Source organism: Phyllostomus discolor, chromosome 1, assembly GCF_004126475.2.
Source record: "Phyllostomus discolor isolate MPI-MPIP mPhyDis1 chromosome 1, mPhyDis1.pri.v3, whole genome shotgun sequence".
Taxonomy (NCBI): domain Eukaryota; kingdom Metazoa; phylum Chordata; class Mammalia; order Chiroptera; family Phyllostomidae; genus Phyllostomus; species Phyllostomus discolor.
This window is the reverse complement of record NC_040903.2, coordinates 182,854,416-183,142,773: the sequence shown is the minus strand read 5'-3', so window position 1 is coordinate 183,142,773 and position 288,358 is coordinate 182,854,416. Positions and strand designations below refer to the sequence as shown.

The following is a 288,358-nucleotide window of genomic DNA, read 5'->3' as shown; positions in this document are numbered from 1 at the left end:
TCTGATTGAAGTGAAAAAATATATATCCATATTAAATAGCCACAAACCATGTGCCAAGGCCATGCTAATCTGCTGTAGCAAAGATGCCACGTGGGGCACCCCATTAAAAACTGGGCTCTGTCTGGCCTTTGTTGGGAGCTGACTGGTTAATTAATGGGGATATGATTGGGACTGCCCCCAACCCCTGCATCCTTTAGGATATTAAGAATAATGTTAATTGTTGTCATCCCCTTTGGTTGTGAAGGTATTTATTACCATCTTGGTCAGTGGGGGAAATGGGAAGTTTCTCTTTGACCTTCATCCTAACGATAGCTCTTACCCCACAGCTGAGCAGCTAACATGGGTGTTCTGCCAACTACCACTCATTTCTCTTCAAATTATACATTCCAGGAAAGAGACCACCTGGTGGACCTGTGCCCCTGGTGGACACACTGAGAGTTGCACCTGACCAGGACCTCCTTTATTACCTGGCCTCTGTGCCCCATCCTCTAACAGTAAGCCTTGATGACACCTCCACTCCGCAGGTATCAAGATCAGCACACACCCTTGTCCCAGTGTCTGAAATGTTTGGGTACTCTCCTTTTGCCCAGCATGTAAGCACCCAAGTCCTGGAGGCAGCATATTTCAAGGAGCTCTCTGGCAATACATAGTGTGTCTACTCCATCACACCTCCTGAGTCTTTTGGTTCTGCCCACTGCCATCTTCCATGGTAGTTCTGGCATGTCCACTTCATTTAGTGTGAGCCATCAATTTCTCCAAGCTCCGAAAGCCATCCTAGCAGCCTGTTAGACTCTTTCCCCTGGGTCCTTGTCAGGCTGTTACGTTCTCTATCACTGCTAAATCATCCCATATACACAACCTCTCCTTTGTCCAACTTTGTTTTCTGCCCTGGGTGACCCAGCACTCTCAGAATCCAGCCCTATCAGCAGTGTCCTGGCCCTTGCCAGTCCATGTTAGGTAGGTCCTGCAGCTCCTTTCAAGTATAATGATTTTCTCTTCCAGCACTTTCTCAGGCAAGCTAGGCTGGGATTCAACCCTCATCATTTGTCCTTTGGCCAGGAAGGGAGCTGTGGGTGGATTTGGAAAGAAGGATTGTATTGTCTTGCAAAGCAGAGACCTCTGCACCATTTTTAGGCAAGGGAGGAGCATTAGCCTGTAACAGGGAGGACTGACCACATATATGGGTCCAGAAGGTTCAGAAGAATCTGGGAGATCATGTCTTCCTAGCGCATCACCTAGGTATACCCATCCCATGTTTCAAGGTCCCACTCCTGGCCGTGGCACAGCAGCCTGCCAGAGCTGAAAACCCAACCTTCTCTGGAGCTCCGCTGCTTTCAAAAAGCTGTTCCTCAGTTTTTCTGCTCTCCGACTGCAGGTGATCTCTCCGTATGGTGGCCCTCTGGCTTTTGCACATAGCCTTTACCTTGCAATATATCACTCTTAGGGCCAACTGTTGCAGTCCTGGTTCTCAGGGAAGCAAAGTCTGAGACAGATTTGTCCACAGAAAGCTTATTAGGAAGAGGAAGTGCTCTCAGGAGCAACCCTTGAGGGGCAGTAAAGGAAGCAGGACTGGGCAGAAGGAAAATGGTGATGCGGTCACAGCAAAGGCTCAGCTGATCCTATGGAGAGCTCTGGATCCGGATGACCCTGCAGGGCAGTCCCAAATGAGGTGGAGGGGCCAGGCCTTTATACCCTGCATCAGACAGTTGCCCAATGAGAGCTGCCCGTGGGAAGCAAGTGTGACCTTGAGCTAGGTAGCTGGCTGTGTTCAGCGCAGAGCAAGGCCCAGAAAAGCTCTTAGCTGAGAGCTGTCAGCTGCTGGCATGGAGTGGGGTGAGGGGGGATGAGTGCCTGAGTTCTCCAGGAGATCTGGACATAGAATCCTGACATCTACAATGCCAGCCTACCTACTGACATATACAGAGTTTTAAAACCTTAACTGTGCAACAAGAAGTTACTTTCCGATCTTCAGGTAAAACTTAATGGCAAAATATGCCTCTGTAAGCCTCAATTTACACAGCATTTAGGTTTACCAGAGGTCCCAAAGTTTCAAAAGAAACCAATATTTTTTTTTCTTTTGGCTGTAGACAACCAAAGGGGTCCATTAGGCATGTGGCACAGACAGCACTGCTGATGGTCCTGCACATGGTCCTGGAATTTCAGGACTGTTTCTTGTCTACCCTCCCTTTCTCTGCTGCTTAGAGCTAAACACCACATCAACTCTCTAAGCAACTCAGATGTTATCCACCTCATAGCAAGCATCTGTGGCCATGCAGAGCCACGCCCTGGGGTCCCGAGTGGCGGAGAGCCATCTACTATTTTCACTGGGCCTGCAGACAGCACACCAACTGCCCGAGGTGCAAAGGAGCAGTGAAACAAGCATGGCCCGTTTCTTAGCAAGGAAAAGCAGTGGAATTGTGTGCATTGAAGACAAATTGGCCATAAACTCTGCAAGCCACAGAGGTTATTTCAGTTACTAAATGATTAAAGTCTCTAATCTCTGGAGCGGTGATAAAGAACACCGGAGAAGGGGGCTGGGTTTTTAATGCTGGGGAGGGTGCAGAACGTCTCTCCTGAGACCATGCCAGAGGAAGCCCACCCCATAAAGGAGCCACAGATAAGTAAGACATCATTAATAAATCAATGACAGGAAAATGAAAACGGAAGCGAGGAATCAGCCAGCGGATCAGGTTGTAGATGAAAAACAGCACATCTGTTGCTACCGCCGGTACATTAACAAATAAGTCTGCTAGATGAGGCAGTCTTTCATACTTATACTTGGAATAATGAAGCTTCAGGAGCGATTAAGCATAAATCAATGTTTAAATGTATCTTGCACCTTCCCAAACACCAGGAGGCATATTTTTCCTTGCTTTGAATTCTTTTTGGCAGGCAACAGGAGGTACAGGGATAAAAAACGCTGCCTCATTTTGGCACTGCAGTGAGGTAGAGACACACAGCTAATTTAGCGTTTAGCTTCACGCTTTGATTCTTCCCAGCTGAAGACATTGAGTTTTGCTTAATCGATATGTTAAATCCAAGCCTGTGCTTTTCAGCTCCAGCAATATCCACCAGTCTCCTCATCCAGGACAGCTCATCCTAGCTCTCTTTCCATGTCATGCAGACATTGATCAACATTTCATCTTGTTGTTGTTGTTGTTTTTTAAATTGAAGACTTCAGTGAAACTAACAATTGAGGTGGTAAAGACCTTTTCTCTTTTGAAGCACAATTTCTCCTTTATATACAATGAAAAAAATTGCTTCTCCCCTAATGGCGAAGTGGCCAGGTTTTAGGACATTAGTGATGGACATGAGCAATTTTATCTGGCGAATTGTACACCCATGTCCAAGCGGGATAGATGTGTTCTCCTCGTGATAATCTCTAGTTTTGAGACATTGGGGCAATCCGATGAAGCAGAAGGAGATGGCGCGGGGTGAGGAATGGGAGAAGGGCCCAAGAGGACATAGGGCAACACCATTAGGAAAGGAAATTAAGTTTATGTCCAAAATTTCTCTAAAAAGCAGGAAATCCTGCAAGTTGGCTAATAAACGAATTCTCACTCAGTAAGATAAATGGGGAAGGCATAGGAAGAAGAAAGGAAAAAGAAGTGAGAGTTAAGAAATAAGATGACTAGAAAAAATGGGAGGAAACCCCAGAAACATTCTGAAAGTGATTACATTATTGGCTGAACGACTTTGTGACTGAACTGTACACTGTTGATGGGTGATTTGTATGGTATGTTAACTATATTTCAGTAAAGTCGTTACTTGAATAAAAAGAAAGGAAAACTCCCTTATAGGATGAAGGGCAGGGGGAATGCGGATGGAAAGTGTATCTGCAGCCACACTGCCTTATTCCCAGCTCTGTTACCAGAAGGAAGACGGCAGGATGGATATTTGTGCACAGTTATCAGACTCTGCACGCACCCCCACCCCCATCCGCACCCACACTGTGCTGTGCTCCCTGACAGGCCTCCGTGCAGCGCAGAGCAGAAATCCCCCAGGACATTTTCTCTCAGGATCAGGGGTCTATCGGACCTGTTAGCTGATGTGGCCACTTCCCAGAAGACCTTGCTCCACTCTACTGCCTCTCATCCACCACTGAGTTTACCTACTTTTCCAAGATAAACTTCTCTTTATTCCAAATGGAAGGGATGTGGCCGAATCTAAGACATCTCCTTTAGCCTACACCCAGGGACCCGGCCTACGCAAGGTAGAGCTTGTCTGGTGCTTTGGGGTTAATACTTCTTTGATACAAAAATTACTCCAAGTTTCTGAGGGCTTCAGCTACATGTCCTATGGATTACCATCTGGTATCGACCTCTCCATTCCTCATCATCTCTCACCCCACATCTCCAGTGACCTTCCACCTGAAGGTGAGTTCTTTAGTATCCCATGGAGGCTACAAGAGTCTCCACCTTAATCAACACATCGAGGGCCTTCACCATCACATTATGCCGAGGGTATGAGGGTTCTCATGTCAGGAGGGCCCAAAGTCCCTCCTTTCCAATGGTAGATTCTTCTGTAATCCTTGTTACTCTGGGAAAAGGAAATTTAGTAGGTGTCAGATGAGTGCTTGTTAATCTATTCCTTCATCCTCACCACAGAACTGGGGAAAATTATTTTAAAAAGAAGTGAAAGCATGCTGAAAGTCTACAGTAAAGGATAGTTTAGAGGTATTACCAGGGTGCCTCAGCTTTCCCATTTTGAAAATGAAGATGTTATTTTTGACGTGTCTGAGCATCTTCAGATAAATGTACCACATGGGGAAAATTGACTCAGCGTCCGAGGGTCTGAACGTAGCCAGAGGTGACAAGAAAGCCTCTCCTCAGCAGCCCTCTCTGCGGCACAGGGGGTGGGGCTGGGGTGGCGGGGGGTTGTTCTTCAGCAAGCTCCGGGGAAGAGAAGGGAAACTGAGAGACTCAACGGCCATCTTGTTCCCTCTTTACTTTCTTTCTCTTCTTACTTGAGCAAAGTTGAAATTATTGTGTGCTTGCTGAGTAGGTTTTCCCGAAGTATTAGCTAAAGTGGTCCATAATTGGGATACATTTGTCCATGTTAACACTCGCAATTTCAGGAAGCAGCTGAGTTTAGACTAAAGTAAGTATGATATATAAATGTCTGTAGGGATATTTTACCCAGAACATAATTAGACTCCTAGAATGTGGAAAACCCAGGACAATTCAATAAACTCACATTATGGGTAAGTCCATTCCTATTCCATATTCCAGCAGATCATGCCTGGGCAAGCTTTACTTTTCTCTACTTCTTGAATTCTTTTTTACTAAGGACTTCTGTACTCCTTAGAAGTGTTAGCACATTACAATGGCATTTATGAAGCATCAAGGGGTATGCACTTGTCTTGTATTTAATTTCATTCCTGAGGCTAATTCTCAGGGGTGTGTGTGTGTGTACATGTATGTGTGTGTTTAATGTTGGTTCTTTTTCCAGCACACTCTAGTGTTTTGGAAACAACACAGTCAAGGGCAGCATCACAGGGGTACAACTTGTGCAGTCGGCCAGGGCCCTGAGCTTAGAAGGACCCCACACTTAGAAGGACCTCGCACTTAGAAAAGCCCCACACTTGGTTTAATGTTTTGCTGTCATTATCTCAAAATTCTTACTTTTTGAACAAGGGGCCCCATTTTGATTTTGCACTTGGACTTCCCAATGATGCAGTGGAACCAAACACAATACCTGCGGTTTCCAGTCTCAGCTTTGGTTCTTACTAGCTTTGTGCCCTTAGACAAGTTTCTCAACATCTCTCAATTTTATTTTCCTCAATTGTTGAATGTAAAACAAACAACATCTGTCCTACAGACCTGTTATAAGAATTGCATGAGATAGAAAATCCATCAGTGCCTGGGACATAGTTCTAATAAGTAACATTCCTTAATTGCTTGCTCAGAGCCAGAAAGTTGGCCAAGCGGTTTACAAAGATTAGCTCATTTATTCCTCACAACCATGGCTGATGATCAGTCAGCACACTCTGGTCTGCACTTACAAGTTCTTTTTTTGTAGCCAGTGTCTCTTCCCATTGGTCCAGCAACTATTCTGGTTGGTTGGTGTCCTTGATCACAGTGGTTATCACCACTGTTCTGAATTCTCTGTGGTCAGTAGTGCTTTAAAAATGAGGGAACTGAGGCAGAGGCATTGAGTAACTCACCCAAGTCCACACAGCTTATAAGTAGACACTTAACTATAAACGTCATAACCACTAGTAAAGAGCAGACTCTAGTAGAAGTGAGGTCTTTTACCTTGAAGTTTGATCTTTCCTTCTGCCCCCATATTTCTCTACCCCCAAAGGAGTTAATAATCAAGTGAGGGTGATAAGGCCCATATGAACTTGGCCACTGCACAAGGCTCTGTGCTCCTAGCTGCCCAAACTCACCTGCAAACACATGTACTCTAAGCTGTTTGCAGTTGCCTTTCCGGGTCTGCAAGCCTTTAAGTTTTTCTTCTCTAGTTTCCAGTCCTCATTGCTTCCTACCTAATTCCTCATTTTCCTCTAAGACTCAACTGAAGTCCTTCATTCCTCCCCAGAGACTTTTAGAGTCTTGTGCATAGCCCTATCACAGTGTTACCAAACAGCAATTGGGGTCCCATGGCCGTTGCCACCCTCTAGGCAAAACTCCAGAGGCAAAGGTTTGTTGATAAAGGAAAGGAGTCTTTATTCAAAAGCTGCACAGTTTTGGAATAACAGCTTTCCACATGCATTAGTCACTTAGGCCTATCCATCAAAACCAAACTCTTTAACCCTTTAGTCACAGTTTTAATCACTAAACCCCCCAATTAAGGCTAAACTCTCTTAACACCTGAGTTCTCCTAGCATTCCCCCTGTTAGTTTTTAGTTATCTTATTTCTATAGGGTTAGTTTACAAATTAAAACAATTTAAGATATAAGAGCCATGCGATTTTGGAAGAATAACAGGCTTCTGCCTCAGAGATCATCCACTCTAGAACACCCAAAGGAGAACAACCCTGCCACCCTGTGCCAGGCCAGCCCGCCCCTAGGCCATGCCTGGAGTTTCTTCCTATCCAAAATACTGTCCATTGGGAAATGCAGGCAGCTGCAGCACGATCACCCAGGCACCCTCAAGGAAGAAGAGAGTAAGCGAGCAAGCCTAAGAGCCCAAGCCAGCACCAGAGCCTCTGAGCCAGAGAGCTAGCCCTCTTTTATTTCAAATCTTCTAACCCATAATTCCACATGCTCTGGAGGCACTAGCTTCTCAGCCAATCACATCTTAGATTGCTTACTATTGTGTCTTCTTATGGCTCCTCCCAACCCCTCCCCAGTAATCTGATCAGACCTCTCTCTGTCAATAGCACTTCCACCTCTATTCTAATTGCTGCTTTTCGTATCTGCCTTCCTTCAATCCTGAAAGATCGTTTTTCTTTCCTTTTTTTTTACTTTAGATAATTTTTAATTTAGATAATTTTTAATTTTAAATTACAGATGACATAAAACTTTGTATTAGTTTCAGGTGTACAACACAATGATTAAACATCATGTAACTTACTAAATGATCATCCCAATAAATCTTGTACCCATCTGATACCATACAGTTATTACAATGTTATTGACTATATTCCCTATGCTGTACTTTACAATCCTGTGACCATTCTGTAGCTACCAATTTGTACTTCAATTTGCACCTGTCAAAATGTTCTCTATATCTATATCTATGAGTGTATTTTTGTTCCAGTTGCTTGTTTATTTTGTTTTTTAAATTCAATGGTTGATATATATGTATTTATTGCCATTTTATTTATTCATATTTTTATGTTTTTTCTCTTTATTAAAGAAGACTCTAATATTTCATATAATACTGGTGTGGTGGTGATGAACTTCTTTAGGTTCTTCTTGTCCCTTTATTCTAAATGACAGCTTTGCTGGGTAGAGTAATCTAGGTTGTAGGTCCTTGCTTTTCATTACTTTAAATATTTCTTACCACTCTCTTCTGGCCTGCAAAGTTTCTACTGAGAAATCAGCTGACAGTCTTATGGGAGCTCCCTGATAGGTAACTCACTGTTTTTCTCTTGCAGATTTAAGCTTCGTTCTTTGTCTTTAACCTTTGGCATTTTAATTATTATGTGTTTTTATGCAAGCCTCTTTGGGTTCGTCTTGTTTGGGACTCTCTGCCTATCCTGGACTTGTATGTCTATTTCCTTCACCAGGTGAGAGAAGTTTTCTGTCATTATTCTTTTACACATGTTTACAATTCCTTGCTCTCTCTCTTCTCCTTTGGTACCCCAATGATGCAAATGTTGGTATGCTTGAAGTTGTCCCAGAGACTTCTTATACTATCCTCATATTTTTGTGTTCTTTTTTTCTTTTTTGCTCCTCTGGGTGTTTTCTTCTTTCTTATCTTCCAAATCTCTGATTTGATCCTCTGCTTCATCTATTCCACTGTTGATTCCCTGTAATATATTCTTCATTTCAGTACTCTTCATTTCTAACTGGTCCTTTTTTATGTTTTCTAGTTCCATTTGTTTATTATCTTTTTGTTGAAGTTCTCACTAAGTTCATCTGCTAGTCCCCTAAGTTCACTGAGCATCCTTATAACCAGTGGATTGCTTGTTTCCATTTTTTTTTTAGTTTTTTTTTTTCTGGAATTTTGCTGTATTACTTCATTTGGGCCATGTTTCTCTGCCTCCTCATTTTTGGTAGCCTCCCTGTGTTTGTTTTTGTGCATTAGGTAGAGCTGCTATGTCTCCTGGGTTTGGCAGCATGGCCTTATATAGTAGGTGTCCTATAGGGTCCAGTGGCACAGTCTCCACATTCACTCAAGCTGGAAACTCCAGGTGTGACCTCTGTGTGAGCTATGTATACCCTCCTTTTGTAATTGAGCCTTGATTGATGTTGGCATGCCAATGGCTGGATTTATTCCCAGAGAAATCTGCTGCAAGGACTGGCCACAACCATTATGGAGGACCAGCTGTGCAAGAGCCCACCCCACAGAGCAGGACTTACTTCAGTGGGGCTCTGGTGCCCTCTGAGTTTGCCCTTTGAGCATGTCACTTGTGGAAGTGGTTGTGTGGTACTTATACATGATCTGAAGCTGTCCATTGTATGTGTTGGTTTGGGGTCTCCTGGGAGGTGCAGGCCAAGGTCAGCCACCACCTGTGTTCTGCCTGGTGCCACCTAACCTGAGCTACAAAGCAATCTGCACATGATTGCTACTCGTGCTGGGCTCGGAAGGGTCCAGGAGGGACCGGCTACTGCTAGTGCTAGAACCAGGGTCACTTAGTGAGAGGTACAGGGCATGCCAAGGCCAGATGCTGCTGGTTTGAGAAATTTTAGAAAAGTCTGAAGCATGAGCCAATATGTGTCATTTGTATGGAAAAACCACTGGACGTGGCTCGGATGAGCCTAAAGGTTGGGAGGGGCAGGGTCTCAGGGGATCTCCAGAGCGGGCAATTGGTATTAATCAGGTTGATGGAGACTCAGATATGGTGACTGCTTGCCAGCTCTGTGGGGGTAGGGCTCAGAAAAGAAATAATGGCCTCTGCCAGTACTTTTGTCTGGAAGAAAGCTGCCCCTCCTGCTCTTGCCCTAATGCCTGACAATTCAGTTCCTCTCAGTATGTCTCTGTTGCCTTTTAAGCTGCTGCCCCAGTGCTGGATCTCAGAGTGTGTGAGACTGAGTAAGTTCGTGGGTAGGCCTTTTAAGAGGAATGTCTGGGACTCCAGAAGCCCTCTATCTTACTCAGCATCAGTTCCTGCTGGTTTTTATAGCCAGAAGTTATGGGGACTTCTCTTGCTAACACTGGACCCTGGGCTGGGGGTTCTGGTGTGAGGCTGGGACTACTGCTTCTTGGGGGGGGGGGTCTTCAGCTGAGTTATCCTTTCCAATTTTTATCTACCATGCATGGGTATGGGACCAGCATGTTTGGAGTCTTCGCCCATCCTACCAGTCTCCATGTGACTTCTTCTTTATATCCTGATTAATAGGACTTCTGTTTAGCTACATTTCAGACAGTTCTGAATGATGATTGTTCTGTGGTTTAGTTGTACTTCTGATGTGGTTGTGGGAGGATGTGAGTACTACATTTACTATGCTGCCATCTTGACCAGAAGCTGAGGCCTGAAAGATCTTAGATGATGGAAGATGACATAATGCTCATGTAGGTGTACCACTGAGGAAAATATGCCTGAGACATAGCTGCTGTTCAAGAAGTGGCTGATGCAAAAAATGGTGCTATTTTCCAAGGAACACCCAGTACCTTATTTGTTCAAAGGAGGGAGAAATGAACTCAATTGAAGGACAGAGCCTTGATAGAGGAGGGGATCTGCATGCTAGCTCTTAAAGGATGGGGAAGATTGAAATAAATTGCATTGGGGATAGAGCCAGGAAGTCAGTTCAGACAGAAGGAACAGCTTGAGCAATTGTGAGAATATGGGAAGGATTAAGACAAAGCTTGCTTAGAGAACAGCAGGTAGACCATTTGGCCTGGAACTTGGGATTTTTATTGAGCAATGAATTCGAAACTCAAATGCTTCTTGGAACTAGGTTTGTAGCACAGTAAATAAATAGAACATGGCCCCATGTAGCACAAAAGAGAGAGGAAGGGACTGTGGCAAACTGAAAAACACCTGCCCCACTTAAAGGGAAGTAGCTGCTGGTCCATGCCAAATTGTCATATGTGGGCCTTTTAATTTCCAAGATAACACAGGAATACAAACTGTGTGTGTGTATATATGTGAGATAATTTTTTTAACTTTTAAAAATATTTTATTAATAATGCTATTACAATTCTTCCAATTTCCCCCATTTACTCCCTTTTACCTGGTACTGCCATTCCATCAGGCAATCCCCACACCTTTGTTCATGTCTATTGGTCATGTGTGTAAGTTCTTTGGCTACTCCATTTCCTATACTGTACTTCACATCCCTATGGCTATTCCATAACTACCTATTTGTACTTCTTGATTACATCACCTCTTCACCCATCCCCTACACACCCTGCCCACCTGACAACCATCAAAATGCTCTCTGTGTTCATGATTCTGTCTCTGTTCTTCTTGTTTGCTTAGTTTGTTTTTTAGATTCAATTGTTGATCAATATGTATTTATTGCCATTTTGTTGTTCATAGTTTTGATCTTCTTCTTTTTCTTAAATAAGTCCCTTTAACATTTCATATAATAATGGTTTTGTGATGATGAGCTCCTTTAGTTTTTTCTCGTCTGGGAAGCTCTTTATTTGCCCTTTGACTCTAAACAATATCTTTGCTGAGTAGAGCAATCTTGGCTAAGCCCCTGCTTTTCATGACTTTGAATATTTCTTGCCAATCTTTACTAGACTGCAAAGTTTCTTTTGAGAAATCAGCTGACAGTCTTAGGGGAACTCCTTTGTAGGTAATTACTGCTTTTCTCTGGCTACTTTTAGGATTCTCTCTTTATCTTTAACTTTTGGCATTTTAATTATTATGTCTTGAGTGGACCTCTTTGCATCTATCTTGTTTGGGACTCTCTGTGCTTCCTGAACTTCTATGTCTGTTTCCTTCACCAAATTAGGGAAGTTGTCTCTCATTACTTTTCAAATAGATTTCTCATTGCTTGCTCTTTCTTTTCTTCTCTTCTTCTGGCATCCCTATGATGTGAATGTTGGAATGCTTGAAGTTTCCCATAGGCTGTTCACACTATCCTCTGGTTTTTTAAATGTCTTTTTCTTCTTATTGTTCTGATTGGTTGTTTTTTTGTTTCCTTATGTTCCAAATCATTGATTTGATCCTTGGCTTTATTCACTCTACTGTCATTTCCCTGTAAATTGTTCTTTATTTCAATTAGCATATTCTTTGTTTCTGACTGGGTCTTTTTATTCTGCTGAGGTCCTCACTAAGTTCCTTGAGCATCCTTAAAACCAGTGTTTTGAGCTCTGTATATGATAGATTGTTTATTTCCATTTTGTTTAGTTATTTTCCTGGAGTTTTGATCTGTTCTTTCATCTGGGCCATGTTTCTTTGTCTCCTCATTTTGGCAGCCTCCCTGTGTTTGTTTCTATGTATTAGGTAGAGCTTCTATGACTCTCTATCTTGGTAGTAAGTGTTCTACAGGGTTCAGTGGCACAGTCTTCCTATCACCCAAGATGGATACTCAAGGTGCATACTTTGTGTGGGCTGAGTATACCCTCCTCTTGTAGCTGAGTCTTGGTTGCTGTTGGTGGGTCAATGGGAGGGATTTACCCATGCTAGCCAGTTGCAAGGATTGGCAGTGGCCACTGATCTCCAACCTCCAACCTCTGCCTTCCATGGAGGATCAGCTGTGCAGGAGGAGGGTGGTGGTGCTCTGATGTGGTCTGTAGCTGTCCATTGGGTGTGCAGGCCCTGGGGTTTCCCAGGTGATGCAGACAAAAGTCAGCACCCACTTGTGTTGTCCCCAGGGCCACCCTGCCTGAGTTATAGAGCAATCTGAGATGGCTGCTAATTGTGCTGAGTTTGGAGATAACTAGGTGAAGCCAAGCTGTGAATCTATGCTGGCTGCTGCTAGTGCTGTGCCTGGTGCCTCTTAGCAAGAGGTATAGGGGCTAGGGGCTCACTGAGGCCAGCTGTTGCTTCTTTGAAAGGGTTTAGGAGGTCATAAAGTTCGTCCAAGAACAGGCATATATATGGGAAAGCTATTGTTAACAGCTATAAATTGGGTGGGAGGGAGCCACAGCAGTGCTCCAGGGTGCAGCAAACAGTGTTAGCCAGATCAGTGGAGTCTCAGGTATGGCACTTGCCTGCAGGTTCTGTAGCTTTGCCTACCTTTCTGTCTGGAAGAAAGCTGTCCTCCAGCTCTCACCTTGATGCTAGACACTTCAGTTCCTCCCTGTATGTCACTGGTGCCTTTCAAGCTGCTACCCTGGTGCTGGAGCTCAGAGGGAGGAACAGAGTTTGTGTGTGGGTTCTTTAAGAAAAACTGCTTGGGTTTCTAGAAGTTTCTTCCACTACTGACTCAATCCCTGCTTGTTTTTTTAGCCAGATGTTATGGGGATTTATGTTCCTGGCCCTGGTACCCCAGGCTGAGGGGCCTATCATGGGGCTGGGACTCCTCACTCCTTTGATATCTCTCCCAAATTTTTACCCACCACATGTTGATATGGGGCCAGTCTGTTCCCTGTCTCTGACCCTCCTACCAGTCTGGATGGTGGTTTCTTTAATTCTGTAGTTGTCAGACTTCCTCTCAATTTGATTTCTGCCAGTTCTGAGTGATGCTTATTTTATAATTTTTGTAATTCTGATGTATTTTTAACTTTTTATTTATAATTTTACACTCACTGAAAAACTGAAAATATAGTACAGAGAGTTCATGTATAATTTTTACCTAGCTTTCCCTAAGATTAGTCATTTATATTCCTATAGTATAATGACAAAAACTACAAAATTAACATTGCTATAAGATAACTAAATTACAGTGTTTATTCACATTTCCCCAGTGTTGGTTTTTTTCCCCCTAATGTCCTTTTCTGTTCTGGGATCAAGTCCAGGATCCCACATTGCTTTTAGTGGTCGTTTCTTTTGTCTCCTCTAATCTGTTACAGTTCTTTAGTCTTCTTGTCTTTTATGATCTTGACAGTTTGAGTGATAACTGGTCAGTTATTACATAGAGTATCTCTCAATTTGTGTTTGATGTTTTTTCATGGGTAAGTTCAGATTATGCATTTTTGGCCAAAATACCAGGCAATGATGTTGTGCCCTTCCCAGTGTGTTATATTATAATGTTGGTATGTCTTATTTACTGATGATATCCACTTGATCACTTGGTTTAAGGTGGTATCTGTTGTGTTTTTCAGTATAAAGCTACCATGTATATTTCAGTAGGTGATAAATATGTAGGGGAGATACTCTGAGAATCCCCAGGCATCCTGTTTCTTCTGAAACTTTTTGAGGGATGATCTTGAGGGATAATGATGCATGGATGCATCAGTTAATCTTGCCTACAGCAATTATTACTGTGCTGTTGCCTCATGATGATTTTGTATTTCCCTCATTCATTTTATTTTTATTAGTTAGAATTCTTCTGTAAGGAAAAGCTGTCCCTTTCTCTCCATTTACTTATTTATTTAATTATTATGTTAGCATGGACTAATAGACATTTTATTTTGTGGGTTATAATCCAATACAATCATTTTTGTTTTGTTGTTCTAATTGTCCAGATTTGGCCATGGAGAGTTTTTCGGGTTGGCACTATGTCCTTTTGAGTTGCCCCATCTTTTCTGAGCACTTCCTTATTTCCTGGTGCTACACGATGTTCCAGGTTCATCAGCCACTTGCCTAAGGAGCTTTGGTTCTTCCCCTTGGAGAATAAGTATCTTGACTATAACATGTAGAAAATGTATTCAAACATCTAAAAAATATTGTGGATGCATATTTGGTCCAGAGTCTTTCACTTCCAGACATCAGATGATGAGCTAGAGATCAGTTAGCTCAAAGCAGGAGAGATGGGTTGGAGTCAGGGTGAGAAAAGTCTTGAAAGTCCAATGAAGAGTTTGGAATTCATGCAACTGGCAATGGGACATGGGGCACTGTGGATGAGTTTTGAGTAGAAGTGTACATGATATGCTTAAAGTCATGTTTTGGGGAGAGAAGCAGGAAGACAAGAAGTTGATTCAATAACACATTTAGAAGTAAAGTAATAAAAGTCTAAATTAGGGATTACTCTCTGCTCTCCTCTCATGCTGGAGGGCCTTTCTCCTGTTCCCCTGAGGACCACATCCTCCTTACATCTCAAAGCCTCCTATTCAGGAAATCTTTCCTGACCCTCTCTCAGAATTTACCCTTCTTCCTCCATGTATCCCCAGCCCAGGTTGGTTGGTATATCCCTTCTACAGGTATTTCATTCTGCCCTGTGTGCTGGTGCCTTCTTTCAATGCTTGTTTTGCCAACTTGATTACTAACTTCTTGTAGACAGGGATGTCCTCAGTCATCATTACCTCTTCCCGGTGTCTAACCTAGTTCATCTCACATAGGATAGATGCTCAGCTCAGAACTGAGTTGCTTAGAGGACCCATTTATATCACTCTGGCATGCTGGATAAATGAAAACAAAATGCAACTATATGCAGATTTCTTTGAAGTCATATGATTTTCAGTTAAAATTGCATTTTCTGACAACTTACTCCAGCTTATTGTGTGAGGCAACACAAGTGTTTCTGAGCACAAGAGTAAGAACATTAAATACACACACACACACACACACACACACACACACACACACACAGAAAATCTGAGCCCACAGGGTAAGTCTGTTCTTAAGATAAATACTAGTCAGATCTATATTTAACATTGAGAGAATTTCATAATAAAATGATTGTCCTTATGGAGGAGACAGGAGCTGTCTTGAAAAGTACATTTAGAAAGTGCCTCTCAGGACACACTAAGCCTTTTGAAAGCACAGTACATGCCCCTTCCCTTTCTAAATGACAGCATTCCTAAAGGTCTCAATAGAAATGGATCCTTTTTAGAGTTGTACTCTTACAGAAATCACTTTCCCCTCAAAGTATGACTTAAAGCTATGCTTCAAACATAGCAAGTATTTTTAAAATCAAATTCCACCTCCGAAATTTAAAAAAAGAGAATGATAGTCAATAAGGCAATTACTGTCCAGAAAATAGGATTCTGTGATATTTGTCAAGGAGACACCATGAAGGCTACCACCTCTGCCAGCTTCCTTTCCTGGGCTCCTGCTGGATTTGGCAGCTTCCCTTCTGGAAGCAGCTATTTCTGTGACAGTTGGCACCTCAAGTCAGGAGGGAAAGGGGGGAAGGAAAAAAAGGGAGGAAGGAAGCAAGGACCCAGAGACAGCAGCCGTTGCCTGTTTCCTTTCCCACCAGCCAGTGCCCAGCGACCAGCACAGAATCAGGCAGACAGAGTCAGGACTATAAAGGAAGGGTGGAAATGCAGAGCAAGGAAAATGCCAAAAGAAAAGACTACAGAAGTAAGGCCTATGAAGAAAGTGGATCTCTGCAATGTGGGGAATAGGAGACAGAGGAGATGACTCAAGTGTGCTTAATGACAGATCTCACCTGAGAGATTGGGGTGGGGTAACATCATGTCAAACTAACCAAAGTTCTCTCATCCTGACCTTGTTGCAGTGACTTCCTCTCTTCCCTGCTTCCTGTGTCAGCTGCATTCATTTGGATCAGATGCATCTGTATTATGGAAGTGGTGTGCCATTCATTGGCCTCAGAGAAGGAAAAGAATGGGAAAGAACAAGAAAATCCACTTTCTGCTTTTGAACTTTTCAATACATGTTCTAAACATATAGAACAGACAATAGCTTTGAGGATGTCTTTTTCATTACCTAGAGCCAAGGTCCTGGCACCCATAATTGATTTTTTAAAAGGTTTTATCTACTTATTTTCAGAGAGAGGGGGAGGGAGAAAGAGACGGAGGGAAACATCAATGTGCAGAAGAAACATCAATTGGTTGCTTCTCATGCACCTCCAACTAGGGACCTAGTCCGCAACCCAGGCCTGTGCCCTGACTGGGAATTGAACTGGCAACCTTTTGGTTTGCAGGCCAGTGCTCAGTCTACTGACCCACACAAGCCAGGGCACCAGCAATTGATTTTTAAGACAGCCCAGGCAGCATGGTGCAGAGCAATGCAGAAGAAAAGATAGAAACAAAAGAGAAATTTCACTGTCCTTAGACTCTTTTACACGCACAGGAGGATGTCTGCCTTGCTCCTGGGAGTATCAAAGGGGTGGCTAAGGGGACAGGAGGGTCTCTGAATCCAAACGGACTTTCAGTTGGATTGAAGTAAGTGTACATAGTGTGTGGGCAGGATAACCTGATGCCAGAAAGGAACGAGACACTGGACTATGACCAGAGACCATGTGGTACAGTGTTTGAAGACCAGATGGTACAAGCTACAGCTCAGTGAACCCCAAGTCATACTGAAGGCCAACCACTCCTTCCCACTGCTTAAAAGCCTCAGTATGCCCCCAACAGAATGTCCCAGGAGAGTGGGGGCAGGGTACCTAGATACACCAAGTTTGTAAAGTTACAGAAAAATAGTGTGTTATGTTTTAACGCACATGGTAACTCCAATTTTTTATTAATCCTCACCTGAAGATATTTTCATTATTTTTTTAGATAGGAAGAAAGAAGGAGAGAGAGAGCAAGCAAGAAAGAAGGAGAGAAAGAAACATTAATGTGAGAGAAACATCAATCAATTGCCTCCTGTACACACCCCAACTGAGGATCAAACTAGCACAATATATATGTGCCCTGACCGGGAAATTGAATCCATACCTTTCTGGTGTACAGGATGATGCTCCAGTCAACTGAGCCACCTGGCCAGGGCAATAACTTGGATTTTTAACATCTTACCTGCTACATAATTATGAGGGTATATTAATACTCATATGTCAAACTTACACTGAATGATGTTAAATGTATGTCAAAGTTCAGACTTGTAAGAGCATAAAAGCAGTAGAGCTATACTGAAGGGCAGTAGAACCTTTCTTTTTTACCTTTTTTTTTTTTTTGCATTTGCCAGCTGTGCTGAGAGGTGTAAGTTCTCTATCCCTCACCCTAGGTAACCTTATTTAAAGTAATTTGTTAGGTCATAACTCATTAGATAAGGACATTTTCATTAACATCATGTGGATATGAGAAGTCTGCATCACCTAAGGTCAAGACCCAAATGAAAAGCACATAGAGGTGATGCAGTTATACTGACCAGAGCAGATGGCTCTTTTCTGGAAGGAAACGGTACATAAAACACACAAAGAAATACTTGAGAGAGAACTTCTGCATGACAATCATGATGATAAAATCAACATAAAGTGACTAATCATAGCCTTGGTGCAATGTTGAAAAGCATTAGGGAAGGAAAAGCATTAGGAGGTATCTGGTGCCCCAGTAAGGTGTATCCGGCCTGTACTTGGAGGAAGGAGGGCATGGGGGCATGGCACAGGTGTGCATATTGCTCTATTACCCAGAACCAAGGTGCTCCCCGGCACCTACAATTGATTTTTAAAAATATGGTACTCAGCCCTGGCTGGGTCGCTCAGTTGGTTGGAGCAGCACTGCATACACCAGGTTGCAGGTTCCATCACTGGTCAGGGCACATACCTAGACTGTAGGTTTGGTCCCTGGTCTTGGCGTGTACCAGAGGTAACTGGTCAATGTCTCTCTCTCTCTCTCTCTCTCTCTCTCCTCTCTCTCTCTCTCTCTCACCTTCCTCTCAATCTAAAATCAATAAATACATTTTCAGGTGAGGATTAAAAAAGTATAGTATTCAAAGATAGTCCAGACAGCATGGTGTAGGACCAATACAGAAGGAAAGATGGAAAAAAAAGAGAACTTTCACAGTCCTTGGACTCTCTTGCATACACACAGGAGGACATTTGCCTTATTCCGGGTAGTATCAAGGGGGAGATTAAGGGAACAGGAGGGAGAACACTTGATCCAAAGAGGCGTTCAGCTGGGATGAAGTAAGAGTGTGTATATGGTATGTGGGCAGGATAACCTGATGCCAGAGAGGAACTGAAGACACTGGGCTATGACCGGAGGCCATGTGGTACAGTGTTTGAGGACCAGATGGTACAAGCTACAGCTCAGTGAACCCAAGTCATACTGAATCTCAGTTCACAAACCCAGTTGTGGACAAAGTAAATTAAATTTTTTAATAAATGAAGTTAGAACTTGTATTGAAACCACTTTCTTCCAAGCAGTAGAAACTTTAGTTATTTTGGGGTGGCTGTCTTTTCTCTGTGATTGCCTTTCAATTTTGAGGCTTATGAAATGGCCATGAATGAAGGTTAGGGGTGTGTGGAGCATCTCACTTGAGTGGGCATCACTCTTCGCCAGCACAGCTGCTTTGATGGGATGTGGACTCTTGTTCATCACGACTAAGCCATCCCTTGTATAAGCTGTATCACAGTGTCTTTGGGTCTGGCTGTGGGTGAGCCAACTCTCAGGACCCTCTTCGGCACGCAGGATAACCCTCATGCTTCCATTCCATTCTGGGACTAGAGAAAACTTAATAGGGCCATCCACAATCAGTTGTCACTTCTGTGGCTCTCTTGGGTAAAAGAGAATCATTCCCTGCCCCCTGCACTCTCCTTCACCCCTTCCATTCACAGGTCTACTGTGAGGGTTTTTCAAACTCATCAGCCAGGACAGAGTAGACAGCCATACTTACTTGGGGGTCTTCCCTCCTTCCTAGAGTCTATCTGGGAAAGTAAAACCAGGTGTCCTCTGTGGTGTTGTTCCCAAATGTATTTAGAGTTTCAGCTGTGGAAACTTCTCCTTGTTTCACCCCAGGAAGAGAACACGGTACAGACCTTTCCCATTGAAGACTCTTCACCATCTCAGTGCTCCTCTCTTCTCCCTGCTTCCTCTGTTTTCCTGAGTGGTGGAAGGGGGTGGGTTGGTCACTTTCAGCTGGAGGAGGGGGAACAGTGTAGACTGGGGAAGCATCTCTGTATTACTCTCACTTCTCCCATGTTGGTTATACACTCTCCAGTTCTTTCTGTTCTCTTGAGGCCAAAACATTAAAAACCAAAACAGCTAATAATTGAGTCCTTTGGGGTTATTTCCTTTCTGTGGAGTCATCCCTTCCCTGAGGCAGTAGTGCTAAGTCATTGGGAAGAGATTTACAAGGTTAAAGGAGACAGGAAAAACTAGTTATATATTCCAGCCACATATATACTACTCTTCCCCAGCCCAGACCTGGCTGAGATTAGCCCCAACCCATTAAGCACCCTGGGAAGAAATCAAACACCGCGGTGTAAGGATTTAGCAGGTGGGGTCAGCTCCAGTGATCTTACCTTAGATGCTTTTGCTCATTCTTGGACTTACTCATTCTTCTGGCAGGAACCCAGTTAGTGTATTTTAGAGACTGTGACTGTATCAGTTAGAGGTCATATTAAAGTAAGTTTTAGTCCTTCCCTTGTCTCCTCCCACTTTGCCTCTTCTTTCCCTCTTTTTTTTCCCATGCCTTCACTTTTCTTAGTCCATTCTGCTCTTTCCCCAGTGGCAAGTGCAAAGGACAGGGATCCAGGACCCCTGCACAAGACACTTGTTTGCCTCATTAGTAAAATGATTGCACGTCCTGCGTGAATCTTATATCCACTTAGCACCTCCTTTCACTTTCAGTAGTGCTCAGCTTTCAAGGAGGAATTGTATAACCAGTCTTGTCATCAGAGACCAACTCACTCTCAAAATTATTTGCCCTCAGCTAAGAACAACTGTTTAAATACAATGAGGATTTAAACAAATAAAATATACTATTTAGGGTATGCCAAATACTTCAGGCTTCACAATAGAGCTAATAATCCACAGTGAGATGGTCAAGGAGATTCCTGGGCTAAGTCCCAGTGCAGTCCACAGGGTTAAGTCAGAACTGAGAAAACTTGGTTATGGCACTGAGGTGAGAGGGTGAAGTGTTGACAGACTTGACCTCGGAGTCCTGCTCTTGGGCATGTGGATCTAGTTGGGAGTGATGGGGGTTGGAGTTGGGGTGGGGGTAGGAAAGGAAGAGAATGTTGGAATGTCTTCCAGCCTGGAGGCTTGACAAATGTCAGGTCAGCCAGGGATGAAGCTGGAGCAGAAACAAAGAGGTGAAGAGAGATGCTGGCCAAGGAGCTGTGTCTTCTCAGCTGATGGTGTAGAAAGATTTAAATCAAACTGTCCTGCTCTTAAAGGACCCCCTCGTGTGCTGGGTATACTTCAAGAAGTAAAGTTCGAAGACATTTGTCTCCCCTGAAAGCAAGAATGCTTGATGTTGCTTAAATAATTCCTGGATCGAGAACCACTTTCTAATCATCTTAAGTTATTATTTAGTTAAAGAAGGAGAATGACAACACAAACAGGCGCTCACTTCCGCAGCACATGCACTAAACTTGGACCCAAACCAGAAACCCGTATAAAAACTGTATCTTTCATCCAACTTTGTGAACAATGATTACAATCAATAGCCTTTCATCAAAAGCCATAGATTTGCACCGAAATTACAGCCAAAAAAATGTGAAATCCTTATTTATGTAGCAGCTGTACCTATTTGGTCACGTTTAGCTTAAAACAACTGGGAGATGTCAACCTGGCAGGGTTCTGGGCACTGGAGACTTTGAGCTTGGAACACAAAATGTAGAAAATCCACAAAGTGAATAGTCAAGAATTTGCTATATATTATTATCTTTCAGTGTTAAGGATATACATAGAATACACAAAAGAAATTACTAATATTAAAGCCATTAAGGAACGCTTCATAGTTAGATTAAAAGCACTCTCAATTAGTATACGGGGAGTTGGTTTTGTCTTGTGACACCATTTCCTCTTGCCCCAGGAAAGCATCTTTTGAAGAATAGAATAAAGAGCACTCAGTACACACAGCCCACACCCAGCAGTCACTGTGGAAGTGACTGGTGTGGCTCTCTTGGGGATGAATCAATTTGGATTACCCAAACTGAGTCACAGTCAGATGGCCAAGTGCAGCGCGCATGTCATCCAAACCACCAATGCTTCTACAACCTGGTCAAAATACTCTTCTTTATTATGAGAATTTTTTTAAAAAACGATGATTCCAGTTACAAAAAAGAAAAGAAAAAGAAAATGATGGTGGTTGTTAAACTTTGAGCATAAAAGTCTGGATGAGCCTAAGAATCACGGGGTCACTTGTCAAAAATGCACATTCTTGGGCCCTGCTCGCAGAAATCCCGATTGCTAAGAATCTGGATCTGATACAGATGCTATCCTGGCTGTGGGGACTGGATGCCAAACGCTAACTCCTATGGGTTGGGGCGAGAGAGAAGAGGCTGTTGAAAACTCAGGCCTCATCAGCTAGCACTGCCAGGGCTCCGCCCCACCAGCCAGCCCTACGTTGGTCAGGGCTGAGGCAACGCTGTCTTAAAGAACTAGACTATATTTTGCTTGTTTCTTTTTTTGTTGTTTAGGATCCTGTTAAAGGTGAGATCATATGGTATTTGTCTTCCACTGCCTGGCTTGTTTAAATATAGTCTAAGACACTGAAATAGAGGACAGGATGACAGTGACCAGAGGGGAGAGAAGAGGGAATTTTGGGGGACAATGGGAAGGGTTTACAGGAACAAATTTAAAGGACGCATGGACAAAAACTAGAGGGAGGGTGGTAATGGGAGGGAAGTGGGGAGGGATGGGTAGACAGACTGGAATGGGAGTAAAAGGAAGAAAGGTGTACTTGAACAATGATTAAAATTTTAAAAATTCAAAAAAGAATTAAGTGGTTTTGTAGCCGAGTAGGCAGCAGCAGTGTTCTTGTCCACCCAGAGCTCTGCCAGAGAAGGAAAAGAAAAGCTTAGATCACAAATGTAGGGTCTGTGTTTCCAGACATTCACCCCAGAAAATGAGAAACGACCTTCCCCTGACAAACACCAACAAACTCAGCGGAATCTGAGCCCTTCATTAAAGTTAGTCTTGCCTCCTATTCCTTCTGCTGTGAGCCTAATTCCTTATCTAGTTCCTTTGAACCACAGGCTTTTGTAATTCAGGGCTAAGTGGAGGATTTCTTTGGGCACGCAGAAAAGTACTATTTTGGGATCCTGTTTATTTTATAATTTTGCACACAAAGAGTAGGCAGCCAGAAACACAAATGATCTGTGTTTTTTTTTTTCCTATTCTATTCTTTCCAATATAATTCTCATTAAAGCTAAGCAATATTATTTTTTAAATCACTAAGTAGTGGACACAACTAACAGGCAATGTGAAGTGGCATAAACGCCATCACCAACGCATATACAGGCCACATGGCACCTGCAACTGTCCTACATGTCTTTTAAAAATACTCTTCCCCCCTGCGGTCCCCCTCCACACACATGTTCTCATGTTCTCTCCCTCTCAGCTTTGGTGTGGAGTCCACATTTTGATTTGGTTAGGATATTAAGGATCTTGCCAAAGATGATCAGATCTATTCCCATGAGATGCCACTAATAAAGGAACTTGGGTAATAAAAAGTCTCAACAACAAGCAGAAGAGAAGCAGGCTGCAGATGAGTGCAGATGGTCTCAGCGGGCTCAGTGAAAGGAGGTTTACGCTGCGGACCTTGGGATCCATAAATTGGAGAAGCAAACATCAATTTGTCTACAGTACCACAGTGCCTCTGAATTACAAACAAATAAAATTGAGTTGTCTTGGGATCAGAGTTATTTGGCTTTAAACTTGGCTAGCAGTACTACTAACTATTGATCTGTTCATTATGATGGTTAAGAACAAGGCTTTGATGGAATCTACTAGAGCCTTGACCAGAAATTCAATGTCTTGCCCTGGCTGGCTTAGCTCAGTGGATTGAGCGTGGGCTGCGAACCAGGCATCGCAGGTTCAATTCCCAGTCAGGGCACATGCCTAGGTTGTAGGCCATGGCCCCCAGCAACCGCACATTGATGTTTTTCTTTCTCTCTCTCTTTCTTTCTCCCTTCCCTCTCTAAAAATAAATAAATAAAATCTTTAAAAAAATGAAATTCAATGTCTTTATTAAACAACTGTAGCCATGCATTATCCATGTGCTCATTGACAAGACTTCATTTGCGGCATTTCTCTGGCAGGCTTGAATTCACTGACTATCCATAATATTGAAAACCTCCTATTAAACCCAGGCCATTTAAGTTTCTAATTATCTGACCATTACAGATTACCTTAATACTGATGACTCTCTAAACGTGCTAATAAAAAGAAAGTGTGAATCATTTTCATATGTTTCCTTTTCTGGGAAATGAATCAAAGACTCATGTCCCAATGCTTGTGTTCAAAGTTTGTTTCAAAACCAGAGTAATTGGAAACATTTCTCTACACGGAAAATGCAAAAGTTCTTATGCCAGAGTGGCAACATGAGTAAGTCCCGTGGGGCAGGACCATACTGGTGTGAAACTGGGAAAGTCAGGGCCAAGGGAAGGGAAATGCTGTGTGTGCTCCTTTATGGCAGGTCCTCAGTGAGCGTTTGTTCTCGCTCAACCCTTCCTCCACTTTCGTAAGTCTTGTTTTTCTTTTACCCGCCATACCCACCAGACTTCCTGCCTCCTTTCTGAGAGACAGTCTTCCCCAAGGTCTAGTTTTCTGCAAACAAACGGTCCTAAAAGATTGACTTGCATCATTACCATATTTTGGATAGAAGCCCATCTCATTGGGCTAAAGGCATTATGCAAGTTGAAGTTGAAGGAGTATTTGTATGAAAATGAGCAATAGGCATCCTTGGATATCTTTTTTTTAATGTACCACTCTTTTTTTTTTTAAATTTATTTATTTATTTTTAGAGAAGGAAGGGAGATAGAGAGAGAGAGAGAGAAACATCAATGTGTGGTTGCTGGGGGCCATGGCCTGCAACCCAGGCATGTACCCTGACTGGCAATCGAACCTGCAACACTTTCGTTTGCAGCCCGCGCTCAATCCACTGAGCTACGCCAGCCAGGGCTGCATCCTTGGATATCTTTAGACTCATTCCCAGTCTGACCTTAACTGTTCCCCTGATGTCACACACTGCTCAGCCCAGCATGCAAATGACCCTCCTCCACGGACCACTGCTCTTTGAAAAAAATATTTCCATATAATTTAGGAAAAGACAATGCAAATTATTAATAAACAGATGAATAATTAACATGTGATCTCATCAGGAATTAAAGAACAGCAAATTCGAACAAAAGTAAGATTTTTTTTGCATGTGTGAATTGATTCAGAAAAGGTTTTCAATAATTATAATGCTGGTGTTCCAGTTAGAATGCTTTTAGGCTTCAGTAGTGAAACAATCAAATCAAGCTTCTTAAATAACATGTATAAATATATCATTTCAAGTGAAAAGGAAACTGGAAAAGTTGATGTTCATGCTGCCTGTCACTGTCAGAACCAATAAGACAAGGATTGAATCTCTATGGGCACTTTATTCGGATAACGACAATCTGAAAAGATGGTGGGTTATGCACCCTAAAAACCATCCTAATATCTCATGTCAAGGTGATCTTTTTATAAGGAGAAGAAAAGGACAGATAAGAGGTTTGGGAAAAAAGTTAATTAGATAACAGTTGCAATCCGGCAGTGATTTTCCTACTATTTCTTTATCTGTGATCAACAATTCTCCATCTGCCTCATGAAGGTTCCTTCCCTAGAACACCCAAAGAAGAACAACGCTGCCACCCTGTGCCAGGCCAGCCTGACCCTGGGCTGTGCCCAGAGCTTCTTCCTATCCAAAATACTGTCGGTTGGGAAATGCAGGCAGCTGCAGCACGATCATCCAGGCATCCTCAAGGAAGAGAGTCTAAGAGCCAGGGAGGGCCAAGCCAGCCCAAGAACCCAAGAGCACTTCTTTTATTTCAGATCTTCTTGTCCATAATTCCATGTGCTCTGGAGGCATTCGGCTTCTCAGTCAGTCCTGTCCTAGGCTGTTTACCATTGACAGCAAACTCCTCTTACAGTCCCTCCCTACTTTTCCCCAGTGATCTGATCAGATTTCTCTGTATCAATAGTAATTCCACTTCTAGGAATAAAGCCCCTGAAAAGTATACCTAAATGCAGAAAAGGTTTTATGTTCAAAGATGTAACATCTTTTGTAATTAAACAACAACAAAAACTTAAGCATCCCAAAATAAAGAAACATGTACATAATTACAGCACATCTTTTTGATGGACTACTGTCTAGCATTTTAAAATGATGTTTACAAAGAGTTTGGAGAATATGGGAAGATGCTCATACTATAGTGTTAAATGAGAAAGTAGGACATCAAATTGTTTGTATGCTATAACTCTGTCCATGTAAAATATTAATAGCAATCCTCTCCTCAGCACCAACTGCGAGCCAGGATCCTATATGCTCTTGCAACAACCCCAAAATGCCCATTTTGCAATCTAGGCAACAAAGGCTCATAGACATTCAGTAGGTTTCCCAGAATCACTCAGCTAGCAAAAGGCAAAACAGGGACTCAAAGTCAAGGTCTTTCTGGCTGTTTGAACCATGGCCTCACAATTTAGGAGCAATTCTCTTTTTTTCCCCTTTTTTCTGTCCTTCCTTCTCCACTGTAGACAGGTAAGTTATTCACGACTTTAGCTGCATGAATGAGCCATACCTAAACAGTATGAATAGACACAAGTATTTTGTGATGTGGAATTGAATAAGGACAGTGGGAAATTGTGGGGGACAGACGAACAGGAAAGCAAGAGAAGGAGAAAAGGGAGGTCACTGGAGGGACTATCCGGAGAAGCAGGAAGTGACCGTGCACCAAACCAACCAGAATTCTTTGACTTCCTTTTTAGCTGAAACTGTTCTCCAAGCACCTCATTCAGTGCACAGGCCATGCTGTCATGGATGGTCCTCACCAGCTCACTAAGAGCCTTCCAGGACCCAGATGATTCTCTAGATGTTGGAGCCTGGTCTACTTCATATGTTAATCAGAAATCCCTCTTACCACAGCCGACCATGTTAGGAGGGATGGTGTACGTGTGATCACAGGGATAAAGGTAGAAACTGAAAATCTGCGAAAGATGGGGTTGGGGAGCCAGTGCATTAGAGATCACATATTATTTCCCTTAGAACAATACTTACAGCCCCAAGCTGGGGGTAGACTTGCAACTGATAAATGCAAATTATTGATTTAAGGAGAAAAAAAGGAAAGACAATCCTCTGAACATCTAATGTTTCTCTTGTTTCTCACAACTGTCTTTGCTAAGCTACATGTACATGGAACTCTGTTAGACACATTGGCCAAAGACAAAATCCGTCACTGCAGAACTGATCTAAGAACAGACAAGCTTTGTTTTAGTCTTTATCTGATGACCCAGAGGACCCTCCATCGGGCCTCAGTGCTGCCTTTTTGCTACCGTCTCCGTGTTGGAGTTGGAAAGCCCTGCTGCAGGGGGTGAGGGCTGTGGAACAGCACGCATCCCCAGGTTCTGAGGTTCCCTCGTTTGCTTGTGAAATGCAAGGATAAAACCACCGTGAGAGAATAATGAGCATCACATTTGACTTCAGAAAGCCTATTGCAATAACAAATCAGAAATGTCTTCAATACAAATGACTGGAGATAAGAGTCATGCAAAGATCAGTTCTTTTGGAGGGAACAATATATACTTTGTGGGATTTTTCTATGCTGAGGTTTTTAAAAGCTTATTTTCACTTTCATTTATTAATATTCTCAGGTATATTTACTATGTCTGATATTTCATATCCAGCAATGCATTAAAAACAGGAAGAGAAGAAATCCATGTGTGGTGAAATCGTCCCCTTGGCCACCTCTATATGCCATGTCCGTGCAGATCTCCTGGTGGCCGTTTCACCTCCAAAGCCCTCCCAGTCATCAACCCAGACACCACGGAAGCAGCACAAGAGTCCTGGGGCTCCCTCCAAAGGGAAATTTTCTGGAGCTTGGGAAAGAGATTATTTCTGGGCTCTGAACTCTAGAGATGTTCCTTATTCCTGCCCTTGAGAAGAACCGTGTCAGGGCCAGTGACATGCTGAGGCAAGTGGTGGTGACCAGGGAGAGGACAGAGCCAAAGAATAAGGACAAACCACCTCTGAGAAACGTGCCAGGGGAGAGAAGGGGAAGCCAGCTCTGCCTTCAGATTCAAGGCACATGTTTCAGGCCAGGAACAGGAAAAAAGCCTAAAAGGTCAAGAGGTGCTGGGCAATCATAGCAATGGAGCAGGACTGGGTTCTTCAAAGCTCTCTCTCTCTCTCTCTTTTTATCATATGCCAACCACAAAGAGCATGAGTCCCACTGATTTAAAAGCCCCAATGTTCTCGGAGGAAGCCTTTGAAACTGCACACAAAGGACCAAGCGCTGGGTGCTCACACAGTGTTTCAGAGAAGACAGAAATGGCTACTCTCATCCAGAAGTTGTCCTAATTAGTCCTTGTACTTTTAGTCTCCCTGAAGTTGTTTCTGAAATAAAAATGCGTAGATAAATGGGCTTAGGTAACAGAAGACAGCAGCGAGCAGCACATTTAGGGCCTGAGCTGAATAAGTATTCTGTCAACTCTTGCCTATGTGAATTGTCACCATCGGTAATATTTTTGACATTTCTGCCTCAACAGGCATGCTACCATAAATGACTGCCATTCCCGATGACTCATTGGCTGTGAGGTGAATGGAATTATCAAGGGTAGAATCTGAGAACCAGGGCTATTCCTCAAAGGGCAGAAGCCAGAGGGGCTCCCCCCTCAATTTCTATCCCTGCCGGGTCTGTTGGAATGAGCAATGACGCTGCCCTGACAACACCCAGGGCTGAGAGACAAACACAGAGAAAGGAAGAAAGGCTGGGAGGCAGGGAGGTGAGGCTTTATTACCTTAGGGGTGGTCCCTGACTTCCCATCTCCCACAGTCTGCTCAAAAGCCGCTTATCATCCTCTTCCAATTTCCCTCTCTCCACTCTCGCCCCAAGGAGAGTTTTTCTTTGCCAAACCTGTTTTTCTGGCATTTCTAATGTTGGATCAGCAACATTAGAAAAGTGGGGAAAAGCCCAGAGAGGGAGAAGGAGGATCATAAGGACTTCTTTTAAAAATTTTTTTATTTATTTAGTTTTAGAGAGGGGAGGGGAGGGAGAAAGAGAGGGATAGAAACATCGATGTGTGGTTGCCTCTCAAGCACCTCCTACTAGAAGGTGACTCCTTCTACTAGACTCCAGCCAGGGCAGGACTTCTTTTTTTTTTTTTTTTTTTTTTTTTTTTTTTTTAACACACATTTTTTTTTAAAGATTTTATTTATTTATTTTTTTTAGGGAGGGAAGGGAGGGGGAGAGATAGAGAGAGACAGAGAGAGAGAAACATCAATGTGCGGTTGCTGGGGGTTATGGCCTGCAACCCAGGAATGTACCCTGGCTGGGAATCGAACCTGGGACACTTTGGTTCCCAGCCCGCGCTCAATCCACTGAGCTACACCAGCCAGGGCTAGGGCAGGACTTCTTAAAAGGATAGTAACTACACACAACGAAGACCTGGAAAATTGGGGAAGAGGAGAAACAGTGAAGTTTCATGGACTGAGGTAAAGGAGGTGTTTCTGATTTTGTTTTGCCAGTGAAGTCTACGGTAACCAAAACGTTTCTGAGAGTCTGGCATTCTACATCAGGAAAATGAGGAAAGCGGGGCCTGAGGTGGTCGCTTAGGTGCTCTTTGATTTCATTTAAGACATTCAAGTAAACAATAAAATTCCTTCGGGGGTACAGCTTCTTTAAATGTGTGCTGGCTCTGAGACTGGACCACATGGGTCATAGGTTCGATAAGGCTGTGAATCTGTAACAGTGAGACCCTGTCATGCTCCAGCTATGGACAAACTGATCTTAGCCATGTCACTTGAATCCTTGAACCTTGGATTCTTATTTGTACAATGGTGGGGATAGACAGAATTGGTGCTTCTAAATTATCTGGGAAGAAAAAAAGAATCCTACATTTCATCCAGTTTGGAGACCTTGGCTGGTGTGGCTCAGTGGATTGAGTGCTGGCCTGAGAACCAAAGGGTCACTGGTTCGATTCCCAGTCAGGGCACATGCCTGGGCTGCAGGCAGGTCCCCAGAAGGGGGCGTGTGAGAGGCAACCACACACTGGTGTTTCTCTCCTCTTTTTCCCTCCCTTCTCCCCTCTCTTGAAATAAATAAATAAAATCTTTTTTAAAAAGTACAGTTTGGAAACAATGGGTGAAATGTATTTAGACCAGCTTGCAAGTTCAACAGCTTCTGAGAGTCTTTGAAATTTAGCCAATGCGACTTTGAAATTGACAAGAATCTTCCCCCAATTTGTTTGTTCTTGCGGCTGAATTGTGCTCCTCTCCAAATTCACACATTGAATCCTAATACCCAGAACCTCGGATGTGACAGTGTTTAGAGACAGGGTCTTTAAAGGGCTGACGATAAAGTCAGGTCATGAGGGTGGGCCCTGGTCCCATCAGTCAGCGTCTTTAAAAGAAGAGGCGGTTGGGACGCCAGCGCACACAGAGGGGAGCCCCACGTGAGGTCGGTGGGAGCAGCCACACCTGCCAGTGAGAGACAGCAGCCTCCAAAGAAACCAACCCTGCTGATATCTCAGGCTTAACCTTCCAATTTCTAGAACTGTGAGAGAATACATTTGTATTGTTTAAGCCACCCAGGTGGTGGTACTTTGTTATGGGAGCCCTAGAGACCCGATGCAGTTGTGGAATCTTTTCCCTGCCACACCCCTCTTCTGGGGGTTTCTTAGGTTACACTTTGGCTAAATGCTGAGCTAGATGTTCTTTAACTTTTTTTTCAGCTCTAAAACGCTGTGATTTCAATCATGTCAGTTGATGTAAGACATCACAGAATTGATCATTAAAGAAATATACAGGGTCTGGTAAAAATAATGCCCCTTTTTATTAAAAAATCGTAAGTACATAATTCTGTGACATAACACTATCACTCTTCAGCACACCGTATGATATTTCAGGTGAAATGTTCAAATTAAAATGATAAATTACTACACCCATATTATTACCCTACCAACCACACTCAAGCAGGCCTTACTTCTGCCGGACCCTGTATGTGCTGGAAGTCGTTGAAGTTAGAGATTGGTGCTGCCTGAGTTGCTAGGTTTCACAGCGGACGTGGCAGAAACGAGGGCCTGGAAGGCAAAGCCGGCAGGGGGCCTACTGAGGACTCCCCAGGAGTCAGGGGTTCTCCCTGAGATGTTGAGTTCCCTTGCCTCTGATTTTGTTTTTTGTTTGTTTGCTCTTTAATTTAAGTCCAATTAGTGACCGGGAACCGTTTTTAATAAGTATTGTCTTTCTTGGGGTCCACATTGTCAAGTAAAGGAGAACTTATTTCAAAGGTTCAGGAAGTCTACCACCAGGATCTTTAATTACAAAATAACACAAAGCTCCCCAGCCATGTGGCTCAGGTGGTTGGAGCTCGCCCCATACACCAAACGTTGTGGGTTCAATTCCCCAGTCAGGGAACATACCTAAGTTATGGGTTTGATCCCCAGTCAGGGCACCTATAGGAGGCAACTAATTGATATTTCTCTCTCACATAGATGTTTCTCTCCCCCTCTTCCTCTCTTTCTAAAATAAAACATATTCAGGTGAGAATCCAGAAAATAAAAATAATAACACAAAATGAACAATGAAGAAGACATCGTTTAAGATGCTGCAAAAGCAGCACAGGGGTGAAGGTTCTCAAAAAAATAAAAAAAGGAGTGGATTCTCATTCCTCTCTCTGTGGGCCCTTCCTTCATGCCTAGAAAATCTACGCCGGGAGTGTGGAGGCCCAGGAACACCGGGATTCCTGGAGCCTGGTGCCAGCCTTCTCAGGAGGATTCATGTCAATGGGCTGTAGTGACATGCACTTCCTGCAGGACAGCACCCCTTCAGACGGGCAGATCTAAACAACTCCAGTCGTGCAAGAAAACAAGAACAAATCAGGGCAGAAGCGGACACACGCTGCTTTGTGCACTTCCTACTGGAGAGTCTTTCCCTTTTCAGGGGTCAGCTAGAGGCCAGTCCACAAGAAGAGATAAGCCGGGTCCCTGACGGTGGCTACAAAGTAGTTTTTACTTACTCAAGTCCTTGTTATCACAAGAAATTTTTTCTAAAATGCATGTCATATATAGTTTCTCAGTCGTAAAATCTGGCAAGATAATCAGACACAATTACTCTCTTCACTTGCTCTGTGGAAAGATCTCATTTCTGGCACGCTGAGGGCCTTGCTGAGCTTACAGCACATCAGATACCATGCCACCCTCATTTGCTGCTTTGCAAACACATGCTCTTAAAAAAGGACAGCAATCTCATAACAACGTTAAAACAGCAACTGGGGAGCAAAGCCCCATGGCCAGCGCTCACCCAACCAGAATGCCTCACTATTTTTATCCCCCTAGCAGAACGTATTGAAGGAATACAGAATTACTTTTGTGATTAAATGTGGCCAAAAACTCACAAGTGTTAATGTCTGGAAATCTGTTACAAATTGGATGGTAAGCGCCAGCAAACTGCTATTTTTTTTAAGTCTAAAAATAATTCTTGACACTCTTGTGTGTAAGTAATGCAGCAGGAAGAAAATTTAATTTAATTGGTTGAAGGGGTTTGGTTTTCAACATCAACTCCTCGATTCCTGAACAGAACAGTGGACATGGTCCTGTGAAACTCCCAAATGGAGAGGGTCAGAGGCTGAGGGGAAGGACAGGGGGCCTGGCAACTCTTTGAATTTATAAATTGTAGCCATACTGGCCAAGGGCTGGGATCTGGAACCCAAAACTCTTCTTGTTCTTGTTTTCACTCTCATTCTCGCTCTCCTTCTCCTTTAGAGAATTTATGTGAGTGTGATGGGGGTGGGGTCAGACATGGGGAAACACGGTGGAGGATTCATTGACCGGGCAGTACTCTCTGAACCAGGGGTGACTGTGTTGGCCATCTAGTCAGTATGGCCCCATTTTCTCCAGTTGTGCCCCTTTGGAAATCAGGTCCTTTTTGTTCTGTCGCAGTAGGGAATGGAGTTTTCAATCAGGGCCCATGGGAAGTGGCCAGCGCCAAACCATCTGGGGCACAGTCACCCTGAGGCCAGAGTGGGACTTCACAATCCTTCAACCATCCAGACGCCGGCCCTTCAGCAGCACCTTCCGGAACACTCACTCCTGTGTTCAGCCCCACATTTCCTCCTCACTCCCTGTGCACACCAAGGAGCCCAGCCGTACTTTGACAGTCTCCTTCTGGTGTGGGAGGTGTTCTTTGCCCTCCCTCTTTCAGCCACATCCAGTGGGCCTGGTCCTTAATCTTGGGAGGGTCTCTCATCACGCCCCAGTTCTGAGCCTGCATCAGTCTCCTGGGATGCACCTGGAACTCTACCTATACTCTGGCGGCCTTCTCCCCTGAGACCTGGACCCTGTCCCCTCACTCCATCTTCCAACAGCAATCCTGCTTCTGTCTGCATAGACTCTGTTGGACTGAAGGACAGGGACCTCCCAGCCGTCTGACGCCAGGCCTGGTCGAGCGTGCCGCTGGGAGGAGAGCAGTGTGTTTCCAGGACAGCACAGTGGTGGAAGCACGGGCTTGCAGCTCTCCTGCCTTTGTTGTAGGAAATGCATTTGAGGGTTTCCGATTAGTTGACAAGGGCAAGCTTTTCTTTATAGATTTCCAGCTAAAAATAGGTAAGGAACAGAAGAATTTAAAAATTATCATTTTGGAACACCAGATTTCACAACGAGTCTATGCTAGACAATGGTCAATGACTGTTCAAAGTGTTAAGTAAAGTTTTGATGAGGAATTTTTATAACAACTGGATCAAGTCTGATTAGACTGTTGGGTCTTAAAGGCATTAATGGAAAGACAGGCAGACACGAGGATCCTTTGGATGTGATTCGATGGGAAGTCATAGCCCTACCATCAAGGTATCCTTAAAAATTTTGAATCTGAATTTAATCAAGTCTTTATATGTAAATACTAGTTTACAGATTTGGGGGGAATGGAGAAATACATTAAATGTCGTCATGTGGACTCCTCAGCCAAATCCAGATTGAAATTCTACCACAAAGTGAATGGCCTAGTTTCTTTCTTTCTTTGTTATTTTAAAGATTTTATTTATTTATTTTTAGAGAGAGGAAGGGAGGGAGACAGAGAGGGAGAGAAACATCAATGTGTGGTTGTCCCTTGCATGCCACTAACTGGGGACCCGGCCCACAACCCAGGCATGTGGCAACCCAGGCAGTTCCCCCCCGACTGGGAATTGAACCGTTGACCCTTTGGTTTGCAGGCCATCACTCAATCCACTGAGCCACACCAGCCAGGGTATGACCTAGTTTCTTAAAAAAGAGGGTTAACAGTTACAGATTGTAAAAGACGTAAGACCGTATGAACAGAGTGAAGGATCTGGGTGGATGTGCTCCGTACACGGCGAGGTCGCTGAGCGTCAGGCCCCGTGACTCCAACTGCCGGCTCACATCTCAGTCCCAGACCCACCGGTGGGAAACTCGTCATGAAAACAAACTTTGAAGAACTGCATGCTGTATTTTCTAACACTTGTGTCTAGAATATTGGAAGAACTGTAGGCTTACAAGGAAAACACAGCTTCCTAATGAGCAAGGGGAAGCTATGACAAACAGATGATGTGATGTTCCTAGCCCGAATCACTAAGCAATGGCAAAACTGAAAACTAACCAGATCATAATATTTAAACTTTCACATGCCTTCTAAAAACCTTCTAATCACAGGAAAATTTGGACGACCACATCTACACACCAATATGTACTCACTTAAAACAGTATGGAAATGTTATGTGCTTATGCATGTACATACATATGTTGATAACATTTACTAGCATATGTTCATATATGCACATACCTGTAGCCATGAATAGAAAATAAACCTTTTAATGTTTTTCCCTTTCAAGTAAAATTGTACATAGTGAAACATTGGCTGTGGCGTACTCGTGGGAAATGAGTTCATCAGCATGGTTTTCTCTCTTCAATCACCAATTTCAGCTTTGTCTTTGTGGATGGCAACCTTTCTAAATTGTGCTTCACTCTTCCTTGAATCCTTTTTTTCCTTTTGTTAAAATATATTTTATTGATTAAGCTATTACAGTTGTCCCATTTTTCTCTACCCTTTATTCCCCTCTGCCCTGCACCCCCTCCCACCAGCATGGCCCCCCTCCCCTTAGTTCATGCCCATTGGTCGTACATGTAAGTTCTTTGGCTTCTCCATTTCCCATACTATTCTTAACCTCCCCCTGTCTATTTTGTACCTACTGTTTTACAGAAATAACTGCTATAAAATGTAGAAATAAGAATTAAAAGAACACAATGGGCTGAGGTCATTCCATATATTGGAAAACAGCCAGCACCTCAAATTCCTCAAATAAACTTCAAGGGCATACATTACATCCTAGTACAATCTTGTTCACAACAATCACCCCAAGGTATCACGAAAGTGCTTGGAATTCTCTCTTTAAGAGTCTTCCTTGAATTTCTACTGCTGTGTTTTTAACTTGAATCTATAGTAGCTACTGACCTACCATCCTTTCTAATTGCTGCTTCCAATCTGTTTTATAATCAGAAAACCAAGCTCATTCATTTGTGGGCAAAATGAAGGCGAAGAGGTTCTGCTGAGCACCTAAGAGGTTTTTCTGTAGGTGAAGTGCATGACCTTGAGTGCCTGGACTTTGTGAACATCACTTTGCTGCTAAGAGGCCTTTGTGTTTCCTATCAAGTTCTGAGCTGTGTTTCACATAGCTGAAAGAGGTTGCCAAAAAAAAATGATTGTTCAGAAACACAAGATAAAAATGTATCCTTGGAGTGTACTTGAATTGGAGGCTTCCATTAACTCCTTTTAAAGAAACTATGACTTATTCCCATGGAAAAGTAAATATTGCTTTTCTTAAATTTACAATGAAACTTCATTATGCTGAGACCCTAAACTCAGATTAAAAACTATCCTTTTAAAGTGAAAACAGATTTAATATCTTCATATCTTCCTTAGATCTTACTTGTATGAGTTCCTTGTACATACCAGACCTCTGACAAATGCAAGTTTACAATGAGTATACATGTTTAAGTCTCCTTTGCATACAAATGCCTGGCAGTAATATGAGCATTTGATATTCTTAATGTTTTTCTGATTAAAGAGAAGTTTCTTGGCCCAACTGGAGTGATGCTTAGATATAGTTAGGGCAGGCCTGTGAAACTGATTTTTATGAATTACCTGGTTGAAGCCTGACCCTAGCCCTCTCACCCATATGATCTCCCTCTCTCACTCTGTCCCTCCTCCACTGTATGAATTAATGCAGGTGGCCAATATGATGCACACATAATGTCCCCAATCCCAACCATGTTCAGTTAGATCTTGGTGACCTCAGTTCATCCAGACTATATAAATAGGTTAAGTGCTTAGAAATAACAGCCAGAACTCTTCAGGTCCTCTCCATAATATCCACTCATGCTTTCTGCTGCATCAGACTTTAGTGCTCATCCCAGTTACAACGGGCTTACCTTGCTCCTTGCTGTCTGAAGTGGAACATCTGTGATTTTAGCGTGTGTGCAGAGCAATGGATGTATGGCCTCAAAGCACCAGCTAGATAATCCCTAGGCTTTTCGAAGCTCAGTAGCTCAAACACATGCAGAATCCTGAGTGCATTACTGCAGGAACAAAGCATTTCCATCTAAAATGAGATGTCCATTAGCACATCCTTACAGCATTCTCTCCACAAAGCTGGGGAATTCACATGAGGAATGCTGAGCTGATTGGATGAGACCCACATCCCTTTTAATTGTGGTGAATAACCTAGCTCCTATTAGTATTTGAATCGAACAAATGTATAATAACCACCACTCATAAGTTCTATCTTTTCAAATGACAAATATTTTTATCGCAACAAACTGGTCTTAATCTGAGGATGTAGAAACTCTCAAAATATATCTTCTGCATCATTGCTCACTTCTGGGATATTTTGCTTTTACTCACATTTTAATAAAGCATCAGTGGGTGATGGGAATATGAAAACTGCAAAAGATTTTTGTTTTCAGGATCAAGAATATTCCCACTATTTTAATTTCAAAACAAATGTGCAGGCTCCCATTTACCTGTCTGGATATATTACACCAAGATAACAATTTATTTTTTGAGATCTACAGAAAACTCAGAGCTGGCATAGTCATTTGAAGGATTCCAGTCACCTCATACAGAGCACCTGGTCAAGGAGATCAAGGCAAAGTTTAACCTCAGTGGAACCCATGGTCCTGACCCACTCATCCTGAAAGCACCTGTTTTATCGCTGGGGGGCCAGTCTTTGGTCTACCCTTAAATATTAAGGACTGAGTAGTCTACATTAATATGAGCCAATTTCAGATGGAGAATAATAATCAGTAACATGCAGTTGGTGGATGCCTAGGCCTTGGAGCCTGACTGACACACCTAGGTTCAAATACAGCTCCCCCCTTAATAGCTGGGTGACCCTTGATACGGTGCTTAACGTCTCGAGCCTCACTTGCCTCATCTTATGAAATGGAAATGATAATAGTGTACATGAGTCTAGTATAGAAAAAATTATAGGTATTTCAAGCAGAAATGGATCTAACACAGGGAAAGAGTGCTTTAGAATTGGAAGGTAGACTGGAGTAGTAGAAGTCAGGTGAGCTGCCAGGGAGGCACGGACTTCAATGGCACGCCACCACTGCCGACATCCGGAGGCTGCGAAGACACAGTGCTGCTGCCACCGTTGCTTCTCACCCCCACAGAGCCGGTGACCTGATGTTGAAATACGCGATTCCTGTGGCAAATACTCACGCCCATCTGACCTTACTTACGAGCACCAATGGTAGTAAGCAAATAGTCACCACTTCACTTCCACCTTCCAAGTCTTGGGCCATTGCCTCTTACAAGTGGAACTTTCTGGCATCTAGAACCCTAGCTTCATGGGAATCTGGAAAATGTAGTCTTTGTATTTCCCACACCAGCAACATAGGAAGATACACAGAAACAGATGTGAATGATGTTAAACGGTGATAGCCCATATCCAGCACATGACTCCCACCTCCTCGAGTTGGTGCAATGATTACAGGAGACAATCTGGGTAAAGCACTTACCACAGTGCCTGGGACCGAGAAAACGCTCAGCAGTCACATGGTTGTTTATATTTACCTGGTTGTTGGGTTATAGAAGTTGAGGCAACTCCGAGCATGAAATGCCCCTTACTGCACAGTTCTTCCCTCTCTTCTCGGACAACTTTTCCAACGTCAGTTCCTTCATGTCCAGGGCCCTGTTGCAAGGACATCTCATTGTCCTCTGGCCCCGACCTGCTCCGGGCTTTTCTCAGTTCCCAGCTGTACTCTGTCTGTATTCCTCAGCGCACCTCACCTGGCAAATGTATTCTTTTGTTCTTTACCAATAGAACCCAAATTCTTAGCAACCAACCAACCAAACAAAAAGGGATCCCATTTCTTAAAGGCAGGGAAGACATAACTTTCAAATGACCTCAGGGTGTGGGAAGTATTTACTTTCTATCTGTCTAATGCAGCAAAGAAAGGGGAGAAAACTAAAGCAATTACCCATCGAAGCACACTGAAGAGGACTGCAGGGTCGCATCTTGCCAAGTAGTTCAAGTCAAATCTCAATGCACAACTATCTCTAGGGTTTCTAAATCAGAACTTTAACCGTGTTCCCCGCCCAAGATTGTAAAGCCCGGAGAGATCATCAAGAGTTCGGGTAATATCTCCCAGTTCCAGAGGCTAAACTGAACATGTGTGATTTCCCTTTCTCCCTTTCAAGGTTTGATTGAAATGGTGGTAAAACTTAACAGGAAAAAGAAAAACTATGGCGGTACTGAAACAGGAAGGGTACTCTAAGCAGATCAGAGGTTTTTAATGAATGTCTTGAAGAGAAAGTAAACGGGGATCACGTGGTTGGAGAAATGGAAGTAACAGACGAGAAATCTGGCATGTGAAGAGAAGAAGGCTCCGTGGGGAGGAGCTCATTCTCCAGGCGGAGAAGGGAGCCGCTGTCTTGGCAGAGCCAGGTTCCCAATCCAACGGACAAAGCGAAGGGGCCGTGCCCCCTCCTCCCCACCTGGCTGAAACAGGGACCTGCAGGAGTCCTCGTGAGCAGAGTGGGGGCTCTGCCTGGAAAGGGATGGTGGCAGGAGGGATGCTGAGGGCACTCCAGATCTCCACAGCACCCCGAAGGACTTCCCACACTTTCAACACCAGTGGAAAGTCTGCTTTCTTTTGGCACGTGTGGCGGCGCTCTTCACCCTCGTTCTTTCAGTGGAGGCCGTTTGACAAGAACGCTCCACTTGCACGGAACCAAAGTCAGCCCGACTGCTCAGGCAAGGAGCCGGAGGACAGACAGCGAGAGGGCCCGCGCACTCGCACGGCCCTTCAGGGGTCATCAGACGTGTCAGGAAAAGCAATAGTATGGATTAAGAAGAAATGTTAAGAACAAAAAAAAAGAGAGAAGGAAGGAGGGGAGGAGAGAAAGAAGAAGAAAAACACATGTTCCGGAGAAAACAGACGTGCTATCAGATTCAGAAAACAGTTTGAAAATTCAGATTAGCATGTCAGAGTGCCGGGAGGATTTTGTGTCCATGAAGCAAGAACATGCTGCCACGGAAAGGGGATCAATGACAGAACAGGGGACATTCTTAGAGATAAACATCATTACTGAAATAAAAATAATTTATTTAAAAAATGGGAAGGATATCACCTGGTACACAGCAAATACACAAATGTATAAAATGAGCAAACACAATAAACATAGCAGATACTCTAAAAACTTCAGCATTCCACTAAATAAGATCTTAAGGAAGATGTAGCAGAAAATTAAGAGGGATAATTATTTTTAAAAAATAATACAAGAAAGTTCCCCAGAAGTGAAGGTTTTTAAAAATTTTATACCATCAGAAACAGCCAGCATCAACAATGGACAGAGACAAGAGAGAAGATGGAATGAAAGGTTCTCAGGTCCCATATTACAATTTATTTTATGATGCTATTGTTTCTATGATAACCAGCTAAATACTTATTTTATACTTTTACTGTTACCCATATAAATATAAATTAAACAGCTTAGATGAACCCAGTGAAGTGACTTGTATTCCTGGATCCTGAAAGGCACCCACCAGCTCTTGCCTTCAACCTTGGGCGGCCTGACTTGTCAATGACCTCCAGTCTTCCTGGGTCTCCCAAAGGTGGCCTTGGGCTCTCGGCTTTGCTGTCTTGCTTCGCACAAGCACTGCAGGGGTGTCTGGGAAGAAGCGCCCTGCATCCCTCTTGGTTATGAACCTGTGTCCCACCCCAGGATTCAGACCCATTAGTCCCTCTGTTGAAGTGTACATTTCCAGCCAGCAGGCTTGCTTGATTAACCCTCACTTACTTCCAACTTCAGAAAGACAGAATTAAGCCCCACAGATGTTGAATGACTACCCAAAAGGCAGAGCAAATTTCCAAACAATAAGAATAAAGCCAACTCTGCAGTGCTGACTCCCAGGCCATGTTCTTCTTAGCAACTCTCACTTTTCAAGGCCAGTGAGGAGCCTTGGCACTCAGGGGAGTCTGGGTACTAGACTTTTAGCACCTGAACCTCACACTTCCTACAACCTGTAGTTGAGACCACACATTCATTCAAGCCTCGGCTTTGAATGACCTGTTTGAAATGGAAACATAAAGGGTTACGCTGGGAGAGACTGAGATCCAGGGTTGCAGTACTGACGGCCATTGATGTCATGCCAGGCATCACTAGCTCAGCATGGCACACTGGCCACAGACCTGGACTTGTGCACACGGGCCTGAGTTTGAGTTCTTGCCTGCTGTTTTTGAGCTTCGAGATTCTGGGCTTCCCTGAGCCTCATTTTCCCCATCTGCAAAACGGAGACTACTAACAGCACAGATTTCATGAATTTGTTATGAGAATTAAGTAGAATAATGTTTAGTTATGCATACAACGTGGCTGGCATATATTCGTTGAATTTTAGGTTTTAATATCCACAATGTTATTTTTGTTGTTGTTACAATCGACATACTGATTAATCGGATTTATTAAATTGCCCAGGAGACAGAGTGAATGCATAAGCTCCTTAGAGAAAGGGAGAGTGAAATCCGAACATTGATCCCTTCAATGGAGAAAGCACCTCGACGCAGATGGTTTGGAAAGAGCACTGTGTCACTTGGATCCCGCCCAACTTTCTGCAATCACAGCGACTTTGCACGGGTCATAAAAAGGACATCCCAAATGAGAGCGAGAAGGACCAACTCCAGCACAAACCAGGGGTGATGCTTGTTGTGCAGAGAGGCCCTCACAGGGGCTGGCCATCCCGGGGGCAGAGCCCAGTCAGCAGCAGCTCCGCAAGCAGCTATTTTTAGCGAGTGTTTTGAGCATCTGACTCAAACTGGGTAAAAAGAGTTTATTTTTGCACTTGGAAAGCTTTCAAAACACCAAAAGGATTTGGTCAAGCGGGAAATATACCCACTCCAGCCAAATCTATTTTTCAGTGGTCAAAACAAACAAAATTTTTAAAAAACAGCAAAAAACTAATCGCAAATCTGCTCAAGGCCACATATGGACCCATTCAGGGGAAGTTGTCATCTGTTTGTCAGTAGCAGACAGCAGCCAACAGCAACCAACAGCAGCTGTCACCCCTGCAAAAGGACATCTTTCCAAAATATTTGACTGCATTTATCTGTCTTTCGGCTATTTTTACCCTTGTGTCACGCAAACGCCCTCCAGTCTTCCCCGACATCTTACTTTTTATCTACATCTTGCTTAGCGACCAAGGTACAAGTCTTTACATTTTACAGATGGAGAAGCTGAGACCCTGAAGTTTAAGTAACATGAACATAGTAGGGCCAGACAGAGCTAGAGGCCACATCATGGTTGGCTTAAAACTACTCCAAGCCCCAAGGGAGGGACAATGCCCCTTCCATGAGGGAAATGGGAAAGAATTCCAAGGCTAGGCATGCCAACGTGGAGCAGGGCACAGTGGTGAGTGCGGGGCCCCAGAGAGAAGCAGAGCCTAATCGACGCTTTCTTCCCCAGCGAAGAACTGGATATAGAACACTCATGGCATCATCTGTTTGCAAGTATGAATTTTGTTTTCTCGGCTAAGAATAAAGTAGGCAAACCTATGTTTATTGTTGCAGTTGACTCTCCATCATTTCTTTTATATATTCACAATCCGGGTAATGTTTCAGACAGGTTTCTGCCAGGCTGTGGAGTTCTTTCTTTAACAAGAGTTACTCCAATTATTTTGCTGAAGGGCCCGAATCCATTCATTCATTTATTGACCTTATGACTGAGTCCCTGCTATGGGTGCAGAGCTGGGAATCTGGTGACACAAAGATGAATGAGTGTCTTTTCCTGCCATCAGGGAGTTCAAAGTCTGCCAGGCAAAACTGACATGGAAGTAAGCAGGTGGACTTACAAGGCAATATTCAGGACCTGTGGACGTGCTCCTCTCTGACGGGCAAGGAAAGGCTTTCCTCTCACTCGGGCACATGTCGTGGTTTCCCTTTGACCTCTCACTGCTGCCCTGTCCACTTTGTCCAGTTCCCCGCTGGTGCTGACATTTCCTCTCGCATCTCCCTCACTGCATTTCAGGTCAGACCTCCGACACCCCTGGAAGATAATATGCCGGGCCACGGACAACAGATTTGTCCATAGAGTACAGATTTTTCCAGATGTCTTCGTCATAAGTTCTTTCATAGAGTAAATCATTGCTAATTCCTTAAAGGAAAGAAAGAGTAAAGTCTCCTCTCTTTTTTCTGGAGCACATTCCAAAGATTATGATCTATGAAGAATAGTAAATTGAGAAAGAATTCCCAGGCTAGCCTGTTACTAATTTTATTTGTCTGATTTATAGAGTTGATAGGTGAGGCAATGTCCTTCTCATCTCAGGTTTGAGGATGTGCCTGACAGCTCCATCCATCAAGCAAGTTGTCAGAGCCTAGTGCTTCATACCTCCAGGAGATGAGAAAGAAGAGAGTTAACCTTAGTGCCCATGGAAAATCATCTCACCCACCCAGCAGAGAAATGCACACAGCAATAAAGGCCAAGGCATTAGAATTTAAAGACAAATTCTAAACATATCTCTATAATTTTACTTCCTGTATGATCCTGGGATCAACCCCCAGTGAAAACACACTGGTAAATAATCAGCCAGCAATGCTAATCTCACCGAAGTGTGGGTCTGTCTTTGTTAGCAAGTGTGAAATGAACACATACCCATAAATACGGGGCAGAGCAAGGAGAGGTGATATAATTCCAAGGCCACCACTATACTGGTCCGCCGAAGAGCTGGACAGCAGCCAGATGTCTTTAACAAGTGGAGGCACAATACAAGGACAGTGGCCATTTGCACAATCACATTAATTTGGTTGGTGATCATTTTAAGGTAGTTTAAAGAATTTTAAGCACATGCAAAAAATCAAAAGGACATGTTTTAGCTTCTAGGTTTAATATATCTTATTTCTTTTCTGTCATCACCTTCAACACCTTTGAACAGTTTTAGGTCCCTCTGAGTTCTAGGTAACAAAGTTCCTCGAGGACAGAAAGAGGTTCCATAAGGGTCTGAGAGAGACTCACAGAATGACCTCTTCTGGAGTCTAGCTCAGGGAGACCGCCTCCATGAACAGTCTTCTCTGTTCAGTCTCCAATCGTCTCAGAGATCCTGACTATGCTTGGGGCTCAGAGAAGAACTTCTAGGAAGGGACCAATGCAAGAGTAATGCAGCAAGATAAGCAATAACAAGTGTTGGAGAGATTATGGGGAAAAACAAAGTCTCATTCACTGCTGGTAGGACTGTAAACAGGTACATCCACTATGAAAAACAGTACAGTGGTTCCCCCCCAAATTAGGAATACAGTTACCATATGACCCAGCAATCCCTCTTCTGGGTATCTACCTGAAAAACTTGAAAACATTTATTCACAAAGGTCCCCTATATTCATTGCAACAATATTCACAGTGGCTAAGACATGGAAACAACCGAAATGTCCCTTGATGGTTGATTGGATAAAGAAGATGTGGTACATACATTCAATGGAAAACCACTCAGCCATAAGAAAAGATAAAATACTGCCTTTTGTGACACAGATAGAGCTTGAAAATATTATACTAAGTGAAATAAGTCGGTCAGAAAAAGCTAAGAATCACATGGTTGTACTCCTATGTGGTGTTGGATTGCTTTAGGTTGAAGAATACACATTAAATTGGTGGGGCAGAGCACCTGAATTGTGCAGGATCAGAAGGAAGAGACTAACAAAAAATTGGTGGGGGAAATGGGGAGGACAAAGGAGAGAGGGAGACAACCAGGGTAGAGAGTTTGATGTTTTGCTTGTTAGTGTATGATGTAATCTCTTCTCCATACCCCCTGAAACAGCCTATAAAATCAACATTACCAACTAATGCCTTCATAGTTCTGTTGGGGGGCAGGAATGGAATTGAGAGGCTTGGTCTTTGAGGAAGCGCCGGTGAGTTATCAAGGACCACCTAAAGGGCTGCATCTGAACCGGACAACATAGCACCATTAGCGAAGGGTGAGTGAGGGACAGCACTCCACTTGGGCCCATTATTGCTATGGCCTGGGTAGCTTTAAGGTGGCAGGGCTACTCTCCAGGTGAGTTATGGAGAGACACCACAAAAATATCTGAGATGTCTCTCAGCCACCTCTGCTACCTGAGTGGGTAACCCAAGAACAAAAAGTGCCCTTGGGCTGGAGGCAAAAATTCCATGGCTTTTCATGGAAGCATTTCTTATAGGAACCTGTTTTCAGGCCACCCAGTGTCTGGTGTGATGATGCCGTGAGGCCATGAGTATGACTCAGGCTCACCTAGTTGCTTACTTAGTGGCTAAGTGTGAGCCTGGACCATAAACATCAGAATCACCAGGAAACTTGATAGAAATCCTAATTCTCAGGCCCCACCCAGATCTACCAAACCACACACTTGGGAGGAAGACCCAGTGATTTGGTTAAACAAGTTGTCTAGGTAATCTCAATACACTTGACTTTGAGAATAACTGGCTTATGTAATGATTCTCAATGTTTGGTGGCACCTGAACCTCCAATAGAGCTTTTCATATACAGAGTCACAGAATCCCTGGCACAGACAGCATGGGTTTTGGCTTCATGAGCCTGGGGTGAACTTGGCACCTTATGTTTAATAAGTTGTGCCAGTGATAGAGTGCCCATCCAAGTTTGAGGACTGACAGAGTAACAGGTTAAGAAGGAAGTCAGTCCCATAGCCTGAGTCAATATTGCTGGCAAATTAAATAAATATTGAAATAATTGAGGCCCTCCAGGATAGGTGAAGGAGCTTAATGATCCTAATTAATACATAGTGTCTCGAAGCCCATGGGGAGGAGGCTTTGGAGATCACACGCAGGGAAGAATTCTTTATCCATAAGCCCACAGCTCTACCCAACAGGATTCAAGAAGCTATGGAATGAACAGGGCCCAAGAGTGGTTCCAAGCTTTATTCGTGTCTCACAGGGCAGCAGCTGTGGTCTGAGTGTCCAATCTAGATAAGACAGGGCACTGTGCTTCTCCAGCAGGGTCTACCATTCAGTGCTCAGAGAGAGGTCCTCAGAATCACCCTGGAGACTGTTACAAACACAGATTCTGATTCTCCACCCTCCACCCCCAGCCTATTGAATCAGTTGTGGGATCAGGAATCAAGAATCTAAATACTTTTTTTTAAATCTTCACCTGAGAACATTTTTTTTCATGGCTTTTAGAGAACAAAAGGAGGGAGAGGGGGGAGGTAAACAGAGAGAGAAACATCAGTTGGTTGCCTTCTCATATGTGCCTCCAACTGGAAATGGAACTTGCAACTTGGGTGGGTGCCCTGACCAGGAATTGAACCTCATGACATTTTGGTCTATGGAATGATGCTCCAACCAACCACATAATCTAAATTCTTAATGAGTACATTCAATGTCTTATGTATATTTAAGTTTGAAAACCACTGGTCACTGAGTTTATGCAAAGACTAGCTAGCATCTTTTACATTTTCATAAAAGGCACATAGAAGTGAAGTACCAGGACCAGAAGCTTTGGCAACTGAATGGAGATGCAAACAAAATCCTTGTTTTGCATTCCCACCTTGGGAAGGGCAAAGGGTCATTGGCTGTGGGTGAATTCACTTTCAAATTGCTGGTTTCCATGTGTAGTCAAAGCACTTAAGTTAGCAGATATGTACTATATAGCATTCTAAATACATTAAACTTACAATATCTCTGTGGTAAGAGTGCTTGTCTGGTATTTAAAATATTCCCAAGAGTTCTGGGAATATAAGAAATTGCCTAGCCAGCAATATGTCATAAACTTCCTGGCGGAAATTGCTCTGATATAGCTATAAGTATGAGATTTCCCATAATATTTAATTTCCTCATTTCTTGTTCTTTTTGTTAATCCCATTTCCTTCTGGTGCCCAGTTGAAAAATTCATTAAGTATTTCAAAAGAAGTAAGCAAATGCACATTTTAGAGACAGCAAAGAAGGGGTACAGTTAGGGAGCTGGAAAGTCTGTGTTCCCTCTTTGGGAGGGTGTGGCATGCAGGAGGAAAAACAAAGTGGGGCGAGGAGTCCAGAGGGAGAGCCAGGCCAAGGAAGGTGCGCCCAGTTCCCTGGGGCTCCCAGCAGTGACTAATGGGAGAAACTGACCAAGCTTCCCATTGCTATCCCCACAGGATCCTTCCTAAAAATTCTGCTGGCTGATCCACACTTTAAACTTCTCTCACAAGCTACATTATTCTTATAGTAGGTGTTGGAATGCACATGTCTGTCAGTACCCTAAGTTTTAGTATAGTCAGACACCTTCCTTATTTTTTCTGCTAAATATTTACATGTCTACTTCTTATTTTTTTAATTATATTTTATTGATTATGCTATTACAGTTGCCCTGATTTTTCCCCATTTGCCCCCATCCACCCAGTGTCCCCCACTCCCTCAGGCAATCCCCAAACCAGTGTTCATGTCCATGGGTCATGCGTGTAAGTTCTTTGGCTACTTCATTTTCTACACTGTACTTTACATCTCAATGGCTATTCTGTACCTACTTGTACTTCTTCTTTTTTTTTAAGACTACAAAGTAAATTTTATTTTATTTTATTTATTTATTTTTAGAGAGGGAAGGGAGGGAGAAAGAGAGAGAGAGAGAAACATCAATGTGCGGTTGCTGGGGGTCATGGCCTGCAACCCAGGCATGTGCCCTGACTGGGCCTACTTGTACTTCTTAATCCCCTCACCTCTTCACCCATTCTCTGGTAACTAACTTCTTTTCTCTTGCTGCTTTTAAGAGTCTCTCTTTATCTTTAACCTTTGGTCTTTTAATTATGGTGTGTCTTGGAATGGGCCTCTTTGCATGCATCATAATTGGCATTCTCTGTGCTTCCTGGACTTACATGTCTATTTCTTTCACCAAATTAGGGAAGTTTTCTTTCACTATTTTTTCTGATGGACTTCCAATTTCTTGCTCTTTCTCTTCTTCTTCTGGGGCCCTGATGATGTGAATGTTGGACCTCTTGAAGTTGTCCCAGAGGCTGTTCATACTACCCTCATTTTTTTGGAGTCTTTTTCTTCATGTTCTGTATGGCTTTTTATTTCTTTACGTTCCAAATCATTGATTTGATTCTTGGCTTCATCTACTCTACTGTTGTTTCCCTGTTAATTGTTTTTTATTTCAATTAGTGTATCCTTCATTTTTGATTGGGTCTTTTTTATGCTGCTGAGGTCCTCACTAAGTTTCTTGAGCATCCTTACAATCAGTGTTTTGAGCTCTGCAACTGATAGATTGCTTATCTCCATTTAATTTAGCTCCTTTTCTGGAGTTTTGATCTGTTCTTTCATTTGGCCCATGTTTCATTGTCTCCTCATTTTGGCAGCCTCCCTGTGTTTGTTTCTATGCATTAAGTAGAGCTGCTTTGACTCTGTGTCTTGGTAGTATAGCCAAATGTAGTAGGTGTCCTGTTTGGGTCCAGTGGCATAGCCTCCTCTATCATCTAAGCTGGGCATTTGAGGTAAGCCCTTTGTGTGGGCTGAATACACCCTCCACTTGTAGTTGAGATTTGGTTGCTGTTGGCAGATCAATGGGAGGGATTTACCCAGACCAGCCAGCTGCAAGTACTGGCTGTGACCACTGACCACCAACCTGCCCTGCATGGAGGATCAGCTGTGCAGGAGCAGGACGATCAGCTGTGCTCCAATGTGGTCTGTAGCTGTCCACTGGTTGTGCTGGCCCTGGGGTTTCCCTGGGTGTTGTAGGCCTAGATCAGCCCCCACCCTTGTTTTGCCCAGGGCACCCTGCCTGAACTGTAAAGCAATCTGAGATGGCTGCTACTTGTGCTGGGCTTGAAGATTCCCTGGCAAAGCGGAGCTGTGAATTTAACCTGGCTTCCATAGGACACAATTAAGCCAGCTGTTGCTTGTTTGATAGGATTTAAGAGCCAAGACCTGTGATTTATATGAAAAAAAAAAAAAAGCATCTTTGGTAGACCAGTAAGTTCGGTGGGGCAGAACCTCTGGGGATCTCCAAGGCATGTCAAACAGTGTTAGCCAAGTGAATGGAGTCTCAGATATGGTACCAGTTTACTGGCTCTGTGGGGGGAGGGTTTAGAAAAGGGACAATGGCCTTTGCTCACCTTGATTCCAGACACTTCAGTTTCTTCCTGTATACTGCTGGTGACTTTCAAGCAGCTACCCCAGTGCTGGTGCTCAGAGGAAGTGATTCTGAGTAGGTGAATTCATGTGTGGGTTCTTAAAGAGGATCTGCTTAGGGATCCAGAAGTTTCTTCCACTGACTCAATCCCTGCTGGTTTTTGCCACCAGAATTTGTGAGGACTTATCTTCCTGGCACTGGAATCCTGGACTGGGTGGACTGTTGTGGGACTGGGACTCCTCACTCCCAAGATATCCCTCCTGATTTTTTATCTATGTGGGTGTTAGACCAGCTCATTCCATGTCTGTGCCCCTCCTACCGGTCTGGATAGATAGGGTTTCTTTAATTCCATTGTTGTTAGACTTCCATTCAGCTCAATTTATGACGTCCCTGAGTGATGGTTGGTCTATATTTTAGTTGTAGTTTTGATGTAGTTGTGTGAAGAGGCGAGCCATGTCTGCCGCCATCTTAACCGGAAGCCCTACTATTTCTACATGCCTACTTCTATAGTATAAACTTGTAATATCTTCTTTAAAATCTAATCTCCCAAGTGCATCTTCATTAGAAGTCAGCTGGCCTTCTGACTCTGCATTTCAGACTGTGATTATTAAACCTAAATCCATTCAACACATAAAATCTCTTATGTGTCCCCCCAATTAAACCTCAAGTCTTATAAAAGAGAATGAAGTGATTATGGGAAAGTGTTGAGAATAATAATGCTGGGATTTATGCTGTACCTTTGCCCAAGGAGCTAAAAGTATCTCCTAACCTTTGTCTGCTAGGGTGGGTTTTAATTCCTATTTTGTTAATTATTTGCATATGTCCACATGTCTCCACCTATAAAAGGGGAGTAAGAATAACTGCCTAACCTAAGACCTAGAGATAATAGGTGTAAATGTTTTATACAATGTCAGGGAATAGTCATTGTTGCCATCGTAGAAACCAAGGTATGGCTGTTCCTTAATCTTTAGGCTTCTGGATTTTGTGATGTATTCAGAGGAACCATTCAAGCCTAAGTGTATTGGTCAGCATCATGCCCAGTAGAACAATGGTTCTCACAGTTAACTGTGTCTAAGAACCACCTGGGGATCCTATTGTTAAAATGCAGGTGCTTGGGACCTGCCTGCAGAGATTTTAATTCAATAATTTGGACTGAGCTCAAGAAATTAATTCACCCAGCAATTACGTGTGCTGGACACTGTTAAGACACTAGGTGAATGCAAGTACAAAAACAGACAAAAATCCACTCATGGTCTATCTGCATTTGTAACAAGCCTGAAGGTGATGCTGAGACTGATACCCACACTCCCCCAAAGGCCATGCCTGGAACACTAGAGCAGTAGCACGTGGCAACTAGCAACAAGTCTAGTCTCTGCCACACCAACTGTCATAATTATGGCAACTTCAACACATTTCCAAACTTGGAGTCTTTCTCTTCTCCTTCACTGGGGCCTATTCTTTGGCCATAATATTCTAGAATCTTTTTACTCCAGAACAATGAGTTCATTCTGGACCTCTCAACGAGTTTGTTTGCTCCAAGTTTGCTGCTTTCCACATCATTTGTACTGATTTCTCAAAAGATCATCTTAATATCAAAGTATTTAAGGAGTATGAGGAAACATCACATGGTCCAGGGACTGTGGCAACAGAATGAGCCAGAATATGTATGGATTTGATCTCCAAGGATCGGAAAACAATTTGTCTAGTTCTAACCTAAGGCTTTACCTTGAATGGTAATTAGTCTTGGACTGCACTTACTCCAAGTCATATTCATTTTTATTTCTTTGTTATAACAATTTTGAAATGGGGGAAAATGACCCACACATCCTGTGGAATGAAGACTCTGTTCTGGAATGCAGTTGATTAATTTCTCTAAGTCCTTTGATGCATCACACTAAGGAGGTACTGAAATGGGAGCTGACTCGGACCAACTGAGCACACGAACTGCAGATGCACAATGGCACCATGCTTTTTCGAAAGAACACCTTTTATGTGCAGTATCTAAAAGGATGTCTTAATAAGCAGAGCAGAGTTATAAAAAATTCATGTCACTCCAGTAAACCTGAAGTGCCCAAAGCTGACAACAAATGACTCAGTGAGTACAGCAGAGGCAGAGCAGAGCAACAAGGGCAAGTAAGACTTTTAAGTTAGTGGAGAAAATGAAGAACTAAAAAATACCTAATAGATTTCATTGAAAAATGTGTCTAGGGAGATTGCTTAAGTAACATTTCATTTAGTCCATATTTTATTTGTTATTTATGTGCTGTTTCCTTCCTCAAAGGATTGGAGGCTTCCCATTTATTCTCAGCACCTAGTGCGAGATAACATTTTAAAGGGAAAGATCATCTCTCCATCTTCTTTTCCTCCCTACTCTCAAGATCTCCAACCACTTAGGAATTTCAAACAGGATGAGAAAAGCACATTACTTATCCTATAATATGTTTCCCAACATCCAGTAAAATCTCTGTCATTTTAATAGGCATTTTTATCAATCTCAGAGGCAGTCCCAGCTCCAAAAAACTGAGTCTATGTGTGTGTATTATGTTTACAATTGATGGCACAGGTAAACATCTCATTTTATTTTCATTTTTTAATAGTAACTGCAAGACTTAAAGAAGTGTGTGATTTTGGAAACAAGTTTCCTTTGCCAAGTCTTTCAGAGCCTTGTCCTTACGCATCCAGATTTTACACGCATGTGCATCTCATGTGCAATCTTGTCACGGAACATTGCATTGTAAATAATTTTCCACATTGTCACACATTTTAATTTATGAGTTACCAATTTTCAATGGCCACATACTAGTCCACAGAGTTGATGTAACACAGGAGCAGGAAGGGAGATACTTGAGCAGGTGGCCAGGGCATGAAGTGAGGGGCCCCACTGTCATTTATGGTGTGCCTCAATATTCCAGAGAAAGAGGTCAGGCACCAAAGAGCTTATCACTGGGAAGGTTTATCTACCAGACACGCATAAGATGAGAGCAGACTTAGTCTCAATTTTGTTTTGAAACCCCTGCTTATTCATTTCCTGTATCCTTTTTTAAGGGACAAGATGTTCTGCAGAAAAATCAGAGAGAACAACTGAAATGAAACGACTCACCCCTGCTTTTGAAGGTGGGAGGTGAGGGTTGGGTGCCTGCTTACACCCCAACACACACACGCACCCCACTTCGGGAGAGTCACAGTATAGAGGGAATCCAGGACATGAGGTAGAAGAGCATAGTGGTGACGGGCAAGTACTCTGGGACAGGAACTTGCCCCCTGTGTTCCTGCACTGTAGTTGTTCTCATTTGTAGAAATGGGGATATTATAATAGCACTCAGTCCAATCTCTACTTTGTGGGGATTACAAAAAGTAACATACATAAATATAAGTAACAGGACTTGGCACATGGTAAGCACCATATAAGAGTTTATTATTATCATTATTTTCACACTCACAGATCAGAGCAGAGGTCAAATGCCAGGAAACTAGGCCCTGGTCAGGTACTCAGTTGTAGCATTGTCTTGATAGGCCGAGTTTGTGGGTTTGATCCCCAGTCAGGGCACATACAAGAATCAACCAATGGATGCATAAGTAGGAAGAAGAACAAACTGATGTTTCTCTGTCTTTCTGTCTCTCTGTCTCTCTCTCCCCACCCCCTCTCTAAAATCAATAAATAAAAAATTTTGTAAAAAATGCCAGGAAACTAAGCCCTGGCTGGCATAGCTCAGTGGATTGAGCGCGGGCTGTGAACCGAAGTGTCGCAGGTTCGATTCCCAGCAAGGACACATGCCTGGGTTGCAGGCCATAAGCCCCAGCAACCACACATTGATGTTTCTCTCTCTCTCTTTCTCCCTCCCCTCCCTCTCTAAATAAATGAATAAAATCTTAAAAAAAAATGCCAGGAAACTGACTGGCGTTTTTAGCCACACCACCAATAGTAGTAGAGGGTAACATTTCCAGTGCAACCCTGGCCCCTTTTACCTATGTCCACTTGTTTTTATAAGAATTATAATCCAGGGGCAATACCTGAGACTCTGTGCATGCATTTTAAGCTCAGAACAACTGAAGGTTTAAGCCTCGGTTTCAACTTCATGCACCTGACCTGTGTGAACAAGGCTGGCGTTTGGCCAGTACAAGACTCTGTCGTCACCATTATTACTTGCCCTTTATTCACCACCTCCCACACACCAGGACTCCATGAGGCACTTCATGTAATTACATATGGTGTATTACAACAATAATAATAATGCCTATTATGGAGTAAGTATTATTATTCTTATTCCCATTTCAAAGTCATTGGAACTTGGGGCTAGAAACATAGTAACTTGCCTAAAGTCAAGTGGACTCAGAACATTGGAACTGAAACCCAGTTCTGTGTAACTTCCAAGTCTATTCTTTTTCCACCGCCCACTCCTGTACGTTGTGACATTTGTACAAAGATGACTTGAGCCTTGGCGGCTTACATTGCTGATTAAGTAAGCGGGCTAATGCCCACAGATGCTTTGCTGAACTGTTCAGCACTTCCCACGCATCCTGGGCTCTATGCCAGCCCTACAAACACCCCGCTACCTCCCCACACCCACACCTTCATTTTAGACTCTGCATCCATGCTCCTGACCCTGGCCTGCAAGGCGTCCTCCATCTTGCTAATGAAGGGTTGCGTGTAATTGACAGAGAAACCATCAGACAGGGCCCTCTGGCTCTGATCCTACCTGTCTACGCCCCCTCCTCCCCCTCCTCGCGGTTCTCATGTCTGCTGACCTTCTGTCTCACTTCATCTCCTCAGCCCACTCTGTTTTTTTCTTTTTAAGATTTTGTTTATTTTTAGAGAGAGGAGAAGGAAGGGAGAAAGAGAAGGAGAGAAACATTGATGTGAGAGAGAAACATTGATCAGTTACCTCTTGTACATGCTCCGACTGGGAACCAAACCCACAACCCAGGCATGTGCCCTGACCGGGGATTGAACCGGCAACATTTTGCTTTGCAGTGATGACACCCACCCCATTGAGCCCCACTGGTAGGGCCTCAGCCCACTCTTTACTTTTTTTCTTCTTGCTGGAGAGCAGGCTTTGGGATTTGTGAAGGCACAAAATGAAGACCCCTCCTTGCTGGCCTCTGTAACCCCCAGCTAGCACTGGGCACAAGAACCCCTGCCACACTGGTGGGAGGGGGAGCGTGCACACCGACCTGGCCCGGGAAGTCGGGGACATGTCAGGTGAGGGGTGTGCAGGTGGCTCATGCTGAGCTGCGTTCTAGAACTTCAGGCAGAAGAGGCTCTCGCTCAAGGCCCACACTTATGGCACAGGTTTAGTGGGAACTGCTATGTGGGGACTGACTTGTTCCCCTCCCCCGCCATTCATATGTTGAAATCCCAACTCCCAATACCTCAGAAGTGATATTATTTGGCAACAGGTCCTTGAAGATATAATTAGTTAAGATGAGGTCTTATTGGAGGGGCCCCTAATTGAATAACTGGTATCCATATAAAAAGGAGAATTTTTTAAAAGTACATTTTATTGATTATGTTACTACAGTTGTCCCATTTTTCTCCCCTTTATTCCCCTCCACCTGCACTGCCCTTTCCCCTACCAGTATTCCCCCATTCCTTAGTTCAAGTCCATGGGTTGCATATATAAGTTCTTTGGCTTCTCCATGTCCTATACTATAATTAACCTCCCCCTGTCTATTTTGTGCCTACCATTTATGCTTCTTATTCCTTGTACCTTCCCCTCATTCTCCCTACTCCTTCCTGCGGATCACCCTGCATCTGATCTCCAGTTCTGTGACTCTGTTCCTGTTCTAGTTGTTTGCTTACTTTTTGTTTTTGTTTTAAGTTCAGTTGTTGATAGTTGTTCCTTGTCATTTTACTGTTCATAGTTTTAATCATCTCCTTTTCCTTAGATAAGTCTCTTTAACATTTCATATAATAAGGGCTTGGTGATGATGAACTCCTTTAACTTGACCTTATCTGAGAAGCACTGTATCTGCCCTTCCATTCTAAATGAAAGCTTTGCTGGATAGAACAATCTGGGATGTAGGTCCTTGCCTTTCATGACTTGGAATGCTTCTTTCCAGCTCCTTCTTGCCTGTAAGGTCTCTTTTGAGAAATCAGCTGAAAGTCTTATGAGAACTCCTTGTAGGTAACAATCTCAAAAGGAGAAATTTTGACACAGATGTGCTCACAGAGAGAACGTCACGTGAAGACACAGGCAGAGGTCAGAGAGGTGCCACTGAAGATTGGCACAGAGCCTGCCACCAACCACCAGCAGCTGGGAGACAGAGGTGGACCAGATTGCTCCCCACAGCTCCGAAAGGAGCCAAACCCGCCCCCACCTTGATTCAAACCTCTTGCCCCACAAACAATTAGAAAACAAATTTTGATTGTGTAAGCTCCTCAGTTTGTCCCCAGTCCCCTAGGAAACTGGTAAGCTGGAGAGATGCCCAAAAGGATGATTTGAAAGCTTATCAGGGTGGCTAAGGTGGGGCACAAAGTCAGGGGCTACGGCCCTGGTTCGCACACAGCCCCAGCCCCTCCTGCAGGCTCTTTGGAGGCTGCTCTAGACCAGGACCAGCTCACCCTCGCCACTCGATGCCACGGGCAGTCTCTGGTGCCCGCCTGGGGACACAGAAGAAGTTGGATTTTAAGCCTAGTGTTACCTCCCCGATAGGGACGCATTGTGACTTTCATGGGCCTTGCACATCTAGTTTTTTTGTGGGCTCCTTCCTCCATTTAAAAATTACATTAAGTTTATCTGATAACTTCATTAGTGTAAAAATAAGTATAACCTCTGCTGGGTCCATCATTATGTACAGGGGTGGGCAAAAGTAGGTTTACCGTTGTCCATATGGAAAAATAATATAATGATTAATAAATAATAATACAAGAACAAACTGTTTTTGCATACTCATAACTGTGAACCTAGGTTTGCCACACCCCTGTATTCATTACTATTACATTCATTTTTATTTTCTAATTGTAAGAGAAATTAAAATGAAAACGTTTCTGCGGGCCCCCGGAAGGGTCGTGGGTTCCAGGCACTGCGCCTGCTCTTCCTGTCGGTTACGTCATCCCTGCCGCACAGATGCAACAAGAGGACCACTGGGGGGTCAAAGGTCCTGCCTTCCTTGCGTGACTTTGCCACCAAGAAAGCGAGCCTTGGAAAGATCTGTTAACAAGTGTGTTGTATCTCAACCACTCCTCCGTCATTTAAAAGCTATGCAATCACAGCACAGGTTGCATTTCTTATGTCAAAAAGTCCAAAGTTTGCCTTACACTTTCCCTTTACCTCAGGATGAACCAAAAAATAAATACTCCCAGGTACAGACAGAGAGCTACAACGTATTAGCTGCCACCACCTGCGAGAATGGAACCATAAATCCACGCCCCTCTCGGCGAGACAGCCGTGGTACGCTGTCAGGACTGTATATAAAACATGCCCCTGTGCACTGTATTATCGGCCCTCCTGATTTACTGTATACACAGTCTCCAAGTTAAACACCAACAGAAACACCCGAAAATGTATTCTCATGCAGTCCCTGTCTGAAAACCGCATTGCCCGAGTAATGCCTGCTCATTCATCACTGACTTCCCAACACCCGAGTGTCATTCTCAGAAATACATCCCTACAGCAGCGCCCCGGGAAACCCGTGAACACAGAGAAGGGGAAGCAGAGTCTCCAGATTTAAGGCCCAGGCATTTAAAAAGTGACCATGTTTCAAAAACGAGACCCAGCAATTCAAACAGTTGGTACCCGGCTCCCCTTTAGTAGGGCTTATAGCACCTTCCCTAATGTGATATTTGAATCTGTCTTCTTTTCATGCATGCCTCCTGGCAATACGAGCAGTGATAACAAATTGAATTAAAAACCCATGCTAAATGATTCTCCCCAGAAACCATTAGGAAGTGTCTGTGTTTGTACAGCATTCCAACGACTTCCTGGGGAAGATGCAGGGGCACAGATTTTGGTTAGGGACAACACGCCGGAACACAAGATTCGGGGGCAGAAAGCAACCCCCACTCACGGGCTTCTGTCAGTACTAGGATGGGAGCGGCCCTGTGCAAGTGTACTGGTTTTACAGATTGAGCTGGGTTTGAATATAAGGTTTGCAGCAACTATACAGATGACATCTTGGGGAGGCTGATTCCTCATGCACAGCAAGGTGGGCAGTGTCAAATGGGAATTGTCTCCGCCACCTCCCTTCTAACAGGCCCCTGCTCTTGTTTAGGTAACTACCCACCCAGCACCGGCTTCATGGACATGTAAACCTATGCAGTCTAGAACCTTCAAAAAATAATGTATAGAGGTTGCCATGGTTATAAACTCATCAAGTTATAATTCTGTACTTTCCTGGGCAAGAACCTAGAAAGGAGAAGACAAGCAATTTGGGGAGAAAGCAGCACCAGAAGTCAAGTTCATCTGTGACTTAAGTCCTCTGTGATTTTGTATGCTAGCCACTCACCACGTGAAGGCAAATCAGAGTAAGAAGACATGAAAGATTTCATTTCAAAGCTCCCTGAAATTGCCAGTCCCACTCTACAGAGTGGGGATTCTGATTCAGAGTGGAGAATCAGAGTGCTGATTCTCAGCAGAATAGGAAATGGAAGAGCATGCAGGGAGATGATGCTGTCGGACAACGATGAGCTCTAAGGAGAGAGTGGAGCCACTGCTTCTGAATGGCGGGAAGCGGGTGCTTCCCCAGGGCAAGGATTCTGTCTAGTCCTTAGATTAGAACTCTCTCTCAGTTCAGCGGCACAGGACAGTTACCAACCTGGAACAATGCGGAGGCCAGAACTCGACTCACAACCTGCGGGCACTGGTCCCTCTCCCAGCACCTCTCTGCGGTCGGGGTTGGAGTTCATCCCACACTGAGGACTCACGCCTCCCTGGGCTGCTGATCACATCATGGAGATCACACAGCTGACCGTCCACTCTCACTTCGCTGTTTGGGTTAAGTCGGCACACTGCTGAAAACTTCTCCCCCTTTTGGTGTAATTCTTCGCTTCCTCCCTCCCATTGTTTAAACTTCATTGAATCGGGGTTCTCTGGGACAGTCTTCCCCACCTGCACACCAGTCCCAATTTCTCTGTTTAAAATACTTGTATGAAAATGGATGGCTCCTAAAATCTATTTACTTGGGAGGTAACTTGCCTAATATGGTCAAGAAGTGTGAACAACAGCTCATCTACAGGATGTTATCAACTGCAAAGATCCAAACTACTTAGCTTTTAAAATCCAAATCTTCCCAACAGCAGAATCAGTTGCGTGGCTATCATCGATAGTGATGCTCCTGTGTTCTGCTGTTTGCAGTGGGGACGACTTCTCCCTGGCCTGGGGACACGGGAGGATGGGGCCCCTTTGCAAAGTCAGCAACGTTAGAATTGTGACAAGAGTGGGGCCAGAGAAAGGTTTTCTTCTTAGAATGTGTCTGCAATGCAGTTGCAATTATTTACTTAGAGTAAATAATTTCTTAATTACCAAGACAGTTGCAGTTTTTATTGGAGTTAACGCTGGAGATGATTTCATTTAGCAGGAGTTGATTCACAGGAGGAATTTATTCAACTTCATAACTTTGCACTAAGGCGTTATTTATGAAACAACTAATGGGGGCTGGGAAGAGGCCTCAAGACACCCATAACTGGTCACCCTGGAGCCAGGGTTAGGGATCGTCTACTTGGCAACACCAACCAGCAGCTCCGTGCTGCTGAGCCACAGTGGTAATGAAAGCTGTGCTGTTGTGTGAATGGTGAGTGTCAGAGGCTACCGCAGGGCATGAGAAGGTGCAGCAGGCGTCTTGACTTGTAATGGATCACTTTCCATCTGCGTTCCACAGCATTACCGCCAGTCCCCTGGCCACATTCATCAGAGGGGAAAACTTAGCTGAAATTGGCGTGATGGTCACACAACATCACGTTACTGCCAATGAATTATGCACTTAGATATGACTAGAATGGCAAACTTCATGTCATATATATTTTAACTCAATGAAAATGTGTTTATGAAGATTATTTTTTAAAAAGACTGATATATTGGATATATAGGAGTGATATATAAAAATTGATGCGTGTGTGTGTGTATATATATATACACACACATATGGTTATATATATATATATATATATATATATAGGCCATTTTTATGTCTTCTTGGGGAAAAAATGTCTATTCATTTCCTTTGTCCCACCCCCATTTTTAAAAGATTTTATTTATTTTTAGAGAAAGGGGAAGGGAGGGAGAAAGAGAGGGAAAGAGACATCAGTGTATGGTTGCCTTTCATGCACCTGCTACTGGGGACCTGGCCTGCAACCCAGGCATGTGCCCTGAGTGGGAATCAAACCAGTGACCCTTTGGTTTGCAGGCCAGCACTCAATCTACTGACCCACACCAGCCAGGGCTTTTTTTAAAAAAGATTTTATTTGCTCCCTTTTTAACTGGATTGTTTGTTCTTTGGCTATTGAATTGTATGAGTTCTTTATATATTTTGAATATTAACCCCTGACCAGATATGTGATTTGCAAATATTTTCTCCCATTTCACAGGTTGTTTTTTCATCTTGTTGACAGTTTCAAGCAACAACCCTAAATAAATTTGTAGCCATAAAATTTCCTGTTGTCACAGAAGCCATTCAAGCCTGCCAATTTTTAGTTTAGCAGGGGCTCAAATGATTAAGAAAGAATTTGCTTTTCTGTCACAAAACACAAATTCTCTGGAAGCTTGGAAGGAATGATTTCACATGCTCTGGTTTTTTGTTATGGCTACTTCAAGGGTTGCAATACAAACTCCTAAAGAAAAGAGCATATTTTCCCCCTAAAAATCTTAAAATAACAAGAGTGTGAGCAGCAGGGATGATCATTCAGCGGACGCTACGTTCATTCCTCAAGTGAGAGGCCTGAGCCTCAGAGGGAGGGAGGGAGGGAGGAGGCCCCAGGCTCCAAAGGCCAGACCACAGAGCCCAACACCAAGAAATCACCTCCTTCCCACTCCAGAGCATTTCAGGATGGTTTCTCTTCTGTCACCAGATTTTTAGTTCTCTTTTAAGTGTGTCCACCTCCACACACAAGAGAGTGGTGAGGGAAGTGTGGAGGCTACACTTGCCAGACCCATGCAGCGGGGGCTCGGGTGGCTTGTGGGCCCAGTGCTGCTCCTGGACCCTGTCCTTCGCCTCCCCTTTGACCCCAGCGGTTTTGCCCCCACCAGTCAGAAACAGACCCCACCCCGAAGATGACTTACATCCTGACTCTAACACAAAGGATCCTTTTAAAAAGCATTACAGTGAGCCCTGGCAGACATAGCACAGTGGATTGAGCACAGGCTGCGAACCAAAGTGTTGCAGGTTCAATTCCCAGTCAGGGCACATGCCTGGGTTGCAGGTCAGGTCCCCAGCTGGGGGTGTGCGAGAGACAACCACACTTTAATATTTCTCTACCTCTCTTCCTCCCTCCCTATTTCTCTCTAAAAATAAATTAATGAAATATTTTTTAAAAAAAGCATCCCAGCCTATGAAGAGGATTTTAACTGGTTTCCCAGAGGCTGTAACAGAATCACCGAGCATGGTTTTGTTTTCTTTCTCCTAAACTATGGGCGTTCGCTGCCCTCTCCTCCAAACAGGGCAGTCCCTGCTGTGGATAAGCACCCACTCTTTGGTGAGAGGACTGGGGCTCATGGCAGAACTCCCATGCGATGCCCAGTTCCCAGTGCTGGGTCTGCACCTGTGTCCCTCCCATCAAGTCCAAGGGCTCCCAGCTCACGTGGAAACCAGGAGGAGGGGTTGGTCCCCACTCTGCCCCCTCAGGGCCAGGTCATCTCACCAACCCCCACCCCCGCAGTCAGTGCCAGCATTTGGGGTGTTGGGAAGGCCAGGGCGACAACAGGGCAGGGGCAGGTTGAGAATGCAAAGAGGCAAATGTAATTTGTTAGCATTATGAGTAATAACCTTACCCACCGTGAACGCTAATGTGGGCACAGCACAGGGTCTGGAGATGAAAGGAGGCTGAATGTTAAACAGTGATAAGTAAATGATGCCCTGCTTTATGAGAAAAAGGCTCCTACTTCTTGCTATGCTGAAGAGAAAACAGTGGAAATTAAGGACACGAGTGAGTTGCAGGTAAGCTGCTCTCTGAGAAGTCTGAGCACTTGTGTAGCAGTAAACTCACCACAACTTTGTGTCACAGTGGTGACCGTTTTCTTTCCAAAAGGGACTGTGAGCACCAGGACATTCTATTGGGTGGGCCAGAAAGTCTGTTACATTTCTTTCCATAAAGTAAAGGATACATTTTTCATTTTCACCAATACTTTACTGATTTGGATATTTTGAATGTGTCAGCCATCTCCTACTATTGGCTTCCAGTGGGTAGAGGCCAAGGGTGCTGCTAAACATCTTCCAGTGCGTAAGACAGCCCCACAGCAGAGAATTACTTGGCCAAAATGTCAACAGTACCAAGAAACTTTGCAAACCATTTTTGAGCACCTTCTCATACATGGCACAAATCTTTTTTTGTGCATTTCAGTTATGTTTTTACCTTTCTTGAAATGACAAAGCATAACATGCTGAACATGTTGTATATTTTCTTCCATCTTCAGTATTAAAATGGCTGAACAAAAATTTCACCAATTTTGATGTTTTTTTTTAAAAATGCACGCTGATATGACAGCTGTCACAATGCAATCTAACAAAATTGTTTTGAATGAAGTTAAAGACACATGGGCACTCCTAGAGTCATTGTATGGAATAAATTAAATGAACTTTTTGGCCAGCTCAGTATTTCCTCATGTTGTTTCCCTCTGACATGTTATTGCACCGGAGAAACCATGTGGGTTATCACAGAGAAAGAGGACAGAGACGATACCAACACGGAGCAGGCTGTGATGACGGACAGCAGCAGCAGCGCGCAGGTGCACTCGCAGGGACGTCTGACCCAGCCAGTTGGGCTCCCCCAAGGACGTGGTGCTGTCTTTCGTCAAGATGTCACACACTGCTTTCAAAGACAACTTGATGAGTTTTCAGATATTAAAATATCTGAAAAACAAATAACTACATCAATGCCTACACAGACATGTTGGGGTTGTTTGATATTCTTGTAGTATTTTAAGTCCTTTACACAAATCAGATTAAGCAACGTGAACACATAACTCCTGAGCTAAAGGCCACTGTCATACCCGGAAAGAGACCAGCATTAGCAAACAAATTAATTCCTGGGTAAACCAGAGAGCAAGCAGTGAAGGCTTTGATCAAAGGCTTATTATTGTCAAACCGTCCCCCAGTTAAATGAAAGATGGGTCTCCTGGAACGAACCCCCGGAAACATTGCACCCCCTCCCTCACGGCCACGTGTTCCACGGAAGGAAACGTGCTGTCGAAGCTGCTGACCTGCCAAGGGAGGAAAAGCACATCGTGCGAGCATGGAAAGAACTGACACCCCGTTTTGAAAGAGTTTGTCATTTTCCCCTTTCACGACTTTGGGTAAATGACTTCAGCACCTTTGAGCAGGGTGCTGCCTTTCCTGCACTGTAAAAACAGCTATTATGTCTACCGACCATGCAGAAGTGCTATGAGGCTTAATTTATTAGTTAATATTTGCATTGCATTCTGCAGCTCTCAGACAGAAGGTGTTACAGAAATGCAAAGCAGCGATGTATTATCTAAACATCTGCCTCTTCAAATAGCTCTCCAGAAAGTGCACATGGCTTCAGCACAAATGATTCCTGCAGAAACGGATGATGTTGTCCAGGCCTTTCTTGGCCATAGATCATCTCCCCTGCCCTTCAGTTCACAGACTCTCCGTGCGGCTGTGGTTTGCATCTCGTCCCTGGAACGGTCACTGTGGACACTGCTCGCTTGTGCATGAGCACGGGTCACACTGCCCTTCCCCTCACTATGTCTGCTCTCTGCATTCTTCACCCCCTAGAGCTTTTGCGATTTGGCTTTTCTTATGACAAATCATTTTCCACCTGGCCATGGTACCTCTCACCCAAGGGCTTGGTGTTTTCAAACTTGGTAGTAAAAACAAAGAAATTACTTAAAAGGTTCTCGAAAGTAAAAGAAGAAAATGTGAAAAAAAATATATAGAATGGTCCAAGTTTGAACATGTTCTGATGACATTAATTAACTGATGACTTGTTAAAGATTATACTGAAGGCTGTTTCTGCTACTCTTCATGCTGTCCATACTTTTATTCAAACTCTGGCAAGTACCCCAGGAGCACACGGGTATTTATTCCTACAGAAACCCCACAGTTCCAATAAGTATCTACTTGGATTTAAGTAACTTCTTTTCCAAATACAAATAGACAAAGAAAAGGAATAATAAATTATGTTAACATACTGTTTTTCAAAGGTTTCCTCTTCCCAAATTTTGACTTTCCCTTCAGTTTTGAGAGTATCTATTTTTCATTGCTTATTATTCTTCAATGCCATTGCTTGTGGTTATGGGAGTACCTTAAAATGTGCCCAGGATTTTTTAATTAGGTAATAAGATGCATATTTCTGGCATGCCATATGTGACCTTTTGTGTCTGGCTTCTTTTCACTTAGGTTTCCAGGTTCACTTAATGTTGTGATATGTATCGGCCTTTCACTAATTTTCACAGGCAAGTAATATTCCATTGTATAGATGTATTACCTTTTGTTTATCCATTCATCATTTGATGGGTTTTTGGGTTGTTTCTACTTTTCAGTTACTATGAATAATACTGTTATGAACATTCATATATAAGTTTTTTTTGTGTACACATTATTTTTAATACTTTGGGTATATCCCTAGGCGTAAAAATGCTGTCACATGGTAACTGTACATTGTACCTTTTGAGGAACTGCACAATTGCTTGTCTCAAAGCAGCCACACCATTTTGTAATCCCACCAACAGTGCACGAGCTTCCAATTTTTCAACAAGTTGTCAACACATTTTTTATTTTAGGTGTCACAGTGGCTATAAAGTGCTAACTCCTGGTGTGTAGTTCCCTGATGGCTAATGATGTTGAGAATCTCTTTATGTGCTTATTGGTCATCTGTGTATTTTCTTTGGAAAAATATCAAATATTTTGATACTCAAATATTTTGATCATTTCTTAAACTGGGGTGTTTTTATTGATGAGCTAGGAGTTCTTCACATATTCTGGATATAACTCCCTTATCAGAAACATGATTCACAAGTATCTTCTCCCATTTTGTGGGTTGTCTTTTTACTTCAGCTGTGTCGTCTGATACACAAAACATTTTAATTTTAATAAAGTTCAATTTATCAATCTTTTTCTTTTGTTGCTTGTATTTCTTGGTATTATACTTAAGAAATCATTGGCTAACCCAAGGCCACAAAGATTTACTGTTTTCTTCTAAGAATTCTATAGTTTTAGCTCTTTGATACATTGTGAATTAATTTTTGTATACCATGAAAGGTAAGGGTCCAACTTCATCTTTTGCATGTGGATATCTAGTTCCAACTGTGTTTGTTGAACACAACTATTCCCCCATGAATACTGTACCTTGCCGAAGGGGATGTGTGTTACAGCTGTAACTATGTTTATTCATAATAACACAGCTCACAACTGATGGCATGTTTGATTTGGTAAAAGTACAGAACACTTAACTCCTGAAAGAAAAGCCCATATAAATGTGCATTTGCTCTTTTTGTGAAGTGAAAAATCTACTTGTCTCAACAATACTAAGATTCCTTAAATATCAATGTGATGGAAAATTTTACCATAAATATATGTATTTTCTTATGAAAGACATCAGTTTAAGACTTGAAGGTTTACACATAATCCTTGTTGTTCAATGTGAATGAAGACTGTCACGAAAGTAGCAATACGAGTTTAATGATCAGATAGAAAAATCCATGAGTTCTACAAGCCAGGTGAAGGTCATTGGGAAGTTAATTTGACAGTAATGTAATGTCACAAGAAATAGTAATATAAGCACCGATGACATTTTTTCAATAAGAAAACTAAGGAGATTTTCAGGATCCAGACTTTCATACGTATGCATTGTGTGGAATATAAAACAAGAACAAGTGTAATTGTTTGGGATCGGCTGGGGAGCTGGAGAAACACAAACACTCACGTCCACTTCCGCGTTAACTTCCTGCTGGACGTCCCGGGGAACTCACGAGCGCCGCAGAGTCTGAAGACAACCACTCACAAACACACTGAGATCCGTTTAATAGGGTTTGAAGATTTTTTTCCTGCAAAATGGCTTGTATTTCCACAGGTACAATAGTGAAGAAATAATTTTTCAATTTGACATGAAATATAAAAGAACAGTTTTACAAATATAGCCATAAAATTTTACCGCTCATAACACTATACATGGTAAATATGACCACCCCTTCCCTTCTAGCCTATTCAACACACAGGAGGAATCTGTCACCTCAGCTTTAAAAGAAAAAAACAACTTCCCTTTCACTGAGTTTATTTTGTTTAGAAATAGTTAAACAGAACTGGAGAAATATTTGCTTTTCCCTACCTTCCTCTAGGGATTGTTCATGAGGGCTAAAGTTTACTTGAGAGGATATACATTTCATAAAAAAGAAACACTGACACTTCTTGTTTTACTACTTCAATAATTCTTACATTCTTTTCAGAAGATCCTCAAGTGTTCTCATTAGCCTCTGACCGGGTCATACAGAAAGGATCACGCTCCACTTCCAGCACCGAAGGGGGAACTTCACACCTTCCGCCCAAGCAGGCTGAATGATGGGCACGTAAGACTGACAGGCAAGGGATGGAGCTGGGCCTGGCCTAAACTCAAGGTTCTGTGGTTAGTCTGTCAGAAACTCCACTGTCACCAGGCAGGACTGCATGAAGATAACTAGGGTTTAGCCAGCTCTCACAATGGTGTGATCATGGCCTTCATGCAAATCCGGAGAACTGAATGGCTCTAAAAAAAGAAGTTAATCAAAATCATAGAAGGGCAGGTAATAATTCTATAACCTATGTTACCCTTAAATTAAGAAGGGGCAAATGTTTTCCTTAAACTCTTAAAAGTGCCCAAACAACAATACTGAGCTCCCACATAACAGGGGTTTGAGTTTTTCTATGTAAGCAAAATGAAGCATTGAAACTTTATGAAAAAGAGTCCTCCTCAACTTTCCTGATCAGTATATGCAATAACTTAAAACAGTTTCCCTACTGATGCCGGAAATAAATTCTACTACAATCATGTTTATGCAGGTTCCTGGCACATTTCTGCATCCAGATTCATTAGTCTCCTTAATGGAGCCCGTCATTTTTCCAATGGCTTTCTCCTTTCCTAAACCCTAACCCTGAAATTCTATAACCAGTTACATCACGTGGCTTCCCTGAGGCACAAAGGTACCAGACTCTATAATTAACTATCGAGGAATGATAAATATGCTCTCTATTTATATTAAAAGATTTTAATTCTTTTGGGCCACAGTGGTGGGGGAAAAAACCACCCAAAAAGCTTAATACTTACTCTGCAGTGTGAACTGTAGCCCTTTTTGCAAAAAGCATAACCAAATAAGGGAAATGTTAAGAGTTGCAGCATGCATGACCTGGCAGCACCAAGTATTAATAAAAAAATTCCAGACTAGAAAAATATTGAGTTGTATCCCATTCATTCTGAATCTTTTTTTTTTTTTTTTGTAATAAACAACTGAAAAAAAAATCTATGGGAATACATCTCTGGGACCATACTTCTAGAAACCTATTCACAAAAGGCATTTCGGTCAGGCCGAGCTCAGGATAACTGGTCAGTAATTTCCTATGAACGTACATGGGGGAGGGAGACTCACCCTTTCATGTGACGCGAGACATAAGAAAAGTGATCTTTGAGAAGTTACCTTTTCTGAACTCCATTACTCTACTTTGGAGAGCTGGAGTTCTCTATTCTTACAAACTAACTTGCTCCCAACTCAAAAAGAAATCTTAATAGCCAAAATCATAAGGGGATCTGACTAGATGTGGCCGAGACGAGCATGGTTTCCTTGTTGCAGGCTTGCCCTCCCCCCCTTCTGAGGCAGGGTGGGAGGGGACCTCACGTGGAGGTCAGAGGGCAAGATGCAGCACTGACTGAGGGCAGCTCACTGTTCCCCCTTCCAGGACTTTAGAATTTAGTATCCAAATTTCAACTTTTTAGCTATCTGACTTTGCTAAAAGTCAGAAGCTTTTCAGGTTGGAAGATAATTTTATTTTGGGACATATGTTGTATGCAGAACTGCTAGACATATACAATTCTTGAAACGGAAAATTATATCAGACCATATTTCTGGAAAAAAATTTTTTTGACAGGTAAAATCCAGCCTTTCTGTGTGCAAGGCCATTTACGCTTTTAGGGTGTCCAGAGTCCTCAAACCACCTTCTGCAGCAAGATAAGGGCCTGTGTGCCTCCTCTACCAGTTTGTGGAGCCCAAAGAATCCAGACTGAAAGGACACACTCTGTCAGTGAAAGCTAAACACTGGAGACTCTGTCTGGCTAAATCAAAAGGCATGTGATGTATCGCTTAGGCCATCCCATTGCGTCCCCTCTGTCTGCAGGGAGAGGATGCTTCACAGAGCAGAGCGAGCTATCAGCCAGAGGGCTGCTGGTGGGTGTTCACATCACTCCAAACCTACCAACACAAAACAGCTCCTTCTAAACAATAATTTCCATTAAAAAGAAAAACTATTTTGTAACTGAGAGGCTTAACTTTTTATATATTAAGTCAAATTAAGCAGCAGCAGTCAAGCGTAATATATCTTACCACTTTAAGGAAAAGGACATTCGAAAATGGGTTAGAACCATTGAAAATTGGTAAAATATTTGCCAGTAGGCAAAACAGGGAAAAACCAATTCAAGTATGGATATAGTATATTAGAACCATATAAATTAGACAGCTTTACAAAAGTTAAGAGAAGTGTAGCACAAACGTGCAATGCTCAATTAAGGGGATGTCAGTTTAAATAAATCCTTGTTCCAGGTGGCAGGGATCCGTCTCATCTCTGCCAGCTTTGTCCTGAAGGATCTCCCCATTCTGGGAGCAGTGACAGACCGGCACCACACAGAATGAGCATCCAGGAATTATTATTCCAAGTGAAATGAAAATAGCAGAGAGGGATGGAGGCGCTCATCTGAAATTCTGATTTAATTAATCCTCTGTAAACACTCATTTGCGCTTTTTAAATCAGGAATTTCCAATGATCTCTGCAGATGCACCACTTGGTGCTGCGTGTGTCTAATGATCACATTTAAATGTGGTTTGATTTGCAAACATTCTCAAGACTTCCAGCCCACAGGCCGTGAGGGGAGGTGGCAGATGGCGGGGCGGGAGTGGATAAACACGCCTGTGTCATTGTGATGTGTCGCTCTCGGGCTCGCAGAATGTTGGCTTTCTTAAGGAAAAAAAAATTATGAAACCCCAACAAGTGGTTTTAAAAAGTAAAATCTCATTTTTAATCGCTCTTAAATCTTAAACAATTTGGTAAGCAAATCACCTTGCTGTCAGAGTACCTAGACTGTGTTTCCCGCTGCAATGATCACCGGCGGTGAAAGAATTTCTAAGAGATGCTACATTTTAATCACCCAAACAGTTCTGGCCATGCATGATGTGAGTGTCAGGGACAAAATGTATTAAACAGAAATAATAAAAAGCAGACTAAAAAGTTAGGAAAAATTCTTTGTTTGAAGTGCCAAGGTATTTGGTGAATTTGTATGTAAAATAATTAAATTCCACCAAAGTTAATAAAAAACAAAAACAAAAAACAGGACAACATATGAATATTCTCTCCCCCAAACAAAAGAAAAACAAATCAGAAAAGAAGCCCCCCATTTCAAAACCACAGCCTGTGCCTAAGGTCCCCTGCCCACCACAGCATTTCACAGAGCCGCCCCTCTGGCGTCTGGTCAGGTTCTAGTTTGCACCGGGGGGCTCCCGGACGCCACCTGTCCTTCAGGCCATACCTGCACCCTGCAGCAAGGGAGGTGGTGTACTGTGAGCCAGCAACTTTTGAATACAATTCTTCATTTGTAAAATATGATTGAAAGTGTTACCCGAAGCTACAAAGGAAAAAAAAAAGTTTATAAACCCAAGATTAAAATAAAAGCATGGTGTTTTAAATTCAATTATTACAAAGATGATGTGGTTTAATCAAGCAGACCTCAATGACGATGCTGCTGTTCTGGGCATGCAACACACCACTGATATCTGTTAATTCCCAGCACGTTTCATCACTGTGTTCCCTCTTTCCTCCCAGCCTCGACCCCCCCACCCCTTAATAAACAGCATTATAAAAAGGTAAAATCGAGAGTTAGTGGCAAAAATCTTCACAGTAACTTGTTAATAAAGTCGTAGATGGCTGTCAAGGGCATCAGTCAACTGGACCCTGGAAAATTAATTTGATGCAGTTCTGCTCCCCAACCAGCTGCGTGGCACAGAAAGGGCAGGCGGCATGAAACGCGTGAGTTCCGTGAGGCAGCGGGATCTGAGACCAGTATTTTGCAGACTTCTCCGAGCACACGTGTCCACACGGGGTGAAAGCGTGTGTGGGCGGTCCCGCGTCTACATAAAACCCGGCCTCGCAGCCAAGCCACAGAGGCACGTAGGGGCCCACAGTCCTGCACATGGGGCACTCCCTCTCATTGGCCTCCGTGTCGCTCCGGTGGCCCCAGTTGTGGTACCCGTGCACGTGGCCGCAGCTGAGGTAGGCCCAGGGCTGCTTCTCCTCCACCACCTCCTTCCTGTTGATGCTGGGGAAGGCCAGCGTGTTGAGCCCCACGGGGCACTGCGGCCGCGCTGCGTTGATCTCCTGCCGCAGGGCTTCTATGTGTTTCTGCGTCGGGGCGTGGAAGAGGCCGTCTGCCGTCCTCCAGAGAAGGGTGGCCCCGCACAGGTCGATGAGGGAGCCATCCTGCAAGACGTTGGTCTCAGTTTCCACCTGGAACAAGTTTGGTGGACAGGCCAAATTTAGCAGCAAAATTTGGCAAATGGCTCTGACATTCTTTCCTCTCAAAATGTACAGGTCCCCTCTGAAGTAAGCTCAGGGGGGCAGTTTATCGCACCAAAGCCAGATCTGGGGGGGCAACTGCGTCCCCGAGCCTCAGCTTCCTCAACTGAGCACTGGATACAACACACACACACACACACACACACTGCAGAAGCAAAGCCCTAAGCACAATCTACCTGGCTGAGTGTTCAGTTAACAGAGCGGTGATTTCAATGAGCACCAATCTCAGATTTTTACTCCCCTCCTCCAGGCAGCAACACAATTGCTCTCTGCTCTCCTGGAGGGGGAGATGCCCTACCAGTGCACCCAGCAAACACCGAGCTCACTTCCCACAGTCAACCTGGAATACCCCACGGGGCCCTGCGGTCATGACTGCAGTGGTCCCCACGGTTCCTGCTGATGCCCTGGCTCCCGACAATGGCATTTCTCCTGCATTTGTAGCTCCTGGGGCAGAACTGCTCGGTGGGAGCCTCCACGTTTGAGAGGACGGCTGGGCTGAGCACCAGGTGCTCACAGGCTGAGGAAGAACCGAGGGGAAGCACAGGTAGTATGGCAGGAATCTGAGTGCTGCCTCCACGTGCAGCACGTGTGCTAAGCCCTATGGTGTGAGACCAATACCCCCTCCTGCTGCCCACCATCCTGAAGAGCCTGTTCCTTAGCAGTGGGAGCCAGACGGGCGGCTGAAGGTCAACAGGTGTGACAAGTGCTGTCTGTGTGCGGCCCCTTCACCACGGGGGCTGCAAGCATGGGCTCCGGAGCCCACTGCCTGGGTCTGAATTCCTGCTCTGTCACTTCCTGCTCTGAGGCCTGGGGCCCTTAGAGTCCTGGCCTATCAATTTCCTCTTCTGTAAAATGTAAAGAGATTAGGGATTGTAAGTGTTAAGAAGTTGATACAAATAAAATGCTTGGAACAGTGTCTGGGATGCAAGAAGTGCTGTGTAAATGTTTGCATCTGTGACTTTGATGATGACACAGTCAGGTATGATTTTTAAAGGGTTTTCCTTGAACAGACATTTGAAAAAGGTACCGTCCTGAGTCAGCAGGTAGTGTAGGAGACACTGCAGGAGGAGGCATGGAAAGGCCGAACACCACATGCACTGAGGGAACAAGGAGCTCAAGAAGGTTCCACAGGTGGTTGAACGTGGCTGGATGGGGTTCAGGGCGTGGGGGCAGGGCAAGAGGCCCAGGCTGGAGAGGTTGCTTGGCCTCAGGAGTCAACAAAGGGAGTCAGCAGGGAGTTTTATGAAGCTATAAAAGATATGCCTTTCCAAAGGTCCCTTCCGGAGGTGTGGAGGGCGGACTGACTGGATATAGACTGGAGGTGGGAAACAGGGAATTCTCTCTCCGGGCCAAGAGGGTGAGCATGGCACAGCAGAGAGAGTATCAGTGGCAACAGACAAGGGGCACAGGTACCAAATGTGGAGGAATCAGACTCATGGCCCTTTGCTCCTAATTTAGGAAGATAGACTTTTACGCATCTGGCTTCACTCAGTGTCTGCCTAGAATGGGTTTTTCCATGGACAGGGAATCGAGCAGAAATGGCAGATTTGGGGGAAAGGATAGTAAGGTCAGTTTGGGGTGTGTAGGGCCTGTGGGCTGTGCAGTGTCTGTACTGCCAAGCACACAGGCATGTGTGGCACGTGTGGGACTGCAGCCTCTGAGACAGATGTGGCGCAGAGAAGGATTCATCGGCATCGAGCTGACGTCCTGCAGTGGATGGCATTGCCCATCAGGGTCCCTGGGGGGGACAGGGAGGATGGGGACAGAGCCAGGCCTCCCCCCCCACTAAGGCTGGGGTGCAGAAAAAGAGCCGTGTAAGGGGAAGAGAGGTGTGGGCAGGGCAGAAATTGTCATTCTCTGGCTCAAAGGGCTGTGCTGGCTCTCCAATGCTGTCAGGATGGATGAAGCCCAAACTTCGGACCATTCATGATATGGCCACTCGGCTTCCACAGCTGGAGCTAACCGTGGGACAGGGCTGCCCCATGCTGCGTGCACGGGGTTCGAGCCTGTACACGCGTGAAGCTGGACTGCCTACAGGCAGGCGCACGAGTGCCCTCTGAACAGAATTCTCCATCACACCCACCCACGTCCACCCTGCAGCTTGGAGAACTCCCACTGGTCGTTCGGGTCTCCCTGGGATGGCACTGATTCAAGAACGTGGAGCCACCACGTGGAAGAACCAGGACTGGAAACTGTGGCCTGACTTCAAAACCATTAATATATCGTGGCTGCCCAGAGAGCAGCCTGTTTTCCTTCTTATTTGTTATTTCTTATGTGCTTCCACTGTCTCTCAACACAATGTGTAGCTTTTCTCCAGAATACAGTGTGTGGGGGGCAGGACGATGAAGAGACCACTGTGCAGAGGCAACGGTTCGGATTTTCTTTGTCAAATTCTACAAAAACAAAACACAACAAAGCAAAACAAAACAAAACAGAGCAAGGAGAAGGCACCAGGAACAGACAGGGCTGTGGGAGTGAGAGGCAGTTCAAACCTAATGACCGCAGCATACCAGATGGCTGAGCTTAGAGGGGGGAATTCAAATCCCTATCTGCCACTTATGAGCCAGTGACAGCCTTTTAAAGCCTGGTTTCCTCACCTGTAAATGGTGACAGTGACAGCACTGACCGCATTGGGTTGCTTTGAGTAACAGAGAGAATTAACACAAAGCACTTGGTACAGCCTACGTGTAGTGACACTAGGGTTATTTTTATAATTTCACCTAAAATTAGGTAAGTAAATCAACATAACTGAATTTACCTAATTTTACACAAAGCCAATATAGCTTAATAAAATAACCTCGAATATAATTTGATAAAATACTCAAGAGTCTGCTAGAGCAATATGGTAAATGTTACCATGTTATCGCTGACCGAGGCAGGGCACAAATGAGGAGGGCACAATTCATAGTTCATTCGCCTATTTATTAACTGGGGGTTAAGCTCCTGAAAAAAATACTGCCCCCACATTTAAGTATGTTGATCAAGTACAAAGTGCCAAGGGTGCATCGTTTGCTGTGATAATGAGAAGCCAAGGTAACCTGTTAAAAACATAAGAGGATGCGGACTCACACTAAACGCCGAGTGTGACATTAATATAAAACACCCTGCCAGCAGGCATTGGCTATCATCGTGAAAAATATTCGGGACTCCTAGCTGGTCACTTTCATCTCCAGAGTCGCACATTAAAGTACAAGTGATACCTGTAGATAGACGTAATTTACAGCAACTCCTACCAGCAACACACACAGGACCAAAGAGTCATACATCGGAATGAGAAGTGCAAAGAATCAGTGCAGGGTTTCATCCTGGACAGAGACAAGCTCCCCCAAGTGCACAAGAGGGGACTACAGGGAGGAGGGGTCCCTTCATCCCCACTCTGTCACACATAAGCAAGCCCAAGGTCAGACTGACAGAAACCTGGAAATCTTTACTGCTGGCCAGGCCAATTGTATGCTATCATCAAATGGTACAGCATGGCTTTCTGTAGGTCTAAGGGTCACTTACAGGAAAAACTTTAAATTAATTAGTCTATATTTAAAACAATCCATTCGAGCTATTTCTGGAGTTGTTTCCGTAGCACTGTGAACTTCCCTGGCACACTGCAGAAGTGTGAGCCAGGCCCCCCGACATTTACCAGAGCGGCAAGGCACGCACGCTGGGACGCGTCCCCCTGGACAGACAAGCCCTTCTGGGCTGCTGCGTGTGCTTTACACCTGCCCAGGAGGCAAATACTCTGGCGGCAACCGTCTCAGGTGAGAGCCAGGTGTGACTCCCCACAGGATGGTACGGAGTGGCGGCCCGGAGTCTAGACTCAATTGAGGTATCCCAGTTTCAATCCAGTCTGGTGTCACCTTCTAACTTTGTGACACTGGGCAATATGTACCCTCTCCAGACCATGCTTTCCTCATCCACATAATGGGGACAATGAGAGTCCCCTGACAAGGCTGCTGCGCAGGTTAAATTCTGAGCTGGCATCTCTGAAATGCCAACGCGGGACCTGCACCCGGCAGCCTTTCCCTGACTTCCCGCTGTTCCCAGCGGAACGACGAACAGCCGGTGTGGCCAGCCCAGGTCAGTGCCGTGTACTAGCATCTGGTGATCGGAGACAGAGTTATCCGGGAAGATGCTTTCACCTTCTCTTCCCTGTGTAAAATCTCTTTAAAAATGTTTAGGCCAAGTTTATGGAATTTGCTTGGCCTTTCTTAGAAAGCACTTCTCATATTTACTCGGCCATGATGCTGCAAGGCTGGGCTTTATCGTCAAACAAAGAAGCTGTACCCTAGCTGAATAATGGTATGAAATAGAAACTTAAACAATTCCCTAAAAACAAACAGCCAGCAGAGAACAGCAAGCCAGGACAGTAAAATAATCCCCTATCTTCTTTCTCCACCTTAAAAATATCTGGTTACCATCTTTCTCTCTGAAAAATGCTACACCAATCCTCTATTTCCCTATATTTTTTCTATGGGAGTTCTGAAGAAAACATTTGTTCCCTGTTGTTCTAGCTTCTACCTAACAGTTAATTAAAAATACTGGAGTAGAAACCTGACTGAGAACGCTTGCGCACTGTGCCCCAGAACTACGGCAAGACCAGAAACCCAAAGCTGCTCACTGAAGGTACTGTAATTATACTCCATGGAAGGAAAGGGTAAAAAACCAACTGTGTTAGGGTGTTTGGGGTAAGTAGTAATCGTTCTAGGAAAATATTAGCATGCCAAGTCAATGTACTATGTGAATTAATTGAAGTAAAAAGCCGTAACTACAATTTTGGTGAACTATTTAGGGAATTATATATTAATTTCCTACTATAAACTTTTAAAAAGGTAATAATTATCTTTTAGTTCTGGAAAGTCTAGTAAATTATTCTGTAAGTCACAATTTTCACTAGTCAAACTGTTTAGGCTTTTTCCAAATTAGTCAAGTTTTACACTAAAAATAAGTTTATTCTTCTTAAAGTAAATGTAAGTGGACTTTTGTGGTGAGTGATATAATAAAAGATTATGCTTTTAAAGATGTAAGGACAACAGGTAATTTCCTTCTGCTCCGAGGAAAGCTTAATCGTTAATGGAACGAGGCTGTTTCCCTTCCACTTGCAGGCGCTTGCTGGACGCTCCTTCTGCCCGGCCGGTGGTGCCCGGCCCCCGTGCCCCCGAGAAGGGTCTGCATTCCAGGGGAGCGGAGGGCAGTCCTCGATTCAGGCTGTTGTCGCTGCACTGGCCAGAGCGAAGTCTACTCACCAGCTTTCCCCTCTGCTGGGCCGACCTGGTTTCTCGCAAGGTGTACACGTCTCCACAGACAGAGATCTCGCGCCAGACCCCGGGCTGGGACTCCTCTGTGAAGCCCCCTCTGGGATGCATCACCAGGACCCCATTTGTAGTGAGCCCGTCCATGTGGCCGTCAGGGTTTTTCCATTTTGCTGCCTTTTCCTGGAGAGCAGAAAAAAACCATGTTAAGATGTTAAGCAATGAAGGGACTCTAGAATCTCTTTAAAATACTGGCTAGGAGCAGAGGGGAGGAAAGTGGTGAATTTTCATTTTCTATTTAAAACTAATAACCAGAATAATAAAATATGCAATTAGTCCAACAGTATGAAAGAAATGGTAAAATGGATAAATCATTTATCTCCAGAGACACATTACATTTATTTTGGGAGCTTAAAAAAATAACCTGATGCCTGCGCCTCCCCCTCAGAGATGCTTTCTCACGGGCCCCACCCCCAGTGGGGCAGAATCTGGTGTGTACTCTTCAGTTTACCTGTGCAGTCCTCTCATCTTACTATCTGAAGATGCTTTACATGAACTCATTACCAGGGAAATGTGTGGAAGAAGGGAAAACATTTCCATGAAACATACAAAATTTTAGCAAGTGTGAAGCCAACAATCTGTGGCCACTGCATTTGCATATGAATTGGTACGGATATCCTCACAGGTGGAAGGCCAGAGCAGCTTGATATAATGCAGGGCAGACACTTGGATGATGGCACCACAGCGATTTCTCTCTTTTCTCTTAGGGACAGAGCCAGGTATCATTCCCATGACTTGGGTAGGTCCTGATTACAACAAGCCAGTTATGATGGCCCCAGCCCCGTGCCAATGACTGGCTTAGGGGTGGGCGTGTGGCTGAGTTCAGGCCAATGGCACCGAGTGAGTCTTCTGGGAGGCTTCCTGGAAAGGCCTCTCTGCTCGCAAGGGATCCACAGTGCCTCTGCCACCTCTTCTGCAAGAAGCTTCCATGCTGCGGGGCATTCAGGGGTGCAGGAGCCACTTCTCACCCAGAGGTCGAGACCTCCCCCAAGGAAGCTAATGTGCCTGAGAGGCAGGGGACCAGACAGAACCTGATTTCCTGGAGGTCACAGAACCACTGAATAACCAACCCTCAAGCTGGCCTTCCCTTTCTTGGCACTTCTTGTAATGTGGGGACTACACCTTTTCATTATGGTTCCAGGGGTGTCCAACCTTTTGCCATCCCTATGCCACACAGGAAGAAGGAGAGTTGTCTTGGACCACGCATTAAATGTACTGAGATATGTAATCACAAAAAGATCTCATAATGTTTAAGTAAGTTTACGACCTTGTGTTGGGCTGCATTCAGAGCCACCCTAGGCTGCGTGCGGCCTGAAGACGGCAGGTGGAACGCCCCTGGAAGGCCATTTTGTGTGTATTTTTTCCCTACAAAAATATCTTGATTCAAAAAGAAACTATATGAAAACTGGATATTCACTAGAACTTCTGGGTTTAATTTACATGGAAGCCCTACAACAGCAGAGATTTTTAATGTTTTCTTCTCTGTGATATCACATTTATAACCCAATATGAACATAGCAAACACTCAGTTTTTAAATGAATGAATAATTAACATTTTCCTTTAAACCCTAATTATCTAGATTTGACCATTTATTTTTCCCTATGAAATAAATCCCCTTAAGTCCACCATAAATACATTATGCATGATGTTGAGATATACTTTAAAAAGTAATTACTATACATACTATAGTTATTATGGCAAGTAAAACAAGTAATGATAATTATTTTCAGATTTTTAGTAACAGCTTTTCAAACTGGCCATCTGAAAACTAAAATCTCAAAATCTAACTAGAGGCATCATGTAAAGTGAATGTCTGGATCACGATTAAATGGTGTATGTGATAATAAGAAGTGTTTTTCTCGAGACAATGGACACAGTCAGAGTACTTACCCCAAGAAATATGTTTTTGGAAGAGTCGAACCCGGCCGCGAAGATCCGCGCTGTGTAAGGCTCACTCCTGTCGCAGACTATCCTGCAGGCGAACCGGGAGATGGTGCTTTGTGTAATCTGGGCCTCATCGCTGTTCTGACCGCCGGAAACCGTGTCTGTGACAACGAAGTCGATAGGGCTTTCGGTTGATCTGCCCACCTAAGTAAATCGAAATACTTGTAACTCCCTTGAAAAACGTCATCACGCCACCAACTTCGCTCAAGGGGAATGAGTGTTCAAGATCCCTTTAACATTCATTATCTCTGCCTCGAAGGTCAGAACTGAATGAAAACTTCAGTTCCCCTTTTCTTTTTTAAACTAAGGGAGATGATATGGTATAACCAACCATCCAATCTCAAATATTAGAAGAAAAGCTCAACTTTCTATTCTGGAAGAAGAGATCTTACTCCAAACAGAAGGTACCTCTTGCATCAGGCAGGAGCATTACTTTCATGGTGAATCATTCTGTGTGTGTGTGTGTGTGTGTGCGCGTGTGCACGAGCGTGCACGCGTGTTTGTAGGTGGAAAAAAGCAAGATTTTAAAGGAAGCCAACAAACAAAGGAACTCTTGCCCCCACCCCTGTCCACTCCAGGACCTGGCTTTGCCCTCTGTGCCAACCCTGCCCCCCCCCACCCCCAGGGACTCACAGCACACAGCCAGAGTGGCCATAACCCAGACGCAGAGATCAAACACCTGTTGCCGCTCCTCCGTGCAGCCAGGACGGAGAGAGAGGGCTACACAGGTCAGCCCAAAGTCTGGGCTCGGTCCAGTGAAAAATAAAAGCTGCTCTTAACAGTTCAACTTTGGAGTTTTAAAAACTCCCTTGGGAAAGTCTAAGAAGTTGCCAATAATATTATATTGACTTACTTTCCTTGATAAGTTAAAATGCTGCCAGAGAGAAATGTATTTCCTTGGCCAGATCTTACAGTTCTAACAAAGCTTTTCATAAGCAATAAATCCAAATAAGATGAGGACTGCTCTGTCTTCTGAACTGGGAGAAGTTAAGAATTTGTTTACAAATAAGGAAAACTCAAGACAAAATAGTAAAATGTTTATGTAATCAGGCTCTATGAATCTCTAACTAGAAAATGATGGTAAGTGTTATATATGCCAAAGAGACTTGACTTAAAATCAGTTATGTGTATGTAAATGCGTCCTTTCTCCCTACACAGACTGATGTTCTAACAGCAGTGACTTTGATTCTGAGCGGCCAATGGGAGGAACACCAGTGTGTACATGTAACATCCCCAAAAGTCAATTTTCCAGGTATCTTTATCCTGATCTCAAAATTCTATCTAAAATATAAGCAACATTAATATACTTTTAATCCAAATGCATGAAAGGGAAAACTATTAATATATCATGCATAATTTAGCTCTGCTTGCTTCCTGGAACAACATTAAATTTATTTTGTAAATCTCACATATACATTCTCACGCACAGACTATTTCAAACCAACCAACAACAGACAACTATTTTCTCTTATTTTTTTTTTTACCAACCTTAATTTCTTGTCCTAATGAAATGTGCCTAGAATAAACTAAACCACTGGGTTCACTGAAACTCATCAACTGAAGTAGATACATACTGCCTGAATGCATGCATGTCAGGTTTAGAAAACCATAACTTGTTAAAAAATGCAACATAAAATGTAAATTAGAGATATTACAAAATCAAATCACCATACAATTCATCTTTCTATGGTTGCAGAATCTTCTCTCTGCCACATTCATTTAAAAGCTGGGTATGCAACTCAGAAGCTCCAATTCAGACCGCTCTAATTATTTTTTAAAGTCTTTTTTAAAAAGCTATTCTCTTAGCTACTTTCAAGTATGTAATCAGCATTACTAACTATAATCACCAGGCCGTACATTAAATCCCCAGAACTTACTCATCTTACATCTGGAAGTTTGTGCTGTTCGACCAAAACTCCCTCACTCCCCAGACTGTACCCCTCCAGCCCCGGCTAACCACCATTCTAGTCTCTGTTTCCATGACTTCAATTTTTAATAGATTCCACATATAAGTGATAAGTCTTTCTCTGACTTATTTTATTTAAAAAGCTTTTATGCAATTGAAGAAGTAACAAATACTTATTTAACATATTTCACAAAAATAGACAAGTATAAAGGAGAAAATAAAGACTACTCCAAACTCAGAAACAAACCCATCCTGAGCCTCTATTCCAACGAAGCTTAGGAGTAAAATGTGACATTCTAACTGCCTGGTCACCTCACAAAACCCAGAGTTCTCACAACACAGTCTCTGACCCAAGCTCCGACACCTCCATGGAAGAGGGAATGCCTTCTGAAGCTCTCTTATAAGCTCAAAGCTAAAACCGCACTCTTGTAGAATGCCACACAACTGCTCCTTGTCTACAGAGATTATCCTCTTCAAGAAAGGCCAGCCTGATTTCATCCCAGTGTATCAAATTCATGTCTTGATCAATTAACTGAAATTGATGTAAAACATGACATTTTGTTCCAACTGGAACACATACTGCTAGGATCAATTATTTCAAGTCATGACACTTATCTGACTGGTCATACGGGATTTGTCAATGCACTTCCACTTGAACCTGCAGAGTGCTAGTACAATTTCATACTGCAGGTCACAAACTTCATGGTGCTTTTGCCAGGAAAAAACTGAGCCACTTTCCTACTGAAAACTCACCACCCACTGTGGAAAACTCAGATCCTGTCCTTTCTTTTGTTTACTGGACCAACTCTACATTATTTTAAGGACAGTCATGTGGATAGGCCAAGACATTTCTGAATTTCATCTGATATTCATATATATCATGCTGACATGCATACCACAGCCACAGTGAGAATTTTGATCCCTACTATGGGTAGTTATGAACACAGCATCATTCAGGACTTCCCATTTTAGTATATGTGAGAAAAGTTTAGGTCTGCCTGGCTGTCAGCTGAAGTCAGCACAGGTCTAAGAGTGTACGGGAGCACCTGAAAGGGCCTCCCTCACATTGCCCAGCCCAATCCTTCCCATGTCCCTGCACCTGTAACATTGTCTGGCTTTCCTTATGACAAGGATGACGCATTGCTGCTGCTATTCAGGACCAATCTCCCCACTGATGCCTGAGATCTCAATATTCTCCACTCCTTGAGGATTTTGCTGACATTGGTTCCTGTGCTGCCCCTTCCCCTGAATCAACCATCTCTCTCTTGAGACTGGATCATGCCATCAGCTGTCACACATTCTGGAGCTTCTCAGACTGGGCCTCTGTGGAGTCAAGAACTAGTTTTGTTTTGTTTAAATTTCAGCCTACCAGTGATACCTTTTAAAAAATGCAATGAAAATGAGTATTAGGAAAATGGTCGCCTGTTTCAATGTGTCGGTAATACCGTAGTGCTATAACAATTTACAATTTCCTACTCATCTCACTCTGTATTGTTAACAGACATTTCAACGCTCGGCGGAGCACTGTTTAAGTAGTACTGTTCTAGACCAGTCTCTCATCTTTAAAAAACTCTTCCCTTTGCCTGCAAGCCACCCTCAAGCTACTGCATCATCTCTCTGACTCACTTAACAGTGATACTTCTTGAAAAACCTGTCACTGGTTACTACCTCCACTTCCTTCCTCTTCCCCTCATCGTCTCTCCCCAATGCACTCCAGCTGCGCTCTCTCCCCACGCTGTGCTGAAGCCACTCTTGCGGAGGTCTCCAGGCCTTATAGTCAGCCAGCATATCCTGGTCCATTTGAACCCGGTATTCAAATAATGAAACCCTTCCAGGCTAGTTGGTAAATAGTTCCTGTCTCTTCTCTTTCTGGTCTCTCCCTAGGTAATCTCATTAAATCAAATTTATAAGCCACAAAGCCCTGCCCTCTCCCTGAAACTTCAGACTAGCACACCCAATCTCCATCTGAGGCCCCTCTGCCTCAGAGGCACCCTGACATGCTCCAAATAGAACCCGGACCCCCTCTGAACCCTAGATTCCTAATGTCAGGGGCTGCCATCCAATTTGCTCAAGCTACCATCCAATTTGCTCAAGCTAAAGATCAATACCCAAGAATTATTACTGATTCTTTCATCCACACCCACGTTTAGCCTTGTGGCCACCCTGTCAACTCTACCTTGAAAACACATCTTTCCCCACCTTAGTTCAGTTACCACCAGCTCTTACTGGGACCGCATGCCTTAGCCTCCAAACTGGTCTTCTAGTTTCCCACTGGCCTCCAACCTTCTTCTCTACAGACAGTAGTTGGAGACATCTTTTAGAAACATAAATCGGGTTATACCTCTCTTTTTGCTTAAAATCCTCCAACAGCTTCTTCCAAACTCCTAGAACAAAACCCAAGTTCTTTCCTTGACCTAAAGGGCCTACCTCTCCCGGCCTGTCTGCCTTTTTAAGGTCATCTCATTTCACTTCACCGTGGGAGGGAAGCCTTAGCTGTCTGTGGACAGGAGCTAGGAGCAGGCACTCCAGAAATGAAACTGATGAATGGAAGGTCATGAGAGTGAGCTTGACAGCTGTGAGAGATACACACACACGTTTTAAGGGATTACTATTGAAAAAATGTTGGTATTTTTAAACATTTTTCTCAACTATATAGATGCTAGTGTTACCATCTAAAACTACTATAAGCCAACTAAACTGAACACCAACCAAACAAAACCTAAAAACGTAAGTCGCTGCAGCACCCAGGTCGGCATCTATGAAACTAAGAAATCCGAGAGGGACCGGCCACTTCCCTTCCCCTCGAGGCCAGAGTGTACTGGGCATTACCCGACAGGGACTCCCTAAGCTATTTCACCGTTTCCTTTGATTGCATTCAAACCTATCTTCTTCTTTAGCTTTTACTTCACTTACTCTTTTCTTTTTCCTCTCTTTATCCCTGTTCAACAAGTACAAAGTTTCAGTTACACAAGATAGGTACTGGTAAGCTCCAGAGATCTGCTGGACAACATCAGGTCCACAGTTAAAAATACTGTATTGTGTACTCAAAAATTTTTCAAGTGGGTAGACATAGTAAATGTTCTTACTATAATAAAAAATAGTAACAGAAGCTGAAAAAATTTCAGCTAAGTCTTTAATTCTTTCTGCATTTGCAGAGATGAGAAGGAAGAAAGTAAAGAATTAAGAAGAATGTGGTTGCACAATAATGAAAAATATACACTTTATGTCACAACATGTCACTTAAGGAATAGTGATGCAGTGGCACGAGCTATCACAGTGACTTGGTTTCAAGTGGTAAAACATGCACCACCAACAAATGTAAACCTTTTCAAAAAAGTATTTTAAAGCATACAGAGGTGGGTAAAAGGTTTACAGTTGTGAGTACATGAAATAGTTTATCCTTGTATTATCACTTATTTATTATTATTTTACAGGTGTAAACCTACTCTTGCTTACCTGTTTTTTAATGTATACATTTAACACATTGAATTAAAAAATGCGTTTACTATATTTTAAAGCTTTTCTTAATTCACTTTTTTAGTATTGAGAATCTTCTCTCTGTAAAACAGTTAAAAAAATCTTACAAAGGGAAGCTACATAGTTTTGTAAAGCATTAAAAAAAAGAATTATTATGAAGTCCCATAGAAATACCAACAGGGAAGTATACAAATACTTATTTAGGAAGAGGTTTTATTCTGTAGAATGAGAAGAAAAACTATTTGAAATATTATAAAATGAAATAGGATGAAAAATAAAACCACTTAATATTCTGTCTAAATATGACACATCTTGCTTTTGTGTTCAAACTGGCACCTACATAACTATGTCTATACTCATGACCATGATGACGGCTCTACCTGTCTATAAGGAGTTTAGTTTTTAAATAGCTAACATATTCACGAAGCTCAAAAAATCAAAAAGTATGGAATACTTCCTATATAACACCCCCTGCCTAGTCCTCTTCCCCACAAAGGAAAATGCTTTACTTAATGCATATAAGCATTAAACATTTAATTATACTAATTTAATATTTAATGATTAATATACTATTTAAATTTAATATTTAATAACATTAATTATTTACTTTATTAACATTCAACATTAAGTAATCTTAATTGAATAGGATACTATCAATGGCTCAACATATTGAATTGTATTAATAAATTCATTAAATATGTTTGGAACTCTGTCTGTGTCTGCACACAAAGCTTTTCCTCATTGTTTTATAACCTTGGAGGCCCCAACTGTATTGCTGTCCCCAAATTCATGAAACTGGTCCCCTACTGAAGCACTTCTGGTTGTTTGTAAACTGTTACTATTCAACTACGTTTCAAGCAATGGCTTGATAAAAGTATCATCTTGCATGTATGTAGGGGTATCTCTGAGGCATTCGCTCTGACGTATCTCTTCTCTAGGAAGAGAAGAACTTTAGGAGGAGAAGAGCTGAGTTGAAGAGTGAATTTTGTACTTTTCATAGGCGTTTCCATTCGCCGCCCCACAGAGGCTGCGCTGCTCTACAGCCTGTAGGGGAGTGTCTCCCACATCGCGGACAAAAACTGTTGGATTCCTGCCAGTTTGGTAAGGAAAGAAAATGGTATCTGTGTGATTTGAATTCACATTTCTGTTTTCATAAGCAAGGCTGAGCATATTTTCTTCTTTGTAAAAGCTATTTACATCCCTTTTTGATGTTAGCTTCTATGGTACTTTTTTATTTGTTTCAACATTTAATTAATAATTTAACTCTCCATACAGAAATGCAAAGCCTCATGGTTTCCAATTTGCGTTTGGTTGTTTATTTTATTAGCCTTAATTTAAATTTCCTGTTGTTTTAAAGTACCAAATCTTGGATATAGCAATTCTCTTTTTAAATTAATGATGACTTTTTTCCATTATTACTTCCTCCCTCCTGCTTTCTTTTGATGTATTTCTGGAGTTTCTATTATTTACTGCTAAAACTATTCCTGAACCTGTCCTCTGCTTTTTCATTTTTTAAATAGGACTTCAAAATTTTTTTGAGATAAATGTTTAGTTCCTTAACCCTCCCTCCCCCTCTCTTTCCCTCCCCCCTTCCAAATAACAGCATTTAAGTTTTTACATGTCTTCTGAGTATGCTGTCAGTCACATCTCATGGTTTTGGCTATATAATGTTCCCAGTTATTTTTAAAAAGGCCTATAATTGTATTTTGATGTCATCTTTGATTCAAGTGTTATTTAGGAAGTATTTTAAACATGCTGGCTTTTAAAAGTAGCTGGCTATAAAGATATTCATTCTTGTTATTCAAGTCTATTTTTATTGCATTGCGATCTGAGAATGTAATCTTTATGATTTTATTTGCAGTTTTAGAATTAAGTTCTCTTAGTCTTTCAGAAACCAAGTAGAAATAAATTTTGTATTATCCTTGCCTCTTTCCTCTTGGGCATCCCCAGAAGCTAGTGTGCTAGAAGTTCTGATTACATATCAAAACACAGAACTGAAGGAATAATGTCCCGAAATTTCCATTAAAAAAAGAAACACGTTACCTGAAACATATCCGTATCTTTATCATGCGTGTACTCGACCACCACAGTCTGGTTCCTTGACAGAGTGTATGATATACTGTGTTGACCTTTGCAGCTGATGGCCTAATAATGAAATAAAAATAAATAAAAATTCATTAATTTTTTGTTTCAACAACTTAACCACAGTTCTGTTTGTAGTTAAGAGACATTATTCTACCAGCAAAGCCCAAAACAAGCCAGCATTTTCCTAACACTCAGAGCCACCCTGTGCTGCGCCCTGAGCTACAGAGCAGCCCGTGGCCGAGAGGCTGCTTTTACCAGGTGTCCTGTCTTAATCTAAACAACATTTTACTCATTTCAATTCAAAGCTAATGTACCAGTTTGCAAGACTTGATTTAATCATATTCCCGGGGGCGGGAGTGGGGAAAGCACTTCCTCAACGTTATCTTAACTGATAGAATTTTTAGACTAACATGATTTATTTAAAATTTTAGGACTTATTTCACACTACAACAGGTAAGTCAGTAACATTTTGTTATGGTATTTTCCCTGTGTAATAGAGATTATAATCATAGTAAAAGAATCACTGAAAAAACTACAAATGTTCTGTATGAATTTCTATATAATGTACTTTTCTAGCTATAATCATACTTATGGGGGACACCTCAAAAAATGGTACTTATAAAAGATTGTGCATTTAATTGCAATACACCCATCAAGATGTTTTTCCACTGCTCAAAATGTTTTTGAACTGGTGCATTTTGATGCTTTTTAGTACTTCTGCTGTTGTTTAACTTCTTCCACATCAACAAAATGTTTCCCTTTAAGGCCTTTTTCCATCTGGGAAACAAAAAAAAGTTGCTAGGGGTGAGAGGGGGTAAAGCATGGGGGTCATGCCATTTTTTGTCAAAAACTGCTGAACATTTAGTGTGGCATGGGCAGGTATGCTCGTAAATCACCCATCATGAGATGGGAAAACATGTTGAGTCTTCAAAAATATTCACTGAAGCCTAATGCAGCCTCTCACAACAATGCCCGCTGGCACACTGATACAGATGGGTTCCTAGAACACCCACCTAGAGAGGGAAGCCCGTATTACAAGGGGCCTACCCTTCAGAAGATAATTCTGGGGTTTTTTGGGTCCCTCATCATATAGTCTGTTCTATATCTTATTTAAATATTCTACAAGCAGTTGCTTAAACCCAGATATTTACTGAACTGATAAATAAGGTAGCTAAGTTAGTTTTAACTTTTTAATTTTTAGACTAAAATTAAGTCTTTTTCAAAAAAAAATCTAGAAACCAACAATACAATATTACTTTTATTTTCTCCATAATGAAATCTTTGAACACACATCTTAAGTTGTGGTCACATACTTTTAAATTTCCAAGTTAACAATGAAGTTTACTTAAATTTACTCCAAATTATTTCAATTACATTTAATCCGTTCTACTTTCACATATCTTCATTCCTACTCTTTCACATTAAGTATAATAAAACGTTAATAAGTCTACCTATTAAGCACTTACTGAAGATTACACTGTACAAAGAGCAAGAACGCACTTGGAAGCGGACGGACACACACAGCATGTCAATGAAAACGTCTGAATCCACACAACTGCTCAGAGTCATGAACAGTGCGACAGCCCAGATCGGGTGTGAAGTGAGCGCGGCCCGTCTCGTGGTTATTCAGCCACACGTCCCGAGAAACTGAACGGTGGAACTGATGTTTTGTTGTGCATGCTTCATTAGGGCACCACAAGTATTAGAAATGCTATTTTATATATTTAATGTGGTCAGGAATCTAAAAAAATACTTCTTATACTACTCAACTTTAGCAACAAACATAATCTTTGATTTTTATTGGCATGAGTGAGATTAAATTCAATGGCAGTAATAAAATGACATTTTTGAAAGCCAAATTAATATACAACTATTTCCAATTTAAGATGAGATGTTTATCTTTACAGTTAAGTGAAAAAAACCCATGACCTTAAAAAGATAAACTTATTATCTTTTTATTAACTTAAAGTTATTATAAACTGTATATGCTCCACAGCATGCTGGTAGTTTTAACATTTAAACAGGTCTTCCAAATGTGCTGGGCACCAATGTCTGAAGGCATGCTCTGCTCACCCCATGACCTCGCACAGCCCTGGGCACGCTCCCGCCACACTGCGCCGCTCCGGCAGGCACCAGAAATAGCCCTTTTATAGGCCCTACGTCGTTACTGGACCCAATTCTTCTAAGGTGTTTTATTCTAAAATTATTCTTCTGACTCAAACTATTATAAGCCTATGAAACATTAAAAAGTCTATTTATAGAGAAAGGGGCGCCGTACCTGGGAACTGCCCACGGCAAAGAGAAGCACAAAGACCCAGGCGGACCCCTGCCTAGCAGGCCCCAAACAAGGAAGAAAGTGCAGGGACTCTGGGGCTTAGAACACCTGACCCAGGACACTATGAACATTAAGCCCATTAAGGAATATTTGCAATTTCAAACTTCTGTAAGTTTTTTTTTTTTTAAATGTGGCTAAACCTGAATCACCAGGGTTAGGAAGGGTGGATGCTTTGGGATTAGAAACAACCCTTTTTCTGAGAAAGGAAGTCCCAGCCAAGGGCTACATTCCAGAAGCCTCTAGATGTGGGAAGACTGGGAAGTGGGGAAAGCGATTCTGCAGGGAGAAACAAGTCCCAGGAGGGGCAAGAGGCCCGGGGCCAACAGGCAGTGCACGCCCTGTATGCAGCAGGGAGTTACTGCTGAGCCGGGAGAGGAGGGCTACCCATGTGCTTGTGCCCAACACCCCGCCCCCCTTTACCCCTGGGGCCCAAACAGGCTGCACCCACAGGGAGGAGAAACTTGGTGAGGAGAGGGCCTCAGAAGCCTGGTATTTAAGCCAGGATTGAGAACTGGAGCAAAAGGTGGCAGTCAAAACCGAACACGCAAGGCCACCAGGGGAACCAAATTCCCGCAGCATGCATTAGGGTTCACGTCATCTTCTTGCATGTTGAGGTCGAGCGTGGGGCCAGACCTGCACGGCTCAGGGGGGCTAAGAGGAGAGGTGAAGCCTGAGCTCAGTTTTTGCTTTCTTGTGGAAGTATGTAGGGCCTTAAGCTTTTTTACTTTGGTTCCAAGTTATCAATTTCTGAACAATATTTTTTAACATTTAAAACAGGACTTTCAGAAATACAGCTTGTAGTCAATTAGAGATTCACTGACTTGAGTCAATCATTCAGGTGTTATGGAAATAAAAATGGCCCCAAGGCACCAAGTTGCTTTGAAATCTATTTCTGAAATATCAGAGAATGGGTAAGGCCTTCTCTTGGCACTCACTATAATTTATTTCAAACACAATTACTGTAACATAATGTGATTTTACTATACTAACTCAAATTTGGAAATGAAACACTTTACAGCTATAAGGAAAATCAGCCCAACCAGCTTGCCTGGTAGACAACAGCGATTTTCCATATTCGCTTTTCTACTGTGATGAGAAGGCAGGGCGGGAGGCAGCCCTGGCCTTGTCCATTCTCCCACCCCCAGCCCAGGGGCACGTGGGCACTCGGCGAGTGTCAGATGAATGCATCAACTGCTGCAGATGCAAGATGAGGTTCAGAGCTTCTTTCCTCGGGTCTTCCCCTCCTCCTCCCACTTTTCGCCAGCAAAGGTACCATTAGTGACACTCTCAGCCCTAATTTATTTCATGTGAATTTTATCCGGTTAAAAATATCACAATTGGACAATTACAGATTAGACAATTACAATTACAGATCCACAGAATAAAAAAGGATTCTAACTTTATCCAGCCTAGGAATTGAAGCACTACTCCACAATCACAGACGCCCAAACGAGGCCCCTTCTGAGCCAAGACACTTTGGTTCCCTAGGTAAAGACCTAGGTTTTCTGGGTTTTACCATGCTTGCACCGTGGTCTCGGGTCAGCTCAGCCCAGCCACTCTCTGCCACTGGGCAGAACAGCAAGAACCAGCTGTCCTGGCCCAACTTTAAATGTCAGAGAGCTCTCTGAGCCTCCACACTCTGAAACAAACATGGTGCATGACGTCTACAGAATTGCCCTCCTCCCATCAACCCGCATGTACACACACACTCGCAAAGCCACTTACAAAGGCGCATAATGTGGACTAACACCGGAGAGGCAATCCTGCAAGATGCATTCTGGGAGGGATATACGTCTCCAGGGCAGCCAGAGAGCTTTCCTTCATATTTTAAAAGTACAAGGGAAATAACCAAATCTTTTATTTGTTAAGGAGCAGCAGTGTTGGTTTTCAATCACGAAGTAAAAGGGGGGGAAAAAAACACCGAGAAACTGGTTTCTAGACAATTCCAATTTATCATAGTTATGATTTAGCCCATTTAATTCCAGCTCTATAAGCCTGCCAAGTGAGCCTTTAGCCACTATGAAGGGAGAGAAAACGGAATCCATCACTGCGGCAGACGTATCGGTTACCTGCCTAATGCCTTTCTGCCTGTTAGCAGAGCTGGCTTCCCATGAAAAAGCCTGAACACGCCATGGCCAGCTCTCCCACTCTCCTCTGAAGCCAGCACGTGGAAATGTGAGCCAGTCCTGACCAGGGTGGAGCTCTTGGGGGTGGGGGACACTAAGAGAAAATTCTTTCCTCTTTCTGTCAATAAAATATTAATGTGGTACCTGCAGCGGAGGTGCTTATCTTGCAACATGAGAGGAAAGTCAAAGACTCTCAGAGAAGTGGGCTGGGCCCTGATATCTCTGAGTTGAACCACGTCTGAAACTACCTGCCCCAGACTTCCATGAGAAAAATGAGGAGTTTAGGTTGCCTTGGGTGGGGTATCGTGTTACCTGCAGCTGAAAGTATCATTACATTGTCTGGCCCAAACGTTTCCCCTCCTCCTGGGTTTCCTGCTGCAGTGGACAGAACCACTGCATTCCCGGCCACTCCGACTGAGAAGCGCCTCACCGTCTCGCAGCCCTGTCCTGCCACTGCTGTCCGTGCTCAGGCAGCACTGTCACCACCACACCTGACCTCAGGCAGAGTCTCGGCCAGGCTCTCTAGTTTTAGCTCACGAAGGCAAAAATCAAATACAAAGTGAAGAAATCACATGCAACACTTCACTTTTTCTCCTCAAATGCAAAGTAGTTGTGGGGCAACCAGTAATTTATTCCCCAAAGGAACTTTACAATCAGCTCCTTGATAGCCCCCAACTTGCTGCTTTGGAGATTAGGTGTAATGCAATTCATCTTCCCTTGAAGCTGGGCTGCCCGTAGTAACTTGCTGGCCAACAGAATGCGGCGTTAAGTGACGCGTGAGACTTCAAGGCTGGGTCAGAGGAAGCCTTTCCGCCCGCCACCCTTGAACATGTGCTCTTGGAGACCCGGACCATCACAGAAGAAACCCAGGCTAGGAGGGGAGTCCCTGGAGACACAAATGTCATGTGAGTGAGGGAGCCACTTGGAAATGAGCCTTCAGTTCCAGCTGCCCCAGCATTTGCCATGTGTATGTACCCTTCCCAAATTCCTGACCCTCACAAAATCGTGAACCGAGTCAAATGGTTTTTGCTAAGCCAGTAAGTTCTCCAGTAGTCAGCTACACAACAAAACAACTGAACGAATCAATTTCAAGGCCTGTCGGTGCCAGGGCATTTTTTCTGATTTGTTAACATTTATGATAAGTCCCATGAGACGTGATGGCACTCTGTGTGCTCACCTTCCCCACGCCCGAGGGCACGGGGCAGGCATGGGTAGTGGAGCGCTTCTACACAGAGTAGGCAGTTTCATGTGCTCCGGAGTGCATGCATGTTAAGACGCTGTCTGTGGTTTGGGCAAGTATGTATTCTTACTGCGATAATCTTCAGCTGTTGCATGACTGAGATGTGAAGAAAATTATATATTAGTATTTATAGTATACAATTAATATTTATAAGTTAATACAGAAAAGGAATCTGGACAGGATTCAAAACATTTGAGGCAAAAGCCACCAAACATGTCGCATGGACAATTTTTAGTCTTTACACACTTGGAGCAGGAACAGAAAGGGTACTAGGGGGACAGGAGAAGAAAACTAGTTAGTTTAGAAGGTATGACGCCGAACTTTGGCAAACCACACACACTGTATAACAACAGGGTGTTTCTTACTAAACTAGACTGGGCCTCATTTAAGGGAATGCAACATGTGTGCGTGAATCTGAGTTTCAAATGAAATTCTTTTTCTTCAAATCCACATCTGATTTTTCTATTACCATGACTTAGAAGCAAAGGACTGAAGGGTCTAACAGCCCCTCCCGTCTGGCCGCCCTGGAGGCTGACGGCTGCACAACTGTGGTCCCTGCCCTGAGGCTGCACTGCGTCTGGCCACACCAGGCGAATGTATTACTGGAAATGCGGCAGCGGCCTGCATACCTTCTCTCCTCCGTAAGTGGATGTAATCGGGGTTGTTTTTGCCTCTCAAAAGAGGCACCTCGTGTGGCTTTTGCATCACAGGAACCTTTTCCAGATGAATCTCGAGTTTTCACAGAGCTGCTCTGAAGAGCTTTGCATCACATGCCTGAATACGGTGGTATTCTGTGATGCTCCTCACTGCACCCCATCCTTCGGTTTCAAACACCTCAGCAAGAAGTCAGAGATGCCCTAACAGCCCACCTGCCGGGGACAGACTCAGGAAATCTCAGGGAGCCAGTGACCTCTTTGTCTTTGGGGTTCTACCAAGAAACATAATATAAGCTTGTGTTCCCAACAGCCTTCAAAATGATGTCCACAACTCGCACTCTGAAATAAGGCACGGTAGCGTACGTACAGGTTTCCGAGCCGATTATACTGCATGTTTGAGGCAGGTTTATTTTCAGCCACTTGAACTGTTGGTTCTAATATATGAGTTAATATTTTGGGCCATTATACAATTTAAATAAATAACTGCAAAACCACTGCCGCAGAAAGGACCTGATAAAACGGAAAAATCACTGCGCTGGCCTCGCACAGACCCTCCGGTCACTGAACACAGGCGCTCTGTGGAGGGGCGCACTGCCGCAGAAACAACGGTCGGCTGGCGTGGGGAAACATAATGACAGAATCTGTTTGGGAGCAGGACTGAATGAGGCCAACAAATCGAACCTTCTTCATTCAAAAACAACTTCTAGTGTTGATGTTTATGGCAGAAATGTGCACATTTATGAGCAAATCAATAAGTTTGCTGTGAACTGTGCAACAGCTTGGAAATCACCGCTGAACGACTTTACTAAGCAGCTCTGTGTCCTCGGTGGTGCTGGGCAGTGAGAGTGGGGAAGGGACTGGAGGGTGTCAGCATATCTGGCGACAGGACAGCTGCCCGTGAGGTCAGTGGCAGTGCATCGCTTCACCACACTCTCCACCGACAGCACAACACGTGGATGAAGACGGGGCAAAGGGAAACATTCGTGCCAGACGGTTGTCTCAATACGACCACCTGGTCTGTCCTGCTGAGCGCCTAGTTCCCACGTTCTTCAGGGACAGAGAGTAAGACCATGTGTGTGCACACTGCAGAGGTCAACTTGGCTGCTGGATTCTGGTGCTGAGAAAACAAAACACTGGACCCCAGGCTTGAACCCTAGTCAAGTCACTCACCAACTGTAAACAAATCACATGACCTCTCCTGCATTTTTAGCTGTTACCTTTACATTTCACCGACAGAGAGAGTCGGCACCCGCAGCACCGGTTTCACTGTGTTCACGGTAGTGGGAACAAGGTTCCAAGTGGCATCGTCTCCCTGAAAACACAAACCTGCGTGGAGGGTGCTGCTGTGAGACCCAAGGGGCTCGGCACCAGTTCCTCCCAGTCTGTAATGTGCGCGTCAGAGATTGTTCCTGTTCTGTTCAGCTTTAAATACATGTTAGATATTGACCATATTCATTAGAGATACTCCTGGTAGGCAAACATGTTTTTCCAGAACTAATGACTTTTATGTCAGGCTGACAAGTATAATTGAGCAATAAATCCTCAATCAGTCTGGTTCAAACTGCTACAGGAAAGATGAGGACTGTGCCATCCCTGTCAATTTATGTATAAAATATGTATGAGTGCTATTTCTAAACAGCGGAAGTGGCTAAAGGAATTCATAATTTATTTTTGCATGAATATACTCTTTAAAATATTGTATCTTTTCAATAGGCCATATTTCAAACGAGTGCCCAAATCATAGCTATGATTAGAAAGTCACAAAATGCTACCTTGGATTGCATCAAAATCAACAGTGTTTTGTTCAATAAATAAATCAAAATGATAAGTCTATTTGTTAGAGGCAATAGCTCTGACTTTGGCATTGGGCCACCCCCACACCTGTCTGGGATCAGCTCACTGAGCTATTTGATAAACCCTGGCAGAGAACCTACTGCATGCACAGTGCTGGACAGGGGCCAGGACAGAGGTGGTCAGTTCAGCACCCACGGATGGCAGAGAAGGTCTGGGGAGACTGTTTCTAGTCTGGAGTCATTCCTCAGTCCCCTGCAGATGGACTCGGTCAGTGGTGCCGGTGCAGAAGAGAGGACCTGACTTGGGTATACTGCAGAACACATGACACAGCGGGTGCTGCCGCTGCAGAGCTGGGCAAGAACACATTCTCGTGCTGTGTGGCGATCTGTCCCAGACACTCTCCCGCTTACACGGGACTGAAAGCCCCCTGAGGGCAGGGACTCCTGTCTCTTTAAACTAGGCTTCAATGCAGGCACAGTATTGCATGGTTAACAGTACGGTCCACCTACGGCGGGCTGTGGGACTCTGGGTAAGCTACCTGAGCACTCTGTACCTCGGGTGCGTCATCTTACCAGCACTGGTCCGTGTCCAGGAAAGTCACTGCTGTCTAAGGGCCAAGATGCTTTTCAGCTATTTCTATATCTGCCCGTCTATCACAAAGTTCTGAACAAGTGAAAGATTCAGATTCAAGTTCCTGCAGATTATTTCATTGCTCTTCAGCAAACCTAATGTGCACTCCCCTCTTTCAGTTACCCTGTCTCATCTCTTTCAGAAGTAGGGGTGAAGTGTACTTTCCCACACAGGGACACGTGTCTATACACACAAACATGTCACATTACTGATCACACTATGTGCACCAGTCACCAAAAATGACAGCCTATCTCTAACCGTGACTTTGAAAGTGCACACTTTAGTGCAAACCCTGGAGACCTCTCCCCACAAAGACACCCTCGCTTTGAGTGGCAGCTCCCACAGAGCGGGGAGGGCAAGGAAGGGGCACAGTCCTGGAAGCTCACGGCGGTGCTCTGGAACTGCACCCATCTCACTGCACACAGCAGGCATCGGACCGCAGGCCACCTGAGGGTCTAACCTTGCGACAAGGGCCAGCCTGTGGTCATCTGGAAGAGGGTGGCGACCGCACTTGTCTGGTAAGAGGCAGAGAAAGTGACCTCCAAAAATTTCATTCTTTAACAGTCATGCATTTTCTTTTGAGCATTTTTTGGTTCTCCACATGAGCAAGAAGGGGCATGGGAAGAAGTGGAGATGATGAGATATATTTATAAAACGACAGTTACTTCAGTAAAAATTAAAACAATGGTGAGTGTACACCTTCAGACTAAGAGAGGGAGAGAAACCTAACTGCAGTCGCACATTAAGAACAGGAGTTGGTCAACTTTATGGGGAGATACTTACTTAGTCAATGGACAATGCTTTAAAGATGCATGTGAATCTCTCTGCTGCTACATCTAACATCTAATCTGAACAAATATTTACATACATACATGCTACTTGCCACAGGAAATACAGCTAATTAAATCAACAAACCCTAATAAATAAGAATCATAAATAAAAATAGAGCATTTTGCAAAATGACTAAGTGGAAAAAGTAAAACTTATTGTTCAAGAATTCATTTAGGTAGTTCTTTTTAAATAATGTATTTACCGGATAAACAAGGTATACCTGTTTTTCTAAAGAGCACTGGGTGACAATGTACAGGTGTCCACCATAAACCGTGTGCCATGGTGGCTCAGCAGTAACACAAGCCCTAATCTGTGGCCACGAGTGGGAGAACTTCCAGATGCTCTAAACTGAATCTGACATAAATCGATTTTACACTAAGACACACAAAGACCCACCATATAATTATTTAACATGCAGGTCGGTTTATCAGCTGTCAGAGGGATCCCCTGAGTGCTGCAGAACAGAAAGACTGAGATTTACCCCTGCTCACAATAAAACAGAACACAAAACCCTACTGGTTAGTATCGTGATAGAAGCACAGGTCCTCATTTAAAAAGAGGGGATATTTTCCATTTTTTCCTTCATTTTACTTGAAATTTATTTTTAAAGATTGGCCTTAATCTAAAGTTTGTCCATCTGCTGAAGAATCTTGTTTTCTTTATGAGCTAAAACCAGTTCAATAAGGCCACATCATAATTATATAGAAACATGAAAATATTTACTTTCTAAAGACAACATTTATCTTGGCAGTTGGTATTTTCAAGATGTTGAGCCTGCTGGAATTATGCGAGTTCTAATTCTAATACAAAAAAGTTTAAATAAGACAATAGCTATCTTTCCTTGGAAGTATAGGAAACATACATGTAACTAACTTGTACGGCCTCCCACCACACATACCCTTCATACATGTTTTAGGCAGAAACCTGGGTACATATTTGGATGTTACTCATCAAACCTCAAGTCAACTGAAGTTCTTAAAGGGTCCTTTTATCTGGGTGCCTTCGGATGATATTGTTAATCTATTTCTTAATCTTAAAGTACTCAACTACCTTGAAGGGTTACTGGAAAAACTGAGATGATGTTTGTAAAGGATCCAGGGTACTGTGCCCAACACACAGTAAATACTATTACGTTTGGCTATTTTTTATTACTATACCCTCCATAATCTCAATTGGATAAGTTAATACTTAATTCTGTAAGGTCCTCCAAGTTTTTGATTGATGTCTAAGGCAAAGAATATTTTTAATTAGGTACCATGTGCACAAAGTACCAAATGTGACGGGGAGACAGTATGCTCCTTCCAACTCGAGACCTGAATCAGACAGCACCGCTATTACTAGTGTCAGTGTGGATCCTCTCAGGGAAAGTCGATGTCCACACCAGCATAGAATACAGTAAGAAATGACAGCGCACTGGACACAACACGCTGTTCCTGCTTCTTTCACTTAACAGTGCACTTGTGGAATGGTCTACATTGCTGGCTATTGGTGCTGTCTCATTCTCTTCAACGATGCACAGACATAGCCTTATTTATCCAGTAAGTCTTTTATTTAATTAAAAAGTTATTGTTTTTTGTTTTACAAGCAATGCTGCGCACAGCATCCATGTATTCATTTTGCATATGGTCGGATATATCTACGGGACACATGCCTAGAAATAAAAGTGCTGGATCAAATGGTACGTGCAGTTTTAATACTCAAAGTTATTGTCAAACTACTTTTCATAGGAGTTGTACCAATGTAAGCCCTCAGCAGATGTACGCAAGGGTGAGGTCCCCCCATGCCCACAGGGAGTTATGAAATGTCGTGGTCTATAGTGGCTGGTCTGTGAAAATGACATCATTGTGCCTTTTCCAAAAACAAAGACAGCTGTTTTTTCTTCCCTCACTCAAGAATATGTTTACTGATTTGAGAGAGAAAGAGGCAGACAGACAGACAGACAGACAGACATCAACGTGAGACAGAAACATCGACTGATTGCCTCCAATACCCGCCCGGACCAGGGATCAAACCCACAACCTCGACATGTGCCCTGACTGGGGGTCGACCGGCAACCTTTCGGTGTGCAGGCCACTGCTCCAAGCACCCGGCTGGGGCCATCGCTGTGCTTTTCATTAGCAAGTAGCAATTCTACTATAATGACTGAAGCCGCACATGTTTTAAAATGCTTAAAAGTCATCTCTTCTTCTTTAATATCAACTTTTTCTATATTTTGTCCACGACTCTTTTGAGTTATTGATCTTTTCTTACTGATTAGTGGGTACTCCTACACATTAAATTATCCCCATTGTCTGTTGTAAATCCACCCAACTCATTTGGATTTTCATTTTAATTAAGATGAGTTTTTTGCCGTGTGGATTTTTTTATAAGTGTATACAATGAAATGTCAGTATTTTTAAGGGTTTCCAGATTTTACCTCACAATTAGCAAGCCTTTTCTCACTCCCAGATAAAGCTAAGAATTTTCCATTCCTCTTTAAGGTATATTTTTTTTTTATTTTACTTTTTATGTGTAAAATATTACTTGAACACTTGTATGAACAGTTGTTAAGTGCTTGTAAAGAAGAAATAGTTTTCTATTTTCAGCATATAAAGGTCGTATTACATGCATATAATGCAAAATTTGTTTTTTTTCCTTGTATTTCCTGTACATTTTGTGTAAGGAAAGTGATGCTCTTACAGGATATGTAACAATCATAACTCGAACTTTCACTGGGTTGCATCCCTTTTTATTCTACAGAAGCCTTTTTTTACTTGCTTAATAGTTTTTTACCCTGAATTAAATCTTTAAGATTACAACTTCTGCTTTTTTTGTTTGCTTGCATTTCATTGGCAGGCTCTATAATTTTATGCTCAATATAAATAACATTTCTAGATGTGTCTTATATATACTCCATAATTATATTTTTTATGTGATCCAATTTTTCAACATGTCAGTTTAGAACATTTACATATATTGATAGGTATAAGATATGTGCTATACTTCCAGGTTATATTACTATTATTGTTTCTGATTAAAAATAGCTTTACTGAGTCATAATTAAGAGATAAGCTGCATCTATTTATAATGAACAATTTTCTAAGTTTCACATGTTCATATATTTGTGAACCCATCATCATGATAAAAACTGTGCACATATGTATAACCCCCAGGAGTTTCCTCACCACGCCCCTTTGAGTTCATCCCTCCCTTCCAACCACCTCCTCATGCCCAGGCAGCCAATGACTTTTTTCTGTCACCATAGGCTAGATTGCATTTTCTAGCATTTTCCAGAAACTAAATCTTACCATATGTACTATTTGGGGGGGAGTGTGTGTTGGCTTCTTTCACTTAACATCATTATTCTGAGATTTATCCATGCTGTTGCACGTGTCAACAGTTCATTACTTTTACTGCTAAGCAGTATTTCCTTGTAAGGGTAAGCCACAATCTGTTTGTCCATTCATTTGTTGGTGGACATCAGGTTAGTTCTTGTTTTTGGCAAATGCAAATAAGGTTGTTATAAATATTTATGTGCAAGTGTTTTTATGAACATATGCTTTCCATTCTCTTGAGTAAACACCTAGGAGTAAAGGAGCTAGACATATGGCACGTTGATGTTTAACTTTTTAAGAAACTGACAAATTATTTTCCAAACTGGTCGCACCTCTTGGCATTCCCATAACCACTGAGAGTGAGTTCCACTTGCCTCACATCCTGTCAGCCCCTGGTATTGTCATCTTTTAATCTTAGCCATCCTTATGAGTACGGAGTGCCATCTCACTGTGGTTTTAACGTGTGTTTCCTTAGTGACTAATGACACTAAGAAGATTTTCATGTGCTAATGTGACACCTGTATATCTTCTTTGGTAGAGGGTCTGCTCGAATCTTTTGGCCATATTTAAAGATTAGACTATTTTATTACCATTGAGTTTTGGGAATTCTTTATACATTCTGAAAATAAATTCTTTTTTTATCTGAGAGATGATCTGCAAATCTCCCAGATTCTACATCTCCCAGTCTACATCTTATCTTTCCATTCTTTTAATAATCTTTTTCAAAGAGCAAATGCTTTTAATTTTTATGTCTAATTTATCAATTTGTTCCTTATGAATCATGCTTTTGGTTTTCTATCTAAGAAATCTTTGTTTAATCCAAAATCACAAAAATATTTCTGTTTCCTTTTAGAAATTTTATATTTAGGTCTATGATCCATTTTGAGCTAATTTTTGTAGATAGTAAAAGGTATGAATCAAGGTTGATATTTCTGCACATGGATATCCAAGTGGTCCAGTCAGTACCTTAAAAAGCTATCCATTTTCAATAGAATTTTCTTTGCACATTTGATGAAAATCAGTTTGTTCATATGAATTTGGGTCTGTTTTTGGACTCTATTATGTATCTTTTCATCAATATCACAGTCTTCATTATTGTAGCTTCAAAAAAGTCTTGAAGTCAGTATAAGCATTCCAATTCTGTTCTTCTTTTTCAATACTGTTTTGGGGTTTTTATTAGCTTTTGTATTTCCAAGAGAATGCCAGTTTTTAAAAAGCCTGCTGGAATTATCATTGGGAATGTGTTGAATTTACAAATCAATTTGATAAGAACTGACACAAATACTGAGTTTTCTGATCCATGCAAATGGCATAGCTCTTCATATATTTAGAGATATGTTCTATCTCTCAGTGATGTTTTATAGTTTTCAATGCACAAGTCTTGCACACCTTTTGTTAGAGTCAGCCCTAAGTACGGTCAATGCTTATCTGCCATAGTTACATTTTGTAAAGTTATTACAAACACTGAATTAGGGAATACCTAGGACAGTGATTTTTCACACAGTTGAGCCACGAGAATATTTGAAACATGCAATACCTGACTGTTTAGTCAGGGGAACTGACTTCTTTTCCCTTAGACTGTCAAATAAAAAAATGACAATTAAGACAACAAAAGCTTTCCAGTGTGAATGAATCAAAATTATATGCTGTTTTTGTCAGAGCTGTAAGAAAATGTCATTTTTGGTATCCCTGAAGATTTAAGTAATTAGTTTATGCGGCCGGGAGAGGAAAAAGGCTGAAAATTCCTGACCAAGGGGAAATATGGGGTTAGGTTCCTATAAGCCTCTGGATACAATGTTTTTGTCAACTGATAAAAATGTAACCTTTTTCATGCATGTTTCTGTTTTAAAGACACCTTGTTTATATACATTTCTGACAAGTAATTGTTTATGGTAGGAGAGTGGCAACAAAAAGGCAGACTGTTGTCTTGTGCAACCCTAGCCCGCAACTCGGATTCTTCACTGCGCTGCTCACGCCCACCGTGACTGGGAAAGCGCCACCAGTAGTGAGTGACTGGAGGGCCACAAGCAAGCTTTAGCAAGTGGGTGTATCTGCAAACACGGACTCTGAAAATAATAAGGATCTTTACATGTGTGATGCTACTTACTGTAAGTGGTTATTTTTTTTTAAATTCCATTCCTGAGCTTCTGTAGTACCTTTAAAAAAATCTTTTACATTATGGTCTGTGCTTTCTTTGCCTTATGTTCTGTATTTTATATTATTACTCAGAAGAGTTACATTTCTATTTTTGTGGTTACTTTTATATATACAACTACATAAACATTGCTGCACTCACTAATAAGAGCAATGATAAATGAGAATGTTTGCATTTCCTCTCTATCATCCTCCCCCACACACTTTTAATTGATTTTATAGTGTTTCTTGCTGTTGCTTTTTTTAACCATTAAATATTCTTGTATCTTTCTGTTTTAAATGATTTTGTCTCCCAGCTATAAAATCCGAGGACATTAGCATGCATACATGACTTCTCATCTTTCCTCCTCTTCCTATCTCACCTTTTATTTTATTATTTATTATCTCTACATTGTCAGATTTTTATAACATTTACATTCTTTTCTGTGGCAGTCACTCTCTCCTGTTTTAGTTCTACAGAGCACACCGAATTTAATGATGAGATGCTCGTCCCTATGCCAGAGGGTCCCCATCTACCTCCTATTTGGCTGAAATCTGTCTTCAGTAAGGGCTCATAAAAATTCTATATCCTGAGTTCTTACATGTTCACCAATATTTGTCTGTTGGCTGTATGTTTAAAAGAAATTTGGGCTAACTAAAGAAAGCTTGGGATACTATATTATTAAATCCTTGGGCAAAAGAATCAAAGCATCTAGCATTGTGCGGTAGCCTTCTGAACAATCCTCAGGTGAAATGTCACTAATGAAAATGAATAAAAGTTATTATACAAAAAATGCTCTTTCCTCTGCATATTCTATCTTAAAACTTTCACATTCTGAATTATCTGATGAGAACCCAAAAGAAATAGGGACATCGTATAACACAGCAACCCAGTGGTGACAACAGCAGTGTTGGGACGTGATATGACCACGGAAAGAACGTTTGATGTAGAGCAAGACACGTAGTTTGAGGGTCAGTCCCAACAACAACTACCCAAGTCCTGAGGCATATTATAAAACCTTACACATCTGGTAAAAGAGGAATGCAGTGGAAACAATTTTAAATGCCATCTTCCATTGTAAGAATATATTTTTGCCCTGACCAGCATGGCTCATTTGGTTGAGTACCATGCTGCAAAGCACAAAAGTCGCTGGTTCGATGCCCAGTCAGGGCACATGCCTGGGTTGCAAGCCAGGTTCCCGGCTGGGGTTGTGTAAGAGGCAACTGATCGATGTTTCTCTCACACATGGATGTTTCTCTCCCTCTCTTTCTCAGTCCCTTCCCCTCTCTCTAAAATAAACAAATAAAATTTAAAAAATACATTTTATGTATGGTGAAGAATTACTGTTATCACCCCCTACTCAACCTCAGATCTTAATAAAATCAATTTACATTCCTTGAGACATCAAGAGCTGGAAGACAAGAATAAGGGGTAAGGGACATCTCAGGGAAAACAGTCTGATGGGCAAAATCTGTAGGTAATCCATTTACACATAATCAAAAAATAACTGGGAAAGTAAAATGGCTTGATATTGAGTACAGTGGGATGCAGATCGGATTTGGTGTTGAAGTCAGTAAGATTATAACCATCGATTAGAGGGCCCAGCCATGCAGTAACTAACACAATGTTTGCTCCTTGGGGACGCTGGGGAACGAAACTCCTGGAGCTGCAGCTGGAAACAACCAGGGTCAGTGCTGTGCTACTGTACTCACTGTCTGGCTAAGGGAGGGGAACTGAAGGGACGGACTTGCTTTAGGGCTCTGCCTCTCAGTTGCTGCTTAAAATAAACCAGCCCTGCCCCTGATTTCTGGGAAGAGACAAAATATAAATAAATTTTACCAAAAAAAAAAAAAAAAAGGTATTGCTAGCTAGTGGATGAAGCCTGTGCTGAATGGTAAACCCTAATGATACCACCTACCAAAGCAACTTTTTGAGAATAAAACTTGGCGACCAGAGTAAACAAGCCTTATTTATGGTACTTGAAAAGCCAACATTCTTTGGGATATACTTAATGTGTTAAGTTTAACTAGATAAGCAATCTACATGTATAAAACCCTCTGCTTGGATACAACTCTAAACACAAGAAACCCGAAACAGATTTATAAAGTAAGATAAGCATCTGCACCTTAATAACTAAATTAGTAATTATCTCTGTATATAGAGTGTGTTTGCAAGGCAGAGCATTTTCATGTGTATTATTTTACTTAATCATTTGGTGCACACGACCACCAAATGTAGATATAATTATCCCCATTTTGTAAAATAAGGAAACTGACTTGGAGAGGACAAATGATTTCCTTAGTGAATGGGCAAGTGTACACTGCACTGCATACTCTATCATTATACTGCTTTTAGAAAAGAATTTCTAAGTTTTGGGGAGGGGGTTTATATAACTTTCATAATCTAATTTATGAGATTGTAGCTTTGGGAATCAGTTTGAAAGCAATGTAGTTCAGTCATCTATCAAAATAACCGTAAGTGAAGAACCACAACAGAAGTGAGAGAAGAGCACATGCAAGTAGGCTTTGTAAGGATGTGTTACAAAAACAAGCAATATGCACACCTGTCAGCTGGGGCGGAGAGATTAAGCAGGAGACATCAGGGAGACCACTAAATTTAAGTCATTTGCGCAATCACAGCTCACACTTTAAAAGCATTAACACAAGTTGAAAGTGGGGCATGTTATTCAGAAGTTCCTGAAATCTCCTTGACAGCATACCATCCTTGCCAAACACCATCCAGTCCAAAAAGTTGCCAAACTTGAACAACTGAAAAACTTCGCTGTGGGTGCAAACCTACTTCCCTGCAGCCAGAACATTCGGGGGGGTGGGAGGTGGGGTGGGAGTCCAAGCCCCATGCAAGTATCTGGAGACAGCTGGTGTGCACCTTCCCTGCAGTATCTCCTTCTCTTTAGTCACACGTCTCGCATTCTTGATTTTCTTCAAAACACATGGCCCCCAGTCTCTTTACTGGTTATCCTACTCTGAACACACACCTGCCCGTCGACATTCATCCTGAAGTCCCCACTATAGTGCATCCCCTTGGCACAAGGCCAGGCGAGCTGCTGAAGGACTCACCCGCTGTGCGCTCCACGAGGGCTGTCATCAAACCCTCAGGTGTTTATAAAAACCTGTTTTGCGTACTTTAAAAATCAGCTTTAGTTAAGTACAAATTATATTTACTGAAATTCATCAATTTTAAGCACACAATTTGATGAGTTTTCACAAATGAGTATCGTTATGTAACCGTATCTTCGATCAAGACATAGAAAGGTCCCCCACTCTGGACTCCCGGCAGCCAATCACTGCCCCCCGCCCCCCGCCCCCCGCCCCTGCCCTTCCTTTCTTCTTTCTCAGCAACCACTGATTTGCTTTCCTTCATTATAGTTATGTCTTCTCTAAAATTTTCACTTTTATTTTCAGCAATTTGATTATGAGTCTTATTCTGGTATTCCTTATGTTTCTTTTCTTTGGGCCGTTGACCATGTCAGATCTTGGATTTATCACTTTCATCAGATTTGAAACTGATTATGGCCATTCTTTTCTTTTCTCTCCCACCCCTCCCCACCCACTTTTCTGCGACTCCGATTACACACACCTGAGACCACTTGATGCGCTCCCACAGTTTACAGTGGATCTCTCCATTTCTCTCCGTCACTTTCCTCCCTCCGCCTTACACTGGATTCTTTCTATTGCTCTTTTTTAAGTTCACTGATCTTTTCTTCTTCAGTTTCCACTCTGCTGTTACCTCAACCAGTGCACTTTCCACCTCTGGACATCTTACTTAGGTCTTTTTTATACTTTCACTTCCCTCAACACCTTTATGTTGTCCTCTCCACTCTTGATAAGAAACAGAATTGTAGCGGTTGTTTTAACCTTCTTGTCTATTAATTCCGTCTGTAATACTGGGTTTGTTTCTATTACTTGATCCCCACCACCCCCGCCCCCCCCCCCCACCGTGCCCAACAGATCATATTTTACTGCTTTCTGCATTGTTAGTCACTGAGTGTTATGTTTCTGGATGCTGGATGTTGTTGCAGGTGGACTTGTTCTGGCAGGCAGTTACGTTGCTTCAGATCAGTTTTCTCTCTCAAGGCTTGCTTTCAAGAATTGTTAGGGCAAGTCCAGAGCAGACTTTAATCTAGGGATAATTCAGCCTCATTACTTAGGTGGTACTCTTCTGCAGACTCTACCCTGTTTCCCTTGTATTATGAGGTCTTTCCGCCCTGTGGGTGGGAACATGAACTATCCCCAGCCCTTTGTGAGCTACAGAAATGACTGGACTTACTGCTTTCCAGTGGTTCTTTGCCCACCCTGTGGAGCTCCGTCCCACACGTGAGCAAACTGCTACTTAGCCGAGGGCTCCAGGGGTATCCTCTGCCGCCGTCCAGAACTCTTCCACCCTGTGAAGGCTCCTTGCCTCTGGGGCGCTCCCTCACAAACCCCAGCTGCCTCAACTGTAATCTCTGGCTCTTCAACCCAGCGAGATCGCAGGGCCGCTTGGTTCCTCATCCCTGTGACAGTCCCTGGAAACTGCCTTGAGGCAACAGGACGTGGGAGGCAGCTTGCCTCCTCTCCTTTCCTTCTCTGAGCGATCACAGCCCCGAGCTGCCTGCTGTCCAGTGCTGCAAACAGTTATTTAATATATTTTGGCCAGTGCTGCAGTTGTTTACAGCAGGGGGAGCGGGGCAGGGAACTTCTGTAGCAGTTAATTCTCCATGGGTAGAAACACAATTCTGTTTTGCATACATTCAGGAAATCCTGAGGAGAGTTTGGGGGATAGAAACTAGTACACTTGAAGTGATGACAACCTTAAACTTAAACAATTCATCTTCTTGAATTATAGCACTCCTAGTAACATTAAATTTTAGTATTACTATAGTGGTAATCTAGTTCTAATACTATTTTATTTTCTTTTGAGCACTTAGTAATTGATACTTATTTTACTGGTTTACTGTCTTTCTCCCAGCTCACATCAGAAAGTTAGTTCTGAGTGGGTAAGAACTTTTTCTGCGAAGTTCACTACTTTTACCTCCAGGACCTAGAACAGTTCTTAGCACACGCACACAGTACACACTGCTTCATATGACAGTTGTGCACATCTACAGTAGAAAACATACTTATTTCCTATAAAACTAATTTCGGTTAAATCACACCCTATTTGTCCTTGACTGCCTGCTACTATTATTAAAATAGGGCCCTACATATACAGGTTATTATCAAGGGAAACATAAACACTTAAGCTCATACTTTGAAAGGGAAAATAACACCACCTACTTTAATGTTTTTCAGAGTAAATAGCATGTAATAATGCAGAGCATCCTATGGAACTATTCAGGCATCTGGTACCTTTAACAGCATACGCCAGTACAAGTCTGAAGGTAAAGGCTAGGGACAGAAGCCAGAACGTACATTCTCAAAACCTGTCAAATGAAGGAGGGGAGACCTGTCTGATATTTATCCGCCTGAAATAAAATCTGTTATTTAAGGTATAGCAAGCCTAACTAGTGAGTTCACTTATTTTATATATTAGTTAATTCCCATAAAGTTCTAAAGTTTTTCACTTCTAACTCTGTACAATTTATGTTAAATAAAAAAAAAAAGCCAAACTTTACAACCCAGCCTCAACATAAAATCTTTGCTAAAACATTCAGGGGACAACTGAAGTTCATTTTTATTTTCAATAAGATTTCAATAAATGTTTTCGAGGTATCTGCTTGAGCCAGAATCACACCTGGCTTCTGACATTTCTAATTAATTTTTATTTTGAACTGAATGATAGTTTCTCTCTTAGCTAACCCAAACTGACTCCATCATGACCACCAATACTCATCTTGTAATATGTCACAGGTCAGATGTACTTTGACATTAAAGTGTTATGCATGGATGTCCTGAGACTTGTTTCAGAGCTTGCTGACTTGGCCGGTGACGGGACGGCGTGCCAGCACTTCACACACAGCTGTCCCAACGAAGACTGCCGTGTTGACGGACTCAGTGTAAGAGCATCCTTGCTTTAGTCGCTCTTACTTTTAAACAGAGTTATCTTGCCACTAACTAAAAACATAACTTTAAAGGCCTAAATATACCCTTCCTCAAAGCTTGGCTGCTGCCACAGCTCCCTATTCCCTTGTCCACACAGTGCTGGCCCCTTGCTGCCGAGCCGGCACCATGCCGGGCATGGGGCGCTCACCGGTGCTGCCAGACAAGTGAGTGATTGAGCCAGAACAGCCTGTCCTCTCGGGCATTCCAAGATGCCTGAGATAGTATTACCCCGTGGTATTCTCAACTTAAATTAATTAAAAATTCTCAAAGTTCTACCTCATAATTTATTTATGCCTCACTACGAAAAAACCAAGGGAATTACGGTACATAGAGTCTGGAGTCTCAAGCTGTCATGTCAGTCTGGACGGGAATACAAGATGAATATAAATTGAACAACTAAAACATCACAAATGCGGCTACTCCTGAGGGAGCAACCCCCCAAGCTTTAACAACTCAGCTGGATATGCTGTGCTAGTTTTAAACAGTTGAGAAATTTAAAATTTCACACGGATGGGCCCTTCATTTATGCTTAGAGGCCTCTTTCTAAGAGTTGTAGGGGTCAGAACTTGGGTTTTGGACTTGGTTTTGCCTACCCCACCTAGCGGTGGCGGGGTACGTTGGGGCTAAGGCAGAGGTGGGGTCGGACAGGCTCCACTGTGTGCCAGCTCTGAGGACACAGGCACGTCACTTACCCCGCCTGCATCCCAACTTTTGGGGACGACAATGCCACCTCACAGGACGGCTGCAAGGGTTAAACAGAATACCCAGTAGAAACTCTGCTACTTGACCTGAAGTCACTTAACCTTCTACATGACTATGCTCGCAGCTGTAAAACATCAATGACTGTCCACTTACCTAACGCGGTTTTTGCAGGGGAACAGCAAACTAAGAAAATAAACTTGATGTTTTTAAGTTCAAAGTGCTGCATAAATATTATACCGCTATCTTCCTAGGCAGGTAACTCCACCTGTGAATGGAAAGAGGTGCACTAATGTTGGCAAGTGCAAGCGTCAACTTCTGCTCACAAAGGCCGCCCGCGTCAGTGAAGCTTCGCAGGGCAGTGGGTGCTGGCTGCTGGGCGTTCACAATTGAGCCCTTTTCCGGGGAAGGTCCTGTGGGTCGCCTACTTCAGAACCAACTGAAAGATAATGCCCACAAACAAGGAAAAAAGGCTGAGCCCCTGCCACAAAGTGGGCAACTGTGTGGTCCCATGGTGATCAGGCAGAAGCTAGACTCTGGCTAGAAGCAGCTGCTTCTCTGGCTCTCTCCTGCTCCCCTCACTTCCTTGCTGCTTTCTTCAGTTCCTCGATAAACCACGTACACAGGCTTTGCCTCTAAAGAACCTAATCTAAGAAACCACCAATATCTTCTACTATTGACTTAGCTGGCTATAGTCAGACAGCCATCAGCAAATGGACAGCCTTCCAGGATGGCCCAGGCTTTCGCCAGGCCCCACCGTCCACCAGGACAGTGAGGCACCGTGCTGGTGGCTACTGGAAGTAAGTCAGAAGCCAAAGTCCGGGCAGAGTACATGGCATTACAGGTGGGATAGGACAGATTGCTTAGAGCAGTCTCACAAAGGAAGACAGGATTTTCCAAAACCTATGGATGAAAGGGGTTTCTGCCCCTTAGTGAATACTAGAGAATACCCACCACACTCTGCGTGAAACACAGGAGTCAAACAAATCTCCCAGAAATGCTTTCCCTGCTTCAAAAGCATTTAAACCACCTCGACATCACAGACCCACAGGGCCCAGACAGCTGTGGACTGCGGTGGGCACTCAGTGACCTTTGGCTGAGTGAGTCAATGCACGCATTCTCCAGGGACGGGCAGCAGGGCCGCACTCCCACCACTGTGTCCAGTCTCTGCCCTCTCCAGTTCCCATAAAAGTGAACACACAGGCCGCCCGCGCTGCCCCCACTGCTGTTGAAGTCTTTGCCTCCTCAAGAGAATGTAAGCCCCTTACTTCCTTACAAGACGTGTTTAGAGCCCCTGCTATGCCCAGTCCTGAGATTATAAAGATGAAGTCAGACACAGTTCCTGTCCCGAGGTCACTCACACAGGGCCTTATACCTAACAGAACACTCCGCAAGGGTCTGTTGAATTAAACTGACAGTGGCTTGGAAGAGTTGGATATGAATTCTGGGAAGAAGTGGCTTTTGAGGAGGATGCTCAGGTAGCAGGATTTATGCAGAACAAGAGAAAAGGGTACCTTGGGGGAGGGGAAGGCATTCATAGTGATAAGACTTGCAAATAAGAAGAGCCAAGCACTGTGATAAGGGCTGACAGACAAATAAATTAACAGAAGTAAATGATGCTGCACAAAACCTGCCTGGGGACTTAACCTTACTCTTCCTTCCTCCCACCCTGACAGGTGCCTGGGACAGAATAAATGCTCAACACTGTTTGAATTTTAGAAGGCATGAATTCCTTAAGATTAGAATCCTCAAATGTGCATTTCTGGGAAATAAAAGATACCCATGTCAATCTTTTACACCCAATAAGCATGTGTGAGGATCACACAATCCCTCCCCCACAGCCACGCCACAGAGCGACTACTGCGGGGTGGACTGAGCAAAGCACTCACGCTTCCATGGGGCAGGCCCCGCAGAGCGTGTGAGCTGGGAGTGAGGCAATGACCGGAGGGAAGACCGTGCACTCGGGTCTGAACTGGCGATTAACTGTGTTCACGAGGCACTCACTCAGCGGAAAACCCTCTTACAAAACGGTGCGGTGAACACAGACAACCAGCGTGTGGCTGTCCTTCCTGCGGGCACGGGAACATTTGTGGGCGTTAAACCACCAGGCCTCAGAACAGTAAGGAGCAGCCGGTCTCTGCTCTGTTCCTGGCCCCATGGGAGTCCTCCTCCTTCCTCACATGCTCTCAGCGGGTTGCCCACCGTTACAGACGCATCCAAATTCCTGAACCTGGCCTTCCGGACTCACTCGGTGTTGGACTCACATTCCCCTTTTGGACCAGTCTCCGAATACATGCCAGCCGCTCTGCTTTCTGAGCCCTCCTGGGTTCTTCCCTGCCTCGCTGCCCTTGCTGGCAGCTTGGCCTCCTGCCCCTCTCCACAATCAGCCCTTAACGAGATGGAAAGTCCTGGTTAAAGGCAACCTCTGTGTGAAGGTTCCCATGATGCTCCTGACGATCAGAATGAACCACTCCTCTTTCTGAGCAGGTATTTCATTTCCCTGTGCTTCACTTTCTTCAAGTAGAAAATGAGAATAATCTGTATTCTGTCACTTTAGAACTCTTGAAAGGTTCAAATCAAGGGATGTATGTAGTTTTTAACCTCTAAAATCTTTGAAAGGTGAAGAACAAACACAAATGTGCACACAACTTCATGTTCTCACTGTTGACTATGTTCAGTAAAGCCCCATGTTTAGCTGGGTCATGTAACATGTTCACTGCATAGTAATAGCACAGCAGACACTGAAAATGATTTTTGTACTTTATTTCAGCTTCATACAACCACTTTTAATGGTTTAAATCAACCCAATATTCTGAAAATATATTTTAACTGATTATATTAAATTTGATCTTGAGAAAAAATTTCCAAAAGGAATTTGGCAATGCTTATGCCAATCACATGGAAGCCAGCCCAACAGAATCAAAGTGACACTCACACTGTGTGTGTGCATGTGCGCACACACACAAACCTGTGGGCATTTTGAGACATTTTTCAGACATTTCCCACACTGGGGACATCTGTTGTTTATATGTCAAGTTTCCCCAAATGCAGAGTAATTTATCACTCTTCCAGACTGGGTAGCGAAGGCTACTCACCAAAGGACTACTTTCTTAGCAAGAGCTGACGCAGGCACCTAACGAGGTCCGCTGTGACACTGCTGTGCAGTGACAGAGAAGTATGGCAGAAGGTCCCTTACACCTGGGCGACTAATGCACCTAAAAGGTCAGCTTCAGCCTAAGAGGACTCCTCTGATGGCCGACACACAAATAAATGACAAAGTAAATTACACTAAACAAAACATTCTGTCCTAAACTCTGCTGAATTCAATCTTTTTGAATCCACAATTTTCAAGATGTCAAGGAGGGTAGGTTGATCATAATGAAAAAAATGACATAAAACCAAAGACAATGAAGCCACTGGATCACAGCAGCAGAATCTACCCAATGACAGTACATTGTAAAAACAGGCCACATCAACCGAGACAAAATATCTTTCAAGAGACAAATGTAAATTTCTATGTGTAGGTTCAGACAGGTCTCACAAATAATGATTTTTACTTATGGCTCTCACAAATAATGTGTATACAGACCGTTCCCACACCATTATTTGTAATAGCATGAAGATGACCTAAATACCCATCAATTAGGGAATAGCTAAATATAGCAACTGAATTCAGTATACTTTGCAGCTATAAAAAGAAAAAAAACCACAGTACACTGACATATATGGAAGAACATGATAAATTTTGGGTGATCAAAGCAGGTCAAGGATATTAAATATAGACTGCTCCCATTATTGTTTTGTTTTTAAAGAATTCCATATGGTTTTTGTCTTTCTCTAACCAACTTATTTCACTTAGCGAAATGTTCTCCAGGTCCATACATATTATCACAAAGGGTGAATTTTTCTTTTTTATGGCTGAGTAGTATTCCATTGTATAAATGTCCCACAGCTGTTTTATCCACTCATCTACTGATGCACACTTGGGCTGCTTCCACATCTTGGTGACTGTAAATAATACTGCAATGAATACAGGGGTGCTTATCCAATGAACAAACTGAACTAATGAGGAAAATAGAGACTTGTAGATAGAGGGCAGGATGACAGCTAAGAGGGGGGAGGTTAGGGAGTGGAGGGATTAGGCAAAACGGAAAAAGGGCACACAGACATAGACACCAGTGTGGAGACTGCGACTGTGGAGGAAGGGAGTATAAGAGGACGAAATGGTAATGGAAAAAATGCAGCAATTTTTAAAAAAAATTCCACATATATGTATGTTTTCTTTTGCAAAAAAGAATTTGGAACATCTAGACCACTGCATTTAATTCATTACAGCTACTCAGATATAACAGATGTATTTACCTTGACTTCTTGCTTTCTATCGGTCCTACTGATAGTATATTCCTGTTTTAATAACTTTCCAAGCTTTATTTTGGATTGATTAAGCAATTTTTAAATTACTGCATGGCCTTTTTTTATTCTGGGTATTTTCTTACCATACCGATTCTTATCTATCTGTAAACTGTTGTTAAGCTAATTCATTGAGGTTTTTGTTTAAGGAATAGTTTTATTAGCCTGATGTGGATAAGACGTTTCTATATTTCCTGTTTTAAATGAGATAAATTGACACATAACATTGTGTAATTTTAAGGGGTATGTGGTGATTCATACATGCATATATTGCAAAATGACTACCATGAAAGGCTAGTTAACATATCCATCATCCCACATAACTACTATTTCTTACAGCAAGAACACTTATGATCTCCTTTCTCAGCAACCCTGAAGTACACACTAGAATACTGTTAACTACAGTCTCTCACACCCCAGAGACCACCATTCTGCTGTTTCTATGACTTCAGCTTTTTAGAGTTGCACATGTAAGTGATTACCATACAGTAATGGTCTTTCTAACTTACTTCACCTTGTGTAACACCCTCAAGGTCCATTCATGTTGTTTCATATTGCAGACTGCCCTTTTCTATGGCTGAATAATAATACCTCACATCTTCTTTGTCCATTCATCCACTGACGGACACTTAGGTTGCTATTACGTCTTGGCTATTGTAAGTAATGTTGCAGTGAACATGGGGGTACAGACACCTCTTTACAATGGCGATTTCACTTCCTTTGGATAAAGGAAGCTGGACTGCTGGGTCACATGGCAGTTCTATATTTAATTTTTTTAGAAACCTCCATATTGGTTTCTACAGTGAAAATTTACATTTCCACCAACAGTGTATCAGGATTCTTTTCTCCACATCCCCACCAACACTCCCCCCTCTTGTCTTTTTGGTGATAACAAGTGAGATGACAGCCATACGTCTCATCAGAACTTTGATTTGTATTTCCCTGATGATTCATGGTGCTGGGCATCTTTTCATGGATCTGTCGGCCATTTGTATGTCTTCTTTGAAAATAATTCTATCTCTGTCTCTTTGTAAAATGGATTATTTGTCTTTTTGAATTTGAGTTGTGTGAGTTCCTTATATTGGGCTGGTCAAAAAAGTTTGTTTGGTTTTTCTGTAAGATGGCTCTAGTAGCGCTTAGTTGTCTTTAACTTCATTCAAAACAATTTTATTAGATTGAATTGTGACAGGTGTCATAATCAGCATGCATTTAAAAAAGCATCAAAATTGTATAGCCATTTTAATATTGAAGATGGAAGAAAACATGCAACATTTTTGACATATTATGCTTTATTATTTCAAGAAAGGTAAAAGCATAACTGAAACACAAGAAAAAGATTCGTGCAGTGTATGGAGAAGGTGCTGTGACTGATCAAATGTGTCAAAAATAGTTTGTGAAGTTTCACGCTGGAGATTTCTCACTGGATGCTGTTCCATGGTCAGGTAGACCAGTTGAAGTTGACAGCGATCAAATCGAGACATTGAGAACAATCAATGTTATAACATGTGGGAGACAGCTGACTTACTCAAAATAACCAAATCAATAGTTATTTGTGAAAATGAAAAATCTGTCTTTTATTATATGGAAAAAAACTACTGGACTTTTTGGCCAACCCAATATATTTTGGAGATTAACTCCTTATCTGACATGTGGTTTGCAATTATTTCTCCTGTTCTGTATGCTGCCTCTTCGTTTTGTTGTTTCTTTTGCTACACAGAAGGTTTTTAGTCTGATGTGGTCCCACCTGTTTGCTTGTGTTGCTTGTGCTTTTGGTGGTATATTCAAAAAATCATTGTCCAGACTACTGTCAAGGAGCTTTTATTCTATGTTTTCTTGTAGGAGTTTTATGGTTTCAGGCCTTACATTTAAGTCTTGAATCCATTTTGAATTAATTTTTATGACTAGTGTATGACAGACCAATTTTATTCTTTTGCATGTGGCTGTCCAGTTTTTCCAACACCATTTATCTGAAAGACCAACCTTTCCCTATTAAGTATACTTGGCTCACTTGTCAAATATTAGTTGACGGCATTGTATTTATTTTCACACACCTGAATATCCATGTGTTTGTATGAATAAGGGCAACTAACACTTGAGTTCTTACTATGTTCCTGACACTACTCTACATGTCATTTATACATATTCCCTTGTTCAACCCTTAAAATTAAACAGGTACATTTTCATAATCCTTTTTATTTATGTACAGAAATTAAGTGGTAGAACAAGAATGTAAAAAGCAATCACATTTCACACTACCACCAGAGTTACCGGGGTAGAACAGAGTTTTCTTCATACATTTCTGTATAATTTAAAGGTTTTCAGAATCCATGCAATACTTTTTTTTAATTCAAAAAAGGATGTGGCTGAGGCGATAAGTGTAACAAAGGTTGTGTAATATGAGTCAACGGTGCAATGAAATATGAAAGGGAATAGGAGACACAGCTCTGCTACTTCCTGGGTAAGTTACCTGGAGCAATTTACTTAATATCTGAGTCTTAGTTACCTTATCAGTGCACTGTCAGCACCCAGGCCTACTTGCAACGTTGTAGGGGCTAAATAACACGGGACTGTGCCAAGCCCACACTTTCTGGCACACAGCTGGTCTGCCTCAGTAAACACCACTTCTTACATAACAAAACAGAGTCATACTCCAGTGCAGGTGGCCCACAACTGTTCTGAAGAGCACTCAAACGCAGAGACATGAGCCAAAGAGAACAGAGGAGGGAGATGGACAGTAAGAAGGGTTGATAGAACTGGAGCAATTTTGCCCTGGAAGTGATGTCTTAGAGGAGGATTAGTAGCTGACTTTAAATAATTAAAAGTCTATTAATGAAAAGTTTTAAATAGTTTTCCTGTTTGGGTTTGATGCCCTGAAAGAAAATCAATAATATAAAGGTTACGGGAAAGAGACACCATCAGATTCAACTACAAATGTATAAACCTTACATGAGTTTCAACCACAGAAAATGGAACCAAGTTGCCCAGCACGGGACCTGCCCTCCTTTCCACGTCCTGGAGGCTTCACTGCTGCACCCCCCACTCAGAAAGTCCAGGGAGAGTGGCCAGGTGAGCTACAGGGGAGAGTCGCGCCCACCGAGGAGGGGTGGACGAGACACTCCGTAGGCCTCCTGTCACCTCCAGCCTTGTAAGGTCTATGGCATTCAAAGGAGCTGTTCGGTTTAAAAAGTCTATCGGTTTGGGGCTGGATTGGGAGTAAAAAGGAGAAAACTGTATTTGAACAATGATTAAAATAAAAAAAAAGTCTATCGGTTTCGTAAGTAATGATGTTTTAATGCGTGAGACTGCCTGGCTATTCTCACTTTTACAGATGAATAAATAGTTCCCAAAGGAAGCTCTGCCTGTACAGACTGAATAATACAGACTGAACACCAAACTAGAATAATAGCTCTCCAACGTCTAAGGCAGTACAGCTCACATTTTGCCAGCTATGAGTTCACTCAGTGGGCATATGGTACGTGCAGATGACTGACTGTCATCGAAAAAATGTTTTATGTTCATCATAATATTGGAATATCAATAAAACACAATATTTAAAAATTAATAATAGGTAGTCACTATCAGCACATCCTTACATCTAGGTTCAAATATATTTTAATTTAGATAAATTAGAAAATCATAACTTATTGTGATACAGACAGCTGCCAACGGATGCAATGTTTTGTTCCAGTAGGTAGTGCAGATATTGGCCTTAAAAATAAACCCAGGTATCATGGAGAAACTTCTTAAAGGTTTCTTTTAGCATCTATTAGCAACCTAAGTCATCCTTTAAAGTTGGGAAATGGAATGTTTCAACCTAGGAGAAAGTGGTGAATGGCTTCTTCACTGTTTTGTGTTTACTTGCCTCAGATTTTTACATATGCTCAATATATTATTGCTTTTGGGGGATGAAATTCACTATATGCTAGAAAAGAGTCAAATTCTTGGTAATCAAGTTGTCAGCATCATCATCCAGTTTTTAGAAGTTCTCAGCATTTGATTTCTGTCATTGACTAGGAAGAGAAAAATTAAATAAGATAAAAATGCTTATGTGATGTAATGCCTGACTGAACCAAGTGATATCCCAGAAATGGTTTTTATTCACAACAGGACCATGAACAAATACTTTACTCCACATCTTATTTCAAAAATATCTTGACAGCCAGCAAAATTCAATGTAGAAAAGCTGAGATATTTACTTGTGAACATATCCTCACACAGGCCAGTGGAAAACAGACATTTAGTGACGGTGCCTTCACTACCCTCTCAGTGGAAAAGGTGGAGTGCAGACAATTACTTGCAGAGCGGCATCTCCCTGGCTGCTCGCTGACTGGTGCTCCATCGTTAGGAATGTCAAGGAACCTAATACTGACATCAGGGTCCACAAATACCCAACTTTAAAAACTCTTTCTGAAGCGAAGTTTTTCAATGAAAAATCACTGAACATTCCTTCCTGATACGTGTTATCAGGCATATGCTAAGGGCTGACTCTATTAGTGATTTCAATAAACTATAATGTAAAATATTCCTTTGCACACACACGGCTGTGCCCCCATACTACACTGTGGGTATGATGTGCCAAGCAAGGGCAGCACGTGATAAAGGGATTCCTCTGTAACTTCGTTCCTCTTGCCCTTTGAGTATGTTTGCCATCATCTTTGAGGTTGATGTTCCAAACTTCTCAGCAAATCTGTTTTTGTTATGATGAATGAAACTTTGATGTCTCTGAGATTTTACTCTATTCTGGGCCCCTAGCAAAAAAAAATTCATCAATCTCATCCTGGAAAACACTACTGTGTACTTGATATGGGAAGGCTCCTCTGTACTTTGCCTGAAAATGACTCAAAAGCCATGCCGTGAGCTGATGAAGTTTCATGATGGGGAAGGAAGGCACTGGAGACCATGGACAAATAAATCACCTGCCAAGTAAAATCCATTTTTCAGAGTCACTAGTACTCTCTGTTCACAATTTTTATTTTTCTGTTACTTGAGTGACATCATCAACCTGTAGATCCACTGGTTCCTGGGCATTAAGATTCAAATTCCATAATTATATTGAGTTTCTATTCACTATGTGTATGATGTTATTTTGAGCTGTAGTGTTTTATTCCTATTTTTGTCATTCAATTTTTACTTCAGTGAACCACTTCTGAATTACTGATCCATTTTTGTGGACTGAATAGAGGAAACATGATAACAGTAAAAACAAAAAAATTAAAACGTTAACAAAAATTAAAATAATGCATGCTTATTATGTGTTATGCACTAGTTGAAAGATTTAACATATATGGACTGATTTACTCTTCAAAACCACTGTAAGAAGGAGGTGGTATTATTACCCCATATTATGAATGGGAAACTGAGTTGTGAGTTCACCTGCCTCAGGTCACAAAGAACAGGGATTTGGAATCAGGCGGTCCAGCCTAAGAGCCTGCATTCTTCCCACACTGTGCTCCCTTCTCCAACAGGAGGAAACACACGCCAGAGATCAGAGCCTGCTGGTAAAATGAACGCACTGGGCAGTCCTTGCCAGCCGAAGACACTTCCCAGAAGGTGTGTGTTAACACGCGCCTGTCCTGGGAAAGCTCCTTCAGGGCCCACGGCCACAAAGCCGTCCCACCACCACCACCGGCCGGCGCGGGTTCACCCAGGAGGAGCATTACGATGTTTCTGCACACCCTCCAAGGAGGTGGGCTCTCGCCTGCCAGCTGGGGCTGCCAGTCTGAACTCACACCAGGTCAGACAAGTCAGGCATCCTGCTGCGACACCCATTATGAATTTTTAAAAGCAGATATTCTAAAATATTCTCCTCTTAAGGATTATTTCCCTATTTCCAATCTCAAAGAAAGAACATACAGATATTCATATTTCTAGATTATCTAAAACTAATAAATGCAAGTATTTTGCAGTGTTGAAACTATACAGACCAAGGCAGGTAATAAATATCATTTTTGGTTTAATAACTAATGTTTCCCACTATTTTAGTCATTTTATTAAGATGAATTTACACTTTAAAATAATATCTCAGGTCACTAAGTGATATTAGCATTAAAAGTCCTCCCCAAAAATGTGATACAATTTAGAGTTCACTCATGCTTCCAATCAAAATCAATGAAAAAACACTTTAACCATTAATAAAGCATGCTTAATTCACCGCTTGGGTTGCTTTAATCATTTCAAGGAAGTTTTCAGCTACCTTCCTTACTTGTTACTCTTCTAACTTCTTTTATCTGTAGGCAAGGATTTTCTCTCCTCATTCACTGAATAAACCCTTTTACGTGAACCTTAAAGTAACTTTTTTTTTGTGAGTACATGTAGTAAAGCCGGGGACAGTGCAACAAGGAAGGGCCCAGGCCAAAAAAAGCGCCAGGAGAGCCTCGGCGGGCTGCTCTGGCTCCCTAGAGAGGTTCCAGGGTGGAAGGGAGCCCAGGCGGGGCTGCTGTCTGCTCACGGGGGAGTCCGAGCAAAGGGGGCCTTGGGGACAGGTTCAGGGGTCAGTCCCAAACAAAGCTGCCACTGCCCACTGCCCCCCTGCTTACAGGTCCTGTGGGGATCCTTGGAGTTTAGGAGGTGCATGCCTGTGGGGAAGGAGGGGGGAAGGAAAAGGTACAGGTGTGCTCCCAGGAGGGAGAGCGCGAACCTTCAAGTAACTTCAACCCTCGGACCCTCCTGGTTAACCACGTTGGGAAACGTGTCCCCAGACACAAAACTGCCCCTCGGCTGACTTTTGAACACAAGCTTTATGTTCTTGTGCAATCAGTTTCTTGAATGATCTTAGTAACTTATCAAATAGACACCAACTTCATGGCCTGAAATTTAGGACAAACCTAGCCATAAATGTAATTATAACAAGTCTACACAAAACTAGTGAACCCACAATCAAAAGTCACATCAGAACAGGAACATGAGAAACGAAGATTTTATTTTGAGAAGAGCAAAATAACTGGAGATGTATTAAGGAAATGAAACACTTTTAACTATTACTACCACTGCTAGAAAGTCTTCTAAAATACTTATGACAAGAATCTAAATTATAATGAATAGATTTTCTTGATATATTATATACTGGACGACTGCAATCAGCAGGAAATCTAATTGATACAGTCAATATAAAATAGCAATTGACATCAAATGTTGGATAAAATGAGATTTTTAAGAACTTTAATCTCTTCCCTTAAAGACAGTAAATGAAACTCCTCTGTAAAATGTCTTAAGGGTCACCATAACAGCAAGATGCATATTACTTCAAAAGATTTAGTTATTTTTAAATTTTTATATATTATTATAACTGAATAACTACCAACTGCTGCAGACAGAATTATAACAGGTCAAAGTATCAAGTTAAAGTATAATAAAATATCAAGTCAAAGTGTTAGGTTTTCAAACCAACAATTTAAGGGTTTTTGAGATTCTAGATTATTTTCTATTGAAGTAAATTATTCTTAAGCAAAGATAAATAGAATCACATCAGGGGTTTACTATGCCCATTCCAAAAGGAATCAGGTAACAGCACATCATTTACCTTTTAAAAAATGCTTATTGTTCATAATTTCAGGATGAATAAGAGCTGCCTTAAGACAGTTCACACTAAAAAGATCAGGGTTGGAGGGTCGGGAGAACAGGGAGTGGGGAGCAAAGACATGATTGTAATGAACCGTAGAGCTACCCATGCAAAGCCACAAAAGGCATGGAAAGGAGTGTCTGGGCCGTCCACAAAATCTGGTGTGGTCTGGCCATGCCTCCCACAGTTGATGCCATTCTGAATATGCAATGCCTGAGGAGCTGACAGCCAGCCATCAAATAGAGGGAACCCATCAGTGATTCTGATGCTTGGGAATGGAGATCCTAAGTCACACTGCCCGAGGAGTGACAGACACTGGGGGCCCCTAATCCAAAAAGCTTAGTGGCGCAGGAGAAGAATGAGGAAGGAAACACCTGAAGAGCTGCCAGATGAAGAGGCAGATGTACTTGTGCTGCTTCAAGGAGCAGAATATTCAACAGCTGGGAGAGATAAAAGGGAACTAGCTTTTAGTTCCATGTAGGAAAAGGGGACCTGGAAACCGGAGCTGTCTGACTACAACGGGATTCTGAACAAACCGCGAGCACTGAATATTACCGTGGGGTCTGGATGAGCCTCGGACATGAACTCTGAAACAGGGCCTGCCGGTCCTGCAGTGGGCTCTATAGAGAAAGGCTCAAAGGTGTCTCAGGGATTAACTGAGGCCATGGCTCGTGTGTTTCATTCGGCTGGTGTCGTCCTTCAAAGGGAAAGGTCGCCAGTTTCATTCCGGTCAGGGCACACGCCTGAGCTGCGGGCTGTGTTCCCAGCCAGGGAGCGTGTGGGAAGCAACAGATCGAAGTTTCTCTCCCACATCGCACATCGATATCTCTCCCCCTCTCTTTCTCCTTCCCTTCCCCTTTCTAAAAATAAAGAAATAAAATCTTAAAAAAAAAAAGAATTAACTGAGGACTTCCACTTTGGGGGTGGAGAGGGAGATTGTCCAAGTAGGTACTCTGACTGGTCTAGACACTGAAAATTAAAAAGATTAGATAAAATGTTAAAAATAGATAGCTAGACAAGACCTGGTTAGTAAGGAATATTAGAAGCCAAAGATTAAGTGAAGGTGGGAATCCTCAGACGTAAGCAGGGGACTAAAAGTGGTTTTGCCAGAGGGGCATCTGCTGGGCCAGGTAGACGTAAGCTTGTGTGTTCAGCCTCACAGTGGTGCTAGAGGCAGAAACAAACAAACAACAGACAAACAACAAGCCCAGGGCCTGCCCCAAGTGCAGTGTCTAATAAGCCACACCAAAGAACCACACCCTTAGTGTTCAGGAGAATTAGAATTAAACTGACACCTTAGGACTACAAACACAATCGTCTGTCTCCGTCCTGGCTCTACGTGAAGAGGGGAGAGGCCCTTGCACCTACAAGAATTCATAATCACAAGTCAGACCTTATATAAGTGTGTAGCCCAAAGTAGCCTGAGGTCCAAAAAACCTCAGTGGAGAGTTGAATTTCCAGTTGTCTAGGGGGTGGGTTGGGTGGGGTAGGAATGCCTCCAGTCAGCAGGATAATTCCTCTCCAGGGAGCCCACCCTTACCTCTGGCCTCAGAATTGCCACTGGTAAAATTCTAAGAATATGAACCCACAGTAGGAACTAAAAAAATACACACAAAAGCAAGGCACCATGAGTAAGCAACAGCAACAGAACAGAACTATAAAAGCAACTACTGCCTTTATCAAAAACAGAACTGGGACACCGAAAGGCAAGCATGAGCATGCATTACACACACACACACATGCACACACACATACACACACACCCCACTCAAAGCTGGCTAGGACTCTGGATATGCTGAAGTCACACTCATTCCTCAAAAGCCACTTACTACGAGAGCTGCTGTAGAAGTTAATACACAAAGTGTAATTAAAACCTAAGAATAAGTCTCCCCCTGGTATTCATCACACCCAGCTTATCTCTTACAGAGAGCTGTAGCTAAAACAATGCTGTCAGTACTTGTACATAAATGCCAAAGCACGTGTGTTGTAAGACATCCAGTAGGCTTATTCTGAAACACACTAGCATAGCTAGTGGTCAGATTTATAAACTTTAAACATTTTATTTTATCAATTTCACAAAACAGTTGACTAAAACAATCACAACGAACACAAGTTAAAGTGATACATCAACTCTCAGCAGATAATGGCACCTGGAAACTATAATGTTCCACTTTCAACCCATGTGTCACTTTCACTGCAAAAAGGAACTGAGAAAAGGTGCAAATAGTCCTACTGGTCGGGGCTCCTAGTTAAAGAGTCTTCAGATCATTGAATGTGGGGCTAATGCATATTAACACTGGGAAATTTCCCTACAAAATGGAGAGGTTAACCAAAGTTTAAAATAATAAACAAACATCTGTATTCTTTTTCTTTGATGCTCCATTATCCAATGCTCTTTCCTTTGCTTCACACTTGAGTGCCAATGTGCATTTATTTCCTTTTCATTCTTTTTTTTAAAGTACAGCTGACATACAATGTTATATGACTTTCAGGTATACAACATAGTTATTCAACATTTATCTGGGGGTCAAAAGTAGGTTTTCAATGGTGAATATATGAAACACAGAGTTAATAAAGCTATTGTAATCATCATAATCTGCATGTCTTTCTCCATACTAACAACCACAAACCTATTTTTGGCCCTGTATGACTTGCCAAGTGATCACTGCAATTAACCTAGTAATCATCTGTTACTGCATCAAGTTATGATGATATTATTGACTATATTCCATATGCTGTACATTACATCCCTGTGACTTACTTTATTTTATAACGGGGAGTTGGCACCTCTTATTCCAATGTGCAAATTATACGACATGTGTCAGGCAAATCATCCAAGGACAGCATCACTCTCGTTGTACCAGATCTCTATGACCTAACAAAGAGGTATCTGATGCTGCTAGAAATTCAGAACCCTGGATTGCCCCATCTGTTTCCTTCTCTAGACTGGTTTGTCATGGTCCAGACACTAACACTACTATTAGTCCCAAAGTCGATGGTGATAGATCAGAGGGATGAAGAAAAGTAGGCTTATTAGACTGTCTGATGCCATACACCAGAGCTTCAAACCTGTCAAAACGTGCAGTCAAGGTTAAAACATTGTCCAGCCACAGCTCCTACTGCAACCTCTTCCAATATCTCACTAACTATATAGAAAGATGCAGAGAAAGAGATGTGAGGGGGTAGAATCCCACCTGCACCAAAACAGAAGCAAAAGCAAATTCCAAGGACTAAGAGTTACACTGCTTCCTGAATTTGGTTCCTTGTAATCCTCAAGCTAATGAAACTGAATCAAAAAATACACAGTGGAGACCTAACCCCACCATCCAGAAACAAGATGCTCCTTTGCACCTGAAAATATGCAGAAATGCCCTTCCCTTTGCTGTCTTCCCGGGTTTAAAAGCAGGCACAGTGTGAGCCAAAGAGAAAACTAGGCAGCCATTCCACCAGGGAGATGCTTATGTATTAAGAACACCATAAGGGAGGGAAACATTCACCACCCATGCTTTCATGAACTTTCAAGACTTAGATCTGCCAAGAAGAGGATGCTCCACGAACAAGTACTGCGGACACCACTACTATCTATGTGGCCAAGCTTGGACTCTGGCAGAGCCAGGCTCTGCACACAGGTGGCCATCTCAGGGCTGGCAGCCTGTGTCTAGGGCAGTTAGTCCACAAGCTGGCCAGTGGCTCAAGGTTTGGCTCTAAAAAGTCACCTAAATGATATACAGACATGCCAGCCCTAAGTACAGAGAGAAGATGAAAACTGGCAAAGTGAAGTGGGGGTTCAGAAGCTCGATGGGCCACTTTCAGGCTGATGGCACATGAGTGGAGAACTACAGAAGCAGAGAGAGGGAGAAAGGAGACTTGAACAGATTCCCAAAGAGAATCAGCAAGAACTAGAGAGAGGCCCAGCTACATCTGAAATCTCCCAAGACCTCAGTGACCACTTTACAACTCCTGGTCCTCTATCAACCCCAAGTGACCTAGCTCTAGTGAGTTTCTTCTGGCATCAATGGGATCCTAATCACAACACAGCACCCGTCCCGGGAGTCTTGACCTGCTTGGTAGCCATCACAAAGGCCAAGATCATCATCAGCCGATATAATGATGATAGGCAAAGGACACTATTCAAAGAGGAGAGAGAAGGACCAGAATAAACATCTGTTAAGTTGTCAGTATTTCATTCAGTGAATGCAGGAAATTATCAACTGCTGGGGGGCGGGAAGCAAATAGTCATGTTATTTTTCAACAAAGATAGGATAGTTCATTTGGGGAGTTGGGAGTTAATTCAGCTCACTAACCTGAAGTAGCCAGAGGCAGCTTCTTTTTTATTTTTTTTTAGTATATTTTAGTGATTATGCTATTACAATTGTCCCATTTCTTTTCTCCCTTTATTTTCCTCCGCTCTGCAATCCCTCTCCCACCAGCATTCCCCCATCTTTGTTTTTGCCCATGGGTCGTACATATAAGTTCTTTGGCTATTTCCTTTGGCTATTTCCTATGTTATTCTTAACCTCACCTGTCTATTTTGTACCTACCATTTATGCTGCTTATTCCCTGTACCCTTTCCCCCATGCTCCCCCCACCTGCCCCCTGCTGCTAACCCTCCATGTGATCTCCATTTCTGCGATTCCATTCTTGTTCTAGTTGTTTGCTTAGTTTGTTTTTTATTTTTTTAGATTCAGTTGCTGATAGCTGTGGGTTTATTGTCATTTTACTGTTCATAGTTTCTGATCTTCTCATTTTCCTTATATAAGTCTCTTTAATATTTCATATAATAAGGGCTTGGTGATGATGAACTCCTTTACCTTATCTGGGAAGCACTTGATCTGCCCTTCCATCCTAAATGATAGCTTCACTGGATAGAGTAACCTTGGATGTAGATCCTTGCCTTTCATGACTTGGAATACTTCTTTCCAGCCCTTTCTTTCTTGTAAGATTTCTTTTGAGAAATCAGCTGATAGTCTTATGGGGACTCCTTTGTAGGTAACTGTCTCCATTTCTCTTGCTGCTTTTAAGGTTCTCTCCTTATCTTTAATCTTGGCTAATGTAATTATGATGTGCCTTGGTGTGCATGTGCTTCCTTGGGTTCAACTTCTCTGGGACTCTCTGAGCTTCCTGGACTTTCTGGAAGTCTATTTCCTTTCCTCTGGAAGTTCTCCTTCATTGTCTTTTCAAATAAGTTTTCAATTTCTTGCTCTTTTGTCCTTCTGGCACTCCTATGATTCAGATGTTGGAACATTTAAAGTTGTCCTGGAGGTTCCTAAGCCTCTCCTCATTTTTTTTGAATTCTTGTTTCTTCATTCTGTTCTGATTGAATGTTTATTTCTTCCTTCTGCTCCAAACCATTGATCTGAGTCCTGGTTTCCTTCTCTTCCCTGTTGGTTCCCTGTACATTTTCCTTTATTTCACTTTGCATGCCTTCACTTTTTCCTCTATTTTACAACCAATTCTGTGAGCATCCTGATTATCAGTGTTTTGAACTGTGCATCTGATAGGTTGGCTATCTCTTCACTTCTTAACTCTATTTTTGGATCTTTGATCTGTTCTTTGATTAGGGCCATATTTTTTTGTCTTTGCCCCCTGTTACATAGTAAGGGGTGGAGCCTTAGGTATTCACCAGAGCAGGGCAACCCTTGTCACTGTGTTGTGGTGCTGTATGTGGGGCAGGGGTCCAAGAGGGAATAATGCCACTTGCTCTCAACTGGCTTTCAGTCACTTCCTCTGCTACCCACAAGCAAATTAAGTCCTTCTGGCCTGATTCCCAGCTGGGTGGGTTTGTGTATGTTCTAGGACCCTGTGGGTCTCTCCAACAAATTCTTCTGCAAGTCTGGAAGCCTCTCCCACTGCTGCAACCCCCACATTTTTCCAGTCAGAGGTTTCAAGGCTTTGTCTCCCTGAACTGGAACCTGGGGTTGTACAGTCTATCTTGCTCACCAGTTGTTCCTCCTGGTTTATTCACACACAAATGTAGGACTGCCTGGTCTGTCAGCTGCCACTCATCAGGTCAACTGCAAAGGAAGCTTTTAGAATCTGTATGTTGATCCTTCCCCTGGCAGCCGTGCTTAGGGCAGGTGGTTCCTATGCTGGCCACGGGAGTGTAGACTAATATTATAAGCATAGATCCTAAAACCAGATTGAGTTCAAATTCAGGCTCCACAGTATATTAGCTGAATGACCTTGGGCAAGGTTCACAACTTCTCTGTACCTCGGTTCCACATGACATTGGGATCCTAAACACCTGAATGGGGACTAGTGAATCAAGGATCCCCCACCCTGGACAGGCAGCTGTGGCCAAGTGGTTTTCAGATTGCCCCAAGTCAGAAGGCTTCTCTGGATGGGTTTTCCCCAGTGGTCCTCTTGGGCAGCTTCTACCTCCTCTAGGACAAACAAACAAAGCAGAGTGGAGAAGAAGCTAAGCAGGCAAAACCTCTCCTGAGAAGGTAATACTGCTGGAGTTGTAACAACAGCACCTTTCCTTCACCTTCACGCAGCTCCCCAGGCTGCCTGCTGGAGGCCAGTCTGGGCTCCACATTTCTCACAACTAGCACACGACCTCCCTTGAAAGTCTGTTCAATTCAGATCAGTGATGGACCTCCTCTCACATCCTTCAAGGAGTTCCAGGGGAGGCCAGTGCATCGCAAGCCTTGTCCAGGGTCTCTTTCTTTATTGGCTCCTCTGCTAACCCTTCTAGCCTTGATGTCATGTCACTTCTTATAGTTTTACCTCTTTCTACACTCTGTGCTCAGTTTGAGCTTCTCAGATACCCAAATTTCTGGAGAAGCCAACCTCTCTGCCTTATTTCAAAACTGTTCTCCTAACATCAGCCTGAAGCCCAGCCTGGATCTCTGGAGTCCCCAGGTTCATGTGGCTGCTACTCTGGATTCTTGGATGGGCCTTATCCTTTCCCCACTTGTCAAGGTCAGACCTCCATTCTCTTGTCATCTTCAGCAAACATGATTACTTATGCACATGTTCATGTATTTATTCACTCTCCACATACTAAGCACCCACATACACCAAAGATGCAAAGACACCTACACAAACCAAGACCTTCAAATCAGGCAGAGCACTGAGGGAGTAGTTGCTGCTATGACGAGATTATGTGCAGAGTGCGAGGGGACCCAGAGAAGGCAGCTCAAGCGCACAGAAGGGTGGATGTGGGTCTTTACCAGGTCTTTACCTTTCCACTCACCTGCATTTTACGTATTGACATTTTCATCACTCTGCCAAGTCTCAAGATGGAAAGATCACCTTCTTAAATACAATAATACAACAAGCCCTACGCAGGCATAGCAAAACCTTCTCATTCCACTTATATAGAGAGAGAAATGAATACATTTCACATAAAAGATATTACTTAAATCCCAAGTTGCTTTTGTAGATTAATAATGAAAACAAATTTTTGACAAACTATAGAGGGTAAAACTTGTGTATGATCGAAGTTTCTAGAAGGAAATATATAAAGCATATTATATTATGTTGTAGGAATTCTATCCCCACTGAACTTTGAACAGATGACCCTTTTCTCAAGAGCAACAATTTTATCAGCAAAGTTTCAGAGTGAGCTATTACAGTCTTTAAAAAACCAACAGAGGGTAAGATATGGTGGACTTTCCAAGTTCGGAGATTCCAACTTAACAAAAACCGTGCAAAAGTATATCAAGTCATAGTTATTACCTAGTGGAATATGAGATTTGGGACAGATTAAAGTAAATGAATGCCAGCACAAACAATCTGCTCTTTTCTGCGCCTAAATCACAAGCCTCTACATTTGAAAGCAATTTGAAATCACTTTGCTGAAGCAAGTATTCTGAATACGGAGCATTTTGCATGAAACCATTCCATTCAAATGAATACCTACGTCATCCAAGGTATTACTCTGGATAGCTCTGAATCTGTTCTGAGTTCTAAACTAGAACTTTTAAAGTGCATGTGCACATTCCTCAATCCCCTTTCTGTTCTCTTTTTAAAGGTCATGTTCATCCATATATCCACATAAGGCCAATTTGTATTGCCCCATTATTCTGCAGGCTATCAAGTCATTTTTTTCTCAGAAATATACTAAAATAAATTGATCTCATATCCCACTATATTTACATTTGCCAAAATGAGGCTGAGTGTAGGAAAACGGGTATTATATGATACAAACTGGCAAATTAATCTCCTTCTGGAATTTTAGCAAATAGCATCCCTTCCTTGTGAAATTACAGTAAATGATTTCCAAACATGAAAAACACCGAAAACCCAACTGTGATTTCTTTCACCCTTCTGCAGCTTTAGGAAGCTGCTACACATGGTTTAAAATCTGTGCCTGGCCCTCAATGAAGTTAGTAAGATATTTTCTAGTATGAAAAGAAGGAAAATAATGAAGATGTGTATCCAACTATAAATAGGCTCTTTTACAACTAGATTTTCCTTTCTCCACATCCACTCTATATTTGCTTCCATATTTTGTGTTCCCATTATTGGGACTGCATTCAACCCACAGTACTGGCCTTTCCCTGCACATCTGCAATCCATGGGGAAACAGGATAATATGGGAGTTAAACCAGGCCATTCTTCAAAGACCCAGGGCTACCTTTACCACTTTGGGCTGAAGAAAACTCAGTAGCAGGGAATCAGCAAAGGGGAGAATGTCAAAGCTCCAAAACAATTCACACCATCCCTCAGTGTCTCTAATTCCGTTGCCCTGAAAGCCTTGGGAACCTAATAAGCTCTGGCCCCTAAACATAAGCTCTGTGGATAAATGCTGCAGTTAGAGAAGTTAGGACAAGTGCAGGGACTTATGGAAAGATTCCCCTAGTGGCAGGGTGGTGGTAAGAGCAGCATGACTTTGCTGGATTTTGCACAGCTCTCTCCTTTGGGTTTTGACCATAGGCTGAGTCTAGACTCTAGAGTCTAGAGCATCAAGGGCCACTCTGAGGACTAAACTGCCTTACTAGCCTTAAGCAGAGGCAGTATGTCACCATTCTCCTTGGATCTCCCCACCTCCCATTTGGAAATAATTTCTTTGTTTACCTGTTCCCAAACTATCATTTTGCCCTGTACCTGTTATCCTCTCCCACATTCATTCTCTGTCCTTTCTCCACCAACATCTTTGCTGCCTCCTCTACTCCTCCTCCACCACCACCGCCACCCACCACACACACAACTGGGCTGCTGTGTAGAGTCAGGCCAAGCTGTGTGATGCACAAGGGAGTGCAAGGGTCTGAAAGACAGCCTGCAAGCAGGTCCCTGAGCCACCCACCCTGGTGATGGGCGGTGTCCACCAGAGAAAGAGAGGCTTTTCTCTATTTTGCACAAAAGCATCATCCATTCACCAGCCTTGTGCCTCGGGGCAGGACCTGCCCGGAGAGGGCACCATTTTCGCATCTGTATGGACTAGGAAGAGCTCTGCCCCTGCCCCACCAGCTATGCATCACTGTGACTAAAAAGACAGTTCTTCCATCCAAACAAATTCTTTTTGAATTATCTTTGATAAGAATATTTTTCATTTTAATGGACAAAGAGTTCCTAAACAAATCCAACAAAGCCGTTTTAACTGAAATAAAATGAATGAATGAGTGAATGAATGAATGAAGGGCTTTGAGGAGTACCTGGTACACAGTCACATGGCCACCTCCCCCTAACTGAAAGATGTTGTTAGTTTAACCTTTTAAAGTGTCAGTCAATGCTGCCTTTACCCAGCAACTCAAATGCTTTTAACAGTGATGTGAGAGAAATCTACCTCAAACTAATTAAGTGAATGAATTCTGGTCCATATCCTGCACTGGAATTAAAAAAAAAAACTATCACAGCTGCAAAATATATTTAATTAAGCCACATCAATGAAAAGAGCATCTTGCAATGAAAATTAGATGAGATGACATAGATAAAAGCTTTTAACGTAATACAGCAGGGGCTCGGTTAACTTTTTTGAAAAAGTTAAGGAAAGGAAGCAGAAAAATTCAAAAGTAGCCCAAAGCTAAAAAAGAATAGCAACCATGGGCCATTATGCATAAAGGAAATCTACCCCAATACAAACCACCGTTACTCCAGTCAACGACTTCTTGCTCTGTACTCTCTGCTGTGCGAGCGAAGAGGTGGGAGCTCACCTTCAGTGAGTTCCTTCCAGGGTTACCGTGTCTCACCAGACATGTATGCTGAGCTCCTCACAATTCTCTTAGCTGAGCACCGCTGCCTGTCTTTCGTAAAAAAGGGAAATAAGAACAACTGATCCCAAGGGAGGACATAACTACCCAAAACAAAATAAAATAAAATTTGAATGTTTACACCATCAACTATTTCAGTAAAGTTTTCCTTTGCTCATCTAAACAAATGCAGAAGAGGGAGAAACATCAACAAAATTAAAAGATGACCCACAGAATGGGAGAACATATTCGCCAGTACATCTGATAAGGGGTTAATATCCAAAATTTATGAAAAACATAAAATTCAACAAATAAAAAAAATTCAGGGCTAAGGACCTGAACAGATACTTGAAGAGGACAGACAGGTGGCCGACAGACAGATGAATAAAGGCTCAACATCACTAATCATCAGAGAAATGTAAACAAAAACCAGTGAGATGTCACCTCACACCAGTCAGAATGGACATCATCAGTAAATCAACAAACAGCAACTGCTGGTGAGGATGTGGTAAAGGGGGACCCTCTTGCACTGGCGGTGGGAATGCAGACTGGTGCAGCCACTGTGGAAATCAGTATGAAATTACCACAAAAAATTAAAAATGGAACTGCCTTATGACCTAGAGATTCTACTTCTGGGAATTTATCCAAAGAAACCCAAAACACTAATTTGGAAAAATAAAACTACCCCTATGTTCACTGCTGAGTTATTTACAATTGCCAAGAACTGGAAGCAGCCCAAGCGTCCATCAGTAGATGAATGGATAAAACAACTATGGCACATTTACACTATGGAATACTACTCAGCCTTAAAAAAGAATATGTTACCCTTTGCAAATGCATGGATGGACCTGGGGAACATTATGCTAAGTGAAATAAGCCAGTCAGAGAAAGACAAACACCATATGATTTCACTCATATTTGGAATCTAATGAACAAACTGAACAAACGAGCAAAATAGAGACAGACTCATAGACAGCAGGTTGGCAACTCTGGGGAGGCACAGCCGGAGGGGAGTGCATGGAGGTGGAAGAGGGTGTAAGGGAGATAAATGGTAATGGAAAAAATACAATAAAAGAAAATTTAAAAAGAGGGAGAACTCTTAAAAGTAGCATCTCTGGCACCTATAGGTTTGTGTCTCAGTCTCACCCTCTAGTCGTTAAAAATCTTGTTATCACGGCAGTTGGGGACCGTTTAGAAGAGATCCTCAATCCCAATTCGGGATGTAGCAAACAGAAGTCTTCTGTAATTTGTTTTACCAAATGAAATGATTACACCTGAGCACTGTGGGTAGCTAGAGACTGGGGCATTGAACAACGTGTGTCTATTTCCAGATTTTTGCTTCAAAAGCTAGCAGGCAAAGCCTTAGGATCTGTTGCGAACACCACAATTCCTGGGCAAGCTGAGACTGGGAACCCACGTCTCCGCATTCTCCACGTGACTTCCTCCGGCCATCTCACCTGACGCTGCTCCATACCCAACGTGGTGGCCTGAGCTGCTCCTTTTAATGCCTCAGGGACTGAGCAACGCTTCCTGAGCCCAGATTCTACAGAGGGAGGGCTTCCTTCTCCTCAGTTGCCTAAATTAAGTGTTTCACACGGTGTTCGTTCTCTTTAGGTTCGGGTATTAGAAGTCTCGGGCATAGTCTATGAAATGCAACTTCAACGTCCTAGAAAACATGGCTTTGTCTCGCGTCTGTTTCTGTGGTTCATGTCACAGAATCGCACAGGGCCTGTCTGACTTACAAACTCGGGGACGCGTGCCTCCTCTCCTTCCCAGCAGTGGTGTAAGGACAGGACCATGTGTTTCTGAAAACTCTGAATAAATGTAATGGCTACACAATGTGAACTGTGCAGCTGCATGTATTTTCCAGAAATCCTTACAGGATCTGGGGTTTCAGTCACTGAGGGTGGAACCACTGGGTGACCCTTCACCCTTCCCATTCCCCATTTCTTGCACACCTCCTTGAGCTCCTCTCACCTTGGCTGTGGCTGGCTACCAATTATTATGCAGAGGCGTGGATTCTACAGCTGCGCTCCCACCCCGTCCACTTCAATCACAGGGCAGATTTCTCCCTCCCGCTCTCCCTCCCTCCTTCTTCCTCTGTATTGTCACACTCTTAAAATTTTCCATCCAAAAGAGCCAAAAGACTGATTGTTTCATCTTATGGCCTTGGCAGAATCAGCAAGCCGTACTGGAATCACTTTATACAGTATGGTCCTTTCATACAAACTGTTACATAAATGCCAAAACACAGGAAGGGTACTGCTTGGTTCTGGGTGTTTTTCTGGGGTGAAAATGTTAATTTTTTTCAGAAGAAAACTATAGATCCATGCTGTGTCTCAGAGCTGTTTCTTTAAAACTAACATTTTGTTTTATTTTCTCCCGAACATGAGCTTCCAGCCAGACTGTCGTCTGTGTACCCAACAGTAAAGCACTCCCTGCCCTCATGCCTCTGCACAGATGGAACTGATGCGATTCTAAGGCAGCAGAGTCAGACCATCATTCCTCCAGTGCAGCCCATGCAGTCGTCGTGGCTGGTGGCCGTGCTGTCACAGGGAGCCAGCAGCTGGGGCACGTCTCTGCTGTGCCCCTTGTCCAGTGCCTTATAAAGACGGCAGAGGCCAGGAACAAGCTACAGCTAAATGTCTGAAGCCTGCAGATAAGAAACTTGTTTAGTAAACAAGTAAAGTTCTCAGTGTCTCTTGTTAGCTTACTGTTCACCTAGACTGCTTGTGATAGGATTCCCACGGCAAGCACCACCGAGCAATAAAGTGTTAGCAGAACACTTAAGTGATCTGTTCTGTGGCCTGAGTCTTTTCAATCTGGAGCTTCTTGAAGGAGCCGGTCTCCATGAAAGACACAACAAGGGACTCTTTCTATAAGGATGTCAATGGCCTCAAATGTGCTGCGGAATAGAGCAAGGGAGAACACGTCAAAATAAACAAATAAATCTAACTGAATAAAATGAATCAATGTCATGTAACTTTTTAGTTTGCCAACCTAAGTATGACTTTCCCAATCTAATTTTCTGCTTTTAAACTGGCTACAGAAATGGAAATGGAATAATAGGTCAGTTAAGAACTGCCTGTAAACAACCAACGAGTCCTGGGAAGAAGGCGAAGGAACCTCTTACGAGCATCTGGCAGCCCAGACACCCTTGATGGACTTCTCTGCTGAACCTGACTGTTCCGGCCCGTTCGAGACTGATGCAGGGTTTACTGCAGAAGATGGGATATGACTGCGACAGCCAAGTGCTAAGGGGGAAACAAATCACCCGGTGGTCACTGAGAGGGGGAGGATGGTAAAAGACTAGGAATCTAAATATCAGTAACAAGTAGAATGTTAAAAATTGAAACAGTTTTTAACTTTAGGTAAGCCAACATTAATTTTTTAAAAAATCCATTAACAATTAAGAGACAATACCCCAAATGGCTTGTATTTAAAGTTACCTTCATTTCTTAAGCATCTGTTTACTATTAGAAAAGCTGAAGGGAAAGAGAAATTCAACCTATCATGTCCTAGAAAGCGTAAGGATGAGGAATTCTACAGAGTCCAGGCCAAAGCAGCACAAGAATGCTGCCTACTGCCTTAACACGCATCACCTGAACACCCCCTTTATATTTATCGTCTTTGAGGACTAAACTCGCACCACATATAGTTTTGACCAAATTTTTTTGTGTCTGTAAACCACAGGACATGCTACAGACACAGCACAGTTCCAGGCAAATAGCTTTTTGTAGCTTAGTCTGTAATCTTCTTGGCAAACCAAACCCTCTCTGTCTCCCTCTCTCCTTTCCCTTCCACTCCTCCCTCACACCTTCTCCTTCTTTCTTTTCTTTCTCTTTTTCTAAATATATTTTATTGATTATGCTATTACAGTTGTCCCATTTCCCTTCCCCACTTCATTACCCTCTGCCCTGCACCCTCCCCTCCCACTGACATTCCCCCCTCAGTTCATGTCCATGGGTCGTACATACAAGTTCTTTGGCTTCTCCATTTCCCATACTATTCTTAACCTCCCCCTGTCTATTTTGTACCTACCATTTATGCTTCTTATTCCCTGCACACTTTCCCCCATTCTCCCCCACCTTCCCCATCCCCGATGATAACCCTCCATGTGATTTCCATTTCTGTGATTCTGTTCCTGTTCTAGTTGTTTGCTTTTTTTTTTTAGGTTCAGTTGCTGATAGTTGTGTTTGTTGTCATTTTACAGTTCACAGTTTTAGTCATCTTCTTTTTCTTAGATAAGTCCCTTTTAACAATTCATATAATAAGAGTGTGGTGATGATGAACTCCTTTTAACTTGACCTTATCTGGGAAGCACCTGATCTGCCCTTCCATTTTAAATGATAGCTTTGCTGGATAGAGTAATCTTGGATATAGGTCCCTGCCTTTCATGACTTTGAATACTTCATTTCAGCCCCTTCTTGCCTACAAGATTTCTTTTGAGAAATCAGCTGATAGTCTTATGGGAACTCCTTTGTAGGTAACTCTCTCCTTTTCTCTCGCTGCTTTTAAGGTTCTCTCCTTATCTTTAATCTTAGCTAATGTAATTATGATGTGCCTTGGTGTGTGTGTGCTTCCTTGGGTTCAACTTCTTTGGGACTCTCTGAGCTTCCTGGACTTCCTAGAAGTCTATTTCCTTTGCAAGAATGGGGAAGTTCTCCATTAGTTTTTCAAATAAGTTTTAATTTCTTACTCTTCCTCTTGTCCTTTTGGCACCCCTATGATTCAGATGTTGGAACATTTAAGTTGTCCTGGAGGTTCCTAAGCCTCTCCTCATTTTTTGAATTCTTGTTTCTTCATTCTGTTCTGGTTGAATGTTTATTTCTTCCTTCTGCTCCAAACCATTGATCTGAGTCCTGGTTTCCTTCTCTTCCCTGTTGGTTCCCTGTACATTTTCCTTTATTTCACTTTGCATGCCTTCACTTTTTTTCCTCTATTTTACAACCAATTCTGTGAGCATCCTGATTATCAGTGTTTTGAACTGTGCATCTGATAGGTTGGTTATCCCTTCACTGCTTAGTTCTACTTTTGGAGCCTTGATCTGTTCTTTCATTCGGACAATGTTTTTTGTCTTGGCACACCTGTTATGTAGTGAGGGGAAGAGTCTTAGGTATTCACCAGAGCAGGGCAACCCTTGTCACTGTGTTGTGGTGCTGTATGTGGGGGAAGGGTCTGAGAAGGAGAAATGAGGCTTGCTCAGCTCTTGGCTGGCTTTCAGTCACTTCCTCTGCTATCCACAAGCAAATTTGGCCCATCTGGTGCTGGTTCCCAGGTGGGTGGGTTTGCGTATGTTCTAGGACCCTGTGGGTCCCTCAGACAAACTCTCCTGAGAGCCTGGGAGTTTCTCCTGCCACCACAACCCCCACAGGTGTTTTCAGTCAGAGGTTTTGATCCTTTATTTTTCTGCACTGAACCCTGAGTTTCACGGTCTGTCTTACTCCCCAGCTGTTCCTCCCAGTTTATCCGCACACAGATGTGGGACTGCCCCCTCCACCAGCCGCTGCCTCACTCACCCCAGTCCTCCAGCTGCTGCCTGGTCTCGAGTCCTCCCCACTCTGCTGCCCAGTTCTGCCCTTCCTGCTGGTCTGGATGAATGTTTCTTCTTTAACTCCTTGGTTGCTGGGCTTCCATACAGTTCAATTTTCTGGCAGTTCTCATTTTTTTGTTTTTAAATTTGTTGTTCTTCTTTTGGTCGTGCGAGGAGGCACAGTGTGTCTGCCCATGCCTCCACCTTTTTTTCTTCCTCTCTCCACCCCCACTTCTTCTTTTTCGTCTCTCACTCTCTTTCTTACACACACACACAAACACACACAGTCTTGGATCTGATTTTCTAAACATATACCCACAAAGATAAAGCAGAGTAACATTTCTGCTTCATGGGAAAAATAAAGGAGAACTGCTGGGGAGATCCAAGACAACAGAGGAGTAAGTGGAAGCTACACTAATCTCCTCCCAGGACCAGTATGTAATTACAACTAAATTGTAGAGAAAGTGTCCTGAATAACCAACTGCACACTAGCTGGAGAGACGGCTCATAACCACAGACAGAAGAGACCACTCCACCACAGTGTGGCTAGCAGGGAGCACAGAGATGCGAGAGGGCCAGCTGGGCTCCCGCGGGCAGCAGCTGAAGATCATCCCCGGCTGCAGGGGTATTTTAGCAGCTGGGGCATTTCCCTGAGAAGTGTGGGGTCTAAACCCAAAGCTGGCCTCCCCAGCCCACAGTACCAGAGTCCAAAAGGAACCCAGATAACATCCAACTACGAAAAAGAAAACTTCTGAGAGATAGAAGAGGAGGCAAAAATGAATGAGCTTTAAAATTTGGCACAAAACATTAACTTCTATACAATGGAAGCTTCTACACAGTCTTCAAATATATCCAAATTGGCAATGATTAAAGAAGTAGCAATGTTGGTTACAACACCAACCATTTTTATTATTGGAAGATCTACCTGAAATAACATCTCTGCTTTACAACCATAAAGATATAAGTAATAATAAAATGAAATTCTTGGCTTAGATTTTATAAACACTAGACTAATTCTGCTTGATTGAACATCAGAATAGAAAAAAAATGTTTTAAGTGCAAAAGCAGCTAGCTATTAAAAAAACAAAAACACCAGATTACATCTTCCTAAAGGAGCTGTCCCAGAAAACAATGAGAGAGCATCACAACTGAAACTGCCAAAGGCTGGCACAGAATTAACCTGCTCATTCACAAGACCACTGGCTGCGGAGTCACACACACAAAGGGCTCAAATCTCAGCTCGGCCACTCCTCAGCCATGCAGCGAGAGGCAGGTTACTACACTTACCTTTTTCATCTATCAAACAGGGATGACTAGGACCAACAGACAGGGCAGCTGGAAGAAATTATATGAGACACTATGTGAAACATGCTTGGCAAAGTACTCGCCTGGCAAATGAGCCTTAATAAATAGTAGTCCTTTATTAGCTGGCTGAACATGAGCTTGAGTACACAAGTAAGTGTCGGCTAAAAGCTGTGTGAAATGGAGGTGGTCACCGTGGGTAAAGGGCACATGGAAGGGAGAGGCAAAGCTACCAAGGAGAAGTGACACCATGTTGGACCAAAACAGTTGCAACAAAAGAGAACAGAGAGAGATGCCTGCTGCGATGTCAAAATCTCAAAGGTTAGGCAGTGATCAAATACACAAACTGCCTCTTTCTAGTTCATGTGTTTTTGCTTTTTGTTCTTCTGTAATGAAATATGTGTCTAGCTTTCAGTGTGGAGCAGAATAAAAGGGTATCAGATGTTTTGTTTAATCCAAATGTCAAAAATGGCACCAGCGAAAGGCTCCCCGGTACAGTGAGGGAGGGAAAGAATGGTCCCGGGCTCGGCTGTCATTCACAAAGTCCTCCTTCCACCATAACAACACAACATGAACCTCGTCTGTAAGGCCCACAGAAGCAGAGGTGCAGAACCCACCTGCGACACTCACGAGCTGCGTGGAGCTAGGTGCACCCAGTGCCCCACCAAGGCCTCCATTTCCTCATCTGGGAAAAGGGGTGACAACACTGGTTGCTGTTCCGTCTCACGGGACTGCTACTGTTGCACGAAATGTGTGCGTGACACTATAAAGCAGCAAAAGAATATAAGGAATTCTATGACTAGAAACAACAACCTATTTGGAAACACTTTAATTAATGTACTTAACACACTATTAAGCACACAGCAAATGCTTAAAAAAAACTTCTAGAACTGAATTAAGATGCTGACAAAGAACTGGAAACTCAGGACATGTTTGAAAATTATTAAATTCTTAAATTATTATGTAAATAAGCAAAATTATTCCTGGGGACATTGTAACATTGCATGCTAATCAGCATCAGGAACAGCAAGAACTGTCAACAAACAGCTCATGGCAAAGAGCCAACTGTCTGCTGGGGAGTGAGGCCCAAAGGAACTGAATTAGCTTTTTCAGAGGAGCCAGAAAACTGAGCCACGAGGACATGAATCCTGATAGCAAGGGAGCTCTGAGCACAACGGCCCCTGCCAGCGGAATCCGGATCCTTTCTTCCTTCCCAATCAGAGTAAAATGAATGCAATTACAATGGGCTTATGACTGCTTAGCACTGTTCACTGTAAAGCTATCATCGAATGTGTGAACACTCAGATACAACAGAGTTATACATTTGACAAAAATGGTACAAGCTCTGTGAAATACCTGCCTGTAGGAGTTGCTATGTTTACAGCAAGAAAGGACTATGCCTTGTTGGATATGAATATGTATATTTTACAAAATAATAGTCCTACCCGAAGAGCCAACAATACTACCTCATACTCTGCTGAACAAGTAGTTTCATATACTCTTAACAATAAACTTGGAAGTGGAACTAAAGAACAAGACTGAACATAGGGTAACTTCACAACGGGCTTAGAAGGCAGAAAACAAAACAGAAAGGAACCTTAACAAACAACACTACGAATGAACAAGCCCAACTGAGTGTGACTCTAAGACCAGCAGCAGCCTCTACCCTACCCTCCAGTAAAGAATCCACACACATACATGAAATCCGAACCAAGTAAAAGATGAATTATTTCACAGGTACGTCAAAAGCAAATGCATCAGTAGCTGCACACAGTGTACTTTTTCATAATGCTGATTAAACAGTGAAGCAAAAATCAAATGCTACCTTGAAAGTTCAGAGTTGACATCTTCGTAAAATACAAACCAGGTTAAGCAAGGCCTTGAGTAGTGCTGACAGGTATTTCCCACACAAAAACACAAGGACAACATCAGCACGAATGGGGCCCACACTCCCCAGCATCAGAGCCATGTGCCCTGTGACCACAACGCACAGCTGACTGCACGGTTTCTGTGAGCCACTGAGGGACATCACGAACCTTAGGAACCTGAATTTTCACAGCAGTGGCAAAAGTGACAAGAGCTGACGGGTGTAATTAAACAAGCGTGAGTCCAATTAAAGTTTTTATTTGCAAAGCTGGGCTACATTTCAGGGCTCTGATTCTTCAGATCCAGGTAATTCTGAAAACAAAATGCTCCGTAACTCATGTGTCCTGCTACCAAAATGTAGACTTCAGTTAAAATATTATTCCAGCTTCACACCAAACATGAACTTTTCAACAACTGATTTATTTCTAATCAGTTCTTTTAGTCTTGGTTCATGAACTAATGATTTTGTACAAAGCTATAAAACTAGTAAAATCTAAAAAACAATTATTGTTTCCTTCTACGCCCCTATTGGAGGAAATCCAAAAGCACGTGAAAAGAATACCAAAGTTTATTCGCTAACAATGCGACAGCGACATTTCTCTTCAGTTGGTTCTGCCCCCCACAATAGCCTGGGAGGGCGCCTGTCCTCACACGCCCTTCCCCGAGCCGTGTGCCCCACTCCACCGAGAGCGCTGAGCCTGCAGGCACATAGAGTCCATCACCACAGAGTCACTTCCTGACGAGTTCACACGCTTCTCAAGATGAGAACACTGCTGAGTCTTAAAACAAATAAAACGTACCTGGTAAAGATCTATTTTATTGCCTTGCTCTTCTTTGGTGACATCTACAACTGTTTCTCTGCTTTCATTTTGTGGTGTTTTGCCCCGAACTGTGACACCAGAGCCATTACCAGCACCTGACAGGCGCTTCTCAGTGCCCTGCTGGAGAGCAGGGGAAGACCCCAGTCCGCCCTTCGACTCGGGGCTTCTGAGTCCAGTGCTCCCCAGAACTACACTTCCCCCAGGGGGAAGCCAGCACATCTGCATTTGTATGGGTTCTAAATTCCGGCAGCATGATTTTTTTTTTCTTTTTCAAAAAGGAAGAGAGGTGACTTAGCTAGATCTACAAATTCAAAAAACTTAAAGTGACTTTTTAGTAGTATCCCCATCCCATCTCTGACTTAGAATTCAGCCACCTGGCAATATTACCTGCTGGAAATCCCAAATACAAAAATAACATGTTTGTTTAATACTTTTATAATGAAATTTCTCTAAAATTTTGAAGTCAAATGCCTATCTTAATTTATATTCACCCATCCATCCACCCCCAAAATACACACTGTTACTCAGCGGATGCCAAGTACTACAACTGGAACTAAAGATACAGACATCAATGAAATATGTTCTCTACCCTGACAAAGCTGAAAATACACCTACAAATATGTATTGTACAAAATGCAAAATGTTCTCTAGGAGGTGCACTATGAGAGCATCTGACCCAGCCCGTGGCCGTCAGGGAAAAGGACATAGCAACTCGAGGGCAGGCCTCACAGGGGGTGACCGACAGGCCACAACAAGGCAGTGACATCTCAATTCGGGCCCGCCTATCGCCCAAAAACCCAACCACAGCATGACCCCAGGACGACCTTCCCGGTGGCCAGGTCAGCCAGTCAGCAACTATGCCACTGGCCAGCAGGGCGTGTGACGGGCACTCTCTATGTGCACTCCCCAAGTCGGCAGGCATAATGAAGAGGCGTATGTACTCAGGGTTGAGATTTAATTTTTAAAAAATGTTCACCACTCAGCAAGTGAAATTACTACACATTTTTCTTTAACTGCAGGTGATTTGTGGCAATGACGAATGGAACAATGACAGTCCGGAGCCACTGCCTCAGTGTGTGCTAAGGTGCTGGCAGTTTTACCTGCCTTTGCTTCTGCACCAAAAGTGCAAATGCCAACACAGACGGGAAGGCCAGTGCATCAGTTTCCTAACAGCCCCTCTCTCTTCTGCACCTTCCTGTCAAGTGGAAATATTTCTAATTCCAGGAAATTCTGCTGTGCCTATCTCAACAGTAATCCCCCCCCCCCATTTATTTTTCACAGCTTGGATGTCATCTCCCCTGGAAAGCCCTCTCCAACCCCCTGGAACCGAGCTAGGCTTCCCTGCTCGGCACTTCCACACACAAGAGGCGCCTGAGGATCCCTTTCCCACCGGCGCCTGCCCCCCATGCCGGCAGGCTCTCAAGAATGACTCTTTCTTGTCTCAGCAAATTGATTCCTAAACTAACGTTACAGCTCTCTTTATAAAGCTGGTTGATACAACTTGACAACACAGCACTTTGAGTGTAAGCACCAACGCCATGCCTGACATGCAAGAGGTGTCTGGCTTTTATTGCCTATATGTCTGAAAAAGATGAGAATGTCACCTCTGCCTTGTGAGGCCCAGTCCTGAGTTTCCAGCAATCCCCAATGTGCCTGGCATCTAGATAAGGGTCCAGACTCCATCCAGAGAGAAGGCAGTGTGATGGCCATCCCCCAGGACAACCTAAGGCAACAGAGTCCACTCCTGGTCGGGGCCACTGCTCTGTACTAGTGGACGCTGCAGATGCAGACACCCTCTATCCCGTGGCCACACAAGAAAGGACCCAGCTGTCTTGACAGCTGCCCCCCTTTCAGCCATCAGCTGGAAGCCCCCTGGAGCACCCACCAGAGTGAGGGCACTGAGGCTCTGACAGCCCTCTACTGCCGGCAGTCACCCCACCCTGTTCCCCAGTGGGTCCAGGTAACATGAAAGCTTAACTGTGCTTTACCCACACTGTGTGATACTGTGTTTCTATGGAAATACAATCTGCTGAAGGAAAATGAACCTGCTAGAAAACCATTCTCTACTCTAAATGCACCTCAGCACTATCATAGTTTAGTGGGACTTCTGATTTTCTTGCCAGGATCTCCTACCAAACTATAAATTCCCGAACAGGAGTGAGTGTAGCATCCCCAGTACTCGCCACAGTACCTGGTATATAGTAGGTGCTCAACAATATCTACTGAAACACTAAAATGAAATCATGTATATAAAGCTCTTAGTACAGTGACCGAGACACAGTCAGGAGCTAACAGTGGAAGCTGTTCTGATTTTGATACAATGACAATGTCAACAATATCAGAGCTGACATAGAACTTATTCAGTAATTTTTTTTGCTCCACTGCCCTCATCGGCAATGTGCGAAGAATATTATTTATTAGGATCTAATAATCTTAGCATGTGTCTAAGGGCAATAAGAAATGATGTATGTAGTTCATGAATCCTAAAACCCTGTGTTCACTTTGCCCTTGGATGGTAATTTCCTTTGTTATTAATTTCCGCTGCCTTCCCAGGATTTCACAATGCAATAGCCGTGTGATCATGGAACACCAAGGGCCCTTATTTGATCACTTGTTGAGCACACTTTGATTAGGCACGGCCAACAAGCTTGCCCGCCCTGCAAGTCATTCTCACATAACGTGCGGCAAATCCCTCTGAGGACAGTGCCGACAGGTTTAATAAAAGCAGTGGCAGTGATCGTGGAGTTTCAGAAAACACTTGACAGAGTTCCGTATCAAAGGTTAACAGCCAGTGCAGGGGAGCCATAAACTGAGAGGGAAATTGGTATTAGATTGATGTAACACTGAACAGCGGGGAACAAAGAAAATGTTCAAGGAGGAAAAGAGAAAAGTCAGAATGCTGCACGGGCTAGTGACAAACTCAAAGATTTTTACATTATTTTAAAACATGTGAAGGGGAACCACTCTGTGCATTCTAGAAAAACAAAGTGGCCCTTAGTGGAATGCTGGATATAGAAATAGCACATCCAGCCTCGTGTGATTAATGAGTCTTTTCATCAAGAGTCATCTACTAAACTGCAATGACAGCATACTGGAGCACCTGGTATGACCAGGACAGTGACGTGAAACCTGAAGGAAGCTCTTAAAACGTTGGGCAAAGTATAATTCACTTGGGGAGGAGAATGGTGAAGATGAGGACAAGCAGAGAGATTTTTTTTAAATAACAACTTAAAAATGTCCTTGAAAAGGAAATGCAACGGTGACATGCAAATCCACATTCTAATATAACTTTTGTGTTTTTCTCTGATTAACTCTGGTAACAAGTCACAACTAATCCTTTTCAATCAAGTGCAGAGAAGCAATTTGAGGCGCTGACCCTGTAAATCAGAAGACCAGAAAGCCCCTGTAGTTACCATTCTTTCTAATTAGGTCACTTCCTGCTGCAGCCACCCCAGAAAATGCGGCGTGTCGCTTCAGTACCCGACTTTGGCAAAAGAGAGCAAACTTCTGAACAGTTGCCACGCTTCCCGCTGGGAGCACGCTTGCAAGCTGACTACTGTTTGGTAGGTTATCTGTGGTCTTTTCAAGCATCAAAACAATGGTTACTGACTGGCCCACAGGAAAAAAACATCCAATTCTCCAATTATCCCCTTAAACACCCATGATACTTAGAATAGCCTTTTATTTCGACTGCATTTAAGGAACGACCCCCCTCCCTCTCCCAGCTACTTCCTAACCCCAAGACCCAGCGCCCAGCACTGGGATGTCCCCAAGCACGATGTCCTGCCTGATCAGTTATCCCCCCTTCCTCACAGACTCATGACTCTTAGCATTTAAGCACATTCAAGACTTATATTTAAAAATACACGAACACACCCTTCCTTGATTCCATTCCCGCACCAATGCCATACTCTTGTCTCCTGCTCAGCCAGACTGCCTGAGTCTCCCAGGCGTGCTGTGTTGTCACCCCCCACTACCTCACAGTCCACGTGACCAAGTCTGTCCCAACGCCATCCCATCTCTCCATGCTCCAGTGAAACAGCATCCATTCAGGTCCCCGTGCCCCTCACACAGAGAAATCTCATGGGGTGTTTTCAGTCTTCTCTTTGCTTGACCTCTTCACAGCCTCAAAGCCTATTGCCCATTCCCCTGGTCCTGAAGCCCCCTTCCCCAACTATTTTCCCACCCTCTAGAGACGCAGGAGTACCCAAACCACAGGCCGCAGGCTGCATGTGGCCCCAGGGCGCAATGAATGCAGCCCAACACAAAATCGTAAATTTACTTTCAACATTATGAGAAATTTGTGATTACATGTCACAATGTATTTAGAGTGTGACCCACAGACGACAAAAAGGTTGGGCAGCCCTGCTAGAGCCTCCCTCTCTTCAGGCCCTTTAAACACACCCAGTCTTCTCATCAGTCTAAAAGCTCTCCCCAGGCGTGAGCTGTACTCGCTCTTTCTCTAAACACCGCCTTTATGCCAGCAACTCCCTACTCTCGCCCAAACCCCACTTCTGAGCTCCAGACCCACACATTTCACAGCCTTCTGCACACCCACATTTAGGTCTCACAAGTGCCTTAAATCCAGCCTATCCAACACTGAAGTCTCTTCCTATCCTCCTCCCCGAGAAAAGTGAAAGGATTCTGGTCCTTGGCCAGGATCGCACCATCCATCCATGTCCTCAAGTCAGAAGCTCGGGAATAATCCAAGCCTTCTCCTCTTCTCTCTCACTAGCCTCATCCAACCAGTCTAAGGATTGATGCAAGCTTCCAGTTAACCTACTAAGTGCCTCCCTGGCCACTTCTCTATACTTCCATTGCCACTACTCAGTTGAAGCTTCACACCCTCTTGCCTGGATTTTTGCTGCAACAGCTGCTGACTGATCTCTAGGTAGTCACCAACCTTTGATCATTTCTACAAAGCCAAGGTGTCACCAAAGTGACTGTTCTCAATGGCAGTTTGATCCTACCAGTCTCCTGCTGAGGGGGACCCGATGCCCGCCTGATATCCAGGGCTGACATCTCCTTTTGGGAGCTCAGCCCTGCCTATGGCTTGGGTCTGCAGACCTAACTCCTCCAGCAGCAGGAACCGACGTCATCATCTCTCTTTTTGTTTTTGTTTATTAATTAGAGAGAGAGACAGAGAGCAAGCAGCCTGAGAGCAGGCCTGAGGGGCGACGAGTTCTGAGCAAAGTAAACAAGCAGAGGTTTCAGGAGGGCTGTCTCCGCTCAGAAAGCCAGAAGTGACAGATAACTGATGAGTCGGGTGATGCCAAGGAGCGATTTGGAGAGAGGAAGAGAGGAGACAGTATGCCATTATAGAAAAACTGAAGACTAGGCAAAAAGAAAAAAGGAAGCAATTATTAACTGCAAAATTATTTTTATATTTCAAGTAAAATTTCACTAGCTGTGTGACATTAGCAGGTTACCTCATGCCTCTCTGTGCCTGAATTTTTCCATCTGTAAAATAGGGGTAATAGAACTTGCCTCATTGGTTTGAGAGTAAGTTAGGACACACCAAGTGCTTAAAACAACACCTAGCACAGAGTAAATGTTCAATGCATTTTCGTAGCCACAGTGAATGTTACTAGTAATGTTGGAAGCCTTTGGTTAAGAAGGCTGTTTTGACTTTAAAATGACTCAGCAATAAGAACTCAGTCTTTGTAGAAAAAGAATATGTACTGATTGACCATAGGTTCATGGCATTATTGTAAATATTTAGCTAGTGGAACCCTTGGTTAAACATTCATAACCGCATCTTGATCAACCACAGTGCAACCGAGCCACTACGAACATAGCAAAGAGATATTTAGCAGCTCAAAAGCATCACTTCACATCACTGTATGGTTTCTGGTGGAACTGGACAACACAATTCAACCAAATTACACATGGAGAAGGGTTTTTTTCCTCTTTTGTTTTCTTAAAAATATAACATCTAGGAAAGAGGGAGGGGAGATAGTGGAAAGAAGGGGAGAGAATAGTCAAAGAACATGTATGAATGACTCACGAACACGGACAAGGTGTGGGGATGGACTGAGGGTGGGGGAAGGCTGGATAGAGGAGGGCAAAGGAGAAAAAATTGGGACAACTGTAATGGGATAAACAAGAATAATTTGCAAAAAAAAGGACCTTAAAAAATAATGTCTAGAAGACAGGCCCTCAATAAATGTTGGCTGAATGCATGCAAAATTTGCAGTACACAAGAACATGAAATTAAAGGAAATTAAAAGGAGAGTTCCACTGTCATGCTTTTTAAATCCCCAGAACTTTCCTGGATAAATGGCACCACTGGATGCATTATGGTGCAAGACTCCGGGATGAATGAACAACTACCTTACATTAAGTAGAAGGTGCCTTATGAGATTACTTTAAATAAATAAATAAATAAAATAATCTGTCACAGGTTCCAGCTTATCTTTTTCTATATCTCCTATGTAACAATTTCTTGTTAACAATTTCTCCTAAGTAACAGTCTTGATGGAAAACCACCAGCCAATCCAGAATCATCCTTTGATGGAATGTGAAACGTGAAGACCTGCATGGAAACGAGACTTACAGTTTCATTTTACAGCTTCCTCGCTGAGGCTCAGAGACAGTCAGTCCTCTATCTGGAGGTCCAAGCAGGTAGCCAGCTCCGGACCTCCAAATTCACAGGCCAGTGCTCTGTCTTAACTTTACATTTAAAGACTGAGGCTTAATGTTATTTTATTTGGTGTTTTCCCCCAAATCAGACATATTTTGATATTAAAATCACTGTGTGCCTTTTTGATGTAAAAAAAAAAAAGGCCTGTTAAAATCAAACATAATTGTGAAATCCTTAGACAGTTTCATTTAATAACAACCACTAATGGCATCTAGCAGGCAAAACTATGAGCCAAACAATCAAATGTCTAAAATGCAAATATAAGATAATTGCCCTGGCTGGTGTGGTTCAGCACAGGCCTGCGAACCAAAGGGTCGCCGGTCTGATTCCCAGTCAGGGCACATGCCTGGATTGCAGGCCAGGTTTCTCCCTCCCTTTTCCTTCCCTTCCCCCTGTCTAAAAATAAATAAATAAAATCTTTAAAAAAACAAATATAAGATAATTAAAGAACATGCCAATAATTCTTCTACTGAAGCCTGCTAAGATAGTAAAAACTAGTCTAACAAGAACGTCAACAAGGAGAGACCTGAGTCAGGATTCAGTTACTCTTTTTATTTTTAAGAATCGTCCTGGCCTGACCTGTAGGCTGTTCACTTATAAATCTAAAATTCAGTATTTTGACACATAGGAATATATTTTTGGTTGAATGGTGGTTTATTGATTATTTCACCATCTTTTAGTAAGATTTTTTAGTCATCACTTCCAGTGCCAGATTCTGGGGTAAGAACACAGAGTGTGGTTGTTATGAAAACAGGCTTGGGCATCAGACAGATCAGGTCTGAGTCTTCAGGCCACTTCTCACGAGCTGTGTGATCCTGGAGAGGTTACTTAATCACTCTGTGCCTCAGACTCCCTATCTGAAAAATGGGGATGATAAAAGCCCTACCTTGTGAGACTTTTGAGAAGAAAAATAAGGAAACATATGAAAATATCTTAGCACAGTATCTGGCATACAGTAAGCACTCTATCTTTGAGTTCTCATTATTATGGCAGCATGGTGTAATAGTAGCAAAAAAAGTAGTTAGAAATCCATTCTGTTCTCCTCAAGTAACAACTACAAATATTTTGGAAAACAAATTATGAAAACTAGGTTGCAAAGGATATAATCATTTATACTGAGAGGCCTTAAATTCTGACTTTAAATCACCGTCCCATTTTGTACAAACTCTTTGTTAATCACGTAGCCTGCTGACCTGTCTGTCTACCAGGTGAATACACCACGTGTTGCCACTGTCAGGTAGGTTTCTCCAGTGAAGGCAACCCGCCAGGACACTTCATCAACGTGAAGTCAGGAAGGTTTCTCAACCACTACCTCGAGAAATATATCACACAGCCATACGCAGAACCTGCAATACGGCAGAATTGAATCGCTGGATCTTAGTAATCTGAGTTCAAGTTATATATAAAGATTGGAGAAACAGCTGAGAGACATGTTTATCATGTATGTGCAAGTATTTTAATTCACCAAAGCAGCTCTTAGATGTCTATGTAACCAACAGGGTTTGGGTGTAATCAGAATATTCAAGCTGACCATAAAACTTCACTGTTTCTGAGGGGTTTTCACTGAGACCTGTCGGTTATAAACCTCGGTTCTTTACTCACCACATCCCAAGAAGCCAACAGGAAGAACCATAAAGCATTAGGTAGATTTAATTAAATATAATCTTCCGTTGAAATGTTCCTGATAAAAGAGAATAGTTTTTAATGAAATTTGGAAAGCCACCACGTGACTAGCTGGCCCTGTCACTCTCCCAGTTCAGTGGTGGGATTCCGCCTCGGCAGCAACATGCGAGGATGAAAAGCAACCCAGACTAAACCATCTCTCGTGTAAACATAAAGATGGAATGGAAGTCAATGGCTTCGGTGCGATCCCAAGCAGAGCCGAGACACTCAATGTCAAAACATGGGCATGTGGAGACACTTGGGATGGTCACTGACGATGACTCAGAACGCCACGGGGCTGCTCTCCTGGGGAAGGGCCGGAGCAGCGAGACGGAAACTGTGGATCACACTGAAGAGGAATAAAACTGTTTTTATTTAGAGAATTACTGTATAAAGAGAAGAGAAACTTAGGAGTTAAAATTAATGAAATTTAAGAAAATAAGGGACAGTAGAAAAAATTAAGCAGTGTTAAAAGCTGGTCCCTTGAAAAATACAAGTAAAATTAAAAATATCTAAGCAGGGACAAAAAGAGAAATAAAAATATACAATATTAGGAAATAGAAAAATGGGATATAATTATAGATATGAATGATTAAAAGAAACATGTATGTTACATATAGCTTTGCCTATAAATCCAAAACAAAGGGAAGATATTCCCAAAAATATTAAATTATTAAACTTGAGCAAAGAACTAGGTACAAAACAAAAACCAGTTACTAAATGCATGTGTATGTAGAAATCAATAGCACTCCATTTTACAATGAAAAACTTTAAAAGAGAATTTAAAAATAAATGTAGTTCATGATAGCAATGATAACCATAAGTTACCTAGAGCTAAACTTTTAAAGAGAGAGTAGATAGATCTCTATGGAGAAAAAATTTAGAAGTCATAAAAAGTGACTTAAATAAATAGAAATTATGTTAATGATAGGAAGATTCAATAATAGATAACTTTTACCCCAAATTAATCTATAAATTAATGCAATTCCCATCAAAACTCTAACACGCCTTTTGATAAAACCTGGAGATTGGGTCCCAGAATTCATATGCAGAGGAAAAGACCAAGAATAGTCAAGACACTCCTAACGAAACAAGGCTGGCGGAACGTATCTCACGGAGCGTCAGGATGTACCCCGAGGTTACAGTAAGACACAAGGGCGCTGCTGGGCCAGGGACCAACAGACCAGGGGGAGAGACCGGAGAGCTGCTCGCGTGGGTTCCCGTGTTTGTGGAGGAATTCAGTTTATGGTGAGCAAGCCGATGGGGGAAAATGCAGAGAAAATTGGTCACAGCCATGGAAGAGCTGAACTGGATCTGTACTTAGCTTACAGCCTGCATTAAATAACTTCTACACGACTTAAAGACCAAACTATGAAACACGAAACTTTAAAGTTTATTAAAAAACAGTATCAGAAAGAACACCTATAGCATCAGGGTGGAAAAGGAAATTTAAATACGACACATGACAGAAAAAGCCACCAAGTGGGGGTTGTGAGGACAGGAAGACAGACTCATCTCACTGTGTCAAAATTAAAACCTTGAGACTTCTGACTTCCTGCATGGTGCAGTGAGGAGGTCAACCAAATCCTCTCCCAAAATTCAATGATCAAATTTGAAAACCTCACGTATTTGTACAAACGTGGAGAAACAGAAACTCCTATGTTGCTGGCAGGAATTTAAAATGCTACAAGCATCTTGGAGAACAATCTGGCAACAGCTAAATGACACTGGAGAGGAACACGTCCATTCCAGGTGGCAGGTCTGGAGAAAGTGCAGCCTGTGAGCCTGAAGGACGCTGCCCTGCGCCAGAGGAAAGCCGTGTGTGCCCGCAAAGCAAACAACAAAGAGACAGAGGGCTCCAAGGACTACATGGAAATGTAACACACGGGAACAGCGGCAGGTGAAGTCGGTGAAGAAAAGACGGACTGCCCCATACAGGGCTTGGACACAACTGCTTCTCCCGAAAAACAACGCAGTTGGACCCCTTACCTCACACCACACACAAAGAACTTCTCATCCGGACAGGCCGCTTGCTCAGATTCCTTCACCACAGTTCCCGGAGGTCTCTCACTACCCACCAGTACCCCTTCCATCAAATGGAAATTCCTTCTATCACTCGAACCACTCCATTAAAACGTGTCCCTCTTTGTCCCGCTTGTCAGACTCTAACCCAGTTTTCTTCTTTCCCCACAGCAGCAGCCAAGCAGGAAAATAGTTACACTGGGAAAACACAGATAGATTAGTGTCACTCCAAATCAGCCTCAACCCTCAGCTGGGCGCTCAGCACGAACTCAGCACTAGCAATTCTGGTTCTTGAGTTAACTTCCTTTCCCCACTCCCCACTCCACCTCCTACTTCTTTCTTCAAACCTCCTTCCCAGTACTCCATTCCCTTTTGCCACGGTGAGAACAAAATCCCGTCAGATGGGAGCTCCTTCCCCCTCAGCAGCAAATACGCACACCTGCCTGCAGCTGTGCCGTCTTCCTCCCCTCCCCTCCTGTCTTATGACTCCCGTGTACAAACCCTGTTTTCCGAGACACATCTCCGTCTCATTTTCCCAAGGACCTGTTCCTTCAGTTACACCCTGTCTCTCCTTGTCATCACTCTTCCGCTTTCCTGGATCATCTCCATCAGCATATGAACATGCCCTCCTATCATCTATCTTAAAAGTTAAAAAAAAAATTCCTCTCTTGACCCTCAAACCCTCAACTACCCCTAGTTTTGCTGTTCCCCTGTCACAGCACATCTTGGCCAAAGAGCCGCCACAGGTGGGCTCTGTACCTCCTCATCTCCTGCTCACTCCTTTGCCCACTCCGTTCTCCACTGTGCTCCCCCTACTCAACCAACTTTGCTTCAGCAAATGTAACTACTCACTTGCAAGGTGTCAAATCTAACAGTTGCTTCTTTTTAACCTTCATCTTACTGGATCACTCAGCAGCATCTGATGTCAGCTACCCGCTTCTGCTCTCAAGACACTGCTCTCTTGATTCTCCTCCTAGGTTTCTGCTCTCGCCTCGTTAGCCTTTCCAAGGTTGGGCTCTCCAGTCCTCAGCCCGAAACCTGCCACTCCTCTCTACTGCCGAGTCCCAGGATCCTATCTCTAATGTGTGTCCTCAGCCCTTCCATTTGGATCTCACTGGTACCTCAAACTAAACAGGCCCTAAACCAAATGCTTGAATTTCTCCTGAAATTGGCTCTTTTCTGTTGCCTTCCCTTCAATAAATGGCATCACCATCCACTCAATACAATTTAGTCCACTTAGTGAGTCCTGATGTTTCCTCCTCAAAAATACACTCACTTCTCTGATTTCTACTGCCCCAACTTCTGTTGGACCCCCATCGGGATTCTCCAGAGAACCAGAACGTGTGTGTGTGTGTGTGTGTGTGTGTGTGTGTGTAACTTCTTCCCCCTTCATTTTGGGAATTGGCTTATGTGATTTTGGAGGCTGGCAAGTCCAAAATTTGCAGGGCAGGCCAGCAGGCTGGAGACCAGGGAAGAGCTGAAGCTGCAATTCAAGTCTTAACCCATCTGCTGAGTTCCCTCTTTCTCAGGGGAGGTCTGTCTTTCATTCTACTCACACCTTTAGCTGGCTGGATAAGGCCCACAGGCATTATGAAGGCCAATCTGCTTTACTCAGAGTCCACTGATTAAAATGTTCATCTCATTCAAGAAGTACCCTCCAAGAAATATCCAGAACAATGTTTGACGACATATCTGGGCCCCACTGCCCAGCCAAACTGACATATAAAATTAACCATCACACTTGTCTAAGGCATCTCATCTTTGGTCAAACCCACTGCAGCAGCCTCCAAACTACTCTCTCTGCTCCCATCCCTACCCTCCATCTCCACAGCAGAAAACTCTCTTCAGTCACGAACTCCCTGCTAAAGTCCCACAGCTTCCTCCCGCACCTATTTCAGAGACAAGGTCTCTCACCCAGTGTGAAGGGCCTGCTTCCACACACTCCGCTCCTCCCGGATCCACCCTGCTCTGCGGCCCAACCCTGAAGTCTGCTACTGGCTCCATTCCTCTCCTATTCTCTTTGCACGGCTGAACTCCATGCACCCCTTCATAACCCAGCGTAGCTTCGGCAGTGTCCTGGCCTGCACAGCGCTCCTCATCACTGCTTGTTTCATGAGCGCATGTGAAGATTACACATTTATTTGTCTGGTTACTTACTCATTGCCCGAGTCTGCCTCTGTGATCTCCATTAGCGCATGAACCATGTCTGTTCACTCATCCCAGGCACAGCCCAGGGCCGGGCAAACAGGAGCCTCGGAATCAATATTAACTTGAAAACAACCAAAAAAAATTAAATGGAAGAAATATCTAAATATAAAAGTAAAAGCATTTTAAAACTAGGAGAAGATATAAATCTTGGGATAAGTATTTCTTAAGCAAAATGGGAAAGTTACAAATCATAAGTGAAAAAAAATCCAGATATAATTACATCAAGATTAAAGAAAACCCTCAATTATGGGATTAGATACCATAACAAAATTAAAACACAAAGAAAATATATGTAATATGTGTAACAAAGAGGCCTTAAACATTTTTTAAAGTTAATGCAATTCAAAAATAGGCAAGGATTTTAAATACTCGACATTTAATAAATGCCAGGAATCAACAGAAATTCCCATCTGAACCCTCACATTAACAAACATTAAACATTTTCAAATAAAAGTGAACAATACTTCTGAAACACTGGAAATGATGATTTAAGGACGGTCCGCGTGGGCAGCAGTGTGATCATGGCGCAGGAAGCCAGAGAGCTTCGGCAAGGGAAAGGCATGTAGGAGGAAAGCATGGGTTGAAGATTTTTTTTTTTCTCACAGCCACATCTGCAATGAATCTAGTTTGTTTGAAGTACAGGATTACACATTTTTCCAAAGCAAAGTCGATCAACCCAGAGACGGTGACATAATTCCAGTCTCTACACCAGATAGCGAGTTATCAAGGACTAAAATTTTTTTGGAGCTCAAATTTCTCAGTGAACATGTACTTGGAAGGACCTTCCTCAGAAATTAATGCCAAACACATGAGTTTTAGGATTCAAAATTTGCAAACCCCCTTCCTCAAAATGCTTCGGAAGAAACAGATACAGTTACTTTAAGGAAGGAAATTACTCCTAAGGAATCTCTTGCTTCTCTCTAGTTTTTAAATTCACTTGGTATTAATTCTTTTTTAGACCATAACCTCTACAATCCTGGAATATGCACTTAAAAATCAGTTAATATTTTAAGCATTTATGTATTCTATTTTACTCATCTATTAACATGAATAAGTACCTAACTCTACCACAGCCCATTCCCTGCTCCCCACATGTGGTAACCATAAATTGACATTTTGAAGTCAAATAAAAGATATGTCCCACCAACTGTGGACACATTCATGGAGATGGCCCTCTCCTATCAGGAGCACCATTCACGCTCTGCCGAATGCAGCACAGCTTATGGTGGTCCTCAGCCTCTAATAATGGTGTCCAAAACTGGACACGTCAGGATTTCAAAGATGTGACTCCCATTTCCCCCCAGCCTTACTGAGATATGATGGACATGTAAATTGTGCAAGTTTAAGGTGTATAACATACTGGATTGACACATTCACATACTGCAAAATGATACCACCATTCTATTAGCTAGTCGCATAATTGCCATTTCTTTTTGTGGTGAGAACACCTAACTCTCTCAACAACTTTCTAGAATCACCATGCTGTATGCCAGAACACTAGAACTTGTAACTTAACAGTTTATACTTTTGACCAGCTTCTCCCCAGCCCTCCATCCCTGGAAAACCACCCTCCATCCCTGGGAAACCACCATTCTAGTCTGTTTTTATGAGTTTGGCTTTTTTTGGATTCCCCATATAAATAATATCCAGTATAGGTCTTTCTCTTTCTGACTTACTTCACTTAGCACAATGCCCTCAGCGTCCATCCATGTTGTCGCAAATGACAGGATGTCCTTTTCTCTCGTGACTGAATGACATTCCATCATATAAACATATAAAACCCATCTTTACCCATGCACTTACTGACAGACACTTAGGTTGTTTCCATATCTTGACTACTGTAAATAATGCTGCAATGAACATGCAAGTGCAGATATATCCTAGAGACGCTATGAACATACACCTAAAAAGTGGAATTTCTATATCATATGGTAGTTTCATTTGAAAATTTTAAAGAAAACTCCATACTGTTTTCCACAGTGGCTGCATCAACTTACGATCCCACCTGCAGAACACAAGGGGTCCAGTTCTCCACATCCCTGCCTCTTATCCTTTTGATGATAGTCATTTTAACAACTGTGAGGTCACATCTCACCGTGGGTTTCTTCCGCATTTCTCTGATGATCAGGGATGTTGACTACCTTTTCATGTACCTGTTGGCCGTTTGGATGTTTTCTTTGGAAAAATATCTAGTAAGTTCTCTGCCCATTTTTAAACCAGATTTTTTTCTTGTTGCTGTTATATGAGTTCCTTACACATCTTGGATAGAAACCCTTTATCAGATCTATGACTTGCAAGTATTTTCTCACATTCCACAGGCTGACTCTTCATTCACTAAAAGGCAGAAGATTCCTGCAATCTGAAGAGAAACCAGACTATGAATCTTCATTTGCTGATAGTTCCCTTGCTGTGCAGGTTTGTAAATAAATGGATGTAGTCCCACTTACTGTCTTTGCTTCTGGTGTCAAATCTAACAAATCAATGCTAAGACCCACATCAAGGAGCTTACTTACCCTCTACACTTCCTTCTAAAATATTTATGGTTCTAGGTCTTACATTCAAGTATTTAATTCATTTTAAGTTGACGTTTGTGTGTGGTATAAGCTAGGAAACCAGTTTCATTCTGCTGCACACGGCCGTCCAACTCTCCCAGACACGGTCCTTCCCAGAGCAGCCTCGGCGTCTCTGCTGTCAATGAACTGTTCAAATGCGCGCGTGTCTGTTTCTGGCCTGGGCTTTCCGTGCCGGGGCTGCCTGTTTCGTCACTGCAGCTCTGTGATGCCTCCAGCTTTGTTCTTCTGTCTCAGCATTACTTCAGTTACTGAAAGTCTTCTGTGGCTCCATGTGAGTTTTTAGGATTGCTTTTTCTATTTCTGCAAAAAAATGACTTTGGAATTTTGATAGGGATTGCACTAAATCTAGATTACTTTGGGTCTGACTCACATTTAAACAACCAAAAAGATCCCTGTGGAACCACTCGGAAATGTAAGAAATATCTGAATATAAGCTCAAACAGCAAAGGTGGGGAAGTTTCTTCTGACGAGTGGTCTGTAGTATTTTAATATAGCAGATGGTAGCATTTAAAGGAAAGGTATACCCACATGTTTCATTAGTGCCAATTTTCATAAATGAAAATATCTCCACTGATACTAAAGCCTTTACATTGCTGAAAGGTCTTTCCCACTGTAATTCTGTTTTACGGCCACTAAAGTGCCCAAGTAGCTTCATAAATGCCTTAGGAAACAGATGCTACTGAAAACTGCTTCAGCTTCAAACCAGCTGTGAGGTGCGGACAGATGATGCCACAGGAGCGCCGAAGACAAGAAAGGGAAATGGGGCCCTCGGGGCAGCACTGTGGGTGAGAAGGTGAGGCTCAGCCCACTCTCACTGTCTCCGTGTTTGTCTCCCCACACCCACGTCCCTAGCCAGAGAGTGAGCGAATCATGGAATGGTGAGAGGCAAACACACAGACACAACATTACGAGGAAACAGTGAGAAGACTGAGCCCCCAGAGATTTTCAGAAACATCCCTATTTTCTAGACACATGGTACCTTTCACAGGGATTGTTACAAGAATACCAAAAAGAAAATTATGTTCATTCTCTGGACATGTTTACCTCTGGGCTTGCATGCATCCTTCCACCTGCAGGACACCCAATAACATTTTGTACTGAAAGCTACAGAAACATGTGTCAAGGAAAAACATTAAGTCCATGAGCATTCCGTTTACAGCATGAGATTTTATTTTCGTCAGGGAAGTAAAATCTCATGCATTCATTAGGACCATCATTCCCCACAGTGAGTGCAGGAATATCCGAATTTCACACAGCTCGTCCCTGAATTCTAAAGCAGAATCAACAGCACGTCCTTGTTTTCACATATGTGAAGGACAAGATCTTAAACATAAAAATCCCCTACAACTGCCCACTGGCTGAATTTTGAATGCCAGAAAGGGGCCACTAGTCAAGAAAGAGAGGCTAGAAAGATACGGGGTCACTCTGTGGAAAATGTCACGTGCCAGTCTCTGGACTTGGAGCCATTACCTTGTAAACGATGGAGGATAATTCAAGCTTTCAACTGGGTACAGTGGTGTCACTAAGCAGACATGACAGTATGAAGGAGACACAGTTTCACATTACCTTAAAAGCATATTTAACACTCGAGTTACAAAGGCACTATGAAGAGACTATGGCCTGAAGTATTGTAGGAAAACCACGGATGGGTTCATCCACCCGTCCATCCAAGAACCGCTGCCAATGTCTGCACCGGGGACTGGCAATGGAGTTGGAACTTGGGGTCAGTACGAATGTAGACTCTACAGGATCTGTGGGGGACGCTGTAAGGCTCTCACTCAGGCTACGGGGCAGGTGGTGATGGCACTACAAAAGAAGGTGGGAAGGACAGAAGACAGTGGCAGGAGAGAAGCAGGTGCCCAGAAAAGAAAGAGAAACACCGTTATGTCGGGAGAGAGGCAAGGACACACTGGAAACGCCACCACCCGAGGAATGCTCACGGTTGGTGCTCTGCATCTCCTGCAATAAAAACATCTTATCCTCGGCTGTGTTTCTGTAAGTTTATTTTACCACACAACAGCCCAGAAAGTTCAGGCACAGTGACTACTTGGAAAAACAAAAAAACACTAGCTGGTAAAGACTCTTATCAACTTCTCGAACCGAATAAGAACCAACAACAATACTAACAGAATTAGGAGTCTTTGGCTCAAACTAGCCAAGCAATCCCAGAAAGATTCTGTAAATCCAGGCCTGAGTTTTCAGTTTAATTTGTTTTCTTGATAATTTTTTATTTTTCAACTACAAAAAAGGTAAAAAATATGAATAATAAAATGCCCATAAATACCTATCTATCAACAATTGAATCTAAAAAACAAAATAAATGAACAAGCGGAACAGAATGTTCTCAGATACAGGGAACATTCTGCTGGCTGCCAGAGGGTGGGGGTGCCGGGGAGGAGTGTGTGAAAAGGTGAAGGGAGAGAAGTACAAAGCGGTAGTTACAGAGTGGCCACGGGGGCCTCGGTGCTCGTGCTGGGAAAAGCAACCAGGGGGAACTAAAGTCTTCCTAATGTAACAGAAAAGGGGTGTCGTACACCGGGGGAAATTATATACTCCATTTTGACAAAAAGGGAAGCTGACTTACCTTTTAAAATCTCATATTCACTTAAAATATATTTCTAAACCAAAAATTCCTATTCTTTGCCCAAAGTATATTTTAAAAGCCAGAAACTCAAATGCAATGCTCAAAGAATACCTGTCATCAATCTATTTGAAATTAATTCATATGCATTTTTAACCTATAAACTGAGTATAATTCAACTGCATGTATCATCACAGGAAATATTTTGCTGATTTAAATTATTTCCAGTCTGTTTTGGTTTGTATGACTACAGATTTGTTTGCAACTCCTTCTTCTCTCTTTCTTTTTCATTCTTAGATTTTAGAGAAATTTTTTTCTTCCTTATAGTCTTTGTTGTTTGTTCTCCTTCTCCCCCACCCAAGCTCCTGCCCCCTCCCCCAACACTGCTTTTTTATTACATGAAAGTAGTAACCACTGCCAAAATCAAGACTTTGGCAAAATGAATTCATCCTTGTTAGATTAGATAATGGGTTAAATTCAAGGAGGAGAGTGCCTCACTAAACTGGGGGAGAAGAGAAAATCAGCGTTCTCTCCAGCCCACAGCCCCATCTGGCAGCTTTTCAACCTTCATCTCGGGTCAGGGACAGGAGAGCCTGCATGTGCCTCCAGCCCTGAGAGAGGAGAGGCTCCAGGACCTGAGGCCAGAGCTGAGACCAGCTCTTCTTACTCCACGTCAGAGACAGACTAACCCTGGACGTAAAGTCAAGTTGCAAGGTACCCCTCTCTATCTCTGCAAAGCCCGATTTCAAGCAATGGCGTCTGCTCAGCAGCGCACAGCCACTGAAGGAGAGGACACCTGCCAGAGTCCTCTGTCAATTCGCTTTGCCCCACTGCCTGCCCAAGCACGAGGCAATGCAGCTTTTAAGAATAAAGGTTAATCTGCTAAAAGAACTTTCTCAGTTATGATCTCCCCACAGGTCCCATTATGTGACACAGTAAAAGAATAAAAAGCAATGGAAGGAAGGTGGGAAATACAGACGTAATAGGATACCCAGGTGTTCTTACAAGCAGTAATAATGACCATGTTTTTCACAATGAGCATTTACAATGTGCCAGGCACCATTCTCAAAGCTAAGAACTTTACATATATTAACTCCTTAATTCCAGTTTGTGAGCTGAGTAATAATATTTTCTGTCACTTGAGAGATGAGAATACTGAGGGACAGAGTGGTTGGTTCTCACTGGCCAAGGAAGTGCCGGGATTTCAACCACAGGAATCTCAGCCCAGAGCTGGCACTCTGCACCCCATTCTGTATGACTGCAGCTGAGAGCCTGTCCTCCCCAGAGTGGGACATGCAGCAGTGTCTGCAGACATGTTTGATGGCCACAAGTGGGGAGCAGGAGGTGCTACCGGCACCGAGTGGGCAGAGACCAGGGGTACTGCTCATTGTCCCAAACAAAGAATGATCCTGCCAAAGGCTAAAAACCCTGACCTACAACAATCTTCTTAAACTCCTTGATAATCACTCTCTCCTTTACTGCTGTTCAATACGACTCAGTTTAGGTAGTAATGACGAACAAGAAATATACAACACTAGAAATACATCAGTGTAATAAAAGATTAAGTGGAAGAAAACTCAGTAAATCGGTACTAAATTCTTTATTCAACTTTTCAGAAACAAAAATAACTTCCCTATGAATAGAAATAAAAGGGTTGTGTTTAAAACAAAATAAAGATTTTTTTTAAAGGAGTCAAAACTCTTTTTTTAAAAAAATGAGTGTTGTATCCCAAGTCGAGTAGAAAAGTTTTCAGGATCACAGCTTGGGCTGCCAGAGTTTGAAGACTACCGTGAGCAGTGACTCCACCAGAGGAGTCACGTCCACTCCGACCGCTCCTCTCTCAAGGGCTGCAAGGACAGAGCAGGGCTCCTCATGGGTTCTAGCAACGCCCCCTGCGGGAAAGGGCCCTTCTACCAGCTGGTGCAGACGATCTGATCTTAGCATTTAACGACTTCTCCCGCCTTCTCCTTTACTGCATGCCCACCAAATCAACATTTCCACGGCAGAGTCATAGCCTTTGCTGCTGGAAGCCCACTACCCAATCCCCTCACCCCCTGACCCCCACCCACTGTGACTCATTGCTGCCAACCAACCAGCCACACTTCAATTTCCCACCTGATGACTCCGTCCAGGTGTCAGGTAAAGATTAATTTTCACAAATAAGAACAAACATTTCACCAGTTCGACTATCTGAAATACTAAAAATACGCATTTTCTGAGAAAAGCTTTCATATGTCTCCAAGCCAAAGTTATTCATTTCCTTTGTACTTTCAGAAAATTATGTAAGTTAACTGGAAGTAAGGGATTCTAAAATCACGGATGGCTGTTGTTCATTCCATCGGCCACTGAACACTCTCCCTCCAGCACCTGCCTGCAGGGCAGGGCCTGCTCTCCAGGAGCTCGAGTCCACGGGGAACACAGGCTCTGGGGGACAAGGCTGACGCACGCCAGGGGAGGGGCACTACGACACACAGATCTCACAGGTCAGAAGAAAGTTGTAAGGATGCAATTTTTTTTGGTGTGCAATTAAACAAATATTTAAACATAAAGGATGTGCTTACACTTTTAAATATGGAAATCCAACTACACATCTGGTGGGAATGAGCACCTCTGGCACTTACAAAAGGGAATCATTCTAAAGTCTTCTCAATACACTGATTATGTTTATGCTGAACAGTAATTGCTATACTATGGGGGTACAGAGTGGCTTTCAAAAGACCACATGATTCCATCACATCCCTCCAACTCCCTTGTGAAGTAACTAAAAGAACAGTTACCAATTCCCAAGAGCCCACCCTGGCCAGGAGGCGTGTATGTGTGTGTGTGTGTGTGTGTGTGTGTGTTCATTCCATCCAATCCTCACAGCTCAGGGGGGCTGTCGTACCCAGAGGGGCTCTGCGGCTTGTCCTGGTCACATGATTAGCAAAGGGAAGAGCTGAGACTCACTCCAGTCAGGTTCGACATTAAAGTCTGTGTTCTTCTCGCCTCTGATAATAAGCCGCCTCCCTATTTGACAAATGTGAAAACTAAAAAAAATGTGACATGCGGGAGCCCTTAGCTATAACACCGGTATGTTTTTCAGGAAAGGAATACAACACACTATAAAATTCAAAGTTCAGTATAAAATTAGGGTTCTTCACTGAAATATTCAATTCCATAATTAGTTTTAATAGGCAAATCAGTTTTCTAAGTGAAGTTGCTACATTTTAAACTGCTGTAAGCTGTAAACGTGAATGTTGGTAGTTCTTACTGACCTCTGTTTATTCTGGCTTCATATTCTAAAGTAAAATAGCTAACTTTAAAAAAATACCTTAAATAATTTACAAAAATTTAACTGAGGTTTTAGTGTGATTAAAACTGAAAGCGCATTGGATAACAAGATAAATTCACACAACAGAATACTATATAGCACTGACAACCCATACTATAGATACAATTTACATTAATATAATAACTAACCTACAGCATTGGTTTGTGATGACAGCTGGTTACTGTGTGGGGGGACTATGGTAGGGGACCAAGAGGGTCCCTGGGGTCCTGGTAATGCTGTTTCTTGATCTGGCTACTGTTTAAAAGGGTGTGTAAAAACTATGAAAATCCATCAAACTCCACACTTATGACTTGTATACTTGAAAGAAAGTCTTCTTAAAATGAAAAATGCTAGAAAAGCTCTATTTACCAGAATTCTCTTTCTCTTTCATTTTAGGGGAACCAATTATAACAATATTAGTTCTGTATAGTTTATAAAACTTAAATGTCAATGGTATTTGTAAGTTTAAAAGTATGGTATTCTTGGATTTATGATATCAGATTATAGAATAAAATAATGAAACAACTTCTTTTAATGCTAGAGGGAAATCACTAATACTCATGTAAACAATTTGAAGTAGGCATTATAGAAAGAGCAAGAAAGATTTTTATCCAACTACTCGTGTGAAACAAGGTTTAACTCCACACTAGAAAACACAGAACTGCTCCTCTGTTCCAAAAGCAAAGAATGAACTTGATGTTAGCAGTCTGAAGAATGCATGCAACACCAAAACTGACTTAGGCCACGTGCATTTTAACATAAGAATACCTTATCAAAATGTTCTAATTTATAAGTACATTATCCAGAGATGAAATACACTGATTTTCAAAGTTAGTGGGTTCAATAACTCAGAAACTACTCATTATTCAACCTCCAAAGATGTGATCGTAAAGAAAATGATAAATTTAAATTGTAAAGTTTATAAAGAAAGCCTATAGTCAAATCACAAAACTGTAGCTTTTAATTTTTAATCCATCAGTACATTTTAAATAAAAGTTTTTATGTAATCAAATTGTCAACAATTAAGTATGGATACAAGGTTTCATCATATCCTGAGCCTATTTATAATTTCTTATAACAGATAGTTAATGCTTTTCAGAGAAACCAATCACTAATAATACTAGCAAACATTAATTAATCCCTACCATGTATTGGGTTGGCCAAAAAGTTCATTTTTTTCTGTAATGTGGCTCTAGTAGAACTTAGTTGTCTTTAACTTCATTCAAAACAATTTTATTAGGTTGTACTGTGACAGCTGTCATATCAGTGTGCATTTAAAGAAAAAACACCAAATTGGTGAATTTTTTGTAGCCATTTTAATACTGAAGATGAAAGAAAATGTACAACATTTGTGGCATATTATGCGTTATTATTTCAAGAAAGGTAAGCACAGAACTGAAATGCAAAAAAAAAGAAAATTGTGCAGCGTATGGAGGTGCTGTGACTGATAGAACATGTCGAAAGCGGTTTTCGAAGTTTCGTGCTGGAGACTTCTCACTGGACAATGCTCCCCCATAGGGTAGACCAGTTGAAGTTGACAGCAATCAACTTGAGACGTTAATTGAGAACAGTCAACATCACACCACACAAGATAGCCGACATATTCACAATATCCAAATCAATAAAGTTATTGGTGAAAATTAAAAATGTGCCTTTTATTTTACAGAAAAAACTAAATGAACGTTTTGGGCATCCCGATACTATACTAGCCATATGGTGTGGTCCAAATGTTTCCCTTCATGAGTCATTACCTGGAGGCGGACACTACCATTTGCAAGTATTTGATGCCTCTCCCTGCAAAAGGATTATGCACCACCAAACTTCAAATTCAGTTCACCATGAGACTTGCTTTAGCCAATGAAATGCGAGCGTGTCGCTTCCAGGTACAGACTTTAAGAACTAATGCTTTCTCCTACCTCTTCCGTGATCTTTTAAGTCAAGATGCACCCTCCATCAGCCTGGGTCCCTGAATTTCTGCAACAAACACAGTCCCATGCTAATCCACAGTGTACCCGAAATGTGAGTAATAAATATGCTGTGTTGTAAACCCACCAAGATTTGGCAGTTGTTTGAAATTGCAGCATAACTGGGCCTAAACTGACTGACACAAATCCGTTTTCTAAAAATGGAAAGTGAGTCACAGAAAGGTATTTTGCCCCAGAGTCTGCAGCTAGTAAACATGGGAAACTAAGCATCAGAAAGTCTAAACTCCAAAAGCCACACTTTCATTCTTATTTTCATAAGTTACAAAACTTAACTATTTCTTCTTAAAACTGTCAATAACAAATATGTGATTCCTGGGATCAGAAGGAAAAAAGATCAGAGATGCATGCAAGTTTTTGTATAAGGCTGGTTACCTCGACGGGGTCTACCATACAGAAAATTTGGAAACAACTGGAAAAGAGTAATTTTAATTACCAAATGTGCCCAAATTACAAACTGATCTGTGCACACATGCCTGTGGGTTTGCAGAACACCAACACGTGAGTTACAGACCCGTCTGGAAAACCAGCTGTCCTAGCACATGCCCAAGGCAGAACACACTATTTGGTTCACATTTGAGGAACTGTGCTGGCCAGTGGGAATACGGATAGGACAGACCATCTCTGCCTTCAAGAAGCTTGCTGCCCAGCATGACCAGACAGCAGGGCAACTCTAACCCAGCGGGATATACACGTTTTTTGGAACTTCACTTCACCAAAGGACTTCTCACTGAGGCTGGTTAAGAAAAGAGTGTCAGGGGAGTTTCTAGGAGGAAATAACTGAGTCATGTTTTGAAGAACAGTGGCAGTACAGATTAGTACAGGAGGCTGGAGCACTTTCCAAGAAACTAGAAGAAACATCAAAGGTGTGTGGGGGCAAGGGAAACCATGGCGCCAGGGGAGCTGCACGTGAGTGAACAGTCAGGCTGGACCACAGAGAAAAGGGGGCCGGTCCTGCAGGGCTGCACTGCAGCAGAGTAAGGACAAGCAGCAAAGCAAGGACGAGTTTTCTATCTAAGAGCTCCTGCACCCAGGCTCCCATAAGCTCCCATCAACTCTAACTCTGTAAGGCAAAACTAAAGGTCACTAGTGACCCGGGTGTGGCGAATGGGGAGCTTGGAAGGAGGCACCCTGTGAACCAGTCGGCAGCAGGACTCCAAAGAGGCCAAAGTACTTTCTCACAGACAGAAGGTCAATCCTGTACTTCATCGTAAAGGCGATGGTGTAACAAACCAAGCCACAGCCAAGTCAAGTTAGCCAATGACACTTCTGTGACCCCCCCTTATAGGCCATGACTCCTTCTGAGCGGCACAGAATTCATTTTGATGTAGCTTTTCCACTTGGTGTCGTAACCACCACTGCAAACAAACCAGCTGCTTTAACTCAAGCCACCACCGTTGTTCCCTTTGTTATACACAGGCTCTTTCTGAATGGAATCTGACTTAAGACCAGACAGCTTATCCTAACAGGGCTACTACTCCTAAGTCTCCAGAGCAACTTCCACTTTTACTAACAATTATATTGATTTGTTTTATGGTTATAGAAGTCCTAGTTTGGAAATAGATGGGTTTTCCAAGTCACCCTCCTGGGAGGTGGGAGGGTCAGGAGTGGAATCCGGCCTGGTTCCCATCTTCCACAGCACTTCCCACCTGCAACAATGGACTAATATTCCTGGGTCCTGGGCAGCGCGCCTGGCTTAGTGACCTGACACTCCTTACTGGGCTTCTCCGACCTTTTTCAAGTCCCTCGCTTGTAAAATGAGGAGTCAGTACAAATACGTTCCTTCCAACTTTCTTGTTCAATGTTTTTACAAAAGGAAGTTATAAGAAAAGAGTCTTTTCCCACACATGTGTATAAAAAAAAAAAGATGGGTGTTAGTGTCTGAATCAGGGTCATAATTCGAGTGTGTTTTAGTAAAGGCATAATTATACGTATAATTACAAGTATTCTCCCACACTGACATATTAAAAGCAACTCTTCAATAAAATTGTGCTTTAAGGACACAAATTAAATATTATTTTTCCAACCAGTACATGCATCAAGTCAATAGTATAATTATTACAGATCAGTAATACAGAAATTGCACTATGATGTAAGTTATTGAGTGCTAGACTCAAGCTTTCCAGGTCCAATACTCTGGATCCAAAAGAATTTTTAAAAAAAATTCAAACCTCTCCCCTAATCCCCAATTCCTTTATGGCTTCCCCATCTTTTCCTTTCCCCCAATATAAGGTTAAGAACTGCTCAGTAATACAAGGTACTGTGCATTTAATTTCCCTTAAAATAGTACATATCAGTTTTCTCTTGTTGCTGTAACAAATTACCACAAGACCTGGCAGCTACAAACAACACAAATTCATTATCTCACAGATCTGGTGGTGTCCCTGCCCAAGTCTCACAAGGCCAAAATCAAGTGCTGTGTTCCCTTAGAGAGCCTCTGGGGAAGAATCTGTTTCCGGGGACATTTGGATTGTTGGAAGAACCATGTCCGTGTAACAGAGGACTGAGGTCTGTTTCCTCAGTGGCTGCCTGCCAGAGTTGTCCTCAGCTTCTAACAGCGTGTGCAACCTTTTGGTGTCTCTGGGCCCAATGGAAGAAGACTTGTCTTGGGTCTCACATTAAATACACTGAGACACGTAACCACACAAAAAAAATCTCATAATGTTTTAAGTGAATTTATGATTTTGTGTTGGGCCACATTCATAGCCATCCTGGGCAGCCCGCAGGCCACAGGCTGGACACCCCTGTCTGAGGGGGCTGTGTACCCTGATCCATTGCCCCCTGCATCCACCTTCAAAGCCAGGGACAGAAGGGTGAGTCCTGCTCACACTCCAAACTTTTCTGCCTTCTGCCCCTTCTCCCTTCACATCTCTGTGAGTCTTCCACCCCTCTCTTCCACTTTTAAGTGTTCCTGTGATTACACTGGGCTCGCCCCGATACGCCAAGATAACCTCCCTGTTTTAAGTCTATGGCTTTAATGCCATCTGCGAAGTCCCTTTGGCTGTGAGGTTGGCTGTAAGGTAACATAAACACAGGCCCCAGGACTTAAAGGGTGGGCATCTTTGGGGGGCATTATTCTGCCAACCACATCACAAATACAGAAAAGACAGAGATGTCTCTTTTACTAGAAAACAATGAGTAATTCTTCTGTCTACACCACACAGCAGAGCAGAGATTTATGCTAGATATCAATGAACAGAATGAGTAAGGCAATGACATTGTGATTATTCTGTACACACAAAAATTCCCATTAGTTGTTTATGCTTGCAACAATGAAACGATGTATGCTGGAAGGGTCAGAAAAACAAAAATGTTAGTGTCAAACCATATTAACTGCAGAAACTAAGAAAAATGTAATATTCTGAATCAACTCTTCAACTCTCCAGAATTATTCACAGTAGGTACTGTGAATCATACTTCAAAGTTTAATTTTAAAAATACACTCAAACATCATATAACTTCCCTTAAAGACTCACACAAACTGGAAGGGAAAATTGTGATAAATAATTATTCTTCAGTGCAAGTCAAGCTGCCTAATTTAAACAGAGCAGTAAAAATCTCAGTATTTTATTTAGGAAATTTGAAGGAAAATGTACTTAAACAAGAAAGCTTACTCTTGTTATTTTGTGAACAGCAGATGTCAAAAACTAAACTAAAAAACTGCAAGGGAAAATAACAGCTCTAAATTACTAAATGTATAGTATCTGCAATGGCAAAGCTGTCAAAAAAGAAAAAAACTTTATGAAAACAGAAAAGTAGCGCTTAGCCAAAATTTACAGAAATGTAGCTGATAGTTAATAACTACTTCTTGATGTTAACACTCATGCTATGTAAAACCTAAAATGAAATAATAGCCTGATGACATATTTATGAAAATTTGTCGAATAATAATATTTAATTCTCAGCTAATAAAATATGTTCAGTATATAAATAAAAAATTTTAATATTCTCATTTATTATCTAAATAATATGAACTACACATAGTACCCGAATGATGCAAGTTAGAGCTCCAATCGTTCCTCAAATCACACTAATAATCTCCAACTCATCTGTTCAGTGTTGGTCAGTGTTGGAAGTTACTGGTATAATCCTTTCCTTGCTGTATCTGTCACCAATAAGTAGTGTCTGAGCTTTTCTAAAATAACAAGCCAAACTCTTCGAATAGTTTTTCCTATTTAATTGAAAGATAAGCCAATGGTGAATTGAATCTTGATACGTATTTTCCTAAAATATAATAATGTACAAAGTAAATCTCCTATTACTTTCCACTGAACTAATGTGGATTAAATTCTATTTTTTTCTAACTCTAATGATATTTTTATATTCACTGTTTCTATTATCACCTAAGACCATGGAAATCACTTACTGGATTGTCATATTTAATTATGCACCTTAATTTTACAAAATGTTTTTCACCTTCAATCTATGGTGCCTTGAAAACATCACCTGGCTAAGAATTCCAAGAATCAATACAGTAAAAGGATGTTATTATAAGTCAATCATATCCTTCATATTTGTCATCAAGTAAGTACATTTTCATGTAACTTGTTGGATAATTTAATAGTTCTTTTAAAGATTTTATTTATTTATTTTTAGAGAGGGGGAAGGAAGAGATGGAAAATATCAATGGTCTTAACATGACAGTTCAGAGGAAAAATTAGGGCTATTTAATGTAATTGCTACAACCAGGATTGCTCTTTAGCTGTTTGCACTGGAGTGGCTCTCTTGTTTGATAAGATAATGAAACTCTTCCTTATCAGTCAGTGAATAATGCAATAGTAACTGTGTGAACTGGTAGAATAAATACACAAATTTCAATGTAAGCCCATTAGTTCAACCCAATTGTGTAGGCTGCAGTTGGGTTTACTTTTGAAGCACCCAAGGAGAGGGAGAGAAACATGTGGTTGCCTCTCACACACCCCCCACTGGGGACCTGGCACACAGTGCAGGCTTCTGCCCTGACTGGGAATCAAACCCGCGACCCCTTCATTTGCAGGCCAGCACTCAATCCACTGAGCCACACAAGCCAGGGTGAATCATTTAGTGGGGTTTTTTTTCTTGGAATACTGTGCTTCATTTCAAATTCTCTGCTTTTCTATCACAGTTTCCTGTATTTGATTTTATATGTTCCATCAACTGTTAGTTGTCAAATAAATCTACCTGCTTTAACAATTGAAAATTTCCTTCTTCTAAAACCAAAGAAGTAAGAATGGTTAGAATAACATGTAATAAATCCAAATATCAAAAAAATTATTCAAAACTGTACCTCACAATTTCTATTAAAGTAAATATTAAAGTCTGTATATGATTTCTAAACTGAGTTTGTATCAATAATACCATAGACTGCCCATCCAAAGGCAAATACTTCACTATTTCAATTCTAAGTTCTCATATATGTTTTTTAACTTGATAGCAGAGATTTGATATAAGATACATATAAAAATATCAAGAAAAATGTTAAATAGCTTATTTGATTTTATCTTTCTATGGCACCATGCAGAGAAAACTAAATATTGTACAACAGCATCAAATAAAAATATCCCAAAAGTTTTCCAGAATTTCATCAGAGAGAACTTTTTTCTCTTTAACATAAATGTTTACCATCTGTATAAAATTCATAAAGTTTTCAGGTAAATATTACTCACTGAGATGATTTTTCTTGATTATGACAATAATATCTCAGATGCTGTCCCTTCCAGTTCCAAAAAAATCAACAAAAACCATTATCTATCTTCAAAGTCTTGCATACTGCATAGTAAGTAAATTATTAAACCATTTATTTGTGAAATGGTTGGAGCTTTGTCAACAATGACAAAAATTTCCCAGGCCTAGTTTACCTTTTCTAAAAGCTGTTTTCTCATCTCAACACACATGTGTTGCAGCCACCAGGACCAGAACTCTAAACCACCATGATACATTCACAAAAAAAGCCCCTATTTTTAAAGTCTTAATAAATGTTTAAGTCACAAAATTATTTTAAATTTACATTTAAATAATCTCCTTATTGGTCTGCTCAGTTTTTTTATTTCTTCACAATTCAGTCTTGGTCGTTTGTATGTTCCTAGGAATGTATCCACTTCTTCCAGGTTGACTATTCTGTTGACATATAATTGTTCATAGACTTCTCTTATGATTCTTTGTATTTTTGTGCCATCAGTTATAACATCTCCTTTTCCATTTCCAATTTGACTTGCACCCTCTCACTTTTTCTTGATGCATCTCACTAAAAGTCTGTCTATTTTTGTTTACCTTTTCAAAAAGCCAGCTCTTAGTTTCATTGCTTTTCTATTATTTTTTTGGATCTTCTTTATTTCTGTTCTTTGTTATTTCCTTCCTTTCACTAACTTTGGGCTTCCTTTTTTCTTCTTAAGGTAAAAAGTTAGGTTGCTTATTTTTATATTTTTCACTGAAATAAGTTGTACTTCATCCTAAATATATAAATTATTTGTTTTAGGTTTATATTCTTATATATTATCAAAAGATATTCTGGACTGCAATTTATTACTAATACTTCTTTGTTTTCTTTTCAGACAGGTTCAGATATTCATGTTTGTGGTATCTAAAAGGATAAAACTTTCCAAATGGGAGCCTGGTCACCCCCTGCCCCCAAGACCCAGGTTGGAGAGACAGGCAGTGAGTGCTTCGAAAGCAAACCCAAGTGCAGCCTACACAATTGGGTTGAACTAATGGGCTTACATTGAAATTTGTGTATTTATTCTACCAGTTCACACAGTTACTATTGCATTATTCACTGACTGATAAGGAAGAGTTTCATTATCTTATCAAACAAGAGAGCCACTCCAGTGCAAACAGCTAAAGAGCAATCCTGGTTGTAGCAATTACATTAAATAGCCCTAATTTTTCCTCTGAACTGTCATGTTAAGACTACTGATAATTTCCATCCTGAAATATGCCAACTGGAACCAAGTGATATTCAGTCACTTTTAAAAGTAAAAATAACCAAAAAAGGAGACTTCCATACAGCACAATCTAAGGAGGGACAATCACGATGGAGAGCTTTCCACGGTAATGTCGCTAAATTGAACCCATGTCACTACTGAAACATTCACCTCTCAGGTGGCACCACCTCCACCATCATCATACTAGTTGCTGATTAGATAAAAGCAATCAGTTGCCCCGCCTCATTAAAAAGTAAATGAACAAACATAAATCAACTTAAATGCTTATCTATGTCATGCCAGTCCCTTCCATGTTTCCACTCAGAAAAAAGCCCGCATTCTCCGAGCAGACTCCCGAGAGCTCCGGATGTGTCTGCTCTCCTGGCTAACCCTCCTTACAGCTGACGGCCGACAGTCCCCAAGCCACTCCCTCAGGGTCTTCCCTGTCTACCCGACCTCGACTCCACACCCCCTTTGCTTGCACCTTATTCTCTTCCGTCACTGTGCTCTTCCACAACATGCAGTTAAATGTGTATTCACATGATTCCTTACTGTCTGCATACCTGCTAGACAGTTAGCCCCAGACAGGCATGTTTTGTTGACTGTAGTGTATCTCTTAGCTAGCATGATGCCTGGCCATAGAAAGAGCTAGCTAGATAAATATTTGCTGAATAAATGAATGGGTGAATAAATTGCTAAATACCCTATGTCTGTGTAATAGAAATGTCAAAAGTAAAATAGGACTTAAGGGTTATTTTTTTAAAAAAAAAACAACACACATTATATAATAGGAGAAATCTCTTTGAGTACTAGTATCCCAACAGCAAATATGTACAGAACTAAAGGTTATACAAACAGAGATTACACAACCACAGCATCACGTGCTATCCCCTCTGATTTAGCTGGGACACTGGCATGCACGGAAGACTAAGAGGTCCCATTTCCCAGCTGCTGCTACCATCAGCAAAGGTGTACTCCCTGTTTTGCCCCCAGACTGTGCTGCAGAGGAAATGACTGTGGCAAAGGGAAGAAACAACATAGTCAAAATGCCACGTGCTCAAATTTAATAATGGTAACCACACACGCCCTTCTAGCTCTCACTTCTGTAATTCCAATCAAGGGTGACCTTTTCATTATCAATGCTGCAGAATCAGAACTTTCAGAGCAGACAAACCACTGATGACTGAGGTCAAGCCGCTTTTACCAAGTACCACCGCATACCCTGGCACTCTGATGGGAAATGGGGTGTGCAAGAAAATGACAAGAAAAACAATCTGTAGGGCTTGGAAGGGCCCAGAGCCACGAACTCACAACAGCAGGTGCCAAAAGGTACCAGAGAAAAGGCATCTGGGGTGAAGTCAACAACATGGATGGAAAAGTCAAGTAGGCTAACAACTGGGGCAAACAAGGACAGGCAAAAGGGCCCAATGTCTAGATGAGAAGAAGCTAAAAGTAAACACAAGTAGAATGAACCGGAGAGTATAGTCACTTTCAAATGACAGTGGGAGAAGTGGAAAGGAAGTGACAGTCTCTGAAACTGAGTGTAAGCACCAAATGAACCATGGATGCTAATTCATGTTTAAACAAGGGGTGGGGAAAAACAGGGATCAGCTTGCCTAGGTACTGAACCACTGACAGATGCAGAAGGGTGACCTGTAGGTCAGTGAGGTCAGGAGCAGAGTTAGGGCTGCTAAGTTAATAATGCAGAGTTAAAAAGGAGAGTGAAATGGAAACAGAATGAAAACATTTCTAGTTATGTGAATGGGAAGAGATGGAAAACAGAGTAAGAAGAATATATCAATAAAATCCAGGATTCAGTTAAATTAGGGCAGTTGGAGGACCATCTAAGAAAAGTTAAGTATGTGAGAGACTTTGACAACCGTGCCAGCAGAGAAGGTGAGAGCCAGGTTGGAAGGGCAAAACTGATCAGGGATGGGAGGGCACAGGAGTGAGGGATTTGTGGCCCAGGTGCTAGGTTCAGGTGGGATGAAATACTAGGTGCGAGGCCCTCAACCTACAGGTACACAGCAAGTAGGATGCATGACAGAAATGTCATATGGGGTATCTGATCCGCTCACAATAACTATGTCTGGTCCACTCATCTCCCTTGGTCATGGCTGGCTGACCTGGACTAGGCCTATCAAATTCTCCTCCCTGAGAATTCAAAACCTTTAAAAGAGGTAAAAGGTAGCTGGAGCCAAGTCACTTCATAACACCCTTGAAAGAATATCCACATTAACTCCTGCTGACACTCTGGTTCACACAAAACCCAGTTATTCAACTTTCCACCCATTTCTGAGAACTATTCTCACTCTATTCTTTAATTTCTCCATTTTTCTTTTTTTTTTCCAAGCCAGATTCATTTTTATCCCTTATCACCGAAGTATCTGATCGGATTCAGGATTCAACGTGGCTCCTGCCTATAGCCAACTCTTTCGAGGTTAGGCGGGAGAGGGTCAAGACCAAAACCCAATTTGCCTTACTATAGCACTGTGGCTGATACTTTCAAATGCAGATTTAGAAAGACAACTACCAAAAGGTCTGTAATCTGAAAAACTTCAGGTCAAGTGTAGGTACAAGTATAAAACACAAAAAGCCAAAGCTGCAGCAGCTGGAGACGGCGACAAGTAAGAGCCACTGGTCTTCGAAGGGCACCTATGCTCATCATGTTCTCTCACAGCACGACGCCTGACCGGTCAAAGACTCCTCAAAAACTTTTAACAATAGCTGAAGCCATTGTATCCACATAAAATCCAAGGTTTAGAAAGAATTAATGTAATAAAAAAGGTGGAGAGCCAGAGGAAATAAAGATAAATGTCAACATACAGACAAAATTGTAAGGGCCATGTCTATAACATCAGAATATTTTGGCCCTTACCCCACACTTTAAAAACATTTGTCTTGGTGTCCTTCCTCACCAGATATTTTTGGACTATAAAATGTTTCCCATATTTCCTTGACTTTCTCACATTCTGTTGCTATTTCACTTGCTCCATTTCTCAGAATCTTGTTTGTAAGCCAGGTTTTCCTTGTTTTCCCTACAAAGTATCCTTCCCTTCCTGAAACTTTTACTTGACTCGCCCTTCTCCAGCCCAAAAGTTTGCCACTAAATGTTAATCTCTCCCTTCCTGTCTCCTTGGAGTTTGATATTGCCTTGTCTAGCCATTCCCTCGTTAATATAATTTTAATTGGTACATTCTAGCAAACTTTTCCCAGGCACTGCTTCAGAAACAACCACAGGAGCTTTTTAAATAAAAACATTAACAAAAGTAATCTGTTTCTAAGACTGAGTACAAATGCCACATGTGCTTCCATGAAGCCATTCATTTCTCTTTGAACATGGATTTTTCAGTAAAAATGAGAGTCAAGTCTTTTATTTATTCCAGATGGTCTAACCCATGATGATAAACATGTATATTCAGTGCCCCATATGAAATACTTCATGTACACCTAATTGTTTTATAGAATTGTTTTATATACACTATATTATACATTAAAGTGTATATTTAATTAAAAGGAAAACTGTCATAAAACTAATCGGAAGAATGTATCAACCAAAATGATAAACTGAGATTCGTGTCCTCATTTTTGTATCAGAGAATATATGAGGTAATTCTAAAAATTAACATTTTATTCACTTGAAATTTATGAGAGGAAATATGTACAGACTTCTTATAGCATTTAGTTCTGTTTACTTCCAATCCTTCTAATAATTATACAAATTCAATTCCACGTAGCGAAAATTATGTGAAAACACCTACTACTCAATTTGCAGAAGGAAAATAAATCTTAATGAAGTTCATACCAAGATTTAATAAAAAACACTCTCTAGAATAAAGAACATCATTTATCTTTTTACCACAACTATTCTCAACTGATACATGCTAGTTTCACTACACCCTAAAGCAGTGGTTTATGAGGTGAGTAGGAGGGACTTGCTCACTCCACCCCACAGGGGACATTGGGTGAAGTCTGGAGACATTTTTGGTTGTCACAATGTTGGTGGCAGTTGGCAGTGGGGTGGGACTGATGTGCTAACCAGTACCTAGTGGACAAAGGGATGCTGCTACCTGTCCTACAATGCACAGGACAGCGCTTCACAAGCAAGATTTATCCAGCTTTGAATGACTGAGAGACTCTGCCCCACAGAGAAATAAGACTGAAAGGACGAGGGGTAACAAGGAATCACGGTGAGTCACTGTCTGCCGAGCCCTCCAGCGGTGCAGGAGCCTCCTACCTTGGATGCCTGTGGCGTGGATATCACGTGGACCGTGCTGGGTTTAACTCCGTTAGCCTTGGGTCGTTTATAGAGAGCAAATCTGCTTTTCCTCCGGCCTCTGTCTCCATTAGGCAAAGCACCATTGTACCTATAAACAAAGATGAAAGAGTTCACTTATTCAAGGAGGTTTTAAAAGTTTTAAGAAGAAAAGTAAGATGGAACAGGGAAAAGACAGGAATGGTCACATGGAACTGTCCACTGAACACCTCACGCACGGAAGGAAAGGGCTGCTGAACAGACATTCAACCATAATGAAATTCAAATCACTTCCAGAAACTTAATTTAGGAGCGATGCATAATGTAATTATAGGTTTCCTCTCCTATAAAGTCAGAGTCTCCAAATATTTTTGGAAAGAGACAGAGCATAAATAAGCAAATGAGAGTTCTACAGAGGCCGTGTGAGCACTGGCTCAGTTCAGCAAGCATCGTTCTAATGGACCCCAGAGAAACATGCCAGAAATATTTTTAAATGAACTGGTCAGAAAATAGATACCATATATTTTGGACTATAAGATGCACTTTCCTTATCCGCCCCCCACCCCCAAATTTGGAAGGAAAATGCAGCGGCGACCCTACTCCTGCCTCCTGTGACCCTGCTCCACCGCCACCCCACCCCGACAGTGAGCCAGGTAAACTACATTCGGACTGTAAGATGCACCCACTTTCCCTCCCAAATTTGGGGGGTGCATCTTATAGTCGGAAAAATACGGTGCTAATTAAACCTCATCTCTCATTGCCAAATCATGTTAATGTCTGTAGGATCTGTATTTGTAAGAAGACTAAATTTAGTTACTTCCATTGTTAAAAGTTCTGAATTCTCTACACTCATTCCCATTTCTATTTGAACCTCACACTGTCAGGTTAGCCTAAAAATAGCTTGTAAAAATTAAACATAAAATATGACCCTACCAGAAGGTAGCCCATAAAAGGGCCCAAAGATAAAAAGATGAGTTTTAGTCCACAAACTGTCAAATAACTTAAAAAGTCACCTGAAAAACATCTAATATCCTGAGGCCAATATCCTGTATTAATACCTGAAGCTAATAGCAGTGTTTAAAGTAAATGCGGGATTGCAGGTAGTGATTCTGTCTTCAGCTGTATTTTCCAACTCTGAACTCATCAGTCCTTGTGTGTTCTGACCGCTCTCTCAAGCTGCTCACTGACATGACTATTCTCCACCTCTCCCCGGGCAATTCTTCTCGAGAAGAGAACAGGAAGAAGGTCGTATTTACATGGATAAGAATGACAGCCCCAAGGCTCCCTCAGAACACCCAAGACAGGGGCAGCACATCTGGCGGCTTGTCCCTGTCCTAACACCCAGCCTTGGTCAGGAAGGGCATGGTGGCCAGGATGGTAAAGAGGGGCATCAGGACCACTGAGAACAGTAAAAGTTGAAACCAAGTGCTTTCATGTGTTTGTTTTACAGCTGGGTAGCTACAGTATGACAATGGACTTATATTATCACCAGAAGTTATTCTCACTGTGTTTTTAATGTTACCATTTCCATCACAAAGGAATGTCTGCTACCTAAAAAAACATCTCTACAATACAGAGATGATTTCTTTCAAGGATCCATCTCCTTTTTCTGACGCGAGATCAGAATAATGTACATTATTTTAAGACACATTTGTGATTATTAGTATGATGGACATATCCATGAGTAAACAACCACTATAAACCCACTTTGTTCTAATGTATTTCTGTATTCCTTAAATCAAGATGATCATTCCATATTAAGAGGAACATGAATCAATTAAAGCCAGGACTCTGCACAATTCAGAAGACTGTTTTCCCCACTGTGGTCCACAGGCAACTGGTACAACATCTAGCAAGGTTTCCTGGGCCTCTTCCCTCATGGTTCCCTGGTTCTCTGATGGGTCCTCCTCTCACCTATCCACTGCTGGTCAGCAGGACCTCACCTAGGAAGAGTATGGCAGACACTTTTCAGGGATCTGCTCTCAACAACACTCCCTTCTTGGGAATCCATCCCTTAACGGCGTAAGAGAACCCCAGCGCCATGTATGAATGAAATGGCCAGGCCAGCACCGTCTGCACCGCCGTGGCTGGAGACAGGCATCTGGCCCAAGGTGGCCAAAGACAGTCTTACCCCGGAAAACTCAAAAGTGGGACAGAGAGACAACCAGCCAGTCTCTGTGGATGGCTAGAGCTGTGAAATGTAAGCACCCAAGTGTGAGCATGTCAGTCTGGAATGAAGCAGACGAACAGAGACCAGCAGCAAAGAGCAATGAAAAGAGTGGATTCTTAAGGGCTTCCCTTGGCTCAGATATATCTGCCTCTTGTTCGTGAAATTCTTTTCAGTTTCAGCTAACTCAAGTTGGTTTCTGCTACTTACAAGCCATATCTAATACAAAGAAAAAAATACAAAAACCAGAAATGTCAAACTTAACATCTACAGAAACATTTTAATTTAAGTTGTCTGAGCCAGATACAGATATTGCAGGTCAAGCAAACAATATGTCAGTCTACTTACTACATCTAGATGACCATCAGTAAAAAATCCTACTGGAAATAACTAAGGTAGCAGTGGAAAGCCAGTGTTAAGATGAGACAAGTTTCTAATTAGGTTAAACTCCGTGGTCATTCACTCAACATTTATAATACCCAGTACTAGGGCTACCACAATGAGGTTCAGCTTCCCTGTCTCTACAGAGCTCTCTGATGAGAGGAAAGAAAAGCACAAAACCAAGTGTGACAAACACTTATGTGAATGCACTAGTCATTTCACGCACTCGTGACACCAAGCACCAAGGGAGGCTTCATGGAGGAGACAGGGCTTGAACTGTCTTGAACTCTGAACAAGACCAAATGTGGAACACAGAGCAACAGTGCATACAAAGGCAAGGAGGACTGTGGGTAACTTAGTGCTGCCAGAGCTGAAGCTCAAAGCGAGAGGAAACGGTGGGAAAGAAGGGTAGAAGGTAGGCAAGGACTGGGTTTTAGGGGAGTGGGGAATCTGGTAAGATTTAAGCCAAGGACTAACATGACTAGATATACACAGTAAGTTCGCACGTAATATCGTTAAATAGGTTCTGTGACTTTAAGCAAAGTGACAGACAATGCAGTCAATTTTACTATAGACTAATCAATAAAAACGAGAGTTAAGTCCTATGGTCTCTCACCGACATTGTAACGAAATGACGACGCTGAACAAAATGACAGTACTCACAGACCTGCTGCAGGAAGTGACTGCGGCGCAGTGCCAGAGGGACACCCAGGCCAGAGTCAAGGCGGCCAGGTGGGGAAGAACTACCACAACCACGGGAGCAGTACGGCAAATTGAACAGCCGCCTCCCAAAACATATATGCATGTCCCAGCCCTGTAAATGGGACTTTTTTGGGGGGAAAAATTATTTTGACAGATGCAGTTAAAATAAGGGTCTTACAATGAGAACACCCTGGGACACCGGGGGGCCCTAAATGCAAAGATGAGTGTTTTTGTAAGAGACACACAGGGGGAGGGAGGAGATAACTGTGTGGAGACGGAGGCAGAGACCTGGGCTGGCCATCCCAAGCCAAGGAGCGCCTGGAACCGTCAGAAGCGGGAGGAGGCGAGCAAGGCTCCGCCCCTAAGACCATCTTCAGAGGCAGCATGGTCCTGCCCAAACCTTGATTCCAGACTTGAGGCCTCCAGAACAGTGAGAGAACAAACTGTTATTTTAAGCCACCAGGTTGGTAGTAATCTGTTGTGGTAGCTACAGGAAATGCTAAACCCTAAACCAAAGCAGCAGTGGTGGAAATAAATTGGAGGATTACAGAAAAATTTTAGAGAGCTGTTTTCAATGTTAGACGAGCATCAGTATCCCCAGGGAGGCTTCATAAAAGCAGGCATACCTAAGTCTCAAGAGACCCCAGTTAAGTAGTTCTGGGACTGGGCTCCAGGTGTGTACATTTTATGTTTTTTTAACTTACTTTTTAATGATTTTATTTATTTTTAGAGAGAGGGGAAAGGAAGGAGATTGAGAGGGAGAGAGAAACATTAATGTGTGGTTGCTTCTCACGTGCCCCCTACTGGGGACCCTGGCCCTCAACCTAGGCATGTGCCCTGAATGGGAATCGAACTTGTGACCCTTTGGCTTGCAGTCCACGCTCAATCGACTAAGCCACACCAGCCAGGGCCAGGCGTGCACATTTTAAAAGGTCTATGGGTGATGCTTACTTGCAGCCACAGTTGTGAACCTTGGTTTTAATGGAAACAATCTATAGTACTTGATGACCTGTTTAGCTACACAGAGCAAGAGACAGAGAAGAGAATGTTATATAGGCTTCTGGTCTAGGCCAGGGAAATAGCATTATTAAAAAGAAACAAAGAAATTAAGGGTTATCCAGGGAAGACCTGTAGGAGAGGCAACAAAAGTTACAGACCTGGATGCTTTTACCACACAAGTAGCAGTTCAAGTCATGAGAGTAAATGAGATTATTGAAGAAAAGGATACACAATAAAGAAGTAAAGATGGCAAGGCCAGGTCCTGGGAAACACAACCATTTATTGAAAGGACGCCCTCTTAGCCACAAGCAGAAGACTGTGTTGTATACAAAGAAAATTGTATCACCAATAACGAGAGGGAATTTCAACAGTGTTAATCAGTTAGTAGAACTAAAATCCACAAATGTGATTTGGAAAAGATCGGTCTTTGGTCACCTCACCCATCTTCAAGGCAAACAAGCAAAGTTAAAAATAAGCAAATCCCTCCAATCATCAGTCTTACTCTGATCTCCACTCCCAGTTCTATCTTCTCCCCACAGCCCAGAGTACTCCACACCCACTACCTCACTTCCAGCACTTGTTGAATCTTCAATCCACTACCACTTCATCTTTGTCTCCAAATCTGAAAGTACACGTGGCCACGTATCATGCACCTACCACTCCATCCAACTGTCTCCCCTGAAAGTCCACCGAAGGCTCTCCTATCAAAGAACACAGTGTGGTAAATCAAGGATGACCAAAATGCCCATTATTTATCCCTCTGAGAGGCGAGTCTAAGTCCCTCTCCCTAAACCTGAGCTGGCCATAGTGACTTGCTCACCACCGGGATGGGAAGGAAGTGGCAGTCTGAGATTTCCAAAGCCAGGCCTGGAAAAAGCCTTACAGTTTCTGCCTGGGTCTCTTTGGAGCTTTAAGCTGCCATGTAAGAAACCTGGGTCCACCATGCTGAGGAGGGCACACACAGGCGCTCCAGCTGCAAGTCCCAGCTGAGCCCAGCCCTCCAACCACCCTGATGAGGTAGGTACCAGCTGTTGAGAGTGAGGCCACCTTGGACCCTCCAGACCAGCCATTCCACCCACTGAATTCCACCAAGTGACCTCAGTTGATACCATGCGGGGCAGAAAAATCGTCGAGCTGAGCACTGTCCAAATTCCTGACCCACAGAATCACGCAATGAATAAAACAGTTGTTGTTTCAAGCTACTAAGCTTGGTGCAGCTGGTTACATAGTAGCAGAAGCCCCGAACCAAACCGAGCCCCAGCCCTTCAGCAGTCTGCCTCTCCCTGCTTCACCGTTTCTCCTTCGTCCCCGATTCAAGTTAAGCGTGTTACTCCTCCTGAACACTACCACAAAGTGTGTTACTCCTCCTGAACACGATCACAAAGCGTGTTACTCCTCTTGAACACTATCACAAATCCACCTCTCCCACCTCCCCATCTGCCCTCTTCCCCTTAGGGAAGAGGGAGTCCATCTCCAGCACCTGGCCCACTGCATGGGGCACATGGTAGGCACGGAAACCCTCCAAAACAAGTACAAGGCGGGACAGAGGACCATCTTTTGTGTAGGGGAGTAGAGCCCAGACATAAAGGTGAAATTTTGTTTACAAAGGCAAAAAGTTATTGTTCCACAAGAGAGGGTCAGAATGTTCCCTGGCCTGGCAAGCTGTTCGGTCAGTAAGTTTGCAGAAGTGAGATTTCCCAGGGCTGCTGACAAGCCTGTTTCAGCTGCTGAACAGGGGCACTTCGACTCAAACCCACACGCTGCCTTTCAAGCTTCATATTTTTTAAAAAATGTGGATACCTAAAAACATCCACTTATTTAGTAAATGTGTGATGAAAACTTAACTATGTAAGTGGAGTGAATAGTTGGCCTTCACAGTGAAGGTATTTGGAGGCTGTAAAGGATAATGAACAAACTGTGTAAGAAACCTCGTGGAGTAATAAAGGGTACTCCTTGATTGAAAACTCAGAGTTCGCGTATTCATGTTTTTTTAAAATAGCATTTGCTATGCACTTACTATGCACCAAGACACCCTGCCCGGGCGGTGTTAGTTATCACTCCTAGTGGACAGATAGAGACTTCCGTGGTTGAACACACAAATTTGTGTGACGAGGACGGGGCAGACAGGACCCAAATCCACACCTGGTTTTCTCTGACTCCAAAAGTCACACTCTTTCCAGCAGGCAACTCTGATTTTTAAAGTCAAGGCATCTCTTGGGATATAACACAAAGAGTCTTGAGAAGATGCTTGCCACCAAAAAACGCATTTGTCAAAAAGAATTTTTTTAATTTACATTTTTTCCCATTACCATTTAGCCCCCTTATAACCCCCTACCTCCCCACCACAATCACCACACTATTGTCCATGCCCATGAGTCCTTTTCCTTTTTGCTTGATCCCTAAGAATTTTCTTTACGAAACAACAGTAAGAGAGGATGCTGGGGAACCCCCAGTCACAATCCGGAGGCATTGCACTCCATGTGAACCAGCCTGAACACACAGAGCAGCACCCACATGGGACTGGGAAAGAGAAAGCGGGCACCTAGCAGAGGCATCGGCATTGAATGATCACAGGCCGCAGGCCGCCCGCTGCTCATTACCGACAGAAGGCTCCGCCCTCCCTTGAAAGCAGCTTCTCTGTCACAGACAAACCCCAAGCAGCTACTGCAACCAGAGTACACTGTGCACTGCAGACTGACAGACTGGTGACACTAGAGACCAGAGACGTGACGGCAGGGCACACGGCCTGATAAAGCCCTGCAAGGTGGCACCCGTCTTGAGGGAACACAACTAGCTCACCACAACAGTGAAAGCACAATCCCAACTGTGTGTAAAAAAATGCACAGAAACCAGTAGGTGCCTGACACCACCTTCACATCAGTACGGCCCCAGCTCCTTATTGGTTAACCTACCATCCACGTCTGGACTTGCCCTGCCTGGATGAACTTCACACATGAAGCCCAGGGACACGATATTCCTTCCGCTGTGCCTCGCAAACCCTGCACGTTGGAGGCCCTCATAAAAGAAACAGCGGGCTTTCGCTGATGGCCAGAGAACTAATGACGGCAGCAGCACAACAGTCTACCCCCTTCGGTGACAACCCTCTGCCGCTTTTTAACATAAATTCATTCAGAAGATCTTGCCAGGCTTGGCCTTAAAAAGAAAATTCTCAGTATCCCATTTCTGGCTGGAAATGGTCTTTGCTCCAAGTAGCTACTTAAGATCTGTTGAATATGAAAATCTATATATTCATGCAGAATGCATCAAATGAAGTGCCTCAGGTAAGTTAGGCCCCAGGGCTGGGTGGTAAGGGGCAACAGATGTAGAAAGACACCTTGTCTCTTGATGACTCAGTCAGGTGGAGAAGACAGACAGGTAACAAACTCTGAAACAACACTGATAAATGCTAATGAAAGTGAGTTACAGAACACAATGGCAGAAACGTAAATCAGAACAGTAAGCTTTGAATTAGGATACTACCCTGGTGTCTTGGCGTTTCCTACACATGATTCAACTCATGGAAACTTAATGACAGTCCTGTGCCAGACCTGTGTGACAACTTATGCCATGTGGGCTGGATGCTCTTTGAGAAGTTTCCTGTTTCTCTGCAGACACCCCTTCACTCCGCAGGGCACCTTAAAACCAAGGAGGGGTTCAATGAAACGGTCGTCACATGAGTACGGAAATAGTGACAGTGGTACAGGGGCCAGGACAGGAATTCCAGCGCCAGCTCTCTCCCTGGCTGGTGCTGCAAGCTTACCCGAGATGGGCCTCAGTTTCCTCAGCTACAAAGAAAACAACACTGAGTTTCAAGCCCAGTTTTAGAATGAGATTCCCAAACCTCTTGCAGACACTTCAATTCAATATGAACATAGAAGGCATTTCATCCAACTCTCTGCAGCCTGTCCAAGGAAGGTGAAGGCTGCAGTTGTCCCTTCAACCACTGGCTAGTTCCAGAAGACTCCCACATCCTTGCAGCAGTTGGTATGTGGCTATTCCAAGCTACCTTTCTCTTATCTCAAGGTTTTCTAGCTTCCCTATACAAAATATTCCCCAAAGTGAAATATTAAAACTTTTTTTTATTATCAGGAACACAGTATTTTCCCCGAAGTTCAGATTTTAAGCTGTTCTTCCAGGATTTATACCATACACACATGCTCATCCAGCCCCTGGAGCAAGGGCAGGGTGAGAAGGCAAGAGGGGGACCACAGCCTGGCTCTGCCTCCAGTCCCATATGTGACTTTGCACAAGTCCCTGACCTTCTCAGAATCTCACTTTCCTTCCCTGTAAAGTAGGAAAGCACAGCACTCTATGGTTTGGGTTCTGGTGCAGTGCTGGGAGATAAGGCAAAGCTGGCTAGCTCAGGAGCAGCCGGGGGCAGGGGACCCCAGCATCGAGAGTGCCAGGCCTGCCCTGGCCCCTGGGCAATGCTGCTCTTTCCAGCATCTATTCAGTATCTGTGGACACAGGAGGTCACCTTCCCTGCCTGCTCTCTCCCCAGCAGGGCCGACCAAACACAAGAACATGCAAAGCAAATCTGGTCTACCCAAAAATAACTGTTTATGAAACGAATATCTGTTATCTAATAGTTACCCATTTTCTCCTTCAAAGTCTTTTCCATTTCAAACTGGTGCTGCCACTGAATCACACAAGATAAAGTTTTTTACTGAACTGAACCGGATCTTTCCGCATTGCTAGAGGGCCAACAGCAGAGCTTTTTCCACTGAATACCTGAAGGTAAGCAGTGAGTCAGGAATGGGGAAGGCTATTTACGTTACTGTTAAAACATGTAAGACTTCTGATAAAGTATGTATTAGAAGCATATTAGTACTTTATGTCAAAGAATCTATTTTTTATCCTATGGCTGAAAATTTTTTTAAGTATTACCCTGAAGCAATTTTTAATTCCTAAAAGAAGAAAAAATACCACACGAAGAGAAAAACCCAAGAAATGGATTTGATATAGCACAAGATTTGCACAACTCACGAACAACCAGGTAAAGACCAGATTTTATTCTGGAATTAGTACTATCTTACTCTACACCTCTTTATTCATTTTACCAATTACAACTCTAAAAAACAGATGAAAATCCTACTTATTCTTTTTCCATCACTTTAATGTGTGCTCATTTTAGCCCCTCATCACCTAAATTAAGATGTTAGGTGTATAAATTGGATTTGGTAGATTGAACTATTGGTCCCAACTCTTCGCTCCTCCCTAAAGACATGCCCTGCACTGTGACTTTATCGTTACAGTTAATTTCCTTGCCCGGGCCTTTGGGTGGGGCACACGACTTGCTTGGGCCGATGGGATGTTAATGAATGTGACCCAAGCAGGGACTTAAAATGTGTTGGGCAACTGGAGTTATCCTTGGCCCCTGTGCCACGGCCACAGGAAAGTATGTCCCAACCAGCCTGCTGAGAAGGATGAGGGACACATGGAGGAGACCCAAGCCACTTAAAGGCAGTGGGAAGCAAAACCACTCCATCACAGCCCAAAGCAGACACCACAACCAACCCACAGATTCATGAGAATAAATGATTGTTGTTTTAAGTCACTAGGTTTGGAGATGATTTGTTACACAGCATCATACTGCAAAAGTTAAAGGATACCCAGCATTTCAAAAGCAAATTAACTTAAGAAAATTCCTCAGTACCTAAAGACTTGGGGCTAAAGACACATACATACAATGTCACATATATACCCACCAAAAATATTTAGAAGAATACTGTTTTATTCTGAAGGAAGAAGTCTAAAATTAGAGGTAATTTCAAATGTGTCCCTTTTTAAAATGGCTATAAGAAAATAGAAAATTTCTCTAATTCCATCCATGTTGTTACAAGGGTAGGAGCTCCTTCTTAGTGACATAAGCCAGGTGGTAAATGACAAAGACCATATGATCTCACCTATAAGTGGAACCTGATCAACAAACCAAACAAGGGAGCAAAATAGAACCAGAGACGTGGAAATAAAGAACAAACTGACAGTGACCAGAGGGGAGTGGGGAGGGGGATGACGGAGGAAAGAAGGGGGAGGGTCATATCAAGGCACACGTATGAAGGGCCCATGGACAAAGACAACAGGAGGGAGCACTGACTGTGGGAGAGGGGAGGTGGGCGGGGCAGGGGAGAGCAATGGGGGGAAAATGGGGACAACTGTAATTGAACAACAATAAAAAATTTTTTTAAAGAAAATGGAAACGTTTCAATGACTACTTCTTCAATGAGGGAGATGAAATAATTGTACACCTTAGTTTTCTTTTCAATAAATCACTATGTCAATTAAAATTTATCACCCTCAAATAGCCTAAATAATGTGTACACAAAGGTCTTAATCGCTAAAACCCAATTTTAGACAAAAAAATTAGGATAAAATTAATAATTGTTTGGCAAAGCACTGATTCTTTTGAATCTGTTAATATACAACTTCTACTCTAGAGACCTTCAAAAAGTGAGCATCTCTTAAGAGGCTGCCTAAAAGGGAAGCATCCTAAACAAACATTAAGGCCATCATCAAATACTAATTAAGCTATAGGCAATTTAAATGAAGAACCTGATGGTACAAAGAAATTTGATTATTGGCCCAAAGTCTGAGTAAGTATTAAAGCCAGAAATTAAAAATAGCATTAGAATATCTTCTGTAGCATAATGTAATATAATTATTCCTAACTACAAAATTAATTACTTCCAATCCCCTTTCCTTTTTCTATTTTTACTTTTTTTTGAGAGAGAGAAGGACTAAGGGAGGGAGAAAGGGAGGGAGAAATGTAGATGTGAGAGAGAAAGATCGATTAGCTCCCTCTTGTATGCACCCCAACCAGGGACCCAACCCTCAACTCAGGCACATGCCCTGACAGAGAATTGAACCAGCAACCTTTCGCTTTGCAGGACAACGCCCAACCATCTGAGCCACAGAGTCAGGGCTCCTTTTCTTTTTGAAAATTTCAGGGCATGCCTCCCTTACTACTCCTAAAAATTATCACACTAATTAATATACATGCTACTCCACTAATGTTTATCTACTTTAAATTTTTAAAGTATGCAGAGAATTTTTAGAAATTCTAGAAATACAGACGTGCCTGGACAAGCACACCCAAATTTTGAACGTGACTGGTCAATGCTCTGACAAATTACTTACTAAAAAGATATATAATTGATATTGTATACAACAATTAAGTCTTCAACACACTATATTGGAAAATGTATTTGTTTTATTCAATTACCCATGACAGAATTTGGGGGCCAGCGGAGTAATTTTATACCAAATGTTAAGTACTTTGTAATGAGCTACAAAGCCCGAAGACATCCATGGCTCTGTGTTATGTCTGATGATGCTGCATGGATTCACTTCCTTTCATATAACTTTTCTGAAGAAGGTTTTCCTATTTCTAAGACACCTACATGTAACTAAGAGCTAAAACACATGATCAAGAAAATATTCAAAATAAAAATGTACTAAAAAATCAAGTTTATTTCAAGAAATGAAAGCACTCTCTAAAACCTCATTGTGTAACAGCAAAGTAGTAGGCGAATCCGGTCAATTACACAAAAGGGCTTTCGGAGCCTCTCCCTAGTAAATGATTTTTGTTAATGACAAACCTTGCAGTGCCACAATGCATACTATCAAGAAGTTAATTTTAGTTTGAAGCATTAAGCCACCAGCTACAAAAAGGAAAAAACAAAACACAACCCCTTCATCTTCACCATGAAAATACATTAACTTAATTGCCACAAACAACACATTATTTTTACATGGATATAGGAGTGATCAACAGCCATGTACGTAATGTGAACAGAGGGAGTATATCATCAATAACTTAAGAATTAGAGCCCCACTCCCCATCTCCCAATTTACAAATTCTTAAAAAGAAGATTCTTAAGACATTTCTAATCCCATTCAGAGGAGCACAATTTGAGAGCTACATTGTTCAATATAATAGCCACTAGTCACACAGAGTTATTTAAATTTTAATAAAATTAAAATTCAGTTCTTCACATGAGCTGCACTTTAAGGGCTCAGCAGCCACATGTGGACAGTGGCCACCATGCTGCATGGCAGAGCGACAGAACATTTCCACCACCACAGAATGTCCACTGGGCAGCGCTGGTGCAGATGTTCGCGCAAGTCAAATGAAGAGGCACCTTCAAGGTCACACTGGCGAGCAGTAGTGGGATCCTGATTTCTAGTGCACTTCTGCCTTCAAGGTTTCTGGAATTTGATAGTTTTAAACCCTGTGTTTCTGAAAGAGTTCCTGTGAATAATGTCAAGGACTAGAAGGCATTCTCAAACTCCACCTCTTGGCTGAAGATGTTTTTTCTCTCTGTCTAGTAATTATGAAATTGTTCTACTGCCTTTTCAGGGATAGAAAACTTGCTGGCCTAAAAAAATATATTTTGCTTGAAGCCGAAGCATTTTCTCTAGGGACACATTTTGGAATTCACAATGTAAGTTCTGGTAAAGTGTGATTCATTTTAAAAAATTCACTTTATAAACAACTTCTAAATTTAAATTCAGTCCTAGTACAGATACTTAAAAGAGATGTGATAAAATTTTTTAGCTATTCCCGATTAATGTTTTTAAGAGCTAAGAATAAAAACTGACTTCCTTCACATAAATTATTTAAAGGGAAAACATTAAAGCATTTATATTGAAAATTAGGAACAAACTAAGGATGTCACCTTTTGTATTGAACACTGGTCTAAAAGTCCTAGCTTAACCAAAAACACTGAATTAGAAATAAGGGGTATAAACTATAGGAAAAGAACATGTAAAACTAGTGTTTTTGCTGTAATAATTAATATAGTGCTTGAGAACAAGAATCACAAATCACTGGATCAGAAGATATTTCTCTCCAGAAATAGACTCTTAATGCTATAAGAAAGTAACAGAAGTTAAAGAAAGGACCACCAGTCAATGGGAAAGAAATTGGATTATTGAATTAATTGTGTGCAGAAACTAAGTACTTTGAAAGAAAAAAAAAACTGTTTAGAGCTGCATCTTACATTCTACCACAAAACAAAATCTAAAATACTCAAAGGGCAAACATGAACAACGGTCGTAAAACTAAAAAAAAAAAAAAAGGTTGAATGTTTATACTAACCCAGAAAAATCTGAAACTTTTTCACATCAAAAATTACCACATCCAACAAAACTAAAAAAAATATTGGCAACAATAATGACAAGTTTGATATCTTTACTAGGTAAATGTTTTTACAAATGAAAGGAAAACACAGAAATTCCCTCAAATACATAATAGAAAAATAGGAAAGAATATAAATAGAAAACCTAAGAAAAGTTAACAATAACTAATATTTTTTAAATGTGTTAATCTCATCAGGGATCAAAACCATGCAAATGACACAAGATTTCATCATTTGACAATAAAATTACCAAACTGTTGAAGTGAAATAGTAATACACCACTGGTGAGAATCTTAATTGGTATAATCTCCCTGAAAAATAATGTGGCAACATATATCAACACCCTTATAAAAAGTATTCATGTTCTTTGACCTAGTAATTCTAATTTGAGGGATCTATTGTCAGTACATAGTATTGAAATGCAATTCAAATTTTACACACAAAAATGTTAAATTATATCATTACATATACCGGTAAAAAACTGCAAATAACCTGAATGTTTAATAACAATGGATTAAGTCGATGATGTGATTCTACATGATGAAATTATACCTACCACAAATTCTTACTAGCAATGAAAAGGATTACAAAAACAAGAGAATACAAGAAAATGTACATACGGTATCACTAACGCATTCAAAACATTAAGTATTCATAAGAAACCCTGAAATAAATACACCAAAATATTAACAATGGTTATTGACAGACAGCGTAATTATGTAATTTAATTCTTATTTTTTCTGTATCTTCTAAATATCTATATTGAGTACTTTTTAAAGATGCTATTTATTTATGTTTAGAGAGCAGAGAAGGGAGAGAGAAAGAAAGGGAGAGGAGCATCAATGTGAGAGAGAAACATCGACCAGTTGCCTCTCATTCGCACCCATTCTGGGGACTGAAGCTACAACCCAGGCGTGTGCCCTGACTGGGAATCAAACCGGCGATCTTTTGCTTTGCCACACAACCGCCAACCAACCCAGTCACATTGGTCAGGACTATATTGAGTATTTTTTTTAATTAGAATGAAACATTTAGAAAAGCATGTATTTCATTAAATAAGGTAGTCACAATGTTTTAATTTCTAATTTCTCATTTTGGATCTGAACTAAGACCCAGAAAAAAAATCAACCCTTAGAATAGGAAGAAAAAATAAATGTATATTCAACAGGCCAAAATGTGTCTAAACTGTCAAATGGCTGCATTCACAGACGGCCTGCGTGCATGGATTATCTCCCGCAGACGAGCAGGATGGAGTTCTCCACAGTCGGGAAAGCTGTCACTCTACAAAAAACTCTGCATCTATCTCTCATTTTTGTACTTTTTAAATTAAAAAAAAAAATCTCCTTTCTAATTCTACCACAGATATTCTTGACATGAATATACTTAATTCTTTTATATAGAACTTTTGTCAAATTTTTAACTCGTGTAATTTATCATTAGAGTACAATCAGACCTCTGAAAAGTTTAAATCTAAAAAATTTATCTCTGGATTAATTCCTGGCAGGGAATTCTCAACACCACAAATCAGGCAATGTCACACTTCCATCTCCCTCACATGGGGCCATCTTCCCGACGCCTTCTTTAAGGATGAATTGGGTAAGAGGCTTTACATTCATACCTCAACTCTGATGACAAGAGCAGGAATTTCAGCCAACTCATCGAATTAGCAGCATTAAACGTTGGTATGCATTAAACGTTGAGGTGGATCAGGACTCTGCATACTGTCCAAACCAGAATATAGAGAACCCTGTCTCCCAGAACAGCCAGAGCAGTGGTACTCAAAAATAAACCAATAAATCAAAACAGTTCATTTTCAGCCCTGGCTGGTATGGCTCAGTGGACTGAGTGCCAGCCTGTGAACCAAAGCATTGCTAGTTTGATTCCCAGTCTAGGGCATATGCCTGGGTTGCAAGCCAGGTCCCCAGTACAAGGTACATGAGAGGCAATCACACATTGATGTTTCTCTCCCTCTCTTTCTCCCTCCCTTCCCCTGTCTAAAAATAAATAAAATCTTTTAAAAAAACAGTTCATTTTCAAAAGAGTTTGTTAGGTGAGATAAAGAAAATTAAACAAGCCCTGGCTGGCGTAGCTCAGTGGATTGAGTGCGGGCTGTGAACCAAAGTATTGCAGGTTCGATTCCCAGTCAGGGTACATGCTTGGGTTGCAGGCCATGACCCCCAGCAACCACACATTGATGTTTCTCTCTCTCTCTCTCTTTTTCCCTCCCTTTCCTCTCTAAAAATAAATAAATAAATATTTTTTAAAAAGTTGAACACCTTTCATTTCCACTTTAAAAAAAAAGAATATTAAACAGGCTTTTCTACTACCACCCTGATTACATTTAAATATGTTAATGTGCCGTATGAATCTCCAAATGGCAGATACAGCATGCAGTATTTCCCAAATTTATTTGACCTAACATTCTACTATCATGGCACATGCAGAACCACCTCCCAGAATAGTGCCCTAAGCAGCAAAGTTTGAGAGCTGCCAAGGTTGATGCATTTGTATACTATGCAGCCCACTGTGTCACTAAAAACTAACAATGTCTTGAAGAAAAAGCAGGAGCTAGAAATAAGTGGACTGCATACTGCCTTTCCCATGAATACACATTTTCCAATTGACTTCAACTTGGAAATGGATTTCAGCAAATGAAGTTTCACTTTACAGCCATCTTTTGACTGCTATATATACTATAAAGAAGAAGGAATGTTATAGGGATAAATTAATATCATTGTAAGTAAAATGTTTCCTTTAATTTATTCCCTTGGTATATATATATATATGACAACCTACAATGAAGGCAGAGCTAAATATGAAAAATTCAGAAGTCAAAACCCCAAACACAGCTCATAAACCCTTCCATACTGACCCGAGAAGGCCTAAACAAGACCCGTGCAAGGCAGGAACCCAAGTTCCTGGGGCCCACAGTCATTACACTAAAGCTGCGGCCACTCCGAAAGCCCAGGTAATGAGGCAGGCCAGGGGGCCCCAGTGTCTGGTTTTCCTCCCAGGGAAGAATGTTCATTGTCCCACCAGTACTCATTCTCCCTTTTAGTAATATAATAGTCACAATCACTGACATTTAAATAATGCTTCCTTTACGCCAGGCACTGTCCTGAATGCTTTCCATGTACTCACTTAATGTAATCCTCACCAAAACCCTATGAGGTGCACACACTTATTAGCCCATTTTAAAGATAAGAAAATAAGCATAGAGAGAGGTTAAGCAATTTTCCCAACGTCTCATGGCATTTGGTGGGAGAGCTGGGACACTACCAATAGTAAGAGGAAAGTTCCCTAAGTTTCCCTTGCAACTATGAGGTCATGTGACTGTTCAGGCCAATGGAATAGGACCATGAGTGAGGCATGAAAATTTCTGGCTCCTCTCCTTGAAAATGAAACCACTTTCCTTGACTCTGCTCTTCCCTGAGGGCTGCGACACAGACAGGAGCTAGGGCAGCTCACACTGTGGGAGTGAGACCAACTTCCTGAGAGGAACAACATGAAAGGAACCTGGGCTCCTGAGTGACCCTGTGGGCCACAGCAGCAGTGCACCGCTCAGTGCTGGGCCGCTTCGTGAGAGAGGACATGTGTATTACATTTCAGCCATACTATTTAGGTGATTTGGGGGTTATCTTTGTTAAGAGGAACTTAACCTCATTTTCTTTAAGCCACAAATTTGCTTTGTCTTCTTAAATAAACTCTACTAATAACTTGTTTCTTAATAACTTGGTTTTTAGCTGTGGTCCAGATAATAATTGTAACTTATTAAATGCTTACTTGACACTGTTCTAAGCACTTTACATGTACTAAGTCATTTAATCTTCTTAACAACCCCATGGGGGAAGCCCTGTTAACATTCTTATTCAATAGATAAGAACCTGAGGCACTGGTTAAGCAACCTGTCCGCCATCACAGAGCTGAGATGAAAACCCTTAGCTACACAGTATGTCCCAATGGTTGAGATGTTGTCAGGTTCATGTAACATGTGTAGTAAGTTCAGTCCCTTGAGAAATGAGTACCACTTACATACAGGGTGTTGTTCTAAGACAGGTCTGTGTAAGTAACAAAGCACCAAAGATGGAGCACCTGGGGCCAGTTAAGTATGGGGTAGACAAGGGTCAAGAGAGTTCACAGAGAAAAATGTAGAGCAATGCACTGGATAGGACGTAAAAATGCACCAGAGAGACATGGGGAGGCTCAGGGAAGAACAGGAGAAACTGTGTATGCAAAGCCCATGTGACATTAAACCCTTGCAATTGCTCTCAAGGTGGCCTAAGATGCTTCAAAGAGGCCCCCCAGGGCACTATGGGTAGGTGCGGGCAGACGACACTGTCAGAACACTGGTTGGCTGCACCCAGTTGGCCTTCCATCTCATTTTCACTTCTTCCTTCTAAGCTCCAGTAGTAACCATGACAAAGGTGCCTGAACCTCTTATTTCCTTAAGTTCTTAATATCAAAGGGGCAAAATCATTAACCTTTTTTAGACTTCAGTCTTCTTATGTATAAAGTTCTATCAGATTTCTCAGGATCTCGGGTTGACGGAACCTTGGGCATCACCTGGTCCAGCCTCTCCACTGCCACCAAGAGGCCTCTGCTGTCTCTGAGCCAGAGGCCCAGCCGGGCGTCCACCACGACCGAGCCGGGGCTGCAGGACGCGCCAGCTCTGCTCACAGTCTTCCTTATACAAACTTAAGTCCATCCTTTTCTATCTGACAACCCTTCAAACTTTCAGAATCACAGAAATAAAAGGTTTGAAAGACATTTCCAAATCCTATAAATACCTCAAAATATGTTTAAACGTGTATTTAAACATTCTCATTTAAATATCTACTCCAAAAAATCATTAATAAATATTCCACTGCACACTATTACATCAGATGTAGACTAATCTGAAAAACTACTTTAAAACTATTTTAAAATGGTAAAAAAAAATAAACAAAAGGTAAGAGATCATGAATGGGGTCAATTATAAGATTATATTGGATCAATCAATACACATGGCACTCATTAAAATCCATCTTCATTCTTAAACTCTGTTTAAATAAATGTCTTTACTTTGGCTATACAGGGGGAAATGGTTTCCTTCAAGTTGGCATTTTGGCACTTAACACTGAACCTCAGTGTGAACCACCAGACACGCCTGACAGTTACACGGTGCTTTTTGCCAGGGACATAATCCCCATACTTCCTCCTTAAACTCTTTTGCTTTTGAGGAGATCAAAGCACTTCACTTGATTTACCCTTACACCTGCCCTGAGAAGGAAGACAGCAAACATAATTATACAGGTCTAAGTTTTAACTTTCCTCTGAATAACAATTTTGGTAATCACTATCCCACAGATATCTCGAAAAGCCATCAATCCTGCCCACAACGTAGTTGTAGCAGCATAGAAAGTTTTAGACCTTTTAAAGTCTTCCACCACCACCAAAAAAAAAAGAGGAAAACAGGAAAAATGTGTCTCTGTACATGCGAGGAAAGACGTTAAATGTCCTTTAAATATAAACGAAAAAGACAAAAAATATCTGCATTATCCTCTGACAGACACTTGCACTCTCAGACCAAGTATGAAAATATAAGGTATGCAATTTTTTAAATAGAGATCCTAACGCCTTATTCACAGATGCTTCCAAGGAATGAGACGTGATATAATCTGGAAATGAACTGAGGCAGTACAACTCCTGAAGTTCAGGTAAGAATCAATCCAGCAAAATGACAAAAAGATTCTTCACAGCGTGATGTGGATTTTACAAAGAAGTAAATGGTGGGCTCCATCCCCAAGGAAACTGGAACTCTTGAAACCACACACAGACCTACTTGGTGATGAGATATATCCTTGCATGTCTTCAGTCACAGCACTGCCTTCACGGACTCCCTGCTCCTCAGGCACGCATTCTTTTATAAACCACAATTCCACATGTGATCACGCTTGGCATGTTGTAGAAATGAAAAAGGACATAGAATAAGCTGCTGTACCCAGAATATCTAACCAGAGCAAAGCAGAGCTATGCATAAAGAGAAAGTTAAACAGGAAAAAAGACACTATGCAAAGCCCTCACTATTCCATGATTGTGGGTATGTATGTGGTTTAAGGCTTATCTAATAGATTTGTAGACTTTGGCATCTAAGCTCACAATTCTTGTTACAATTTCATTACAGCCCTAGTTTAAAGGGATTGTGTAAAATATAAGTCTACATTTTCTCAGCATGAGGGCTTCTGATTACTGAAACAAATCATATGAGGAGGCGGTACCTGCTGAAGCTCTACCAATCAGCAGTAGGTTGCATCTGATCCTGCAAGGTGCAGAGTGACCCAACATGTGTCCTCCTCACACGGACAGCCTCTCATCTCCTACCAGTATCTGTCACTCAACCCCCCATTAGCCCGAACTCCTCAGCTCTCTCATCTGCAAATCCTTGCTGATGCACGCATGGTGCCACATGCTGCACTAGATGTCAGGGTCATGAACATGCAAGAGAGTAAGCACACGGCCCAGTGAGGGGACAAAGGAGCAAGCACACGGTTATGGTGCTCTGGGACACAAATAGAGAGGGCTGTAAGAGTGCTGTGTGGCAACAGGAAGAGAGGGGTGGGGAGGGAAAGGCATCTGCAAAGGTGTCAGGTAGCCTGGGCACCACCACGGAATCTTGGAAGGGTGAACTGACGTGTTCAGAGTGGACAGGGGTGGTGAAGGATAGGGTTTCCAAGACAAGCAGAGCAGAATCTGCAAAGACTGTGAGCTCCTGGGAGCCAGGGACACCTGAGCAGCCACAGGCAGATCCGCGAGGCTGTAGGCTGTACGCAGGGGCCCAAGGGAGATGGAAAATTTACACTTTACCCTGCAGTCAACATGCGTGCACTTCTCCGTATAAATCCCCAGAGGGTCACATAAATTGCCTTTCATTGTTAGGATTATCTCTCTAGCAGCACAAAGAAGGCTGTACTGGAGTGGAGAAAAGATGAAAAGGAACTAGGAGGTGACAGACACGGTGAGGATAGGAAAGGGAAGTCAAATTGGAAGGAAAAAAGCTTTTAAAAACTTAGCGACCCATGCAATGTGGGAGGTGAGGGAAGGATCTGGGCTGACTCTGTGGTTCTGGTTTGCGGGGCTGATGATTCCAATACCCAGAGACAGAACCAGACTGAAGAGGGAAGAGAGACACTGGTCTTGGTGCTAAACTTCATATTGTGACCAAAAGATATGAAATAACCTGAACTTCCTTCCCATCTACTGCTGTTAAAACATTAAACCTCAACCTGTCTGTCCCCAGGCTATTTACACACAGAACATTCAGTCTCGTACAAATCTGATTCCAAGACTAATGAGTTGTGGTCAAAATACTACCCGGGTAATGATGACATAACAGTACTCCTAGTTTTCCTTTTCAACATACACCCAAACCACACACCTAAAAATACCCACTCACCCTCCACATTCCTCGCTTTTCCCTCACTTCCTAAAAGCTGGGCCAGGGGACTCCGTCACAGAGCAGACAGTGTGGGGGTGTTGCTGCGACCAGTGGGAGATCACTACGAGGACACCCTTCACTATCCCAGTGTCTGATGGATAGTGCACATAAAACCAACCAGCGCTCATAAAGAGAAAAAGGAATTATATTAGCATTACACAGAAAGAAAGCAATATCCTCAGAATGTCATCCTACACATTTCGTTGCTGGGGGAGGAATTCAGAACATCAAGTGGGAGACAAAGAAAACGACCCATTCCACCGCAGGGCCTGTCGCCGCTCCTCCTGCCCTCTGCCCGTGTGCACGTGCTGCTGCCCCCATAACTGTGAACGACAACATTCTTGCCAAGACTATATGCTCAGAAAGATGGTACTGCATCTTTGCAAACAGTCTGGCAGTTTCCTAAAAAGTTTAATAAACACTTGCTATAAGACCCAGTAATTCTACTACTACCTACCAGAGAAAACATATGTCTACACAAAGACATGCAAGCACATGTCCAACACAACATTATTCGTTAAATCCAAAACCTGGAAACAACCCAAATGTCCATCATCTGGTGAATGGAGAAACCACCGTCCGTGAGGCGGAGTATCATTTGCTCACACAAGGGAATGAAGTACTGATGCACACTACAACATGGATGAAGCTGGAAAACATTTTAAATGAAATAAGCCAGGAACAAAAGACTATATACTCTATGATCCTACTTACAGGCGATTTCTAGAAAAGGCAAAATTATAGGGTCAGAAAGCAGGTTGGTGGCTGCCTAGAGCTGGCGAGTGGGAGCAGGATTCACTAAAACTGGCATGAGGGAACACTGCAGGTGATGCAAGTGTTCTAAACGGCACTGTGGTGATGATTTGTAAATGAACATACACACTTACAAAACCATTCAACTGAAATAGGTAAATGGTATGACACATAAATTATACCTCAATAAAGTTGTAAAAAAGAAAAATAGAATACTCATCAACAGAAAAACAAAGGCTTTTAATCTTATAGTGTTATAACACCAGCAAAATTTACCCTCAACTTGTAAACACAGAATTCCATAATAAGGACTGTGTCAGAATGCCACCGTCAACTTCAAAAGTTCTCCTTTGTAGTCCATTCCAACAGTACCAAACTACCCAGGCCACCAGGTCCCCATGACCCTGTCCAGGCTGACAGCTCCCTAAAGCCCTTCTCACCCTGCAAGCTTCACCCTAAACGCTGACACCGTCTCCCACATCCTAGTGCACCTGTACACGTGCCTCCAGTGCTGCACTCGGTCATCACACGCTAACTGTATGTCTGCACACCTCCCTCTTTACTGAATCACTGTCCCTCCATGGGGATTCACGGACATATTCTTGGGGTTCCAGAATATATCAAGAGGCCTATTTTCTACCTTCCTTCTCAGTGTCCCAGTCTGTACTGCATTTACAATCAGGACAGGGCTAACTATTACCACTTCAACTGTCTGGTATTAACAAGAAACCAACAGAGGCAGACCTACTATGCAGATGCCACATGGGGACCAACAGGAGGCTGAATAAATCACACTGCACTGTGTAAGAACAAAGAATCCAATAGTTCCAAAAGGGAACTGCTGGTGGGAAGACTGGGTCACCCCTGGCAGCGGGGGCATGCCAAACTCAAATGCCTTGGCCCTTAAGAGTCAATGGAATATTCTGTATCACAAACAGAGCTTTGTTTTAGCAAAACAATATCATCCGTCACGTTAAATTACACAGCTAATCTGGACTCCTGTGACTTTGTAGTTTTACATTTCATTGCAAATTGGCTTAGGCTTAGAGGTGTAAAAGAGATATAAGCAGGTGGTGTTTATTCCTAGTTACGTATTTATACATCCCTAAGTAACATTATTATAAGAGTAATGTAAATCAACACTGGGGATGACAGATAACTTTTTTCCTTTGAAACAGAACCATGTATTACTTAAGTTAGAAAAACAGTGCACTAGAATACTTAAGCTTTAACAGCAGGGTCCATATCCTTTCTTCTATTAGTCCAAATGTGCACATGGCATAGGAAAACACTCATAAAATATGGCTGAATAAGTGACAGTTTGCATTATGCTGCTACTACTCCAAAACAGCAAAAACATGCATTGCTTCTGTGTGTATAATGCCCCCAAACTAATCTATTCTGAAGCTTTCAACTATGGGGAGTTATCCCTTTCTCAAAGGTAGAAAAACCAGGCAGAACTTATCGAAGGAGTCAGGAGCAGGAGTGGAAGGCGAAGGGAGGGCCAACAGGCATTCTGTGAAAGGAACAGGCTTCTGACTTTCACTGAAATATTCCAGTACTAACCCGAAGTAAAGAGAACAAAGTATTTCCTTGGAATCCAGGATTTAACCTAACGCCCATCTTTCTTGTCTCTTTCTACCCCTTCCCAACTGGGTCTTCCCCTTCACCCCTCTCTCTTAATACAAACACTGACAGGAAAGCTGGTAAAAAAAAAAAAAACAATAGGATGAATGACCTTGTTTATTTCGTTAATCCAACAGCTATTCACTGTACCAGATGTCACATCAAGTCTTGGGGACACAGGGCAAGACTGAACAGGGGTCCAAGTGAAGGAGACAAACAATAAATAAGCTTATGAATGTCACGGATAACTGGAGATTCTAACAAGCACTCTTCTATCTTCACTGCCAAATCTATACATTTTACATAGAAAACAGAGCTTAAAAACCAAAGTGGATACCATCTTTCTCACAGACATGCGTGTGAGCAATTCTGTAACTGCTTCATGCAGTGTGAAGTGTGACGGTCAGTTTCACAGGTCAACTTGGCTAGATTATGCTCCCTGACTATTCAGTAAAACACAAATCTTGGCGTTTCTGTGAAGGTATTCTGTAGATGTAATTAAAGTCCACAATCAGGTCATTTTAAATAAGCACATATAATGTGCTCCCATGTATAATGTGCACCCATGCCTTTGTGTGTGTTTACACAGGATTATTACACACCATTATTATACCCATGGTATGTAATCATTATACTCGTGTATAATGCGCACCCTTATTTTTCCCTCAAATATTTGGGTAAACAAGTGCACATTATACACAGCAAAATATGGTATCCCAGGTAATCTATGTGGGCCTGATTCAATCCACTGAAAGGCTGCATGGGCAAAGCTGAGGTGTCCCTGAAGAAGAATTCCACCTGTGGACAGCAGCTTCGCCCCATGCCTGTGAGTTGCAGCCTGCCCTGCCTGACAGCGTACCCTAAGGATTTCTGACTTCCCTCGCCAGCCCCCACAATCACATGAAACAACTCCTTGCAGCTAATCTTTTATTGCAGGTGTCCCCAACCCCCAGGCCACAGACTGGTACAGGACAGGTAGGTAGACTATTAGGAACCTGGTGGCACAGCAGGAGGTGAGCAGAGTGGGGGGAAGGCCTGGGGGGAAGACACATTAATGCCCAAGCTCCACCTCCTGTCACCCCACCCTTGCCACCCCCGCTCCACAAAACTGGCCCTTGGTGCCAAAAAGGTTGGACACCACTGTTTGAACGTTATCTTCCAGTTCCACTTCTCTGGTTGAACTCTCAGTGACACAACAGGACTGAACACATCACTGAGTATACTGGAGATAATGAGAACCAGGTTCCTCACTGTCTGAGAAAGAAGCTGTCCATAAGGAAAGAGGGACGGACTAGAATAGATAAAGAGATAAATAAACAAACATAAATGTGCCATGCAAGCATAGTTAGCACATATCTGAATTTTTCCCAGCTGTGTCCACCGAGAGGGCCTAGGAGCAACGAGCTCCCTGAACACCCAGATCTGGGCTCCTGAACATCATTCTCCGGCAAAAGAAACCAAGGCTTCTTGGAAAAATGGTTCACTCCAGAGCTGGGGAAGGAAAATTGCAAGATGATTCTGAACAGCTTGTGGAGCCAGAAAACGAGGGAGTGCTCACCAGCAACAAGAAAGGAACCAGGTGTAGGGACCCCCAACCAACCGAAACTGGAACAATATGAGCGAAAAAATAAATAGTAACAGTTTGGGGTTGTAATCCATGAAATTTTGATATAAATAACAAATACAGATGAAATGAAGAGACTTCATTTCAGAAGCTTTCTTTACAGCTTTCTTTACAGAATAATTTCAATTAATAAATGGCAGAGAAATGAAGGAAATATTGGGTTGGCCAAAAAGTCCATTATGTTTTTACTGTACGATGGCTCTGGTGGCACTTAGTTGCCTTTAACTTCATTTGAAACAATTTTGTTAGACTGTATTGTGATAGATGTCATATCAGCGTGCATTTTTTTAAAATTACCAAAATTGGTGAATTTTGGTGAAGCTATTTTAATATTAAAGATGGAAGAAGACATGTAACATTTTCAGTGTATTACGCTTCATTATTTCAAGAAAGGTAAAAATGCAACTGAAACATAAAAAAAAGTTTTGTGCAGTGTATGGAGAAGGTGCTGTGACTCATCAAATGTGTAAAAAGTGGTTTGCAAAGTTTCTTGGTACCATGGACATTTTGACCAAATAATTCTTTGCTGTGGGGCTGTCTTATGCACTGTAAGATCTTTGGCAGGACCCCTGGCCTCTACCCACTAGAAGCCAACAGCAAGAGAAAGCCAACATATTCAAAATATCCAAATCAATAAGGTTATTAGTGAAAATGAAAACTGTGACTTTTATTTTACAGAAGAAACCTAACAAACTTTTTGGCCAACCTAATACAAAACCACCAGTAGGCAAACATTGTTATTAATAACTAATGCAAGCAAGATCCACTGATGAATGCTAAACTATGACAAATTAAGAAAAGTTTAAGAAATACAAAAATCAGTCTTAAAGCATCTCCCCCAAGATATTTAGCAAATTACAAAGGAAAAAACACCACCTTTACAAAGGAGAAATTAAGCAGACATCACCTTAGCCAAGGGATCAGGGTAAGACATTCATCTTCAGGCACTCCTCATGAAGAGCACATTACTTCTGTGCACTTAAGACTGCACAGAGAACACATGAGCCCAACCCCAAATGAGTGCCAATTTACAAAATAACTGATCAGTACTTATGAAGGGTCATGGTCATCAAAGATTGAAGAATTGTCAAGAGACTGGAGAAGAGTAAGGACACATGATAGCCCATGCATTGGGAAATCTTGGACTGAATCCTAGAACAGAGAAAAGGACATCCAGGGACAATCTGGTGAAATTCACGTAAGATCTGTGGTTTATGCACCAGTGTTCTGTTGATGTTAACTTCCTGGCTTGGGTCATGGTTCTGTGGTTATGTGCAGTGAAAACACTAGAGAATGCAGGGGGAAAGGTGTGCAAGAACTCCCTGTACTATTTTTAGAATTTTTATGTAAAATTAAAATTATACATTATAAAAAGCAAAAAAAAAAACCCTGGCTGGCATAGCTCAGTGGACAGAGCATGGGCTGTGAACCACAGCATCGCAGGTTCGATTCCCAGTGAGGACACATGCCTGGGTTGCAGGCCACGGCCCCCAGCAACCGCACATCGATGTTTCTCTCTCTCTTTCTCCCTCCCTTCCCTCTCTAAAAAAATAAATAAATAAAATCTTAAAAAAAAAAAAGCTAAGGTTAAAAGAAAAGATCTAAATCTGGCCCTGCATTTTAAAAAAAGTTTTAAATACAGTGCAGTAGTCTGGATCTTTACAATTTAAAATAGGAGAATTGAGTACTCCTATTTTACTAAAAATAAATATTGTAAATATCAATCTTTAGTATTTTTTAAAAATATATCATTATAATCATATCCTCTGTGCTTAAAATGAAAAGGAGCTGTACTATCTGGAAAAAGAAAATCAAACTGAAAATTCTGTAAAGAATTGTGTTAAGAACAAAGGTATATGTAATTATGTGTACGTGAGTATGCAAAGAGAAGGGTCTGAAAGATTCATTTGTTCATTCAGTCATTGCTTAATATATTTCTGCTAAGTCCCTACGATATTGCAGGCACTTGTGAGATACAACTGTGACATGGTCCTCAGGCTCAAGGAGCACACATTCTACTGTGAGAGACACAAAGCCAAGTAAACAAATGCAGAGTACACGCTAGGATACTGTCTATTGGACACAGGATGCCGTGCCAGACTAAGGGGTGCAGAGAGGAGAACACATCAGCACACGCCCTGGCAGCCATGGAACAGTTTAAGGCCTGTCACAGGACCTGGTCCACGCGGGCCCTCCAACGACTGTGGGTCCGCCCTGCAGAGGAGCAGGAAGGGACCTGGGGATTGTCAGGGAAACACTGCACAGGTGGCAACTGTCTCCTCCACGTGGTGGGACCTCTGAACATGTTGAAGCTTACTTAGGAAGAGGAAATTATTTGTAAAAAGAAATTAGGAGGCATTTCTATTTACCATTGTTATATCTGTAGATTTCTGGTAACCCTGAGATTTCCTACTGTGACCCTTTCTTCTAATAATAGTGTTCAGGGAAATGATAGAACAGAAAATGACTTCATTTTCATGTTTGGGAAGACATAGCTCTCTCCATATATAGCATACTTAAAAGTTTCCAAAATCTAGTCTCTCTTGGCTAAGAAGCTCAGAGTTAGTGGAGACGCTACCAGCTCTAAGCATTAAATTCCCAACTCTGAGAACTTGCCGACTGTGAGACATCTGAGGACGATCACTGGTAAATAGGGGCAAACCCCTGGGGTGGGCCCATGTATCCTTAGACAGGGCCGTGGGCAGGACAAAACCCCACTGGAGAGAACAACACTGAAGACGGATCATGTCCTGATTCTGCTACACAAATTTATAAATGGGTAATGTATATATTGCTTATTCACTTGAAGAAAAGTTGAAGTTGTTTTAACTTCAAAGGGTGAGCAAATATTTTAAAGCTAGAACGGAGACCTCTGTCAGTATCTGCAAGCCCACAGCTACCTCTTATTTCAAAGGCCACTCAAGAGGGATGAGCAAGTTCAAGTCATATTAGTGATCACTGCTCACGGAAGAACTCTCCAGAATGGGAAAAGGTGAGAACTAAATTGATACTATACTGAAAGGCCACGTGCAATGCATCTGCATTTAAGCTTTGCCAATATCTTTGTATAAGGCTACAAAGAACTTTCCTTATAATAAAATAAGGACCATAAACAAATCCATGAACATGGTCCGTGAAACAAATCACTTCCTAAAAACTGTGAGGCTAATTCCACTCAGAAAAATCGTAGACAAAAGAACAGGTGTTTATTTGCCTAACTGGCCATTCGCAGGCCGGCCAGTCCTCTACATGAGTTTACTGAAGCGAGAACAGCAGAGGCACAGGGAGATTCTGGTCCAACATTTATGCCTGCGTTTGATTTCCCAGATCTATACACACAGTAGACTGAACAATACCCCAAAAGTGTGAAACATCTTCATTGTTAATCAAATCACCATTCCGTCTTCAATTGATTAAAGGTTATACTTTTATATGACGTGGTAGATGTTCACTAAACTTGTGACAATCATTTTGCAACAAATGTTAAGTCCTCGTGTGGTATACTCCTTAAACTTACAAAGTGCTGTGTGTCAGTTATATCTCAATAAAACTGAAAGAAATGCAAACTAACCAAGTTATACTTTTATCTCATTCAAGGAAACCCCAGTTTTACAAGGAAACAGTTCTGCACCATGCAACTTCCACCCCAGCCTGACGGTCCAGGGCTCCTTCACCAGCCTTCTGGGTTCTAACCGAACTAGACGAGACTGCCACCCGTACATTGCTGAACTGATGCTCTGTCTCCAGCCGACAGGGCAATGAAACGATAATGCACGAGGGGCAAGAGGACAGAAATAAGCACTCGGCTGCTGTGTCAACTTCCACATGCTCTGGCCAGCAAACCTGCCAAGCTCCATGTACCTGCCCATCCATCCCCTTGGCCCTCCCTCCAGTGCCTACAGAAGAACTGGCAACCCCCGGCAACAAGTCAAGTGCCCATTTACCCACCAGACCCTCCTGGCTCTAGTTCTTGGATCATCAGTGTTTCACTGTCCTGTGGTTGAACCTAAATTTCAATCTAAAAACACAACTAAGTCCTTGGCATCAAATTTAAAACTAAAATAATTTTAAGTTTGAACATTCTCTTTTCCTGCTGTCATTCCACAAGAGATGTTGACAGAGACCTTCTTAAACAGGGTTAGTGATCCTGCTGAAGGCTATGCTGTATAGGCACAAGACGCTTTATTGTAAATCTCCACTTAGGAACTTTCAAAAGTAACTTCTTTTCAAAAAAGTAGTCATTTTCAGTGATTTGTTTAAATTTATGTCTTTTTCTTTGTAGACCTCATTGTAAAAGTGACATAAAAATGAAGAATTCATTGTTACTGCATTTGCTGCTGCCGTTACTACTTTTGGGAAAATTAGATTAATTTGCACCTAACAAGAATATATTCAAATGGTCCACTTAAAGCAGCCACTGGTACTGCTTTAAATCATTTTAAATGGGTATCTGGAATTAGAGGAAGGAGTTTGTTTATTTGTTTGTGTTTTGGGTGGGGGTTATTATTAACTATTTTTCACAACTCCCAAACACATTAATGTGAAAGATGTATCGGTTCTGTAAAATTACAAACTTTTCATATATAAGTATACTCAACTGAGACATGCATGCCTGAATTACACGTGTGGGACACACTGCACGACTCGACCACACTCCCATAGGACTGAGTTTTCCCTGCACTCATACAGGCACTAAGATGTTAACAGGGGAGGAAACAGGGTTGGGGGAGGGAGGCCCATTTTCCATTAGTCCTTAACTTCTGACAAAAGCCAATTTAAACAACGATGAAATGCCCTACCGATGGTAAACCTAAAATACTAAAATCCCATCTCTCCCTTTTAATAATGAAGTTGGTTTGCACCACCCTTTCTAGAGAAAGGAGCTTGTCAGTGGGGCGGGTGGGTGTGCAGTAGCCTTATTGTCAGAACTTCTCCTGGCCCTAGTTTTTCTGCTCTTCATCTGTGCTGGTGGAGTCTCATTATTGGTTACCAGAATTATATTTTTAGAAAATTAACTTTAAAAAACTTTGTACAACACGAGGGAACAGCGGTAACAAAAAAGGAAAAGCTGAAATATAAAAGGCAGTAAGCATTTTTAAAAAGGACCCAAAGCACTTGATCAAAAGTAAATCTAAGGTTTAAAAAATGAACTGAAATGTGAATATACCCAAAGAATAGTGAAGAAAAGGTAAACAATGGTAAAAGGAGGAACAGACAGATGGGGGGAAAGGGAAGGGGTCAGTTCAATAAGAAATGAACTTTAACAAACCCCTATATGGTACTCTGCTTAGAAAACAAGCAATTGAATACAAATATAGATATACCAATTTTCAATGCAGTTTCATACTCGGTCTAAGACAATAATCTTGAAACGACCAAATACAAAGAAAACCCAGAAGTTTCCAATCCCACTCTGTCACTGGCAGCCCCACAGTCTCTCTCCTCTCGCCCCGTCTCCTACTGGTCCACCTTCCCTGGCCTGTCTGATTCCTGTGCCTCCCTTCACCCCTTCTCCTCCTCCCCCTGCCAGCACCAAACCAAGGAACACGACTGGGTATGTAATGCCCTGTCATTTAGGGTGTCCAAGAAGCAAGGTGTGCAGTCAGATAACTAAGGATTCTGTGCTTTATCCAGTGAGTCCACCTCCACCCAGCTGCCCCCGAGATTGTGTTGCCCACACTCTGAAAACCCCTCCAGCTCTCTGTGGCTGGACCAGCTTGAGTCACCTGTAACCCCCACTTCTTCCCACCGCCTCCCCACATGTTCATCAACTTTGTCAGCAGGAAGCAGGCAAAAGCCAGGCTGGGGAAAGGCACCTGAGAAAACAAATACACCAATAACAAAGTAGAACTAATTGTTTCAACATGAACTAACTATTCCCATAATCGTGCTACTGAGACTTCGAACTAGTTGAATGAATGAACAATAGACATTACTAGACTGACAATATATTGAAAACAATTTGCTCATGCTATCTTTTAGTTATGTCACAAATCAACTATAGTCAGAAACAAATGCTATTATTAACTTGACGGATTAAATCTTTAAAATTTTAATTTTCCATCATTATTCATACATTTCTAACAATAAGATCTGACTTTTTCTTAAATGTGCCAAATGGAGATCATTTTACAAAGTTTCTCAAGTCACAGTTACAGAAATTTTAATTTGGCAAATACCCTATTAGATAATACTCCTCTTAGGAAACTGCATTTCACAGTACTTTCCTGTACAGCTATTATTAAAAAGAAATAGTAACTTACGAACAGTTTTTTAGTCTTCGAAAGACAAAAAGAACCACAGAACCACCTGCATTTTTACTTGATTAAAAAGTTGCAGGGGATTCCAAGGAGAGGAAATGCTTGAATCCTGGAAAATGCCTTTTCTAATTCCACAACAGGATTAAAACTACAAATGATAAGGTGCTTTGTGTCAAAACCTATGTAAAAACACACTCCCTGCTTTGGGACTCAGCACATCTTACTAACTACACGTACAATTTCTAAGACTGCCCCTGAAGTTAGTTTTACCTCATGAAAAATGACTGCTCTAAACAAAAACAGCCAGTCCGTGGAGAAAGCAACTTTCTGAGCACTGCAATGCCCCCGTGAGCACACCGCAGACGCACGCTGCCCCGGCAAGCTGGTGCACGGAGCAGGCAGGTGAGAGGCAGGGCACGTGACCTGGCTGCTCCACACAAAACACTGGACAGCCCAGGGCAGCCTTCTCCAGGGGTGTCTGCAGCAAAGGAGCAGGGAAAGGGCACCCTGGAGCCCCCTGGAACGGCACAGGAAACAATCGACAGTCAGCAGGAACCTGCCACCCAGAGCAGATCGATGGGCTCATTGTCCGCACTTCAAATAGAAATGTCTGGAATCAAATAACATTTCCATGAGAGTGATCCAAGCATCACTCTTACAGGTTCTGAACACGTCGGCAAAGATGAATTTACGTGTAACTCCCTAAATAAAGCACATAAGCAACTTAAATTAACTCAACATGGTTTAAGATCTTAAAGCCAAACTACCAGCCTCACTCTGATCACACAATCTTCTTGTTTCTGTTTTGTTTTTTTTTTAAATTATTGATGAAAATGTTAAGAGACCACACATTAATGTGAGTGGTCATTTTTCATACACTAACAGTGCTCCTTGGTATCCTAAAAAGGAGAAAAGCCTGTACAAAACCAGCTCGCCTGCACATGTGCCTCATTGTCTGCAGAAGGATCGACCCTGGATACTCAAATAAGCAACATTCCGGTCGTGACCAAGAACCAGGCTCCCTGGGGGGGAACCTGGAAAAAGTGTGCTGTCCTGGCCACAGAACGGGCTCTAAAGGCCCACTAAACTCTGGATAGCTTAGGTTTTCATTCTTTTCCTCCACCTTAATCCAGACACGAAGCAATTACTTGTTAATGTGGCCGCAAAAGCCTTTTTTCCTCTTATTACCCACTCCAATGGCTGGAAAGAAATTCTCAAATTTCACTTGAGAAAATCATCTCACCAGGCATCTCCCAAGGAAAGCAAAGTTACTTTGGGATTCTTATGCTAATAAGAAGCCATAAACCACTTTTTGAAAGAGGTTACAGACCCTATCGTGGCCTCTTCCCTATAAACTTGAAGCCCTCACCTTTAGTGCAATAAGCAGATGGAAACAAAGTTTCTACTGGGTGGGTTAAATTCCCTTTGTTCTGCCAACACCCAGCCAAACCTTCCCAGCTCTGCGGACCGACACCAAGCTTAGTAACAGTCACCTCCACCCAGAAGGCAGGAAAAGGGAAGCAGCTTTTCAGGAGAGCTGGAAAACAGACTAATTCTACGCTGGCCAGTTCTTCTCCACCTGAAAATCCTACAGGAAGTTAGTTGTTAAAGGCAAACTGCCAGTCTCCTGAAAAGGAATAATCTTAAAACTGCTCACCTACAACAAGAGGAGGAGGAGCAGGAGGAAAACAGAGGAAAGAAGGAGTAAAAGGAGAAGAAAGACACCCATTCAACCTTAAAGTGAGACCACTGGCAGATGTCCCATATAAACTCCATGCTCTATACATCAATTAAATACACTTGGCATTCAGTAAACTACATCAGAGGATGCCACAGTTACCAAGGTCAGTGGGCTGAAGGAGCCCATTGTTATTTTTATTCTTATTTACACAAAGGCATCCCTCCGAATGAACAGTCCTGGAGAATGATATCTCACACATGTATGACAAGCTCTAGCTTTGCTTTCTGGTACCAATTCTCCTCAGCTGAAACCCTGATTTAATCTCATTTTCAACAGCTCGATGCATTAAGAAAAACCACCAATTAAAAGGTTAAAAATATAATCTGGCAGTTAACACTGATGCTTCTGAATCATATGCTCCACAGAAGCAAGTGTGTTTCTTTTGCTGCCACACTACCTCAACCCAGAGCCTCTGGGCACAGCCAAAGAAGCGGACCGCACACTCCGGCAGAGCGCCAGGGAGACACCGCAAAACCCAAATGTGCAGAATGCAAATGAACCAATGGAACTTCACCGAGGGACAGTTGCCACTGATACATAATTTTTATTTTCAAAATTTTATTTATGGAAATAAAATGTTTTCAGAATATTTTCATAGGATTCCTGTGGGTCCCAGGTTTCTAGCTTTCAAATTCAGTGTCATTCAATGATCGCTAATGCTCACCTGAATCGACAAGGTGAGCCTAAGCCATCAGAGCAAGACTCAGGAGACTCCATGTATTTACTGCATTGTATCAAAATCCTCCACAGGTCGTAAAAGTTCTCATCACGAGGAAAACAAATCTGCAATCACGTATGAGGATGGATGTTGACTACACTTACCGCAGCGGTCGTTTCATGCTACATACAAACACCAAGTCGTGATGCTGCGCACCTGAGACGACTATAATGCTGTGTGTCAATTACATCACAGGAAAGAAATCCTCAGAGATTTCTACCTAACTATCAGCTAATCTAAAACTTCCATGGTCCATAAGTATGCCATGCCTGAAACATTCTGGGTAACTAACTGAAAGTCTTACTATACAAAGCTTGGCTCAATTTTCTTAATAACTAGAAAATTCAGCAAATTGTTAGTCTTCTTTTACCCAATTACTTCTGGTCCAGAAGAGACCCAAGTTCAGCTTTTAGAATGTGTTCTATCAGAAAAAATAAAGGCTGTTTTTGATTTAATAACAGTCACCAGGTGTAGCTAATACATTTATAACAGAAAGCCAAAAATGTCAGCTCTTGGAGAAATCTCACTTTAGACAGATCTTCAGTAATAAACTGACTCATCAACCACCAACATTCTACCAAAATCTCCGGGCTACCATGCCTGAACATTATTTCTCATTTTGAAAAAAAATCTGCAATTTCTGTTAATTTTTTTTATTGAGAACAGGTGTCCATAATGCACCAGAAAGAAAAATCCACAAGGCAAAAATAATCAGCCCAGCTTTCACAATAAGACAGTTTCTTATCATGGTCTAATCAAAACTAAATGAACAAATTCATCAAACCACTTTATGAAACTATGATTCACAAATCAAACAGACTGCAGCTCACTCCCAAAGATGTGTGCACACACCAAGGACAGACCATCTTCTCCTTTCTACGTGTTGCCAAGTCAGGAGGCAGCCCACATGCTCACAGAGCCAGATTTGTGTGGATTTGACCCTAAGAATACAGCTTTTGGGTTGCAGAGACACCATGAAGGACAAGGGCCTTAATTCAGAGTATTTCATACCCCCACACTGCTCTCCGATGTGTACACAATTTTTTCCTCTCACATTTTCCTTTTATTTGTTATAAATCCCGTGAATAACCTGAATTTTAGACATTTCATTATCTCTTATGGTCCCTGTAAGAACTGGAGTGGGAATACAGAACAGAGACAAATATTCACTGGTGAATTCTACCAACAGAAGGCAGGATGGGAAACTGGACCGGGGGTCGGGGGTGGCGGAGTGAAGGAAAAGCAGGGAAGAAAAATGCCTGATACTCCTCTCCTGCACACAGCTCTCTCCAGCAGCAGAAACAGTGTAACGGCAAGATCTCTGGTTCCTTGTGATAATGATTTTTAAAAAGAAAAGAAATGAAAAAAATAAACTCAAGTTGGCTTCCAGAGTATCCCAGCTGTCTTGCTTCAACTACGTAACAAGCTATACTCAACAGGTCTGATGGAAGGGAAAAGTCAAGACACAAGTATGTTTGTAAGGACATAAAAAGAATACATTAAAGTTGGCTAAATGGCAACCATCCTATATACATTATAAGCACAAAGCTGTCTAAAAATCTAACGACTCTGAAAGCAATGGATGCAGAGTGAAAAGCAGTGGCCCAACCCACACACCAACACAATGGCCCACTGTGATAAGCATCAGGAAATAATAATGGAAAGACTATTTATCTGTGACTTCAGAGTGGAAAGATAAGACACCACAGCAAGTAATTTTGAGTAAAAATAAAGATTTATCACTGTCAAAACATGTTTGGATTTGTTGATTTTTCTAGGAAGATTTTTAATACACACCAAGATCATCTAAAACTGAAATTACTGTCAGCTTCAGACCACATCCCTATACTCATCCACTCTGACCCCTTCTCTTTCTTAAAGTTGAAGAGGAATATTGAAAATTTACCACCATCTCATTTCGGGGCCGAAGACACCACTGTCAGTAGGCACCCATCACGTTCATATGCTGAAGAACCTTGCAGCTTGAAAGATGCAAACAGGACAATGCTTTTAGGAAGCTAGTTAAAGTATTATAAATAAACCAAATACCTGTTTAAAAGTTAATAATCCATTATTTAAAACCAGAGCAGGAAGCAAAGAAAGGAATAAGAAGCCACCATATTAGAAAGCTTATATCTCCAGGGCAGCATTTCTTAATCCACTCGATAAATATCCTTGGTCATCCATCCATCCAGTCCCCGTCCTACACAAGATGCTGGGACAGACAGCAAGTGAGTGAAACCTGGCACTGGCCTGAAGGGGCTGCCGAAGAAGGGGACACTGACAAGGCACAGAGAGCCCATTCAAAATAACTGCTCCAGGGAGAAGGAGTCAAGAGGGGCATCGTGCTGGAAGTGACACCTGAGCTACATCCTGGGCAAGCAGGACACTGCAGGAGGACTGAGGTGCAAAGCACAGCAGATGAAGAAGAGAGGAAGAAAGTTCTATGAACACCTAATGGAGGTTGGAAGGTAGGCCCCAAGGGCAAAACCATAAGTTATCTTGGGCTTGACTGGGGAGACATGTCTTTCAAAGTGTCCTTTCCTCTAAATTCCTAAGAAACTTATTTTCGGAAGCCATGTCCCTAGCACCCATGCTCGTCTTTCAGAGACCGTTTAAAGGTCTCAGTGGATATAATAAACCTGTATTTCTCCTCTCACAGATCCTGTTTGAACAGGTAAGAACCTTGCACATCACATGGCAATTTCCAATACTTTACCTGAACCCCCCAAGAAGCTGAAATTGTGTTAGATAACCTATTAAAACATATCTGTTCTGATCAAAAACAGTATCTTTGGCTTATCTAGCTTTAATCAAATTCTTAAAATAGAGATCAGTTTTTAGTTAACATTTTAAAGAGCAGGACATGTACTATGTATAAAATGAAATGTATAAAATATTTTTGTACATGAACAATAACAAAGTATGTGCAGAAAAATAAAAATGATATTAACATTGTGGGTGATTTTTCTTACTTCTTCCAAAATTTCATTAACATTCTTTATATATCATCTTTTTAGCATACAGCTTTTTTTAAAGGTTTTATTTATTTATTTTTTTAGAGAGGGGAAGAGAAAGAGGGAAACTTCAATGTGTGGCTACCTCTCGAGCGCCCCCTACTGGGGACCAGGCCCACAACCCAGGCATGTGCCCTGATTGGGAATCAAACCAGCAACCCTTTGCTTTGCAGGCCAGGGCTCAATCCACTGAGCCACACCAGCCAGGGCTAGCATGGAGCTTTTTAAATGAATTCGGCATTAGTTGAATATAAATGATTTGCCTTAAAAATTTCCACTTACAAATTTGCCAGTGGAGGAAAGCTAAATGATTAGTGTTAATGATTAGTACTGACATCTAAAACTTATGAGAATCTATGACATATAACTTAAAAGTGGTTTAAACCTAGGAGAAATTGGGGTGAAATTACTACACCAGCAAAATCAAAGAGTATGTGATCTATGGTAACTAACATGATGAGGCTTCAAGTGGATTAAAAAACAATTAGATCACAGAAAAATCCACTTCAGCTGAGTTTAAGGAGCCCTGCAGAGCCCCTCTCCTGCGGGACTGCAGTGCTATTGTCCACACTTGATCTGAATAGAGGTAACAGGAAAACAGGGGCAGGCATCCTCTGACCCTTTCCGTGGGCCTGAAGGAGAGGAACATAAAGGGAAGTGTTAGCAGGCAAAGCCATCAAGCAGTGAGGAGGGGCCGGCTCCCCGCAGGGCTGTCCCCTGCACCATTGTCCACCCACCCCAGGTGGTCCAGGGGGGAAATCACCAGCATTTCCTATTGTTACAAACACAACTTCAGAACCTAGTGCCAAACACTAAGTTCATTATTAAAAGTTATTATTGACAGTGGTGTAAGATTTATAGGCTTTGAGAAGTAGAATGTGTGTAAGTTTTAGAATCTGAGACCTGGACTCAAAACTCCTAAACTTCAAAATACTTTACTAAATAACCGCTTGCTGGCTCACTGGAGACACTCAAATCCCCCAGCACCTCTGCTTCCCCATTTCTCTCCAACGGGAGGACATCACATCCTACAGAGGCCTTCTGAAATGGAGCAACTAGCACAGGGCAGGGGCTTGGGCCCCCTTGCAAGCCTCGCACACCATGCAAGGAACCCAAGTTCTCACTGCCTCCTACAGTCAGCAAACTGCCAGGAGAATGGAAAGCCGTGTCCTCTTCCAGGGCAGAATGTGGGATGTGGGCGGGCTCCCCTAGAAGCTAAAGAAGCCTGCAGGCTTACCACAACGGCTAAACCGTACTCCGCACCATCAAGGAGCAGTCTGGTTTCTCCTGCAACACGGAGTCTATATGCGTAATTACCCAGAACAGTGTTTCCAACTAATAAACCCAAAACATGAGCTCTGACAGTCAAGGAAGGTATTGGGGACGGGAAGATGGGCACACAGATTATTACAGCTGATGAAGATTTGTGTCTTTTCTCTCCTATCTGGGAACAAGGTGAGTTGTTATTTTTTTTAATATTTAAAACAGCAGTACAGGGGCAGAGAACCATTATAAGACAATAATTCAACTGCAGGGCATTCTAGGGTGTGTAAACCACTCAAGTTTCACCCTTGTGTAGTTTATTACATTATCAGAACCTCCTGATTGAATTACTCCCCCTGTAGCGCTTCCAAGTCTCTGCTTTTTCTCAATATAACATCTAATATTGCTTATCAAGATGCTATATTTGTCCTTTGGTATTTTGCCATCTGATATCTGACATTGCCTGTTTATTACAAATGCTCCCGCCCCCACGTAATTCTGGGTCCAATGTGCCTCAACACATCTGTAGCCAAAAAGGCTTAACTGCCTTCACAGGAAGGCTGGAACTTTATGGCATGAAGCTACACCAGCTTCCAGAAGGGTCTAAGTCAACAGCCCCATCAAAGCCTTCAAGCTGGCATCTGGTTTAAGTTAACACTTAGAATAAACAAATAAAAGGCACTTTTCCCGGCCTATGCTTTTCAGATTAGCTGAACTAGTTCCACTGCCAGAACAAGCTGGATTAAGTACCGTGAGTGAGGAGATGAAAAGGAACTAGGAAGGCTTTTTCTCTGAATCAATACTAACAGGAAGATCAAGAGACAGGAGAGGAAAAATCAACATACATTAGTATCCAGGCAGACAAACCTTTACTTGAGAAGACAGTGCTTGAAGCTCCTTTCGAAAGCTACCAACAAAATACAAATGCGGGCCTAAGTTATCGCCAGCAACAGCAAATGAGAAAAGGAAGATTTCGGGGTGCATGCCCCAGCTACCGAGATCAGACAGCTGCCCTGCAGGAAGCACACCTCAATGCGCAACTTCAAAACCAGAGAAAGAAACTCGAATTATTTTGGATTATAAAAGCAGGTCTTCCTTGAAGCATTAATTTAATTGTAATATATTCAAGTAAATAAGGCAGCAGGGATGAGGAGAATTCAAATTTTTACTCCCTGGAGATCATATATTTGATCTTCTTTTGAAAATGCACTAGGAATATAAGTGGGCAAAGTACATATGTAGGCAATTTCCCCAAAAGAGCTTGTATAAGTTGTAAACATTAAAAAAGAAATAATCTTACTGGTAACTTCATTGAAAGAGTGAAGGTTTGTCACTGTGTTTAGTAAGAATACCCAGTAGGGAGAGGATCTGGTTAAAAAATGAATAAAGTTCAAAACCACACACACAGTAGAAGGAAGTTTTATGAACAAGGGTACTGGAGTCAGAAAGGCCTGCATTCAAATCAGAGCTCTGTCACATGACAGTCCAACAACCCTGGACTGGCTTCTCAAAAGTCGTGCAGGAGTGATGGTAGCCACCTCCCCTGGTCAGAACGTAATGAAGCCAGGTGTGAGCAGCACTGTGCACAGGACCTGGCTAAGAGTAAGCACTCAATACGGGATACTAAGACATCATCCCTGTGCATCTCCCCAAAGAGAAAAAGAATCAGGCTACTAAGTAGCAACAGCCTAGCCAAAATTTCCTCATTCTTGCAGGGAATGGGGGGAGAGAGAGAGAGCAAGCGAGCACATGCACAAGAGTGCTCGTGAGAGTGCTCAGATCCTGATGCTCCTACCCCTTTAAAGATGATTTCACCAGGGACGTCCAACCCATGGGCTCCTGGGCCGCATGCAGCCCAGGATGGCTATGAATGTGGCTCAACACAAAATCGTAAATTTACTTAAAATCTTTTTCTTTTGGCTCATCAGTTTTCATTAGTGTTTGTGTATTTAATGTGTGGTCCAAGACAACTCTTCTTCTAGGGTGGCCCAGAGATGCCAAAAGGTTGGACACCTCTGTTTGCAGGCTTCTGAGCAGGGGCCTGCACTTCAATTCAAAGGGAGCAGAGAGCCCCGAAGATGAGGCGGAGGTTAACATGGGAGTAATGGGCAAATGGGGAGCCAACAGGACAGTGAGCAGAGACCCTGTACCTGCTGCAAACAGAGTATGAATCTGCTCTTCTTTCCTGGCAACAGGATCGATACACCTCCAGAGGGGCTGCTCTATGGGCAATGCCATCCCAGCTGTCCCCACACTTCTGCTGCTGGGCACAGCTGAGCCAGAGACAGCCAAGACCCTGGACTGCAATAACAGCCTGGAAGAGAAGCACCAGTTAATCCTCCCCAGGGTGATTCATGGATGGTTTGTACTCGGCCTCCTGGGAGTCTGGGGAAAGAGGGCTGTAGGGCCGCAGATCCTCTCTGTGGGTGGGCAATGCACACGGGACACCATCGCTTGGGCATTCAGGGAAAGCAAGGCTCCAGAGTGCAGCTGGCCAAGAGCATAAAGGTTCTTTGATCCTTGACTGCTCTGCAGGGTGGGGTTTAACCCCAAAGCATTCACAGGTTCCTGCACAAGCTTCCAACCACACCACTGAGAGAATGATGGCTTTATCCCACCACCACCATCTCCCAGGGGAAGGCTAGAGCCAGCAGGAGCTACTGTCCCAGCAGAGGAAGGGAGACAAAGGTAGGAGGAAATGAATGACAAAAGAGAAAACACAGACCCCTTTGGACATTTCAAATAAGTTCTATCCTGAGAATTAGTTAACTCACTTTCTCATGAAGCTGAAACTGTGCCTACTACTCCCATGTGGAATAACCAATAGAAGCGAGCTGTTCATCCTATCACTTCACCTCCCTACTGCAGTGTTGAAACATTCTTCTGCCTATTCACTGCCCTGGACCTGCAAGGTGCTGGTCTAGTGACCTTCTGTAAGCAAATCTGTTAGTTGTATTATTTCATGTCAGGTGGCCTTTACAGGCCTGAAAACCTGTGTCACAAGTTAGCTGTCCTAGGTTAGAGCTGCTTGTGTTCAAATCCACCAGAAGCATGGTTCTCAGCTAAGCTAGACCACTCTTCAACTGCCGTGCTCTCGATGAATTTCATGAGGTAATACTGATCATGGAGATTAACAAATGCAAACAGTCTCATACATGACTTACATGTGATAAAGTCATTCCACAAATGCTTTTGTTAGCTAAAATTTTCAGACCATGTAGTTCTTAATATTTGGAATAACTCATCTAAAAGGCTAAAATTGTGCTTATTAAAATAACCAATAACCTGAAGGAAACAAAAAAATACTCAACAAACACTCAGTGAATTATTCCGTATTAGTCTGCCTGCTCTGACAACTGAACTGCACGCAGCTGCAATGCCGCAGTGTCGGAGCGGTCCGCTGCTGTGTAACAAACCATCCCAACACAGCAGCTGGCTACACAGCTGGCTGGCATAGCAGCTGAAACAACTGGCACGCAAGGCTCTTTAATTTGTCAGAGCTTTGGAGCAACGGCTCACCTCTGCTCCAGGCGGAGTAGACTGGGGCAGCTCAGTGGGCTCAAGGATCCAAGATGACTTCACTCTCAGGTCTGCTGCCTCCACTGGACTGGCCAGGGGCTGGCCGGGCCTCCTCTGCTCTTTCATCTCTCACCCACCACAGCCACTCTCTCCAGCAGGATAGTCACACTTCCTTTTATGGCAACTGCCTTCTAAGGGGGTGTTCTGAGCTGAATTTATATATTGAAGTCCTAATCCCCAGTGTACCTCAGAATGTGACTGTATTTGGAGAGAGGGTCTTTAAAGAGGTGATTCAAGTTAACTTAGGTCCTATGGGTGGGCCCTCATCCAATATGACTAGTGTCCCAATTGGGAAGGGTGCCAGGGATGGGCACACATGGAGAAAAAAATATGTGAGAACATCCATCTGCAAGCCAAGCAGAGAGGCCTCATGAGAAACAAAACCTGCCGACACCTTGATCTTGGACATTTAGTCTCAAAAACTGTAAGAAAATTAATTTCTGCTCTTTAAGCCTCCTGGTCTATGGTGTTTTGTTATGGCAGTTGTAGTAAACTAATACAGAGAACAAAAACAGAAGCTATAACGCCCCTTAAGGCAACATCCGAAAGTCACAAAGCTTTGCTTCCTTTACACATATTGGTCCAAGTGACCACAAAACTAGCCCAGATCCAAGAGGAGAAGATTCGCCTCCTTATGGGAGGTCCAGCATGCACACACAAGGACCTACTGCTGACCACAGGCGGAGAACATGGGATCTAGTCAAAACCCTGAGTTCTCTTATCTGATCTCCAACGGGCTGCAAAACCAACCTGGAAAGTTGGGTAAGTGTCCACCTCAAGAACATGACCATTAGGTACAATCCTTTCCTTAGACAGTTTAAAGGGTTAAACTACTGAAAGCTCAGTAAGTGAAAATAGTTCAAGTAAGTGAAAAACTATGCTGAGAAGCATAAATTACTGACAAACACACTGAGGAAAAACACAGATTCTATCCTCAACCCAAACTGTAATGACTCTCCCATACTACAGCAAGGATCCAGTCCACCCAATTTTATGAGATCTGGCGTGAAGCACACCACTTTGTGTCTTGGATCCTGGGGCAGAAAGGGCCTTTCCTCAAGGTAGCCAATCAATCGAGTGCTCCAGAAAACTCTTTAATTGCTCACCCATCACAAGTGCCATGTTCTGTGACTGTAGCAGGGAGCATGGGAAGGCCAGGCATGGACGGGAAATGAGAAGGAGCTTCTGAGGCTCCTTGGAGGCACTTGGTAATAAAAAAGAACTGTTTTATACCAAAAGCCTGGAATCCAAACACACAACTGCCTGCTTTGGTTGGATTCTATTAAACCAGCATAAATTAGAATGGACGTACAAAGCTTCAAATAATGATTCTTATCCTGAAAACAGATTCTGCCCAAGCAGAAAAGCAGGAAACAGAGTTAAGTGTTTGAGAGTGAGAAGCATTATGTGGATGGCTGGAAATAAAACCTCAATAGAGAATGACTTGCAATAGTCTTAAAACCTGCTACTGAAAATACCCCTGATGCATATTTATTAGGTTTGTCCTCCAAGAGGCTTGTATTCCACAGTATTTCCAGCCACCATTAACAGGCACTAATGACCACAGCCTTTCAACGCCGCACCACCGTGGTGCACTGCAATGCAGCCCAGAGCAGCTGGCGGAATCGGAACAGATGGCCTGCTTCCCTTCAAGGCAGAACTTTCTGCAGGTGACAAAATGACTGTTAGGTGACTGACAAAAAGAAAAACAAACAAAGGTTGAAACTGGAGTATCTGATGTCAGTAAAGTAGGTGGTTAGTACCACAGGGAGCCTTTAACTTGGGCCTTAAATGCTAGGAGGATTGTTTACAAAGCCGCAGCTGTGCTACAGAATCTGTGTTCCTTTCAAATCGTGAAACATTCTCTGAGCCCCAGAGACACCTACCTCAGTGCTGAGCAGGGCAGGCTGGAGTGTGCCACAGAATCCATCCCTTCAAGAGACTCGGTGAGTTTCCCACCATGCACCTGAAAAGGTGTGCCCTGTACTTTATGGGGGTGGGGGAGCGGGGGTCAGAGTCCCTGCCCCCAAAGGAAAGCCCAGAGGGATTCAATGCATTCTAGTGGGATGCAACCACCACTCTGGGCACACGGCGAGCAGCGCAGCGGACTGAACCCTGTTTGTGCCTAAGGATGTTGCAGCATTGTCCTCATGTTGGCTCACACTTCTATTTTCCCTTCAGTAAATTGTATATATAGTTTCCCACCTTAACCAATAGAGAACTAGAAATCCTTTGGCTGTAGGAGCAGACCCCAGGCAGGGTGGCTTAAACAGAAGAAAATAAATAAAAACTGAAAAAGGTGGGCCCTTTCAGAGGACACAGGACTATTCTCTCCGAAAAGCTTTTCCTGGTTATTCTGTCTACAAGAATCCCGCCATTAGTCCCCACTCCTGCCTACCCACCCAATCACCTACCCCCCCCCCATCCTGCTTTATTTTCCTCATAGCACTCTCTGAGATGAAATGTTTTATCTAGCCGTCTGCTGGCTCAGCCGCCACCACCAGCGCAGGCAGGGTCATAGCCCATCTCATCTGCTTCTGTGTGGGGCCAAGTGCCTAGGGCAGTGCCCGTCCTAAGTATCTTTGAGTCACTGAATGGACAGATGGCCAGTCACACAGAACTCTGAGCAGGGGATGCAATGAGGTCTCACGAGGGACCAGAACCAGAAACTGCAACCAGGACAGCTGCCTGCTCACTCACACTCCGTTCCCTCTTTGCCTGTCTCTGGGCCCAGCCTCAGGTCTCCCTCCACTTCCTGCCGCATCCCTCTCTGCTTTCCCCACTCCCGTTCCAGCGCTGAAAACCAGCTACAGTCTCCCACGCCCTTAGAATAAAACCCAAAATCCTTCTGATAACTTTTAAAGCCCTCCATAATCTGTCCTCCCATTCTTATCTCTCTCATCATTTCACTCAACCAGCCTTTCCTCTGGTCCCCGGTGGAGCAGTCGGACCACTCACCTCTGGGTCTTAGAATACAGTGTTTCCTCTTCCTAGAGCACTCCTCCCCTCTCGCCCGCACTGGCCATCCTCTTCTCATCCTGGTGCAGGGCGAGGTGACCTGCTAATGTGTCCCCCATCGCAGCTTATGCTCTAAATTGCTTTCTATCTCTCTGACTGAACTGTAGGCTCCGCAGAAAAGGATCAGCCCTGCTTTGCTCACCACTGCATCTGAGCAGAGCATGTAGATGCTCAAATATTTGCGGAATAAATAAATGAACTCTGTATCAGTGATGACTGTTCACTAAGGGGCTGTGACAAGAATGAGATAGCAATTCACAAGGGTGGAAACATGTCTGCCTTGAATAGCTGTATTCCCCGTGTGTGGAAGAGGAGGCACCCAATAAATATTTGTTGAATGAATAAATTCCTGGCTAGCCCAATGTAACTCCCACTTGAGAAAACATGTCAGAATGCAAGTGGGTAAAAAATGATGGCATTAAAGTGACATCTTTGAATCATTCAAAGATCCACACTTTATTACTTGTCATAAATTACTGGCCACATACCTCAAAACTGATCATATCAGGTAGGTGAGATAGTGGTTGAAAATATCTTATTTAGACAAAACTAAGAAATATGAGGCACTTTCTGCTTTTGTTATTTTATTTTCCAAAAGATGAAGGTGACAATAAGTCCAGTAAGAACTAGTAACAAATCATTCTTACCCTCACTTTTCTTTTTATAAAACAGATTCTGCACATGCCAGGAAAAACCTTTAATTAAATGGAAAGGAGTTAAAAACACCTTTTTCTCCCATACCAGTGAAGTCCACAAAGTCCCTGTGGTCCCCATTCAAAAGCCAGCCTGCAGCCCCACACGCCCCCCTCAGGGAGGCCACTGCTGATGCCCCCCGCACAGCGGCTGCAAGACCGCGGCCCCAGGGCAGCGAGATCCGTCTCCCTCAAATATAGCAACGAGAGTGTTTTAAGGGTTTGGGTGTCTTCTATGTAACCTGCTTTATCTTTTGCATAAAACACATTTGGTAAAGTTGCTGGGACCTCAATCGACCTGGTTTTATTTTTGTTTACATAAAACATCCCCAAATATTGATCACATGAGGAAATACAACCAAAAATGAAGAGTCCTAATGAAGGTTTCGGTCTTGGTGTGTTAAAGAGAGAAACAAATAAATCTGAGCAAGCCAGACGAGAAACCATACAGACAGCCACAGACCCCAAACAAGGCTAAAGTTAGTAAAGGAATATATAGCAACCCAAAGCCAGTTACATCGTGACCCTTAATAGCCTACAGAATTAGACACTCCATCCACACCAACAGATCTGAGCTCTTCAAATCACCCCACACACCAAGTGACGCTGAATGACAGTAAAGATTGTGTTTTTTTTAAAGAAAGAATCAAAGGCCTTTTAGTCTATAAACAATACTAGTGTTTGATGTCTTTGAGCCCAAGTTAGAGAGGAGGATGAGAAAAGGGAGTGTTAGGGTATATTTTAAGGTTTCTTATTACTACCAAGGGGAGGAGGAGACAAGGCAAAGTGCCAAGGTTAAAACAAAAAGAGCATCTAGAAAGAAGGAGCTGCTTGTTTAAAAAATAAAGACCATGAACTCTTCAAGCAACAGCCCTCTCTGTCTTATTTGATAGAACGCTACACCATCCAAAGGGGGAAAAGTAGGTGCTCTCTGACCTTCACGTAGTCCCTGGTCAGTTTCCACTAAAATATTGCATTTTCAGTCATATTTATATGCTTTCATTTTCAAGGCTTTTAACCCATTTGTGTTCCAAGGATCCCAATAGCAATCTGGTAAAGCCTGCTAAGCCCTTCTAAGGAAAATGTTTTTAAGTGCATAAAGTAAAATACAAAGGATTGTAAGTGAAGTCAATTATACTTAGTTATCAAGATAGTTTTAAATTGTGATACATTAATGTACGTAGCCTGTATTAATGCAGTAAACAACAAATCTAGCAGCAAGTCTGCTTGTTGCCTATTCTCTTAGTCGAGTGAAATGCTAAATCTCAGTGTGAGTTATAGTGAAAACAGAGATGCAATTTTTCCCCCAAGTTCAAGGACTCCCTGGATTGCATCTGTGGACCCTAGGTTAAAAACCTTTGGTTGAAAGGGCCAATAAAAACACATTTGTGAAACATCAAATGAAAAGTAAAGCCTTGCAAAATATACTATCCATTCAATTGTGAGGTTAGAGAAACTAAGAGTATAAGCAATATTTTCCCAAAAACTATGATGGACCATTAGTCAGCAAGGGAGCTGCATGCCTCAAATTGAATCCAGAAAGGTATTCCGCTCCCCTCATGTAAGTTAAAAAACAAAAAACAACCACCCTGAAGCTTTGAGGAACTGCCAGCATGGAAGTAGGGAAGCAGTGACCTGGCAGTGCAGTGACCCATCTCGGCTACAGACTTAAACGAGTCTCCTCCGTCCCTGGAGCCTCGGTTTCCTCATCAGTAAAATAAAAGGACTGAACACGCACCGGGACTTCTTAGGCCCCTTCCAGTTCCAAAGTTCTATCAGATTCTCTCTTCTTTATACTAGCTATTTCAACCTGCTTAGCTTCATTTCAAAACATCATTGCCTTTCTTAAACTTGGAACAGAAAGTTTTACCAAATTTAAATGCCCTCGTGGACAGCCTAACACCAATGAGCCAAATATACGTATGCTTAAGCAACTGTAACTTTTTTCAATAGCCTCTTTTGCACATATCTACTTCATAAAAAGTAGTCACAGCACTGGTCTTTTCTGCTATTTAGCCAAGATCCCATTCAAATTCTAGCACTATCCGCTGAGGAATATACAAAATCAACTAAAGCCAGGTTATCTAGAATACATTAATGATACAGTTTCCACTTTTCAGCCAATTAACAGTATTACAGGGTACAGACCAGGAAGGCCCTCGATGACTACCTAATCCGATCATTTTCATTAGCGGGAAACAAACGGAGACAGAGTGGGGGACTAAGCGAAAATCACAAAGCCAGCCTGCAAGGAATAAAACCCAGGTCTCCTGACTGTACCTTCCTGTTCTCCCCACTACACTGACCTGCCTCTCAAATCCTGACACACTTGCCCAACTTTAACAGTGTAGCCAGGTTTAAAACACGGTGAAAAAGACCTAAGAGACCAATCATTTTCTCTTCCTTCAATTACGTCAGGGGCACAGCCAAGAGTTGGGGCTGTGATACATTCACTGGTTGGAGTCATGAAATAATTAAATTCCACTTACGTACCCAGAAAGCGGTGACCCTACTAAAATCCTAAATGCCTGGAAATTCCCTTGATATTGTGTAACACGTGACAAGATGCAGAAGTATTTCTATATGGACACAGACATACACATATACAGCTCCTCGCATATACATGTATGTGTGCAGACACACACAGTTCCTGTCTGCGCTCCAGGACTTCAGTGACATTTCACTACAAACTTTAAAAGAGAACCGAAAAGGCGAGTCACATACCAGTTTCAAAAAAAGAAGAAAGCCTTATATTTTATAAAAACTTCCATCAATATTGAGCATTTTTTTATTTTTTATTGTATTTTCCCATCATCATTTAATCCTCTTATACCCCCGGCCCCCACAATCACCACACAGTTGTCCCAGTCCATGAGTCCTTTTTCCTTTTTGGCTCAATATTGAGCATTTTTCAATCTTAAGATTAACTGTATCAATAAGACAATCTACAACACATTAGAGAATGTGTTGTTTACCAGTATTTATGTCCTAGATGATCAGGCATGCAAGGTCAACATTATTTTTTTATTTCACTGTTACTGTTGTTTTAAGAGGGAGGACACGGTCTCAAGTCCTAAGGGTGGGGTATGAATTAAGGGTCTTTTTAAAGTCTACCTACCTTTTCACTATTCCCCTGGCATTCTTTGATGTATTCAATATTGCTAAAGAGTCAAAAACCTACTCTCAAGAAAGAAAAGAAAAAGACCACAATTTGTGTCAAGTATTCAAAAACCAAACCAGCATCTTCTGAGCAGTCTGACCTCAACTCACATTTCACTTCCTCAGAGGCTTGCCCTGACCTCCTAAAGAAAACACCTGCCTGGAGCAGACATTCCCTGAGTTAACCCGCTTCTGTTGAACACTTGGCAACACCTGAAACTGTCATTTATTATTCATTTGTTTACATGTTTCTTTCTGTTCACCCCTGCCACACCACACTGTAATGAAAGTTCCTTGTCCCCTGCTGATCCTCAATGCCTACACAGTGCCCGCACATAGCAGGTGCACACAGAATGTCAGGTAAGTGCCAACTATGTCATACTCAGGGTCTCCTGGAAAAGCATTAGAGAACATGCGGTCGGCTGTGCATTGCCAGAGCCGACTTTAGAGTGAGCCTACGACACCGGGACAATCCAGGGTATAAATCCTTTCTAGGATTTTGAAATGCCCTACACTTCCAGCTATGTATGAACACAAAACCTCTCCAGGCCCACTCACACATTGCTTTTCTGAAGCATCTCGACAATGACTTCCTCAAAAGGAAATAATGAAATAAAGTTCTGGCACAACTTAATCTTTCCTGTCAGGTTCACCATGTTAAACACACTCTGAAGCAAGCCACACAAACAAAACCAAACTCCGCAAAATTAGGTTGGGCTGAGGTTACATAAGAGAAGTTAACCTCTGCCTTTTTTCCTGTCGTCCCTCCCTCCTTCCAGTGAACCCTAACATCTGTCTTTTAAGTGCAATTAGGTGCAGGTGAGAAAAACGTTTCTCTGCACATAGCTTCAAAATAAGCAATGAGATTTCCAATAACTTAACCCTGTAGCGGCAAAGTGAGGACTAGACAACTTTGAGTTGTCCTGTGTCTGGAAGCTTCCCTTTAAAAATCTTCTAAAATTATTTTTAAGTCGACAACGCACTTCGAGGTATTCCGTTATCAAAACACTTTCTTCAGAGCTCTGAGTTTTCCCATCCTTCCCACCTGTGTGCTAAGCCCACTTATCAGCACCCATGATGTTCTGAGTCCAGGTCTTTTAACAGACAAGGGCAAAAGCGCGGGTTCCCGGGAGTGACATATCCCAAGGAAAAAGGAGTCCTTTCTCCTCCACTACTAAACCCAAGCTGCTGTTTCTCCGGAGTTTCCTGCGCTTCCCTCTCCCCAGTCCGCTCCCCTTTCACTGCCCACTTCATCCAGCTTCCAGGCGGCGAAGCCTCCCTCCCGGCTTATTAAGGGTAAACAATAGAAATGTCACAAGGAAACTCGGGAAGTAGATGAAGTCTCTCACTGCTGCCGTTTAACGATCGTGGATAATTACTAGCTTCAAAATGTGGTTTCCACAAGCGGAGAGGGAGCCGAGGAAGGCGAAGCTGGCGAGCTCCCCGCCGCCGGGAGGACGTCTGCGAGGCCACGGCCCGGGGTGGACGGGCAGAGGGGGTGCGGCCGGGCGCCGCCGCGTCCTCGCCCCTCCGGGACGCTCACGACGCAGCGAGCCGAGGGCCTGCGGGCCCGCCCGGGTCAGAGACAGTTCACAGCCCGCGGGCTGCGGCCGCCCGCCGCGGTCGCCGTAACAATGTCCTAAGGGCTGCCCGCGGACGCCCACCGCGCAGATCCCTCGGCCGGCCGCGGTCGCAGAGCTGGCTGCGCTTCGCTCAGAGTTCGGGGCCCCGGGCCCATAGCGAGGAGGGACAGAGGGCCCCCCGGCGCAGGGCCTCGGGAGCCGCTCGGCTCCGCCAATCGGAGGGTCTCCTGCGACACAGCCCAGTGCCAGCGACGGTGGCGCCTCAGCCCCGGCCCCGACCGACCCTCCGCGGCCCGGCGCTCTCGGGGAAGTCGAGCCCCTGCCCCTGCGGTACTACCACGGACTTCGTCCGCGAGCACTGAGCTCTGCGGGGCGTGGGGTCACCCCCATCCCCGCCGCCGCCGCCCGGGGGCCGGGCCCGCTCCTCCACTTCCTCCGCCGCCGTCCTCAGCGCGAAGAGCGCATCCTAGCTCCCGCCTCGGCGCCCGCCGTCCCAGCCCTCCCAGCCGCTCCGGCTGTTCCCAGCGCCCTGGTGGTCCCCAAAGAGCGCCCGAGCCACCCCGCTGGCGCCGCTTCGGGATGCGGGCGCGCGGCGGCTACCCAGCCCGGGGCGCTCGCCGCCAGCTCCGAAGCTCCCCGAGGTCGGGGATGCCGGGACTCACCCCAATACCACCAGCTCCCCGTATTTCACCGGCTCCTTATTGGGGGCGCAGTGCTCCTCCTGGTCGGGGGAAAACATGGAGCCCCGCTCGGCCGCCGCCGCCTCCGCCGCGATCCCCGCTGAGTCCGCGCCGCCGCTACAATCCCATCCCGAGAAGGGGGTGAGCGCGCCGGGGAAGGGCACGGCGGCGAATGGGGCGCGGGGCGGCCAGTCCCGAGGCTGCTCCGTCGTGGCTGCGCGGTTGCCCCGCCGGGCTTCCCGGAGCTCCGCGAGCCGCGGCCGCCCCGAGCCAGACTAGACAACAAATGGGACCGGGCAGCAGGGGACCTGCCCGCGCGGAGCGCTGCAGCCGCCGCCGGAGCCCCGCGGGAGGGAGGAAAGGAACAGGATAGGGAGGGAGGGGCGGAGGCAGCGCGCGGGGGAGGGGCGGGGGCAGGACCGCGGAGCCGCCCCGCCGCGCGCGGGCAGGTGGGAGCCGCCCCGCCCCCAGCCGGGAGCCCGCAGCCCGGGACCCGCGCGGCGCTTTTTCCCGCCGTGCGTGGGGCCTCCCGCGCCCACTCCCCGCCTTCCCTCGCCGGGCCCCGCCGCGGATCAGCCCCCATGTTATGTAAACATAGAGTAAAGGGAAAGGAAGTTCTTAAAGGAGCAGCTCTATTTTTCCCCCCCTCGCTTCCTTTCCTAAACTTAGAGCGCTAGGTCCTCAGTCCACGCTGCGGAGTTTTCCAGCTGCTGAGGGCTGCGCAGAATCCCAGAAGCGCAACGGTCCAGGTTCCTCAGGTAGCCTAGTTTCCCAGGTTTAAATGTTAATAAAGAACTTTCTGTCGGGGGTATAAAAGCATTTGTTTTCCCGGGGTCACTGTGTTGCGACAGACATCTGGAGGTGTCGCACACAGGCACCTGCGTGCCTCCTCTTCCAAAACCAAGTCCGTCAGAGTTTGGAGACGTCTAGAAATTGGTAATGGATTAGAGGGAGTTCTGAAGGCAGTTGGAGCACTCCGCCGCTGTGCAGGATGTAGCTGCCTAGTTCGTGGTCAGCAGGTTTCCACACAGCAGGGTTTGGGTTTTTCTACGTTTTTTTTTTTTAAATCCACGTTTTCCCATACTTTTTCTCAATTCCTTAAGGAATTTAAGAGGAAATTACCTAGGTGAACTTTTTAGTGAATATAAATGTTCCTTTATTATCATAATTTAGCCAAGGCACTGTTTGCTTTTTATACTTGTCTAAATAGTTACTGCTACTGCTTTAAAGTATTTTAGAGTCTAACAGACCTACTGACTGCTGTTTTCATCATACAGGATTTTATTGTTACCATTTATTAAGCATTCACAACATGCTAGAAAGTCTACATATTACTGCCAGTCACTGCTTCTCAAGACTATTAAATATTTAAAGAAATAAATACTGCAAAAGCTACGCTATGTGTAAACAGTGACTGGTTGGCTATGACCCTAACAAAGGGCTGGGAAGAAACTAATTGCATCTGTAACCTTCCATGCCACATTCAGCACCCTTTGTCTAATCTTCTCTGCCAGGTTATTACTGTAGTGACATGCTGCTTCAGGAAAATTGAGGCTTTCAAAATAAATTATTCCAAAGTAACTAAAACTACACCAATGGTAAGCCCAAAACAAAACAATTTTAAACAATTAACTTACTTCAGCTAAGGATAGAAATTCTCTCCTTCAACTGAATACGGCTATTCTGCACATTTTACCTGCTCCCTATACTTGTATACATATTCTGTTATAGTTTTAACGAATGATCCTTCATTAAAGGGTCGAATTCTTTCAACCAGTGTCCTGGTGTGAATTTCTGTCTGAATTTCTACTTGATTAATGCCATCTTCATCTATCTGCTCTATGCTTTTGCTTAGCGTATAGATGTGTGGCTAACAAACATCTGTCAGAATCATGTCACAATTATGCAGTCCCCATTATTACAGTACCTGACACTGTCATTCTAACTTCTCTCGGCTTGGTCTATTGCTGCTGCTGCTCTCTAGGCTACAATTACTTCCTCCCTCCTTCTCTCTTGGCATGCTGTGCTTTGGTGCATTGCATTACACTGTTCTGGCTCCATTTCTTCCTCACTGTGCTCTGCATCTGCTCTTAGAGTGGAAACAAATATTTATTAACCTCCTACTAAGTTCTAAATACTAGGCTGTGAGTTTCCCTTAAGATGTCCCTTTTAAGGCCCTCTGTTCTATATGCCCACAGCACCCCTGACTTCCAGGGGGGCATCTCTTTCTACTTGCCTACCATGCCTCTGAGGATGTTTGTAGTGCTTAATCAAGACTGTCTTAATCAGAATTACTTACAGGAAGTGCTGTTTTGAATGAGTTTTGTGTCAATGGAGGCTTGTTATCCTAGGCAGCTCAGGGTTGACACATTAGTTTTTGAAAACCTCAGGAATGTGTGCAGGGGCCAGGAATGGAAATGCAAATGGGCAAATGGGCTGAGTGAAGACTGTGGCAAATTGGTGAGCCTATGCCACATAAAGGGTATCTGTCACTCATCTCCAGCTGCTTATTGTCATTTGACAATATCAGCTCACGGTTGGTAAATTTAATCCTTTTAAAGCCCCAAATCCTGATTTTTGTACCAAATCTCTCAATGTTTAACTATCGTCAACTGATTCAAGATTTTGTTGTTGTTGTTGTTTTAAATACAGCATGGCCCAGCAAAATCATGTCTATTTTCAAGATTGAGCCCAAGATCCCCAAATTTGCTTTCTCTAATTTCAAGGGAACATATGTAAGTGAAGGTAATAGAACACAAACTAACAACAACAAAAAGAATCACAGGCATGGAAACATGGAACTGCTGAAAATGACCAGAGGGGAGGGGAGGGGAAGATAATGGAGGGAAGATGGAAAGAAGGGGAAGGGACTAGACAAAGAACATGAATGAACGACCCACAGATGTGGACAACAGTGTGGGAATTGACTGTGGGGGTAGTGGGTAGGATGGGCGGAGGAGGGCAAAGGGGGAAAAATAGGAACAACTGTAATAGAATAACAAAAAAATGATTAAAGAAATAGAACACATCTCATGTGAGATTAAATGGCAAGGCAGGGAGGGGGGCTGAGCAGTGTGGTTCATAAACATGATTTTCTCAAAGAGTCAGTGTTTGCATCCATCCCTATGGAAGCTAGCTTGTACCTTTCTCTGCCCCTCCTTTATTAGAGTTTTCTGCTCACAACTTAAGCCAATTAGAATATTACACTGTCATCCCCAGCTAATATTTGGAATCTGATTGTAGCATGAATTTATCTCTTCTTGAATGTAATTGTTTTAGTTAGTAGCTCCAGGCTGGTGGGACAATCTGGCTGTGCCATCTGCCAACCCACCGAAAGCCAGAGTGGGTTTAGCCGACCTGGCTGCCAGGACAGACCCTCCTTTTCCCTCCCTGCTTGCCTTCCCATTTCTCCCCTGAACCACTCTCTCGAAGGGGATGACCCACCCACAGAACCCCAGAGGGAGTTGATGCTGTTACTTGGATGATAAGAGGCCATATGTTTACCACACAAATAATGTAAAGTTTTCCCTTGATTTCTCTCCCTGCTATATCTACCTCTACTAAATTAGAATTAAAAGATTCTGTGAAAAAGTGTGTGTTTACTTAAACATACCTTAAATAAAATCAATCAAATACCTTCCAGTATTTCTAAGATAGTCTAATTTTTGGTCACTTTGCATTCTACCTTACATGTTTATGTTTGCAAAGACTAAAGAGTAATTTAGTCTTGCAGTATATTTAAAAACACATGTTTAGACAAACTGATCATCTTTTTTCATGAAACCTAGATCATATTTCATTTTTAATTATACCTATTTTTCCAGATTGGGAAAGTAATAGGCCATCATCAGAAGTTTGGAAAACATGAAAAACAAAAGGATTTGTAAAAATCTTATTTTAAATATCCATAGTCTCACTATCCAGAAGCAACCCCATATAACATTTTATGTATTTCCTTCATCTATTTTATTTTTAATTTTTTTACATAGTAGTGATAATACCATCTATAGCCACACTTTACAGTTTGTTATCCTGCCTTTTTTCACTTAATATTATATTGCAAGCTGTTTTCTCTTGTCACTAAAACTTCCTAAACATTTTTGTTGTTTTATCATCTGTGTCAACATTTATTAACCATTCCCTGCTTATGGGATGTTTGGAAGATTTCTATTTTTTGCTTTTGTAAACAAACATATTTACACTTGTTATTACTGCATGAGAACAGACTCCTACAAACAACATTATTACATCAAAGGGTACCAACATTTTTAAGACCCTTTGATGCATATTTCCAAAGCCTTTTTTAAAGTGCTTGTGCCTGCCAATTTACACTGTAAGGAGCAGTGAATGGGAAAGCCTGCCTTGGGGAACTCTCACTAGCGTTTTTAAATCTGTACTAATTTGACAGGTGGTAATTTTTTATTTGCATTCTTTGATTGTTATTGTAAGGTTCACTCACTTTTTTTATTGTAGCAAGAAAACACATAACACAAGGTAGACCCTCGACGAAGTTGCAAGAGTGCAGCACAGCACCGTGAGCTCTGAGCACACTGTCGTACAGCAGCTCTCTGGCACGTTTTCACCTTGCACGACTGAGACTGTTTACCCGTGGAGCTGGGACCCCCCATTTCTCCCTTTCCCCAGCCCCTAGCAACCACCATTGCAAAGTCTACCGCCATGAGTTTGATAACTTTCCACACTTCGTGTAAGTGGAATCGTGCAGTGTTTATCCTTCTGCCTTCTTTAGCAAGTTGTCCTCAGGTTCTTCCAGATGGTAGCACAGGACAGGATTTTGTTCTTTTTAGGGATGAGTAACATTTCATTGCATGTGTGTGCCACATCTTTTAGCCAACACTGTTTTGTTGATTTTTTTAGTCTTTTTATATTTTCTATTTATTTCTGCTCTAACCTTTATTTCCTTCTTTCTGCTAACTTAGGGCATAGTTTGTTGTTCTTTTTCTAGTTCCTTGAGGTGTAGAGTTAGGTTATTTATTGGAGATCCTACTTCCTTTAGAATGTAGGCATTTATCACTACAAAGTTCCCTGTTCGCCCTGCTTTGGGTGCATCCCATAAGCTTTGGTGCACTATATTTTCACTGGTCTCCAGATAGTTTCTGGTTTCCATTTAGATTTCTCCTTTGACCCATTGATTGTTCAAGAGTGTGGGTATAATTTCTGTATATGGCATTTTTCAAGTTTCTAATATTCCTTGCTGTTGATTTCTAGTTTCATTTAATTGTGATCAGAAAAGGTACTTGGTATGATTTTAATCTTCTTACATTCATTAAGACTTGTTTTGTGGCCAAACATGTGATCTCTCCTGAAGAATGAATGGTACCTGTGCGCTTGACGAGGGTGTGTGTCCTGATGCTGTTCGGTGGATGCATTTACTTTTTTTAACAGCCATGTGGTTGGGTCACATTGAGTTTGTGGTCAATAAAATTTTAGGTTTTTCTCAGATGAACTTCTTTTAAATAGGGTCCATTTCACCAGGATCTGTACAATTGAATTATTGAATCTAATGAAATATTAAATGTTTATTCTTGCTACATTTTCACTTTGTGAAGTTTGAACAAATCAATGAGTTCTTTTTTCTTATTACTTTTGTAGTTTTTAAGAGGCTTTAATTGTTTTAATAGTTATTAATACAGATGGTAAGCAATTCAAATAATGCAAAAGAATGATAATGCTCTTAACCCAACTTTCATCCTGCAGTTCTCTCTAGTGGAAACCACTGTTATCAATTTCTTGTGTATTTTTCCAGTACTATCCTGTGTGTATATGTTTGTTTGTTTAAATAATCCTTAAGAGAAACAGCAGCGTGCTACCCTATAGTTAGCTTTTTTTGTCTTAACAAGGAGCCCAGGAAAAGCCCCTCCCAGAAGGCCCTTGAGCAGGTGACTGAATGACAAGACAGAGTCACGTGTGCAAGGTCTGAGAGGTTGACGGTATTCCCTCTAGCAGGTATAACGAGTGCAAATGCCCTAAGGTAGCAAAAAGCCTGGCGTGTGTTAGGAACCAAAAGAACTCTGTTGTTGGAGCTTACTGAATGAGCATGAAAAGGGTATAAGATGAAGTTGGAGGGGGAAGTAGCAGCCATATCATACAAGGCATCAGGATAATGATGTAAACATTTGATTTTCTTCTCTTTGATATTGGAAGCCACTGGAGAGTTGGGCGTAGTTGTTGAAATGATAAAAAAGTAAAATCATCTGACAATTTCACCTTTATAGATATCATGAGATCATAGAATGCTTTGTTAAAATCAAGATATACATTTTAGAAGCTACATAAGTGACTGTTGAATAAAAGAATTTATTTTCACATTCTTAGCCCAACGCCAGGGTTACTGCAAACAGTGAAGGGAACTCGTAGCAATGAATGGTCCTGGAAGAGGCCCTCCCTATTCTGCGTCACCACAGAGACAGGGACTGATGGAAGAGGTTAAAGAGGCAGGAGAATGGCATCCTAACAGAGTGGAGAAAAGGCTAGTTCAGGAGACGGAGGCCTCAGTTCTATATCACAGTCTCTTTATGCCTGCCTCAGTTATCCCATCTGTGAAACAGGAATAATGATTTCCTGCCCACATATTCCACAAGATTTTTGAGGAAATTAAATGAGATCGTGCATGTGACAGTAACTTGTATACTGTGAAGTATTAAAACACACATAGTATTGTCATTTTGGAATAAAACTACAGGAATAATGTCATGGGAGGGAAGATATGCAAATATTAAATAATAATGAATTAATAAATATGTATTGAAAGCTTCCTGTACTTGTTTTGTGCAGCCCTGTGGTAATACATCAATTTGATAGATATTTATTTAGGACCTATTGTGTTGAGGCATGGTGATGGATACAGCCAGTGCCACAGCTGCAAGGACGGCAGCAGGAGAGCAGGAGGCCCAGAGGCTCCCACTGGGGTGGTGAAATCCTGATCGGAGAACGAGGGGCCGTCGGGGAGGGTGTGGGTCTCTGCTGCAGCGTCTGCACCCTCTGCAGCTTCCCTGCTACTTGTGAAATGTTCCCATCGCAGCAACTGGGACCTTGGGATCTAAGTAAGAAAGGAACCCAAATGAAAGTGCTTTCTAAAAAATTGTCAGGTGCTATACAACAGAATGATTCTTTGAGGGGAGTACTAAAAGATGAGCTGGTACAAGGAAGTAAGGTCTCAAATTTGTGATTCATCCCTCTCCAATTTGATTATGAACGTCCTCTTGACTCGAATGATACTGAATACACTTGTTTTAGTCTTACCGTTTCATAGTCTTTTACATTCAGCCATGGCAACTGCACATGTGAAGTGACCCGGTGTGTTTAGCTGTGAAATCAACACATGCTGCAGAGTGACCTCATCTCCACTACTGCGTGCCAGTTCACACAAGAAATTCAAGGGCACGCGGACACTCGCAGCTCAGCACAGATGGAACTGGCCTCCCACCCCCACCCTGGTCAACAATTAACATAGGAACGAACACCAGATAGGTAGGAGTTATAACTACTCCCCTCAGGGAAATAATAAAACAAAATGACATTTTTCATTCCTTTGGAAAGACCTTAAATCAAGGTTGCAGCTTCATCACAGTAATGGGAGAATTAAACACATGAAGGCCCACACAAATCAAAACTGTTAATACACGAATTGTTTACCTGCCTGGTAAATGACATGCCTACTAACCTTTCTCTCTGCTGGTGACTGGTCAATTACACCAGAGTCTTTCCCTTCGTGTATTCAGCACTTATGCTGTGACTGGCTAAAGTTAATATGCCAGAAAGAACTTGCAGTTGACCGACAACAAGCCACAAATACACCAGAGAAGTAAAGAATCTTAACTGAGTGAGCCAAATTTCCTTCTTCTGTGAAATTATGAACATTTTATTCAAAGTTAAGCATGTTATTAACTGTATCTTCTTCTATGTCCAGACCAACAGATGCTAAAACCTAGTAAAAGAATCTTTAAAAAATCAAATCTCTTGTCTTCTCCCTCCTCCTCTAGGCATTTTAAAATTCATAACCCCCTGGCATTTATCATAGACTTACCATATGGTAGGTACTATACATCATACTCAATAGAGAGGTTTCTTGCATTCCATAATTTTTTGTAATACAATGATATGTACATTCAGTTGAAATGTCTATAGCTCTAAGTATATTTTTCCATGCACAATTAGAGCTTTTATTAAGCAGTTTTTGGGATAATGATAAAATCACCTATTTCTGAAAAAGAAAACACCCCAAAACTAGTGGCTGAAAACAAACAAAAAACACCCTTGGTTCCATCAGCTTGGTTTAAGGATCAGGGTCATGAAGTTCAAGCGCAGCTGCTACGGAGCAAGCTTTGGACGAGATGGGATATGAGCTGTGAAACACCTCTAAATTGCCTACTACCACTATAATTTCAATGGAGAGAAAGCAGGAAAATTCGGGTGCAAACAAAATGTTAAATTATAGAAGGAATTATATTTAGTACACTATGTGTGGGATGAAAATGAGTAAGAAGAGCACAGCCAAGGAAGATACATTAACTGAAGTAAGTGAAAAACAGTGAAAGGAACTGACTAGATACAAGGAGATAAGAAAGTTCACTCCAGGTGAGATCATGGAAAGGTTTGAAATATAGGATAAATAATTTAAACTTGAAAAAGAAAAGTCTTGTTGAAGATTTCGAGACAGCAGGTGATGAGGTCAAAACGGCAGGACAAGCCCTGGCTGGTGTAGCTCAGTGGATTGAGCACAGGCTGTGAACCAAAGTGTCGCAGGTTCGATTCCCAGTCAGGGTACATGCCTGGGTTGTGGGCCATGACCCCCAGCAACTGCACATTGATGTTTCTCTCTCTCTCTATCTCCCTCCCTTCCCTCTCTAAAAATAAATAAATAAAATCTTAAAAAAAAAAAAACAAATGGCAGGACAGAACCTGATGTTCAATCACTTAGACTGAGTGAATGGACAGTGAGCGTCTACTCTGCACCGGACCCTGTGCCGAGCCCTGGGACTGTTTTCATGGTGTGGTCCTAGAGCTTCTGCAGGGCGTACACTGCCTGGAGGGCAGCCAGGGGATGCTGCTCCTGCATGCTAGTGCGGAGAGAGTGACAACAAAGTCAGAGCAGCTCAGTGACCAAAAAAAAAAAAAAAAAAAAAAAAAGCAGATACAGAGTGACATCACCTTTAGGGTAAAATTTTACTTTTCATTCTTTCACTTTCTCTTATAATTAAGGATAAGATATGGGTAACCTTTTTCTTCCTTTGTAGAGGCGTGAGAAATGCAAGGTTTAGTTTTATTTTAGAATGTGAAGAGAGAAGCAGTGCCAAACAGGAACTTTGTGGTTGATCACCGCATGGTCTCCATAAGTCTTTACCTCCCCATGCCTTGTACATGGAGTGCAGCAGATAATAATAACCAATACCACCGACCGAATGTTTACTATGTGCCAGGCACTGTCGTACAGGCTTTACACAAATTCGTGCATTCTACCCTCACAGTAACCAAATGAGGCGGATAGTGTGATCATCATCCCCATTATATAGATGGGAAAAAAACTGAGGTACAGAGAATTTAAGTGCCTTGACCAAGGTCAAACAGGTAGTAATCAGTGGAACTGAGCTTTAGACCCCGAATATTTGATTCCAGAATCTATGCAATACAATATAGTGCCTTTCAATTGCTTTTCAAATTTTTAATTTAAACCTATTGGCAATATTGGCTGACTGTCTTTTTATATGTCTGTCATTGTCAGCACTTCCAGCATGTAGGACCACTTAAATAACTGGATATACCTCCATCTCCCAAAGGGACTAAAAGCACAGGGCCACAGATGCCTATTCTCGATACATTATGCAGGTGAATCATACCCTGTTCTGGTTGATCCTTCAGTAAGAGCTTAAAGCCCCTGAGGCCATTTAAGGGATCCCACACTCTCCCTGAGATGCAAGACAGCCAATTCACTCTCAGGGCATGCCAGGCTCATCTCTGCCTCAGCACCACACATACACACACACACACACACACACCACCAGGATGAGCCAGCCTTGTCAGCCTCCTCACTGTTACAGGGGGCTGGCACCTCCAGCCCTCCCCCAGATCACGTCCTTCCCAGCAACCAGAGTGACTACAGTACATAGGGTGACTAAAAGCTTCCTTCGACCTCAGGACCTTTCATTGCCTCACACTGGGGACAGGAGTTCGTAGCTTTGCCAAGGAACCACCTGCTTGTTCAGGAACTGGAAAGGCATCTCAACCCTGGACTGGAGTGGCCCACTCACCTCCGAGCAATAACAAGTTCTGTCATGCCTTTGTTGGCGCCGTGTCTGCTGTAGCCGAGTCCCAAGCCAGATGCTAGGTTTGCTTGCATCAGCATGGGTGCAGGGAAGGTCCGAGCTCATTGCCGTGGGAGAGCAGGCCAACATGCAAATGTTCTGCATTGCCGCAAACCCCAAACCTCCTCAAATTTCAGTTTCCAAAGGGTCAATGTCAGTATTGTGAATATCAAAATATCAAGTTTCATCGTCTAATCTAAGTTGGCAGCCCTTGGCCTTTTTACATGACCCCTGGATAAAACAGTGTTGTAGTTAGGCCTTTTCAGTTACAAGAAGCAGAGAGCCACTCACGATCCTTTGAGAAAAGGAAGGTTTTGCTGTAAGTCTCACATGGGTTAAAAACAGAACTGGGCAGCTTTAGGGACCACTGGGCTGTCAATCCCTCGGAGATGCCTGATTTCTAACGTGTTGCTGCTTTTCTCTTTCCATCTCTAGGCGGGTTTCTTCTGCTCTTACTTTCTTTCCTCTTCGACCTTTGCAGAGCACATTGGAAATCAAGTCCCTCTGAGTTATAATGGGTCTGCTTCTGCTCCCAATAATACTTCCCCAGTTCCTTCTCTTGGCATTTCTTACTTCACATTTGTGAGAGAGGGAATACACACCTTTTGAACATCAGGCGTTAAAAGTCCATCTTGGACTGGATCGTGTCCCCTAGTTCTGGTTGATATTCTCTCTCCCCTCCTCTCCCTTTCTCTCTCATAGAGATTGCCTCACTAGGAGCTACTATGGGCTAGCAGGTACTCTAAACGTGTCTAATGTAGATGGGATATTTGAGGCTGAATTGAAGCCAGCTCTTGGTAACAGGGTATTAACATTATACATTTTCTATAATTAAGTTAAAATTGCACCATTTTAAAAAAGTTTAATGATCAAATTTATAGTCATTTCTAGTCAGCCTTTTTTAAAATCTTTAAGATGTAAGATTATCCATGTTTTCCAAAGTTAATTATTCAATAAAATCATGTACTATTTTTTAAGAAAGCAGATTTTTAAATGAGTAAATTATCAAAGAAAAGTTCAAGACTACTTACAATCGCTTTCATCTTCTTAAGCTTCAAAAGTATCCCCAGCTTTTTCAATCTTTTCCCTGGAGTTTGAGTTCCACTATCTTCAACTTCACTTTAATTTAGTCCAAATGATCATTACAAACAAAGCTGCCAGAAGCAACAAAAAATGTTTGAAGGATTTGTCCTTGTTATTTGGCTTCTAACTTAGGACCTACAAGGCCAGAGTTCAAGAAAATCACCCTCTGAGGGTCATTTGTAGGAGAGAACTAGCAGATCCAGAGATGGAGATGTGTTTTAGTAACAAAAAGTGAATTAGCATTGACTACGAGGAAAGGGAATGAATTTTTATTCTTTTTTATTTTAAATGTTCTTACCACAGGGTAATCAAAAATATCTCCTTCTCCCAAAAACACATTTCCATGGTAAGTTTTTGAAGCTTCTTGTTCTAGGTGCATCCACCATTTCCTTCTGCCCAAACCCCCTTTTTGGAGAACTCTTCCTGCTAACATCCCTGAAGGGGTATGACTCATCACCTTGGTAACTGGACCAAGAATAGCCATGTGAGTCGAGCTGGGCCATTCAAATTCTCCTGGAAATTTGGGGACTGGGAACATAGAGACTGAATTATTTGACATTGTAGACTCCAGAGCCATAAAGTCGTATATAATTGATTAGTAATAGAATTGGCTTTATGGTGAAATTTTATTGTATTTATTAAATTTTTAAAAATATTTCATTTAGTTATTTATTTTTAGAGGGAGGAGAAAGAGAAGGAGAGAAACATCAATATGTGGTTGCCTTTCACACACCCACAGCCCACCACGTGCCCTGATTGGGAATTGAACTGATAACCCTTTGATGTATAGGTCTGCACTCAATCCACTGAGCTACCCCAGCTAGGGCTTTGGTCAAACTTCAAAATGTAGCTAAATGCAAAGTTAAATGCAGCTGAAGTTGTGGGAAAACAGACCCTAAAAAGCCGTGGAAGAAGCTGCCTTCACCAGGAAAGATGGAGCCAACATGCAAGAAATACAGAGAATAGTCTGAGAGAGACCAAGAGAAATGGTCTGCCTGAAGATGAGTTCCCACAGGTCCCAGGTGTATCATTAGTCACAGGATTTCTTCAGACCCTTACACAAAATTTCTCTTTATTTCAAATAGCTTAACTGTGGGTTTTTGTTTCCCCTATAATGAGATTAAGATAAGTCTGTGTTTTATGTTCACACTTACAATCTGGATGAAGAATGAATTTAGCATGCCTCAGAAGACAGAAGGGGAGGGCCTCCATTCCTTGTAGAAATTCAGTTCTCCCTGAAGAAAACTGAAGGCGAAAACCAAAGCCTGCATATCTTAAATATTTGCAAAGAACAGCAGTTTCATTCAGAATGGGATTTGATGAGTAACTTCTGTGACTGAGGTGGAACTTAATAGAAAAGCTTTTCCTAATGAGATGGATGATTCAGTATTGCAATCATTCAGCAAATTATATTGAGTATCCACTATATGTGCTAAGTCTTGTGAACAGTTCTGGAGCCCTTCAGGAGATTGGGCAAGTTATAAATAAAGTTTCCAGTGGGACTACACATAAATCACAGTTATTATATAATGTACCTGAGCCCACTGAACGCTACGAATGATTTCAAGTGGACAGCACTGGGCTGCAGAGTTGGGAGGTTTGAGCCACACGTAAAAAATTCAGCCCTTTCTTGCTTCAGTTCCTCTGGCCAGGGATTCCATGTTTAAACAAAGCCCTCTGAGCAAGTTTCTTAGAAAATTCTGAACAAATCAATGAACATCTACTGAAAATATACCATGTGCTGGGCACTAAACATACTCTAAGATGAGAACAGTCTGGCTCCTTGTCAAGGAGCTTTATGGACTAGAAAACGAAGTAAAAAAGACATCCAAGTGGCTGTTATATCTTGACATGAAATATCATTTACTCACTACATTCCTGCTTGTATTGATGCCTGAATGTTGTGTTGTTAGATTCTGTATCTGTCTAAATCTTCGTGACTTCCTCTTGATCTCCTGTCATTAGTTTAAATTCTATCCCATTAGGAACAGATGTGACCCCAAAGAATGTTATTATAACTAGATAAGAGCACTGATCATTGAAAACCCTCAACTTGCTCTGTGGATAAAGTCCACTAAGTCCTAGCCCTGGAAAGCATAGTGTTGGTCTATAAGCAAGGATATATTTGGTGTCATTTTGCTCTCGAAGAAAAGGGCAAACAGTATAGCCCTCTGAATCCACAGATCGTGGGTTAACACATCGGTTCTCAGCACAGAAAGCAAAAGAGAGCCGTCTGGCACAAGAGCTGAAGCTGTCTGTCACATCAATGAAACAAAAAAGAGTGAAAAAATATCTTTGGATTCCAAAATCAAAATCAAATTGCCTCTTTCTTCCACGACAGCTCAAGAAACCCTCTCATAATCAGTTAAGGGCCACAGCACAGTTGGGATTGGAGACTCAGAGGGAAAAGCACAAAATAAGAAAATATTTAGAAAGTATCTTGCAGATGCCATCCTCCCTAAGTGCTTCATAATCATAATGTTATGGTTGAGTGCCTGTCAAGTTATAGCTGAAGATCAAGCAAAACACAGAGATTTTCAGAGCAGTTACTGCTCACTTAATGGTCTGATAGGGCAAAGGATAAACTCTTGGAAATGTCAGGTATTCAATAAGTCATATTCTTAGGAAGAAAGGAAAAAATCCTTCTAGAATATAGGCTCATTACCTAAGATAAAAGAGATGGGTCATGTCCAGCAGGAATCTGCAAAGACAAACAAATGTTGCAACATTAGTCCCCAAAGCTCCACTATCAAACCAAGAGGTTTTAGCTGCTCTGACTTACTCAGTTATGTATCCCAAATGCCATGCTATCAAGAAGAAAAAGATTCCAGAAAGGCCTTAGCCTTTTTGGGACACCGGGAACAGGAGCTGGTGGGCCACAGGTCTGGGCCTCCTGCGTGCGCCAGGTTCAGGGTGAGCGGGCAGCCTGGGGCCAGCAGACCCATGGGTTCCTGGTCTCTGGAGAAGATTCCAGGATGGTGACCAGCGACCAGAAGTTGCTGAAGATCCTGCTGCTGAACCTGTGCTACTGGATTCCCGGCAAGAGCGAAGCGTATGTAGCCCAGCAGTTTCAGTGTGCTATGCGAGTTACTGGCGGCAACTTTTCCCCAACTGTTGAGATGAATTTCTAGATGCTGAAAAAAATCAAGAAAGAACTTAGTTGACAGAGAAGAGAAGCAGATGCTGCATTGTTTTCAGAACCCCATAGAAAACGTCATTTACAGGGAGTTTTGAAAAATAAGTGGAAAATTCCCTACCTCTTGCTAAGCCTTAGTGAAGACCCATGCAAGCAGCCAAACAAGGCTTCCAGCTACACTCCATTACCTGCCCAAGCACTACCAAGAGATGCCCACTCAACTCCCTACTGTGAGGATGCCAAGGCCTCAGACTCTCCCGTTGAGCTACCAGGGTCGCAGCACCCAGTCAGGGCACAGCTGGGGCCGTGTGGGAACAGTGGCTTCAGCAGTGTAAGCATACAGTCTCAATGAGCTCCAGGAGTAGGAAACTGTTTCCTACAGCAGTTGGGGGTCACGTCTTGCATGGACTTTACCTGCAAACCAGCCTCCTTCACAAAACGCTACCTCAAAAGGTATCCCCAACACTGTTTCTGGCAATATGACAAGACCAAGGAGAGATGTGGAAGTAAGTGAGGCCGCCTTTGTCAGAGACATCTTGTACATATTCCAGGGCATAGGTGGCAAAGTCATCGAGATGAGCAGCACTGAGAATTGTTACAAAGAGGAGGGAAAGGCAAACCTAAATAAATCTTTGAGGGCCACGACCGTCAGGCTCACTGAATTGGGATGGTTACACAATAAAATCAGAAAACACACAGACCAGGCAGTCTAGACAGTTCATGTGGACTTGCGTGTCACGCAGCTTTTATGCTGCCTTGCACCAGGAACTCAAGGAAAACTACCGATTGCTCTCTATTTCACATTCCCAGCTACAGTTAGAGGATAATCGGGGTGTGAATTTGGGCCTTGAGATTAGCTTAACTCTGGTGCCTCCTGATTTGGACCTACGAACCCAAGGTAAGACAGAAGACTCTTGCCGCCCTGGTGGGCCACTGTCAAGGCGGGGAAGGAGGGGAGCTGGCCACGGCCTTCCTCACCGCAGGAAAACAGGAAGCCCGCGCGTGAGGTCCCTGGGGCAGCACATTCTCAGCTCAGTGTGGCGTCCTGTCCTGAGCTTCCTTTACCATTGGATATATGACAGGGAGCTCGAGGGCACTTACCATGAAGTAAGGAGTGCTATTCAATTGTCAGACGCATGTTTAAGAAGCATGGGCACTCAATTACTCCTTCCATGCCTCCCCCAATCATTACTGTCTTCTCTTAACAGAAATGCCAGCATACTTCATTTGAATGCCATGCATATTTTGTACAGTGCTTTGAAAGCCAATCATCTCATTTATTGGCAGAGCTGTATTTGGTTAGTGTACAACAATTATCCCATTTTTAATAGTGGGAAACTCAGCAAGGCCAAATCACTTGTCCAAATTTACTAGCAATAGAAAGTTGACAGCGAGGCTAGGACTAGGTCTCCTGGGTCTTAGTCCCGTTTTCCTTGCAGAACAAGATGACATGTTCTGTTGCTTTGCATGGTTACATGAAACTAAACTACAGTGCTAACAATTTTAATGAAACAGGGTACTTGTATGTGTATCTACTGAAATACAGTTAGTCCTGCTATATTGCAACATCTTCCAAAAAAATCACCGGGTGAAAATCACAGAGTAAAAACCACAGGGCTTCCGACAAAAAGTAGAAAGAGGGGGCATCACCTGAAAACCTGGTAGGTGATGTTAAGCAATAAAAGTACAGCAACTTAATTGAAGTCGTGGCAGAGTTTTAAACATGTTAAATTGTTAAGAAATATTCTAGAATATTCTTAGAATGTGCAAATTCTAGAGTAAATAGGGCATGTACCTTGAAGAAGCCCTGAAGGTGGCTCATGGACATGGGCCGGAGGAAGCCTGCCTGACGTGGCACCGAAAGCTGTGGCTGCTGGCACATGCGGCGGATCCGGGCAGCCGCTGGTGTGAGACGTGCTGTGCGTGTGACATGTGGGGTCCCATGGGCCTGGGTTGCTGTTTTCACCTAGTTTCTCATTGATGGAATTGCACTAAAGCAATTGTGAAAACTTGTTATGGATAAATAATTTCCTAAGTATCTTTTGTGCCATAATGAGTTGTTTTAAAAACAAGCACAATAGCAGAACCAGCCATATCTGGTATTGTTTGGTGGGTGCTTTGGAAACACATAAGTGGAATTCTATATGTGCATATGTACTGTGCGAGTCACTCAGTATGACTTGTAGCTCCTTCCACGACGGTGTTATAGTTGTACTTTATTACTGCATGTTATTTCACTGCATGGACATGTATTTCATTTAGCAACTCTCCTATTGATGGAGATCATGTTCTTTGTAGTTTTAAACCTTACGAACATTACTAAAATGAACACCCTTAAAAAAAAAAGAAGCAAAAGACTCCAGAGTGACGAAAACCCTGGAGAGTATGTAGACTGTAGCTCTGGAGAGATGAGCAGATAAGTTGAATACATATATAGGTAACTCTGGTTTTGAATCCCAGGGCCATCATTTGCCAGCTCTGTGACTTTGGGGAAGTCACTTACCGACTCTGAACCTCAATCCTCTCTTCAGTACATGGCAGTAATAATACTTAGCTCATAGGGTTATTGTAACATGTGGAGCATAATACCTGGCATGTGGTAGGCAATCAAGAAAGATCAGCCCCCATTCCCTAGCAAGGTCTAGAAACAATAAATGTCAACTTACAATTTGCTTTTCATTATAACGTGCCTATTTCTCCCATTGGGTTGAAGAAACAAATAGCAGAGTGGTTAAAGCACACAGCAAATAGAGTTGAATTGCCAGGGCTCAAAGCCTGGTTTTATTGATTTCTGGTTGCGTAATTTTGGACTTGTTATTTAATCTCTCTGCAACTCAGTTTCCTCTGAGGATGAACTAACTTGGAACAGTGTCTGGCACATAATGAACACTGTAAGATTTGGTTACTATCATCATTATTACTGTGGTTAACTGTATCTCAGATAAAATACGTATATATCCCTTCAAGGAACTTATTCTAATTAAGTTTTTTTCTCTAGCTGTCAACTCACGTCTTGGATAATTTGCATCTTGAACCACTTTGGCACTTTTCATTTTTATGGCAGGCTGTATTTTTCTGAAGATGATGTGACAATAACTCCAACCTCACCTGCTCTTCTGCAAAATGACCTGTTGCTTCTCTATCGACAGGCGGTGTGTGCCCCTTCCGCTGAATCTGGGTGAGTTTTTGACGGCTTTGGACAACAGAGTGTGGTGGGAGTGATGCTGTGGGCCACGACAGGTGATGCAGCTCCTGCCGTGTTGGCTGGACCACTGGCATTTTGAACCTCCGACTGCTCTGCTGCGAGGAAGCCAGACCACATGGAGTGACCGTGTGTAGGAGCTCTGGTCACCAATCCTACCTCTTAGCCCAGGTGCCAGAGAAGGGGTGAAGCAGCCCCCACAGGACTGCAGCCCCAGTCCTTCAATCACCCTTAGCTTCTGAGCAAGCCCTGCTAGCCAAGATCTCCGATGTCATGCAGCAGAATCAATGCATCCCTTTTGTGCTTTATGCAAACTCCTGACCCACAGACTCCACAAGCCTATTAAAAATGGTTGTTGTTTTAAGCGGTTATATATTTTGAGGTAGTTTGTTTTACACCAACAGTGACTGGAACACTTTCTTTCAAGGAGAAAGTTCCATTATTTTAAACTTTCCTGGAGTTAACATGTGAAAAAAATTATTTTTTTGCTGAACAGAAAATATGGCCCTCTTCATAATAATTCATGGGAGTAACTTGAAAAATAGACACTTTAAATCATATTTTTCTTTTATGAGCTGATGGGCAGGGCTTGGAACTGGCGTTTATATATTACATGTCAGAAAGGTCTGCATGGTTTTCCTCCTCCAACACGTGCACAATTATTTTTCTAGAACTAGAGTTCCCAAGAATATATATATTTTTTTATAACTGGAGCAACAAGTCTCTCTGGTGTTTCCTAGCTCTGAAACAAAAATCATTTAAAAATGTTCCAACAGCTGTATTCAATTATCACTGAGCGTTTTAAATAGTTAGTGGTCTCAGATTCAGAATTATTCACAGCAGCTTGTGAAAACGGTGAGAGGGTCTCTATCAACGAGTGTTTATATGTGTGTTTGAACTCCTGTCGGCCAGCTGTGCGCTGTCTGCGTAGCATCACTGCGAAGAGGCCAGTCTTACATTTAAGAAGTTGGAATACTTTTAGCTAGGTAGAGACGCAAGATGCCTGAAGACAGGGTTTGCTCAAGGACACGGAATCCCATTTCTTAAAGGAAGCTTTCCTGAGAGCAACCATCTATCCTGTTTTGGGTTGTTGTTTTTTTTCCAGGCTGTACCTGTCACAAGGTCTGAAAATACTCTGGGCTCACTTGCTAGATCTCTATGTGTCCTTGTTCCTTGTAAGACGCTTCTTTTTGACTGGATCCCTCCCCAGTTCCTTCTGCTGTGCAAACTGCTTGCCCAGGTAACCCACCCCACCCCCGCCGGGAGCGGCTGTGGTTTACAGTAAGGGCTTTGCAGTTAGAGACACCTGGATTTGATTTCTGGATCCTCTCCTCTACCTACTAGCTGTGTGACTTTGGACAAGTTACTTAAATTCTCTGGTCATTAGTTTCTTAATCTTAAGAGCAGAGACAATAATATGCCTACCTTGCAAGATTCTTGTCAGAATGAAAGAGATGATGCATTCTAACCATCTAGAACAGTGCTTACCCTGTAACTGAATGTTCACTGCATATTAGCTATTATTAAGAATAAGTCAATATATATAACAGATATTAGCAAGGAAGAGATTTAGAGTCTAGATCCTTCTTCCTAAGATGCCCTTTAAATTTCAAAGCTATTCCAGGACTGCTAGGAATAGGCAGAAAAGTTGAAGTCAATAATAATGCCCTCAGAGATCACCTACAGCCCTGCCGATGGACTTGGCCAACATCGGGCCCCTAATGAGGTCATGCATTACTGGTTTCAAAATTGCCGTGTGTTAGCTGTAGGTTCCGGCAGTATTAGACATGAGAGTGGGGCTAATAGAGGACACCTTCCTTGAGACCCAGGTCCAGCCTTGCTTTCTGTTCCTCACAGTGAGGAACTCTAACAGTTTACCGTGTACATGCACACACACCCCTGCTTGCCACAGGGGCTGGCTGCCTGATTCAAATGTACACTTGTTTTTCGGAGGGACCAGTGTACCTCACCTCATGCCCATGTAGCAGGTCAGACCTAAGATAGATCCAGGTGGCATGTGTGCCAAAGCAGCACTGACGGAAGTGATTTTCTGTGCCACACACAGCAGCAATCACCAGGGCCCCGGCAATGAATGTAAGGAAGGGAACATTTGTCTTTAACTTCCCGTTCCCCCTTTCTCCCCCTGCACCCGTCTCTCAATGCCAGGACAGGGAGTTCCAGCCTCTACCAGGATCCCCAGCTAACCACCAGTGGTACTTACTTTCACCTTCCCTCCTGCAAAACATCCCAAGCTCCAAGACGGCTCCTGCTCCGTTCTCAGCAGAACAACTCTCTCATTATTATTCACGTACATTTGCTATCTGGTTAGACTAATTCACAATAAGCTATGAAGGACCAACAAGTTTTGGGACTTGAAAATCCAGTGAATAGTGACCCCCCAAAAGATATGTCCAAGTCCTAACCCCCAGTAGTTGTGCATGTCAGCTTACTTGGACAAAGGGTCTTTGCAGATGTAATTAAGAAAGGGGCCTTAAGATTAGGTCATCCTGGGTTAACCCAGTGGGCCCTACATTGAATCAGAAGTATCCTTAGAAGAAGAAGAGAAGCCAGGGACACAGAAGCAAAAGACCTGTAAGGCAGAGGCAGAGACTGCAGCAAAGCAGCCACAAGCCAAAAAATGCCTGGGGCCACCAGATGCTGAAGGAGGCCGGAAGGAATCTCCTTTCAGAGCCTTTGGATGGACTGTGGCCTGCTACCACCTAGATTTGGGACTTCTGGCCTCTGAAACTGAGACAGAATGCATTTCTGTTGTTTGAAGTCTCCTGGTTTGTAATAATTTCTTAGAGTAGCCCCCGGAGATGGCTGTATTCAGTAACCCAGGCACTGCAATCCCAGGGTCCTGCCGAGCACCTGAAGTTCAGAAAGCCTCAGTGACTTGCTCCTGTTACAAAGTTAGGACTCAAACAGTTTGGGGCCTTTCTATGCTGCCAGTTTCCCTAAGGAATGCTTGCTGTTGGTTTGAGTTTTAAAGAGAAGCCCATGGTTCCGGGTGCATATTTGATCGGTAAAAACTGTTCCCTAGTTCCTTCTACACCTACCATTCTGCACTTTGCCTCCAGTGCGCGAGCCCCCTAAGTCCCAGTTTGCACACCATGGGTGACTCAGAGAGAAAAGGGAAGGAGGCAAGGCTGCCTGACGTACCATTAAGTAAAAAACATAATGTTTTGCAGTTTTTTCATTTCTCTTTCCACACTCCTTTGTCCAGCCTCAACCAATACCACAACCAATCCCTTCTCTAATTTGTGAATGGACGCTTTGGCAGCACTGTTGATTCCATCATTGTCATCTGTGCTGAAGTGTCTTTTTTAGTTGAGTGATATTATCAAATTTTGGTAACAGTTCTCCATTCTCTAATTTTCAATAGCAGTTATGCTTCCAATTATACATTTCAATATGCTTCAGAAACATTCTCTTTCCGGTGGATTCACTGGGATCCCCCTTAAATCCTCCACAGCAATCAGTAGCTGACATCAGCCCACTCCCTCATAACTTACGGAGGATGCAGGCAGCTTGGATATCAGCAACAACCAACCCGTCGCTTTTGCCTTCCTGTGCTCATCATTTTTATCTACCTCCCTCTGGAGCTGCTCAAGTGCACCAGCGTCTTTATGAAGCAGAAGGGTGCTAAAGCTGGCACATATTTATCAAGTGGTTCCCCGTATATAGTTCTGTACTCCAGTTGCTATAGAAATAAGCCAGAAAGTCTAACTCTGGATTCTTATGTTTCACATACTCAAATTTAGATGAACTGTGACGTGGTTACCAAAAAAATTGCTATCTTCCATGAGATAGAAATGCAAACTTACCGTTTCACTCGCCTCTTTAAACTAATAAAGCCATCACGTAAAGACAGAAGATATCATTTGTCTGTTCCATTTTGTTTTCTTTAGACTTGAAGGAGTTTCATTGATAGTGAAAACTTCGTCTTGGGTATTCTAACCACCCTGAAACTTAATGGAGTAGGGGAGAAATATTGAAGAGAGAGGATTGCAACAGAATGATATGGCATACTTTACTAATGCTCGACATAAGAAACTACTTTTGTTTTTCTAGTATTATATCACAGAAAAGGAATTCACTTGGACACTGGCCAAGACTGACCGCTAGGCCTAAGGGGTAGTAGAGGTGAGGCTGGCCTTAGTACCCAGAATGTGTACTAAAACTCAAAAAGGAAAAAAAGCAAGGACCAAAACCAAGCCCCGAGTGTTGAGAAATAGGCAGAATTCTCCATGTTTCATTGCCCTTCTTTCAAGCCAAATTTTCTTACTTTTTCTTCAAAAGAAATTGAAAATCACTCTGGCACACAGGCCATTCTTTCTTTAGCCTTTGTTACTGTAAAGCACGTGTTCAATTTACAAGTGGTATCATGGGGGATAAAGCCATTGAGAAATGCTAAATGAGTTGGAGAAAGGAGAGAAAAGGGAAGGGGATCAAGAGAGCACAAAAAGTTTTAGATGTCATGAAAATCAGTCTTTAAAATAGCATTTTCCCTTTAACCCACAATGGCTGGAAAACCTCTACTTGAAAAGACACTCAATACTATACTTGACACCTATACTTGAATAAACCCTTCTTCAGTTAGATGGAAAATCCTGTGTTACAATATTTGAAAGGAAAAGTGATTTACACCAGAACAGCAAGAGAACATTACTTCTCAGTGAATGTCACTTGTCAGCATTTGAAGTCACTTGGTTGATGGGCCCAAGCTCTTGAGTGCCACAGGTCGCATATGTCATGCTACGTAGGTGCCCAAATATGAAGTCTCATTGAGAGTTGGATGGGAACTCAGGTGTTCACTAAGGAGCGTAGAGACCATAACACTTACCTTTGCTTTTATTTCTTTGAAGGAGGAAGAGGATCACATTGATTGAGCTTCTAATTGCACAGGGGGATATCTGTGACAGCTGAGTTTGAAGGGACAGTATGAGGAATTTCAGTTCGTTGTTAAACAAAGAGAATGTTTCTTACAAGAAGCTACAGATATTATTTAAAGGACCTTCAAATGACTGACTAAATTCTTGGCCATTGTATCCATCTGAGCTACCCATTCACCGTCATGAGATTCCATAAAATAGAGCAACAGTATTCTATACCGAGACGGTAAAAGATAGTGACTAAATGCTTTTACTTTGAAATCAAGTAGATGGAGGTTCAACTCATGTCTACCACTGAGCAGCTGATTGAGCCAAGAGAGTTATTTAACCTTGCTAAGTTTTAGTTTCTTCAATTGTAAAAGGGGGGCAATTAATAATACTGTGTACCATTGAGGACTCTGGTGAGAACTAAGCGAAATGATGTGCCATAAATGCTAAGCCTTGCATCTAAGACATAGCAAATATTCAAAAAATATTAGCTGGCACTGTTGCTACCATTATTATTATTTCAACAAAAGTAAGATAATGGCCTTAACTACTTTTTTTTCCTTTTCACTCATACCTCATGTCATTAGGATATAATAACTATTAACTGTAACTAATATAATCACATGATCACCAGTCTGTTACTACTTCAAGTTCTTCAGGAATTGCAAGTGAATGTCTCCTAAACCTGCCCACACGTTTCAGGTCTGGGTGGCTTCAGGTAACCCAGTGCTACAGCACTAACCCAACCTGCAGCTTTCTGTAACACTTCCCTGGACCAGTACCAGCTTGGGCTCCACATCACATCACCAGGAACACACTGCCTTCTCCTGCTAATTTGCAGTTTCTCTCTGGTCTTAGGGCTTTCAAAATTGGATATGGTCAATTTCATTGCTAGTGGTCTGTAGAGTCAATTTTAAAATCATTAATCTTTGTAAACTCAAAGGTGCACCCATCAGCAAACATTCTTGCAGAGTTTTCGTTATTTGGGCTACAGAGGAAATGGACGTATAGGCAAAGTTCTCCCATAAATAAGATCCAAATGACATCATCAATGGAGAAATGGTTCTCTGTTGCAAGTCGCACAGGACTCTTGTATTCTTACTGGATTTTAAAAATAAATGTTGCTGAAAATGAGCTGCTGGGAGTTATTAGAAGCATCCAGCCAGTGAGGATTATGCATGAAAGCTCCAAGAAAAGCCAGGAACAGAGTAGGTGACAACACAACAACAATAACCACGAAAAAGGAGTGGTCGCTTCCCTGCTCCGTCCCTGGGAGAAGGGACAAAAATGAAGACGGTCTGACAGGTTCATGCCTTTGCTTACTCAGTTATTTTTGAAGTCCAAACATGGCATCTGAGAAAAGCCACACACTGTTTTCGTTTTCTTGTATACGTTTTTCTGTTTATTTCCTTCCTTCCAGCTTTTAATCTCAGGTACACACGATTAAACACGAGCAATGCTGCCTGAATAAAAAATAGACAAACATGCACAGAAACAAGAAGAAACGAGTTCCCAGTTCAGAAACCACGACGAGGACAGGGAGGGTGTCCTGACAGCTTCCCTGAGAAAAGTCCGTCCCCAGTCAATCCGCTTAGGAAGGCCGGGCTCCAGTGCAGTGGGAGAAGGACGGAAGTAGGGGGAATAAAGAGAAGCTACTTTACCCTGCAGAGCTAAGTTTAGATCTTGTTTTCTAAAATACTTCCTGCAGGGTTCAGGGTTTGAGGAGAATCAACTAACAAAGGAAACAGAGAACTAACTCCTCACATCTGGGAGCTCTTTAACCAGCCCCATGACAGCCCTATGGACTATGGGCTACGGAAGAACAGCCCTTTTACAGTCAACGAAAAAACAAAACAAAACAAACAAAAATACAAAACAATAAAATGGTGATGAGAATAAAAATCTCCATAGTTCATTTTCCCGTGAAAGACCAAGTAGGAGTTCCCTGTGAAAGAAAAGCCTTCGCATAAAAAATGTTGGTCATCATTATTTTCGCAGCAGATGGGGCCAGAGATACCTCAAGCCTCCTCACACGCCGGCACCAGCCAAATTTGCCGCTAATTAATGTGCCACACTGGTAAATGAATGACCTTCTCCTTCCATTTATAGGCCAAAGCCTCGGTGACCTGCAAGGCACCACCTGAGACCACGACTCAGCAATCACCGTCTATAAATCGTCCTGCTGTGGCCGCTCCGTGCTGCGAATGTGTAACACAGACAGTCAGAGAAGGCTTTAGTCTTTACATGTTATTCTTCTATTTTGACACTGCCAAAGAAAATACCAATGTCTCAAAAGTCATTGGCCAAGGAAATCAGAGTATTTTTTTGTCTCGCCACCTATTTTCCCTATTTAATATTCCTTGGGCCTCTTTTTCACAGAAAGGCAATGTGAAGAATGATTTTCTCTTAAAATACAGGCAAGAAAAGTCTTTTTCCTCTGCACCCACACGATCATTTTCAAGAGTGTGTGTGTGTATTGTTAATTTGCTTTACGTCATTAAAGCGAGAGGCTCACTGGTTAACCCTTCTGCAGGGCTCCCCAGCGTGCATGGCCGGCAGCAGCTGCCTGGCACTCGCTCCTTCTCGCCTTACCCTCTGCACTGGCTGCTGGCACTGACCGATGGATCCATAGGAACACGGGCTTCCAGAGTTTCATTTCAGCCCCTGACCCCTCCCTGAGTCCCCTGGATGTGACTGGCCCTGTCAAGCCCAGGAGGACAAAAATTTTATGTTTTTAAATTCCTTCTTCAGATGCACCACTATTAAGAGAGACATTTCAGCCAATACAGAAGTAGCACAAAAAGGTAGCTGTCCTGGCTGGAGAAAAAAAATCTAGTCTCCTTCAGAGTGCGTGTATGTGCATGAGTGTACAGTGGGAAAAATTTGCACTCACACTTACCTTTACAGCAGTGTCCAGCACTTTTTAGAAGTTTTTTCGGCAACAGTATATTCAAAGTAAAAGTAAATAACAATGTGTTTCATTAGGGTAATCCTAGAATAAGCCTAATGTTATCTCCCAAATTAAAATCCCTCGCTACCTCCATTGGCCCTTGAGATTAAAACCTTGGCTCTCTAATATTTTATACTTTTAAGAAGAAGAGATTGGTTATCTTCATTTCTGAAAACACGGAGACAAGGGTCTCTCAACATGATTATACTTTTTCCCTGTCTATATAGTTTTTAACTCATAGGCACAAAAGCAAATATTTAAGATAAATCAGATGATGATAATATTGTAATGTTTAATTTAGTGTTAATTTAGCAAGTGCTTAAACTGAGTGTGAAACTATGCTAGGAACTTCATGGTTATTACGTTATTTAATTCCCAGGACAATACTGCATTTAGAACTAGTATTATCCTCGTGATAAAACTGGAGACCAGAGAGATGCAGTAACTTGCAGAAGTTGTGCAGCTAGTAGGTCCATGTGATCCCAGCATCTGAACACTTAACCATGACACTCACCTGCCTACACTTGACAAGTGGCAAATGATTATCTCCCTAGAAGTTTTTCAGGAAAAGCTTGTTCAGGACGTGTTTGCCAATCCCATTATAATACCGGCTTCAGGGGCGTGCTTCAGCCCGTCCCTCCCACGTGTTCTGCATACAGGAGTATAGACGTGGCCGGAGATGAGTCTCTTATGGAGAGCAGCTGGTTCTGGCTGTTGGAAACATTCACATTAGCTTTTGAGACTTATTGTTAGCCAAACCTTCCTGTACTAGTTCTGGTGATGAATATCCAGGTATAAAATTTAGCAATCACACAAACCAAAGGAAAACTTTTAGGCAGATAAACAGCTTGCAAGGGAAATAATGTGAACCTTGAAATTTAGGGGTCTTTTTACTCTTTCCTGCTTTTTAATCGTGCCTTCACTGGAGAGATAATAGTGTCATATTAAATCATAGTGAAGGTAGGAAAAAGACCAGATTGCTTTGAGCTGCAGACTTTGAGTTGTAGTCCAATACAAATTATGGTGAGAAAGCCCCCACCTCAACTATGAAGTGCTTGAATATCTTAACATATGCAGGGTGCCCCCTGGAATTTTTAGAAGCAGCCTTTTTACTGTTTTCTCCTCACTGCTCAGAAAAATAAAGTCCCTGAATGAGATAAAGGTCAGCCACTGAAGTAGATGGCATAATCTGTTTTCCATCTCCCTCCAGGCACTTAAAATTTTCCTTCCTTATTGAAATGTTGTGCTCGGTAGAAGTATAAACAAATTGTAAGAGACCATTTATTTAACAGTCTGACAGCTTAACCAAATCTCCTTGTAGCAAGGCTCCCATGATAAGATTCCATTCTCATATTCAGAGGAGAGTGTAATTTCATGTGAAAACCTGTCACATTGACAGTACGTCCTCCACAGTCAGACTGTTTACAGGGTTGGCCGTGGCTACATGACCACACTCACGCTGAGTACCATCATCTCCTTCACCTTGGGAAATCTTGGCATTAAATAAAATAATAGAGCTGATCCTTTATGCAAATGCTACCGGGGAATATGGGCCACTTAGCAGAGACGCCTTTTCTTGCCATAAAGATCATTAGTATTGGAAATACTGCTTTCTGCCAAGAACTCCAAAGTCATCCTGTCATGACCTATTAATTCAGAGATCAGTCTCCTTGTTGGCAGCGGACCATCAAACCCACAAAGTTGTGTTTGATTTGCTCTTGGAGGGTACACTGACTTCTCCCCGCTGAACTCTGTGAGAGTGATGCCTCACTGCGGCGCCCGGAAAACATTCGTCCCGATGCTGTGAAGGACACAGCACTTCTCAGGGATGTTAGTGCGTGGCTGATCTGCTCCAGGCAGCTGTACCTGAAAGCAAGGACAAGGAAATCACAGCTGACTGCACAGGCTCTCAGGGATATTTGGTCTACTCTGCAGACGCAGAGCTTTCTATTAACAAAAGTTAATAAGGTCTCCCAATAGCGTGCTCATTCACCAAGTAAAAGGATATGCTGCTTTCTTAGTAACTGGAGAACGTGTACAGCAGCAATGGCAAGAGTAGATGCCTATATTTTTCTTATGAAATATATACACACAGCCCACTTTCTCAGCAATGGCTCCATCTTCTTGGGTCAATAGACCAATTTTGGTTGGGGGATGTTCTTACTGCTAATTCAGGAGAACTGGACAGAGCTCCGCTCCTGGCCCAAGGGTAGAATTTACATCCAGGCCTAAACCAAACAGCATACTGTATTTTTTCTGGTCACAGACATTGGTTCAGGATGTTTGTATGTGAATTGCCGGATGTTTGCCAATACTAACTGTACAAAGGCTTTTCCACTTCCTGTTGTATTCAGACTTGGAAGGATGTAGCCCCAGGAACTGCCGGAAGACACTTCATGGTTATACAAGGCCTGAGATTAGACCTGCTGTGAAGGAAGCCGGTGTGAAAAAAGGAGAGGGATCAGTTTATGCTGATATCACGGAAGCTCGATCAAGCCACACCTGAAGGTGATTTTCCTTAGATACCCCAGTTTTATTCACATTTTTACATAGATGACTTGAGTTATCCGTCACATACCACCAAGACAATCATACCTGATATAGCTTTAAAAATTACTTCACTTTAAAAAAATTCAAAGGATAAGCTTTCAAGTATTTTATGTTTTAACATAGTCAACTTTGCCCTTCACTAGAGTTGTATCTTTTCCTAAAAATATCTTGGGGACAATATATTATAAACACATCTCACCAAACTAATAGAGAGTAGTAATAACAAATGTTTTCTGTGGGCAAAGTGTTTTAGTCTACCAAGAGCTTGCAAAAACATTCTCTCCCTTGATCCCCATAAGCAAAATGTGAGTTATACAGGACAAATTTTATTTTCTGTTTTATAGGACAAAGGGTTAGATGATGTCATATCAAAAGAATCTGAGTAGAAAATCAACCTTGGTGATGATGTAGCCTATCCTACCATATTACAGATACAGACTCTAGCTTCAAGAAGCTGGGAGATTTACCTAACATCACATAGCTAATCATTTCATTAATATCTGGGGGGGGCAAATTTTGTTGAAATTGTGAGTTCAGCTGTTACATCATATTTATTATCCATAAATCTCTTATACCTGGGTGCTTAAAGCAGAGCTTCCTTCCTCAAAAGAAGAAACCATATTTCACTCACACACAAGAAACATTAAATCTAATTCAGTTCATGTTTCTGAGCCCTGGAAATGTGACTGGGTCACAGACTTGACAGAACAAATTTCCCATCCATATCCATAACCATAACCATAACCAAGACCATAACACTGTGCCTTTCCTCCCAGCCCTGAGATGTCATCTTATCACTTTCATATTATAAATCATTAAGGATTCTACTCAGCTCAGGATTCCTTATTTGGGATATGTGACCATTGCAGTTTTGTTCTTAATGCTAAGCCACAAGGTTGGTTCTTCACTGGCAGCAGGAAGCTCTCTACCTGGAGGCCTGCCATCAGTGTGCAGCTAAGAACATGCTATCCCTGATAATCTCATCCTTGATTACCATGGGGAAGGCTGCTACAGGGTGATGTCTTTGGCATGAATTTAAATACTCCAGATCAGTAGGTTTTTGCCACCTCCACCCCCACAAATACCTCTCTAAAAATTTGATGACAATCTCTTTGGCTTCTCAGATAGATTCAATTAATAAAATCCATTCATTCAAATCTTTCAGTAGATACTATGTGCCAGGCACTGTTCCAGGTGCTGGAATAAAGTTGTGAACAAAATAGAGAAAAAAATCTCTAATCTTGTGGATTTTACATTCTAGAGAGGAAGACAATAAACAAGGTAAGTAAAATATATAGTTAGGTAGAGATAAGTGTTAAGGAGAGAAAAAACGAAGCAGAAAATAGAATAGGCTTTCCTGAGATGATCTTGTCTGAGTAAACAAGGGAAGTGTGGGATGTGGCCGTATGAGTATCTGGGAAAGGAGCAATCCAGGTGAAAGGGTGGCAAATGCAAAGGCCCTAGGGCAGCAGCATGCCTCAGGGGTGTTTGAGGAACAGCAAGGAGGTCAGTTTGACTTCACTGGGGTACTTGAGAGGGAGATCAGTAGGAAATGGGTCAAGAGATAAACAGGGCATCATTGTGTGCATTTGGCTTTTATTCTGAATGAAATGGAAAGAAGCCCCCCAAAAGTTTTGAATAAGGAGTGTCATGACTGGATTTTGTATGGACAGGATACCTCTGGCTGCTGGTTTAAGAAGAAACTGAGGGGGGCAAGGGTGGAAGCAAGGAGATGACCATGGTAGTAAGAGCTGATGGAGAGTTGGGCCAGGACAATAATGGGAAGGTGATGTGAAGACTGTGAATGCTATTGCATTTGCTGCAAGATCTATTGGGTATGAGAGAAAGAAAGAGTCAAGGATGCTCTTCAGATCTTTTGGCTGAAAGGACTGATAGAATGGAAAAGCCCTTCTGCTCAGGTAACTGGAGACTGCAGGAGAAGCTGGCTTCAGGGAGGATGCTAGGACCTTGGTTCTAGACATGTTAAGTTTGAAATGCTAAGTAGACAGACAACTGGAGATGTCAAGAGGACAGGTGTTCTTATGAGTTTAAAGAATGGTCTAGAGTAAAGATAAATCTATGGATGTCATCAGCACAGAGATGGCACTTAGTCATAAGACTGCAGCACTTACCAAGAGAGTAAATGTAATTAGAAAAGTAAAACACCCAAGGGCTGAGCTCTGGAGAAGCCTAATATTTACAGTGTGAAGAGATGAAGAAGACCCTGTCCAGTAAGGTAGGAGGAAATCCAGGAGAACCCGAAAGCCAAGAGAAGAAAATATTTCAAAGAGAAAAGGGGCATTGACCTGGTTAAATGCTGCTTGTGGGTCAATTAAGATGAAGTTTGAGAAGTTACAATTGACTTAGCAATACTGTCACACATCTGGTGACCTTGAGCAATGTCAGTGGAAGGGTAGGCACCCAAACCTGCCTTGAGTGTGTTCAGGAAAGAGGGAGAGAAGCAAATGGAGGTTGCACATGTCTTTCAAGGGGATTTTCTCTAAAGGGAAGGAGAAACTGGGGCATAATTAGAAGAAGAAATGGGTCAGAGAGGGTTATTTCAAGACAACAGGCAAAACAGCATGTTTGTATACTGATGAGAATGATCCTGTAGAAGGGGAGAACTTGAAGATGCAGGAGAGAGGAGACGATTACTAGAACAAATGTTTTGCGGTAGGACCAAGGGATGGGATAGTGCCCAGGGGAAAACATTGGTCATGGGGAAGTCAAGCCATCATAATGACAGGGGAGAAGGCAGACTAGGCCGGAGAGGCAGGTGGGTCACTAGAAATAACGTAGAATCTTGCAAGAATTCTCTGATCACTCCCCTTTTCTTGCTGAAGTAGTGTGCACTTCTCACGGAAGTTACATCCCAAAATTTTTGCAAAGCTAAGGAACGTCAATGTCAAGAATTTTGTGACTGGGAAACCTAAAAGTTGTGCTGCTGTTCTTAGTTTTACACCTAACATCATAATCTGAAGAGTACAGGGCTCTACTCTCCCAGCATGAGGACTGTCTTTCTAGAAACAAATTCCTGACACCCAGATTAGATGGTTCTGAGGAAGTCTCACATACCCAATTCTGTCACTCACGGGGAAGGGACACCAAACCTTCCATTATCTCAACTTCACAGTGCCTGCCTTTCCTCTCTTTCGCAAGGTTCCCCCTCTCCATTAAATCTTGTTTCAGATGTTCAGGAGAGCATACTAGGGGACAGTAGGAATGACTAGTGGACCAAAAAGACACCCCAGGGGAATTCTATACAGGTGCCTGCATCTTAGTGGTTTCCCCAGATTTACACTGGACTTGCCCTTGATTGTTTCTTTCCTTGCTTAACAAATATAAAATAATTTCTGCCATCAAACAAAAAGACCTGCTTAAATCCCTGAGAGGGGGCAGCAGAGAATGATGATGAATGTGATAAATACTTGCTTCCATAACTTAGAATTTGAGGTTTTCAGTGTCCAGGCAAGTAGGGAAAGAACAGGAATCGGAATATGTTACCTCCTTGAATTCTGACATCTCTAGGTAGTAGGTATTATTATCTCTGAACCTCTTTATAGGTGAGGTTCAGCAAGAGTAAGTAACTTGCCCAAAGTCCCACACTAGTAAATAGAGGACTCGGACTTGAACCCTGGACTCTCAGAGCTCAGGGTCATGTCCTTTGCTCTGTGATCAATTCAGAAAGGCAAATGCTATATCAATAGGTAATAAAAGATTTTCCTGTCCTGTCCCTAAACTGGCTCTCCAGGTACTTCAGAAACTCCTCCTTCCAGCCCTTGTTCTTTGGTGTTTATGCTACAAAGAACCTTTTGTTGCACCATGGGCATTGGGAACACTGCTTTCTGCCAAGGTGACTTTTAATTTATCAGAGGTCTCTCTGGTAGATAGATGCCCAAACTATTTGGTTACTGTGTTCTTAGCCAAAAACCCAGGAAGGGAAGAGGCACTCAACTGGAATGAGGATCTGCATTTTTTCTTTTCTTTCTTTCTTTTTTTTTTTTTTTTTGCCTTTGGGATTCCTTATTTTCAAAAACAACTTTCATCTTGTGCTGCGGTGGTGTCGTTTTCATGCTCTGCATTCTGCATCCCAAACAGGCTTCTTCAGCATTCCGAGTAGACACTTAGCACTTGGTACAGATCAGCTTTTCCAAGCACGGGATCTACAGTGGCCACTCCATTTTCTCTTTTCAGCCTTCCCAGCTCCTTTCACTAGCAGCCTTTGGTGAGGAGACGGAGGCCATCCTAGATCAACTTCTTTTCTATCTTTGGAGCAGATTTGCTTTGTGCTCATTCTATCCTCCTGTCTCTTATCTCAGAGGCAGGAAGCAGTGTCCCTCATCATTCTCAAGATAATCTTTTTATGGGTGTCCTTGGTCCTACTTCCTCCCCTGGCCTTGGGAACCTCCTCTCACATTTTCAAGCTCATGTTCAACTTAATGTCTAAGTAGCTCCCCTTAAAAAAAAGTCTTCGTATTTCCTTAAGCTACTGCCCCATTTCTTAAGTTTCACTACTAAACTTTTTGGAAGAGATTCCAAACTCACAATAGCTTAACTTCCTTTTATTGCAACCTGTCCTGACCATTCTACTGAAATCTCTCACTTGGGACATCAGCAGTGGTCAATGGCATAGTTGGGTCCTTGTTCTGTTTGTGATCAGTAGAGTTAAGAGTGCTGGCAGCAGTCAGGCCTGGGTACAAGTCCTAACTCTGTCCCTTAACTCTGTTAGGAGCCTGGCACAGACTAAGTAGTCCACAAATGTTAGTTGTTATTCTCCTCATAACTATTATTAGCCATCCCCTCTTTTGGAAATTCTTCCCTCCCTTCACATCCCTGCCGCTAAGCTCTTGGTTCTCCTCCAATCTCCAAGGCTTTCTTGAAGCCCCCTCACTGGTCTCTCTTCCTGTTTCTTCCTGAAATTTAGGCAGTCTCCAAGCTTCTGCCTTTTGCTTTTTCCTTTTCCCTCTGTGTTCTTTTCCTTAGAGCTTCTACTCACTCCCACAGCCCTCCCTCTCCCCAGTGTGAGCAGGGACAGCTCTAGCCCCACCCCCTGCCATGACTGTTCTGACTGGCTGGAGGTTCCCCTGCTTCCCTTCTCTGGTGGAGACCTGTCCTCAATGCCACCTCCTTCAGGAAGCCTTCTAGTCTCATCCATCCTTAGTTAGAATTCAGCTCTATGTTGGGAGGCTTTGCTTTGTAAGGATTCCCATTTCTGCACTTATTACATGTATTATTATTATTATTTTGAACTATGATTGGGCATGTGTTGTTCTAACCCCCTCATTAGACCGTAAACTCTGTAGGACAGGAACATATTTTAATCACCCTTTTACTCCCACATGCTGACTATAATGTATTTCTCATGGTAGACTGAACCTATGTGAACTAATAGGAAGGGCAAGTAGGCTGAGTATTCAGATACCTAAGCACTATCATTTCTCGGCCTTTTGGCTAAGATCAAGTACAGACACCTAAGCACCTCCCAGACTAGACCCCAAGAGATGGGATGGCTCAGGAAAGGTGGGAAACGTGAGTGTTAAAAAGAACTCAAAAGAGAAAAGAATAAAAATGAACTATGTTAGGGGGACATGGGGACTGTATCACCATGAGAGAGGACTGAGACAGGAGGCCAAAAGGAAGGTGGGGGTGCTCAGGGAAACGGGGAGCAAGGAGAGTCAGAAGGCAGCAGTGCAGGTAACAGGAAAGAGGGGAGTCCTGTTTCCTGCCCCATGGTTTTGGGTCTTTATTTTCTCATGTATTTTCTCTAGTCCAGAGAGAATAAAACCAAATTTCAGAAGAGTACTTGGGAGCTTATTATTTATAAAGGCTTGAAAGATCTTCAAACATAAAGTATAGGAAAGAGGGATTTTATTGTTTCATACATAGTCTTTAAATATTAAAGTGAGACAAACCTCCTTAAATACAGCTAGAAAATATCCCATAAGACTTGTCTTTAGTTTTTCTGATGAAACATTGTAAATAAGACACACTGACCACATTGACTATAAACATCTATTGAATAAATTTTTAAACAACCAAATGAGAACTAGTGGTAAATTATATATAGAATTCATGTTTACACCTCTTTGTTTTACTTATCCTTGTACCCAAAGGGGGGGAAGCAATACATTAAATTCATTTTTAATATCAGTTTTTCTCTTTTCCCCTCATTCTTCTTTGCATTAACAGTATATATTTCAATTAAGCTGAAGTCCCACAGGCTGCTCTCCTGATGTGATCATTTAAACACAGGCCCGATACAAAACACACCCTGCTTGGACAAGGCCTTCTCCACCCTTGAGAACCCTCCTAGAATGTTCCACGGACAGTTTTAGAATTTTTATTTTTGAAAACTGGCATATGAAACATTTTCTACAACAGAAACATATCAACAACATCCTATTTCCAGCAGAAGAAAACACCATTGGGATGACGCCTTAAAAACACATTTGGGTGATGGCAGATCACAAGACACTTGGCTCTGAAGTCAAGATATCGGGTTTCAAACAAAAATATATAGGCTGGATATGAATAAACTCTCCCAAAAGCTCATGCTTCTCTACTGGCTGGGGATTCAGATGGGGGATCAGTAACACTTGCAGATGACTCCAGAGAAATAAGGATCCCATCTGCAGGCAGATGAAAAGAAGGAGGAAATTTTCTTTGGGTGCTTTACTTGAGTCATGTTAGAAACAAGATAGTCTATCACATCTTCCTAACAACATCGGCTGGTGTTCTCCTGCCAACAACTCAATTGGTTTAGAACTATGTTAAACTTGGAGAATTGCGTCATCCATCTCACGGGACACCGGCTCACTCCTGCCTAACTAGTGGGAAAGGAAGACATAAAAGTTCAGTGACATCTAGCATCAGCAGCCCAGCCTGTCTTCTGTCTTTGCACGCACATGCAGAAGACGGTATGATAAGGTAGCTCTACATGCGACATGCCTTCAATCTGGTCTCAGAAGATATATAAATAGATACATCCCATTATCCATCCCAATCTACTCTCTAATCTGCTCCATTCCACTCCATGAAACAGGGGCTGACTGATACAGATTGTACAAACTGGGCCTGATTAATAGACCCACTGGCAGGAGACCGAAGGGTGAGAGAAGGGTGAGGCTCGGGTATGTATTTCCCCAGCTCCCTCCCTGCCAGGCAACAATGGGTTGGCTGCTTTACCATCAAAAGCTAAGCTCCTGCCAAATATTCTCTTTACACGGCATTCCTTCTGAATTCTCCAAATCACCTGCCCCTTCAGGCCTAGGAGTGGCAAGGGTTAGCAAGAGTCCGTGCAGTAAACACCCGTAAAGTTCCCACTCTGTGCCATCTGCTTCCTGTTACATCCCTGACTGAAATGTGGGCCAACCGTGATGGATTATTAGTGGCTCCCCCAATAATGTTGTACTGGAGACTTGAAGACTGGCAAACAGATCACAATAACCAGTGCTGTAATTCTTCGCTGGCGTTGACCTTGGACATGGGAGAAAGGGGGAAAAATAGCAAGAATTCCATATACTTCTTACTCTTGTCTTAGATCTTTATCATAGTGGATAAAAACTGGGCCATAAGTAACTTCATCCTAGAGTCAAGTCTTTGATCTTATAATTTAGTGGAGGCTTGCGGATGGTTTTCATTTTCATATTGCAGTTATTCAGATGTTAATGCCAATATCCAGAAAGGGAATTATTTATAACCAGGATAACATTTTAAACTCTAAAACTATATTGTTCTAGAGAATTTGCAACTGAGAGATGAAATTTTGGGAAAACACTCCACTTTGATTTAATTTTCTTTCCACAGTCTAGCCTTGGTTGTATGTTCTACTTTTTCTCTTTAAGTCTTCCCATTCATATAACTAGACCCTTGCATCTCTCGTCACCAGTTCTCTTAATTTCCCACTTGAAGTTATTCAGCCTCCTTGAGGAAGCGAGTGTGTCCTAGAAACTGGAGCAAGGAACAGAAGCACACTGATCAAATTGCTTTCCTTTAACTCAAACTTGACTCTTATTCGGTGCCTAAATTTTTCTTTTGGCAAAATGAGAGATAAGGAGAGTTAACGCCGCTGCACTTCAACAGATGGAGTCGTACCGGAGCTGACGGGGCCTGAGGATGCAGCGTTACGCCAGCTCCACTGCAGAAAGATTTTGTTGTTGTATTGTACAGCACTTTGCCTTCCAACAGACAGAAGAGTGTCTCAAAAATAATTCTCTAATATTAAAATATATCTGACTCTACATGAAATAAGAGGAAGTGTATTCATCTAGACATGAGATGTAAATACAGATTTTTTTTTACAAAAAGGAAATGTGTTCTTGAACTGTCAGCATCTTTCAGCCAATGGTTTGATGAGCTTATGGTTTGATGAGACAGTTTGATGAACTGTCAAGACTCAGCCCAAATGATTTATTCTTCTTATTATTATTTTAACACTGAAACAGAACTTTTACTGCCTCTCTAGCGGAATAAGGGTTTGGATCACTGAAATAAAGACCAGGACTGTAGAGCTTAGTGGATATGATCCATATGCCTTTCCCATTCACTAAACATCTACAATGCATTCATTTGAAAACACTTCTCAATATACATCTAACTATAATGCAGTTTAAGGATTATTATTAAGGTTTGCACCACAAGCTGTGGGAGCACAGATAAGGCAGCAGTTAGTTCCAGGGCTGGGGGTGGGCAGTGAGGGAGACTCGCACTTACCTTAGACAAATTCAAGGCAGAAAGAGCAGCATGTGTGAAGGCCCTGAGCGTGAGATGCCCGACGGCACCAGGGAGCAGGGACTGGGTAGGCAGTCCTGGGCCCTGCGCATGTGCTAAGGAGTCTGGACCGTCACAGGAACTTTACAGGAGTTTGACCCAGGAAAGGGCCATTATTGCATTTGTATATTTTTTTATCTTCACCCGAGGACAATTTTTTTTTTCACTGCTTTTAGAGAAAGAAGAAGGGAGAGAGAGGGAGAGAAACATCAGTGTGAGACAGGACTATCAATTGATTGCCTCCTGTAAGCACTCCACCCAGGGATCAAACCCACAACCTACGTATGTGCCCTAATTGGAAATTGAAGCTGCAACCTTTCAGTGCACAGCACAATGCTGCAATCAACTGAGCCACACCGGCCAGGGCCACATTTGTATTTTTGAAAGGTTATGTTGTTTGAAACTTGAATGAATTGGAGGAGGCTTGGAGACCAGGTAGGAGATCACTGTAAGAGTCAAGGCAAAAGACAGTGCGGGTTTGAATTAGGGCAATGGCACTGGAAGGGAGAGCAAAGGGACACATCTCACAGATACTTTAAAGGCACAAATCAATAGAACTGAGGCTTGCTGACCAGATTGCAGGGGTGGGGTTGTGGGGAGGGAGGGAGGGACAGTGAAATGATTCAGAGATGATTTTGAAGTTTGTAACTAGTGAACCAGAGGAATATGCTTGTGGGAGAGAAAGTGAATTCAATCATGGATCTGCACAGTTTGTGGCTGCTGGGGCCATCCAGATGGAGATAGTCAGCTGACAGATGAAACATGAGGCTGGGGCTCAGAAGCCAAGTCTGGGTGGAAGATGTAGATTTTGGAAATCATTGTTTCATCAACATCAATGCGATAGGGATGGATGAGATCACACAGAGAAGACACAGAATGAGAAGAGGAAAAGGAGGAGGGAAAAGGATACAAAAAGCAGAGTCCAATGGGCATGTTTTGTTTTCACCTGTGCAGCATTCATTCCTTTTTTCTGGTGCTCTGTCTTCACTTACCTTCTGGCCAGCCACTCTTCCCACTTTGTGCAATCCTGGTGAAGAAAATCTTCATGGTGTCCTATTAAAACTATGCTTGCCCTCTGCCCCAGGAAGGAAAGAGTGAGCATCTCATCACCTGGCCACACTGATGTTATCAGCAATGTGGCAGTGGTGTGCTAGAGCTGGCTCTTTGTAGCTCACAAGTGGCATCATGTTGGTAGGTTAAAATCAGCAATGGTGGAGGTATTCACAACACAGAAGTTAACAGACACTACAAATCAGCCCTTACCCCACCCTCCACCAAAAGGCAGCTTACCAGCGCACTATTGGATGTGGGTGTGAGCCCAGCACACAGCAGTGAACATCGCCCAGAGATCTGATTTACAGGTCCCAGAGGAAAGGTTCTCTTTTTCATTCTGGATTGCAAACTCTGAGGTGATGTCAAACTTTCTTACTGTGTGTAGAAACTGCCTGAGAAGAAAATCAATCCACATAAGGAGAGAAGGACAAGAGATGAAAAAAGTATAGACCCCAAGCACAGTCCCTGTTGCTGTTTTATTTTTTCAATTTAAAAAATTTCTTAAAATTTTAAGATGTAATACACTTGTAGAAAATCATATAATATATGTGTTCAATTAACAAATAATAAAGAAATAAACATCTCGATAAATATATAGAATATTATCAATTCCCCAGAAGGGTACTGTATGGTATCTCTCCCTACCCTCTATCTTGACCTTTATACTAATCATTTCCTACCTTTTAAAAACGTTTATGATGCATGTACACATTCTTAAACAAAAAAGTATCCTCCTTCCTCCCTTCTTACTTTCCTTCCTTCCTTTCTTTCATTCCTTGTTTCATTCTTTCTTACTGTATCACTTAGGACAAACCCATAATTTAGGAAGGCGATGTTTTCCTGATATGGGACAAATTGGAGTAGGTTTATAAGTTGACAGGAAAGAGCCACTGGAGAAAGACTGAAGAACCAAAGATAGAATGATTTGCATGGCTGTAGGGAGGAACATGGTATCCAGCATGCCCTCGGAGGCCTCAGCTTTGGAATAGACAATGGTGAGATGCCTCTTTCTGATACAGAAACGAGGATTGATGTCTACTCATGAAAACCCTTGCTACTTTAACACACACAAGGTGCAGCTCAAAAATAGTAAGCTACCCATTTTTGTCTTAGCCCATATGGTACACTCTCAGTCTCCCTTGGCTTTGCACCCCTGCACTTTGGGGTTAGTGACTGGGATCTCCTCTCTCTTCCTCCTGCAGCCTGGCATCTCTGGACACAGCTCTGTGTGCTTGGCTCAGGTCCCTGAAACCTGGTGCTCCTTGACTTTCTCCCTGGCACAGGGTTCTGGCAGTGACTTTCTCCATGGAGCCTCCGCCAATGGCCCAACACCTTTTCCTGCTTCCTTTGGAGCACACAACACCCCAGCCCAATGGGCACTTTTCCTGTCTCTAGCTTTAGTTCTGTCTCTAAGGCAACCAACCCCTGCAGTGGGGTTGAGTGCAGGGAGGTTGGCAAAGGGAAGCAAAGTAGATAAATGTGTGAAAGTAGATGTCTGGGCAGCACAGTTGACAGGGTCCACCCCCTTGCTGAATCTGCATCTTTAGCCTATTGGACCACATCCATGCCAGGAGTTCTAGGCTCTCTGATGGCTGCTGCTCAAGAATTCCCCAGGCCACAGATCCATTTCCCAGCCTGCTTCTGGTAAAGTATGTGTTTAAACTGCCTCAGCTCCTTCAAAAGCAAAATGCTTCGACAAATTAAAAACATTTTGGATTCCTTGCTTGTCTCTGAGTTTGCTTTTGAAGTACAGATTAGCCAGAGAAATAGGTGCTTTGCATTTCCAAAAGAAAAAGAAAGAGAAAAAGAAAAAGAGGAGCTTGCTAAAGATAGCTAGCTCTGATGGGAGATTTATTATTATTATTACTATTATTTAAGAAGCTGCAGCTAAATGTCTGTGGATTCCAACAACACTTAGCAAAAGCTGTCTCCTGTCCTTCAAAGTATGGAAGACACTGCGTGAGAAGTGTCTCACAGGGCAGGTGACAATGAAAGGTTTTGGACTTTTGGAACTAGAGACTGGGTTATATAAAACATTCCTCTGTGCAGGAGTAGAAAGCTCAAATGACACGTAGTGATGCTCTGACTCTCCATTTGAAAGGGAGACACGGGCACATTACCACTGTGACCGAGCCAACACCAGCGCCTTTCCTCTCATTCCCGTGTGTGGCAAAGGCCGCTCTCCCCCTTCTTTTGATGAATGACTGTGGCGCCACCACATTTGTCTTGTAACTGGCAGCAATTCTCAAGTCAGTGATAATGAGGGTCTTCCTAAGAAGGAAGTCGAACGCCCTGGTCAATTTGTTGAAGGTCACTGCTTCTGCTCACCTATTTCCCAACAGTCCACCACCAGTGGAGAATCCTACTGGCCTGGGATGCACAGGATAGGATGTGAGTGCAACAATGTTTCTAAAGACTGGAATCCCTGAATATTAATCATAAAAACACACAAACACCTTATTTTCTTTATCAACCTGTAGAATAATACTATACTGACCACAGAGCTGAACAAAGCAAGAAGGTCAAGTTTGCCCCCTCATTTGAAAGACTGAAATTGCCCCCCTCCCCAAACCTACCACAAAACTGAAATTGCCCCACCCCAAACCTACCACATACATTTGGGGAGCAGCTGGACAGAACAAAGTAGATAATCACATGGATACATTAGTACTTACCTAGTGGCTATTTACAAAGGAATAGTGTGGATGAAAATGATGACACAAATTTTTTTAAAAACGTAGATTTCAAGAGTGAGGGATCAGGTCATACAGGAACCATGCCAGGCATTTGGTATCAGAAGATAGAAAACACAGACCTAGTCAAGTAGAAAGCCAAAATCCTGGCTTTGTTCTGTTAGACATTACGAAACTTTTACTCAGTGACCTCCAAACCCGGAATTTATTTCAAATAGGAATTGGAATTTTCACTCACTGGCAGGAAAACACGAGTTTCTAGAGCCAGCAATGCCTACACTCCTCAGAACATATTTCATGACAAGCCAGCAGCCATACCGAAGCTGGGGTCTGGAGCCTGTCTCTCAGACTTCAGACGCAGAGCAGAGTCCTGCGTCTCTTAGTCCCTGCATCTCTGAGGGTCACACGCGCAACACGAGGGCTGAAAAATAAATGAGCTTATGGAAGTAAAATAAATGAGATTACAGAGGTTCTGTTTTTAGCTTCACAACAGTCTTTAATATGAATCCGTGTTACAATTGACACTTTGTTTAAATGCAAGAACTTTTAGGTGCATTTTTCCTTCTATTAATCCATTTATTCCTCAGTTATTTTTTAAGCTCATATGTTTATTAAGCTATTCTACATACTAGATACTGTGCTAGATGTTAACAAATCAAAGAGAAAAATAAAAAATACATGGTAACGGCCCTTGGAGCATGCCTAGTGGCAAGAAAAAGATAAGAAAAAGATGGATAAAAAACATATGAGCCAAATAAAATCTTACAGTTGCTATTGGTGGATGTGGTGAAGAAACCAAGGAGAAAATGGTCGATCAACTGTGTGTGTGCGTGAGCGCGCACGCACCCCAGCAGGGCTGGGGTGTATATAAGTTGACGAGTCAGCATGAGTTAGCACCGGCCAGGAGGCCTGGTTGGAGAAGGGCATTTCAGGGAGGAGTCCCTGGGCACAGGAAACACCCTGGTGACAGAGGAGCGGAAGCCCTTCCTTACAATAGGGAGCTGGAGTGTTGAGGGAACTAAATGATAGGGGCCAAGACGGGGGCGGGGTCAGACTCGAGAAGGCCTTTTGTGCTCCACTAGGGAGGTGGGTCCTACCCTGCAGTCACGGAAGGGTTTCGGCACAGTGAGACTGCGAACTGGTGGTGTTCTGCAAGAGCCACTCCTGCAGCGGGGTGGAGAACCCGCTGGAGGGCAGGAGGCCGAATCAGGCAAAACAGGAGGCAGATTATTTCAAGGGTCTGCCCAGGTGACTCCCAACTAAGGAAAAAGGAATGGAGGGGGACAAAGGGGACTCAACGGAGGAATGCCCCGGAGGAGAGGACCTGAAAGGGTGCGGAGAATTTTGATCTTGGGCGATGGCTGGTGTGTCCGTAGAGACAGGGAGGGAGTGGGGAGTGGGGAGGGACTTGGGATAGCCCGTGGGACATCGGGGTGAGAGGTCCAGCAGGAAAGAGGATTATGGGTTTAGAGCAGAGGTTTTTAAACTGAAAGAGTTTAGAGTCTGTGAATGAGGGTGGGTAAAAAAATGCATCTTTGTTTTCACTAACCTCCAACTAAAATGTGGTATTTCCTTTATGTGTGTAGACAGCAAATACAATGGTATTAGCAGTACCTCTGACTCTGTCACTAGTGGAATCACAGATATATTCATATCATTTTTCAGTTACTGAAAACATCTTTTAATAATTGTTTATACTCATCACCTCCTCAAAATAATACTAGTTATCAGACCTGCTGCTATTATTATTTAACAATAATAAAAAAGCACACGCATTATATAACACATTTGCTTTTAATATTTTAACAATTGTATTTCAACATGACTTGTTTCATTTGTAATCCCCTTCATTTTACGAGGATTTAAACATTTTATGAAGGAGTTCATGGGCTTCAGCAGGCTGCCAAGTATACCCATGGACCAAAGAAAGGTCAAGAATATCTGGTCCAGTGTTTGAAGGCTTCGGGCCTGGTCTGCTGAGCAACAATGTGCTGAGAAGGATGTGACCTATTCCAGGGATCTCCATAAATAGACTGGGACCAAAAGGAAATGGTTGACTGCAAAAGAAAACGAAGTTTGTGCTTGTTTGGTTAGGAAGCCTCTGGCCTCCTTCCCAAAATAGTTGGCCTTTATAGATCCAGTCTCTCAGTCAAAATGTGCTCCGGGCTGGTTTCATTTATCGCTCTTGGGGAAATGGTGCAGATGAGAACTACGAGCCAAGGTGATGGTGTCGACAGATCCCTGGGCTCTCCAAAAATGAGCATCACTCAGCAGCGAGTTTGAACTGTTTGTAAAAATCAGTTATGATGAGCGGAATGTAAAGCAAACGACAGAATTGCATAACTGTCCCCAGGAAGGTCCTTTCCTTTCCTGGATCCAGATCCTGGTGTTCAAGAAGCCATAAAGAACAATGTGTGCAGTTGGGTACAGAAAACACTCGGGGGTGATCGGCTCAGCGGGCTCCAGGGCCAGATGTGACCACAGGCTTTGTCCTTTCACTGGAGTCACAGGCCCTCCCCCTGTTAATGGAGCCTTTTCTTTTTCAGCCTGCTAAGACTGAAAAGGACAAGGGGTTGAAAGGGACCCTCGCCTTCACACTAACCCTCTCTCATTCCTGGAGCTCTGTATCTCATAGCTGCTCCTGGGAGGCAAAACAGTGAAAACTGCTATGTGACTTTCGTCCTAATAAAATGTAAAAGGCTTCTGTAGAAGGTTGAAACCCTAAAAATTCACTTGCGCAAATCTGTCCTATCAAAATACCACTCGTGTGCACAAGGTGTTGCCTGCATGTTGTGTGCGATGCTGAAAACTGGAAACAACCTAAAAGTCTGCCAAGGGGCAACTGGCTCATTAATCATGGTTCATCGAAGTGGTTGAGCAGAATATACCAGTATGGACAGTTATTCATGCTACGTTGTTGAGTAAAAAAAAAAATGCAGAATAATATCTTTTTTAAAGAAGTGTATGTGAAATTCTAAAAGATTAGCAGTCTTCTTGTTTGGGAAATTGAGAGAGGAATTTAGGGGAGGAGGAAGATGAGGGTTTCAAAGAAAAATGGTTACTCTTTAATAAAATATCTCCACGTAGTTTGAACTGCAAAATTGCTTTTGAGATTTAAAATGTAATTGAAAGAAAGATCACATCAGCTCTCATCAAGTGCAATGGTAATCATCCGGTCATCGGTTTTCAAATTTTAATTTGTTAAGAAAACCATGCTGTATCCGAACACTCTCTGTCTCGGGGGGATGAGCACTAACTGTGAGTGACAGGCACCCAACATAACTGTGACTTACACAGGTGAGGACTGTATTTCTTTGGAGGTAGACAGTCCAGGGCTCATTTGGCAGCGCTGTTTCCCGGCAGCCCCTCCCTCTAGAGTGTGTGGCCTCATCCTTGTGGCCTAAATTGGGGCGAGAGCAACAGTCACCTCACCTCCATTCTCAGAAGCAGAATGGAAGAAGAGGCCAACAAAGGGGTCACCACCTGCATTATCCCCTGAATCCCTGGCCTCTGTATTCTATGAGAGTGCAATACCCAGACGAAATAGATGCCTATTCCGCAGACTCAAGACGGAGCAGGAGCACCTGAAGCCCTCTTCTCACGGACTTCTCTTGTTTTTCTTCCTCCACCCAGCCTCCCCCTTCTCCTTGTGCTTGCCCTTCCCTCATTCTTCCCTCCCACACGGGTTAGCCAAGCAGGCAGTGCTCAGACCTGGGGAGGTTGCTGTGGCTCAGGTTGCTTTGGGGTTGCTAGAGCCCACCCCAGGACGGTGGGGGAGGGGGGTGGCGGGGGGGGGGGGGCACAAGTGAAGCTTCCTGTTTCTGAGTAGCATTTGGAGAATTAGCTCTCAGAGTGTGGGAAAGATGTGACGGGGAAAAGATGCAGCCATTCAGCCGAGTCGTGTTCTCCTCCTGGCCAGAGAATCAGCGAATCTGATGTGTGTGTGTGAGTGTGTACATGTGTGAGTGTGTGCTGTTTGTGAGATTTCAGCTACTTGATCTCTCAACATCTCTCTCACTCACCCCCGAAATGTTTACTGATACCTCTCTAATGACACTTTACTTTCTCTTTTTCCTACTTTTGAGAGAAAATTGCAATATAACAGCCATTGTCAACCTGTGTGCTGTGGCACAATGGTGCCACCAGAGTTTTTAAAACATGCAGCACCTGGCTACTTAGTCAGGGGCACTGACTTGTTTCCCCCCACAACAATGGCTGGCCAGTGTGAATGAGTCAAAATTATACTTATTTTTGTCAGATCAGCAAAAAATATGTTTTTTGGTATGCCACAGAATTTTAGTAATTAGTTTATGTGTGCCATGAGATGAAAAAGGTTGACAATCACTGTCATTTCATATTGCATTCGTTTAAGGAGTACAACACAATAATTTGGTATATGCATATTTTGTGAAATATGCATAAATTTAGTTAGCACTTATCACTACACATAGTTAAAAATATATTTTCTTATGATGAGAGCTTTTAAGATCTACTCTCTTCACACTTTTCTAATATACAACATAGTATTGCTAACTATGGGTCACATGTACATTATGTCCCCAAAATTTCTCTCTTTTGTAACTACAAGTGCATGCCTTTCGATCATGTTCACCTGCTTCCCCTCCGCCTCTCCCCCTCCCCCCTGCCAACTCTGGCAACCACCAATCTGTTCTCTGTTTCTATGAGTTTGAATTTTTCAGATTCCACATGTAAGTAAGATCACACAGTATTTGTCTTCCTCTGTCAGATTTATATGACTTAGCATAAGACCCTTAGGATCCATCCATGTTTCATAAATGACAGGTTTTCCTTTTCAAGGTTGAGTAATATTCCATTGTATATATAACATTTTAAAATCTATTCATCTGTTGATGGACACTTAGGTTGTTTCCATGTCTTGGTGATTGTAAATAATGTTGCAATGAACATGGGGGTGCCGATATCTCTTTAAGATAGTGATTTGTTTCTTTTGTCTAAATATCCAACAGGGAAATTGCTGGATTTTACTTTCTCTTTCATTGTAGCTGTTTGTGTATCCATTTTCTCTTTCCTACCAGTGAGAAGGAACGCTGCAGGGGTATATGGCCCCACCCTCAGGACCACCAGTCACGTGCCCCTGGGGAAGCAAGACCCAGAGGCCCCAACAGCCTTTGCTGTATTTTACCAAGAATAGAAGATCTCCTCATTTTATTCAAGTTGTATTGGGAAAAGAAACTGGGCAAAGGGAAGAGAAAGAAGAGCCCAGTCATCAGGGATCTGAATTCTTCTTGCTTTCTTGGAACCTGTCTGCTTTTCACCATCTGCATTACAGTCCCGTCCGGCACAAAGTGAAGTGTAGGCAAGGCTGGCCCCTACTACAAGAACCAGTCTGTTTCGTTTCCAAGGAAAGCTGAGACACTAAGCTCTGGGCCCTCAGCAAGATCCCCCCACTGTGTGTGTACGGTGCTTACGGCCACTGTCACTGACCCCAGGATCAGAGGACTCTCACAGCACAGCCTCGTCCAAAAGCAGCTCCTCCGAGTCTGAAAAATGACTCTTCCCTTCCCCTGGCAACCTCCTCTACTACTTGTATGGCTCTGAGACCAGGAGTACAGTCTTCCTCTCCCCCAGTCATACCCCCATTCCCATATTTCTCACCAGTCATTTTACAAAACAGAATATGGAGCATTAACGCAGTGCTTTAAGAGCACAGACCTGGGAAGCTTCCATCCCCTAATTAGTGGGGTTATCTTGAGACAGGTACATACTTAACTTCTCAGCCTGTTTTCACATACCCCTAACCAAGAGCTACAAGCAAAACATGGAAGAAATAAATATGACTATATGATTAAATATAAATCTGGATACAAACCCAGACTGCGTGCCTGTACGCACTCAGCGAATATCTTTTGAGCAGCTAATTAGGCCCTGTAGGTAACATGGACACTCAGATGAACAAAACACAGGGAACCCCCCCCCCCTGAGGAGCTTATGTCCCTTTTCTAACCTTTTGAAAATTGCGGCATAGCGTATATACAGCTTGATGAGTCGCTGCGTATGTATACACCAGTGAAACCTGAGAGAGAAGGAGAACCTTTCCCAAATGCCAGGAGGTCTTCATAATTCTGCCCAGTCACCCCCACCCCCACTCACTCACCCAGACATTGGCACTACTTTGACTCTGTGCTTCAGTTTAAAAGAATTAGACCACGATTCAAGATGTTGGGTGGATGAAAGAGGTAATGTATATAGAACATTTAGCAACATTGCATGGTCGAGAACCATTCAACAAATACTAGTTATTATACAGCTTGATGAGTCGCTGTTGTTGAATCAGCCCATCTGTCTCTGAGCTGGAGTCCTGCTAGGACAGGAGTGAGGTAAGAGTGATAAGGAGCCAGGAAGTGGCAGCTGGAATGTCTGCTTGGCCCCGAGGCTTGCTGGTGGCTAAGGGGAAGTGGCACTGCGCCCCCAAGGGCGATGTGCAAGAAGAGCAAAGGACACTGGGCTGGTCGTGTCTCCTTCCCTCAGTGTATGGCATCAATTCTTTCCTTTTTTTTTTTAGGAAAATTATTTTATTAACCCTAAATTACTTTTTTCTTTTAGAAAGTACATAATTCTAGTATAGTTGATCGTTTTAGCAAATTGTCAGCTTGTAAAAATGTGATCTATAGAAAACCTTTCAGGAATGGTAGTATTATCTGAATTACTTTTCTTTTAATTGAGATAATTGACACATAACATCATATTAGTTTTGGGTATGCAAATTAATAAATTGATTTTGTATATAGTGCAGAATGATCCATCATCATGTCTATCACCACACAGTTATATTTTTTCTTGAGATGAAAGCTTTTAAGATATACTTTCTTAGCCATTTTTAAATATACAATGCAGTATTATTAATTATACTGATACAATGCAACATCGCCATGCTGTACATTACGCATTGATTGTTGAGGGCAGCAGCCCCAATAATCCCCCCGTTCTCTCTTGACCCTCTAACTGGGCCTGGTCCACAGGACAGAGCTGCCAAACCTCAGAAATGATGGTTCAACACCAGCTCAGCCACCAATCAGCACCCAGGGCTGTCTCACATTCAAGTTTGCTTTTCACCCAGCATCCTGGCTTAACACGCGGCTCTTCCCACAGCAGTCGGAGATGCTATCAGACCTGTCCTCATTCATAACACTGACATGACTCCTGCTCTGCAGATGGGTTTTTAATGAAAACTCCCATGAGACTGCTGCACAGCCGAGGAAGGAACAGAGAATGATAAATGTGCTAAAGCAAAACGAGATACAGTCCAGAGATGGTTGGGATGCAGTTGGTCTTTTAAACAAATACTTTATGAAAAACATTGGCAAATGTTTCAAAGCCTCTGTCGGAGTTTCAAATATTAGCACAGGATATTTCCTTCTGGTCACTAGCAGAGGCAGACACGCATTCCCACCTAGGGCCCCGTATGGGTGGGCCCCATATGGAGCCCAGTCTTCCCCTCCACTAGAGCATCTTTCTGAAACTGGCTTTAAGGTTACAGAATGAGGAAGTTGGTGTGAAGAAGCATGAAGAGAGATCGAAATGTGGTTGGACAAGACTTTCAGAATCTCGTTAGTTGAAAGCATGAATTTACAAAGTAATTCAGTATACAACGATTCACTTTTCAAAAGGACTTGCTATTGTGTATATAGAAATATCTTCTTGTCTTATTTTCCTCACCAGTTGGCTGTGTAACAGCCTTGTCAATACTGCTTAATATATGCCCCCCATCCCGCCCCTGTTCTCAGTTATTTATCCAAGTTTGAATATCCCCAAACCTGCTACCCTAAGGAAGTCAGGAAATCTACCAACATCTCAAAATAAGCCTCCTCTCCTACTCTGGACAATCAATGTGCCTATCCTGATAATATATGCTTGAGATGGCCAGGTGGTTTTACCTTGACCTATCATTAATAATTTACTGTAGAATGTTTCTTAGAGGCAAACTTTAATGTTATTTAATCTACCAAAATATTTGCACATAACATTTCAGGACCGTGAAATTTGGAGCAGAAGTTCCTCAGCTATGAGCCAGCCCCAAGTATTCACTTTAGAGATGCAGAAATCAAGATCAACAACACGAAGACAATCATTTTAAGATCACAAGAGAATTCTTCCTGCGTTAGAAGCAGGGTTAGAATTAGAAGCCAGGACCTCTGACTCATGATTGATTATAAATGCATGCATACATACATACAACAGTTTTTATGTACACTCATGCATACATACAATAGTTATTGAGCAATTACTATATGCCAAACCCTGTATAAGATATTAGAACAAATAGACCATTCAAAAAGACATACTCCTGCCCTCATGTGTAGTGGAAACCAGATCCACAAGTACAGACTCAAATGTTATGAGAAGAAACAGACTTGACCTGATCTGGGGGGTCAGGGAATGACTTCTCTGATGAAATGGCATTTGAGCTGAAAACTGCTAGAGGGAGGAGTAGCTAACCAGATGGAGGGGTGTGGCCTGAGGGAATAGGAGAGGATTCCAGGTAGAAGGGGATCCCATGGGTAAAGATCCTATGAGTTTTCCAGTATGTATCACTACTCTTGACCATCGAGTCACACAAAATGCATTTTTTTTTCAGCCACCTTGTTTTTATCTTTCCTTTGATTTAGGGAGGCGTAGTTGAAGAATATAGTGTCCAATCGCCAGTGTCTGTTGGTGACACAAACCAACAACACTAGCTGTGCTTAGGGGGAAGGTAAAACTGGAATGACATGTTTGGTATGATTTTAAAAATTATGAAAATAAACAATTGATTGGAACTCATTGTAGATTCATCCCAGCATTGGTTTTTGGTCTTCTTTCATATTATTCCAGACCTAGAAAAGATTTGCCTCACCTCAAGTATCTTGATTTTCACCTAATTACCATTAAACTCAATCTCACATTTTCCCACTTTCTTTTCCTGAAATACAAGGAAAAGCGCATACACTCAGAAGCATAGAGATCATGATGCTAGATGGAAAATGAGAGATGTAGAATTACTAGAGAGACTTCAATATCTTGCTTTCATCTTAAAAGCAAGGAAATTTGAACCGCACAGTGAGCTCAGCATACAGAAGGAGGTGGGAGAAGAGTAATTAGGAAAGGAGACACCGCACGGTAAGTAATGCTGTAGGGCTTTTAGCGGTTTTCGGTCCACCCTTCTAGATGAGAACTGCTACAAATTGATTTGGCCACCTCTCTTGTGTGGTCTTTTTATCTTTTCTTAACAGCCCAACCCTCCACACTCTCTAAATGGTAAGGTCTAAAGTAGTTAAAAGTTGTAGTGAGACACAAGATGCAAATGAGCAAGTTTGCATAGATGTGGAGTTCTTGTCTTGATCCCAAAAGGAGAGAACAAGGGCATCAGATCTGCAAAAGGCAGTGAACCCCTCTCATCTGAGGGTGGGGGTGTGGAGGCAAGGGGTGGGGACCACCAGCAGTCAGCAGCCGTGTAGATGTATTATCTAGTGTTTGTGTTTCTGTGTTTGCGTTATGTACACATGCTCTTGAGCCTTTCAACATGCTGAATCTCATGGGAAACTATAATTCTTGTGAGTGTTAAGGGTTACAGCTTTAAGAGAAATAAAGCATTCTTTAAGTTTCTAGGTTGAGTCTTCCGAATGCATGTAACAATGAGTGTTGAAAGGATGTGGGATGCAGGCTACAAGTCCTCATGGGAACATTGGCTTAGGAAGTTCTGAACCCACGAAATGTCTGGGTACCAGTGACAATATATAAGAGAACCACACATGATAATGATACAATCAGGTAATTAGTCTTTACAAATAATTCAAACCATGGGTATAGCTGAAGGAGTTTCCTTCACTATGACCACTAACTTCAAGAATCATTAAGCAGCATGACCCTTAATATGGCTTCACAATCACCCTTCAGTTTCCTCTTTTCACAGTTCTTTTCTGTCACCAGTACCAGCTTCTCACCTACTCCAGAACAGAAGCCTGGAGTTAGCTTTTTCCATTCCCCAACGTTAATCATCTGTACACAATCCATCACCACCATGGCTGATTCTTCCTTCACCAATCTCTTGGGTTACTCCCTTGAGGTTCTTTTTCTTAGTCACTATCACGCCATGCCCTTATCACCTCAGTTGAAATTCTGCAGTCGTTTCTCTAGTCCATAATTAACCAACTCTTGGGTTTAGAAAACCCTCTATGGTGTGAAATCTGGATGGGAGGCTGAGATGTGTGATGAGAGCAATAAGGGGGTCTTTTTTATGTTAATGAATTGACTTTTGGAAAGCCCCTCAGTAATCAAAAGATGGGGGCTGGTTGCCAGGGAACCTAACCATGGGTGATTAGAGAATTAGACCATTCAATTTCCCCCACAGCCCCCACCCTCTGCCATACCATCAGCCTCCAAAGAGGGGAGAAGGGCTGGAAGTTGAATGAATTGTCAATGGCCAGTGATTTAATCAGTCATGCCCCTGTAAGGAAGCCTCCATAAAAAGACAAAAACGCAAAAGGACGGGCGTTCAAAGAGCTTCCGATTTGGTGAGCACAGAGGTTTGGTAAGAGAGGTAAACTCCACACACTTTCCCTGCACCTTGCCTTATGCTTCCCTTCCATGTGTCTATTCCTGAGTTGCATCCTTTTGTAATAAACTAGTAATTTAGTAAGTAAAAAAATGTTTTGAATTCTATGAATTGCTGTGTCAAATTAATCTGATTCAAGGAAAACGGGGGTGCTGGCAACCTCTGATTTATAGCCAGTTCGTCAGAAGTACAGGGACAACCTGGACTTTCTATTGGTATCTGAAGTGGAGCACAGTCTTATATGACTGAGGCCTTAACCTGTGGAATCTGATGCTAACTCTGGGTAGATAGTTTCAGAATTAGTTGAATTGTAGGACACCCACAGGGTGTTGGAGAACTGCTTGGTGGTGTGTGGGAATTCATCCCCCCACCACTATCTGTTGGAATTCGCTTCAGAGTCATTAGAGGCAGAGACTGCTTCCTTCTGTAGAAGCCAAAATGGCAGATGACTTGCCTGTCAGCCTCTTTTGCAGCTAGAGCTCAGGTACCTGCACTAGGGCTTGTCCAACCAGAAGCACCCACCCCAGGAACTATACCTGGTGCTATGATGCAGGAGGTGGAAACAGTTGAGAATTCTTTTACTGCAGTGTCAGGGCCAGCAGTTTCAGTGGCTGTTGTCAGTGCTACATGGGGACCTCAGCATGCAGGGTCAGCTGCAGCCACAGTGCCCAAGGCTCAGGCATTGTGCTGGCAGTGTGATTTCCACTGTGGCTCTGGCCGTGTAGCCCCCTCCAGTTCTGCTCATTGCTCAGTCTGGTTCCCTAAACTTCCTAGCATTTCTGTGAGTTGTACAATAATCCATTTGAAAAATTCCTTTCATGCTTAAGATAGCAAGAATTGGTTTCAGCCCTGAGAATGTTCAGTCATAGTCTAATCTCTATATCTGCCCCTGCCCCTAAGCTATCACCCATACCACCGCCAAACTCTTCTGAAAACTTTACTTTTATCATATCATTTTTAAATGTGTGCTTAAGGAGGTATGGTGGGTTCTACATGAAGTCAAGGTCCTAAGCTTGATTTCCAGCATTCTGAGTGATGTAGCCTCTCTCAGTATGAGAGAAACTGCCATCATCTCTGCTGTCTGTCTAGCCAACGGTTCTCCATTTTTTTTAATGAAGTACAATTAAGAACCAATACACACACACCCCCCTAAAGCAAACACTTTGTTAAAACACACGGCATGTGATAAACTCTGGTATTTTCTATTTCACTCCTTCTGCCCTTTTTTTTCAATTTTAAAAATTGCTGGTTGATACTCATCGAATTGATTCGTAAAGCACAGATTTATTTCCTACTGGTGTTTTTCAGGCTGCCCACACTGTTACCAGTTTATGGCATGGGCAGGAAGTGCAGAAAAGAATGACCTCAAAACCCACAGTTAATCCCACTTTTCCTATTAAGGGTTCTTATATTTACACAAATCTTGCAAAAAAGCATAAAACTGACATCACGAAAAAGCAAGCCTATGAAACATATATTGTAATTCTCAGGACTACTGAATAATATCTGAATACATATTAAATCAATTACCAAAAAATTTTTCTCTCCAAACTTGTATTTGATTTTTCATATTTCTATGGAAGAACAGCTTGATTTCTACACTCACATAGGCTTTTTTCCCCCAGAGCTGGTGTCTTGGAAAGAAGTCCTGCTTTGGTTCAAAGGTCAGCATACTGGCTCCCCTAGTATGACACAGAATGTTTCTCTACATTTCTCTACAGAAACTAACCAAAGAGGTGTGTAACAATTATTGCTGACATTTTTCAAATGAATGAGGTAGATTTAGATTAGTAGAATGATTAGAAAAAGTCAAGCCTGCAAGAGCACAAAGGGTTTCAATGAGCTGTGAAAACTGAAATGGCTCTTTATTGAAACCCAAAGGTTGCTTTGGGAGATGAGAATGGGACTCCTGGTAGAGGCTGGGGCACAGACATGGCCCCGTGGAAGGTGACAAAGGGTTATGACTCAGGGCTGCTGGTGGCACATCTGAGGTCCTGCCCGGAGGGGGAGGCATCCTCTCAGCAGCTGCGGCCCTTCCCCAATTCCCACTAGCTCCCACCAGGGTTCCGATGTGGGCTATTTAGTCCTTACCTTCCATGGCCTGTATGTACCCTTTGTGCTTTGCAGTCATTATAACAATCTGTTCACCTTTGTGCATATCTAATAGGCAGTTGGTATGCTTCCTTGAGTTTGGAATTACATACTGATATAAGAAAGAAAAGACTTTTTTGTCACAGTTAATTCCACAATGGTTCATATTCCAACACATCATTGTATTCATCCACCTCTGTGGCCTGGAGAGCTAGCCAAACGGGTTCAGGTACACAGACCAGAGTCTCTCCCAAGAGCCTGGAAGAGCATAAATAATGATCTTCTCTCCTTTCCTCCTATTGGCCGAAAGGTCTTAGGCTCCTGGCCATTTCCGATCACATTGGAGTTTTCTGCAGCTCTTTGCTTCACAGCTTCCTTTCTCCACATTAAAAGAGCATGGAAGAGCAGCAGAATAAAACCAAACCGGGAGTTCCTTGGTAAACAGAAAAATGCATCCTGAAACCTGCATCTCCATGGCCCCATTTCCGCTCCTTCCACCTGCCCCTCCCACTCCATTCTCACATGTTTTTTCAAAGCTTCAGGTTTAGTTGAATTAAAAAGCTGCTGGTATGAGGAAGATTGACATTTATTTATATTTTTCTTTGCTTAATCCACAGGAACATCTTTGCTGTTCCCTGCACTACCATTTGAGGATGGGGGTAAAGTAAAAGAAGTGGACTCATGGGTCACCGAAAAAAACTTTGAAAATTGGAAATAATCAATAATAAATATTCCTAATCTGCCCTTCCCCCAATCCAGTTGGAAGCGGTGTTGGAATAGGGGTTAAGAGCCTGTAGTCAGATGACTTGGGTTTAAATCCTGCTCTGCTTCTATCTACTTATCTGACCGACACACATTACTTAACCTCCCAAATATATCCTTGTTTGTGCTCTAGTCACTACCGTGTTCCCCGTGGGAACACAGGTGTGTGCTCCAGCCTGTAGGAGCTTGCAATAAAATGCAGTGAGTACTCAAGCCACGTGTTCTACATCATTGTCACCCCAGTGTTTCAGCAACCGTGGCCCCATGGCCATCGAGCCCCTGGTGAGAGAGAATGTGAGAGTGTGGGTCAAGTGCCCTCCTTAACACGATTAGCACTGTGGGCTGAGGAGTTCACCTTTGCTCCTTGGTTCATCTAGTTTCTAAAGACAAATGACACCCTTGGGCCTCCAGCTTGGTTGATTTTGGTGATATGACACCAGCCAGAGGTTTCAAACTAGAATCTTTCCTTGTCGACAGCATGTATGGCACACAGCTGGTATCCTGTTCCGAAGCAGTGACCCATGTGCTGAAAACTGATGCTTCTGGGAGCAGATGGGTGGGTTTCACTCTCCAGTAAAATTTCTCTTTTCAAAGTGAGTGGGAGCTCCATTCCCTTCCTTCCTTCCACCCGTCCTTCCTCCTGTCCTCCCTTGCCCTCTTCCTTCCTTCTTTCCTTCCCTCTTCCCGCCCTCCCTCTTTCTTTTTTCCTTTCTTTTCATTTTTACTGCCAGAAACCATTAGATTATTGGGGACATCTTTGTTTTTATTTTTAAATAAGAGTTGTTGACATCATCTGAATAGTATGGATTCTTGCAAAATGTCTAGATAGTGTATCTAATTAGATCCTGGCATTATTAACAACTCATCGGTCCAATTTTTTTCTTCTTTTTTAAACAAGTCTGAAGGATATCAGAGCAGACTAAAATAATTTCACCATCTGCAAAAGATTTCACAGACAAATAGTACTTAAACTGAGAAATCCCTCGATAAATTTGCCAGTAGACCAGTTCTCCTCCCTGGTATAAGGGAGGTTTATAACAGTGATTCTTTGTGCATTGTGGAAGGCAAATTCTAAACCAGCCAGCCATGATTTTTTTTCAATTACACTTTCCCCAAAATAACTCCCTTTAGAACAAGTTCTTAAAGGTTTTCTCTCCATGATTGTAAGCTGCTCTCGGGGCCCTAGAGTGGATAGAGAGGGAAAAATCTGAGCGTCAAAGGTTTCCACGTAACCACAGTTATTTCTTGCATTGGAAACTGCCTATTTTTGTTCTCCCTCGGGAGAGAATTTCAGAAGATTTTTATGTCTGTCTCAAAATTGATTATGTGTTTTTAGTTTCACCAAGTTCAGACTTTAGAAAAATGTGAACAAAAGAAACACAAAAATAACACATCTTTTTCTACACATGTCAGGGAGTTTGCTTGGCACTTGTGCAGGCTAGGAGTAATGTCACTTGTTAGTATTTACTACGAAACACTACAAACTTAAAAGTAACAACAGGAGGACACCGTGAGGACGGCTGTGTCCTTTGTGTGAATGGGATCAAGGTTCTCATTCATAAATTAGGTAGATCTTTGGTTGGGAGGGTGGGGTTTTTTTTTCAGGTGATAACTCAGTAAAATCTGGATTCAATCCATTCTGATCGGTGCTACCACTTAAACCAATTGTTTGAAGTTCAAATTTTACTTTTTAGGAAGTCAAAACTGCTTACTGTTGTAAAAATCATCTGAATTAAGTTTTTATTCTTGCACAGTGAGTGGCCCTTTTACTAAGGGGAACAATGCTTTTCGTAAAATAATATTGAAGTCAATAAAGGTAGAAAACTTACAAATAAGGGAAAAATAAGAGGAAGATGAAAAAAGGGAAAGAGGGTGGGCAGAGGAGGGGGAGAGAGTGGGAGGGGGACACTGGTTGTGCAAGCCTTTACAAAGGGCGAGGGGGGGAGAATTTAATGGCTGAACTTACGTCATAACTGGATCTCATTGTTGAGTACAACATTAGTGACACTGAGAGTTTATCCGAAACAAAATTTCAAGTTCTCATACAAAGTTTTCAAATGCTTATCCAAACCCAGGAAGCAGGTCAGAATGGCCTGGGTGAAGGTTATTCGTAGCACAGCCCACATGGCAGCTGGGATATCACCACCTCTCAGGATCCAGGCAAGTGTGGCTTGAACCCTTATTCTGTCTCTCCCGAAGGTCCACGTCTCTGGACCCGTTCTGTGGCTTTTCTCGCCATTTTCTTAATGCTGCTTTTGGTGAGCAGAAGTTTTTAATTTTGAAGTCAGATTTATCAGCTTTTCTTTCGTGCTTCATTTTTTTTAAGTCCTATCTGACAAATCTTTGTCTGCTCCAAAGAGGAGGTGCTTTTAATAGTATGAGATTTCAAGCCATTTAAAATTGAACACTAGACATCCTGGCTGGCCTTCCCTCCATTAAGATTTGACACTGGTGACTCCGTGCGGATATGTTTCCAACACCATCCCCTGGCCCCTTCCCTCCACGCACTCCAGATGATCCCCAGTCCAAGCCCCGAGCTCCAGATCCTTCTTGCTCCAATACAGAGCCACTCGCACTTCTGAAGCTCCAGGATTGGCTATGCAATACTAAAATGTGTACCCTGTCCAGCAAGTTAAAATGGTTTTCCAGAACACAATTGTAACTGTCGCAGCAATTTTCCTCTTTACATTATCGAATCAACTCAACATTTGGCCCAAGTTTCCCATCAAAATTTGGGGATTTTTAGCTAAACTCTTTTTGCTGAATGATAGGCAAAGCCTTCAACGTCGGGAGACGTCAGATGCTTGCTCTCTTTATGCATCGTGTGCGTACTTCTGAGCGTGATGTGATGAGGCTGAACAGGAAATGAACATGCTGCTTCTTGCTGTGGTAGCACCCTTGTCTTCTGGTCTTCATGACGTTCCACAGAATCATCCCACAGCCCAGAAGGCCACCCGGCTGACTCTTCCTCTCATCTCTAACTCCTGACGCCATTTCCCCCAGGTCTCCCTGTGGAAAATCCTAAACACTGCAGGGTTACTGTATAATGTAGGGACTCAACCTTCAGTTGCTCTTCTTGGGAGTTGAAGTTCAAATGTATAATTAATAGATTCTTTAACAATTTATCTCTTGTTGGATACAAACCATTCCATCACATCAAGTCCAACATGTCCTTAAGAAAATTTGTCTTTTCCTCCAAAATATCTCTCCCTTTCACCTGTCCCACCCACAGCGAGGTTCAAAACACATTGGGCTCTCACGGTCTTATTACCCTCTATGTATTACTATGAGCCATTCCTTCGAAACACCTAAAAATGCTTAATATTGTAAAGCAATCTTAATTAAGTTTTTATTCTTGCATAGGTAGTAGCCCTTTTACCAAGGGGAGAAATGCTTTACATAAAATAATATTAAAACCAATAAAGAGGGGAAAGTTATAAATAAGTGGAAAATAAGAGGAAGAGGAAAAAGACAGGGAAAGGGGGTGGGCAGAGGAGGGAGAGAGAGTGAGGGGGGTGTAACTCGGGTATTTCAACCTCAGACCAGGCATTCAATGCCGTAGTTTCTGTTCTCCCTACGTCCCTGCTCTCCTCTCGCTCTCTTGACCCTGTCTTCACCCCCACGTTATTTTTGTACCAGGCAGATCTGTCCGTATTTGCTCACTAACCCACACTGGATCTCTCTGGCCTACCACACCTGCCTGACTTGGAAGGCTCCTGGAGACTCACCCCACCTGTCTGAGTTACTGCCACGAGCTCTGTCCCAAGTATACCAAGCTCATTCATCTTCGAATTCTTCACTTGACCTATTGACTTCCTGCAAAGACTCACAACCTAAAATGCCACTTTTCACAGTCACTTTCTAAATCCTTCACTTTCCACACTTAGCTCATCTTACCTTCTCCAATTAAGTCCTCTCTTCCTTAACCTACTGCTTCCAGTCTGACATAGCTGGATAATATCATCGAGGTCACAGAGGTCAGGTGGAAATCAAACGGAAACACATGACAAAGTCAATATGCTTGCAATACCAAGTCTCTTAGACAGGAACTGAGCCTTTGAAGGCCCTGGTAAGTGGATTTGGACGCTGCCCCCTTCCCTTAACATTTCCTTTTATAGCCACTAAATTGCACAGGGACTGAACGCCTCCTGGGGGAAACAAAAGACTTGAACGCTGAACAGTACTGGGAACCACACCACACAGCCACGCCGGATGGACGGGGCTGGCCCCAACAGGAGCCAGAGCTCAACAGTCTTCAGAGAGAAGTTATCACAGAGAAGGAGCAGACGGGCCCAGGGAGCCAGAATGGAGAGGTGATTGCAGGAATGGCCCAACAGTGGATACCAGAATCTTCCTGACCTTGTCCAGGTGACAGCATTTGCCACTGTAGAAAAAGGGCTTAGTTGTGTGAAACGGAATGAACTGTATATTAAGCACCAAAGCACTTTGGGACTCAACAAACCTTACCGACAACCCTCCTTCTCTTTCCCACCCCCCTGCCTGGGCTAAATACAGAAGGGCATTCTTCTCTCTTTGCCAAAATGGTGACAAGATCTCTGGCCTCAAGGTCCGGTGGCATTATTCCAATTCCCCAAACAATGGGTGCAGTGGATGCCCACCTCCACAGGTGGCTGAAGGGACAGGAGCCAAGTTCCACCCCGAGAGGGGCGACTCTGTGGACCTGCCAAGGGCCCTCAATGGCAGATTCTTGGCTTGGCCTGACACTGATTGCAGTCGCCATGTGAGTGAGTGACAGGCCGGATCACATTTTGAGGTTCACTCACCATCGCTGCAGGGCCCCTGCACCCACCTGAATCTCTCAGGATGGTTAAGGTCCATGTTTTAGTCCTGGAAATGAAGTCTCACCTTTCCCCTACACAAAAGCGGAGACTCAGAGCACACAGCAAACACAAGCACACTTTCCCGCGACCCACTGTCCTCCTGTGGCCGAGTGGGGAGAAAAGGGATGGATTCACAGAAAATGAAAGGGCTAAACTTTCTCATGGATTCAGGCAGGGCCCCGTGCAATCTGACAGTAAAGAGGGGGCCGTTCTGATGGTCTTCGGGTTCCTGGGAAGCCGGGCTCTCCTTGGTTCACTCAGGGACACACAGCCGGGGTGTTTAAAGGTTTCAGCAGCTGCAACAACAGTAGCACAGGGTAGGTGACTGTCCTAATTCCTCACACCGTCCTGGGGACCTTCCTTTCAGAGGCCGGCTAGTGTGGTCCTGCCTCTCTAAGACAGTAGCCAGTCAGGAAGGCCGAGCTGTCTTGTCACATCATAGGCAACCAGAGGACAATGACTCACCCTTCAAAATCATGGCTGCCGCCATTCCCATGCTGACACTTCAAGCACAGCACTACCTCTGACATTCAAATTGTTACATTATTATCAAGCTGCACCAGCCATATACATCTACCCCACAAATTTCAGCTACATAAAGGCACCATCTGATGCCCAAAGAAAGAAAATCGCATCACAAAGTAACATTTGCTTAGGTAAACTAAGTTCACAAAAAGGGGGAGGGTGCTGGGGTCTCTACCAAGATGTTCTGCATAACCAAAGGAGATTCTCCCTCATTCTGTGAGACTTCAGTTAGTCTCTACCTTCAGAATCCAGTGGCAACATAGCCATTTGAGCACTACGTGTGTAGATTTCTAGCACTATTATTATTATGGAAGTTGAACTATATAATAGATTATATTTGGATATTAATCTCCTCTCATATTGGTTTTTATAAGCTTAAAATGTCAAAGTTCTCAGAATCCTATAAAGCATTTGTGTACACAGCTAACAAGGAAAAATGTTAGCTTGAGATTTTACTTCCAATTTTCTTAAATATAAACAAAATACAATGTTTTGGTTAAAGTGGAGGATTTTGTTTCCCTCTCCAGCACTGTTCCCTTCCCTCCACCCCTAACATCACCTTCTCCATGTCCATGGACACTTAATCTTTTTAAAAAAAGATCTGACTATAGAATTCTAGATTGTGTGTTTTCACTTTTAGTACTTCAATAATGTTGCTCTACTGTGTCCTGGCATTCACCGCTTCTGGTGATTAAATCTGCTGTAATTTTTAGTCTTTGGTTTTCTGAAAATAGTGGATCTTTTTGCTCTCACTGCTTTAAGATTTTCTTTTTATTACCAGTCTTAGGCAAATTGATTATGATGTTTTCTATATAACTTTCCTCATTTTTATGTATTTGTGTTTGGGGTTTACTGGGCTTCTTAAAACTGTAGGATTATAATTTGTACCAAATTTTGAAAAATTCTGGTCCTTTTCTTCAAACATATATGCATTTTTTAATAAACTCTGCATATTCAACATGTATATTAGGTCAAGTTCACTGATGCTCTAATTTTTTTAATTTTTTTTTCTGTGTCTCAGTTGATTTCAATTGCTACATCTTTAAATTTACTAATTTTTTTTGTTAGTGTCTAGTCTGCTAGTATCTTACTACATGCAGTTTTCATCTTATACATTATAGTTTTTATCTCTAGAAGTTCTAGTTGGGTGCTTTTCTAAAAGAATGTTCCATCTTTATTCAATATTCTCTATCATACATATAGTTAAAAATAACTATTTTAATGTTCTTACCTACCACTTCTATTATCTGTGTGTCATTTCTGGGTTGGTTTTGATTGGGTGATTTTTCTTCACATTATAGGTCATTTTTTTGTGTTTCTTTGCATCCTGGTAATTTGTTACTGGGTCCTAAAGCATCATGAATTTTACTTTATTGAGTGCCAAATTTTTGTGTCCTTGTAACTATTTTTGAATACGTTCTGGGACACAGTTAATTGGAAACAGTTCGATCTTCTGAAGGCTTAGGCTCAGGGCTGCCTTCTGTCTAGGGATGATGCTCCCCGTGACTGCGCTCCCCAGCAAGCTTCCAGGTGACGCTGCCTGCACGCTGGCCCGTGGGCAATACTTTGGGCAACAAGGCCACATGAGTACTCCATCATGAAATGAGGCAGATTAATCTGAGATGTGTGTGCGGAAGTGGAGCCCTGCCTTTCCAGCTTCAGCCAGGCGTCTCGAACCCTTAAGACCAGCCCATCTGTCATCTAAACACCAAGGAGTGACCCCAGTTGATGTGGACCCAGAGGTTGCCACGGAAAGCCGTCTCTGAATTCACAATCCATGAAACATGAGATATAATAAAATGGTAGTTGTTTTAAGCCACTAAGTTTTTGAGCAACTAAGTTGTGTCTTGTAGCAAATAGTTAACTATAACAGAATTTGATCTAAAATGCACTGGCTGCATATTAAAATCAATCAGGGAGCTTTTTAAAAATATTGATTCCCAAACCCTATTCCCAGAGATTCTGACTCACTTGGTCTAAAGTGGGGCTCAGGTATTGATAGTCTTAAAAGCCCCCAAGATGTGTTTTATAATAGACTCTAGAATTTAATGTACTGCCAAAGTTTAAGGCCACTGTAATATGTAATGAAAAATCATGAAAGAGGTTTAAGCAGGGAGTTGATGTGATCACGTCTGTATTAAACACAATTATTGTCAACTGTATGAAGGATAGATTTCAGGGGTTGAAGACTGGTCCTAGCAGAAATCAATTAGAAATTTGTTGCAGAAATCCAGGTGAGAAACGATGGAAGTTCAAAGTAGAACAGTGATAGTGGAGCTGGAGAGGACAGGATAACTGATAAAGTTTCAGGAGACAAACAGACAATTCTAGGAGATCGGATATGGGGAATGATGCAAAGGAAGGAACCCAGCATATAGTTCCAGAACTATATGGGTGCCTGGGTGAATAATGGTGACATTACTGGAGGCATAAGAAGAGAGGTAAGTCTAGAGTTACACTTTTAACACATAAGCATAAATAAAAGAATTATAAACATATAAACACAGAATGAGCTCTACCCAGGTATAATGAACATCCTTATTTTTCCCTCAAAAATTTGAGCAAAAGGTATGCATTATACATGGAAAAAATATGGTAATTGAAACTAAGAGAATGGATTGGTGTCCTAGGGATGGCTGTGAGGAATACTGAGGTTATCTAACTCACCCCACATTTCACCTCTCTTTTACAGTGTCTTCCTATTCTGCAAAGTGAAAAGGCCTCACGTGACATTTGTCTGAGCTTTAGAGGCAGATGTGAAGCAGACGCCATCCTCTTTGAGTTTTTTCCGTTGGTAGCAGGGTCGAGTACTCATGAGCGGAGAAGCAAGTGCAGGGCCAGACTCAGATGGCCAGAGGATGGCTGCTGTGCCCTGGCCTCCACCCCACTCCTTCACACCCACTCCTGTTTCTCCTCTGGCCTCCCGGACTGTTAGGGTCCTCCATCTTCTTGCTACAGCTCTGTACCCATATCATTAAAGTTAAGTTTTGTTTTGTTTTGTTTTGTTTTTGCCTATTTGATACTTCTTAACACTTAAAATCACCTAAGCTACTTGAGAAATGGATGCTAAGGTCTTTGGCCCAGATATCCTAATCTAACAGGTCTGGGTGGTGGGGTGGGGGGTGGGGGTTCAGGAATCATGGTGTGTTTGAAAACATTCCAGGTGATTCTAATACATGGCCAGGCTTAAACTGCTGACTTTTGCTAATATGTGTTTAATCTTGATTATTTTTGTGCGAGCCATAAAAATACATCTGTCAAGCTTCCATGCCTGGGTCATGAAGTGTGGTGGTGATTTTACAGAGAAGATACTGAGGTACAGTTATGTGCCTTGATTTATACTGTGATTGAAGTAAAACTTAGGCCAGCCGAGGCTTCCTGGAATTCAGCAGCTCTTTTATTCATATTTACATACTAATGAGCAACTTCCTTGCACCAAGTAGATGCACAATATTAAATCTAAAAAAATAAATTAATTAAATTTCTATCCATTTATTTGTATACGTTTATTTGTAAAATATTCACTGACAAGCGACATCTGTGTTTGATCTAAACTTGGGGTGCAAACATAACAGACGAGTGAGATGGACTTGGAGTTGAATCTTTGTTTTCATGCCAACAGCATCTAATCAGACTTAAGTCCTTCAAGTCAGTATTCTGATTAAATGCCCCAATTACCAGTTAATTGCTAGAGAATAGATGCAACTGACTCATTTATCTTAGAAATTCCAACTTGTAAGCCTCAAATGTGCAAGAATAATTCTAGCTCTACAGTTAGTTAAATGCCAGGCTGAACCTGGCCAGTGTCACCGTGATATATGCCCCCAGGCATCACAACATTAGCACGCAGCACCAAAGAGATTCCACATTAATAGGGTGTTTTGAAAGAGCGCAATCACAGCAGAGAGCGAAAATCCAATAGTGCAAACCACATGGACCCACATTTTCCAAGATAAATACCTCATGTGACTCCTTAATTAAAGCCATTAATGATAATTAACCTCATGGGGAAAATGACTCATCCGACTGGTAAAAATACACTTGATTTAATTTTAGCCTATTGTCTTCTTTCAAAGGTTACAGATGTACTATCTTTCCTTGTACACATGTGTACTCACCTGATGGGAAAGAAGACAGAAAGCTGTGGGTAGCCCTTCCGTTGAGTTTTGAAAGGTTCAGAGGGAAAATCTGATGCTGTATCCTGATCTCTTCCAAATCAGCCTGCTACTTTTCCTGAGGAGACACAGGAAGCACACCCATTCTATTGGCTTCAACATCACAGTGGATGGCCAGTGGTAAATAATGCAAGGTTTACTCATCTTATTGGCTAGCTCAGAAAAATCAACACAGGGAGGCAAATACATTGTTCACCAAAGTGCATGGATCAATTAATATGCATTGTTTACTCCTGGGTTTTAATCAGATTCAAAACGAATGCATTGTATTATGACACCTCGAGAGAGTAGGACATGCACAGCTTCCCAGTACAAAGGCAGAACCCTTCTATTCTCTCGTTTTCAGTATAGATCTGATGGTGAGAAAGACTATCCCATGGACTGCATTGTCCACAGAATTGTCAGATGGACACCCCTCCCCCTTTCTTGCCCATGGAGAATAAAGGTAAATTCATTAGGCAAGGGATGGATGAGCTGTTCTTTTGGCCCTAAGGGAAAAAATCACAAGGGCTTGGGAGCCTGTTTGATTTGAACAATGTGATCCCCTCACAGTTCCCACCCCCCTGCAATCACCACACTGTTGTCCGTGTCCATGAGTCCTTTTTCCTTTTTCCTGGATCCCTCCACCCCTTAACCTTCCCCCACCCCCAACAGCTGTCATCCTGCTCTGTATGAGCCTGTCTCTATTTTGCTTGTTAGTTCAGTCCGTTCATTAGATTCCATATATAAGTGAAATCATATGGTATTTGTCTTTCTCTGACTGGCTTATTTCACCTAGTATAATATTCTCCAAGTCCATTCATACTGTTACAAAGGTAAGGTTTTCTTCTTTTTTACTGCCAAGTAGTATTCCACTGTGTAAATATCCCATGGTTGTTTTATCCACTCATCTACTGATGTACACTTGGGGTGCTTCCATATCTTGGCTATTATAAATAATGCTGCAGCGAACACGGGTGCTTATGTTCTTTTGAATTAGTGTTTTGAGTTTATTTGGATATATTTCCAGAATTAGGATCACTGGGTCAAAAGGCAGATCCATTTTTAATTTTTTAAGGTATCTCCATATTGCTTTCCGCAGGGGTTGCATCAGTCTGCAATCCCACCAACAGTGCACAAGGGTTCCGTTTTTCCCACATCCTCACCAGCACTTGCTGTTTGTTGATTTACTGAAGATGGCCATTTTGACAGGTGTGAGATGATATCTCATTGTGGTTTTAATTTGTATATCTCTGATGATTAGTGACATTGAACATTTTTTCTAATGTCTATTGGCAATCTGTATGTACTCTTTGGGGAAGTGTCTATTCAGGTCCTTTGCCCATTTTTAATTGGGTTATTTATTTTTTTGGTGTTGAGTTTTGTAAGTCCTTTATAAATTTTGGATATTAACCCCTTATCAGATGTATTGGCGAATATGTTCTCCCATTTCGTGGGTTGTCTTTTTATTTTGTCAATGATTTCCTTTGCCCTGCAAAAACTTTTGTTTGATGTAGTCCCATTTGTTTATTTTTCTCTTCTGTTTCCCTCACCCAGGGAGATACATCCAATAAAATACTGCTACAAGCAATGTCTGAGATTTTGCTGGTTATGTTTTCTTGTACAATTTTTATGGTTTTGGGTCTAACATGTAAGTCTTTGATGCATTTTGAATTTATTCTTGTGTGTGGTGTAGGAAGGTGGTCTAGTTTCATATTTCTTAACACATCTGTCGAATTTTCCCAACACCATTTATTCAATAGACTATCTTTAGCTCATTGTATGTACTTGTGTCCTCTGTCAAATATTAATTAACTCTAAAGGTGTGTGTTTATTTCTGGGCTCTTTATTCTGTTCCATTGATCAATGTGTCTGTTTTTATGCCAGTGCCATGATGTTTTGATTACTCTGGCCTTATAGGATAGTTTGATATTAGGTAGTGTGACTCCTCCAACTTTGTTTTTTTTTCCTCAGGATCACTGTTGCTATGCAGGGCCTTTTGTGGTTCCATATAATTTTTTAAAATATTTGTTCTAGTTCTATAAAATATGTTATTGGAATCTTGATAGGAATTGCATTGAATCTATAGATTGCTCTGGGTAATATGGACATTTTAATGATGTTATTTCTTCCTATCCATGAACACAGTATGTGCTTCCACTTATTTGTATCTTCTTCAATTTCTTTCTTCAGTGTGTTATAATTTTCCAAGTACAGATCTTTTACATCCTAGATTTATTCTTAGGGATTTTATTCTTTTTGATGTAACTGAATGGGATTGTTTTCTTAATTCCCTGTTAGTTCATTATTGGCATATAAAAATGCAACTGATTTCTGGATATTAATTTTGTATCCTGCTACTTTGTTGAATTCATTTATCAGTCCTAGCAGTTTCTTGGTGGAATCTTTGGGGTTCTCTATGTACAGTATCATGTCATCTGAAAATAAAGACAGTTTTACTTCTTTCTTTCCAATTTGGATGCCTTTTATTCCCTCTTGTCTGATTTCTATGGCTAGGACCTCCAGTACTATGATGAATAAGAGAGGTGAAAGGGAATATCCCTGTCTTGTTCCCAATCTTAAGGGGAATGCATGTAGTTTTTGCCCATTCAGTATGATGCTGGCAATGCGCTTGTCACATGTGGCCTTTATTATGTTTAGGCATGTTCCCTCTACTCTCACTTTACTGAGAGTTTTTATCATAAATGGGTGCTGGATTTTATCAAATGCTTTTTCTGCACCTATGATATGATCATGTGGTTTTTAACCTTCAATTTGTTTATGTGGTGAATCACATTTATTGATTTGTGAATGTTTTACCAACCTTGCATTCCAGGAATAAATCCCAATTGATCATCGTGTATGATCTTTTCAATACATTGGTGTATTCAGTTTGCTAACATTTTGTTGAGGATTTTGGTATCTGTGCTCATCAGGGATATTGGCCTGTAATTTTCTCTTTTTTGTAGTGTCTTTATCTGGTTTTGGA

At 42.6% G+C, this 288,358-nt stretch overlaps 1 protein-coding gene and 1 pseudogene across 1 annotated transcript; one reads left to right on the top strand and one right to left on the bottom strand.

Annotated features, from left to right (window-relative positions):
* Window positions 1–64,064: 64,064 nt before the first annotated feature.
* PELI2 (pellino E3 ubiquitin protein ligase family member 2) lies at window positions 64,065–222,158 on the bottom strand. The gene is made up of 6 exons (XM_028507450.2): window positions 221,768–222,158; window positions 171,192–171,321; window positions 83,607–83,708; window positions 76,127–76,324; window positions 74,170–74,358; window positions 64,065–68,863 (listed from the first exon to the last, which is right to left on the bottom strand). The coding sequence occupies exons 1-6, from the start codon at window positions 221,842–221,844 to the stop codon at window positions 68,297–68,299; spliced, it is 1,263 nt and encodes a 420-aa protein (XP_028363251.1). The 5' UTR covers window positions 221,845–222,158; the 3' UTR covers window positions 64,065–68,296.
* Window positions 222,159–234,022: 11,864 nt separating this feature from the next.
* Window positions 234,023–280,207, top strand: LOC114492167 (annotated as a pseudogene).
* Window positions 280,208–288,358: the final 8,151 nt, after the last annotated feature.

What these genes read in the sequence shown, in the direction of transcription:
- PELI2 (XM_028507450.2), bottom strand. Translation starts at nt 221,844, where the DNA reads ATGTTTTCCCCCGACCAGGAGGAGCACTGCGCCCCCAATAAGGAGCCG. An exon ending in CCACGCCACAGGCATCCAAG is followed by an intron (nt 83,709 to 171,191) that starts GTAGGAGGCTCC and finishes TTTCATTATTAG; the next exon opens with GCCATCAGCTGCAAAGGTCA. An exon ending in CCCAGCAGAGGGGAAAGCTG is followed by an intron (nt 68,864 to 74,169) that starts GTGAGTAGACTT and finishes AACTTGTTCCAG; the next exon opens with GTGGAAACTGAGACCAACGT.